General features: G+C 45.8%; 1 protein-coding gene across 1 annotated transcript; it reads left to right on the top strand.

The window, feature by feature from the left end:
• Positions 1-99,379: 99,379 nt before the first annotated feature.
• LOC144790868 (fish-egg lectin-like) lies at positions 99,380-274,110 on the top strand. The gene is made up of 5 exons (XM_078665526.1): positions 99,380-99,475; positions 112,363-112,528; positions 114,575-114,802; positions 194,887-195,208; positions 273,473-274,110. The coding sequence occupies exons 1-5, from the start codon at positions 99,380-99,382 to the stop codon at positions 273,615-273,617; spliced, it is 957 nt and encodes a 318-aa protein (XP_078521652.1). The 3' UTR covers positions 273,618-274,110.
• The last annotated feature ends 14,248 nt before the right edge of the window (positions 274,111-288,358 follow it).

Raw genomic sequence — 288,358 nt, 5'->3', positions numbered from 1 at the left:
GGATTGACTGTGTTCTGCCTGTACTCTGATGCCTGTTCTGTGGACACGAATTTGTGTTGGATCTCCCATGTTCTGCTGTGTCCTCAAAGTACTTCAATGTTGATGTCTGCATTCTTAGAGCCTTTACAGGATGCTTCAGCTCCTGTTGGAACGGAAACCGGCTCCTCAACAAATACTCAGGGCTAGGATATCACACAGGCTTCCCCAACATCGGTTATAAATAGTGTAGAAGATCATCTGTGCTGGATTGACCTGTGAGGTGTTGCAAGGATCGTCCTCTGTAATGGCAAGCAACAGTGATGTTGCGTCTCCCAGCCAGGACACATAAACATTTGGCTCATTGTGTGCCGGGAAAAATGTGGCTTTTTCAAAACAACCATATTTGAAATTTTAAACAATAGACACTTTTTGCTGAGCTGCACGGCTTTCAGCCACTCATAGGTGTTCAAATTATAAATACAAACATATTTTAGTAAAGACTTCTATCGCTTAAACTATTATCTTAGCATTTTTAAAGACATTTTACCTTTTAAATACTATTTTTACAGATGTATTCATTTTTTTGCGCACAACGCCTACAAATGCGCTAGAATTTTCGTAGGTAATCAAGTTGGATGAAGAGTGGGTGTTATTTTTCAAATATAGACCCCAATACAGGCTCAGGTATCCACCTAACCTTTTACCTATAGTCTCCCCTACTATTACACTACATAATGGTTCTTGGGTCTGACCTTTTACCTGGTTACAGTATGGCTTACAGGATGTAAGGTTTTCTCTGAAAACTAGCCACATCCATTATGCAGGAGGATTCTTGGAAACTCAGCAGGACTGCCATCTCCTGCATAATAACTATGTATAAGGGTCATTCCTTCCTTCATGCTAAGTCTGATATGACACAGCAAGGTAGAACCCCTGAGGGTACCACTTTGGGTATATAAACACCATATCTTGCTGGGGCAAAGCAGGGGAGAAAAATGACTTCCATGTTGACACACTGATTTGTGGTGCTAAGGATCCTGCACGCAGACACTCCAGCTCGCAGTAGTCTGCCATCCCTTGTGGGGTGTTCACCTCGAGACCAAGACGTGGTCCCACAGACTCTCACTTCAGGTAATGGGGTTGACTTTATCCTAGAGGGATTCTTGGCTTTGCACCCACATACATGCTAGGTACATTTAGTTAGGGTCGCATTGTGGGAGTAAGCATTTTACTGTCATGTATTTTTATACCTGCCTGTATTTATTGTTGTAGCACTATGGTAGAAAACTAACATCCTTTCACTCTGTTGCTGCTTTTTTCAATGCTCCATTTATTCAAAAATGTGAATGCAGGTGCAGAGAGAGTCATACACATATTTTGATTCTTCGGTTATAGAGTCAGCTTGCAGTGACCATTATTTCAGCTATGCGTTATGAGCAGAGTCTATTTGTGACAACAAGCACTTGATTTGGACATTTAGTGCACAGTGCTATTTGGGGGTCTCCCACATAATCCTGTTGGTCCCCTTTGGATCTCGTCCCTGCCACTCCGGTGAGCATAACATTAACCATACAACCAGGTAAGGGGAGAAAGGGGAGAGGGAGAGCTCGAAGGAGAGATTTGGGGAGGAGGGAGTGCCTAGAGATTGCATGCAGGCTGAGTGGCCTTATGGGGGTTCTCAGAAGCTCTGCTTGGCTAAGGAGGCAGTGAATTTTGGTGCTCATCCATCGTTGAAGGCGCCAGCGGGCACTGCCGTTAGGGGCTTGTGTGCATTAATGCAATGCAGTGGGGGCCCCATATGTCTCTGTTTCTAGATTGAGCGGGTATCAAGTCCCAGTATGCTGCTAGCTGCTGCTGGCAAACACTGCATCCCTCAGCCACATTGTCTTCTTGGGGGCCTGGCTTTAATCCCCAGACATGACAATACGTCTGTTGGTGAGCAGTAGTAGCATCATCCAAAGTTGTCTGTCCCCTGGTGGAATGTCCTTCATGTACCCTAAAAACACTGTTAGAGGGGATCTATTAATGTTGGTGTTCATCATCTCATCTATACCGTCAAATACTGTCCCCCAACATGTGTGGATTTCAGGGCATTCCCACATTAAGTGTAGGAAGGTAGCATCTGGGGCCATACATCGTTGACAGCCCGCTTCCGGCGTTAGTCCGAGTTGCATAAGCCATGTGGGGGTTCGATATATGTGATGCAGAAAATTAAAATGAATCAGGTGCAGCTGGTAGTTCGGGGAGAGGGCACGTGCCTGTGCGCAGCAGTACGTCCATTGATCTTGTGTGATTGGTGTGCCTAGTGTAGTTTCCCATTCCTGGTGGGATCGGGTTCCGCAGACCGGGGCAGTGTTCTGCATGTCTGTGTAGAGGCAAGTTATCAGCTTGTGTGGGGATGGGTTATTTAGAAATCACTCCAGAGTCTGGAACATATCCGGCGTCTTGGGAAAGGAAGGGTGGTAGGCACGCAGTGCTGCCCTCAGCTGGAAATAAGTCATTGTGAGCTCCTGCCCCTCCTGGATCTGAGTCAGCGCTATGAAGGTGCCAGCCAGGTAGACATCTTCCATTTGTATGCGTTTCATCTTTCTCTGGCTTCCATCTTCCATTTGTGTGAGTTTCATCTTTCGCTGGCCTCCATCCAGAAGGACAGACCAGGGTGTTTTGTCAGGGGGACATGTGGGGCAGGCATACGGTCTCGTCGGGCCCTTCTTTACAGGCTCTGCCAGGCCCTAACTGTACAACCCATGGTGTCTATCTCTTTCCTAAGTCTGGGCCGCGGTTGGTACAGAGTCGTTGGGAGAAGGACCGGATCCACCTGGTCATATTCTGGTGCTGTGTAGGCCAGGAACTGCGTAGGGTAGATCCAGTGGAATGTGAATTGTGCCTGCGTGCACCAATAATAGAGCTCTAGGTCTGGAGCCCGGAGCCCTCCCTGCTCAAACGGGAGAGTAAGCACCCCCCATGCCCCCCTGGGTTGGCTGCCCGCCCAAACCAATGCAACCATGTTGGAGCGCAATCTCTGCCTAAAGCATGCCAGTGGAAGTGGGATTTTGGTGAAAAGATACAGGAGTTTAGGCAACACCACCATCTTGGTGATCGCCACCCTCCAAGCAAAAGAGAGTGGGAGTGTGTCAATCTCTTAATGTGTTGTTCCAGCCAGTCTATAAATTGCCTGTAGTTGGAGCGCCAGAATTCGTCCGGGTCTCGGCTGAGCCATATACCCAGGTATTTCATCAGGTCTCGCGTCCACTGTAGTGGGTATGCTGTCTGTGTCTCCATTGTGGCCTACAGCAGTGGGAATATCATTGATTTGGATGAGTTAATTTCTGTCCCATCAAGGCCTATCTCATCTTCTAGCCGCTGTACATCCCCTCGCAAGGACTTAAGCACACCCGCCTGCTTTGCAATGCACTTGCCCCTTATGAGAGTTGTGAAGGCCTCCCACAGGGTTGACGGAGAGTCCACTGAGCCCCCGTTATTGCTGAAATAGTCAGTGATCGCCTGCTGTATAGTATTTCTGAAGACCTTGTCTCTCAGTGCCCCCATAGGGAGCTTTCAAGCAATGTCCTGGAGGGGTAGTCCAGCACATCCAATGTGAGCCTTATGGGGTGTAGTCGGAGAGGGTGCGGAGCAAGTGCTGAGCCTCTGTTGCCCAGGCCGCCTTGTCCAGGGATATCAGCCAAAAGTCTATGCACGGCCAGGTGGGTCCTGCTGCTGTCATGCACATTCCACTCTCCTCCTCTGGGTGCCACTGCCGTCAGATGTCCATCAGTGGTCCGTCTTGCATGATCGTCTGAAGCTGCGCAGCGTCACGGGGATGGGGGAATTGGGTGTCACCAGACCTGTATTTTGAGTCATCTAAAACTATATTGAGGTCCCGCCCCATGTTATAGCAGCATGGCCAAGAGAGTCAGCTACCCTCCAAACCTCTGCGAAGAAGCCAGGTTCAGCCCATACAGTGAAATGAGTGTGACCAGGTGTCCCCCTAATGTGTCAGCAAGCATGACATATCTGCCTTGTGTATCTAGAAGTGAAACTCTGGTGCACCAGTAAAGTTCCTTCCTTATAATAATGGCAGCCCCGGCAAGTAATTTGAGTAGTGTGCCACATGCTGTTCGCCAATCCAACCTGCTCTCAGCCGCCCCTGTGTGTGCTGAGTCAAATGGAGCTCCTGCAGGAATCCTATGTCTACTTTGTGCCTGTACAGTTGTGCTGCCACCATCCTAGCCTTGCACACCTCATTTAAGCCCTATATATTTCATGAGATGCATCTGATTCTGGTCATGTAGGTTTATGAGGTCGATTGGCCGGAGGTGCCCTCATTGGCACGCCTAAGGGAAAGGGACAGGAGGGTAAGAGCAAGGGAAGACAGGAAGGGAGACATATTCAGACATTTGCGAGCATGTACATTTCAAAACAACCCCACCCACTCCAGCCTCCCTAGTAGGCTGAGCATGTTCCCCAGTGAACCTTTCCCCCCAGAAGAAAAACAACAGTGTATAAAGTAATGGAGTTATGCCCTGGGGGAGAATAGGAGCCCAACCCAACCACCCACAGGGCTCTAACAGCGGGGCGCTGAGCATATATCTGCACAGTAGCATTTTAAAGCACTCTGTTCAGGTGTGTCACCCAGTTGAGACGATACAGTACATTGATAAAGGATACGAGTGCACAGTTTGATGAGAACACAGCCGGCAGACTACATTAGAGCAAAGTTCTGCCATCTCAGTGTACCGGCTGGCATGTGCTGCACGCCGACTGGCTATTCGTTGTCCAATGCATTAGGTTTCAGCACTATGTACATTAATGTCGACGTGGCATGTCAGTTTACAACAATAATAGCGCATTAAAGAAAACGTCCAGTTCCAGGGTATATGTTTCTTAGTGAAATTTTCTTCTTTATTTTTTACAAGTAGATTTTCTTTACATTTCACATATCATAGCCTCTTAGCCAATGTGTTTCGTCTCCAATGAGACTCTTCAGGGCTTAAAAGATCGTAAAATTCAGATCCAATGGTCATGGGATAGCTGTAAATCACACAATTATTGGCAGTGGCATGATAACCGACCGCATGTATAGTCAGCATACAATTTTCACTTCGCTGAATGGATTTGATGGCTAATTGTTATTCTCACTTGGATCAATATCTGAATTTGCCTCTGAACGATAATCCATTGTTATCTTATCTACGTGACTCTTCACCGGAGAGGGGGGGGATGGATTTCGAGGGTCCCCACCTCCCCAAGCTTCTCACCAGCAGTCTCCTGGGTTCGCCGTGGCCCTAGAGGGACTCCCTCTCTGAGCCCACTTCCTGAAGGATCAATAGCACGGGGCCCAAAGTTTGAGGGTCCAATCGGCACTCTTGCAGGGGCAGGAGCCACAGCCGCAAGCTGATCGTTCCAGCGGCAGGTCCTCCGGTGTGCTTTCTCTCCCTCTCTACAGCGCTCCCCGGCTCACTGTCTCCCGTGGCTGTGTCACGAGTTCGTCTCCATCCTCCGTGGCCTCACGATGTCTCGTCTGCCATTATCGCAGCAATCCTGAGTCGAGCTCTTTGGGCAGCCCAGTGCCAGATGGCCACCAGGATGCGGCAGCAGTCTTTTCCGGGCTTGAAAGCGACTGTGGCGTTGGATAATTATTGGAATATTGGTCCCACCGTTGAGCCCCCCCCTACGGCGTGGCCATCGTGAATTGGGCTCTCTAGCTCCCCCCTACTCTGTTGGTGCTTATAATCATTTATATCTGTTTCTGTCTAATGGTTGTTTCAGCACACCTATTTTGCACTAGAATGACGCTGGTTCAATAAATGCTTATTGAAAATGTCCTCACAGTTTATTCTGCATATATCTCTGAGACAAAGTGTGCACGAGTGACTGAGAGAAAAGTATTGCACTATTTCTATGATCCCTGATGGGACAGAGTTTTCATGTTCGATAGTTGCCAAGAAGTTGAACTATTCTCTCCGTGGTAAGAGGGGTTTCTAGTGGCACTGTGAGCTAGCTGGTATACAGGCAAACATACCCAGTGGGGGTGTCTAGAATCAGTCTGGACACCGATCCTACAGTGTATGTTGTCTAAACTTGCAGATCCTGTATAGGTTTATAGGAACTACACAACAGTGCTGGAGGATGGTGCTTCTTATAGTTCGAAGATCTCTTGAGTGCAGAGACAATAAGCCTTGGCAATGGCAAGTCATCGCGGTGCACAGGGGTTTGAGCCCAGCCACTCCAATGAGGGATACTGTCCTCAAAATTGCAGATTATACAGGTCAGGCCTCTGGAGAGCTGCAGAACTACAATCTGTGTTGCTGGGCCTCAGGAAGTTCTTAGGACAACAGGAGCAGCAGACCAGTCAGCTACATTGCGGTGCCTGAAGATGCAGGAGAGTGGCTCCGTCACTCCAAGGGAGATTTAATAGGATATCTTTTATGCACACAGGTCTTTTGGAGAACTTGAGTGAAGCACAGACACAGATGAGGCAGAAAACCTGAAGAACAGCGAGACTCGGAGCAGCAGGAGCCTTCCTTGATGCAGTCTCGGTTCCAGTCAAAGTCCAGTGAGGTCCAAGTGTCCAGACGGTCAAAGAGTGTCTTGGTTTCAGACGTGAGACTTGTTCTACAGTAAATGTGAGGACCCACCACTGGGGAGTCTTTAAAATACTGAAGAAAAAGGGTTGGAACGACTCATGGTCCCTCTCTGAGGTGTGACTGTCCTTTGTTCAGTTTCATGCCAGAGGGGGAACGAAGGGTTCCTGAACTGGCTCAAAACAGAGTATGGAAGGAGGGAACCAAATGTGCCCTTCAATGCAGTCTGGTGGTGCTGGAAAATCCCCCAACCCAGCCCAATATATTAAGTCCTGTCTGGGAGGTGGTCACACTTCCCTGTGACAGGAAACCTATTGTTCTACCTTCCCATGGTCAAGCTCAATGCAGCAGCAGAAGGGCAGAATCGTGTCTGTGGTCGGCAGCAGCTCTAGCTTGCTGGCAGACCCTGAAAGGCTATTACCGGGCGTACAGGGGGCTCCAATAAAGGGCGCCTAGTACATGGGATCATGTTGGGGTATGATGCCAATGTTTGATGCCAAACAAGACCAGGTTTGGTGCAACCATTATATAGTTGGACATCCTGTACTGATTGATGTCCACTATATATCTCAAAAAGGCTGACTGCATTTACAAAGCCTGAAGAATCGACATTGGGGGTTGTAAGGGTGTCCTGCTCATGTAGGGGCACCCTCAATCTTATAACCAAGGACTGCCCTCAGGACTGAAGAGCCTGCCATATGGGTGACATGTAGGTTTTGAGTGCAGTGACCTCAGATATAGGGAGACATATATTTTGTGAGAGGTGCAAGCACTAACTCACGCAGGCTACAATGTCAGGACCTAAGTCACAGTTTAAGTGGGCTCCCATGGGTGCCACAATACATGCTGAAGCCCATGGGAGAGCCATGGTGCACCTATGCCCTAGGTACCTTAGTAACATATACTTGGGTACTAGGGATTTAGAAGGGCACACCAGTACCCAATTGTGGAGGTACAAATGTACTTACCAGAGCCATTTTGGGAGAGAGAGCACAGATGCTGGGGTCCTGGTTAGCATGAGCCCAGCAAACTACAGGTAAACCACACTGACACCAGGCAAAACATGGGGGTAACCTACGTTCCTATATGAACCCCTACAACTACCTGTTCTGTGCGCTTTACCTATCTGCTTTTGCTTCCCATAGAACTCTATGGTTCATAATTGCGTACGACTTTGAACTATTTGCCTAATGAAAAAATTAATAACAAATACATTATTCACCTTTGAACGTATTTCTTGGTTCAAAAATATATATAAAAAGACTTCTTATTTTTCTAAATTGGTCTTGGATTTATTCTTGAGTGTTTGTTTAATTTATTACCTCTGTGAGTTCAGCAAATGCTTAACACTACCCTCTGATAAGCTTAACTGCTCGTTCACACTACCACAAATAATGCATTAGTATTATCTACGTTTGTCTCCGTCACCCAATTGTAGACTCACTGTGTCCTCTGCACAGTGTACTTTTTTAGTGTATTATATAGAGCCAGCTTCCTATAAATCTCCAGGCCTGGCTCCTGTTTTGCCATTGACTACTGGTACAACTACAACCGCAGGTGAGCCAAGACCCTGTGGGATGTTGCCACTTCACTTAAGGTGACAGGGCAGTGCGGGTATTGTGAGACCCCAGCAACATAACAGAGTGAGCCCACACATGCCCATAGTTTCAGGGAAATTATGGACCATTTTCACCCACCTAAACCAATAACCCAGTTTCTTACTCCAAGCAATTGCACTGGAATAATAGGATCTGAACTAACAAAAACAAGATAAGGTAACAATGGATTACCGTTCAGAGGCAAATTCAGATATTGATCCAAGTGAGAATAACAATGAGCCATCAAATCCATTGACTTAAGCTTCCTCACTCTCTGGGATGCCCGCAAACGTTTCACTAATTAAAACCTGATGAAACGTGTCCACAGAAGACAACCCAGAGTTCCATCTGAAAATCAGTGTGGAAACAACTATCAGCCTGATTCATCAAGCCGAAATCGGCTCGCAAAGGGCCAGATTCTGAGAATCTGGCCCTTTGCGAGCGCTATTTTTGCATTTGGGATTCATCATCCCAAATGCAAAAATCGGTAATAGCGATTTCGCTATTTTGCGAGGAATTACATTTAAGGAATCTCTATTTGAGATTCCTTAAATGCAATTCATCATCCATTTAAAAATTGCGAATTCGCAATTTCGGCCCGCTATTTACCGCGAGGTCAAACCTCGTGGTAAATAGCGAAAACTCAGAAAAATGCTTTTAAAAGCATTTTTCTAAGTTGCATGTTGCACACACACATGTCCTTTGGACATGTGTGTGCGCAACACCTGTTTCAATTTGCATTTAAGGGGTGCTACAGGGTGTCCTTTGGACACCCCTGGCACCCTTTAAATCGCTATCTTATTTGTGATTAGCTAATTGCTAATCGCAAATAAGGAATACTCCCCATTCATTCCTATGGGCCTTTTGGCCCATAGGAATGAATGGGGAGTTATTCCTTATTTGTGATTAGCAATTTGCTAATCGCAAATAGGGAATGTGTAGGAATCGCAATTCTTTATGCAATTTCTACATGAATCCCGTTTTGCAAGTCCTTAATAGCGATTCCTTATGAATCGCTATCAGGGGCTCGCAAAACGGGAGATTGATGAATCAGGCTGTAAAAGTCTGCAGTTATTCCCAATTTCTGCGGAATTACCGGAAAAAGGTGTTCACTCACTAGACATAATGAGGGGACAAATGAGAGAACGTGGCTCTGATTACATGTTCCGTGTAAATAATACAGCCACTCACAAGAATCAGTGGCTTAATTGGGATGAAAGATTTCGTGGGAAAACGTTTCCTCCGACATTCCCTTTGGCACATTTAATCAGTGAGAAACAGGTGGGATGTATGTATTCCGGGGAAATTGAGAAAGAAATATAAAAATCAAAGCTATCAGATTTCTTACCAGTGGAGTAATACCGCTCCCGACATTTACCACATGTGGTATCAGGACATCATTTTACAGCAGAATTTATAATGAGCCCCTTCCATTTAATCCTACTCCCAAAGTGCCGTCACTATTGTAAATCAGCGTAAACTCCTAAACCACCTGAAGCAGAGACATTATAAAACTATATCCTCAGCTATTCCAGCCTCCTGAGCTGTTAGACCCGCCCCCTCACTAAGCAAGCAACGCTGTGGACTCAGTTGTAGCCGCTCCCTGTCAGCTCAGTCAGGAGTTCTTCCGGCTGGTGTTCAGTGCATAACTAGTACATGCTTATCCAGAAGACAAGATGCGAGTCCTGCTGCTTCTCCTCCTGTCCACCTGCGGATGGTGTCTAGGTAACTACGAGATGGACTTTTAGTATGTCTACACTATAGTATCCTGTAAGGGAATGCAGCTCTTTGGGAGTGTATGTTTGATGCATCTGTGCAGTGTTCCACGACTCGGCTGAAGAAATATAATATATACGTGCAGTGTGGTGCACCATAAACGAGGCTGTAGTGCATATCTGTGTAGTGTGACATATCACGACATAAGCTGTACATCAGTGACGTATGATATATACATCACTGCTGACGCTCTTGTGAATCTATGCAATAAACCACCTGTGTAATACGATAGATCACAGGTAAAGAGCTGCTGTATACCTGTGCAGTACAGTACTCGTTGCTGAAGTTCTGTTGTGCGCGTGCAGTGGAGTACTACCGCTAAAACGTTATCTTGAATCTGTGCAGTTTGGGACTTCCTGGATGAAACTATTGTGTGTGTTTATGCAGTATGATACATGACATGGATGAAGATCTACCTGTTATGTGCCTATACAGTAAGATACATTTGTTTTGTGTTTCTGTTCAGTGTTATCCATTACAATTGAAGAAGCTTTGTTGTGTGTACAAAACAATAGATCACAGTCATCGTATTTATGCAGTAGCACACATCACAGCTGAAGCTATTTTGTATACCTTTACAGTATGATATATCACAAATGAAGCTCCATTACATATCTTTTCAATATAGTAGACATTAGACCCGAAGCTCTGTTGTGTACTTGGGGACTTTTGTATTGTATTGTAATAGGATTTATATAGCGCTTACTACCACTGACGAGGCGTCGAAGTGCTTTTTCGGAGAGTAGCATGCTACTACGGATCCCATGAAGGATTAGTATTGAATTAGTAGAGTGAAATATAAAAGTGATTTGAGTGGTGGATAGGTTAGTCAGTCATTTGGTTTCAGAAGGATATCGAAGGGAGAGAAGATGGGAAAAGGTTTGCATTTAAATAGCTCTTGTTACCCCTGAAGGGGTGTTGGAGCCCTTTTTTAGCGATAGCACGCTACTCCAGAATCCATAAAGGATAAGTGTTGAATTAGGATAGTGAAATATAAAAGTAATTTAAGTGGTGGATAGTTTTGTCAGTAATTTGGATTGAGAAGGGTAGCAGAGGGATAGAAGGGGGAAAAAGGTTTGCATTTATATAGCACTTGTTACCCCTGATGGGGTGTTCAGGTACTTTTTTTGGCGAGTAGTACGCTACTCTGGAACCCATAAAAGATTAGAGGTGAATATGTATAGTGAATTATGAAAGTAATATGAGTGGTGGGTATGGTAGTCAGTTATTTGGATAGAGAAGAGTAGCAGAAGGATAGGAGAGGGAAAATGGTTTGCAATTACATAGTGCTTGCTACCCATGATGAGGTGTTGAACAGTGGCGTAACAAAAGTTAAGGGGGCCCCTCTGCAAGGTACATGGAGGAACCCCCAATCCGGATTTACTTCAGAGCGCTCAGTTCTGAGTATCGAGCTGAAGGGCCCCCCTCCAGCTCTGGGGCACCACGCACCAGGGGTGCTGCGAGGGCCTGTGTTACCCCCCTGGTGTTAAAGTGCTCTTTCGGAGAGTAGCACGCTACTCTGCAACCCATAAAGGATTAGTGGTGAATTAGCATATTGAAATATGACATTTGAGAAGCGGACATGTTAGTCTGTCATTTTGATTGAAAAGGATAGTGGAGGGAAGGGGTAGAGCTGGGGCGAGTCTAGAAAGGGTTATCTTGGGGATCATAGTAGTGGTATGGGGTTTGGGATGAATGAGAGAGTGGATGTAGAGGAAATATTGATAGAGGTATAGGGTGAGAAATAGGGTAGTGCATTGGAAAGAGTAGTAGAAAGAGGTTTGAGATGAACCAGAGAGTTGAGGTAGAAGATATATTGAGAGAGGTATAGGGTGAGAATAGGGTAGGGCATTGGATATGCTGTATTTTAAGAAAGTAATAAATAAATAGATCCATAAGTACATGGAAAGTATATAGACGCATAAAGGAAGTAAGTATATGTAGATTAAAGATATTGATAGAGGGATAGGATGAGAAATAGGGTAATGCATTGGAAAGAGTAGTAGATAAAGGTTTGAGATGAGTCAGAGAGTTGAGGTAGAGGATATATTGAGAGAGGTATAGGGTGATAAATAGGGTAGTGCTTTGTATGCTTTTTTATGAGAAAATTTATAAATATATAGATTCACATACATGGAAGGTATATAGATGCATAAAGGAAGTAAGCGTATGTAGATTAAAGATGCATTAGATAAACTCCGGTTTTCACGTGTTGTTGTAATTAAAAACCTTTTTTAAACATAAGTATTCTACATGTTTATGCAAAGCAAAACACATATATAGGTACTTATCTATAATACAAATAAATGCTTATATACAGAGTGAAAGGCTGTATATTTATTTTTATGTATGGTGCTTATGTGGGTAAGAGCCAATTCATGAGTAGTTTTCTGAAGATAAGGTGGTTGTCCGTGGATCTTATGTTGGGGGAGTAAAGAGTTCTATAGTTTGGCTGCTTGAACAGAGAAGGATGTGCCACCCATGGGTTTTTTCCTGTATCTTGGGATTTTGAGGCGAGGTGCCACCCTAGAGCGGAGGTTCCTTTGTTGATGATGTTTGGTGATTTTATTCCTGATGAAGAGCAGTCCTATTTCATGTATGGCTTTGTGGGTGATACAAAGCAGCTTGAATGTGGATCTTCTGCCAGCTGGTAACCAATGCAGGGCTTTCAAGGCAAGGGAAATGTGGTCTGGCGGTTTAATTTGCAAGAGTAGTCTGGCAGCTTAGTTCTGAATCAGTTGTAGTCTTTTCATGGTCATTAAAGGGGATCCATGGTAGAGGGTATTGGTGTAATCAAGTTTGGACAGAAAAAGGGAGATGGTAGCTTGGACCTTGTGTGGAAATTCCAAATAGGGGAAGATTCGTAGCAGAGTTTTTATAGTAACAAAACTTGATCTTGCTAGTTTGTCCACTTGGGCAGTCATCCATAGCTTAGAGTCCATGGTCATTCTGAGGTTTCTTACTTTGTTCGATACTTTAGAGAGGAGATCCCAGTTCATCAGGCCAGGCGGCAAGCGGGTCATAATTTTTTCAATCCACACATGAGTATTTCTGTTTTGGAAGCATTCAATTTGAGATGGCTCTAAGTCATCCATTGATCCACGGCTCTGAGACAACTGAAAATAAGCAAGTTTCTCATTTCTTTAGGGCATTCCAGTTGAAGAAGTATTTGCATATCATTTGCATAGTTATAGCTCGTGAGGAGAAATTGATTGATCAGTAAAGGTAATGACTTCATGTAGACGTTGAAAAGCATGAGCATAATGATAGAGCCTTGAGGGACCCCTGCTTTTGTGGAGTATGGTTTAGACGAGAAAGGTGAGGTATGGAAGACAGTAATTCTGTTTTGAAGGTTGGATGCGATCCAGTTTATAACAGTCTCCTCTATGCCAGCTTCGTAGAGTCTTTGTATTAGAGAGTTATGGTGAACCGTGTCAAAGGCAGCTGAGAGGAGTAGCGCAGCAACTCCGTTGCGGTCAACTGTGTTCTTCAGGCCAACCCAGATGGCAAGGAGGGCAGATTTCGTGCCTCTTCTTGGACTGAATCCTGTTTGGAAGTCTGAGAATATGGCATTCTCTTCCATGAATTGTGACATCTGGGCAAACACTGCTCTTACTATCACATGGTCCAGGAAAGGTTCATTTACAATGGGTCTGTAGTTGTCGGGGTTGTAGTACTTTGTGGAAGAAGGTCTACTGAGTTTTATGCAGTATGACACCTCACCGCTGAATAACTACTGTGTATCCGTGTAGTATTACACATCATGGATGAAATCCCGTTGCCCGTATCCCAGCAATATTGACATCACAATTGAAGCTCTGCTGTTTGTCCGTGTAGAATAGTACACCAAGCTAAAGCTCTGTGTGCTATGCAGCATAACACATCCCAGTCTAAGTTTTTTTTTTTGATTGTGTAAAAAGATACATCTTTTCTCACTCCCTCTTATACATCACAGGTGAAACTTAAGTGAATTTGTGGCCATTATGACATGCCAAGGGTGAAGCTCTATTGTGCATCTATGGAATAGGGTACATATTTTTCGATGCTCTGCTGTGTCTGTGTGTGTGCCGTATGATATGTCACTGTTGAAGCTCAACTGTGTATCGTTATAATGTAAAACATGTCAACTGATGAGGTACGGTTGTGTATCTGTGCAATATTAAACATCAGGGCTAAAGACCGTTTTTGTATCTGGGAAGCACAGCAAATCAATGCTGAATTTCTGGTGTGTTTCTGTACAATACGACACATAAGCACAAAAGCCTTGTTGTGCATTGGTCCAGGTTGACACATCAGCACTGTAGCGCTATTGTGTATCTGTGCAGTGTAGTAAATCACAGTTGAAACTATGCTATGCATTTATGCAGTATACACACTAAGCTCTCCTATTTAAATGTGTGCAGTAGGTAGGGTATATCACAGATTAAATCCCATTGTGTGTCTGTGAAGTTTAAGGAATCACGGCTGACGCTGTAATATGTGTCCATGCAATTATTATATAGTGTTTTAAGTCACAGATGCCTCCAATATGTGTGATACATCAGAGGTGAGCGATACTGTATAAGTATACAGTATGGCATATCACCCCAAAAGCTCTATTTTATATGTGCAGTAGGATACATCACTGTTGAAGCTCATTTGTGTAACTGTGGAGTATGGCACAGCAAACTGATGTTCTATGTATGACACATGTATGCGCAGCATGTCACAGCAGGAACTCTATTGTGTATCCATCTGATACCTCACTGGTGAGGCCCCACTGCATTTGTGTCCAGTATGGCACATTACTGGTAGCCTTGAGCGCTAGGTGGTAAAGTTTAAAGAGACTTTTCAAAACAACAGTGTCTGCAAGAGGAGACTTGGGGACAAGTCCGTCAGAACACAATGGGGAGCTTGGCTCCTGGGCACTCCTAGGCTTAGAGGAAGCAGGCTGAAGTCATGTACTTGGGCTGTGGGGCTCGGTTGAGGAGGTGCTGGCTGGATGGTCACTTAGCGCTAGAGGCTCTCACGATTCTTGGGGTACCTGCAGGGGAGGGAAAAGAAACAAAGCAGGGCTACTCTCGGTGTGGAGCTTGTCTCTTCTGAAGTCCCTCAATGTGAAGATATGTTTTTTTGGTGGTGGTGTTCGGATTGAACACAAACAAGAATTGGTGAGCGCAAGTGCCCTGGCAGGCAGGGTATTGGTGCAGGGTTAGCACCTGGAGGGTCTAGAACCTCAAAACTTGAAGCAGAGTTGAGGCTGACCTCCTAGAGCTTCAGGAACCTGCTACTGTTGTGTTGCTACTTAGTTTGATCCGATGACCAACAACACGGAGTACCGGGTAGATGCTTTCAGTCCCTGAAGATGTAGGGGGATGGCTCCTCTACCCTAAGGGAGATGCTTCCTGGTTGTTGAAGTTTCTGGATGATCCTCAACAGCTTTGGCAGGATGCTCAGCTTCTGAATGAGTTGGTCGGTGCAATTGTCGAGGTTCCAGCAACAAGGCAGGGCTTGGTGCCAAGTAGTCGTGGAGTCCTCTGTTTTCGCAGGAACTGCTCTTTTTTGTCCTTCCTTCAGTTCCCAGTAGATGAGTATGAGTTCCTGGTATCGGAGGGCCATCTAAAAACTGAATTTAGGGGTGTTAAGAGGAGTGTAATGTAGTAGCCAATGGGCTACCTACCTACGGATAACTATACCCCTATATAACCAATCTATGTGGAGAGTGGGCATAAACCTGACCCATAGTTCCTAGTCTCACAAAAAACAAGATGTCAAAACCCTTTTTCGAGTGTCCACTTCAGATGGCCCACCTTAGGGGTGTCCCAGCCTGGTAGTGCAACACATTTACCAGATCGCTAATTTTCCCACCCAATCTGGTGCCAAATAGCTCTAAGGGCAGGGGGTGGCATACTCCAGGTCTGGAGGAAGCTGAGGTCGCATATCAAAGGTGGCAGAGGCTTTGAAGCCTCTGGCCTTCTTATGCTAGTTCTCTAGCCATTCAGCTTGAGGAGGTGTGATCACCTTCCTACAGATTAGGCATTTTTCCTGACCTCTGAGAGCATTGGCTCTCCCAAGCAGAGATTTGGAAACTCGTCTGTGGTGGCAGGCTGGAAGAGTCCAGTAAGCCAGCACACCAAAAGACTGGTAGGTTTCAGGGGGTACTTTTAAGGTGCCAGCAGGGTGCATGCCATAATAAATGCAATACTGAATCAACGTTTGATACCAAACACCATTCTTTTCAGTGACACCTTTATGTATCTGGGTAACTCATAATGACCAGTGCCCAGCACATATGCTTAAGATGGCTTCCTGATCACTTGCAATGTCGTGGCAATGGAAATAGACATTACAGGGGAATATCTGCTCATGCAGAAATGTCCTTACATATAATGTAATGCACCCTGCCTTATGCCTAAAAGGCCTGCCGTAGGGGTGATTTACATACAGGGGGCAAGCGCATCCACGTCATGTTTTCAAAATAGTTTGCACTATTTCACAAATCCTGCAAAGGCAGGCTGCATGCACTTTTTGTGGAAGTCCATTTAGGTAGCATAATGCATGCTGCAGCATTAGTGACCCTCTTTTGTACTCATGCCCTGGGCACCAGAGGTACCACTTACTAAGGACTTACAGGGGTGCTAATGTCCTTGCTAATTGGGTTACAATCAGACATGTACCTGTTTTAAGGGGAAAAGCAATGGCTCTGGGGGCCGAGAAAGCAGGCACCTGATGGACTTTCAGCCGAAAAGCACCAGTACTAGGTCAAAAAGAGGGGATGACCCTCTCAAAAATGGGCACATTCCTCCAGCTAAAATGGGTGAATTTAAGTGGTTTTCAGTGTGTAAAATGTTATATCTTAACTGACATTTTCACCTTAGTATAGCATCATTTTAACGTTTATTGTTTTCAGAGAAGTTCTGAGTTAAAAAAAATGTAAAGTAAGATAGTATGACCAAACCTAACTATAACATCCCCTTAACCTTTGTTTTTTTTCTGAGAGTTTCTAAGTTTAGTTTTACCATAAAGTAACAATATAAAGGGTCATTCAAAAAAGAAAATAATGATCAGGTTTCACAGACCCTGGTCCACCCAGGAGAGTTTCTAATTGTAAGGAACTGGGCCCACCGTACAGCAGTATCATGATACTACACAGTAGTGCTAAAAGACAAACAAATGCTTTTTGGCCTGGGGGTGGACGTTTTAGATCTGTTATATTATGTTAAGACTATATTTCTTGAGCGCACGGCTACCCGGAACGGGTGTCCCGGCGCTTTGGCAGAGAGTCCTGAACATAACCAATAAAACCCAGAGGCAGAAACACTATAGACACACTGGTTAGGCAGAGAAGAGGACCGTCTTGAGCTCGTTTCTAAAAGCCAGAAGATTATTAGCCTTGCGGAGCGACAAAGGGAGCTCATTCCACAAACTGGCCGCCATGAACTGGAAAGACCGGCCTCCCATCCGCACACGTTTGATCACTGGTACCTCCACTTTAGCCAGGTCAGCAGATCTCAAACTCCTCCGGGGAACGTAAAAAGCAATACGCTTCCTGAGGTAAGCCGGGCCAGTAAAGTGGAGGGCTTTAAACGCCAACGTTAGGACCTTAAACCTAATTCTGCAAGGGATAGATAACCAATGCAGCCTGCCGCGCAGTAGAGAGGCGCTAACTCTCCGTGGAAGGCCAAAGATGGCTCTGGCCGCCGAGTTTTGGACAGTTTGTAATCTGGACACCAGATATTTAGGCAGTCCTGAGAAAAGTGCGTTGGCGTAATCTAAACGCGAACCCACAAGTGCTTGCACAATATTCTTGCGATATTGTAAGGAGAGCAGTGGGAGAAATTTCCTCACCATCTTCAGAATGCCGAAGCATTTCCCTGCCAAGGCCGTGATGTGGGGACGAAAAGAGAGACTGTCGTCAAACACCACACCCAGATTTTTTACTTGGGAAGAGGGTTTCTCAGGAGGGAACATATCGGGAGGCCACCACGATTTCCAGCCAGGGTCCTCAGCGCAGCCAAAAAAGAGCAACTCGGATTTATCCGAGTTACATTTCAGGCTCTGGTGCTGAAACCATGCAAAGACAGCACTCAGACAGTCTCTAATTCTGTCGCCATCAAAAACCTCTCCCTTCCTGCAGGTAAACAGGAGCTGGGTGTCATCAGCGTAAGAGATGACCCGGGCTCCAAATGCCTCCGCTACCTTCGCCAAAGGGGCCATATAAATGTTAAATATGGTGGGGCTCAAGATAGATCCTTGAGGCACCCCCACCTCTAGCGAAGGCATTTCCGCGGAGAACGGTGGAGCCCAGATCACCTGTCGACGGTCGGCTAAGAAGGATTGAAACCAATCCAACACCGTCCCCCGCAATCCTACCTCCTTGAGTCTTAAAAGGAGGCCAGCGTGTGGGACGGTGTCGAATGCCGCCGACAGGTCCAGTAGGACCAGCATAGCCTTTCCCCCCAGATCAAGCGTTTCCCTGATGGCGTCGGTCACCTCCACAAGAGCTGTCTCCGTACTGTAATTGGCACGGAAACCAGATTGGGAGTCATGCAGCAGTTTGTTATTCTCAATAAAGGTGGTAAGAGTATGCTGAACATGTTTTTCCGCCACCTTCGCCAAAGCGGGGAGGAGGGAGATTGGTCTATAGTTGGCCAACTGTAAAGGGTCAAGTAGAGGTTTCTTGATGAGCGGGAGAATAAGAGCATGCTTCCATTCTCTAGGGACCACTCCAGAACTCAGAGACATGTTGAGCAGGGGGTTCAGCAAGTTGTTAATAGCTGGCGCCACCGAGCTCAGGCATTTAGCCGGACACACGTCCAAGGGGGATCCAGATTTCAACCGGGAAAGCAGCTCCAGAGAGGATTCGCAGGAAAGCGGGGGAAACATCGAAAGAGTGGGCCCCGACTCAGCTGCAGCAGATGGAAGGACCTTCAGATCACTTTCCAAAGCCGCAGCCACTTTCAGAGACCCCACCCGATCGAATGAGTCCTGGATCTTACGGATCTTATCCACAAAGAAATCAGCAAGCTGCCTGATCCACTCCTCTGTGTGGGAGTGTACCCTGGCGCCCGCCACCGGCTCCACAAATTCCTTCACAATTCGGAATAGTTCCCGGCTCATATTATCAGCCTGGTCTATTCTATGCTCGAAGTAGATCTTTTTAGCTTCGGCAATCTGTTTGTGATATGATTTTATCGCACCCCTGTACTTCATTTTCTCCTCAGGCGCATATCTGCGCCGCCAGAGCCTTTCAAGCCTTTTGCAGTCCTGGCGCGCTTTCCGTAGGGTAGCGGTGAACCAAGGAGCAGAGTCCTGACAGGGGGCTATCCTGGCCGGCTTCCGAGGGGCAAGCTCCTCAAATCTTGTCAGAAGCCAGTCCCGGACTAACGACAGGTCAACTTCTAGATTCCCTGTCATAGTACAAGGATGTGCATGGAGTGCATCAGCGAGCATATCCGCTGTCACCAGGTGGAAAGCTCTAGATTGACGAGACCCGTCCTTATAAGTTCTTTGACTAGTCTGATGCTCGGCTAGTAACACAAAGTTTAATAGATAACGGTCAGACCAAAGAACCGGTAAAGGGGAAGACACCTTAATCGGTACAGTGGAGAAGATTAAGTCAAGCGTGTGCCCTTTCACATGCGTAGGACTGTCGATGAAAGAGGCCAGCCCGAACATCTCGGTGATATCCCGTAATTTAGACGCATCAGCATCCGTTGTCGAATCCATATGCAGGTTTAAATCGCCCAGCAGCACACAATGTGCCGAGCGCATACAGGGTACTGACAGCGCCACCTGTAGGTCCTCGAAAAACGAGCCTATTGGCCCTGGAGGTCTATAGATCAAAATCCCTGTGCAGGTGGATGGAGAATAAAGCCCAGGGCTTCACAGCCAGCGATGTTGTCTACAGGGTAAGAGGTGCAGACCAGGGACTTATCGACAACTAGGGCCACCCCCCCTCCTCGGCCTCCCGTTCTGTCCCTCCTTAGGATGGTGAAATTAGGGGGGAGGGCACTAGCGATGTCAGGTTCAGAGCCCGCCCCCAACCAAGTCTCTGTCAGAAAAAGGCAAGAGATTTTCGAAAGCGTAAGGAGGTCCCAGATCTCCATGGAGTGACGCGCCAAGGATCTAGTGTTTAGCAAGGCACACTGACATTCCAAGGGGGGGAAGGGGAGAATGCGAGGTGGAGAAGATACGGGACGCCAAGCGCAGCCAGGACAACCTTTGCCCAGTTGCCGACCACCAGGAAAAAGAAATTTACAACCGCTCCCAGGAGGGCGAAGCGCATATAAAGCGGCCGCACTATAACTAATCATCCTAAAAGCCTACCCGAGATGCCAGAGTCCCGCCTCGCCCGCCTCCGAGACGCTGACGAGCGCAGACGGGCAGGACTCTGGCACGACTCAGGCGCAGGGAGGGCGCACCGCTGCGCGTCACCGCTGCGCTGGTCAAGCGAGCTTTAAATAGCGTCGTCTCGGCGTCCCAGGTGACCTGGACGCTCAAAGATGGCCCTCGCACTACTCCCCACTCCAAGATGGCGCTCAATCTCAAACCCAAACCCTCCCGGTAACCCGGATCCGCCCAACAGCGGTGGTGTTCACAAGTTTTACGGTGCAGGTAAGGGCCAGGATGAATTAAGTAGCAGGAAAGCAGGCTAAAAATTACTAAACAAAAATCCACAAAAACGAAGGTTTTAAAATAATGGAGCAAACAAGCGCGCGACCAGCGCGGTCCAAGCGAGGCACCAAGTGAAGACTTGGCCTCAGGAGCCCTAAGCAGGCTTACCTTGCGGCTAGCTCGCCCTAAATAGCGTCGTCTCGGCGTCCCAGGTGACCTGGACGCTCAAAGATGGCGCTCGCACTACTCCCCACTCCAAGATGGCGCTCAATCCCAAACCCAAACCCTCCCGGTAACCCGGATCCTCCCAACAGCGGTGGTGTTCACAAGTTTTACGGTGCAGGTAAGGGCCAGGATGAATTAAGTAGCAGGAAAGCAGGCTAAAAATTACTAAACAAAAATCCACAAAAACGAAGGTTTTAAAATAATGGAGCAAACAAGCGCGCGACCAGCGCGCGACCAGCGCGGTCCAGCGCGCGACCAGCGCGACCATCTCTCTGGGGCTCACCCACAAGGCCTACAGGGCAGGGCATCCCTTCAATTTCCCCCTCTATGTTACTTTTCTACTTTTTCCAGAACATGGGTACTGAGTCCCCAAGATCTAAAATGGCTGAAAAACGTCTCGTTGAATGATGCAGCCACTCAGAACTTATCTTTCGATGTGCCTTTCCCACCATACTCCTGCACCTCTGGATAGCTAAACACTTTGAACCTAAATTTCACTAAAACTACTGAACACCAAATCAGAACCAATTACGCTTTCTCCATAAAGAACTAGCTTTCTGCCAAATTTGGTGTCTTTTGGTTCATTGGTTTTGGATGCAACTGTGTCTAAATTCCAGTGGCCAATTGCATATGGAAAATGTGTTTTGGGGCCCCCCATTTCCACAGATCACCCCCAATATTTTCCAGGACAGAGCTAAGGTGGAGGAACCTTTTTTGAAAAGTTTTGTGAAGATTTATTAAATGGAGTCAAAGTTATTAGCAAACCCAAAAATATATTCACTGTTGAAACTTGGTCCTAACTATAAGCTGCACAGTGATGACTGTAACTGTGTAATGTGTATGTGTGAACATATATATATAGTTTGAGTGAGGTTAGTGAATCTAAATGTTTTAAAATCTTAGTCTACTGATGGTTTCAATGGTGAGTATGCCATAAAACCTATAAATCTTGTGCCAGGCAATATCAACATTCACTATAGGTCTACATGACAAGATTTGTTCAACACTTTTTATTAAAAGAAAAGGCAGCATTGTCAATAGAATCACTCCAAATAAGTTCAAATAAATGACCTTTAGTAGGATTTTCAGTTAAAGTAACAGGTAAGTGGTAAAATTCATCCAAAATAAGTCAATAATCCTTAGAAAATTAAATGAAAATAGAACATTTAGATTGAAGAGTTTCGGAAATGATTCACTACAGGTGAGAAGATGGCGGCCGCTTAGTTGAGGCCGTAAGCAGCTGAACAGTGGAGCTCTTAGGAAAACCCTGCTTAAAGCTCTACATTGCCTAATTATGCTGTTGCGAATATCGGCAGAAAAGCGAAAGTAATTGTGGCAGCGTAACATGGAAATATATTGCTCGACTTGCTAAGAAGAGACGGTTGTTCCCCCCGCTTACCTGCAGCTCGGCACTGCAGCTGATTTGCGAGCAGACCCGGCTCTCCCTTGTGGTCTGTGCTCATAAGTGGCGCGGTGCGAGGAGGGGAGGTCGGGCTGTCGGTGAGATTTGGCAGAGCTGCGCGGTGACTGAGGCGAGGCAGAGTGTCGGGAAGCGTGCATCGGGGCGGATTGGAGGGAGATCCTTGGTGGTGACGTGGTCGGCTCTCGCTGAGTGCACCCGGCATCGACAGTGGAGGAGGCGAAGGCGGAGCAAGTGTGTAACTCCGTGTAGCAGACCAACTGAAGCAGAGCCAGAAGCGGAGTCAGCAGTAAAGCTGAACGCAAGTGAAGGAGTATCGGAGGATACCAAAAGGTGCTGCCGGGTTGATAGTAGAGAAAAGATAATGGCTCCTAAAGTGAACACAGGAAATAAATCTGCCACAGAAAAGAAAAAGAAGACGTGTGGTGAGCCGGTACCAAAATCAGCAGAAGCGGATCTGAAAACACAGTCTCCTCAGGTAAACAAGCAAATCGCATCTAGAACAAGGCAAGCCATCGCTGCAGCCTCTGCTCCCCCTATTGCTGACTTTTTCTCTAAGGTGGTCAAGGAAAAGGGGTTAAAAAACATACCACCGGTAGCAGAAGGGGGAGGGACTGTCTCATCGGTAATAGAGAATGAAGCTTTGCTGAAATCAATTGATCATGAAGCGACCCCTGTGTCCCTGGGCAGACTAGAACAAGGGGAATGGCCGGCTGGTCATTGAAGTAATTCTGAAAAGTATAAGTTATAGCTCATGGGTTGGTAGGGTATAGCAATGTAGAGGGTGGTAAGGGGGGTCAGGATTAGTATAAGGGTTGTTGTGGAAGGGCTTCACTGTTCTCACTGTGTCCATCATACGCACAGACCAGGTCTGAGCGCCTCACGAGTAGGGGTGGGGGCGTGCTGGGGAAGGGCGGTAGGGGGATTGGGTGGGGGGGAAGAGGGGGGGAGGGGGAGGGTCGGGGGGGGAGAAAGCAAAAAAAAAACGGAGATAGGAAGTTTTGAAGAGGGAATCATTAGACCTAGGAGTTTTTTGCAGAATATAACTACAATTCAGGTTCTACAGGTTCTCTTTTTAAATATTTTTATTGACAATTTTTACAGCAATTTTTTTACCCCCGCACCAGTCAATATCTTTCAACAGCAGGCAAGTTTCTAAATAATCACATAAAACAACTCCATTGCATACTTGCATACTTCCATAATATATACATCTTATAACAAAACAAAGAAAAACAAGTTGGGGAAGAAAAAGAAGAACACAATAGATAAAGGAACATTAATAAAACGCAGTTAAAGGGAAATGTAAATGGGACAGAAGATACCCCCAAGAGGCATATATAAGGCGTATATATATTTTATCACATCCAGCTATTCACACCCCTAGACACTTGCCATCCTACTTTTCCATTCTGCAATGGGCTTCCACAGCTGTAATCCAGCGCTCTACCCTTTTTCCCCCTTCTGGCATGGATAGCTTTCTCCAGATTATACATATGCAGTAACCTAGCCAACCAGTGCTGGAACGGAGGTGGTATCTTATCTTTCCAGGCAGCTGCTATACATAGGCGCAGAACAGCCGTGGCCACAAACAGAAACCCCCCATTTTGATTTTGCTGTGAGTTACTCCCCTCTAGTCCTAGTAGTATTACTTCGGGTGTCAGCTTCAATTTAAATGCCAAGGAGTTATCAAAAAATGTTTCAATACTTTTTATTAGCGGAGAAAGGTTTGGGCACCCCGCAAACATATGCACTATATCTGCCTCCGTACTATCGCACCTAGGGCACCTAACCCCCTGTGTTCCTCCCCACTGGGCAATTCTAACTGGTGTGTAGTAGAGTTTGTATAGCGTCGTATAGTGTTGTGCCTGCAATGCCGCTGAACAACGGGTTTCCCGTCCTAATCTTAGTGACCTTAAGAATACGCCCTCTGTTGCTCCTATTGCTTCCCTCCATTTGGTCTCATATTTTTCAAGGTCATCCCCTCGATGTTCTATTAGTTCAGCATACAACCTTTTAATTGAGCAAGATTGCCCCCCCTCAACCATCTGTATTATCGGATTTGCTTTAAAACCCATTGGTCCTCCTCGTGTATTACCTAGAAAGCTTCTTAGTTGTAAATATTTAAAAAAAAGTCCTATTGCTAACACCAAATTCCTGCTGGATTTCTGTGAATTGCCTTACCCCTGCCTCCCCTATTAAATCCCCCAAATTCTTAATTCCCAAACGAACCCATTCCTTAAATATAGCATCCGCAAATATTTCTGTGGGCAGCATTGGATCCTCCATTAATCTAGTGTGTGCATGAAGTCTTCCCAAGCCAAAACTTTTCTTGAATGCTTTCCATATTTTACCAGCAGCTTCTAATGTCTTGAACCTGGTCCGCTTAAAATAGCTTGGCTCCGAGTATCTAAGGAAAGCATTGTTTGTCTCCCCGCCAAGTATTATCCCATACACCTCTGTTGACCCCGTAGGAATCTCAATTTCCCCCTCCGCACCTCCCAATAAACCCGTCATCTGCTGTAATGCTGCCGCCCAGTAATACATTTTGAAATCTGGCAACGCCCATCCCCCCCTGTCTCGTGGTAATGACATGTACTTCAATGCTCTTCTCGTCTTCCCCTGGGACCAAACAAATCGATTTACCATAATCTCCAGCTTATTAAACCAACTCATATTAAAAAACAGCGGAATTGTTCTAAATAAATACAGAAATTTCGGCAACAAGTTCATTTTTACGTAGTTTACTCTACCTACTATGGACATATGTAAATTATTTACCCTATCCAGATCTTTCTTTGCTTTTGTAATAATGGGATTAATGTTAATTTCCACCAATTTTTCCAGTTCAGCCGTGATCGTAACACCTAAATACATCCCCTCATCAACCACCCGTGCATCTGTACTTATTGTGTAAACGTTCTTTATGATTTGTGACTTGCTTTTGTTCAGAGCATACCCTGCTATTCTTCCGAACCGATCTGCCTCTAATTCTATTTCCCTTATTGCATCTATTGGGCTAGGTGTAATGACCGCAATGTCATCTGCATATGCTAGAACCTTAATGTCTCCCCTGCTAGTGTTTATTGGATTAATTCGATCGTTCTGCTCTAACCTCAATATCAAGGGGTCAATGTACATAGCAAATAATAGGGGCGAACAAGGTTCTACAGGTTCTACAGGAAGATTTAGATCAAATGCATGGCAAGCATTAATATCTGCACAGCTAATGTGGGTGGCTTGAACGATGTGAGAAAACGACAAAATGTGGAGTATTTTGCTAAGTATAATAACATTGATATCTTCTGTTTGCAGGAGACCCATCTCCCCTGGGCTAAACGAAATATGATGCAATTGAGGGGGTATGAAATTCTGTCTTGTTCTTCACAAACATCAAATACTAGGGGGGTCGCTATATTGGCTAAACCCTATTTAGGGGGGCTAAACGACACAAAGCCGATAGTGGTGGCAGATGGGCGATAGCGGAACTCAACATAGGGTACACTCTTTGTGTGGTCTATGGGTCAAATCAAGATGACCCAGAAATCTTTGACTTTCTGGAGGGAGAACTGGCCAACTGGCCAACGCCCATAATAGTTTGTGGGGATCTAAATATATCGGTGGATTGGAATGACCTGGCGGGCTACTCTGGACGGAAACCAAGGATGTTCGGAGCCCTACATTCCCTCAAGAGTTCCCATGGGCTGAAGGATGTCTGGGGGGATAAGGAGCCTCTTGACCCAGGCTACACCTATTTTTCTTTCCCTAATGTGAAATACACTAAGCTAGATTATTTTTTGATCTCTGCATCAGAAATGAATAGGGTTGGCAACAGGAAACTCCCTAAATCTATTTCAGACCACAATCCACTGATCATAACATGTAACATATCCAGTATCGAGAGGAAACAAACCAGCTGGTCTTTTGAGCGGAAGTTATTGCTAGATATCAGATTCGTAGAACATCTCAGAAAATGGGCAGAGGAGTTTTATGATGCCAATCGTTATAGTGCGTCTAGGAATGGGGCGTGGGAGGCCTTTAAAGCCTCTCTGAGGGGAGAAACAATTAGCTGTTCAGCTAGGCTTAGGAGGGAGGATAGGAGAGGGGTTGAGAAGCTGATGGATGGGCTAGCTATGGCTGAAGAACAGCATATTAGGGAAATCGGCCAAGGTCAGGATGGTCAGGGAAGTCTTAAAAGAATTACAAACATCAAAGCTAACCTCCAGAAAATAGTTACGGAAAAGGAGGCGAGAAGTTATCAGGCGTCTAGGGCAAGACGCTACGAAACAGGGGAGCAGGCAGGTAGGGCCCTGGCCTTGCAGATAAGACAGGAAAAGACTAAAAACTTCATTTCCTGCATACAGGAAGAGGGTCTCGAGTATACAGAACCCAATGAGATATCAAGAGTATTCCGCGACTTTTATCAAAGATTATATGATGAAGAGGAATTGACCAGCGAGCAAGGGTCAGGCTACGCGGGCGGCGGTCCCAGATTAAATGTGCAGGATAGGGAAGAACTTGAAAAAGACCTAGAGATTACAGAGGTAATAAAGGCCCTACATGAACTATGTGCGGGCAAGGCTGCAGGTCCCGATGGGATACCCCTAGAGGTATATGTGTGTTTAGAAAAACAGATTGCCCCTATTTTGCTTGACCTATTTAACGGGATTCTACACACAGGGAGAATACCAGAATCTTGGAAAGAGACCAATATCATTATTTTCCACAAGAAGGGGAAACCCAAGGAAGTACCAGGATCATACCGCCCCATTTCACTGATTAATGCAGACACAAAGCTATATTCTAAGATCTGGGCGAGCAGGTTGAGGGGGATCATCGGCCAGCTCGTATCCCCGTGGTAGCATGGGTTCGTGCCAGGGAGGGGCACCACTGACCATACAAGAAGGGCAATAGCCCTGTTCGATGCTCATGGTGCCGCGGGGGAGGAGATGGCCATGATCCTCCTCGACGCAGAGAAAGCCTTTGATCGTGTGGTTTGGGAGTATCTCTGGGGTATTATGGAGGGCAGAGGGTTTGGCAGCAATTTGCTGAGGGCAATTAAAGCGATGTATATTAATCCGGTGGCTAGGATATCGGTTATGGGGCATCAATCTGACAAAATAATAATTAAGAGGGGGACGCGCCAGGGGTGCCCCTGTTCCCCGATTTTGCTCACTTTGTACATAGACCCCTTCATACAGAGAATCCTGGCCTCACGTCAAATAAGTCCGGTGGCGGTCAACGTATTTACCACTAAACTGCTAGCCTATGCAGATGATTTGGCAATAACAACCTCGGACCCCCATCAAGCAATGTCTGAACTAGTACTACCGGCTAATGAATTTGGTAGCTGTTCCGGGTATAGGTTGAATGAGAGAAAAACCCAGATCATTTGCACAAAAAATATCAGGAAGAGTGATCTTAGGTTCGTAGAATCCGCTGTCTATCTTGGGGTTAAAATTAATTCATCTGTCGAGAAGATGGTTGAAGAGAACTACCTACCACTGCTGGGCTCAATTGAGACTGAGTTAAGAAGAATTGATGTGCTGTATTTATCCCTGATAGGTAGGGTGAACGCCCTAAAAATGACCATGTTCCCCAAAATATTATATCTTTTCAGGGCTATACCCCTATTTTTAGGGGAAACAATGATTAGGAAAATTGAATCCACATTTGCCAGGTTTGTTTGGCAGTACGGTGAAATAAGACGCTCAATTAACTATCTATCATTACCAAGGAATAGGGGCGGTCTATCGATGCCGAACCTAAAACTTTACCATCTGGTATGCCTTCTTACGCAAATGAACATACTGATTCAACCTGAACCCCTGCCAGTGGAAGGTCCTAATGAGTATCAAGATCGCCCTTCCATAATTGAGTTACTGCTGGGTAGAAAGGCATATGGATTATTGCAGTTTGAGGCGGATAGGAGATTCTATAGTAAGACAAGATATAAGATTATCGAAGGAGTTTGGGGGACTTGGAAAACCATTTGCAAAATCTTGAGGATTCCTAAAATAAATGCCAATACCAGCCTGTGGAAATCGAGCCAATTTGTTCATTTAGGCCAGAATGTGCAATGTGCTACATGGAGGGAACAGGGGGTAAGATGCTTGGGTGATATCATGTTGGGCGGGGATATATTCAGCTTCAATGAGTTACAGCGGTGGTATGGGATCCCTGGAAATCAATGGCTTTTATATTGGCAAGTTGTTCAAACTATATCTGCAATCAGACCAAAATTAGTGTTGACACCAGACAGTCAATTGATTGACTATTTAAAAAGAGGGGGAAAGAAGATTGGTACTGCTTATAATTTTTTGTTGTTGGGGCTCCCAGATGATATGGAGAAAACTGAGGTGGCGTGGTCGCTTAAGTTGGGGGACCCGGATGTAGATATAGACCTTGCCCTACTCTTAAGTAATAAAGTATTTCGAGCATCAAACTTGAGGGCCCAACACTACAAGACGGTGTTCAACCTTTATTATACACCAGCGAAACTTTATGGGTGGGGGTTAAGAGAAGATGATAAGTGTCCAAGATGTAATACAGGTCCAGCAGATTTGGTGCATATGTTTTATGGCTGTTCCAATCTGGCCCTAATCCTTAGTGAGATAACAATGTTTTTGAGGGGGTTGCTAGGCAATAACATCAACCTATCCCCCACCTTGGTCCTTATAGGGTTGGACGCCAAACTCAAGGTTGGAAGACACACACAAGCATTGATATTTATTGCTGTTGCAGTACTTCGAATACTGATATCTGCGGGGTGGAAAGACTCTAATGCCCCCACATTCCAGATGTGTCTGTCTAGGCTGTTGGGTATTCACAATCTGGAAGCTTGCCTATATGAATTTAAGGGAAGAAAGAAACAGGAGTTTGGTAGGAATATTTGGGCACCTGTGAAGAGATGGAGGAATTTAGATTTTGGAGCCATGATTGGATGAAGTATTATTTATGAACAGTGATTGTATGTTATTAACTTTTGCACAGTTTTGATTAATGCTACTGCATACTACGAATTTCTATATTTATATCTTTTAATATGTATGGTATTATCCTTGAATATTGTATTGGTTTTCTCAATGAAACTGTCTTATCTCTTAATAAAAAAAAATAAAAAAAAAATAGATTGAAGAGTTTCAAGAGATAGAAGATTATTTCAATAAACTATTTAATTAACCCAGGATATACCACAGAACTGATGCTCTAATTGGCATGCAATTTAACTTGTGCAATACACTGAAATCCTGACTCTTTGAGCAAGCCCTCCAGGGCTTATTTAACACACTGGTTACTATTAAAACTCCAATAACATAATATTTATTCTATGTATAAAGTATCTAATGAAGCTCTGGCATCTCTCAATACGTACAGGGCTCGCTAGGATTTGGAAATGCTGTTTTAGGATATGACAGAAAAGAAGAGAGGGTGAGGGGCATATTATCAACAACCGGTGTTAAAATTATCGCCATTTTATTGGCAGGAAACTGATGGTAAAATGGCGATAATGGGCTTGATAATACGCCCTTGTTAATTCCCATAGAAGCCCATGTTCTGATGTTAACATGGGCTTCAATGGGAATTAACAAGGGCGTATTATCAAGCCCATTATCGCCATTTTATCGGCAGTTTCCTGCCGATACAACAGCGATAATTTTACCACCGGTCCTTGATAATATGCCCCAAGGTGTGCAGATTGTTTATTCTACACTTACAAACATGCCGAGGCTTCAACACAGCATTAGTTACACCCCAGAGCAGAGGCAGCTAAGTAAAAGCAGTTTATACATGATGCTAAGCATTGATTGCAACCTAAGAATGAGCGAGCAAAGTCTTTTGTGAGACACTGCAGTGCATATTTCTAAGTGCAAACTCCCACAGGTAAATTGTATATTATGTTGCAGTAATTATACATATTATATGTATGCAAATCACGCAGTTTTTCTTTTTGGTAATTGTCTGTGCTTGTTTTCTATAGCACTATAATTTTACACAAAACGAGGCCATGCTAGGTTTATAGATCCAGCTTTTGCGTTAAACACTTTGTGTTGTTCCAATTGTGTTACACCCCTCTTGGGGACCATTTAGGGATGGGTGTAACTCATATGGGGGCATATTATCAAGACAGGAGTTAAAATTATCGCCGCTTTATCGGCAGAAAACTGCCGATAAAGCGGCGATAATGGGCTTGATAATATGCTCTATGGAATTCCAATCGAAGCCCATGTTAGATGTCTTCACATCTAACATGGGCTTCGATTGGAATTCCATAGAGCATATTATGAAGCCCAATATCGCCGCTTTATCGGCAGTTTTCTACCGATAAAGCGGCGATAATTTTATCTCCTGTCTTGATAATATGCCCCTCAATTCTGTGTAGCGTAGGCACGCAAAAATACCTAAGAATTCCATGAGATTACGTGAGAAGAGTAATTCTGCATTTAGCCCTATTTCTCAGCGCAAAAAATACCTCCTGGCATCCAAAATGGAACTGAGGATGCATTTTGCTCTAAGAAACAGTGCTAAATGCAACAGAACATGAATGTGGCCTTGGGGTATGGTTTTCCTTAACCTACTACTGGTATTTAGCAATTAATTTCAAGCGCAAAATGCACCCTTGCATCCAAAAGAACACAGAGATACATTTTTGACTAAGAAACAGAACTAATTGCAGCAGGAAAAGAATACCAAGCACGAGACGACGCTCACTCTTGCTAACTGTGATCTGGTGGTAGAATTTTTTGCCCAAATGACTCCTAATTTTGTATGCAGGATTAATTGCTTAATTAACAATAATTCTATGTCAAAGAGTAACACAGATTCACCAAAACTACTCAGATTACTCTGGCATGATCAAAATTCTGCCCATGACTAGAATCATTAACAGGGATTTTGACATTGTGCTGCAACCAGTTTTCCCTGTAAAAAGTTTAGTTCACACAAGTAGATCAATATTACTCTTTGAGACACTTCAAATGATCTAGTGTTTGTTTGTATTACACTTGCATCAGTACAAAGCAATATAAATCTGGGGATGCAAGGGTTAGCAGCTGCAGGGTGTAGGAGGAAGATAGCAGATCGGGCGGGGTCGCAAATCCATGGTCACCTCTTTTTTGGCCCCCATCCTTAGGCACCCCTCCCATTCCTTCCCCTTCAGTTAAAACGCTGGGCATTACTCTTAATCACCAACTCACCTTACATTCACATATTAGTTCAGTTGTTTCTTCTTGTTTCTGTTCCCTACGGACTATTAGGAAAATTTCCCGTTTTTTTTCTGTGTCAGCACTTAAACTGATCGTTATGGCCATGGTACTGTCAAAAATTGATTATGGGAACATCGTCTTCAATGGTGCCCCCGCATACGCCCTTCACCGTCTACAGCTGGTCCAGAACCAGGCAGCCCGCCTGGTTTATGGCCTGGCTAAGTCACACCATTCCACCCCCCTTTTAAAAAACCTTCACTGGCTCCCTATCAAGCAACGGGCACTGTTCAAATTAGGATGCCTTACATTTCAAGCCCGAGCGGGCACAGCTCCGGCATTTATCAACTCTGCCGTTACAAACTATTGCCCGCCGAGAGCCCTTCGTTCCTCTTCTTTGGGCCTGCTAGTAGTACCCCGTTTTAAAAAGAAAAGAGCCGGTGGTCAGAAATTCACAGTTCTGGCCCCCACTTTTTGGAACGCCCTTCCCCCTTCAATTAGACTCCTACCATCCTATATGGAATACCGTAGGGCCTTAAAAACCCTCTTGTTCCAGCAAGCATTTACTGGTTAGTTGCGCCCCCCGTTTGCTTGTTTTTACCACTGTAGCTCCCAGCGCCAAGAAACTGCTTTAGTATACGAGCGCTCTATAAATGTTTTTAAATTCAAATTCAAATTCAAATAAGTGTAAATATATATATTTTTTAATAAGAAATGGAGAAAACTGCGTTTGCCACAATTTTTACATCCCTGGAATGGCGTGAGTTTTATGCGCAATCCCACTATCTAATTAAGACGTGTTACACGTCATATTTTTAAATGGACCCCCACGTCATGCAGTAGATGCCCCTGACCTTGAGGACCCCCAACACCCTTTTGGAGATGATTCTATGAACTGGGTTATACCTTAGACCCATGACCGAAGCCCCTTCTCCCCCACACGTCATGGGAAGCCAGTGTTGTAGCCTTCTTTAGGTCCTGAACATACACATAACTCCCCCCTTCCATGTCTCCTGGTATCAAGACCCCTCTGAGGACATAACGTAGGGTAAAAACTTCGTTCAGGATGTATTCTGTCTGCTCTATGGCAGTGGTGTTCTCCCATGCGTGCAAATCAAGAGCCATCACCACCCCAAATTACGACCAGGAACCGGCCAAACAAAAAAAAATTCTAATATTACGACCAGAGTGACACCATAGAAGAAATGTAAAATTAGAAATGCAAGTGTAGATATTTTGAAAAGAAGGTGGACAATAACGTTGATGTGGTAGGGGGTTGGAATCATTCAGAACGAAAGAGGACGATGGATCCCAACTACCGGCTCATAAGACCCCCAAACTTTTTACTCATTTTATACTTTGGGTCACAAAAACGTCTACCCACCTTCGAAACCAGCCCTCCCGGAAATGGTGCGTATTCCACTGTCCAAGTGGGGAGGGGTGGAGGTGCTCAGTTATTTTAATAGGAGGTGTACCAAAGCAAGAACGAGCAGAATAACCCTAATTCAAAATGTGGTGACAGCAAACCATCATTTGTAGTATTTATGACACACAATCAACATTCACAACAAAGAAGCATTTTTTAAATTCTAGTAAAAGTCCTCACACCTGTAAGGAAAGACAACAGCCCACCTAAAAAAAAAACATTAATTTATTAATTGAAATAAACTTTTGAGAATTAAAGTAGGCTCATGATCTGCCCTCACTCAACTAATTTTCTTTTTTCATACCCACTATATTCGGCATCGAAGCGCATGGAAAATCCATTGAATGCCCCAGAAAGTGAAGGAAGGGGGTGTGTCCTATTATTAAACTGACCCCCACATCATGCCATAGTTGGTTCCCGACATTAAGGAACTCCTAACACCCTTTGAGTGATGATCCTGTGCTATAGGGCCAAATCCTGAATCCCTGGTGCAGACCTTGTTTTCCCCCACTCCCTATAGGCTGCAGGTGGAGTACCTTCTGTTGGTCCTGAGCAGCTATATAAATGCCCAAGCCACTTGGTACCAAGACCCACATCTAGGGTAAAAAAGAATCACATAGGATGTAACTTGATTGCAATATCAGAGTAGTTTCCATCTGCGAGTATGTAAATCATGAATCCATATCACTACAGGCTGACTATGGCCTACTGTCTCTGGCCTCTTTCTAACAGGAAATAATATCTGTGATGCAAACGCTACCAAGGTGCTGATAAATGAATACCAATGTTGTGAAGAAAATCGCTCCACCTCTTAATAAACTAAGAGGAGTACCTTTCAAACTTCTGTATTGAGGAGCTTAGATATGTACCAATTGAGGTGCTTTACTAAATTATTCTTTCCTCCTATGGATCTCCCTCACCTTCAAACAGACCTAGGAAAGGGAGCGCACTGTCTTTGGCTTTAGGATCCTGAGCGCAAGCCAGGACATTTCCATAATTATAACTTCAATGAGGTCTTTCCCGACCCAGTCCTTACGTCAATGCCCCCGACGTGGAGTATTACCATCTCAGGCAGTATAAGCCCTATCATCAACGCCTTCTCCACAATCCACCTCCACAAATCTCCACAATCCACCAATCCACATCCAACGCTAAGGCAAGCAACTAATCAATCCTGTCTAGTCTGTCAATTTACTGTGCAATGTCAAAGTAATTATTCGATTGAGCTGTTTTCTTTTTTACTTGGTTTTGTACCATTGGGGAATATCATCTCAAAAAATTACCCCTCTTCAAAGCCCGATGAGTTCCTCTGTCTCGGCCAACAAGCCTCGGCATACTGACTCCCCTTGCTGCCCCAGATGTGCAGTGGCCACCTTCCTCCTCGCTCCCACTTCGTTTCTTCTTTCTGAAAGTCGTGCACTCCCTCAGGTGACAAAAACACAGAAACCAACTCCATCCTGACAGGCACAGGGTAGGCTCTCCTGGCCTAACAGGCATGCATACCTGGTAACCATGTGGCTGTGGGGTGGAAAGGGAGCCACCAAGGAAGAAATAAAGGGGAGAAGACCCGAGTGCCTGCCATTCCAAAGTCGAGAACAGCACCTTTCCTAGAGTCCTTCTGCCAAGAACCCCCAGGCAAGGCCCCAACCCTTCTAGCCTAGTGTATGAGCCCTCCACTTGACTGCCACTAGTCCAAAGTGACAAACTAAAGGTAAGCTTTGACCTGAAAAGACAAATAATACTAGCCAAACTCAATATCAATGAAAAGGAAATCTACCTAACCCCTAAGGGAGGGAAGGTGAGAACAAGGGAACCTACAATATCCTCCTTGGGCCTGGACTGCTCCACTTGCCTGAAAATTGCCAGAGGCGGACTCCTTTGTGGAAGCCACCCTGAGACACCATTGGTGAGATGGCACATATTAGATAGGCCAAGTTAAGAGCAAAATGCTGCTTCATTATGACAGGTTGCAGTTGGACTTTATACACACTATTGAAACATCAAACAGACCCTTCTGACTGTTACCTAGGAAAAACTCTTCACTGGTGTTTTTGCCTACCCTCCTACATTGATTCTTTCATGTGGCATTGGGTGTTGCTCAAACACCCATTTCTTTCCCTTCGTTCCGGAATAGGCTGTCGCCTAACAGCCTTGCATTTGATCTTTTGTGGCTGTCGCCTTAAAGCCAACCATCACCCACCATCATTGTTTGACTACCAGCTTTTTTGCTAGTTGGTCGTGTATCTAAGGCATATACAATAAATTCCCTAAACAGGATAAATGACCCTGTAGTGGTGGAAAAAGGCAAAAACTTCCTTCATGATATCTCCATGATCCCTATGCCTCCATTTTGGCAAAAATGACCCATCTTCCTATTAACCTTGCTCCTGGCTTTCTCAATTGCAGTATACTTGACCTCCCCTTGCCACACCCTTCTCGCCACCAGCGCTTGCCAAAACACAAAAGTACCTGAACAGGACTGTCTAATCACCGCCAGATCAGTTTTCATCAACATGATAAAATTTAAACCTGACATCTGTACTAAAATCGTTCTCACCCGGGTGAATTGTCAACACATCTGGACAAGGTCCACTATCACCAAGTCAGATGGCTGTTGCACCAGCTGCCCCCATTTCATACCCCCTTTTCCCCCACCAGTCCATTTTTAATTCACTTGAATGACACCCCAATTACTTTCCACAAGGACGACTCTCCACCTGTATTGCGGCCCATTTAACAAATTAATGCCCCACGATCCACATTGAGACGAATGACTGACTTGGTCCCGCAACACAACCTAAAACAAAAAGGCAGTTACATGTTAATGCTTCACTGCATGCTCTCTTTGAGCCTAATGTATCACAGGCAATAGTCCAATGACCATCTTCTGAATCGTGTAATCTGCTTCAGAGAGAAACCCAATTTGTTAGCTTTTGATGCAGCCCCTATTCTAAAGGAGTTAATGCTAAACTGTTCTGTCTCGTCATCCTTGTTTGCCAATATTTTTCCTCATTTCGCTCAACACCTGTGATGCTTGATGGTGTTCTTCCCAAATTATAAAATATTCTGCCCCCCATTGCCGTGCCTGATGATTTGAAATTCATCCGGGCCCCCACTAGGCACATCTCACCCCTTATTGCATGCAACACAATGTGTGCACCTCTTCCACTATGATCTGTCTTAGATTTGTGCAAATTTAAAGTCAATGGGCCCGATTCACAGAACTAACTTAACACAACATCCTAAACTTACTACCATTTTGGTATTCACAGAAGGCACTTACTCATTTTGGTATTCACAGAAGACACTTACTTATTTCGGTATTCACAGAAGTAATTTAGGAGTCCTAAAGTTAGGAGTCCTAACTTTACTACTCCTAAACTGAGAAAAATCCTAACTTTAAGACTTTCAGTATTCACAGAAGGTATTTAGGAGTCCTAAAGTTAGGACTCCTAACTTTACTACTCCTAAACTGAGAAAAATCCTAACTGTAAGACTTTCGGTATTTACAGAAGGCATTTAGGAGTCCTAAAGTTAGGAGACCTAACTTTACTACTCCTAAACTGAGAACACTCCTATCTTTAAGACTTTCAATATTCATAGAAGGCATTTAGAAGTCCTAAAGTTAGGACTCCTAACTTTAGGACTCCTAAATTACTTCTGTGAATACCAAAATTAGTAAGTACCTTCTGTGAATACCAAAATGGTAGTAAGTTTAGGATTTTGTCTTCCGTTAGTTCTGTGAATCGGGCCCAATGTTCTTTGATTCACCACTTCCCTTTTTTTCATTCCTTTATCCCCTTCTACTACCAAAACCTCAAAAATTCTAAAAGCTCCAAAAAACAACTATAACATAGCATTTCATCAGCAAAATTTCAAGTCCACTAAAACATATTGCAGGTAAACCACAAATAATAACAATAATCTGGGTATGGTCATAGGTTCCCTTTGCCTGTGCCTTCTCTTCTGCTCCTTAGCCCAGCCCTCCAATTCCTCCAACCTATTTCTCCTGCACTGTGTTCGTAACCTCAAAAGTATTTGCATAAAAGGCAATATCTGGCAATGTTCCTACTATGATAGCTGCTACCCTCCCCTTCTCACTTTTAGACATAATGAAATGGATAACATCCTCTCTTCTCTCCTCAACACTCCTGCCATCCAAACCTCTTTTTACTGTGCCACAGCATAGAAACTTCTTGAAAGCTTGTCTGTAAGCTGACCGGATATTCTGCGCAAGTAAATGTTTGATCAGACCTAAAATCCTCAGTCTCCCAACCCCCAAAGTTCTGCTGGTACCTTGGTCTTCATTACTTCCACTCTGGGTACCAAACCACAGACTCTCTGCCACTGTGAATGAGATAATGCACCTGCAATGTTATTATTTTCACCTGGCACATGTTTGCTCTAACTACAGTGTTGTACATGAGTCAACCAAGCATAACATGTTGCAACAGCTTCAAAAGAATATCTCTTGCCCATTGACCATTCACCAATGCTACAACTGTTTCATTGTCCACATTAAAAGTCACCATCATCATCATTTTTGTATAATTACTTGATAACAATACAAACCCATTAAAAAGTCAAAGACGCCAATATAAAATGTGACCAATTAATACAGACCCAGAGGTGCTGATATGAACTGACAACATAAGGGGTTAAAAAGCTGCAAGTGTTCCATTTGAAAAATAAGCCACAAGGAAATTTAAAACCCAGAAAAAATCAACCTCATCACAAGTAATTTAGTGAATATGCAAGTGCACACAATGTACATGCAAGTGATAAGGTGAAGAATGTCTTAATGCATGAACTGTACCACGTGCTGAGCCAGGGTGTTTTAAAAGCATATGTGTGTTTGCAGGGTACACAGAGCTCAATTCTAAATGATGTGCGTAACGAAGTACAATTAAACAATTCAGAAAGATGCCTCGTAGTGGTACAAAGCGCCTTGTAAGCGTGCACAGCGGTAACGTGCAGTTTTCCCTGAGGAAAAAGCTACTATACATACTAACACCAGGATCTCAGGACATGCGTTGTCTGGAATGCTCTCAGGGGAGTGAGATATTCACTTAAAGTGCTAAATGTTCAGTCAAAAAGTATTTAGTAGAAATACATAGCAATATAGTGCAAAGTACCCTGATGTAAGAAATCTTTCCATGTGCTTAAATCTCGGGGGAGCAAACTATTTACTTGAAGTGCCACGTACGAGGTCAAAAAGTGCTTAATAGGCGTACACGCATTGCAGTGCGAAGTGCCTTGATGTTAGAAATCTTTCCACATGGTAAAGCTAGATCATCAGGCCGTGGCTATCATGAACCTTCTCAATGTGGTACTGAAAGGTTTTCAAGTGCCCATACCCCTCGGTGAGTTAGCTTCATGCAGAAGTCTTCCACATTCAGCAAAGAACTTGCCAATCCATGCTAATTTCGCTGGGACAGCTGTTTGTATAGTTATATGTTAATACCTCTTTGGTAGTTCTTATCCAAATCTGCAGAAAGATTGTTCTCAAGTAAACTCCCCTTTGGTACAGCATTAAACAATGTGTGCTGCTGACTCTGAGTGGTATTAACACAAACTGCACTGCCTATGGCCTACAGGAATGGGTAGAGTTAGGAGCTTGAACTGCAGCATGTTCTGTGGGGCTTGTCTTCCCAGAGTCGCTTTCAGATATAGGGCCAGATGTAGGTGGCCATTTACCGGCCGGTAACGGCCGATTTTGGCCGTTACCGACCGGTAAATGGGTAATTGGGATGTAGGGGGCCAATTTTACCGAATCGGTAAATTTACCGATTCGGTAAAAATACCGAATCGGTATTTTTACCGATTCGGTAACTTCTAGATGTAGGTGGGATTCTTCTGAGTCCCAAAGGCCTTTCAGATTCGGTATTTTACCACCCAATCCAATTGGGTGGTAAAATACCGAATCCAGGTGTGCATGCACATGTGTGCATGCACACCTATGCCATGTGACGGACAGACATGCCCTTAAGGCATGTCTGTGTGCCACATGGCACACATGCCTGTATTTGGGGTGCTAGAGGGTGTCAAAGTGACACCCCCTGCACCCTTGCTGAAATCGGAATTTACCGAATCAGTAAATACCGATTCGGTAATGCCCATTGATTCCTATGGGCTTCAATGCCCATAGGAATCAATGGGCATTACCGAATCGGAATTTACAGAATCGGTAAATACCGAATCTTAACGATTCGGTATTTACCGTTTCTGTAATACCTACATCCCCCCCCCCCTCTATTTTACCACTTCTTAAATACCGAATCGGTAAAATTCGGTATTTAAGAAGTGGTAAAATGCTATTACCTACATCTAGGCCTAAGTTGGCAAGAGGTGGCTGCATAAGATTTGGCTAGGCCCGGGATGTTTCAGATTTGTTCTATGGCCTTCTCCCTTGATACACTCTTGCCTTGCACGTTTACTATCCTCTTTAAACTATCCATTGTTATATGTATTGCGACTTATATAGCGCACGTATCACCCGAAGGCATCAAGGCGCTTGCTTAGGGAACCCGTCCTGGTATTCCCCTGTGAGATACCCCGGCAGGGTATCCACAAGGTGAAAGCCAGGCATCCCGCCGCGAGGGGCCGTAGTGGAGATTAAGCAAGCTATTGCCCAGAATCGCAGAGTGTGACCCCGTGAGTTGAGTAGGCACCGGAGCGAGAATTGTCAAGTCTGTGGAATTTTTGAGCCCGAGTCCCGCTGAGGTGGAACTGTTGTGCACTCTGGACAAGTTCAATGAATATCTGGTGCTGTTCAAACACTTTGACTAGCGGCCTTTTTTATTCTGAATTATCACGTTTAGTGCACTCTCATTGAATCTGGGTCTGCTTTGGACACATGACGGTGATACTTGTTCAGGTCCTTTCTACATTCAATGTCCATCTTCACAAGATTGAACTCTAAACAGATCAGCGTGAGCTTAGTAGTTAATGGGATGTTAAATATTTTCCTATATGCAGCTGTTTGGCAGCGCTCTAGTGGCTCAGTGAGTGTGGCAAGGAAGGCAAGGTGTCCGTATTTTACCATTGGTAGCAATTTTGCCTGCAATGCTCTTCAAATCCATTCTTCCAAGTGACTTTGTAACGTGTGATGTAGTTTGCATAATGTATATGTGGTATTGGGTGCTTTCCCAGCCAGTGCCTTGACCTGCAAGGTAGATTTACCCATGTATGGTGTCAGACAGCCCAACAGCTCAGTAATTATATTCAGTGGTAGTGCTTATCCTTAGTGGGCCAAATTGCCATTTCAGCTGATGTTTCTTAATTCTTTGACCAAATACAAGGAATTTGTTTTTCATGACATTTGAGTTTAGTACATTCTATGCATTATATAGATGGAGTATGTCCAAGGACCTCCTCATCCAGATTCTAGTTTGGTCGAATAGCACCAGGTCATCTGCGTACTGCATGATTGGGAGTATGTTGGGGCCTAGCTTGGGTGGGATGATGCTTCCACATTAAAAGTCACTGTCTTGTTCACCAAGTTTTTGCCCTGCAGCGCAAGGGCCACCCATATAGGAAAACATTCCAAAAAAGCATTGTTCCTGTCTTTGTCCATCCACTTCCTAGGCGACCTCTTAGAGCACCAACACCCTTCTTAGAAAAGGCAAAAAACATGTGCACCTGCTGTATCTGAAAAGATTTGCACTAGCCAAGTAAGGCTCAATTCTAGCGACCAAATAGCCACACTATTGAAATTTCACAGAAGGAACAACCAAACTTCAAGATCTTCTCTCACAGCAGCGAAAATGCTGATCCTGTGATGAAGTAAAGTAACTTCTGTTGTCATCAAGCCTAATCTCCGTGAAAAGGATCTGCCTGTTTTTACCACTGTACATGCAAAGTTGAAGTGACCTGATAAACATTGTATCTATTGTAATGCCAACTTTGAAACAGCTATTGCTTATTCTGCAACAAAATAATTCCTTCTATCTTAGCCTGTGGCAACCTAGCTTCCATAGCACTGTACACAGCTCAATACCCAATAAGACCATGGCAGTACTCGGACCTTCTGTCTTCTCAAAGGTTGAATGACCCCCCCAAGTAATTTGCTATCTCCCGAAGTTACTGTGGTGCTCATCCATATTCACCCATACCCCTTGCTCCCAGAAACAAAAATAATACAAATAATGCATCACCACTACATGTTCCAATCTCACTGTAGAACACTATTGCAAAAAAGTGCTGAATGTCTCAAAGAGTATACACGATATTGCACAGCCCATTGGTAATACTTTATCCAGATATTTTACTCTATCTAACTGTATACTCAATAAGGAAACATTTAAAGGATGTACTGGCAAGAGTTGAAAGACTAACTTTATGTCACATTTGGCTATTTCCGTGTCCACTCCACACCTTCTGATCAATTCTATTACCACATCTACTGATGCAAACTGCACCACTGTGTCTTCTTTAGCAATGAAATCATTAACTAATGCACCTTCAGGCCATGAAAGGTATTGGGTCATTCTGAATTCACATGCTGATTTTTAGGGACTACTTCTAAAGAGGTAGCATTAGGTCACATAACGGGCAATGATCAAAGGGACCTGCTATTCTACCCTCTGCTACTTCTTTTTTCAACTTAGCACTCCCCACCTGTGGCATGTCTCTAGCAGAATGAATATTATCCGCAAACCTTCTTTGTCTAGGCCCTTGGTATCCCAAGAAAACCCCATTCAAGCAAACTTGCACTCTCTCTGTCCAGGTAAAAAGCCAACCAAAACACCAGGGTCTCCACCATATAGACCAGGTTGGTGTTGTCTCCCTTTCTGGTATTGTGACCAATGAATGACTCTCCTGCCTGTTCCCAGAAATATTGTAGTACTGCATGTTTACCTCAACATTTGGCCCATTTTTGTTTATACCTGCAAGGATTACATGCACAAAATCCCCTGTTAAAACCCCAAAAGGCTCCAGAATGAGTCCCTTCCCTGGGCTCCCAACCCCTCCCCAAGAGTGGGATGCTCCAGAAAGCAGTGTAAGTGAACTGCCAAACCACTTGCTCTATGCAGCGCCAGTGGAGGTCTTGTGGAACACATCCATAATTCATTATGTAGTTCTTCCCATGGTTTATCTGGCTTTACTCTTAACCTCGCTCTAAACTCTTCATCATAATGAAATCAAGCCATACCCCTTGATAGATCTGGGGGTCTCTAGTTGGCAATGGTTTTCACCTTTTTCCAAATAGGGACCCTTACTTCTAAGTCAGGATACGGGGATTACACTCCTTAATAACCCCTGCTCACCCCCTTGGTAGCTTGGCACGAGCAGACAGGCTTATCTCAGAGGCAGTGTGTTAAGCATTTGTGAATATATACAGTAATACAGTGAAAACACTACAGATGGACACAACACTGGTTAAATAAAAATAAGTATTCTTTATATAGACGTAACACAAGACCACAAATGACAAAAATCCACAATACTATACTTAAAGATGACTTAAAGATGATAAACGTTGCTTAGTTCAAGTTGATGATAAATGTGACAAAAGCTCTCAACAAAGTACCTGGATGCATAAAGCAAACTGAACAAAAGGCTCGTAAAAGGGGAGATGCATTGGTTCCGTGATCTGGGGGAAATGATGCGTCGTGCCTCAATGCATGCGCAGAGTAGGGGATGCGTTGTGATCCTTACCGGTGCAGAGGTGATGCGTAGATTCTCGGCCTGCGGGGCCGTTGCGATGCACAAGGTGGCACCTTGATGCAATGCGATGATCCGGTTGCGATGCGAGAAGATGGTGCCCTTGAAGCGACGATGCGATGATGCTGCGATGATGATGCGTAGGCGCCCTGGCAGCCTTGCGACGACTCTGTACTTTGGAGCCGCGACAGGCCCTGCGACACGCTTCTCCGGTGATGCCATGGTGACTATCTCAATGGCGTCCTGCTTCTCCGGTAATGCAACAGCAGGCAGCTTTGGTGAAGAAACGCTTCCAAGGAGATGCGGCAAAGGCATGCTCCTATGGTGATGTGACGATCTCAGCTGCGGTGGTGACCCGCTTCCTCTCGATAAGTCGCGCTTCCAGCTCCCAGCGACACGCAAATGTCTGTAGGAAGAATTCCCAACAAGGACATTCTGAGGGGAGCTGGAGATTAAGTATTTTGTCCCTGAGACTTCAGTAGGAGGCAAGCAGATGTAGATGATGAAAGTCCTTAAAAAGTTCCTTCTCCTTTCCCTTGGCAATAAAGAAACCACTGAAGGCCAGCCCAGCAAACAGCACACTGGCAGAGGGGCAGTCCAACTCCTGCAGCTTCCTTGGTTCTTCTCCTTGGCAAAAGGTTCCTTGTTTCCAGAAATGATCTGAATTCTTGGGATCAGGGTCCCAATATTTATACCCCAAAATCCTTTGTTCTCTGAAGGCAGAGAGGCCCCTGCCTAGTCCAAACCAGTTCCTGAGGACTTTGTTTGTTTACACAACTCTCTCTTTCCTTTCACTGTGCAGGGCAGAGACATCAGCCGCCCCACAGGAGGTGGAGAATGCATTGTAGAGGGAAGTACCAGCCCTATTCAGGTCCCAGGTGTAACTCCTCCCTTCCATCTAGATGCAGATCTCTCTATTCACCACTGGGTTGACCCAGCCTGTCTCCTGGAATCCCCCAGCCCTGTCACTCATAAACTCCAGACAAGGAATACACAACCTAGCAGAGGCAGGCCTGGACAGTTAGTCAAGAGAATACCTACTTTCTAAAAGTGCTATTTTCAAACACAGAATGTTAAAACCAACTTTACTAAAAGATGTATTTTATCATTCTGAGTTCAGGCGTACTTTATTCGACATTTTACAAGGTTCTCTGAGTCAGTTAGGATTATAAGAAAGTAATATTCTACCTGCCCATTCTAGCCTATGGAGAACAGGTAGCCTTGCAATAGTGAAAAACAAAAATGGCTGTAATTCACTATTAGGACATGCTACACACACCAGGGCATGTCCTACCTTATACTTACAATGCACCCTGCCCTTGGGCCTACCATAGGGGTGTCTAATATCAATCAAAAGTGAAGGTTTAGGGACTGGCAGGTGGGTGCACTTGCCAAGTCGACATGGCAGTCACAGACTGCACACAGGCCTTGCAATGGCAAGCCTGAGACACACTTTACAAGCTGCTTCTGTGGGTGGCAAAACCAGTGCTGCAAGCCCACCAGCAGCATTTGATTTACAAGCCCTGGGCACACATGGTGCACAGTACTAGGGGCTGACAAGTAAATCAAATAACCCAATCATGGAATCACCAATTAGTACATCAATTTGACATAGGGAGCACTTGCACTGTGGCACTGAATAGCAGTGGCACAGTGCCTAAGCATATAACCTGAAAAAACATATCAAAACAGAGGAGGCAATCAGTAAAAAAATAGAAAGGAGACTCACGCCAATGATGCCAGGTCTAACACGTGTCCCCTCCAGCTGAAATATGGGGAGAACTACCTTTCCCCTTGGGATTTCTCTTCACTAAGGCGGAAAAATCTGGACAGACCATCAGCCTTGGCGTGTTCTGTACCAGGGCGGGGTTCCATTGTAAAGTCCATACCCTTTAGGGAAATGGACCACCTCAACAACTTTGGGTTCTCACCCCTCATCTGCACCAGCCATCTGAGGGGCCAGTGCTCGGTCCGACCAGGAAGTGAGTCCCAAACAAGTATGGCCTCAACTTTTTCAGTGCCCAGACCACAGCAAATGCCTCATGCTCAATTGCACTCCACCTGTGTTCCAGTGGAAGTAACCTCCGACTAATGAAGGTTACAGGTTGGTCTAGGCCCTCTTCATTAATCTGTGATAGAACAGCCCCCACACCATGCTCTGAAGCGTCTGTCTGAACAATGCATTCTTTTGAGAACTTGGGCGCCTGAAGCACGGGTGCTGTGCACATGGCAGTCTTCAGGGCGTCAAAAGCCTTCTGACAGGTGTCAGTCCAGTTCACTTTCTTGGGCTGCTTCCTGGAAGTCAGCTCAGTCAAGGGTGCAGCAATGTTGCCATACCCCTTGACAAACCCCCTGTAGTACCCCGTGAGTCCTAAAAAGACTCTCACCTGTATCTGAGTTTTTAGGGGTTCCAATGCCAGTATGGTATCAATCTTGGGTTGCAGGGGCACCACTTGGCCGCTCCCTACCTAGTGACCCAAGTACACCAACCCTGCCCGATCAGGCACTTACTCGCCTTGATCGTGAGGCCTGTCTTGCGCAGTGCCATCAACACTTCCCAGAGGTGGTGCAGATGTTCTTCCCAACTGGCGCTAAACACTGCAATGTCATTCAGATAGGCGGCACTAAAACACTCCAGTCCAGCCAACACCTGGTTGACCTACCTCTGAAAGGTGGCAGGGGCATTCTTCATCCCAAAGGGCATAACCCGGAATCGGTAGTGCCCATCTGGTGTGGAGAATGCTGACCTCTCTTTGGCCCCATCAGTCAAGGCGATCTGCCATTACCCAGACATCAAATCAAACGTGCTGAGGTACCTGGCAGCCCCTAACAAATCAATGAGCTCATCAGCTCTGGGGATTGGGTATGCGTCATTCCTGGTGACTGAATTGAGCCCTCGGTAGTCCACACAGAACCGGAGTTCAGGTGTGGCACCCAGTGCGGCAGCCTTTGAGACCAAAACCACTGGGCTGGCTCAAGGACTGTTTGAGGACTAAAGAAAACATCTTGGAGACTTCCTTCTTGATGTAAGCCCTGACCTTTTCAGTCACTCCGGTAAGCCTTGTGCTTCACAGGAGGACTGTCCCCAGTATCCACATCATGGACGCACCACTCTGTGACACCAGGAACCAAGGAAAATAGATCAGACAATTTCCCCAACAGTTGGCGACAATCTTGCTGCTGATCAGGGGTCAGTGTGGCAGAGAGGCTGACACCATCCACTGACCCATCTGGCTCTGTTGCAGATAGGAGGTCAGGAAGAGGCTCTGTCTCCTCTTCCATTCCATCATCTGTCGCTAGTAGTATGCCCACTTCGGACCTTTCTAAGTGGGCTTCAGGCGGTTAACATGCAGGACCCGCAAGGGGTTCCTGGGAGACTGCAAGTTCACCAGATAGGTGACATCACTCTTGTGCTCCACCACCTCATATGGACTGGTTCACCTGTCCTGGAGCGCACAAGGCTCTACAGGGGCCATGACCCAAACTTTCTGTCCAGGTTGAAGCTCAATCAGAGTGGCATTCTGATCGTACCACTGCTTCATCGCCTTCTGGCTAGCTCCCAGATTCGCCTGAGCGAGTTCTCTGAATCGCTGAGTCTGGTTCCTGAAGGCCAGCATGTAACTATATACATCCTGGGGAGGTTTCCTGGGAGATTGCTCCCAGCCTTCCTAGACCAGACTCAAAGGTCCTCTTACCAGGTGTCCATACAAAATTTCAAAAGAACTGAACCCTAGGGACTTTTGTGGCACCTCACTGTAGGCAAACAGAAGGCGTGGCAGGAGGACATCCCACATACGCCTTATTGGTTCCTCAAGACCCATGATCATGCCTTTAAGGGTCCGGTTGAATCTTTCAACCAGCCCATTTCCTTGTGGGTGGTAAGGAGTGGTGAACTTTTAGGTAACACCACACTCCTTCCACAGAAACTTCATAAAATTAGAAATGAAGTTTGTACCCCGGTCAGACACCACCTCTCTGAGGAACCCCACACAGGAGAAGATCTCCATCAGTGCACGTCCCACCACGGGGACGGTCGGTGTCCTGAGCGGAATGGCTTCCGGGTACCGGGTAGCATGGTTCACCAAGACCAGGATAAACCTGTTGCCCATGGCTGTCTTGGCGTCCAGTGGCCCCAAAATGTCAATGCCCACCAGTTCAAAGGGGGTACTGACTACAGGGAAAGGTTGGAGAGTGGCATTGTGCCTCCTTCCACTTTTCCCACTTGCTTGGCAAGTTTGACAGGTTCTACAATGAGTATCTGAACTCTTCAGCATCTGGGGCCAATACAAGTGGGAGACCAGCCTTTCAAAGGTCTTGTTCTGCCCCAGATGACTAGCTAAAGGAACATCATGAGCCAAATCCAGTAGGAAGGCTCTGAAGCACTGGGGTACCACCAGCACATGGGCTTACCCAAGCTAAGCAACCTTAAGCTCGCTATACAGGAGACTGTTCTCCCAGTAGATCCAATGTGATCCGGACTGATCACCTGATGACTGGTTTGTGGCCTGTTGCCTCAAACCCACAAGAGAAGGGCGCTTCTGCTGCTCTCCACAAAATTCCTTCCCGGAAGGACCCCCTTCTTGCTACCAATGGGTCAGCTCAAGTAGGTTCCCCAGTTCAGAAACTTGCTCCCCTGTAGGTTCCAGGGCATCCCCCTCAAGGTCTGCCTCCTCGTGGACCGTGGGAACACTAGGCGATGGTTTGCCGTGCCCCCTACCTCTTCTCTTTAAGGCAGGTCCCTGGGCCATACTTCAGCCTCCAGGGTCTCTTGAACACCCTTGGCTGCCATAGACCAAGTGGTCACACACGCCCACTCAGGCAGACCCAGCATCTCCAAATGAGCCTTCTTCTCCACCTTAACCCAAGGGGAGCTTTCCAAATCATTGCCTAACAGACAATCAACAGGCAAGGCTGGCCTCACAGCTACTTGAAGAGTACCAGAGACGCCCCCACTCAAAGGGAACTTGAGCCACTTTGCAATATGGCACTGAATAGCAGTGGCCTAGTGCCCAAAGCATATAACCAGAAAAAAATATCAAAACAGAGGAGGCAATCAGTAAAAATGGAAGGGAGACTCACGCCAATGATGCCAGGTCTAACACCCCCAAATCCATCTGGGCTTTTCTGATTGTGTCCATATATTTGAAAATAGACAAGGAGCGCTCAGGAAACTTTTCCCTGGCAACCCTGTAACTGCAGCTGTGGTTTTACTCCCCTTTAGTAAACATGCTTTAGTCATCATCATCATCGAGCTCGTCCAGGTCAGTCGCCCAGTTCTCTCTAGCTTAAGGAGAGGGTCCGGCGCATTGTGGAGAAGTGAGTTGTATAGTCAGGAAAATTCCTTGTCGACCCAAGGGTTCCATTTCATCGTCACCTTCATCTCCAAGGGGTCAATTTTGGGGACCATTGTTAGCAACTCTTTATATGTGTCAAGAGTGTGCCTCGCCTGCAAGTATCAGAAGAATTCTGAGCTATGTATGTCGTATTCAACTTTGAGATAATAAAAGGAAACAATGTGGTCCCCGTCACATAGGTCCCCCAGCATACTGATCCCAACCCTGGAACCTCTCCAGGTGTTCCACCTACTCCAGCCAAGTCCTTGCCCACAGAGGGTTCTGCGCTGTCAGTAGACCTAAGCAACAGATGTGCGAAAGTGCCACCTTCCAATGTTGGAGTGCGATTTTAGAAATCAGTGGAAGTGAGGCAGGGAGCCTCTTCCCATAACATAAGTTATGAACACCCCAGGTCTCTAGGATAGGTAGTTCTAGATGCGAGGAAGAGTCCGGGTGATCCCTGAACAGCTAGTCATTAATCAGCACCATTTGTGTGGCTCAATAGCGTAGGCAGGGGTCAGGAGCGGCCAGACCCCAATCCTATGAAGAGGTAGAGCATTTAGTATAGGAGACTCAGGTGGACCTGAACACCCAGTAGAACCTCGTGGCCATGGATTGTATATCAGGACAGAAAGAGGTAGGGAGAACAAAATGGCAATTCTGTAACATATAGAAGAATATTGGCAGAACCAACATTTTATGCAAGGCGATCCGGACAGGCAAGTTCAGGGGAAGGGTAGCCCAACTAGCAATATCTGCACATGTGCGCATTAGGATTGGTGCAATGTTGAGGTACCTTGCTAATGGGGAACAGCATTTACAACGCAACTTTTACATCGCAGTACCTTTACCACGCAACTTTTACAACGCAAGTCGTTACAACGACTTGCGCTGGGGGGGTGCTCTAGGATAGGGAATAGTTAATTTACTATCCAAAACCTTCGCTACTATCCACGGGGACTGGAGTTGGAATAGTAAATTAAACTATTCACTATCCAGCACCCCCCAACGCAAGTCGTTGTAACGACTTGCGTTGTGGAAGTTGCGTAGTAAAGGCATGCGTTGTAAACGCATGCGAGGTAATGACATAAATCCCTTGCTAACTGTGGGTCAGATATGTGAATGCAGAGATACTATGAGGGGTGTCGCAGAACGGGGGACCTGTCACATATATGTATTAAGACAACACCATATATCTCAACCATTTTATTGAGACATGGCAGAATCATCTGGGTTGATTGCAGATACAGCAGTATATCATTCACATAGAGTGCTACTCTATCCTCTTGGTGCAAAGGCCAGGAGAAGCCCTGAATCTTGGTATCTATTCTACTCCAGTTTGCTAGGGATTTGATCAGCAAAGCAAAAGGCAACGGGGACTGATGCAGCCGTAACCCGTGGCTCACTGGATAGGGAATGGCTTGGAAAACGTCCAATTGACTGAGACCCTCACCACTGGGCGGCCGTATAATGCCTCAATTAAAGCAGGGAACCCAGGCAAAAGTTCATGCAGCAGATAATTTGAAATAGAAAGGGTCAGTGGACAGTATCAAATGCTTTTTCATAGTCAACAAGGAGGAACGCAGCCAGGCCTTATAAGTGGTCAATTCGAGAAAGCACCGTCTGGAGTCTACAAAAACAATGGTGCATGCTCCTGCTTGGATTAAAGGCATTTTGGTCTTCATAGATCAACAGCTGGACTACAGTAGCCAGCAGTGTGGTCTAGTTTTTGGAGCATGCTTCAACGCACGCCTGCCTTGGGCGTATGACCGTTACGTTCACACCTGCGGCATGGGCGTGTCGGGCGGAGGTGAGAACCTGAGCATGTTAAATGGATCCACAACTGTCCCCACTTCACTACTACACGGCATTGGGAGAGACACATTTTGTTACAACAGCTCACCTCATTCGTAGTAGTAATTGGACAGGGAGAGCCTGGACTTGTAGTTAGGCTCTCCCCCGCCATAGGCGTTTTTTCAGTTATCGCGTGGCTTTTCAGCTCCACGATATGTTTGTGGTACCCACCGCTGGACTGTAATGCCAGAAACCGGTCCCCGGAAGCTTGTTTCCTTTCCAGTGAAGAATTGGCTTGGTAGTTTGGTCTGCCATGTTCCCATGATGCACTGGGCCAGGGACAGACTAGTTTGCATATAGTAGATTTATCAAATCGAAAACGGACACTTGTTACACCTTATGACCATTGGTTAAAGTGATATATTAGAGTATCCTCAAGAACTCAATGTTTTTGGAATGCGGTATATCTGTTTCATCCGCCCCACATTTAAGTTGTGGCAGTTATCATTGGGTACTCCAAAATATAGTGATTTGCCAGCCTCATCCAGAGGCACCTCTGGTCTGTGGTGCAGTGTCCATGGATATGAACAGAAAAAGTGTGAAAGCAAATTTTTTGAAAAAAGTTAAAAAAGTGGAAAACCGCCCGGAGAATTTTAATAGAGGGTGGTTATCCGCTTAGGTTAAGAATATATGATACTACTCATTAGATCAAGTAACTGGATCTAGCAGTACAATGATGGACTTGTCGACATGTTTCAGCTCCTTGGGCCCGAGGGGTCTGTGGAGCTTTCGTCAGGACTAACAAACAGAAATTTGTACTTACACAATTTGTGTAGTATCTTTTTGATATGGTCGTTTTCTGATAATTGTTTCTGAAAACAATTCCTCCAAATTCTGCAATGAGATGAAGAAATACACAAGCAAATATACACCTTTTCAAATGCATTCAAGTGAGGCTGGTAAGTAGTGAATCAACATTTTTATCACCGGGCAAACAAATCTTAGGAAGGTATATTACTACCAGGATTAAGAGGGAGATGCTAATGGTGTGCCCCCCGTTGTAATATTTCAGTTGTAATACGAACTTTAATTTGGTCAAGTGTGTATCTGACCTTAGAAGGGTAATGCTTATGGTACCTATATGTTTCATAACCAAGTGATGACAATCAGGTATTCATTTGTGAACTACTCTGGTGTGCGTTCCAAGTGAATTACCCGTTATGTACACAAGTAGTATTCAGCAAGTCAAAGAACATTAATCTGATGGCTATGTCGAAACTAAGTGACTCTCAAAAAGCAAATCTGTTATGAAGGGGCTCGAGAATCCAACAAATATTGGTCGAGGCTGAGCTGTGCCACTCTACTTCATTGTGACAATTAAGCAAACTGATTTTAAGTTAGTTGTACAGCAAACAGAAAAGCGGCAAAAATGGGGTTTGTTTTGTCCTACCTGATTTGGAAGAACCCTGTACTTCATCGGGGTCCCGCTATCTTCAGCCCAGAGCTGTTTGAAGAATGGTTTTTATGCGTTAGTATTATCCAGGCATAAGCGTCTTACCGGTGTTGTTTGTAACGAATTCTCCGCCGCCATTACCCGCGTGTAAGGACGCTCCCTGACTTGTGCTGACTCTGCCCCCGGGTGCGTCTTCCCAGCTACATGCTCAGATTTAAAGGGGCTCGGCTAAGCACAGGGAAGCGGTGTTTTGTTATTTCAATCGGGTAACTTTATGTGTACCGAAGTTCAAAGTTGACAAGTTTCAGGGACATTTTTGCCAATCCGGAATCTTTAAAAATACTCTTGGACAATACTAGGGTTGAAATCATGTTCGCTAGGTTCATGACCACTCGATTCAGTTGTAAAGGACCGGAAAAGAGCATTGGTCAATGTCATTCTGGAATGCTCAGTTCTGACAATGTTCTTATTTTGCAAACTGATGCCAAGGGATAAAATCGTTCAATCCTTGTTCGTAGGTTTTAAGGCGGTCTACCCACCTCTGTTCCTTTTCAAACAGTATTTGTTCACAGTTGTATGATTTATCGGTGAGCATTTCAATTACAGTCCAATGGAGCTCATCACAAGAGTGACCTGAATCAACAAAGTGGGAACATAATTTTGTAGTGTTCTTTTTTAGTCTGATGTTGCTTTTATGTTCACCAATTCTTCATTTTATTTTCTGGCATGTCATCCCTATATATTTCTTTCCGCAGGGACAGCTTACCATGTAAATGACGTGTGAGGAATTACAGTTAGTATGCTGTCTCTGTGTCCATACTAGGGTCTCCGACAGTTGTAATGTTTTGATCCTTGTTGTTGTTTTGCAGGCTACACATGAACCACACGGATAGTGCCCTGTTACAGGTGTCATCATTGCATCCCTCGTTGTAGTCTGTTGCTGTTTCTTCAAAGGTCGTGTATGTACTAGGACATCTTTCAGGTTTTTTGTTCTGCGGTTGGCAAATCTTGGTTTCGGACAGTTGAAAACTCCAGTGTTCAGAGTATGCCAATTTTTATTTATCATTTTGTTGACATCGTATGTAGAGGGGCAGAATGTTGTGACACAAGTTGTCAGGTCTTGTATCTGTGCTTTTGGGAAGTTTTGTAAGAGGCATTCCCTTGGTTGGTTGTTAGCTCTTTTTTTACAGTACATGAATGTTTTCTCCGTATAATCTCTTTTCCTCAGTTTGTCACTCAGTTCTTTGGCTTGAAATTGATAGTCTTCATTTTTACTGCAGTTACTCTTGAGCCGTAAAAATTGGCTAAAAGGATGATTGTCTCTGAGTGGCTTTGGGTGGTAGCTTTTGTATGAAAGAAAGCTGTTCTTAGCCGTTGGCTTTGTGTAAGTTTTTGTTTGTAGGACATTGTTCTCTACAAAAATTGTGAGGTCCAAAAAATCTAGATTGCTGTTACTGGCAATGTAGGTAAATTTAAGCCAGGGATCCAACTGGTTCAGCCAATTCATGAACAGTTTCAAATCGAGTGTAGTGTTCCAAATCAATATGATATCATCAATATATCTATTCCAGTATAAAAAAAGGGTTTGATTCATTTTGGATATGTTGACTTTCAAAGTGACTTACATACAATCCCGCCACCGAAGGAGCAAAGGCACTGCCCATAGAGGTGCCATGGGTTTGGAGGTATAATTCGTCCTCAAAAGCAAAAAAGTTTTCTTTTAGTGCCAATTTGAAACACTCGAGGATGAAGTGTCTAGGTGTATTGTATTGCCACTCTTCCATGTATAGGACATCTTCCAAGACCTGAATAGTGTCATCTTGCGGTAGGCTGGTAAATAACGATTCCACGTCTAGGCCGACCAGTAGCATTTTGTTGGGATCAAAAGGTTTGTCTTTAATCTGTACCAGAAGATCTCGAGTATCTTTTAGGTACGCTGGTGTTTTTTTTATAAAAATACCATTTCAAGAAAAGTATGGAAGGCAATCCTGGATTAAGTTTTGATGCTAATGACATAGACGAAATACTGGCAGCTCAACCCCTCCTACAAAATACAGAACTGTCTGAAGTTTTAGCACAGACAGATGATTGGGACAAATTGACAGAAAAGAAAAGAGACCACATTCGCACCGCTATCCATGGGATAATAATGACTGAATATTTAAGGTTTAAAACAGCACCTAAAGGTTTGTGGGTCAACAACGCACCGAGGATCTTCTTACATGACCTTGCATTTCGCAAGGATTGGTCTTCAATTTCATGGAAGTGTACCCTGGATTATTTGGTCCTTATCATTAAGACAGCAAAAAGACTCTCTGAAGCCCTCTTGGAGGAAATCAAAACCTGCGAAAATGAATTAAAGAAAGGTATCAATCCCCTAACTTTTAAAAAAAGATTGGAAGAAATAACCAAAGAAATGGATGAGACACGTGAGTTTATTATGCAGAGTAAATTGCAAAAACTTAGCAAGGACTTGAAGAAGTTTAGCCAAGAGAAAATGCACCCTTACAAAACAGATGACTATATCGCTCCAGAAACTGGTTCTGATAATGAGTCAACAGGGAACAACTCCTCTAACAACTCCGTCAATAGCTCAGACGATTATACCCCAAGAAGAGGCCTAAACAATTACAGATATCAGCGCCCCAGAAGAGGTAATAGATGGCAGAGACCTTTTTACCCAGGCTTCAATGTACCATTCTACCAACCGTTTGTTCCACAATATGGTGGATGGATGGATCCTTTTAATCAGGGAATGCAACAGATGCCACAAATGGGGGAACAACAAATGGCAGGAAACGCAAATGTACATCAGCAAGAACCGCCTTTTTTATCCAGGGGCCGAAACCAATCAAGAGGCAGAAAAAAGTCACTAAGCTGGCAAGACCAACAGAGGAATGTGCAGACCCGCAGTATGGCAGCGGCGCAACCCTCAACCAGCAAGACCAATCTTTGATAGTCAACCTCTCAGGAATACAACTGTCAGAAGATCAAATTAAAGTCCTTAACAAAGGATTAGGCTTTGTGCCAACACCTCGGCTTGATACCTTTAAACTGAAATGTGAAGTGGCTGAGTTTTGCAGAACATTGAAATTAAAAGCATATTTTGCAAACAATACTGCCACCAGACAAGAGGGCGATACTTCCTTACGTAGGAAGTCTACGTTCAATCCCCCAAATTCTAGTGTCCCTCCAGAATTACAGACCTTCGAGCAAGATCTCCTGAACGGAGTGGACAAAATGGAAAAGAACAAGAAAACCTATCAGAATCTCACCAAAAAGGAACGCATAGCTCTAGATTCCCTACGGTCTAATGATGAAATAGTGATCAAACCGGCGGATAAGGGGGGAGGCACAGTAATCTTGAGTAAAAATGGTTACAACCAACAATGCCTTGCCCTCCTGTCCGACACAAGATTTTACCAAAGGATCACTACGGATCCAACAGAGAGACTTCAAAACACAATATCCACCATGGTGTATGAAGCAGAGACTAAGAGGTGGATAACCAGGAAAGAAGCGGAATATTTGACAACCAACAAGCCTAAAACACCCTATTTTTACTCACTACCCAAAACCCATAAAAATAGGTCTCCACCTCCTGGACGACCCATAGTGTCTGGAATAGGGTCAGTCCTCGAGCCGCTTTCCAAATTTGCCGATGAATACCTGAAACCCTTGGTCCAAAAAACACCAGCGTACCTAAAAGATACTCGAGATCTTCTGGTACAGATTAAAGACAAACCTTTTGATCCCAACAAAATGCTACTGGTCGGCCTAGACGTGGAATCGTTATTTACCAGCCTACCGCAAGATGACACTATTCAGGTCTTGGAAGATGTCCTATACATGGAAGAGTGGCAATACAATACACCTAGACACTTCATCCTCGAGTGTTTTGCAAATTGGCACTAAAAGAAAACTTTTTTGCTTTTGAGGACGAATTATACCTCCAAACCCATGGCACCTCTATGGGCAGTGCCTTTGCTCCTTCGGTGGCGGGATTGTATGTAAGTCACTTTGAAAGTCAACATATCCAAAATGAATCAAACCCTTTCTCTTCCAGTATTTTATACTGGAAGAGATATATTGATGATATCATATTGATTTGGAACACTACACTTGATTTGAAACTGTTCATGAATTGGCTGAACCAGTTGGATCCCTGGCTTAAATTTACCTACATTGCCAGTAACAGCAATCTAGATTTTTTGGACCTCACAATTTTTGTAGAGAACAATGTCCTACAAACAAAAACTTACACAAAGCCAACGGCTAAGAACAGCTTTCTTTCATACAAAAGCTACCACCCAAAGCCACTCAGAGACAATCTTCCTTTTAGCCAATTTTTACGGCTCAAGAGTAACTGCAGTAAAAATGAAGACTATAAATTTCAAGCCAAAGAACTGAGTGACAAACTGAGGAAAAGAGATTATACGGAGAAAACAATCATGTACTGTAAAAAAAGAGCTAACAACCAACCAAGGGAATGCCTCTTACAAAACTTCCCAAAAGCACAGATACAAGACCTGACAACTTGTGTCACAACATTCTGCCCCTCTACATACGATGTCAACAAAATGATAAATAAAAAATGGCATATTCTGAACACTGGAACTTTCAACTGGCCGAAACCAAGATTTGCCAACCGCAGAACAAAAAACCTGAAAGATGTCCTAGTACATACACGACCTTTGAAGAAACAGCAACAGACTACAACGAGGGATGCAATGATGACACCTGTAACAGGGCACTATCCGTGTGGTTCATGTGTAGCCTGCAAAACAACAACAAGGTCCAAAACATTACAACTGTCGGAGACCCTAGTATGGACACAGAGACAGCATACTAACTGTAATTCCTCACACGTCATTTACATGGTAAGCTGTCCCTGCGGAAAGAAATATATAGGGATGACATGCCGGAAAATAAAATTAAGAATTGGTGAACATAAAAGCAACATCAGACTAAAAAAGAACACTACAAAATTATCTTCCCACTTTGTTGATTCAGGTCACTCTTGTGATGAGCTCCATTGGACTGTAATTGAAATGCTCACCGATAAATCATACAACTGTGAACAAATACTGTTTGAAAAGGAACAGAGGTCGGTAGACCGCCTTAAAACCTACGAACAAGGATTGAACGATTTTATCCCTTGGCATCAGTTTGCAAAATAAGAACATTGTCAGAACTGAGCATTCCAGAATGACATTGACCAATGCTCTTTTCCGGTCCTTTACAACTGAATCCAGTGGTCATGAACCTATCGAACATGATTTCAACCCTAGTATTGTCCAAGAGTATTTTTAAAGATTCCGGATTGGCAAAAATGTCCCTGAAACTTGTCAACTTTGAACTTCGGTACACATAAAGTTACCCGATTGAAATAACAAAACACCGCTTCCCTGTGCTTAGCCGAGCCCCTTTAAATCTGAGCATGTAGCTGGGAAGACACACCCGGGGGCAGAGTCAGCACAAGTCAGAAAGCGTCCTTACACGCGGGTAATGGCGGCGGAGAATTCGTTACAAACAACACCGGTAAGACGCTTATGCCTGGATAATACTAACGCATAAAAACCATTCTTCAAACAGCTCTGGGCTGAAGATAGCGGGACCCCGATGAAGTACAGGGTTCTTCCAAATCAGGTAGGTCAAAACAAAGCCCATTTTTGCCGCTTTTCTGTTTGCTGTACAACTAACTTAAAATCAGTTTGCTTAATTGTCACAATGAAGTAGAGTGGCACAGCTCAGCCTCGACCAATATTTGTTGGATTCTCGAGCCCCTTCATAACAGATTTGCTTTTTGAGAGTCACTTAGTTTCGACATAGCCATCAGATTAATGTTCTTTGACTTGCTGAATACTACTTGTGTACATAACGGGTAATTCACTTGGAACGCACACCAGAGTAGTTCACAAATGAATACCTGATTGTCATCACTTGGTTATGAAACATATAGGTACCATAAGCATTACCCTTCTAAGGTCAGATACACACTTGACCAAATTAACGTTCGTATTACAACTGAGACATTACAACGGGGGGCACACCATTAGCATCTCCCTCTTAATCCTGGTAGTAATATACCTTCCTAAGATTTGTTTGCCCGGTGATAAAAATGTTGATTCACTACTTACCAGCCTCACTTGAATGCATTTGAAAAGGTGTATATTTGCTTGTGTATTTCTTCATCTCATTGCAGAATTTGGAGGAATTGTTTTCAGAAACAATTATCAGAAAACGACCATATCAAAAAGATACTACACAAATTGTGTAAGTACAAATTTCTGTTTGTTAGTCCTGACGAAAGCTCCACAGACCCCTCGGGCCCAAGGAGCTGAAACATGTCGACGATTCCATCATTGTACTGCTAGATCCAGTTACTTGATCTAATGAGTAGTATCATATATTCTTAACCTAAGCGGATAACCACCCTCTATTAAAATTCTCCGGGCGGTTTTCCGCTTTTTTAACTTTTTTCAAAAAATTTGCTTTCACACTTTTTCTGTTCATATCTCTGGACACTGCACCACAGACCAGAGGGGCCTCTGGATGAGGCTGGCAAATCACTATATTTTGGAGTACCCAATGATAACTGCCACAACTTCAATGTGGGGCGGATGAAACAGATATACCGCATTCCAAAAACATTGAGTTCTTGAGGATACTCTAATATATCACTTTAACCAATGGTCATAAGGTGTAACAAGTGTTCGTTTTCGATTTGATAAATCTACTACTTACCCTTGGGGAAAGAAACGGATATTCTAATCCCTTATCCCTCTTTACTGATCAATTACTAGTTTGCATATAGCCAGGTTCTGAACTGGGATGGTGCAGTGAGCTAAAAAACGGTGATGGATCAAGCCCTGATCTGTTGACTGGGTAGGAGTGTTCTGATTAACTCAGATACTCTGTCCATCACCACCCCCTTTTTGTAATTATTTTGGCCACCATGAGTGTGGAAGGGTATGCTCAGACATGAGTCCCTTGCTCATTGCACCATCAGGATTCAAGCAAGCCGGGCCGAAGACGGCTGTAATGCCAGAAACCGGTCCCCGGAAGCTTGTTTCCTTTCCAGTGAAGAATTGGCTTGGTAGTTTGGTCTGCCCTGTTCCCATGATGCACTGGGCCAGGGACAGACTAGTTTGCATATAGCCAGGTTCTGAACTGGGATGGTGCAGTGAGCTAAAAAACGGTGATGGATCAAGCCCTGATATGTTGACTGGGTAGGAGTGTTCTGATTAACTCAGATACTCTGTCCATCACCGCCCCCTTTTTGTAATTATTTTGGCCACCATGAGTGTGGAAGGGTATGCTCAGACATGAGTCCCTTGCTCATTGCACCATCAGGATTCAAGCAAGCCGGGCCGAAGACGGCTGTAATGCCAGAAACCGGTCCCCGGAAGCTTGTTTCCTTTCCAGTGAAGAATTGGCTTGGTAGTTTGGTCTGCCCTGTTCCCATGATGCACTGGGCCAGGGACAGACTAGTTTGCATATAGCCAGGTTCTGAACTGGGATGGTGCAGTGAGCTAAAAAACGGTGATGGATCAAGCCCTGATCTGTTGACTGGGTAGGAGTGTTCTGATTAACTCAGATACTCTGTCCATCACCACCCCCTTTTTGTAATTTTTCACCGCTGGACTACGGCAAACAAGGGCTTCGCCCCCTCTTTTATTTTTTGGCGGGCTTAAAGCCAGCTGCTTTAACTAGCACTGTGTACCCTTAACCTTTAAACCTGTTTTAACCCTTTATTCCTCTTTCCTCGTGTCTCGCAAAGAGTGACTATAGTGAGCTGTTCTCACTCCCTCACCAGTTCAAGTTAATGCTTTTAATAAACTCAGTAAGCATAACACTTTGCAAGATGGTGTATTAGCAGTCTCATGGCAATGATGCCTGCTTATTATTATTATTTTTATTCATCTATGATGGTATTGCCCTCATTTTCCTTTGTGTGCGATTTATGCACATATTCAGAGACGTGTTATAATCAACAGTATAGAAGCACTGCAGGGCACTAATATATCTGACTTGAGCCCTAGCAGGAGTGATCACGTCCCTGAGTAGATTTTCTTTGTTTTTCTTTTCGGGGGGCACACTATTTGTGATAGTGTTAATATTTATTCACTGCACTTTGGTTTTCACATTTTTTTATTGACTTTGTTGCAGGTTCCTCATGGAGAACAAGGGACTCTACCACTATTTAACCTGAGCGGTTACTCAGAAGGGTGGCTTACTCTTACCCCTGAATCATAAGGAGGTAGGGTTAGCACCCTAGGGATCATCTTTTTATTGTGAATCCTGATAAAAGCTGGGGTATTGTTGTGTGCCGATTGAAACATGTCAACAGTTCTGCAGAGTGGAGGGGTTGGTGCCTCATTATAAGTACCACATACCTCCATCCACTGGTCCTCAGGTGACTATTCTTTTAATGTTGGCCAGGATACCCAATATTAAATTTATGATAGGGACTCCCTGACACCCATTGTAATCTCTGCGTCTGCACTTGTTCACACCTGTGATCCCACAGTATTGTCATTTATATTGTATTGTCTTCCACCACCTTATTGCTCCAACTCCTGCATTGGTCCATGCGGAGGTGTGTTATCAGCCCTATGATGAAGCATGACACAGCTTGCTGTGTGTGAGGGCAGTTTTAACACACGTGTGCTCCCCCGACTTAATGAACATTTATTTTGTCTACGTCCTACTTCTATTTTGTGTTTGCGTCAAGAGAGCCGACTGCCAGCACCTTAGCCGGTAAATGAGGAGGCCGGGGCTCACCAGCAAGTAGCACGGCCCGCACTGCTGCACCTCTGGGACGGCCAGGCATCCAAGGGCCAAGCATCCCCTCACCCCAATACTCAGGACAAGTCCAGAGACTACCAGAAGCAAGCAGCCATTAGGACAGGGGCTGAAATGCCCATGACAGGGGCCAGGTTGCAGGAGGATCAGAGGCACTGGCTGGGAGCACACTCATGATACAGCCACCATCTTACGGTGCCGGCCCTAGCATCCTTCTTAGCCTTATTAACACTGTCCATCAAGTGTTGTTTCCCTTAAACAAAAGGTACAATCTACCTCTTTCCCTGCAGAGCCCCAGAAACTATATTTTTGAGTGCTGGGTACGTCTTCATCTCAAAAGTATTTTCACCTATGTATTTACAGTGCTCAGAACCATCTGTTCTTTATCATAGTTTTTTACAGCCTCATAATAACTGAAAACACTAGGCACCACCTGCTGGCTGTGAGGCCTCATCTCCTTCACTTGCGGTGGGGCCAGCTCAGCCCTCACTGGATACAGCAGTGTACTCCTGCCCGTGGCCACACCTGCTACACTTGCAGGCATCCTCACTTGCAAGCCTATAAAGGCCTGTCCACTCCTACCCAAGCACACCAGGCCCTATTAAATGATTCCGCCTGGCCGCACCTGAAGCCCTAAGCGCCTGCCTGATCGCGGCGCTCTCCACCATTGACCCTCCTTCCAATCAGTGAAATACGGCTTTATATAAAGCCTTAGAAGCAAATACAGGACCCAAAGCAACACGGAAACCTACCCTACACGGATTGCAGGACCACAGCGTCTAGAACTGCCCTCACAGACTGGCTGAGACGAGACTTACCTGTTGCCAAAGCCCCGCCCCTGCCTATAAAAGATTCATTCCCTGACCTTGAGCCTCCAGTGCTGCACTCGCCCGAAAATCTGAACGCCGCCCCTGGGAACCTATTTAGTTTAATTCAGATACAATCTATCAAAACCGGATGCCTTCTCAGGTTTTTAAGGGGGAATGTCTTTTGGAAACCATGAGCCAGTTCATTCTTTTTATCCAACTGCACTGCCTAAGGTTTTTTTAGCCTGTAAGTACAATGTTAAAAGTCAAACTTCACGCCCCAGAATGCAGCCTGTTGTTGGCTATAAAGTCAAGCCTTGCTGGAGGGCTGCAGGTATTGAATGGACCCGCAGAGCAGTTGTGAGTGACAGCGTTTGGATTTATAGACTGAGGTAACACGGCATTGTAGGTTTCTTTTCAAATGTGAGTGTTGTAATTGTATTAAAAACAGAACAAAAATAAACATGCAACGTAATCCTGTAGAAGCTCGAATTTGTGCAGCTGCTATCTTCGAAATTCTAAATCAATACAGGTGGGCGCAATTTGCCTGAGGTGACATATTCTGCTAATCCACCAATAATGCCAGGGCTATGTACTCTCTTTGAAAAAGGAAAACTATAACAACATTTGCATCATAAAACAAAACGCTCCTCCAGGTGAAAACTAGAGACAAGCAGGCAAAGCCAACGGGTCTGGTTTATTAACAGAAAGCGCCTCCTCTCTGATTAAAAGGGTGCTTTGACTCATCTGTTAGTGACTGAGACTTTTGCAGGCATTCCATCCGTCACCTTGGTGTTTTTCCTCATCTATTAATAATGTCAGTAACATAAAGTAAGTTATAAACACCCCAGGTCTCTAGGATAGGTAGTTCTAGATGCAAGGAAGAGACCGTGTGATTAACCCCCGAACAGCCAGTCATTAATCAGCACCATTTATGCGGCTCAATAGCGTAGGCAGGGGTCAGGAGCGGCCAGGCCCCGATCATATGAAGAAGTAGAGCATTTTGGTATGAGAGACTCAGGTGGACCTGAAAACCCAGTAGAACCTCGTGGCCATGGATTGTATATCAGGACAGAAAGAGGTAGGGAGAACAAAGTGGCAATTCTGTAACATATAGAGGAATGTTGGCAGTACCAACATTTTATGCAAGGCGATCCGGACAGGCAAGTTCAGGGGAACGGTAGCCCAACTAACAAGATCTGCACATGTGCGCATTAGGATTGGTGCAATGTTGAGGTACCTTGCTATCTGTGGGTCAGATATAATGTGAATGCAGAGATACTATGAGGGGTCCGAGGTAACCCTCAATCGGGTCTCAAGTTGTCGCAGAAACAGGGGACCTGCCACATCTATGTATCAAGACATCACCCTATATCTCCACCATTTTAATGAGGCATGGCAGAATCATCAGGGTTGATTGCAGATACAGCAGCATACCATTCACATAGAGTGCTACTCTATACTCTTGGTGCAAAGGCCAATGAGAAACTCTGAATCTGGGTATCTATTCTACTCCAGTTTGCTAGGGGTTCGTTTAGCAAAGCAAAAGGCAACGGGGGCGGATGCAGCCGTAACCTGTGGCTCGCTGAATAGGGAATGGCTTGGAAAACGTCCAATTGACTGAGACCCTCACCACTGGGCGGCCGTATAAAGCCTCAATTAAAACAAGAACCCCAGGCCAAAGTTCATGCAGCAGAGAATTTGAAATAGAAAGGGACAGCGGACAGTATCAAATGCTTTTTCATAGTCAACAAGGAGGAACACAGCCAGGCCTTATAAGTGGTCAATACGAGAAAGCACCGTCTGGAGTCTACAAAAATAATGGTGCATGCTCCTGCCTGGATTAAAGCCATTTTGGTCTTCATAGATCAACGTCTGGACTACAGTAGCCAGCAGTGTGGTCATCATCTTTGCTAACATTTTAGATCCCATATTTAACGACGAAAAGAGCTGGTAGGCTTAAAGATGGTGACAATGGTTGCCGCCCAGAGGTCAGGAGGCAGAGTTTTACTACACCAAGGTTCCTCAAAAAAAAGAAGCCAGTGGGCCAACATCACCGCCTGGACATGTCCCGGTGGGGTCCATATTTGTAGGTTGGTCTTAGATCCAACCCCTGGAAGAGCACCTTCTGTTTGGCCAGGAAGAAACTCATGTAGTAGAGACTCGTGTCACAGAGCTTTTTCTTAACTGTTTCTCATGCTGGTCAGGGTACCCAATATTAAATTTATGATAGGTACTCCCTGATACCAATTTTAATCTCTGTTTCTGCACTTGTTCACACCTGTGATCGACAGTATTGTCATTTATGTTGTATTGTCTTCCCCCTCCCTATTGCTCTACCTCCTGCGTTGGTCCGCGCGGAGGTGTGTTAGCAGTCCTATGATGAAGCATGACACAGCTTGCTGTGTGGGAGGGCAGTTTTAACACACATGTGTGCTCCCCCCACTTGATTAACATTTTATTTTGTCTACGTCCTGCTTCTATTTTGAGTTTGTGTCAAGAGAGCCGACCGCCAGCACATTGGCCGGTAAATGGGGAGGTCGGGGCTCACCAGCAAGTAGCATGGCCCGCACTGCTGCACCTCTGGGACCGCAAGGCATCCAAGGGCCAAGCATCCCTTACCCCAATGCTCAGGACAAGTCCAGAGTCTACCAGAGGCAAGCAGCCATTAGGACAGGGGCTGAAATGCCCATGACAGGAGCCAGGTTGCAGGAGGATCAGAGCCACTGGCTGGGAGCTCACTCACGATGCAGCCGCCATCTTGCGGTGCCGGCTCTAGCATCCTTCTTAGCCTTCTTAACACTGTCCATCAAGTGTTCTTTCCCTTAAACAAAAGGTACAATCTACCTCTTTCCCTGTAGAGCCCTAGAAACGATATTTTTGAGTGCAGGATACGTCTTCATCTCAAAAGTATTTTCACCTTTGTATTTTCAGTGCACAGGACCATCTGTTCTTTATCATAGTTTTTTACAGCCTCATAATGACTGAAATCACTAGGCACCACCTGCTGGCTGTGAGGCCTCATCTCCTTCACTTGCGGTGGGGCCAGCTCAGCCCTCACTGGATACAGCAGTGTACTCCTGCCCGTGGCCACACCTGCAACACTTGCCGGCATCCTCACTCACAAGCCTTTAAAGGCCTGTCCACTCCTACCCAAGCACCCCAGGCCCTATTAAATCATTCCTCCTGGCCGCACCTAAAGCCCTAAGCGCCTGCCTGATCGCGGCGCTCTCCACCATTGACCCTCCTTCCAATCAGTGAAATACGGTTTTATATAAAGCCTTAGAAGCAAATACAGGACCCAAAGCAACAAGGAAACCTACCCTACGCGGATTGCAGGACCACAGCGTCTAGAACTGCCCTCACAGACTGGCTGAGACGAGACTTACCTGTTGCCAAAGCCCCGCCCCTGCCTATAAAAGATTCATTCCCTGACCTTGAGCCTCCAGTGCTGCACTCGCCCGAAAATCTGAACGCCGCCCCTGGGAACTTATTTAGTTTAATTTAGATACAATCTATCAAAACCGGGTGCCTTATCAGGTTTTTAAGGGGGAATGAATTTTGGAAACCATGAGCCAGTTCATTCTTTTTATCCAACTGCACTGCCTAAGGTTTTTTGAGCCTGTAAGTATAATGTTAAAAGTCAAACTTCACGCCCCAGAATGCAGCCTGTTGTTGGCTATAAAGTCAAGCCTTGCTGGAGGGCTGCAGGTATGGCATGGACCCGCAGAGCAGTTGTGAGTGACAGCGTTTGGATTTATAGACTGAGGTAACACGGCATTGTAGGTTTCTTTTCAAATGTGAGTGTTGTAATTGTATTAAAAACAGAACAAAAATAAACATGCAACGTAATCCTGTAGAAGCTCGAATTTGTGCAGCTGCTATCTTCGACATGCTAAATCAATACAGGTGGGCGCAATTTGCCTGAGGTGACAGATTCTGCTAATCCACCAATAATGTCAGGGCTATGTTCTCTGTTTGAAAAAGGAAAACTATAACAACATTTGCATCATAAAACAAAACGCTCCTCCAGGTGAAAACTAGAGACAAGCAGGCAAAGCCAACGGGTCAGGTTTATTAACAGAACGCGCCTCGTCTCTGATTGAAAGGGTGCTTTGACTCATCTGTTAGTGACTGAGACGTTTGCTGGCATTCCATCCGTCACCTTGGGGTTTTTCCTCATCTATTAATGATGCCAGTAACATAAAGTAAGTTATGAACACCACAGGTCTCTAGGATAGGTAGTTCTAGATGCAAGGAAGAGTCCGTGTGATCCCCGAACAGCCAGTCATTAATCAGCACCATTTATGCGGCTCAATATGTCTCTTCGAGATAGCCCATGTGCTGTTTAGAGCTGAGACCTAAAAAGTATAATGACTCAGGGGCAGATTTACGAGTTCTGGCGCATCTCTAGAAATCAGCAGGGATGCGCCAGAACAGATGCGACACGCAATTTCCTCCCTGAGCAACCACAAATGCATTACATTTACAATGCAGCACACTGTGGTGCAAGTATAGTATAGTATAGTAATGCGTGTTGCATGAAACCTAACGCAGGTTTCATGTGGCGCAGTGCTCTAGAACGTGACGCATCTCCCTAGGTGCATCACGTTGTAAATAAGGCGCAACATGGCGCATAGTTTACGCCGCTGCTGCATCACAGAAGTGACGCAACACTGGTGAAAATGTGGCACATGGGGCTTGTAACTCTGCCCCCAAGTATTTAGAAGTAGAAATTCTTGAAACAAAAAAGAATTGTTACATTAAGGATAATTGTCTTGTCTGTCTCAAAGGTAAGGACTCGCCATAACAAAGTTAGGGCTGTGACAAGTAAGACCAAACATGGGTAATAAGTACCATCGTTTGTAGCTTATATAGCACTTTGACAAAGATACAGCCGTACAATAAGCCTTCTCTCCGGGTCCTTAGGCATTTCCTTGTTATTAATTAGTGTCCGGACTTTCATTTCTTATTGCTGTTCCAGGGCTTTGGGTGCTGCATGCATGACGGTCCCAGGGTAGCAAGGGCAGTTAGTCAAGACTTACTTCATGTGGTAGTAGATGGGTTGTATCTCCGATATTACATAATGCGAGTATTTGCATTTAATTAATAAAACATCCAAATAGATAAAAAAGAATGCCTCTCATTTACAGTTAGGAAAGCAGTTAAGATAATTAGGCACACAAGCAACAGGCCTTAGTACCTTCAGGGATCGAGATTACTCTCTAGTCGCATGTATACTAGTATCAGTACTGGCTCATTCTTTGTGATTTAGCCCACGGCGGGTCAGTGAGACTCACATGTTCTTGCCAGACTCTGGTGGCTCACAGGCTTGCTCCATGAGCCAAGGAGATCTCATCTCAGTGGATTCCTGTGGCATAGAGATGGGTAGCCCCAATTTATGCAGAATGACATGCCCTTTAAGAAGATGTGTCTTCAAATCTTTTCTGAACTGTAAAAAAAAAAAGCTGCAAACTTGGCATTTGGAAATACATTGTTCAATACGCTCTGTACATAGATAAATAAGGCTTGCTTTTGTTTGCTTGCTTTACCTATTTCCTCACTGTGAGAATGTCCTGACTGCTTCTGCAGCACTAGCTTAAGGACATTTTGGCCCAGCTTTATCAAGGGTTTGTGTTGCCCTTGCACTATGGAAGGGGACGCAGGGAGACACAAAACCTAAAATGAAAATTCCCCAGCCACACAAGGCCACCTTGCATGGCCCTGCATGGCTTGGTAAATCTGGAGTAATGCAAGGCAACACAAGAATATTGACAGCATGGCTGGTGAGTTCCATTAACAGACTGTAGATCACTTTTGCGAGATGGATCCAGGCAGTCACCAACAAATAATGTGATCTCTTGGAACTAATCTGGGTAAGTAGTGAAGGACCAGAATGGTTTGAAGAAAACCAGCACAGTATAGTGTCAATGAAATCACGCAAAGAGGAAATATTATGGGGTGTCAAGGCTGTGGGCAAGTACATGCATGAATTACCTCTTATAAATTGAGAGGGAGAAGGGAGGGATTACCATTGCCTGTGGTGAAGTGTGAACTCTCCATAACCTGGCTGACTGCTGTCCCAGCATTGCATTTTGGTGCCAGTCCTGCTTGATTGATAGGCAGGGAGAAAGTGATTCATGTTGATCAGGAGTCCAAGTTTGTTAGCAACAGTTTCTTCTATTGTAATTGGATAGTAATGAGGGGTTACATTTTGGCTAGAACATCGGAGGGACGGAGGTGAACTTCTTTAGTAAAGGGAAAATGTGTCTTATTTAAAGGTGCCTGGAAAAATGTCTTACATGACAGAGCTGTTGATTATGTTGATAAGGGTGTGAGATCGTTGGCAGTAAAACGATTCAGTATAGTTATAGACAGGATATTTTCTTCATGAATTATAGCATTAAATGTTCTGGGAAGTAGACTGAGGTCTCCTACAGAGTTCATTGAAGATGAACCATTTGGTGTTTGTTGCTTTTGGAATGGATGCACACTGCTGGTTTGCTTTTCACTGTTGATGGTTTGGCTGATTTTGTCGATCTTCTCTGCTACTAATTAGTTGACGCTGTTGCAGTAGGTGGTTGACTAAGAGTAGACGAAGGCTCTGCTTCGATTAGAATCATCTGTAATGGTAGGCTACGAGGTTTTTATTCTGCCGAGATGAGGTGTAAACATATTGTTCTGTGTGTGGTTTTGTGTCCTCAGGCTGGTTTAAGTTGGAGATTTCTGTCGCATTTTTTAAGGGGAGGTGGATGGTACAGTCCCTTGGGTTTGTGTTTTCAGGATTGATAATGAGATTGGCTTTCAGGATGTGGTTCAGGTTGCGAAAGTGAAGAGTGAATTTTCGTTAGCTGTGAATTGTGTGATACTGGGGTTGATAGGTAGGTCTTGCTTGTAGAAGTTGAAGGAGAAGTCTCTGACAGGACAAAACTGTGTTTGACTAATTTTGATGCCCATGATGAACAATCTATTTGTATGTATTTATTTATTTAATATTTGTATAGCGTGAACCACATCAAGTAAACATCAAATTGATTTACATTGTAATGTGCAATAAATGATAGGGGGCAACCCGATGCTCCCAGAAACATGGGAAACAGATACTAGAAAAACAGTGGTTCTTTCGGATTAAATTATACTGCAGGGCTTTTCAAGCAAGACATGGTGAGAAGTAGAGCCTGGTGTTAAATAAGAATTAAGCGATTCCCTTTCATGACAGATTCATTCGTGGGCTGGTATTAAATGAGAATGCTTTTGGAGCAACCTTTGGTCCTAAAAAGCTAGTTATCTCCTAAAATAGAGGGGAATGCCAATCTTTTTTGACATGCCAAGACCCTGTATAAAGATATTGTTAGAGGACAAAACGTTGATGTTCTCGGTGTTTTGGTTTGGCATTTTGTATATATGCAATTACGACCTGAACATCCAAAGAAGTCTGTGCTCTTGAATAATTATTCTGTTTGGACCAAAACAGATACTTTACTTTCCTCCTTTTATGTTGTTTGGCACTGGGCACTAACCTCTGGTTACTATTAACTTTGGATATCGCTGTCACCTGGAGCACTTCATACATAATCTTTGCATATTGCATACCACAGATGGATTATGCAATTTTTTTACATAAATCAAAATATATGATGCTGTTTTTTTTCTGATGTGTAATTTTTTTCTTTCAGTGAATTAAGAGGAAGTACTATTTTGCGCCTATTACAAGTACAATACTTTTTAATTTGCAATGAAGCAAAGAGAAGAGACCCCATTGCTAAAACGTGCATGCATTAAAACAGAAGCATACTGTAGTGCACATTTTTAATGTAATTCAAACTGACACTACTTGTTAAAGCGAAACAGGTGGAACTAGCAGAGTTGCAAAAATGATATATCCACTTCTGCAATGTTCAAAGTGGATATTAATGTTTCATTTATAAGGGACATGTGTCTAAGGGTGCGTTTATTTAAGATGCTCTAAGACTTCAGCCCAAGTAGGTGGCATGGAAGTAGGTAATGATATAGGGTCCAAATCACAAAGGTCAACTTAGACCTGAAGTTTAAGTTTGCCTTTGTTAATTGTACCCTTAGACTCAGTGCTTTAAGTGGGCCGGGTCTCACAGGTGCTGAGCACCCGCGTTTTTTTTTTAAAAGGTCTAGAAAAGGGTCTCTGTCAGGCTCTGTTTTGCGCCCTGGCACAGGCGGTGTCTTTTTTTTCGGACTGCAGTGACAGCAGGCACATCGATGTGCGAGTGCTCACACTGCTCACTTCCCACTAGTGGAGAAGTTATGGCATGACATAGTGCCAGGTGAGCATTGTAGGGGAAGGGAAATCCTCTAAAGAGATTCATTTTCTCTCTGTATTTCCCAACTAATTTTGAAACTGGGGAGCAGCAGCATTGTCATGGTATCAGACCCTCAGTTTATAGAATGACATTCTTTGAGTCCTCTTTTGAACAGGATGCCCGAAGAGGCCTCCTCGGGTCTCGAGGAATGTTATTCCAAACCTTGGATACTGGACAGGAAAATGACTGGTGCACAGTTTATTGAGTCTGATTTCAAGCACCATTCCTCCTCTATTTCTGATTTGCAGTTGTGCTGAACAGCTTGATGTGCTTTGGTGTACTAACCTATAGGATACATATACACTTCTAAGAATGCTATTTTGGTACATGACAGCCTATTGTGCGCCAATGCAGAGGAAAAGGACAGGAATGCTCCCTATCTGATAGAAACGGTGCATTCCTGCCCTTTTCGTTTTTTTTAGAGCAGCGCAGGAAGAAGGCTTGTGGTGCTGCCCAATGGCAAGATCTTGTAAATTAGCCCCAAGAGGTTATTTTGGGCATATGGGACAGCTGTGTCAACATCCTGACTTCATTGACTTGGCACTCTATGAAAGTATTGTAATATTTAATAGGAGCCTAGGGTTTTTGCATTGTATTATATTGTATTACAGTGTTGATATCTAGCGCTTACTAGTTTTTGTTGTCTTTAAGTGTGGGGTGCTGAAGCCCTTGCCTACATGAGTAGCGTGCTACACTGTGTAGGGTGTGCGGCTGGTAGAATGTTTTCTTTGATTTAAAACTATTTGGGAAGTATTTCCATGTTGTGCTGAGGTGCGGTTTTGGTATTATGGGGCACAGCATGTAGCAGTGTGTTGGATGATGAAATGTGAGAGACAGATGTTCAGATATATTCTTTTCAGTATGCTGTTAGCTTTGAGCAGCTCTCCAGTTCCCTTTATGGTATTTCATATGACGTAATCTGTTTTACCTCACCGGGTTGGCCAACCTGATACTTTGTGAATAGTTGTGTTCATGAGATGCCACATTTGGAGGGAGATAGAGAGAGTGAGAGTGAGCGAGAGAGAGAGAGAGAGAGAGAGAGGGAAAGAGAGAGAGAGAGAGAGCGATAAAGTGAAAGAATCTGCAGTTGTGGACTGTATTAAAGTCCTCCAAAATGACCAGCAATGTGTGACAGATTTTGTCGGTTATTCCACGCCTGTTAATTTGTTGACATCTGTTTTTTTTGGCTGTACAGTGCTGGTGATGGACCACTCTCATAGCAGATATGTTCTATGTGCATTTAAGAAAGAGGTATACGTTCTAATTTTCACAGACTACTGGATATTATCAATTTAGCATTATTGCAGATCATAACTGTTATATATGCGAGTATATAAGTGCATAATGGCACGGTGAACCAAAGATGCACCCTTTGCAACCTGCCTGCATATCATAGGCAGTTTGCTGGTTTAGTTGTTTGCAATTCATGGGCTGTAAACTGAGGATTGAACTTGAGAATGCAACCTTTTTTTGGGCTCTCTTGCAAGGATATTGGTGGCAGAGGTATCTAGGAAATATCCATGTTTTTAACTGTCTTTAAAAGCGTATATGTTCCTGGGTGCTTCTGATGCTGACTGGTAGTGAGTTTCATAGCATGGCGGCTAGTACTGAAAAAGCAGTGTCTTTTGCACAGTTCTTATGGTAAGGTGGTATTATGATGAGTGTTGAAAGCCTGGAATTCAGTGTTTTGTTTGGATTTATTGCTTGAATTTAACTTGTATTTCTTGTAGTCCTATTCCTTATGAGGCTCTCTAGACAATGCAGAACGCCTTAAACATTGGCCTTCCAGCTACGGGTCACCAGTGGAGCGATTGCTGGAGCCATGTGTTCACTTGAATGAAGGTGGAGAAGAAGCTTTGTTGCAGCAGTTTGGTTGAGTTGTATTTTGCACATGATGAATGTGGGTGCATCAAGATATAGGTTGATGGTATAGTCAAGCTTGGAGATGACTAGTGTAAAGATAGCTTACAGTTTATGTTGGTGTGCACGGCATGGGAAGATGCAATACAGTGTTTTTACTGTGTAGAAGGCACTCTTTGTGACGTTATTTTTAGAGTATCAAGGATGGATGTATGACGGTACAACGTGTACCGTCACAACGCGTGCTGTTACAACGCGTCCCTTACAACGCAAGTCGTTACCACGACTTGCGTTGGGGGCGCGGATGTCGAATAGCATAATGTACTATTCTAACACCAGTCCCCGTGGACACTAGGGAAGGTGTTGGAATTGTACATTTACTATTTTTAATCTTCTAGCGCCCTCCAGCGCAAGTCGTGGTAACGACTTGCGTTGTTACGGACGCGTCGTAACAGCACCGCGGGGAAACATCCGTGTTGTAACGGATGTTTCCCATCAAGGATACATCTGAATCAATAGTTATTCCTAGGTTTCTAACTTCTCTTGATGTTGTTGGAAGGGCTTGAAGTTCCTTAGAACATATGGCGGTAGGCTGGTACTTATGTCATTGTCTGCAGGTCATATTCTCTGTCTATGCGGTTTTGATCTTTAGGTTATGATGTGAAAGGGGTAGGTAGACTACACTTTGTCTGGCTGTAATATAAGAAGCAATTCATTTTAGAGCATTATCATAGATTCTGAGGTCATAGACTATGTGCAGTAGCACGTGGTATTGGACTGTCAAATGCAGCTGATAAATCCAGAAGCAACAAGGCAGTTACTCCTTTTTTGTTCACTGTGAGATTTAGATTATCCCAGATGGATATGATGTGTGACTCTGTGTCTTTAACTGGTCTGAAATCAGACTGTTGATCTGACAGTAAGCCACAATGTTCTGTAAAGTTAGATAGTTCAGCAAACACTACTCTCTCAATAATTCTTCCTAAGGTTGGTCCATTTCATGTGTGTCTAGTTTTCTGGGTCAGATGGGTTGACATTTTTCTTTTTGAGGAGAGGTCTACTGAAGTATGTGTTCAGTTTATGTGGAAATTAACCTAGTTCCAGAGACTTGTTGAGTAGGCATGTGGCTACCTTCCCTGCACAGGTTGATTGAAGGACATTTTAAATTTTTTTAGTAGTTCTGGGTCTGAAGGGGATTCTTATGGTCTGGCTGCAGTGATTAAATCGAGGTTATTGAAAGCATGCATTGATGGATGATTATTGGTGTCTTTTTCTGTGGTAGTTCGGTCATGTGGTGTTGTATGAGTTCTCCTTAAAAAAAAATCTTTTTTATTTTTTAGATCAGTACATTGGATATTTTATCACATAATCTTATCATCTTGTTTCTGTGTTTAGGCTGGTTTAAGTTGGAGATTTCTGTCGCATTTTTTAAGGGGAGGTGGATGGTACAGTCCCTTGGGTTTGTGTTTTCAGGATTGATAATGAGATTGGCTTTCAGGATGTGGTTCAGGTTGCGAAAGTGAAGAGTGAATTTTCGTTAGCTGTGAATTGTGTGATACTGGGGTTGATAGGTAGGTCTTGCTTGTAGAAGTTGAAGGAGAAGTCTCTGACAGGACAAAACTGTGTTTGACTAATTTTGATGCCCATGATGAACAATCTATTTGTATGTATTTATTTATTTATTTAATATTTGTATAGCGTGAACCACATCAAGTAAACATCAAATTGATTTACATTGTAATGTGCAATAAATGATAGGGGGCAACCCGATGCTCCCAGAAACATGGGAAACAGATACTAGAAAAACAGTGGTTCTTTCGGATTAAATTATACTGCAGGGCTTTTCAAGCAAGACATGGTGAGAAGTAGAGCCTGGTGTTAAATAAGAATTAAGCGATTCCCTTTCATGACAGATTCATTCGTGGGCTGGTATTAAATGAGAATGCTTTTGGAGCAACCTTTGGTCCTAAAAAGCTAGTTATCTCCTAAAATAGAGGGGAATGCCAATCTTTTTTGACATGCCAAGACCCTGTATAAAGATATTGTTAGAGGACAAAACGTTGATGTTCTCGGTGTTTTGGTTTGGCATTTTGTATATATGCAATTACGACCTGAACATCCAAAGAAGTCTGTGCTCTTGAATAATTATTCTGTTTGGACCAAAACAGATACTTTACTTTCCTCCTTTTATGTTGTTTGGCACTGGGCACTAACCTCTGGTTACTATTAACTTTGGACTTCGCTGTCACCTGGAGCACTTCATACATAATCTTTGCATATTGCATACCACAGATGGATTATGCAATTTTTTTACATAAATCAAAATATATGATGCTGTTTTTTTTCTGATGTGTAATTTTTTTCTTTCAGTGAATTAAGAGGAAGTACTATTTTGCGCCTATTACAAGTACAATACTTTTTAATTTGCAATGAAGCAAAGAGAAGAGACCCCATTGCTAAAACGTGCATGCATTAAAACAGAAGCATACTGTAGTGCACATTTTTAATGTAATTCAAACTGACACTACTTGTTAAAGCGAAACAGGTGGAACTAGCAGAGTTGCAAAAATGATATATCCACTTCTGCAATGTTCAAAGTGGATATTAATGTTTCATTTATAAGGGACATGTGTCTAAGGGTGCGTTTATTTAAGATGCTCTAAGACTTCAGCCCAAGTAGGTGGCATGGAAGTAGGTAATGATATAGGGTCCAAATCACAAAGGTCAACTTAGACCTGAAGTTTAAGTTTGCCTTTGTTAATTGTACCCTTAGACTCAGTGCTTTAAGTGGGCCGGGTCTCACAGGTGCTGAGCACCCGCGTTTTTTTTTAAAAGGTCTAGAAAAGGGTCTCTGTCAGGCTCTGTTTTGCGCCCTGGCACAGGCGGTGTCTTTTTTTTCGGACTGCAGTGACAGCAGGCACATCGATGTGCGAGTGCTCACACTGCTCACTTCCCACTAGTGGAGAAGTTATGGCATGACATAGTGCCAGGTGAGCATTGTAGGGGAAGGGAAATCCTTTAAAGAGATTCATTTTCTCTCTGTATTTCCCAACTAATTTTGAAACTGGGGAGCAGCAGCATTGTCATGGTATCAGGGCTTTAAGTGGAAGCTTTTTCAATATTATATACAAGCTATAGTTGCTTCTTATTTATCTTTTGCACCTAACAACCATTGGCAAAGTCAATAGTCCTGACTTGTTGCAGGTATGATGTTACTTGTATCATATATCTGGATGCAATGACAGATCAGCAAAATACAAGTCGGGCGGCACACTATGCTTTGCACAGATTTTTATCTTATGTGTTTTAAGCCACGCCTTTAATTACATTGACCACGCCCCTTTGAGAGACTCCGAGGTTTTTTATCCCACTTAAAGCCCTACTTAGACTTCAGGTCTAAGTTTAATTATCTTTGTGAATCAGACCCTCAGTTTATAGAATGACATTCTTTGAGTCCTCTTTTGAACAGGATGCCCGAAGAGGCCTCCTCGGGTCTCGAGGAATGTTATTCCAAACCTTGGATACTGGACAGGAAAATGACTGGTGCACAGTTTATTGAGTCTGATTTCAAGCACCATTCCTCCTCTATTTCTGATTTGCAGTTGTGCTGAACAGCTTGATGTGCTTTGGTGTACTAACCTATAGGATACATATACACTTCTAAGAATGCTATTTTGGTACTAGGGAGCCTGCTTAAAGATCTCAGGATCTCGGAGATGCTCTCAGTTTTGTTTGTGCTCGAAATTAACCATGGAACAAAGTTTAGGGTAATTTGTAGATGCAGTGATCTACATTTAGGCAGACTTGTGATTAAGACTGTACCATAGTCCAGTCTGGGGATAGCTAAAGGCTGGACTATTGTTTATGTGCAATTTTCCTGGTAGGAAGGGATTGGAGGTGGGTGGGTGCTCTGGTTGTGTTGCCTGCCACGAAGGATACCCTGAGAGGGGAGTAATAATACCATAATAATAATAATAATAATCCACATTTGTAAAGCGCACAATCACCCGTAAGGGTCTCTAGGCGCTGGGGGCCGTCGGGAAGATTAAGCAAGCTATTGCCCAGAGTCACATGGTGCTGGGCTAACCTGCCGCCGGAGCCGGGGATCGAACCGTGATCCCCAGATTCCAGCGTCAGTCGCCCTGGCCGCAGCGCCACACCTCTCCCCCGCGGCGCCACACCTCTCTCATCAACTATGTGGTGTGAGGAACAGAGGATAATTCAGTGAATGGTCTTCAATGTGCAAACAGCTCTCAATTTTTAACAGATCTAGGGAATGACAATGGATCAAACTATAATGATCCTTTTAAATGAGTGCTTGGATCTGGAAGTGATTGTCATTGTAGCAATACATTGGAAGAAAGGCAGTATGTGATCCAGTCAATCCCTAAATTCTTTTCAACACAGATTTCTACAGTGGATGACTTTACACCGTAGTGGAAGAAAGACAAGCAGGGTGGCATTATCATACTAGAAAAATGTATTTCATTTGGAAGGACACCGTGTTATTTGTAGGGGAAAGCAAGCCTGGACCAAGTACTGGCCTTAACATTCTTAGTAGTAATAAGCTGCTGCAGTCTGAGTCAGTACACCTGTCTGATGGCTTTCACAGGTGCATCAGACACAGTCTTCAGGGCACGTGAATGCCGAACCCTGGCCTCAAGGGACTGTCATGCCTCACAGCACCCCCATGAGAGATGCACTGCAGCACCACTGGTAGGCTTTAGGCTGCAGCCCTGAGATCTCCCAGGCTACCTGTCTATTAAACGGTCACTTCAGCCTCAACCATCTCATCAAACGATGGTGTGGCGCCAGGAGCTTTACTGGTCCAACCCCTTTAAGGCAGTGTAAACGTATAAAGGACTATGAGTGAGGGAGTATGATGAAGTAAAAAAAAATAAGTGTGAGTGAATGTAAGGGAGCATGAGTGAAAGAGAGTGAGTAAGTGTGTTTGTTATGTTTTTGAGTATGCCACTGGTCCCAGCTGCGGTAATTCTTGACTTACCAACACATCCATGCCAAAATGCTGGCATATTGGAGATACATCTTTGTGTAATGCGTAGCCATGGCTAATGCTGGTGCTAGCGCACAAGGGGCCTCATTCACAAGCCCCCTTGTGCCACCAGAACGGTGCTTTTATTGATGGTCCAGCAGCGCACACTGAAGAGCCATAGCCTCCAGGTCACGTAAAGCCACCTGTGTGCCTTTACTTGGCATTGTATATACGGACGTAGAAATGCAGCACACGTTGCTGCATTGCCTCACCCTGCGATAGGGAGGTGCGCCATAGGCGTTACAGTGGGTGTTCCCAAGTAACAGCAATTACATTTGACACATTCCCAGATTTACGAGATTTTGTGAACTTGAGAATGCTTCAAAAGCCTACACTTCCCCAGGAGTGCTGTAAGGGAAGTGCAACGGAGAGGAATACCTTTATTTCTCTGTGTTTTTCCTTTTTCTACCTATGTGTGCTGCATTCTGCAGCACACATAGAAAGAAGAAAAAGCCAATTGTGATTGTTTTTGTGCAGGAAGGTGTCCCTTCCTGCACAAAAAAATGATCCCTGCAATGCAGGCACCCTTGCACCATGGTGCCCACATTGGCACATGACAGCCTATTGTGCGCCAATGCAGAGGAAAAGGACAGGAATGCTCCCTATCTGATAGAAACGGTGCATTCCTGCCCTTTTCGTTTTTTTTAGAGCAGCGCAGGAAGAAGGCTTGTGGTGCTGCCCAATGGCAAGATCTTGTAAATTAGCCCCAAGAGGTTATTTTGGGCATATGGGACAGCTGTGTCAACATCCTGACTTCATTGACTTGGCACTCTATGAAAGTATTGTAATATTTAATAGGAGCCTAGGGTTTTTGCATTGTATTATATTGTATTACAGTGTTGATATCTAGCGCTTACTAGTTTTTGTTGTCTTTAAGTGTGGGGTGCTGAAGCCCTTGCCTACATGAGTAGCGCGCTACACTGTGTAGGGTGTGCGGCTGGTAGAATGTTTTCTTTGATTTAAAACTATTTGGGAAGTATTTCCATGTTGTGCTGAGGTGCGGTTTTGGTATTATGGGGCACAGCATGTAGCAGTGTGTTGGATGATGAAATGTGAGAGACAGATGTTCAGATATATTCTTTTCAGTATGCTGTTAGCTTTGAGCAGCTCTCCAGTTCCCTTTATGGTATTTCATATGACGTAATCTGTTTTACCTCACCGGGTTGGCCAACCTGATACTTTGTGAATAGTTGTGTTCATGAGATGCCACATTTGGAGGGAGATAGAGAGAGTGAGAGTGAGCGAGAGAGAGAGAGAGAGAGAGAGAGGGAAAGAGAGAGAGAGAGAGAGCGATAAAGTGAAAGAATCTGCAGTTGTGGACTGTATTAAAGTCCTCCAAAATGACCAGCAATGTGTGACAGATTTTGTCGGTTATTCCACGCCTGTTAATTTGTTGACATCTGTTTTTTTGGCTGTACAGTGCTGGTGATGGACCACTCTCATAGCAGATATGTTCTATGTGCATTTAAGAAAGAGGTATACGTTCTAATTTTCACAGACTACTGGATATTATCAATTTAGCATTATTGCAGATCATAACTGTTATATATGCGAGTATATAAGTGCATAATGGCACGGTGAACCAAAGATGCACCCTTTGCAACCTGCCTGCATATCATAGGCAGTTTGCTGGTTTAGTTGTTTGCAATTCATGGGCTGTAAACTGAGGATTGAACTTGAGAATGCAACCTTTTTCTGGGCTCTCTTGCAAGGATATTGGTGGCAGAGGTATCTAGGAAATATCCATGTTTTTAACTGTCTTTAAAAGCGTATATGTTCCTGGGTGCTTCTGATGCTGACTGGTAGTGAGTTTCATAGCATGGCGGCTAGTACTGAAAAAGCAGTGTCTTTTGCACAGTTCTTATGGTAAGGTGGTATTATGATGAGTGTTGAAAGCCTGGAATTCAGTGTTTTGTTTGGATTTATTGCTTGAATTTAACTTGTATTTCTTGTAGTCCTATTCCTTATGAGGCTCTCTAGACAATGCAGAACGCCTTAAACATTGGCCTTCCAGCTACGGGTCACCAGTGGAGCGATTGCTGGAGCCATGTGTTCACTTGAATGAAGGTGGAGAAGAAGCTTTGTTGCAGCAGTTTGGTTGAGTTGTATTTTGCACATGATGAATGTGGGTGCATCAAGATATAGGTTGATGGTATAGTCAAGCTTGGAGATGACTAGTGTAAAGATAGCTTACAGTTTATGTTGGTGTGCACGGCATGGGAAGATGCAATACAGTGTTTTTACTGTGTAGAAGGCACTCTTTGTGACGTTATTTTTAGAGTATCAAGGATGGATGTATGACGGTACAACGTGTACCGTCACAACGCGTGCTGTTACAACGCGTCCCTTACAACGCAAGTCGTTACCACGACTTGCGTTGGGGGCGCGGATGTCGAATAGCATAATGTACTATTCTAACACCAGTCCCCGTGGACACTAGGGAAGGTGTTGGAATTGTACATTTACTATTTTTAATCTTCTAGCGCTTTCCAGCGCAAGTCGTGGTAACGACTTGCGTTGTTACGGACGCGTCGTAACAGCACCGCGGGGAAACATCCGTGTTGTAACGGATGTTTCCCATCAAGGATACATCTGAATCAATAGTTATTCCTAGGTTTCTAACTTCTCTTGATGTTGTTGGAAGGGCTTGAAGTTCCTTAGAACATATGGCGGTAGGCTGGTACTTATGTCATTGTCTGCAGGTCATATTCTCTGTCTATGCGGTTTTGATCTTTAGGTTATGATGTGAAAGGGGTAGGTAGACTACACTTTGTCTGGCTGTAATATAAGAAGCAATTCATTTTAGAGCATTATCATAGATTCTGAGGTCATAGAGTATGTGCAGTAGCACGTGGTATTGGACTGTCAAATGCAGCTGATAAATCCAGAAGCAACAAGGCAGTTACTCCTTTTTTGTTCACTGTGAGATTTAGATTATCCCAGATGGATATGATGTGTGACTCTGTGTCTTTAACTGGTCTGAAATCAGACTGTTGATCTGACAGTAAGCCACAATGTTCTGTAAAGTTAGATAGTTCAGCAAACACTACTCTCTCAATAATTCTTCCTAAGGTTGGTCCATTTCATGTGTGTCTAGTTTTCTGGGTCAGATGGGTTGACATTTTTCTTTTTGAGGAGAGGTCTACTGAAGTATGTGTTCAGTTTATGTGGAAATTAACCTAGTTCCAGAGACTTGTTGAGTAGGCATGTGGCTACCTTCCCTGCACAGGTTGATTGAAGGACATTTTAAATTTTTTTAGTAGTTCTGGGTCTGAAGGGGATTCTTATGGTCTGGCTGCAGTGATTAAATCGAGGTTATTGAAAGCATGCATTGATGGATGATTATTGGTGTCTTTTTCTGTGGTAGTTCGGTCATGTGGTGTTGTATGAGTTCTCCTTAAAAAAAAAATCTTTTTTATTTTTTAGATCAGTACATTGGATATTTTATCACATAATCTTATCATCTTGTTTCTGTGTTTAGGCACTGTGGATTGCAGAATTCTGTCAGAATTTTATGGAGTTCTTTAGAAAGCCAGCCTGCTTCAGATATGTGTGTGGAGTAGTAGAATGTTTATGTGGTTCTCATGGGTTTTGTATAGACTCTGTTATAGTGCCATAGCGTAATTCTCTTTGTTTCATCTCTCGATTTTCTCCATTTGCCATGTAGTATGTTGAGTTGTATTTTTAGTCTTTTGATCTTTTCATCAACCCATGTGGTGTTCATTTTATGGTCAACCCTCAATGTGGTTTTTGGTGGTTTCTGTTTGTCCAGTGAAGTGGAGATCCAGCTGTAGAAGGTGTGTATGTCTTTTGACCACATGCTTAATGTGGTTCTTTCAAGATGTGCATTGAGTTGCTGAATGTCTAGTTTTTCCATTGTCTACATGACTGCTTATTGTTGTTAGTGGTTTTTGTTGTCTTTAAGTGTTATTATTCATAGGTGTGTGGATGATGCTGTGTTTGCTCCAGCTTGTGCAGGAGTTGTCTGTACCAGCAGCATGATGTTGTGGCTATGACATCCAGAGTGTGATTTGTGCAGTGATTTAGGCCAGAAAACGATTTAATGTAAGTTGAAAGCTTCAAGGTTAGTAGTGATATCTGGGGTTGTGGTTAGTTTCTTATTGTGAAACCATATGTTGGGTCTCCTAGAATGTATAGAATTGTTCATCCAGATGGGTGTTTATTACTGTACCAAGTAAACCATCTTTAAAGTTGGCAGTGATCGGTGGTGGTCTATATTTTGACAGGAAGGAATCAGTGTTGTTCCATGCAGGTAAGCGCAGTGGGCTGGGTCGCAGAGTGGGTGGAAGTGACAAACGACGGAATAGTGTGAATGAAATTAATAAATAAAACCACTTACCTTGTGCTCACCGCGATTCGGCAAGTGCAAGGTATGTGGTTTATTTATTTTATTTACACTATTCCGTTGTTTGTCATTTCCACCAACCACAGCCCCACCCCGTCCCACTGCACTTAACTACACGGACCGCCATTGGAAGGAATATGTCATTGTTGGAGTGGGTGACATCTTATCATCAATGATTCACAGCCATCCATGCTGAGGATTTTTATTACTGGTATTTGTAGTATTTTCTATGGATGACAGCCAGGCCTCCTCCAATTTTGCGAATACAATCTTTGTTAATGATGGAAAACAAGGAGAAATTGCTTCATGGAATGTGCGAGCAGAATCTTCCCTGAGCCATGTTGCCATGTTTCTGTAAGGAAGGGGAGATCCATTTTATTTTCTGAAAGCAGGTCACACATGTTACATCAATGTTTGTTAATGGATCTTGCATTGAAGAGTTGCACATTCTTAGTTGTTCTTTCTTCTTCATGTTGTGTAATGTGGGCGGAGGGGTATAGAACATTTTGATGTAGCTAGTATTGGGGTATATTGTGCTTGTGGCTTTTGGTGGATGTGGATGGCTGGTTGAGTGGTTAAAGAAATGAGGACTTCGAGATATGTTTGTGCATGTGTGGGCTTTTTGTGATGGGTCATTATGTTGCACATGTTGGGTTGTTTGGTGATATGCGTAGAGTGTAGGGAGTTGTGGAGGAGAGGTACAATTAGAGAGCCCTATGATCATATGTTTGCTGGGTAAATGTTACTGTAAATTACAAATTGATCTTATTTTTCTTTTAAAATTATTGAAATTCAGGGCCAGCATTACACCCAACTACTTTCAAAGTTGACCAGCTGCCACTAATAATAGCTATGCCAGCTTTACCGCTATGTCACACCAGTGTTGCTACAGAACAATGATTCAAAATAAGATTTGGGTGCTAAGGAATTAACATAATATGAGGATGTGTCCTGTCATCAAGAATGGACATGAGAACCTGTCTTTCAGTATGGGGTTTTGTGAGGCAAATTGTAAAAAGGATCAGAAGTATTAAAGGGCACACATATGAAACAACCATGGTGTGCAGCAAATGTATAGAAGCAGGCACTGTGCTCTGCAGTCTTACCACAGGCTGGAGGAGGGTAGAAGGGCTCATATGCCAGCAGTATTTAACAACAATGTTGTTTTAAGGTAGATCATTTGAACTGGAGATGGTTCCTGTCAAGCAAATACATAGGCAACACAGGGAAATAATAATGACTTTTTAAATATATATAATACACAAAATATCAGTTTTTAAACGCTTGAAATTATATATGCTCTGTTTACTGACAACAAAAGATTGGAAGGCTTGCTGCCATTGGACTCTGCGGCTTGTAGGTCATTGTACATGCCATATTCTTGAATTTACCTGATGTTCAGCAGAGATGACATTAATATCTACAGGTGTTCCCTTAGTGATTCAGGCCTAACCTTTTCTTGGACAGTACCTTGAGTATCCTTTGAAACAGGAAAGTTCATTTCGGAGCCCTGTGACGGACAGTGCAATATAATTGCCTTAATGTAATCAGATTATAATTAAGGCAATTACAATGAAAGGCCTCTGATAGTGCTCCTCTGAGTCCTGAGAACGTTTCTTGCTTGCTTGCTTTGAAGAAGACCCACGGTGCTCAATAATTAAAGGTGGGAGATGAAACATTACATGTTCTTATGCGCGTATGCACAAATGAGTGGATTTAGCAGTGTGCAGCGTGCTTTCAAGAGTGCAGTGCAGCAGCATAGTAGATGATTGAAGGATTCATACTTGTATGTGCAGAGTCTACAGTTGGAAGTTTAAGTAAGTGACTGCCACCTGGGGTTTACTTCTTTAGATTGTATTCCCAATAGCTTTGCACACATTATTTAAGGCATGCTTTTTGAAGGGCGCAGCTGTGATAAGGTTGGGGTCTGAGGCTATGCGGCTGAACATTGGCATGCGATTGTCCCACCTCTAGCAATAATTTTGTTTTGCTAAGTTTATCAATGTCACTTGCCTTCGAGAGTATGTTATGTTATGTCATGAGCCCTGTAGCGCAGTGAATCGTCCTGGTAGGAATATCTTGGTGCTTCTGCTGAAGTACATGACTAGCAAAACTAACTAAAATAGCCATGTTTTTAAGAGTTTTTTTAACTTTCCCAGCAAATTGGTAGGGAAAGTTTATTCCAATAGAAAGGTGACAAATAAGAAAAAAGACCTTCTTCCAAATCTTGTGGTACCATTCTGTGGAATGTGAAGAAGGGCTTTGTCTGTCAATATCAGCAATCACATTGGGTGATAATGTCTGATTCTATGTTGTAGGTAGGTTGGAGCCTTGCAGTGCAGGGTTTTATAGGTAAGAGGGCACATCTTAAATATGAGTCTTTCCTTATAGGTAACCAGTGCAGATAGTGTACTATTGGAGCAAAGGGAGAGTCATACAGACCATTAAACACTAGTCTGCTGCAGTATTCTGTACTAACTGCAATTTATATAATAAGGTCTCATTAGCACCAGCAAGTACAGCATTCCCATAATCTAGACTAGTTGTATTTAAAGCTTGAACTAGTGTTTTCCTAGAGGTAGAAGGAGGCCATGGAAATGCCTTTTTCAACAGTCGCATGGTGTGAAAGCAAGTACCGCAAAGTGTTGAAATGTTCTTTCTTGGACAAAGAAGTGTCCAGCTTTACACCAAGATTTGTAACTACTTGTTTTGGAGAGGGGGCAGATCACAGTTTGGATGGCCACCAATCTGACTTCCACAGGTGTTGGGCTTTCTCAAATAAAATAATTTTGGTATGTTCTCCATTTAATTGCAGACAGTTGTTAGACATCCAGGAGGCGATCCTCCTCATGCAATCAGAGAAGTGGGCTTTCACCCCTTCCAAGTCAGGATGACAAAGAAGATAACCAGCTGTGTGCCATCGGCATAGGATGTTGTCTCGAACCCACATGCCTTGTCAAATTGTGCCAGAGGTGCACCATGGACATTAACTAATTTGGGACTTAGTATAGACCCCTATGGTACTCCTTTCCCAACTGCGGTGGTGCGTGATTTGAAAGGCTTGAGGTAGAAGGTTTGAGAGCGGTATGTCAAGAAGTCAACCAACCAATGAAGAACTTTACCATAGACCACAATATCATGCTGCCTGTGAATTAGAATCTCATGAGAGACTATATCCTAGGCCCCAGTTAGATCCAAGAGCACCAGTATCATTGGAGTCCCTACACCCAGGGGTGATATAAAAGTGTCAGTGTCAGTCTCTGTCAGTGGCACGTTCTACAGCATAACTGTGATGAACCGAGGAGCCTGTGCTCTACTAAAAATGTGGAAAGATTTTATTCATAATATCTTCAAGAGTTTGCAGAAGAGAGGGAGCAGTAAGCTGGGTCGATAATTTGAGGGATTATTGGGGTCAGCATTAGGCTTTTTTAAGATGGGGGAAACTAGAGCAGTGTTCCAGATGATAGGGATTGAGGCTGATTCTATTGAGAGATTAAAAAAAACATAATGACACGTGCAATTAAGTTGGAGAGACTTTCCATGATACTAGGGGGGGGGGGGGACAGGTCCACTGGTGATCCTGATTTGGCATTCTCTAGCAACCTCTGAGTTTGCTCCAAAGTAAAAAGGACAAAACTTTCCAAAGAAAAAGTAGCCTTAGGAGAAGTCAGATTAAAACCAAGAAGACTGTCAGGTTGGTTCTGAGTTGGAGGAAAATTAACATAAATATTATTTATCCTTCCTTCAAAAAAAGTGTCTAGTGAGTCGCATAGCTCTCGTGAAGCCGAAATCACTCATGTACAGGCACAAGTTTAATAAACTTGTTAAGAGTTTAGAAGAGATTTTTTGTCTGCGTGATCTATCTTATTTACGGGCTGTTTTGATAGCATTGTGATAATTCTTCAACAACGGTTTAAATTGATCGGGGGCGTGGCTTGGACGCCGATGCAGGCAGTGGTGTGAGCGCTGAGTTCCGCTCGTGAACCCCGCAGTACTCCTGACAACCGGACCTCCGAACCCCCCAAGGCAGCGCCTGGGAGCGATATGGCAGAGGAAAGCTGGCCCTTAGCAGTTTGCCTTGTCGGTATGGCGAAACCCGGTATTACAGAAGGGTTTATCAGGCGGTGCTGAATGCGATCGGCGTTCACAAAATGGCGGCTCCACTGCGTTAAGAAACAACTACGCAGTACAACGAGCGCCTCGGATGGCAGACTTAGACTGTCCTGGTGGGTGCCCTGCCCTGGGTGTCGGAGCGGTGCCGGAGGCCAAGAGGAGAGATTGGGCTTGGTGCGGAAGTGATTTCGCACCAGTGGGGGCCCCTGAGGCTACGTCGTAGAGGAGTACCCGGGCTGGGCTGCGAGACTAATGCTGTGGCCGGCAGCCGGCGCCCTGAAAAAGAGGAGCGGATTGGCCTTGGTGTGGGGTGCTGTTGGTGGCGGCTCCTGATCGGCGGCGCTGGTGCGGAGGAGACGGCCCGCACCGGATGAGGATCCGGGGCTGGCGTGCCTGTACTACTCAACATAGGACAAGCGGGACCAGATTACCAACGAGTAGGCCCTGACCTACCATTGATTCACGCTGGCGAGCTGGAGGCCATTGCGGCGGAGGCTGGAACCCGGAGCACCATGCGGCCTACATAATAACCGGACCTGTGCCGGGGGGCGCAGAGGGGTGACTGCTGGAGCTGTGGATGGCGGAGGTGGACGAGTGACCCTGGGGTGCAGCTAATTGTGTCCCGAGGTGAGAATAGGGGCTGATGACTCGTTTCTCTAGCTGGTCATAACGGAACGAATGAAGCGGCCTGATTTGGAGACTCTGGGGGCGAGACCTGCAGAGGTGGGCCCTCTAAGTGAGTAGAGGCGAGGTCCACAGCCTGGAGCTACTGGCCCCCGCCTCCTAGTGCGGACGTATGATAGAAGAGGGCCTAAAGAACAGGTGGCCTCACAGAGGACTGTGGAGGTGTGCTTAGACAGTTAGCAGCGCAGGGGCTGCGACCGAGGTGGCACACAGGACCTGGCGTGGGCCCAGAGACTGCCATGCTTTGAGCTGTGGTGCTACCACCGGGCTTGGAGAACGCCTTGGACTGGATACTCCTGGCATGGGCTCTGGCCTGCCTGGGCCTTCATAGACGACGCAGTGACCGGAAGGGACTGGTTGGTGGTGTCGGTGGGGGCGGAACCAACGGACGACGGGCTGAGTACCTGAGAGAAGCCCTGGAGGGCCTTCTGGTCCAGGTATTGGAACCCCTGCCCACCCAACAGGGGCTGCGCGATTGGCTCTGCTGGCCCGTTATCTGAATTCGACCTACCGGCGCCATGGGTAAGCCCCGAGGGAGGAAGGAAGAGGAACACCAGCCCTCTGACTCTGAGTCTCCGTCTCAAGCTAAACGGGATACGCAAGACTTAGCGCAAGAGCCTGGAATGCAACAACAGCTGGATAAGATCCTTTCTGCTATTGCGGACTCACGTACTGCGCTACAGCAGGACATTGCACAGGTGGCGACAGGGCTTGGACTCCTGCGGGCAGACCACTAGAAATTATTGGACCGGGTGAAACAGGTGGAGGATGTAGTCCAAGAGATAGCGCCTGCACAGGCCACACTGACTGCAAAGATGTCAAGTGCTTTAGACCGGATCGCAGCGCTAGAAAAACTTGCAGAGGATGCGGAAGGAAGAAATAGGTGGAACAACATTCGGGTGGTGGGCCTGTCAGAGAAAACGGAAGGATCAGACATGGCACGGTATTTGGAGGACTGGCTGAGAACGGAGGTGGCCCCTGAGGGCTTGTCTGCCTTCTACACTCTTGAGCGTGCACACCGCGTCCCTGCTAGACCCCCGCTGCAGGGGCGCCCTTCTCGACCAGTGGTGGCGCGCTATTAAATTTGAGAGATCGGGACTTGCTTCTTCAGAAGGCTCGCACAGATGGCCCCTTCCAGGTCAGCAATAGTAAAGTCACTCTGTTCCAGAATTATTCTTTCGAGACTCAGTGGCGTCGAGCGACCTTCCAAGCAGTGAAGAAGGAACTGCGGGCAGAAAGGATTCAATACTCCTTGCTATTCCCGGCTAAAATTCGCACAATCCTGGATGGGAAAACCTGTTTTCATGATACGCCGGAGGATGCGTGGACATGGCTGGAATCTTATCGTGCTGGAAGGGATGGCCCAGAACGGGAGGCGCGGGCTCTGACTGAGGACTTGCTGCCCCGAAGATAACAGCGTATAAGGTGCCGGCGGCGGGGACTGCGGAAACCATCAACCTCACAAACAGAGTTGGAGCGCAGGGGAGCGCTTGCGGTGGTTACGGCGATCTCTGGGGACTTGCTGCTGACCTCGTCGAAGGGCTCGGACCTGGAGAAAGGCAAGGACACTTCGGAGGTGGATACTTCAGCATCAGATAGTGTGTATTTGCCGCTTGTCACACCGGGAACGGCGGATGGCCTGATAGATGAGTAGACTCTGTGGTTTATGAGAGGGAGGGAGGCCTGGTCTAGTTAGATGTGGACTGAGCGCATGGGGGACAAGCGGATGCTGTAGGTGGGATGGGATCATTGGTGGAAGGGGATGGTTTGAGTGGGAAATGGTACCCTCCGGCGCGGCTAGTAGGGAACAAGAGGTTCCTGAGTCTTTTGCATCAATACCATGGGTCCCTTACCTGATGTGAAATGTGTGACTTGGAATGTACAAGGGTTGCACTCCATGCAGCCTAGATATAAAGTCCACTCTTACTTAGTGCGTAGAGGCGCGCAGATAGCTTTCCTGCAGGAGACACATTTGAATAGAACAGAGGGGTTGGCACTGCAGCGCAGATGGGGAGGTCAACTCTATTATACCACTTATTCAGCTTTTGCGCGAGGGGTGTTGATTTGGATTAGGGCTGGGGTCCCCTTTCAAATGATTGCCCACCTGATAGATCCTGAGGGCCGCTATGCTGTGGTTAGAGGGCGCCTTTATGGGCGAGAGGTGACCCTCTGCAGTATTTATGCCCCATATGTGACACAGGCTCCCTTTCTGGAGAGTCTATCTGACACCCTAGCAGATTATTTTACGAACCCGGTCTTGATGGGGGGATTTTAACTCTATTGCGGACGTGGCCATGGATAGGTCTCACCCTCCACTACCTACGGCCCCGATTCATAAACTAGCAAAACTCAGGTCCCAGTGGCAGGCTCACTGGGGTTTTGTAGATGTTTGGTGAGGGCAGCACCCAGACGATAGAGATTATTCGTACTTCTCGGCTAAAAAAAAACGGTTTAAATTGATCTTTATCTAAGGAAGCATTAGTCCTTCGCCAATGCCTTTTCTGCCACGTACACTTGGCTTTTGCCAGTTTTAGGTCAGCCGAAAACCAAGGTGCATTAATTCCAATGGGGGTGGCAGGATTTTGTTAAAGGGGAGAAATTTGGGATAGAACCTGGGAAAAGGAGTTGTATAAATTTCCTCGAGCAACCTCCATATTCACATTACAGGGAGACTCAAAAGGAAGGTAAACCTTGGCAAAGGAGAGCCGAGTGAAAGAATCCCACTGTCTCATAGATTGGCTGGTCATTTCTTTTGATTAAAGCAGTTTATTTGTTTTTGGGATTTGAAAGTTAATCAGATAGTGATTTCTCCAGAGAAGCGGTAAAGAAGGTTTGCATCTATGCTCCAGAGTTTGGTTTAGTTTAGTTTTAGTTTATTGTTTGATTAATTAAAATCCTAGCAGTACACACAACAATATAAAATGTGTAAATGAATACGTATATATGACATAATTTCATTTTGTCTTAAAACGCGTAATGGATATACTTTAAAATCGGACAATATCCTGGTTAAAAAGTTCATACAGTTTGTTTTGCAGTGAAGGTATAAACTTGAAGTAAGGCTAAGGGTGTGTCCCTGTCTGGGGGTGACGCCAATGTCCGTAAATCTAATAGTCTATTGTGAGGGCATGAACAACTGACTCAGGGTCAGAGCGTAGTGGAAGTCTAAGGGAGTTGCCGGTTAAAAGAGCTTGGGTGTGCACTACTATGCGCAGGCAGTGGCAAGAAGCTATATTTGGGCAGTTTTCATAAAGCGGACGAAGCTGCAGGTTAATTTTACATTGGCCCTGCTGAAGCATGCCTTCACTGCCTGTCTGCATGTCCGAATGTGCATTTCATTCATATGCGGTTTTAACAGTTCTCTCCTCTCCCGGTCTAGGCGCTTACATATGCATAGGAGATGCAGCATATCTTCTTTGGTTTCGCCGCATAATCTGCATTGTGTAGATGTAAATGTACATTTCCAGGGGGGGCAAATGGGGTTTAACATGAAGGATCCCCATCCTCAGTGCCAAGAAGCCTTCCTTTGATGGCCCAGAAAAGCTGGTACCGAAGTACGATTGTGGTGAGCATTTCGAATAGCTTTGTATCACGAACCAGCTATGGGCCCTCTTATTAAGACATTCTTTATCACTTGCGGTGGAGACAAGCTTTGTGGACTTATTCACCAGGTCTTTTATGTTCTTGAATGGTAGTCCTGACTCCCAAATGTGCTCCAGGGCTAGCAAGCTGATCCCTGATTGGAGGTAGTCTTTGGCCGGGGAGGGTTTTTTCCTTGATATTTCCTTCAAAAGGAACGAGTTCAGCGAGCCCGCCTCTGCGTTCTTTATTTTATACCAGCTTTTTACGTATGCGGCCTTCCTGCTAATTCTCTGGTTTTCTATTCCAAATTCGAGCCTTAGCTGGGCTGGGGAGGTGTATTTAGGGAGCTTGAAGATTGTTCTTAAAGCTTTAGTAAGCGTTTTGTTGAGCGTTTCTTCGTCGGTCCCTCGCAAGGCCTCGCTGCCGTATGTGAGCGTGGGCAGCAGCTTTGCGAGAAGCACTTCCAGCAGTGGAAGCAGGTTTGGTCCTGCTATTTTGCTTTTAAGATTTTTCGGGGTGATTGCTAGAATGGTTCCGCGTCTCTGAATCACCTCTTTTTGTTGGTCATATGTCCCATTCTTATCGAAGATAATTCCTAGATATTTATAGTCATGGACGACTTCAAGTTCTCTCTCGCCCAGTTGTCATTTCAGTTGCTTTTTTGGATTGCGCTGGTTTAGCACCATTATTTTTGACTTTTCTAGACCAATTTCTAACCCGTTTTTTGAGGCGTGGTTGTTCGTAGTATGGAGCAGATGTTGTAAGCCGACTGGAGTTTGGCTGATTAAGACTCAGGTCCCAGTGGCAGGCTCACTGGGGTTTTGTGATGTTTGGCGAGCGCAGCACCCGGACGATAGAGATTATTCGTACTTCTCGGCTAAAAAAAACAACAAAAAAAAACGGTTTAAATTGATATGTATCTAAGGAAGCATTAGTCCTTTGCCAATGCCTTTTCTGCCGCATACACTTGGCTTTTGCCAGTTTTAGGTCGGCCGAAAACCAAGGTGCATTGTTTCCAATGGGGGTGGCAGGATTTTGTTAAAGGGGAGCAATTTGGGAATAGCACCTGGGAAAAGGAGTTGTACAAATTTCCTCGAGCAACCTCCATATTTACATTACAGGGAGACTCAAAAGGAAGGTAAACCTTGGCAAAGGAGAGCAGAGTGACAGAATTCCACTGTCTCATAGATTGGCTAGTCATTTCTTTTGCTTAAAGCTGTTTATTTGTTTTTGGGATTTGAAAGTTAATCAGATAGTGATTTCTCCAGAGAAGCGGTAAAGAAGGTTTGCATCGATGCTCCAGAGAATTAGGCCCTAATTACGATGCCCTCCGACCGGCATTGTTTTGGTAAAGAAACTGGCTGACAGGTAGTCAACTGTCCTGTTCGCCTAATTAGGATCTGACCACCGTAGAGGTGGTCAGAAACATGCCTTTTGGCATTGAGCCTTGTGTTGCGGCCCAGAAAAGGGCCGCATCACTTGCCCCAATGTCAAAAGGCATGTATTTAAACATCCCTGCACACTGTGGCTCCCCAGGCCTCATGGCGGATGCGGCAGAGGAACAGGGGCCCTGCTAAGGGCCTGAAAGTCTGTTTCCATCAGCCTTTCAATGGAGGTCAGACCACCATTGAAAGGCCGTTGGAAAGGGCCATTGTAATCCCTTTGGCGGGGCCTGAGTATGCACTGCCCTCATTGTAGGGATTACATCCTGACCGCAGGGTCAATGGGCTCCTTGTGCCTGTCGGGTCCTCAGCGGTCAGTCCCTTACACATGCTGTCAGACAGGAATGCTTTGTAATATGGCAGTCTGACCGCTGCTTCAGATGTCAGTGAGACTGACATCATAATGAGCCCCTTAGTAAAGATTAAGGCTAAGGTGTGGCTGGCCGAGTGCCTGGGTCCCAACACCAACTGTTTAAGACCTAATATCTCCATGTCAGTCAAGAGAAAGACAACCTCATTATTTAGAACATTTTCTCCATGAAAATTAAAGTCTTCCAAAAGTAAAACAAATTTTTAGATGCTAATATATGAGGAGCAATAGATTTCACTAAGCGGTGACAAAAATATTTTTATGCTCCAGGGAGACAACAAATTAGCCCACCCTTCCAAGTATCAGTAGCTGAAAGCGCGATTCTGAAGATACACATTTCCACCCTTTCAACTAAAAGAGTCTCATTAACGACTACTTTCACTGTGTCTTTGAAAGCGATTGCCACACCTCCACTTGGTCTGGAGACTCTCTCCAATTTAAGCAGTTGATACTGCTTTGGGAGAGTTAAAGGGATACATGCCAATTTTCTGTTAGGTAACACAAATCAGGATTAAGGGACATTAGCTGATTCCAAGGTTCCGTTGAGAGCTTTGGCATAGATCTAGTATATGGCTACAAAAATACCAGAAGCAGCAGGGGAAGAGTAACTACATTCCAAACTTGGATTTGCAGGTCTTGAGTCCTTCCTAATGTGTGGGCCCTGGAGAGTGGCAAGCGGCAGGCCTGACCTCAAGTCAGCAGTTAACATAGAAGAATTTGAAGAGCAGGAAAATTTACAACAAAGGTAAGAAACTGGACCTTCCAGGATAGAAGCAAAAGGACATGTGAACCACTTAGACGGAGAGCCAGGGTATCTGGGTTTGGGATTAAGGAGGTGAAATTCAACCAAAGAGTAACATAATTTATCTGTAGTAATAGTATTTCTAGTCAAAGAAGCAGAGTTCCTGGTGCTTGGTGACATTCGTGCGCAGAAGGACGCGGACTGGCTTGCCTTTGGCCCATCTTCAACGCACCGCCGCTGTTCCTGCTGCATGCATCCACTGAGTATCTATGCCCACATCCCAATTGGTCTAAAATAGGCGTCTCTTGTTGAAGAAGTAGAATGCATAGACCATAAACCTCCCCCAAGATGACAGCTCAATATGGCAATCCGTAAGAAGGCTAAAAATCTGCAATTCTCTCTACCCAAATGGTTAAGACCGCGGGGAACTAGAGAGTGTGGTAAAATGCAAGTGCATAAAGTATCACAGAAAACAAAAACAGATTTAAAATGCAGTCGCTGTATTACCTAGCCCAGTTATAACAATGGTAAACATTCCACAATAAATATTATTAAAAAGTCAATGCCAAAAGTAGAAATATTAAAAATGTTTCTAACCTGGTTTCTTTAGGAAATTACTTAAAAGAAGCAGTGTGAGTTAAAAACAGTGGTAGGGAGATTCAAATGCTTGCTTAAGTCAGCTGTGCATCCGCGTCCCCATCGCTATAAAATAGGCGTTCCTTATTGAAGAAATAGAGCACCTAGACCATAAACCTCCCCCAAAATGTCAACCCAATGTGGCATCCCAGACGTAGGCTGAAAACCTGCAACTCTCTGCACTCAAACGGCCAAGACCACTGTGACCTGGAGAGAGCGGTAAAGTGTAGGGAGATTCAGTTGCTCGCTATACTCCGCTTTAGTTGTTTTTTTCAGCGTTGCTTGAATGGCGGCACACAAGAGCTGCATGCTGTCTAATACTGTCGATTTGTACAGTGGTAATAGATCTTTGAAGGTATAATGACCATGGGTACCCTTCTTGGGAAAACATGTTCTGGAGAACTGCTTGTATGGTGTTGGGTGGGGCCTTTTTGATCGTATAGTTGTACGTTACAAAGGACGCCATGCTTACCCATAATTCAGGTGGTATGTTGGTCATTTGAAGACCATTTCGTATGCCTTGAGCTGCTACTTATCCATGATGTTGACTAGTTGGCCCAGGTAGGCTTCTGAAGCATACTAGATTGTCGGTAGTAGAGTGTCTGCTATTACTCGTCTTCTTGGGATGGTGGGAGGGCTTTCCACTGCATTATTTAGTTTGCACGTTCTAATTAGTATTCATTCTGCCTTTGTCACTGTATGTATCAGGTGTTTTTTGGCTCCTCCTTTTGTTGATACCAATACAACTTAGTTGTAGGTGTCAACTGCCAAATATTAATGGGCCAAGGCTCCCGGTAAAATTAGATTTTTTGGTTGAATTACCAAAGGCTAGCACTTCGGTCTTGGAGCCATTTCCACCATTTTATTGTCCTAATTGAATTGATGCATGGCATTAAGGGCCCTCTGTGGGCCTACTCTAGAATGGTAAAAGAGGATGATGTCATCAGCATTTTGAAGTATTGTGCCTCCAATTTTAGACAGGATTAAGTTTGCTTATTTCAGTGCTGTGTGTGCCCATGTCTGCAGTGGCGTAGCTAGGGGGGCGGTCGGGGCAGTCCGCCCCCGGCAGCACTAGTTTGGGGGTGGCGGCCATGTAGCACTGGTGGCTCGTGGTAGCGGCCTTTATATTTTATTTGGGGACACTCACTGACACTACTCGAAGCTCGCAGCTTGACTTTCACTTTAGTATCCTATCGTCGTTTGTTTATGTTTTATGCTTTTTCAGCTCTTTTTCCTGTGCCCGTAGTTATAGGAACCTGCTGCTCCTGTGGGCTACTGAAGCCTATCTGGGGTGGGGTGAAGCTCCTGACATAGGCCGAGCAGGAGCAGTGTTGGCCTGCCCATGGAGAACCACAATGCCTATCTGCATCGTTCTCTGATCCTGCCTGACTTTGAGGCCGGAGCAGCAGCCTTGAAAGCACAATTGGTTCTCCATACCACAGCGCAGGAGATGCAGCACCTTCCATGCAGACGGGCATCAGGTTTGTTGCCAAGAGGAACATATTTTTTTTTAAATAAATCCCCCTACAATGCTTTCTTCGAGGCATCTAAATCCCAAGCAGTTTTCAATGCTCAAGAATCTTCAATGCCTGAAAAAACACGAGAGGTGTGATTGTATGATGTTCCAGTTCTTTTAGGTAGATCATGTACATGGAATTTATCAATGACAACACTTTTATTTAAGTTTGAAAAGCTTTATTGAGTAGATTAAAGCAATGTAAAACATCAGTACAATAGCAATGAAAAAAATTAGGAGCAAATATGAGAAAAGTAATGGAAGACATTGCACCAATAAGACTAAAACCCCCAGAGGGGGTGAAAAATGTACTAAGGAGAATATGGTTTTAAAAGTTTTCATTTTGGGGGAAAGAAAGTAGGGAGGGAGGAAAAAAGAAAGTAAGAGGGAAAGAAAGAGAAAATGCAGCAATTAAAAGATAAATACAATGAAAGTAAGGACAGGATATTTTAAAATATAAATATAACAGGTAATTATGGGGTACATCTAGGTAAAAAATCTGTTAAAGGGGACCATAATAAATCACGTTTGATCAACAGGGGGATGGAAGAAGCACATGCACGATCTAATCTATGATGATGACAAAGTAAATTCCACCAAGCATTGTAAACAACATTCTTAGTATCTTTCCAGTTAGTTGTTATATTTTGAAAAGCAATAGCAATACAGAGATCAATAAATGTACGATTATGGGGGGGACATCCCAAACAGGGGCCATACCACCCAGAAAAACAAAAGAAATATCAAAAGGAACAGTAGTAGATAAAATATTGTTAAGTGTAGACCAAACTTGCGACCACATTAGTTGAACTTTAGGGCATAGAAAAAACATGTGTAGCAAATCACTAGTAATGCAAGAACAAGACCAACATTTTTTAGAGTCTAATAATTTGAATTTAAATAGGTCACAAGGAGTATAGAAAAGTCTATTATAGAAAAAGTAGAGCGTCTGCGTGGTGCTGGCAGAACGAGAAGCTGAGTGTAGTTTGGACCAAATGGAATCCCAGGTGAGCTCAGAGCAGACCTAGGTCCAACTCCCAAATAAGTTCAAGTTTAGTTTTAGGTCTATCAATTGGGGAGGGAGAGAGTAGTTTATAACTGGCCGAAGCTCTAAGAGGGATATAAACATTTGGAGGGGAGGCAAGAAGAGGGGGAGAGAAGGAAGGAGTGATATCCTGTAAGATAATAGAGGATAATATAGGGAGAAGTGCATGGAAGTGTGAAAAGTGTTTGTTGGAGATACCAAAAGAGGTGCGGAGTTCCTGATAGATTAGTAAAGTCTTATTGGAAAGAAGTTGTCTATAAGTAAGAATTCCTTTATCGATCCATTCCTTCCAGAACAGTGCTCGATTGCGCCGTTTACTGGATTTGTTATACCATAATGGAGTATCCAAGTGAAGAGAAGAGGGCAAGGAAAATGAACGGAAGAGGGCAAGTGTTAAAGCTTTAGAATGTTTAAAAATAGGCGAGGCAAACTTAGGGGGTGGCTGGGTGAGATTAGAAGCAGTAAGAAAAGAAAAAGGGAAAATTTGAGCTGATTCCAGAGAGCTCCAAGCTGTTATAGGTGAGGAGGTGGAGTCAAGAAGAAAAGGCCAAATTTGTTTGAGAGAGAAAGCAGAGTGAAAACGTGAAATGTTCGGGAAGTTAACTCCACCGAGATGTTTAGGTTTGTTGAAGGCGAGTCAGAGAGACTCTAGCCTTGCGCTTATTCCATAGGAATTTGGAAAAGAGACGATTAATGGACTTAAAAAACAAATGAGGGAGGGAGAGAGGGAGCATAGAAAGACAAAAGTTCACAATAGGAAGGAGCATCATTTTGATTGTAGAAAGACGACCCCACCAAGAGAGGAAGAGGGGAGACCAGCGTTCTATAATGGAAGAAAGTTTTTTAAGGATGTCAGAATGGTTGATTTTAATAGTCTCTCTAATAGTGTTGGCATAAAGGACTCCGAGACATTTGATGGAACTAGAATTCCACTGAAAACCAGAGCCATGAAACATGTGAGGAAGACAAAACTTATTAAGCGGGAGGACTTCTGTTTTATCATTATTTAATTTGTAATCGGAGACGGAGGAATAATCATGTAATAAGGAAAAGAAAGCAGAAAGGGCAACAGCAGGGTTGGAAATGTAAAGCAAAATATCATCTGCGTAAGCAGTTAATTTAATCTCTACATCCTTGTAGACAAAACCGGAATAAGAAGGGGATTGTCGGATTTTTTCAAGGAAAGGTTCTAGCGCTAAAATAAAAAGGAGAGGGGATAATGGGCAACCTTGCCTGGTTCCTCTGTGGAGGGAAAAATAAGCGGAGTGTATACCATTAATCCAGATAGAAGTAGAGGGAGCAGAATATAGTATTTGGACATATTTGAGGAAAGTGGGGCTAAAACCATGCCATCTCAGGGCACCAAACATAAAATCCCAATTAACACGGTCAAAAGCCTTCTCGGCGTCCAGGGTAATGGCTGCTATAGGGTTATCCATTTTAGCAGAGAGATGAATAATGTTGAGAAGGGTCCTCGAATTGTCGGTAATAGACCTGCCTTTGACAAACCCAGATTGGTGAATATTAACTAAATCGGGAATGATAGAATTGATACGTAAGGCCAAAAGTTTCGCATATATTTTACAATCAGTATTGATCAGGGAGATGGGTCTGTAATTTTTGCACAGGGAAGGATCTTTATCTTTTTTAGGGAGTAGAACAAGCATAGCCTGCGTGAAGGAACCTTTGGACTCACCTGTATTAATAAAGTGATTAAGTAAATGGAGTAGATGGGGAACCAAGACAGATTCAAAATGTAGGAAGAAACAAACTGTAACGCCATCTGGGCCAGGCGTCTTATCTTTGGGGAGGAGAGAAAGGGCAGCAAGAATTTCTTTGTCCGAAATTGGGGCATCAAGAGGAGAGAAATCCACCAAAGGGGTGGGAGGCTTAAGGATGGAATGAAAGAAGGAATCCAATTGTTCAACAGAAGGGGTAGACTCAGGGGTAAAAAGGGTGGAGTAAAATTGAACAAAACAATCAAGAATTTTAGAATCAGAGGATTGAGGAGAGCCGTGAGGGTCCAAAATGGTAACTATCTTAGATTTTAGTTTTTTTACTTTGAGATAATTCGCTAAAGCTTTATTACCAGCCTTATTACGGCCACCATAAATTTTTGCATTGAATTGGAGAAGCTGATTAGAAGCAGAGTCCCAAGAGTGTTTATTAAATTGCATTTTGGCAGTAATGAGAGAAGACAACGAATCGGGAGAGTTGGTAGTATAATAAAGATGCTCAAGTTCCTTGATACGTTTAAGACTAGAAGAGGACTGTGAAAGTGCCTTCTTCTTTTTGCGCGACACAAAGTCAATGATACAGCCACGAGCAGTAGCCTTAAAAGCATCCCAAACGAAATGAAAATCAGAAGAGGTGTGTAAGTTGTTAATAAAGAAATCATCCATGAAGTGAGTAAAGTGTTCAGTGAAAGAGGGATCAAGTAAAAGGGAGTTGTTAAAGCGCCATCTGCGGGACTGGGGTGAGGGGGAAGGATAGTCCATATCCAAAATAACAGGGGCGTGATCAGAGATAAGGATAGAGCCTATTTCAGAATTGGTCATGAATTGGAAGGCGTGATGGGAGAGAAAGATGTAATCAATACGGGAGAGGGAGGCATGTACAGGAGAAAGAAAGGAAAATTCAAGAGTCAGGGTGTGAAATTCTCCATGAATCTATGAGACCTCTAGAAGAGATGGATCTGTGGAAGGACTTCTGCATTTTATTGGGAACATAACGTGCCTGTGATTTGCGATCCAGAAAAGGGTCCATCAATTGATTACAATCCCCCCCAACAATCATATCTTCATTAGCATTAGAGGAGAGGAGGGAGGAAAAGTCGTTCCAGAAAGAGGGATCAATACCATTCGGACCATAAACATTGCAAAGAGAGAGGTGAACATCGTTAACCGTACAATCTAGGAACAACCACCTACCATTAGAATCGGCAGATTCTTTTTGTATTTGCACAGACAGAGCTCTGTGAAATAGAATAACAACACCATTCTTATGGTTAACAGCCGGAGAACAAAAAACATCCCCAACCCACTGTCTACGTAACATTGACAAATCCTGAGTAGAAAGATGCGTTTCTTGAAGAAAGGCAATTTGACATTGTAAACGGGCAAGATGAGGCAAAACACATTGTTTCTTAATAGGGTTGCGGAGACCCTTAACATTCCAATAAATGAGTCGAAAACCGTTCATAGGAGGAGAGAGAAAAAGGAATAGAGTAAGAAAGTAGTGCAGGCAGGAAGAGAAAGAAGGCAAGAAAATAGAAAGAGGTAACTCACAACAAACATGATGAAAAAAAAAGGAGCAGAATAAACCCCAAACATAAAAGGAAAGAGATATCAAAGAAAGTCGATACAATACCATCATAAGGAGGTGCAAAGGGGGAACGAGAGAAAATGAGAAGAAGGGATTAGAGGAACTAGTACCATTGTGTCGGAGAAGAGGAAAGAAGAGTAATAGGGGAAGGATGAGTGAAGTAAAAGATGCTGAGAGAAACCAAAAAGGAGAAGGAAGGAAAGGAAAGGGAAGTAAGTAGGAAGGAAGAAGGGAGCCAAAAGCAACCCTAGAGAAGACATCAAGAAGAAGGATGGCGAGAAGAACCAAAAAGGTTCCAGCCATACAGAACACGTAACAAAAAGGACAATGAAGTGAGAGCGGGAGCAGCGAGAAAAGACGACCGCACAAGAAGAAAAATATAAAGGTCGAGAACACAGTCCGAGGAACCAGAAGAAGAAAAGACTAGAAAAAGAAAAGAAATACAAAGAGAACCAAGGACCGAGCACGACATAAGAACAAATGAAGGAGACTTACCGAACAAGTATGCAGGGAATCAGCATACTGGGATGACGGAAACAAACAATGACACAATACAATGGAGAGGATGGCAAACGAAACAACAGGAAACGGACCTAAGGAACGATAAAAACAAAAGAGTGAGGTGATATGAAAGGAGGCAACAAGTCAACACATGGTAGACAATAAAATAAACACAGAGACAGAGACATTCTAAGCTAAGAGCCGCTTTGCTCCATGGAATCGTCTCTGTGGGAATGGGTGAATCTGCGGAGATTAGCCGGATCCTCGAAGCTGTAAGACCGTTCCTTGTATGTAACCTTGAAGAAGCAAGGATGAATTAGACCATATCTAGCGTTCATGGAACGAAGCGTAGGCCGCAGATCCAGAAATTCTTTTCGCCGCGTCGCAGTCGGTTTGGAGACATCCTGAGAAAAAAATAGTTTGTGTCCTGACCATAACAGTTGCTTGTGTTGTTTGGCTGAGTGGAGAATAGTCATGAGGTCAGAATAGAGAAGAAAATAAGCAATAATGCCTCTAGGTTTTGAAGATGAGGAGTTTTTAGGACCCAGACGGTGCGCTCGTTGAATATTGACATCCACATGTTTAGGCATACCAACAATTGGTAAGACTTGAGTCTTCAAAAAAAGGATAATGTCGGACCCTTCAGAATTCTCCGGAACACCATAAATACGTAGGTTGTTGCGTCTATTTCAATTTTCCAAATCTTCAGACGTTTTCTTGAGGACCTGAACCTCCTTGGTGAGATTGTCCAGTTTGGCGGCAATATCTTGGGCGTCACTGATTTTTTGCTCAACATCAGTAACCCTTTTGTCAAGATTAGACCACTTATCATCCAGCCTTTGCAGGGTAGCAGTAGTGTCTGCAATAAAAGGGCGAATTAAACGAAGTTCTTCCATAAGGTCCTCAAGAGTGACAGGAGGCGGAGACTTGGAAGGAGATGGTGGGTCCTTTTTGAGGCGTTTGCCCACAGGTGTAGAATCCTTACGTGAGGTGGGAGCAGCATTGGAAGCTTTTGTAGTATGTCCGTGCTCCATATTGGCAAAGCCAAAAAAAGAGAAAAATTAAAGGCGTAAGTTAAAGTATGAGCAGCGTACCGTAGGATGAGGGCTGCAAAATACCAAAAGGAACAAAGAAATGCTGAAATAATGTTCCACCGGGAGTCTGCAGAGCACAAAAAGGAAGTTGGAATGGGCCCAGGAGATGCAAAACCCCAACAGACCAATGTCAAGGCAAGTGTTGAGGTAAATAGTAGAGGCCAAGGTCCGACGACAAAGGGGAAGCCAAGAAAAAGTCACCAAATGCCACAAAAGAGTTCAAATGCCCTTAAAAACCATTATAATAGTAAAAAAAACAAGGCCATTGGGCGATATTCCTGAAGTGGGAACATTCTGGGTGGTTTAGAAGCAAAAATTTAAAAAAACGGTGAAAAATAAAAAACAAAATGGCGGCAGTTTCCGAGGTAATTGCATTTATGCAAAAAAAATGCCCAAAACGATCAGGAAAGCGTGCAGAAACATACCCATGTGCTGGGGGGCAGTTCCGACGCTGGAAACGGCCGTTTCCGATGAGAAACGCCTTCTAGGAACGGAACCTTCGCAGCAGAAGCGCCGCCGAAATCGCGGAGCTCAGGGGGAAGCGGCCATCTTGATCGCCGCGTCGCGCGCCCTCTCCAATGACAACACTTTAAAATCACTAATTACCCTCCGTCAACTTATAGATGTGTTTGGAGACAAACCTTTCAATACCTGCAATTGCATCTGCTACAGTCTGTTATGAACAAAGCACTCTATGCTCGACATTCTACCAAACTAGGAGTAAGATTAGATTACATCATTATGTCGAATAATTGGGAAGTTTCTTTTTTGATAGTCATAAATTCTCGTGTGAAGTACCCCTTGGATCATGGCTATGCATTGCCTGGTTTACAATGTTATTTGTGCTGTAATGTATTTGAGGGTGTATAATGCAATGGTAACCATACATTGATACAGTATTGAATTGAACAGCATTTCAAACGCATCTTTTTTTTTTTTTTTTTTGCAAAGACCTTTATTGCGTCAATTGTTTACACAGCGTAATGCCAACAACCCAACGGGCTGGCCGCTATAGCATATGTTCATTCTCAATACCGCATCGTAAAATCTTTGATGAAATTATCAATAGTGTACATTGTAATACGGTGCAACAATAATGAGGTGTGGCACCCGCATCAGTTTCTCAGAAGTTAACGGTCTTTGGTTTTTCCAGTGTTTATAACAAAAACAAACAAAAGAACTGTTAGAAACAATCATATGGTCATTTATATATCAATACTAATTGCGTTTAGACATCTCTTCCAGACTTCTCATGGTAGATTCCCCCCCAGTCTCGGTACCTTCCCTAAGGGTCGTGTACATGTGCCGGTATGGAAGCCCTCGGTGTGGTGCCCCCCATACTCCCTGCCCCTCAAGCTTGCGTAACAATGCGTAAAGATGCCCTTCTCCCATCCCCTGGTCTCTCCCCCATCCTAAAGCGCACCCTCCGTTAGCCCACTATCTCTTCGTCATCCGACTCATCTTGGTCATCCTCCGGTAAGGGGTCGCAAATCTCCCCTCTATATTCATTCCATTTGGTCCAGATTTTATTCAATTTTTTCGGGCAGGCACGGTTAGAGTACACCGCCCTCTCTGTCAGCATTACCCTATCCATGTTTAAACACCACAGTGATTTGGTCGGCACTTCCGGAACCCCCAGCGCTGAGCGATATCTCGCTTTGCCACCATCAATCCTATTGTAACCCAGAGTTGCCCATATCTGGAAAGGTCTGTAGGTTCCCATACATTTAGAAGGCATCTCTTCGGTTCAGGTAATAGTGCAGTGTCTAGTGTCTATGAGATTGTTCGCAGTACCTGTTTCCAATATTCCTGGATTCGGGGGCAATCCCATATGGTGTGATAGAATGAGCCCTCCTCCCCGCATCCTCGTAGGCAGTAAGGGTGCTCTATCCTGTTAATACGGTGTAGCATTGTCCTTGTGTAATATACCCTGAGTAGTATTTTGAGTTGTACTAGTCGTAGTCTTGCGGAGATGCCTACTTCCCTGGGTGACGCTAGTGCCCCATTCCATTCATGTTCATCCATGTCAGCAGTGTCCCCCTCCCATTTTGCCTTTAAGGTCAGTGTTGGGTCTGGCAAGTTGTTGAGTAATTTGCGGTAGGTAACAGATGTTGCACGCTCCACCATAAATTCTGTGAGGAGGCGATCCTCCAGCGGGGAAGATTCGGGCAAGTCTGTATCCATGGGCAAAGCCGCTAATAACGCGTGCCGTATCTGGATGTATCTGTAGAGTTCCCTCTCGCTGAGTTCATACAGTTCTCTCAGTCTATTGAAGGGCACCACCTCCCCCCTGTCCCACAGATCGCCCACCGTTGATATTCCTATAGTGTCCCAGTGTGAAAATCCCTTGCTGTTCCTCAAGTGACCAAGGACTCGAGAGTCCCACAGTGGAGTTAGTTTGGTGATTTTCCCTTTCCAGCCCAGAGCAGCCGTCGCTTTATGCCAGAGTGTCACTGTTAGTCTGGTGGGTCCTAATAAGGCGCGAATTTTACGGTGGTCATATAATGGAGCCAACAAGCTGTCAGCGCCCAGCTGCCCCCTGTCCGCCTGGAACGCTGGTTCCGCTTGGGAAGTGTGGAGCCATTGGTTGATGGGTTTAAGGTACGCCGCCCAGTAATACAGTTTGAGGTTGGGTAGTGCAATACCACCGTCAAACCAGCCCCTATGCAGTTTGGATTGGGCGATGCGAGCGGGGAGGGTACTCCATAAAAGGTTAGAGACCAATGCAGCAACCGTTTGAAAGAATTTAGGGGCTACCGGGTAAGGTGTGTTCTCAAGGACATATAAAAATCTCGGCAGGGCCATCATTTTGTAAAGTGCAGCTCGACCCAAGAGCGTCAGCGGGAGTCCCAACCAGAATTTAACGTCTTGCTTGAGCCTCTCTAGGTGGGGTTTCAAGTTTTTATCCATGAATTCTGTGGGGTCTCTAGTGACGTGGATGCCCAAATATTTAAACGACGAGCCCGCTATCCTCAGGGGGCAGCCCGCGTCTAGGGCCGGTACCTGTCCCTTCAGTACATATAGTTCCGATTTGCTCCAATTGAGTGTATAGCCGGATATCCTGCCGTGAGTATCACAGAGATGTAATAGGGCCGGTATCACGCTGTCAGGATTAGTTAAGTAGATCAGCATGTCTTCCGCATATAGGGACAACCGGTCCTCTCAACCCTCTCTCCAGCAGATGCCCCTTAATAGGGGCGAGGTTCTAATAAGAGTGGCAAGGGGTTCCAGTGAGATCTCGAACAACAACGGTGAAAGGGGACAACCCTGTCTCGTTCCTCGCCCTAATGGGAACTTCCGCGAGATATGACCATTTGCCACCACCCGGGCAACCGGGTCAGTGTACAACAGTTTGACCCATGCAACAAAGCGGGGACCAAAACCCAGGCGAGACAGCGCCTCAAACAAATATGACCATTCCACAAGGTCAAAAGCCATTTTGGCATCGAGGGCTAATATCACTGCTTGTGACATGACCGAGTCTGCCTTGGCCAGTACTCCGTGCAGTCTGCTCAGATTTAACGCCGTATTTCTGTGCGGCATAAATCCGGACTGATCCGGGTGTATGAGAGATGACAAATGGGGCAAGATTCTCATTGCTAAGAGTTTGGCAAGTATTTTAGCTTCCGCGTTTAGCAGCGAGATGGGGCGATATGAGGAGCATTCATCAGGAGGTTTGCCTGGTTTGGAGATAGCCACTATAGTCGCTGCTCTCTGGTCTGGCGGGAGTGAACCCTTCTCCAGACATTCTTTAAACATTTCCAGCAAATGTGAGCTGAGGGTTTCAGGCATCGCTTGATACCATTCCACCGGTATCCCGTTAGGCCCCATAGCCTTTCCTGGGTTCAAGGCGTGAATAGCTAGTTGTATTTCATCAGCGGTGATGTCCGCTTCCAACTCACACGACACTTCCGAGGGCAGCGTCCGAACCTCGATCGGCGCCAGTACCTCCCTGGCCATTTCAGAAGTAATTACATGCTCAGGGGTGTACACCCTTTCAAAGTGGGACGCAAGCAGTTCTACAATTCGTTCCGGGCTAGTATGCATCCCTACATTTTCATCCCTCAAACGTTGGATTCCCCTCGAGCTCCCCTCCCGTTTGTCTAGCCAGGCCAGGAGTTTCCCCGCCTTGTCGCCTACCTCGTAGATCCTATATTGAGTGTCCGTTAGTTGCCCTTTTACGTAGATGCGTAAGTGATCATTATATAGCTGTTGTTGCAATGCCAGTGCGTGTAGTGTGGATGGAGTGGGGTGTTGCTCGTGCTCCGTCGTCAATTTCTGCAGAGTTAAGTCCAGACCATCTAGCTCCTGAGAACGTGCCCTCTTGTAACCTGTGATGGTGTTTATGGCTTGTCCCCGCAATACTGTTTTATATGCCTCCCAGAGTATCTCAGAGGAGCGCACGGAGTGGACATTTTCAGTGAAATATTGTGTTGTTGCCTGTTTAAGAGCCTTGCGGACCTTGGGGACCTTGAGATAAGTAGCCTGTATGGGATATATGCGATTGTGCGTTCGTGTCTGGGAAGAGAGTGCGAGAGTAAGTGGGGAGTGGTCCGAGATTCCTCGAGGGTGAATCGTCATAGTATCTATGTGTCGGAGACCTTCCCCCAGGGTTAGAAAGTGGTCTATCCTCGATAGACTCCCATGTACCGCAGAATGGAAGGTGTATTGTTTCGCACTGGGGTGGAGGTGTCTCCAGATATCAATCAGGCCCATGGCATTCAGGAATCGCTGGAGGCGGGGGATCCCTCCTGTGGGTATTAGCGTCGGAAACCGGTCAAGTTGTGCATCTAAGATAGCGTTGAAATCCCCCCCAAGGATAACCTCCCCCTCGGGGAGAGTCAAAATAAAGTCACCCAGTTTTGGGAGGTGGACCGAGTGTAGTGCCGGTGGAATGTATACCGAAACTAGGTTGAGAAGTTTCCCCTCCCACTGCCCCTGTAGGGCTGCAAAACAGCCTTGATCATCGGTTTTAGTAAGTAGGGGGATAAATTGAGTGTTTTTGCGTATCAGGATGCCGGTCCCTCTGGAGCCCGACGTGAAGCCCGAGTGGACTATCATCTTGTAGCCTCGCCTATCCATGGCTTTGGTGGCTCCCCCAGTTAAGTGAGTTTCCTGCAGCAGTGCTATGGTGGGTTTTAGCCTCTTAAGCGCGGTTAGTACCAGCCCCCGTTTCACCTTGTCCCCCAGTCCTCTCACGTTCCAGGTCATGAGGCGCAATGAGGGGCACCGTGTCTCAATGCCCACTCCACGCCCATCAGGAATTGGAACGCCAGCCATTGGGTATTATGGGGTCCATGGTGCATCTATGGGCAAGTGCGGTATTGGCGCCAGGTGTGTAGTTGTTTATGCAAGTGCCGAAGGTACTGCTGGGAGCCGTACACCCCCGCTCGCTCCCCCCGCCTTTTCTCGACTCATATGGAAGTCTAGTTTCCGTCTTGGACCCTGTAAGTGTGTTCCTAACTTTAAAAAAACCATCCCTCCCCCAACTCCCCCTCCCTGCATCCCTGCCTAACGGACTTTCAACTGCCCGCCTCCCCAACTGAGCAGAGCGCTTTACCCATCCCACAACCAGAGTACTTGCGTGTATGGGGGAGAGTGTCTCCCCGAGCAGGCGGCATCCCTGCGTGCTTCCGGGGTAGTCTCACCAGAGTCCAAGAGCAGCTTGTAAATGATGCGTCGACGGTCAGCAATCTTCACTGAAGCCATTTTCCGAGTAGGGGTCATTCCTCACCGCCAGCTCCTGCAAATCCATGTGAGGGCGAGCCCTCCGCTCCTCCTCGACCGGATGTTTGTGAGCCTGTCCCGCTGGTACCTCCTCGGTCGTGATTCTGTCTGTGAGGTTTCCGCTGCCGGTCCACGGTACGCCATCCCTCCAGCCAGTCCCGGGCAGCGTCCGGGGTGTCGAAGAACCACACCTTTTTGTCCGCCACAACTCGCAATCGGGCAGGAAATTGCATCGAGTATTGCAGTTCCTTTTCCCGCAATGTTTTTTTACCTTCCAAAAACGTCCTCCTCCTCCTGGATACCTCCGCCGTGTAGTCCGGGAAGAATGCTATTCTTGACTTTTGGATCTGGATGGCCGGCGCCACTCTTGCGGCCTGCAGGATGGCGTCGCGGTCCCTGAAATTGAATAGCCTTGCCAGTATTGGCCGAGGTGGTCCTCCTGTCTTAGGCTTCCCTCCCGGCACCCGGTGGGCCCGCTCCACCGAGAAGAAATTCGACAGTCCCTTAGGCTGGAGCCTGGTTTTGATCATGTCCTCTACATAGAGGTCCATTGCCCCCGTGTCTTCCGATTCTGGTACCCCCAAAATTCGGACATTGTTGCGCCGAGAGCGCCCTTCCTGGTCATCCAGTTTGTCACGAAGCAGTTTGTTGTCCGTCTGCAGTCGCTCCATTGCCGTCTGCAGTTCGGACACATCTTCGACCAAGGATTTGGTGACAACCTCCACTTGTTTCACCCTTTTGGACATTTTTTGGAGGTCTGCCCGGATCAATGTGACCTCGGTAGCTGTAGCTCCCACTGTCGCTTGTACCTGCGCCAATGCGGCCAAGACGTCCTCGATAGTGGCCTTTTTGGTCCCCTCCGTCTCCGTCGTCTTCCCTGCCGTCTTGCGTTGTTCCTGGGGAGGAGAGTGCCTTTCATAGGCGAATTTGTCCAGTTTGGCCTGGGTGGCGTTTTGTCGGGGGCCTCTGTGTGCCATGATTCAGTGCGTACCGATTCACCGGCGTAGCAGCCAGTCACCGGGGAGCGGTGCTCGGGTCAGGGCGGGCTGGACACCCGCCGACTTGCAAGGTCCTCCGTGAGGGTAGACAGTGATTCCTCTTGTGCCTGTGATTGCTGGGTCTGTCTACAAGTACAACGCGGGGTCAGGCAGGGCGTTGTGCTCACGAGTGGTAATTGGTGCGGTTCCTCACCCTACCGTTTATCAACACATGCTGCCCACAGATCCTATATTCGGCCGGGTGCTGCGGGTCCGGAGAAGTTCCTGATCGTGTCCCCGTGCTCCACGGACATGAGGTGCCCCTTCGGCGTGTGTATCGTCAATGGTCCCTCCGCCCTGGACAGAATCTTATTAGGAGGGGGGGGTGGCAGTTGCCCAGCCCCCACCTTTTGCGGCCGCCGCCGGCTGTCCGCCGTCGAGGGTGAGGTAGTCTAGGTTGCGGAGCCTCCCGCGAGCACCCGGGACTCCGGCCCGATGCCGCCAAACGGGGGCCGCAGCTGCAGGGAGGCGACACGCGACCAGCGCTTAAAATGGCGGCTCTGCGTTTGTGACTTGCGGCGTTGGCTGCACCTTCGGGTCCGTCCCCACGGCCCCCTCGGCCGCTGCTAGAGGTTGCGGAATTCCGCCCGTGCCACCGGGTTCTCGGGGAGTAGTTCGCGGATGCCTGGGCAATACGCCCGATGAGCCGGCACTTCCGGCCAATTGCTGCCGCCGAGGGTCAACTTCCGGTCGGCCACAAAGTTGACTGCCACTCCGCCGCTTGCAGGCTGTCGTTAGGCCCCACCTCTTCTCAGGCTTCGTCAGGCGCTCTGGGTCTGCAGACTCGCCGTCCCCGTCCCAAAATTGCAGCGCTGGATGCTGCAAGGACTCCGGGTCCGGTCCACCCCTTCTAGCTCCTTCAAATACAGGATAAATATATCGGATTAATGCGGGAAGCCACCTCTGCTCGGGAGCCTCTCTAAGCTGCGGCCGCCATCGTTGGCTGCTAGCCACGCCCAGCATCTTTTATTTTTAAAGAAATATTATACCTTGCACATTATTCCTAGCCACAAAATGAAACCAGAACATAATTGTATGTATATTCACTACATTTTAATGAAATAATGGGAGATATGTAAAATTAAGTTCCTGGCTCCAGTTTGTGCACAGGGAGAACTTCAAAGAGGTGCTTTATTTAAAAAAAAAACAAAAAAATACCTGTCATGGAACATAGTAAGGTGGTGGATGAGCAGGTGTGAGAGACAAATGTGTAGCTTATGGTCAGGGCCGGCTCTAGGGCGGTGCGATCGGTGCCACCGCATCGGGCGCTGACTTGGCAGGGGGTGCCATATGTATTGTTTTAAAAGCACCTGATTCTATCTTTCTTGTCCCAGCAATTTTCAAGCATCAATAAACATGTCAGGTTAACTCCGGGGATTAATAGTCTTCCTCTAGAGAGACCGAAGCTTTGTCTCGTATTGGAAGTTTTGACTCATCATAGCGCAGCGCAGAAGGTTAACATGCCTGCTGCAAAGAACTTGTCCACTTCAGATTATAGATGTGCAGATACTATTATTAGGTTAATGGGTTATTGCTTTTGTCAGAGAGAACCTTTTGTTACTTGCAGTTTAACTGTTAAAATCCTATTATAGAGCAGTGAGCTATTAACAGACGTCAAAGAGCTGCATGCAAACTGCAAGGAATATATTACAGATACATGTTTGTTTGCCCAGTCTTTCCTTATCCTAATATTACAAAAAAGGGTTAATATGGGTAGAAATTAATTCTTATTATTGAAGAAAACCCCTAACAATGCTGTTACATTTCAAATTCTAAGGGGCATATATACAAGCATGGAAATCAAGAAGAGCTACCTACTTTGAAAACGCTCATGTTGTATCTGTCTTTTTTGGAAAGCCTATTAGTTTTTAGAAGGCCCTCACCCACCAACCTAGTTGGTGGCATGCTTCATCATCCGGCCCCACCCGAGCACCAAGTGTGCCTCAGGTGTGCTACGACACCTGTTTACAGCGGAGTAGGTTGTGTTAGGTGAGTGTACAGTGAAGGTCTTTAGAGTGGGGTTTAAATGCTGTCCTAGAGGTCCCAGTCAGTTCATTTGTTAGTGGGCCCTAGGCAGAGTTAAAAACAAGGCTTTTGGACGTGGTAGGAGAGACTTATGGTCCCCCTTCCTGTACATAAACAATCTTTAAAAAAAATGCCATTTGTGACATCTATGTGTGCTGCATTAAGCAGCACAAATAGATGTGACTAAATGGCATTTAAAGATTCTTTATGTACAGGAAGGGGGACCTTTCTGTACATAAACAATCTTTCCCTTGCATGCAGACATCCTTGCACTATGGTGCAAGGGTGCCTGCATTGGCACTACACTGCTAAGTGTAGTGCCAGCTCATGGGGAAACGCAAGGCTGCACCATATCATTGTAAATATGGTGCAGCCTTGCGTTTCTGAAGTGGCGTAGTGAGCCGTTGAGCCATGACGGCTAGCGCCTCACTCCGCCACTTCTTTGTGAGGAAAAGTGTTTTTCTGATCGGCATCATTTGTACCAGGACTCCATTGCTTTTACATTGCCATCTCATGTCAAACACTTCCACACAACCCACCTAGTCTTTTCTGCTGATGCCTGAGGAAAATCTAACTAACACGACAACAACCATCTTGCAGCCTGCATTTCTGCCCAGGAACTGTTGCACACCCAACCCCCCGTTCTTTGCAGTTCACCAGAAAACCACGAGACACTCACACCCTGTGTAAATGATTGTTTTCCATCTCCTGCTCCCAGCCTGGTAAACATCCTTGACACCGTGATCAGGTTATCTGGACAATTGTCTGACTGCTGGTCCTTGATCAGGGTGATTAAACAATGACCTGAAAGACCGAGCTTTGATCAAACTGTGTGAACAATGATTTGTGTACTAAGCCTTGACGAGGTCACCATCTACAAACATTGTCTGGATCTGGTTATCAACTGCAAACACTGCCCTGATTGAACAATGAACTAACAGCCAAAAGATCAGAATGAAAAAGTATAAAAGGCTTGTAAGCTGCGAAGTAAAGCAGCAGCCTCCTCTGTCTTGTTTCTGACGAGCTTGGGACTCTGTTCCATAGCCCGGGCTATTTGAATAAATCTGGGTTCCTCCTGCAGACGAAGGCTCCTGTGTCTCCTTTACGGCGTATGAAGGGTATGGAAGGCTTGGGCGGTTCCCCCGCCGCCGAGACCCAGTAAGTGAGTTATTCCGGTTCTTCACTTGAACATATGCCCCTGAATTTGTGCTTTTCCAGACCAAGGACTCTTGAACTATATTGCCTATCTGTATATATGAAATGTGACTCCTACACCTTGTAGGCCTCTGTCTTATGTAACATTTTCTGTACACTGATTTACACACGTATGATTGTCTCCGTGCAATGTAGGTGTGATGTAAAGTGCTCTGACGCCTTAAACTAGTATGAGCAGTGCTGTAAAGCAAAATAAATCTAAGGGACACTGGTTATGGAGACTTCGGGGGTACTGTCAAATGGTGGTAGTGTGGGGATCCGTAGCAAAGTGGTCATTGGGGAGGGGGGCACCAGCAGACATTGTCGCACAGGGTGCCACCAGTGGTAAAGCAAGCCCTGCTTATGGTTTTTAGTATGCTTGCAGCTGTGAACACCACTGCAGCACTGCAGGTCTGTTTGATTTCTTATGATTGTAGTCTCCTTAGCTGGTTACTGCAGAGGTCAGGAGTACACAATGTGTTGAAGAGGTAAGCTGGGACTAATACCAGGCTCTCTGGTTTCTTATTGTGCATTCCAGGCATTAAATTGATATTTCTTTATCCCTAGTCAGTAAAGCTGTTAAATTGGGTGAGTTAAATACTGATTCTGCACGTTATGCCTCATTTCCAAGTGAAAAGCTTTGAGTGTGATCTATTTCTCACAACCAGTAACACCTCACTTGTGGTAAGTAAGTGTGTCTACTGGATGCAGTAAATACAGCCTTCTATTCTTGATTACTCTTGATCATGCACTTAGGAGAACTAGAAGTAGAAAGATCTGCAGGAGGAAACAGGCATAGATGCTTTTAGTGTTCACCTCTCAACTCAAGACTGGATTTCTGTGGCCCCAAGCCTGCCACCACACATCTGCAGTCCAAGGGTGTGTCTGCACTATTATTTGCTCGTATGAACTGACCATACCTGACCAACAGTAATACCTTGGGTACCTTCATTGGTCAATATCATCTCTGGTACAATGCAACAGTGAATGGTATTGGTTAGCTACCTCAGACAAGTGTCTGTGTTCTCTGTATATTCTCTCTCATGATGTTTTACATGGACGGTGATAGTCCACACTCTACAAATATTTATCTTGATGTCTTAAACGAGTTAAGTCCGTCCAACAAGAGGCACCTGCATAGAAAAGAGGAAGAGAGCTTGAGACTGCTTGAAAGGAAGAGGTAAGCGTGAGGGGTCTGGGCATTTTGTGGCTCTGAGTGCCAACTGCATTCCCTGCTTTCTTTTCAACAGTGAAAAACACAGAGGGAGCTGGTGAAAGGTATAAAAGATGTGCCTTTCTACCTACTGTGTAGCTTTGGACCGTGTACTGTATGTGCATGCAACTAGCATGATCGAGGTAACTATTAGCGGCGATACTACGTGTCTCTCTGACCCGTTTCAAGTGCTCGCCGTCCTTTTTCCCCAGCACCTGCTTCCTGCCATGGGCGGCAATCTGAGGGATAGCCCCGGGTGCCAGAAGCTATAGCTAGGCCTCTGCATGTCTGCAGTGTAGAGATTAAATAACAAGGGCGCTAGCTCACTGCCTTGCTTGAGACTGTTAACCATCTGGATTTTTCTAGTGACTGCTGTCCGTGCCAACTTAACCTGCCCTCAGGTAGAGGTATAAAAAGATATGACGGCCTGGAGCAGATTGTTTGGGATGCCCCAGTCCCTGAGCTTTCTCCATAGGCTGCTTGTATCGACCAGGTCTAAGGCATGTGATTAATCCACGAAACAGAAAAAGAGCAGGAGCTGTTACTTGCTTTTTGGCCTGTAGATTAAGTAAGATAGGGCCACAATGTTCTTCAGTGTGGAGGTGTTTGCTCTAAAGCCTGTTTGACTGAGTAGAATTATATTATTCACTTCAGCCCAGCGTTCCAGATCGGTCAATAAAACAGAGACGTAAACCTCGACTTTAATATCCAGGAGGGCGGTGAGGAGGTAGTTAGATAGATCCCTCTTGTCGCCGTTCCTTTAACCGCTTCATCGCGAGCGTTCTAATGAGCCAACGGGCTCATGACGGAACGGTTCCGTCATGAGCACAGGCCAACCGACGCTCATGGCGGAACCGTTCCGTCATGAGCATGGAAGGGGTTAAATAGAGTTCAGGATGGAGCCCCACCAACTCTCTGGAACTTGCATAGATGTCAGGCAGGTTTTTTAGAGCGGAGTTAAGATAGCAGACCACAGGTCTGAGTTTTCCTTGAATACTTGGGCAGTTATGCCATTTGGGCCAGGCGCCCCTGCTGCTTAAATCGTCTTCATGGTTTTGGAGACAGCATTTTCTGTGATCTAAACCCCTGGGTTTTGAGTTTCCAGGCAGGTACGCGAAGCATCCGATTTCTTCTTGGGTGAAGTTTTTTATGAATTCAGGTTTCGTACACGGATCATTTAGTGCTGTTCAGTGATGACATCAGTTCTGGCAAATGGTTGACTGATTTTGTTCTTAAGATACCTCCATAGCTCAGCTTGCCCCTGTCTGCCCATCAGTTTCTATCTGTGCATCCATTTGTTTTCCATCTGCTCACGTTTTGCTGCCCAAACCATCTGTTTTAGTTCATTTTGTTGTTTTTTCCCTTTCTTTTTGACAGACTATTTGGAATCTGCGTACCTTCACTTTACTAGTGGTCACATGTGGATTTAGGCACAGGAAAGGAGCATGTGTGCCTGCTAGTCGCTGGATGGGGGCAGTCCAGCCATCTCACCTGCAGTTCGATTTGAATTTTATATGTGTTAGGCAAGTGCGAAAAATGCGAATTTGCATTAGGATTTACATCTGCTTTACCATGCAAAGAAAAATATTTAAACCTGTCAATTCTATTCACGTATAGGTTTCTGTCCACAGGATGAAAATACTGTCTCTCCTGCACGAGAATATTTGCACCTTCACCTTCTTGTTGTCAGGGGTGTTGTATGTTTGAAGACCTTCCAATGTACACTACCATCATATGTCACACAATATTGTCTCCCTACAAACATTCACCCGGCGAGGAGGAGATATCACACGCGCAGAGATCAACGTTATAGCTAACTATGTACATACTCTGCACAGTCAATGTCCATTACAGAGTATGAAACCACCCCAGCACATTGGTGCAAGCCTCAGAAGTTTGGCTTTTTGGCACTGGAAGAGGAAGGCAGCGCATTCAAAGTGCTTCAGCCCCCTCCAGGGCCCTGCCCCTCTCTTCACATGGTGAAACATTTTCACACGTTGGCAGGTTTGTTTTTCAGCAAAGCTAACAAAATAGTTGCAGCAAATACTTAAGTGTTTCTTTGGGGCTCTGTTGAGGCCCTTAAATGTAACCATTCCTAAAGTTGTTTACAAGAGTTTTTACATAGGCCCTGATTACGAGTGAGCCAGAAAATGCCGACCCAGTAATTATCGGGTGTGATAACGTCCACAGTTCGAGACAGGGGGCCTCATTTATGAGGCTGTGCGTCACTTTTTGTGACGCAACAGTGGCGTAAAAAATGCTCCTTGTTGAGCCATATTTACAAAGTGACGCATCTAGGGAGATGCATCACTTTGTAAACCCCTGCGCCACATTATACCTGCGCCAGGTATAATGTATGCAAGGGGGGAGTATTGACGCAAGAAAGGGTCGTAGAAGTGACGCAGTGAAATCTATGAGATTACACTGCGCCACTTCTAGGACGCAAATGCGTCAATTTCTTACGCCTGCCTCACAGCAGGCGTAAGACTGACGCAGGCCTTTTCACATGGGGCTTGCCCCATGTGAAAGGACACATTGCTGGAGTTGCGTCACTTTTGTGACATACTCCAGCAATGCGTCACTTTTGCGTCATACAGAAACGTCAGAAATACTGACGTATCTGTAACTCCTTGCGCAATGATGCGTCATACTGTAAAAATGACACATCATTGGTGTCGCAAGGAGGGCCCAATGAAAAGTGACGCATCACTGTTTTAACGCAGCGATGCTTCACTTTTCATAAATGAGGCCCAGGATTTAAAAGAGGAAAAATGTTCAGTAATTGCTAGAACTTGATGATTTTGGTGGGGTAGCACCCAAACTCCGTACGTCATGTCCTATTTTTTGCGAGTCAAACTGGTAAAAGGCACTATTTATCAGACATGAAAAATGCTGAACCCTGTAATCATAAATTTTGAACTGGCGTGAAAAATACCTAACAGTCTGCTAGGGCCACTCGTGATAAGGTCCATTGTTGATGCCTTTATTGTGAACTCCAAAGATGGGTGCCTCAATAAAAACACGTTTTTTACAGAACTTTCAAGATATGAGCGTTATTTGATAAACTGATGTGTCTATATAAATACATACTGTGGGTCTTATTTACGTGTACTTGGCGTGTGGCAGTGACGCAAATCGTTTTGCTGCGCTGCCCAACCTCAATGTAAAAAGGAAGGAATTCACCGTATTTATGAAATAATGGTGCATTCCTGTCTTTTCCTTCTGCGCTAACTCACAATGGGCTGCCTAGTCCCAACGCAGACACCCTTGCACCGTTGTGCAAGGGTGTCTGCATTGCATACAGGATTGTTTTTGTGCAGGAAGGAACATATTCCTACTGAAAAACAATCCATGGAGGCGCTTTCCTCTTTGTATGTGCACCATAGAATGCAGCACACATGGAAAGAGGTAAAAACAAGAAGAAATTGAAATACTTCTCCTCGTTACTCCTGCTCTGGGGAGGTGTAAGGATTTGGCGCTTCAACAGGTTTACCTGATGTTGTAAATCTGGGGAAGAATAAAATCCATGGATGTTGCGTGGGAACAGCCACTGCAATGCCCATGGAACACTTCCCTAATGCAGAGTAAGACAATGCACCTGCTTGCGCTGCTTTGTCTTACTCCATAGCTATTAGGCCATTAAAGGCCACGCAAAGTGACTTTGTCTAGTCTCATAGATATGGTTGATAGGTTTGCGCCACCCGTGCATCAAAAAAGTGATGCTCAGGTGGTGCAGGCCGCTCGTAAATAAGTCCCCTGTATCTCTGCAGTCTTTCGCATTTTAGTGATCATCTGACCCATCAGTATCCAATTTGCTCATGTGGCAGCTGAGCTGAGGGTCATTGCTGGTTGGGAATGTAAGGTGCAGGTAACAGATTTTGTAGGGTGAAGGCCAAGAACAAGCAGCAGTGGCCTCATGTGGTAATGAATCATGTCTTATAGTTAGTGGTAATCTACGATGGTTATTTGTGTCAATACTTTCAGTACTGCATAACGCAAAGATCTTCATTGTCTATGGCTGTTTTAACATTCTGAGTTGTTACATTTCAGATATGGATTGCCGTGAAGTTGGAGGGAAAATCACACAGATTGATGCGGGCAGTGCACAGGTGTCTGGAGTGAATGCAGGAGGTGGCATCTTCTCACTGTCCGGAGGCAGCTGGACTAGCCTACCAGGTGGCCTTTCACACATCACAGTCGGTCCTGCTGGAGTTTGGGGTGTAAACATAAATTACATGGTCTATAAGTGGAATGGTGCGAATTTTGACCAAATTGAAGGTGTGGTATAGATACAATCATTAATATTGCATTTATCGGTTTTCAGGTGTGACCTACAAAACAGCTTTCAGGAGTAAGCAAATGGTGATTACCATTCCTATCCGTAAAGCAAACAAATTACACACAGATTTCATCATCCTATCCATCTTATGCAGCAAAGTTCTGTTTTATAGGATGAGGCCCTTCCTGGAGGGAGGCAATACAACACCATTTGTCTCAGAAAAGAGGAGTATATTTCCAATACCTGGTGCACCGCAGTTTTGCCTCAGTGGTGCGCCAAACATTTACAGCCGCAGTACAACACATTATAACGCCATGTTAGCATATTATTTACATTACCGTGCTCCATGCCGTTAGGAAGAAGCCGGGGTCTGTTGTGTGCCCCGTGTCATTAAGAATTTTAACGCTAATGCTGCAAAAGTGACGTTTGGCCAATTAAGGTCAAGAAAATAGATGCTAGCCATCCTAAAGTCCCTTTTTTCATCTAGCAGGAAAAAAAATATTGCAAACTTACTTGAAAGCAGCAGAGCAGCCAGGAGTGAGCACAGCCCAGGCCAACAACCCCAGCAACCCCAGCAACCCGAAAACCCACCAATATGACCAGTCAGAATCCCATGGTAAGAGGAAGTGCAAGTTCAGTGAGAAGGAGAATCAGATCTCTATCCCAGAGATGACAGAGCACCAACACCAGCTCTTCATCAACTCCAAAATGTAATTGGGGGAAAAACGCTGTATGGCAGACCATTGTTGACAAGGTAAACAACGTTGCCAAAGTCAAGAGGACAGTGAGTGACGGTAAAAAGAGCTCGCATGATTGCAAGCGCCAGACAAAGGAGAAACTGGCAACCAATCTCAAGGCAACATTGCAGACCAGAGGTGGTATTCCAGCTCTCCAGTAGCAGCAGGATCCCTTGGAGGAGCAGGTGTCTACTGTCTTCTCCGAGGGGTCGGTGGTAGGAGTTGCGGGACAGGACAGTGCTGGCTATGATGAGCTACAACAGCAACAGGGTAAGTTGCAAAAAGGGCAATGCGGGTAACTAAGTCATGTTGCACAGGGCAGGCATTTAAGTCCCAGTGCTCCGCGGGACTGTGTGCAGGCCCCAGGGTAGGATGCTGGCTCATCTATGGTTAGTCAGTTTGACAATATTTTTCATAGGGTAGCGCTGTAAGCTTTCTAGTTTTGCTGCCCTCTGTCAAAAGAAAAAGGCAGAGATTTGCTGTATCTACAAAGTACGGTGCATTTCTGACCTTTCTGCCGGCACACAGACTGCAGACGACTGCCAAGCCTGGCACTCGTGCACCATGCTGCAAGGGTACCTGCATTGGCACTAACCAGCCATTTGTGCACCAACACAGAGAAAAGCACAGGATTGCATTGTATTGGTGTAACCGCAGTGCATCCCTGAACTTTCCTAATGACACAGCTTGGATCAGCAAAATGGTTTGAGGTGGTGCGATGAACTTCTATGTTTAGGAAAATTGCCCCTCTGTCTAACTAGGCCCATGCACATTAACTTAGCCTGCAAATTCATAGCACGGAGTTGGCTTCTCAGAGGAGAAACAATCCACCTGAGGGGTGGGCTATATGTGAGCCATGGGAAGTATCTACATATAGGGACATTTTAAGAGCCCTGTCCATAGTAGCCTAGATTAAAGAATATTGCACGCAACAGTCCTGGCATGCAGCGTCAGAGCACACAGGTGTTAACTGCCATGGTAGGGACCACCTGAAACCCTCTCATCTACTAAATCTGACTTGGTGTGGGGGTGAATGTAAGTAGTCTACACCAGAGGACCATGGGGCATATTTACAGTGAAATGGTGTAGCATGATGTAGCAAACAAATCTGCTGCACCAATCTGCATCATTTCATAAATGCAGGGATGTGCCGTATTTACAGGAATATGTACCACACCTCTGCTCACCGCTGCACCGGTGAAAAAATAACAGCTGTGCACCAATGCAGGCACCCTTGCACCATGGTATAAGGGTGCCTGCATTGGTGTACAGCTGTACTTTTAGCACCAGTGCAGAGTTGAGCACAGAGGTGGTGCATAATATGGTGCAACCCTACCTGCACATAAAGAATCAATAATTACATTTTGCTCCTTCTATGTAGTGTGTCTGACTGGGAAGACTTTGCATTGCAAGGAGGTGAGAAGGGACATGTGTACTGCAAGGTACTCTCACAAATACACATGCACTGCTGTGTCCGACTGGGTCACACTTGTGTAGAAGCTAGTTAGGGATAACAGACAACATCCCATTGTGATACTGCATTCTACATGTCACATGGACCTTGATGAAGATGTAGTTTGTGCCCTGGAATATGGTCCAAAATAGCCCTACTGTGCTACGTGTACAAGTTTTAAGATGTCATACAGGAAACTGTTGCGAGATAGGGAGACCTACTTAGTCGCCATAAGGGACTCAAATCCAGGAAGGTCAGAGGATAAGGTGGATGAGCCCAGTTGTCTTATAAAACTGGGTTCGTACATGTCACTATTCCCAGCATTACTACTATGTGGAGTGCTGCCTGATCCGTATCTCCACTATAATACCCTGCCATGTCAGGTCATTGGATATAGTCTTGCATAATGTAGGTGTCGTAGGACCATGAGAGTTAATGTATGATCGGTTCCATCACTGTGTGGCAGTAAATCGGCTGCCAGGGTCAAATTGGGAACAGCCAGAGGAGGCATGTACACATACAAGTGCATAGGTCTGATTAAAACAATGTGTGACACCCTGCAGATAACAAACTCTGGTCATGATGAAATGGGTTGAACATCAGTGATCGTAATCTGACTAGTATGACAGGCCCATCCACTCAGAGAAGGCACACAGTGATAGTGAGTTACAGGCATCCGAAAGGGAAATACAGTGAAATTTGTAATCCATTCCCATGCATACCAGGTGTGCCACGCATCAATGAGGAACTCAAAGTGAAATGTATTGTAACCGGATTACTCATGTCAACATCTAAGAGAAATCAGAAATAGCACTTCCCCTTCTCATTGCAGAGGACAACCCCTCACCACATGGCCAGCACGCTGTCCCAGACTTCAGCGATGATGGGGACGACAACCTGCAAACCATCAACCAGGACACCCTTCAAGAACTCCTGGACTCCATCAGGACACCATCTCCGGACACAGGGAGGGTCAACAGCTTTTGTGAGGTCTCCACATCCCCTGCCTACAACCATCAGAGAACCCACCTGCCACCTCACCCAGGGCCCTGCACTTCAATGACCCACAGATTACTTCCCAACGTACTGCATTCGGAGTCCAGTCGGAGTTGGTAGAGCAGGGGTGGGAAAGGAGTTTGTGGGTGCCTCAGTTCCAATATGGACAACACTGCTGCCATCAGAGGTACCTACCCTCTAATCTGTGGTCTCCAGCAGTCCCTGGCTGACATAGCTGGTGTAATGAGTGAGTGGTTTGAACAAATACCCTCCAAAGTGGCATTACCAAGATGGCCAACTAGTTGGGGGCAATAAGAACCATCTTGGAGTCTATGTAGTTGAAGCAGGACTCCCACTTTGCTGCCAGGGCTGCCTAACACCAAAATGTTGCTGCTGTGTTGCAAAACCAGCAGAGCCTTCTCTCTGCTGTGCTGCCTCAAGTGTTGGCACCAATGAGTGCTGCATCAGGCATGGAATCCATATTTTCTGCCCCTGATGTGTGTGTGCCTCCCTCAGCTGCCGCACCTACAACAACACCCTCACGGGAGACACTGCATACATAAGAGGTAGAAGATGTGGGCTGCACTTCTATCCCACAACAAAGTGTCTGTAGCATTCATCGATACCACATACCCAGTTTCGCCTTTTCCCTGTTCTTATGAGCATGCCAGGTAAAATCCGTTTCCACTATCCTCATTTTGCTTTTGCCCTGTTCACCTTGACCATTTGTGGCCTATCCTCCCTAATGACATTGTGGTAATCCTCCTCACTGAAGAACTCCTCTCCTCCACATGTCCCATTACATTTTCCCCCATGGATTCTGCCTGGACATCCACTGGCTCAAAACATCTTTTTGGGGTTGCTGTCCTAAAAACTGTGCTGCCTGTGAGCCACATCATCATTTGCATATACATGCACTGAGCACTACCTGTGTGTTGTTTGTTTATTGAAGTCTAGACCAAGTTTACCATTGGGCATTCTATGAGGCAAAGTCACCAACTATTTGCCAAAAGAACATGTGCTGATTGGAGTTAGGAACGATGCTAGGCAGTGGGAGTAAAATATAATTGGCGAACCTCATGTGTGTGTTGACTAGCAAGTGGTTACTCAAGGTTGCAAGCATGAAGTGCAACAGGTGTCATTCAGTCAATGTTAATGGTGAATTAGGTCACACCACAAGGTCCAGGACTACCCATGGATAGTAGTAAGCAAACAAAATTGGGCTGACAAATAAATAAATAATTCTCTTTGGAACCACTGGTCATTCCGCAGCTCTACACACAGACATCCAGACAGCAAGCACTCATTAACCCAATCCTGGATGAGCCAAATGCTACATGGTAACTGAATAGTTATCTCACTAAATTTTACTAAAAATAACATGTATATCAAATATACTTACAGACTTTCTAAATTTTAAAATCCATTCAAAAAAAAGGGCTAGAAACAAAATGACAGCAAATACACAAAATTAACAATTTAGAAGAGAGAAAACATACAAGGCGATTACATTTGTCATTGATTTGAGCCAGTTTGTAGAAATCAATCAAAACAACACATAATAAAAAAATAACCAACACATGATAACAAACAATTCCTTTACTAATGTGTTCATCTGTTTCTAAAACTTAGCACAACATGTATGTTGACTTGTTTTAGTGGATAATGTAATTTGTGACCACCTTCTTCAAGACAAACAATATATTTCCCTTATATAAATGTCAATACGATCAAAATCCTGAATAAAAGACATAAAAAAACATCAAAGTATATAAAAAGGCAATCATAGAACATCAATCATCAATTAAGTTACTACATCTAGTATACAGAGATCACAAAATCCAACCACCATAAAAAAAAAGGGAAAGTGTTTTAGTATAGGTAAACACATTGCACCACACTGCACTCAGCACTAGGGGTTCACCAAGTTGCACACCACACTCCAGTAACATTCGTTCAACCAATTCTGTAATTATTGTCACATTTCATGTATGTGAGTTCCAGCATGCTTAGAACCCAATATCTGGAAGTCACTGAACTTTTTGACTCACCAGTAAAGACAACGTCTTTCTAATGTTGCTGGTTCAGAACAGGTGCAGTTCCACCATCACCAGATATTTTTCACAGGTAGGAACATATGTCTAGAACCTGCAGGTGAGTATATAAAGAGACAAACAAAAAACAATTCTCCAGGTTATGACCTCTTTAACTCGATCAGCATGGTTCCTTATGATCACATATGGTCAATGTCACCTTAAAACCTACCTCTCACTGAGGTGGACTCCTTAGTTTTAAGTCCCAACCATAAAAGAAGCCTAAAAAAGTTGTCTGATCGTCCTTCTACCTACAAGGGGAATGCATGTCTCCATTACTCATTTGTGTAAATGCTGTATAATGCCATTGTATGTGTGGTTGACCATATGACATACCTCCGATCCAGGTAAGGTTGGGCTTCAATAACACTAATAAGGCATGAGCAAACTTTAAAGCTAATACGCTTTCTGGGTGTAGTGAATGCTATCTAGGGCTGCACTCATTTGACGCCTCACTTTACCTTAAAAGAAGGGAAAAACACATCTGTTACTATGAGGGCTCATTACCTGAGCACACATGCTCAGGTACTGATTTGGGGAGAGGATGTAGCCTTTGGGCTAGAGTGATTGACCTCGGATCTGGGGAACCAGGTTAGAGCCTCGGCAATGACGCTCAACATCCTGTGATCCTGGGCAAATCACTTAATCTCCAAGTGCCTAACAAAAATGAATGTGTCATTGTGTAATATAACTGGTGCTCATGTAAATCGCTCTGATACCTGATATCTCAGATCTAGTTCATGCTATATAAAACAAAAAAAAAAGAAAACATTCAAAACATACCAACTCCCACACAGTAAATCATGATGTAGACCTGTATGTAGCAAACAATGCTATTTAATGTCAACAGAAACCTTTACTAGCTACCCTTCACTAACTAACCTAACCTGCCCTACACTATCTTATCATACATACAATCTAAAAAAGCCTTAACTTAACCTAGTGTACTCTACACATTTAACACAACATCACAAACATCAACCACCTATCCCCCTTCAGACATGTCTTCACATATGGACAACAGAAGCGATACCTAAACATCAACTAACTAGACATAGATTGTAAACAATCATAGAGATATATGTTTTTAATTTAGTGAGTTTTTTTTATAACACAAAAAACACATCAATCCCCACCCTAAAATACCAGAAAGTACCCCCTACCCACTAGAATTGTTCCCACCCCTACAAAACCCCTACTTTCTGTGGCTAATGTGGCTGGGGCCTTGCCACTGCCTTTTGTAACTTCCCAGAGCACTGTGATTGCCAGGTCCATCTTGTGCTCAAGCACAGCCACTCTCAACTATAGGTCCAGAAGGTCCTTTTTTATTTTGAGCTCAAATGAGTTAGCCCATTCTGTGGCCTGAGGTGTGGCAACAGGTGGTTGTGATGGTAAAGTGGTGGAGGTGCTGGGTACCGGTGCCTTGGAGGTACCTTGGCCTGCCTGTCCATCTTTTCCTGTGCTTCTATTGTTCAATGTTGGTGGTCCCAGAGGAAATACTTTTCATTTGTCCAGAGCAATCTTCTCCTTGTGCCACATCCTCATCGCCATGTGTGCCTTAGCGACTCGTCAGTGGTGGAAGTTGTGCTCCTTCCTGATGTTGTGCTTCCTCCACTTCTCTGGGTCATTTTGTGTGTTTAAGCAGAAAGGAAAACTGTCAGTCAAAGAGTGACTGGGAGCAGATACAAACATTATAAAACAATATTATTTTCATAACATTAAAGTAGCAGCACCTACAGCTTAAAATCATCTTGCATCTTAGAGTGAGCATCCACATGCCTATTATCTATCATATCAGGTTTTATAAGGCCAAATTATGAAGGCATGGCAAATGTTGCACAATGCAACTTCAAGACCTTGGCACATCTAGGTATTACAGTACATAGTATGCGTAGGAACAATGCTGTTTTGTACACGCCATCTTTACTGAACATTAGTGTGCCTTGTGCATCCTGCATTGGCCTTTATGCCATAGGCATTCACCACAGTAAGGTGTGCAATGTCTGCAAAGTACATGTATTGTCTCACAATGTAGTGTAGCTGACAGGGCAAGGAACCCTATCAGGACACATTGCTAACAATACTGAAAACTTGGCAGGTATTACATGTAACAATGGACGCTGGATAACTCCCTCACATCACACAGAGGCATATCACACCTCTCCTATCTGAACTGTTGTAAGTCCATGGTAGATCATGCCACTGCTTGTTACATGCTTCCAATATCATAGTATGTGTAACTGACATGCATTCAGAATTATTCACATCCACTACCATTTTCAGATGTGCATCCACTACCGCATATTTTCACATATTCTGCCACTGTGATCATGACTTGTCTATCAAGCCTCTATCATGTGGCAGATGCCAGATTGGCAATGTATTCTCCTTGGCATTAGTGAGAGGCTGATAGACATGCAACAAATAACATCCACATATCCTGACCTATTCATCACTATACAAAAGTGTATTTGTGATAGACATGCACAGTCAATCTGGAAATATCACACAGCATCTGACATCGCACACACTCTTTGCACTACACAATTAGCATTGAGGAAGGCCTTCACTCGTGAAGTTGGGCCCTTTAAACCATCCACCTCATCAACTGTGTATGCTGGTGGTTTACCTGCAAGATATAACATATAAAGACCATCAGTTAACTTAAAACACATGTATTATATGCAACAGAAGCACAGTACATATACATCGCTAGTGGCAGTGAAAATCTTCAAGTTATAAGTAATCAAATTACAATATTGACATGCCTGAATGTTACACATTGGTAAGGGTGGCTGAATTGTACATATACATGATGAGTCAAAACATGCACCTATTGGCCGATTTGCTAAACCAGTTCTTCAACCACATCACTACTATATTTTTCTATGCTAGCAGACATTGATGAGCCTCTGCACCTGCAAAACTCACATACCATACTCAGCAAGGTATAGCAATACCCATGCCCTTTTGATTTTGACACCAGGAAATGAGTATGCTACATTCAATACACATTATGCATACTTGTTCCTTATGTTAGGTGAGTTTTGAACCTTTCAGTGCTGCAGAGTACCAGTATTGTTCAGACATGTTCCATGTCTTCATATGTTTTTATTGGGAAATTGAACAATAAAACGTATATGGAATATGTTGAGATGTGTCAGATTCAAGCTGGCATATCCTTGGATACAATACCATGTGAGTGGGCTCCCCTTTGGCATACACTGGGCCTCTCATACAAGAGGCATGTAGAATGGGAGTCTAAAATGTAAGGACAGCTGCAGTGGCTCTGGCCTCAAAAAGGGTTCAGTGACTAAATATCGAGGTACAAAATATAGACTGCCCAAAATATCGACTTAAAAATATTGAGGGACAAAATATAGAATGCCTCTTTACAAACAGGTAAGTACTAAAATATCGAGTACAAAACCTAGGGCCAGATGTAGGTAGCCCTTTACCGGTCGGAATCGTCCGAAAATACCGATTTTCGGCTGTTTCCGACCGGTAAAGGGCTATGGAGATGTAGGGGCACAAATAACGGACATTTTCGGTAATTTTACCGAATCGGTAAAATTACCGAATCGGTAACTTTACCGATTCTGTAAATTTTACCGATTCCGTAAATTTACCATTCTGTAAAAATACCGAAAATGTATTTCGTGATGTAGGTAGCACTTCTAACAGTGCTACAGGGCCTTTAGAATTCGGTATTTACCATGCAATACAATTGCATGGTAAATTACAAATTCTTGTGTACATGCACATCTGTGCATGTACACCTGTGCCATGTGGCACACAGACATGCCCTAAGGGCATGTATGTGTGCCACATGGCGCAAACACCAGTTACAGGGGTGCAACAGGGTGTCAAAGTGACACCCTGTCCCCCTTAGTAATTCGGTATTTTTACCGATTAGGTAAATACCGAATCAATATTTGCTATTGAATCCTATGGGCTTCAAGGCCCATAGGATTCAATAGCAAATACCGATTCGGTATTAACCGAATCGGTAAATACCGAATCTTACCGATTCGGTAAAAAATACCGATTTTTTACCTACATCTCATTTACCGATTCAGAAATACCGAATCGGTAAAATTCGGTATTTATGAATCGGTAAATGAGATTTACCTACATCTGGCCCATAGAATGTTAAAATACAGTTAACTAAAATATCGATTTTTTAAATGTATAAAAAAATATAAAAGTAATTAAATAATAAACACAATTAAATAAAACATAGTTAAAATAATGTAAAAAAGCTTAAAATGTAAAAATAATAAATGTAATGTTAAATATTTTTAACATATATATTTACTTAATAATATTATATAATAAATATTAATCTTAATTATGAAATATTTAGAAGACTATTACAAATATAATTACATATATATATATATATATATATATATATATATATATATATATATATATATATATATATATATATATATATATAAATAAACCTATTACCTAAATATAAAAATAAATAATATATAATAATTTCAATAATTTAAGTAATACTTTTTATGTTAATTAATAATGTACACTACATTAAATATAACAAAATTAAAAACATTACTTAGCTAAGAGAATACAATTAATATTCATGCTCCAACAATTGCAAAAGTAAAGAATTTGTTGGATAGTGGGAGGGTAAAAATTACTATTCCCACTCCTGTGAGTGCAACAGTAGGGAAAGCGTTGGATAGCGTAGGGGTAAAAATTACTATTCCCACTCCAGAGAGTGCAACAGTAGGGAAAAGGTTGGATAGCGGGCGGGTAAAACTTACTATTCCCACTCCATAGAGTGCAACAGTAAGGAAAGCGTTGGATAGCGTTGGGGTAAAAATTACTATTCCCACTCCAATTAGTGCAACAGTAGGGAAAGCGTTGGATAGCATAGGGGTAAAAATTACTATTCCCACTCCAAAGAGTCTAACAGTAGGGAAACCGTTGGATAGCCTAGGGGTAAAAATTACTATTCCCACTCCAGAGAGTGCAACATTGGGAAAAGTAATGAATTCATATTTAAATAAGAATACATTAATTATCAATACCAATAAAAAAATATTTTAAATTAATTACCAATCAAAAAATATGTAATAATTAATTAATTATAAATACCAATAAATATGTTTTATTACAAAATAATTACCTTTCAATAAATATTTATTAAGTAATTAATTTTCAATACCAAAACTGTAATACGTAATAAAAAATTACCAATTATTAATTAACAATAAATTATTTATCAATACACAAAAATAATTTAAATAATTACTTAATTACAATTACATTACTTCACACTCTATTCCCCACAACCCACAACCCACTCCAAATAATACATTAATACAATTAACATATTTATCAATTAATCAGTTAATAAAAATTAATTACAAATTAATAAAAAATAATTACAAATTAATAAAAATTAAGTACTAATTAATAATACATTTTCAATACATTAATTATCAATACCAATACATTAATATTTACTTAATTACAATTAAATTACTTCTCAACCTATTACCCTATAAACCCTCAACCCGCTACAGAACTAAAATGCAAAATTAAATTAAAAATAATTATTAATTCATAAAAATAAATTTTTTATTTACCATAATTGAAAGACTTCCCACCCTATTTCCCTATAAACCCACAACCCGCTACAGAATCAAATCACGCAAAAATTAAATAACATAACATTCATTAGTTTAAAAAAATTAAACATACATTACAAAAATGATATATGATTTTAACACATATACTAGCATACATAACACTAAAATAAAAAATCAGTATTATGGAAAACGATATTTTAAATTCGATATTATGGAAATCGATGTTTTAAACCTCAATTTCGATATTCTGTCCAACTATATTTTGGTAATTTGATATTCTAGCCTCTCTATATTTTTTATTCGATATTCTGGCCAGTCGATATTTCAAATTCAATGTTTTGGGTGTTTACCCTCAAAAACACTTCCATGAGGCCATAAGCCAGCATTGAGATTTGCTATGCATTCTGAGGTATGGAGTTAGACAAGTCACTGCAAAGCACAGTGTAGCCATAGCGGACATCCAGGAGCCATACCATTTATATAGGAAATGCTGCTCAAGACCAGCAATATGTTTTTTGTCACATTCATAGGTTAACTAAGCTGTGCAAGCCATGGCAGGCCTCATTAATGCGTGAATACCCATGGGAGGTATGCCAAGGTGGCTCACTGGTGTGGGAAACTGGCTCAGTATGTGGTATGCCATTAGCTGGTTAAACAGAGTGCAGGGATTCTCCAAAACTGCACAGTGCTCAATGTAAAACCCAAAGTGCTCTATTAGTGGTAGTGTGGGCGAGCAACATTAGGCCTAACACAGAGGAGTGTAAGAGATTGACCAATATTGGGCACATAACTCAAAAATGAGATCCACACAAATGTTAGAAAAAGAAGCCTCCAGACATAGCTAGACTCCTGAAGTGGGATTTGAGTACGCCAAACATCCACTCTACTATGGACCGGGCCTGCTGAAGGCATGACTGTACCTCCTCTTCACTTCTGTTCGGGTTTTTAGTTTGAGCCTGGGCAGCACATGCACTGTTTTGCAAGGCATGCTGTATTCAGGTATCTTTTCTGACCGGGTCATCATCTGTTAACCCCGGGTATGCTGCGGGCCCGTGCTGCCCCGAGAATCTGTGCAGAGCCATTGCCCATGGAGAGCTGAGGTGAGGTGCCTGGGACCGGGAGTTGGGCGGAGAGGACGCTAGCCGCAAGCGGGGGTGCTCGGAGCTCCTGCGTAAAATGCCCATAGGCACGTAGGGGCTGAAAGACGCTGACCCCAACCCTTGGCCCGATCCTTGGTGTGGCCTCCTCCCAAAATTCGCCGCGAGGGTGCCCCAAGTTATACACCTGTCCGGAGGGCACGGGTCTTTGTGCCGCGAGGCGGCCCAGGCCGGATGGGATGTGCTGACTGCCTGACATCTCCGAACACTGCCGCTGCTGGCTACTATCCATTGAGGAAGGTGAATGTTGGCGCTCTGGGTCATCCTCTGACCAGGATAGGATCACTGACTTCGCGACAAAACCCACTACCAAGAGACGGCATCTGGCTGTATCTGACTGCATACGAGGCGAATCTGACCCTGGCAGCTTGACATACCAAGGATTCGACCGCCCCATAACTACACTATCAGACCCTGCAGTACACCGGGGAGCCGTATCGGCCCGAGGGAGGACCATGGGCAAAGCTGACACCCGCCAATCTAAAATCTTGTTCGAGAATAAGCGCCCTGTTAAACCGACGGACCAAGAGCAGGAGGCTCTGGGGGCCGCGGGGGGTGAGGAGATTGGAGGAAACCAGGGCGAAGATCTCAAATCGCTGATGCTGGAAATGCGCAATAGTTTGCGGAACATCGATGCGAAGTTAGATACCCTGACGTCTCAACTGGACTCCGTTAAAACTCAAGTCACCACCCATGAAACACGGCTAGACTGTCTTGAGAACCGGCAAACCGAACAACTCGAGTTCCAACAAGAAACTAAAACACAACTTCTGAATATGGAAAAAGTGTTGGAGGTTATACGCGCATAGTCAAATGACCTGGAAGTGCGTTCCCGACGCAGTAACGTCCGAATCACGGGCATTCCAGAGACAACTGGGGAGGTAGAGGATAAGAGGGCTGTTAGTATGTTTGAGCTGTCAGGGTCTTTCACCATACCGCAGGTCTGTGGGGGGGATATGTGCATGAAGGTGGGGTGCTACCATGAGAAGACCTGAACACACCGATAGGGACTGATGTCAATCTGTGTAAAATCCTTACTTGGAATGTACGGGAAATGAATGATGGACGAAAGGCGCGCATCGTACACGCTTATTTGGTGAAACATCACATTGACATATGCTTCTTACAAGAAACACATCTCAACACCAAGCCATCACCGCATCTGAAGCACAATAGGTGGTCAGATGTACACTCTGCAATATATTCTAACTATGCGAGGGGAGTAGCTATACTCCTGCGCCGAGGCCTTGCTTGGAGAGAGTGTGCAGTTGATATTGACTCTGAAGGCAGGTTTATAATACTACAAGGTTTCTAGGAGGGACTCCGGTTGTCCTGGTGGCCCTATATGGACCGAATGTTGACTCCCCTGTTTTTTTTTAGAGAGATCTGGACTAGACTTGCTTCGATAGATTGCACGACCATTATTTGGGGTGGAGACTTTAACATAGTGTTACAGGACACATTAGATAGGAAGGGCGCGTCCAGACCCCTGCACCCCGCCACGACACAGGCCCTTCACACCTCATAGAAGAAGGGCGCTTGGTTGACATCTGGACATCTGGAGGCTCCGCCACCCAAATATGCGGGAGGGGATGTGCATTTCCTCGTATCATGCAGCGTGGTCTAGACTTGATTACTGGCTTGTATCTTAGGATGTCGCCGCCTGGACGGTTGAGATCCGACACCTGGCTCGCTCCCTATCAGACCATGCCCCCTGTTTATTAACCATAGCCGTCCCTGATCTACCGCCTAGGGCGTTCACGTGGAGACTCCCGCAACATGTCCTTTTGGACGAAGCATCTAAGGAGAGCATCAGATCTGATATCTCTGATTACTTTGCTGTAAACACTGGTTGGGGTCTACAGTGGCGAGCTTATGGGAAGCATTCAAGGTGGTAATCAGTGGTAAATGTATTTCACGACAGGCTGGGGTTTTAAAGGCAATAAGGGGCACCTTGACGGACATCGAGATGCAGATCAGGACCCTAGAGGTGAAATTCTGCACCGAGGATAGTCCCCAAGTAGCGGTAGACTTGAAGGCGAAGCTACTAGACTTTGCAGAGGAAGCCCAACGAGAACTAACATTTTTGGGAAAACACGCTGAGGCTAGACGGTACGGAGAAGGAGACCGACCGGGACGGACACTGGCAACCATGATCCGAAAATCAGCCCCATCACCTTACATACACACAATTAATACATTGGAGGGGGGTACTGTGATAGGTCAGGAGCTTTTTACTCACACTTATACACGGCCACACATACAGAATGCGCAGATGGTATACACGAATTCCTTGTTTCGATTGCACTGGTGTGGTTCAGTGCCACTCATCGTAAATACATGGACCTCTCGTATACTATTGAAGATATCAAATTAGTCATAAAAAGTCTCCCCCTTAATAAAGCCCCAGGACCCGACGGTCTAACTAACGCATTCTATAAGCTGTACGCCGACGAACTAGCTCCACGCCTCCACGCAGTATATGAGGAAGCACTGGAAATGGAAATTTTCCCGACTTCCATGCGAGAGGCGCTGATCATGGCACTGCTCAAACCAGACAAGGAAGAGGCGGAGCTGGACTCGTACCGTCCTTTGTCGCTCATAAACGTGGACGCCAAAATTTATGCAAAATTGCTGGCTAACCGCCTCCAACCGCTCCTCCCGATTGTGGCCCTCCCAGACCAGTCTGGGTTTATACCTGGAAGATCGACGTCTCACAACTTGAGAACAATATTTTCAGTCTTGCACTATTTACACCCCTCTGTAAAGGCCGCTTCTATATTCCTAGATGCCACGAAGGCATTCGATTCCCTGGAATGGCCCTATCTGTTCCGAATTCTGACGCAAATGGGATTTAGTCCTTTATTTATTAAGCGCATCAAACTGCTACACACCGCCCCACTAGCCTGTGTACAGATTAACGGACTAATCTCTGACACATTTCCGATCTTGCGTGGCACCAGACAGGGCTGTCCGCTGTCACCACTCCTATTTGCTATCCCATGGAGCCTCTTGCTGCCCGCGTTAGCCAACATCACATGGCCAGAGGCATAGGCTTCAGTTCCCGTAGCTTGCTGATTTCAATGTACGCTGACGACGTCACACTGTACATTCTGAACCCTTCAGAAAATTTATATCCAGTGCTGCGCGAGTTTATCAAGTTTGGGGGGCTATCGGTAATTTCAATAAACTGGCGGAAGTCGGTCATCTTCCCGCTCACAGATGGAACACCGGAGGTAGCGTTGGAATACCCACTACGTTGGGAAGCAAACAATCTCAAATATTTAGGTGTGTGGTTAAGTCGCAACCTGCAGGGCATTTGGTCCATGAACTTTGGGAGAGCTATTGCCTGGCTCGAATGTAGGGTGGCGATATGGTCTAAGCTTCCCTTGTCGATTGCTGGTAAGGTCGCGCTGGCAAAGATGGTCATCCTCCCAAAATGTTTATATTTTTTGTAAACATACCGATTCCACTCACACAACATTTCTTTAGATGTCTCCGTACTCACTTACTCTCTCTAATATGGGCGGGAGGCCAGGCATGTGTTTCATATGAACTCCTGACGTTGCCGCTGCGCAGGGCGGACTTGGGGCGCCGGATATGCAGCTCTATGCCCTGTGTGGACAAGCACAATTCTTGCATTTTTTGATCTACCAGAATCCCTATCAACCGCATGTGGCGGTGGAGTTGGACACAGTGGCGCCGCTGCCCCTAGCGGTGGCGGTTTACATGGCAGCACCCCTACCTGGGGAAGATATAGACACTGCGAACACGCTGAGATGGGCATGGGGAGCGCTCCAGAAACATGCACGCCTCCCGCTCCTCTACGCTCCTGCAGTACAGCTTCGCCAAAATCCAATGTTAGCTTGTTTGGAAGTGGGAGGAGGGGTCCCTACACTTGATGGTTTCCAGCTACGGACCTTAGCTGACCTATACCCGGATGGCTCTTTTCGCCCTCCTCCATCAGGAGTAAATGGAAAAGAGAAATTTACATACCACAAGCTCCGATCGGCGTGCCAATCTCTTGGTGATGATTTCCCAGAGGCTCCCCCCACGCTTCAGGCCCTGCAGACATTGCTTGCTAAAGCCTCGCCGAGAAAGCTAGTGACCAGACTATATACGACCATGCAGGACCAGACCCCGATAATCACGCCGAGATCCCTAGAACTTTGGAATGCGGACTTAGATCCCCCGCTAGATGAGAGCCAGTGGACGTTCTGCTGCAGGCAACTATTAGACCTCTCCCCCAATTACAAATTGCGTCTTATTCATGTTAAATTCCTCCACAGATATTATAGGACACCCATGGGTTTGCACCTCATGAAACTGAGAGAGGACGCTAGGTGTTTGAGATGCGGGTTTGAGCCGGCTGCATTTCTCCATATGGCGTGGAGCTGCCTGGAGCTCGATGGGTTCTGGTCGGATGTCTTCCTTGTAATTAATCAAATCATAGGCAGCAATGACGAAAGGGTGCCACATCTGGGTCTGCTGGGACTGGTGCAGAACACTATACCACAGAGGCGAAAACTACATGCTCTTCTGCTCTTATATGCCAGGAGACAAGTTGCTATGAAATGGGGCAGGCTAGAGGATGTGTGTTATGGCCATACACAACTGGGGACATTCTGGGAGTTGATGCCCACGGCCTCCCGACCTAAAGATATATGGGAACCCTTTCTACAATGGTCCAGGTCGTGGGTACAATCCCCTCACACTGACAACACAGAGGATGAAGCTTGAAGTTCCCTAACTTATCTATGTTCTGTTCAGGGAAGTGACCCATCCTGCTTTAGAATCTTTGGATCACCTACTTGTAGGTCGAACTAAGTGTGTAGTGAACACTACCTCCATATGACCACCCTGTACTACAAAAAACATACCGCTGAACATTGTCCCTGACTACTCTTTGGTACCATCTCTGAGTGGCTGCCTCACCTATAGATGCTTATTACTGTACATTTTTAAGGATATCCCCTAGGTACTAACCTGTGGCCAATCATATGTATGGATACTTAATTTGATGTTTACCCTGACTTGCTCACTATGTTGTGTTTTAAGTCGTTTAATTGAAAAATGTATTTGCTTTGCTTATGTTGCATTGGATATAATATGTCTGAATGTATACAATGTCTCTTTATTCAAATGCCAATAAACAAATTTGAAAAAAAAAAGTATCTTCCCCTGCCCTGCCTGCAAACATTTAAACCATGTTTGTTTAAACCTGCTTTAGTAGGTGTAACTTTTAACAAACTTTCACATTGTACATAATATTTGTTAGACCTGGCACCATTGGTGTGGGTCTCCCTTCCAATTTTGCTGGTGCCTCATGTGTTTTTGCTGGTGTTAGATGCTTTGGGCATTGTGTCACTGCTGTCCAGTGCCACAGTGCAAGTGCTCCCTATTGTAAATTAATGTATTAATCAGTGGTTCCATGATTGGCTGGTTTGATTTACCTGTCAGACCATAGTACGGTGCACCAGGCGGGCCCAGGGCTTGTAAACTAAATGCTGCAGGTGGGCTTGCAGCACTGGTTCTGCCACCCACAGAAGCAACCTTGTAAAGTGTGAATGAGGTCTGCCATTGCAGGGCCTGCGTGCAGTCTGGTACTGTCATGCTGACTTGGTAAGTGCACCCACTTGCCAGTCCCTAACCCTTCCCTTTTCTTCATATCAGACACCCCTATGGTAGGCCCAAGGGCAGAGTGCATTGTAAGTATAAGGTAGGACATGCCCTGGTGTGTGTGCCATGTCCTAATTGTAAATTACAGCCATTTTCGTTATTCACTATTGCAAGGCTAACTGTTCTCCATAGGCCAGAATGTGCAGTTAGATTATTACATTCTTATAATCTTAACTGACTAAGGGAACATGGTAGAAATTCGAGTTTAGTATGCCTGGACTCAGAATGATAAAATACATATTTGAGTGAAGTTGATTTTAACATTCTGTGTTTGAAAATACCACTTTTAGAAAGTAGGTATTTCTTGCCTAACCTTTCGAGCCTGCCTTTGCTAGGTTGTGTATTCCTTGTCTGGAGTCTGTGACTAACAGGGCTGGGGTATTCCAGGAGACAGAATGAGTCAGCCCAGTGGTGAATAGAGAGATCTGCATCTAGATGGGTGGGAGGAGTAGCACCTGGGACCTGAATAGGGCTGTGCCTGCCTTCCACAATGCTGCCTCCACCTCCTGGGGTGCGGCTGATGTCTCTGCCCTGCACAGTGAAAGAAGAGAAGGAATCCTGTCAACAAAGTGCTCCAAGGCTGTGCTTTCCCTCCACAATGCTGGCTCGACCCCTCCTGTGGGGCGTCTGATGTTTCTGCCCTGCACTGTGAAAGGAAAGAAGGAGTCATGTAAACAAAGAGCTCCAGAACTGGTTTGGACTGGGCAAAGGCCCCTCTCCTCTCAGAGAACAAAGGATTTTGGGGTATAAATATTGGGACCCTGATCCCTAGAAATTCAGATCACTTTTGGACTACAAGAAGAAACCTTTGCTGAGGAGAGGAACCTGAAGAAACTGAGATGGGACTATCCCTAAGCTGAAGGGCTACTTGGGGGATTGGCCTGCAGTGGTTACCTCACTGCCAAAGAAATGAGAAAGAACTTTGTGTGCTTTATTTTCAACTTGTGAAGGATCTCCAAGGGCTTGGAATAGAGCTTGCCTCCTGCTGAAGTCTCAGGGAAAAGAGACTTCAAACCCCAGCTCCCCAGAGTTCTTTGGAAGTGCATGCTGCTGTTTTGGGCCTTCTGAGGGACTGAGTGTCGCAAGGAGCTGGAAGCGCGACTCAACGAAGAAGAAGCGTGTCGCCATCGCTGCTGCTGCCATCGCAACTCCGAAGGAGGGGGTCGCCGCTATAGCTGTCGTATTGCACCGCATCGAGAGAAGTGTCTCACAACGAAGAGGAAGCGCGTCGCCGACGCTGCTGCTGCCGTCGCATCGTGAATGTCGGCGCTGTAGCTGTCGTATTGCACAGTATCAGGAGAAAAGTCTCGCACCGAAGGAGAAGCGTGTAGCTGTCGCAGTTGCTGCCGTCGCATCGTGGATGTCGGCGCTGTAGCTGTCATATTGCACTGCATCGAGAAAAGCGCCTTGCATCCCCGGAGAAGCTTGCCGCTGTCGGAGCTGCTGCCGTCGCATCTTGAAAGTCGGCGCTGTAGTTGCCGCATTGTGCTGAAGCTTTTCGCAACGTTGGAGAAGAGTGCCACAACCAAGGCTGTTGCCGTCGCGTCGCTGAACAAGGGTGTCGCCGCTGCAGCTGACGCATCGAACCGAGACTCCTCACATCCTCGGAGAAGCATGCCGCATCTGGAAGATCTTCACGTCTTTATTTCTTTGCACCAAAATTTTGCCGCATTTCCATCGCTGCAACATTACTTGTTGTGGAAGCGCAACGCATCGTAAGGTACATTGACGCAAAGTGTCGCATCTTAAGAACTGAACTGAACTAAGTTAAAACTACCATTTTTAAGTATAGTATTGTGGATGTTTGTCGTTTAATGGTCTTGTGTTAAGTCTATATAAAGAATACTTATTTTTTATATAAACCTTGTGTGGTGTCCATTTGTAGTGTTGTCATTGGGTTACTGTATGTGGTTAAAAATGCTTTACACAGTGCTTCTGAGATAAGCCTGTCTGCTCGTGCCAAGCTACCAAGAGGGTGAGCAGGGGTTATTTTAGGAGTGTACCCCCTTACCCTGACTAGAGGCAAGGGTCCCCATTTGTCACAAGTACCTACTTTTGCCAACTAGAGACCCCCAAATCTAACAATATTGTTCCACTAATAAAATGGCATTTTTTTACTGTGTCATGTGTTTGTCGCTAATATAATAGGTTTTTTTCTGTGTCATCTGGCGCATTATGTAGCATTAACCAGAAATAAGTGACTGCAGTGCTTTACATGAGCATGTTTTAATCTCGTTTATCCATTGGGACAGCTTCTGAATAACATTACAGCACAAGACAAATGCCACAGAGTTTTGAATTGTAAATATAGTCACGTGCCTGTTCTAAAAGTACTCTTCGAGTTTTGTGATTGCAGCCTGTTCCTTCTGCTGGCCGCAAAGGGAGGCTGTATAGTTTCAAGAGCAGTGAATTAGAAAATTTTAGCTGCTGGGCATTGTTGATGCATTGCTTCAAACCTCTTTTTGAGCAACTGTGTTTGGCGACTGGGATTTGTGCTGCTGTTCTTTTTTCTGAAGGTATCTAATATTTTGGAATACTTCTTTGTTGTGAGTTCTTCACTTTTTTTTAACACAAATGGTTTATCTTAGTAAGCAGGTAGGTGATAAGACTTGCTTTTTCTATGCAGATTGTATTGTTCTTGCACCAAAAACATGTTATATCGTTTGATGTATTTTCCATTGGCCAAATGAATGAGTAATGTGGTAATTGAGCGATACACTGTAAACTGAATCAGGAGTTCTTTCCTAATAGCGAGAATATTGATGTTCATCTCATGGTGAATGCAAAATGCTTTCATATTTATTTGTTTACTTTTAATGCTGGGTAATTTGGCTTAATAATTGCTAAAAGGGGTTTGAGTTCTCCAAAGAAATTTAAACAGCCTCCTGCATTTTTGTTGTCATATAATATAAAGGTCTAAAAAAATGCTTTGTCTAATTAAGCTTTCTTTGAGCCTGGTATGTTAGCTTAAGAATTGGTAAAGGGGGTTTAAGTTGTCCAAAGATATTGAAACAACCTCCTGTATTTTTGTTGTTATATAATATAAAGAATACCAACTGCTCATTCTTAAAACAGACAAAATGCAGTTATCTAGCAGGCATTAGGGTCCATGATTTCAATTGTGCAGGAGGTGCAGTGGCACCTGGTCTTATTATAACAAATGCCTTGACAATAAATACAGTATGTGTTGCAACATGCAAACGTCAAAGTTTATAGCACAATAATTGAACTTTTCAAGGTGTACTGTTTAAATAAAGAAACCTTTCAAAACTAAGTAACGCACAGCCATGGCTTGTATCTGGTACCACTTCCTCTTTTCTTCCTCCTACGAGTGTCAATACTCTTGACTCCGTACATTGTTAACCCTGGAATTTCGGCTCTACGCCTGTGAGGTGAGCCTCGCCCCCTTACTGTGGTGCCACAGTGGAAGCAACACAAGATGCAGTGTAGCCCAGAGGGCCCTGTTTGAAGATGAATGAAGAGGTAAACAGTAGAAGTTGAAGAGTCCTGACACAGGTTAGGAAGCAGACCAGGGGACCGGTGCTTACTCTTAGGCAATGGGCAATGGGGCCTCTTGAAAAGCCATGCAATATAAACATTGCTTTGAATGAGAAGGTACTATTAGGTATCTGGACTTATTTACAAGCCATGTATGCTGAAGAAAAGTCACTTTTTGTGATGTACTGGTGGCACACAGGGCTTATCCATATCCACATGAGCAAGTACAGCCATCCTGCATGGCTTTCCATGGCTTTGTAAATATGGAGGAAGGCATAGCAGTGCAAGTCTCTTTAAGTCTGCCTTAAAGAGAGATTCCATGGCCGTTGAGGTGGGTGATCCCCTGTAACATCCATGGACTTTAGATTTAGAATGGGTAATGCAGAGCACTCTAACACCCACAGGCCACTTGGTGCTGACCTAAGTTAAAGACTAATCAAGAAATAGCAAACTTAAAAGAGAACGAGAGATTCAGAATGCAACCATATTTTTAGGGCTTTTCTGAACATTATGGAGAATATTTTCCAATATTTAAAGCAATGCAGGTCAGCAAGCAAAGTTATTGTGCTGCGTTGCTTAAAAGGGACAGAGCAGAAATGCTCCATGTGTATAATGATATGGCACATTCCTGCTCTTTCTTTGCGCTGGCACAGTTTGTGCTAGTGTAAAGGTGCAGGCACCCTTGCACCATGATGCAAGTGTGTCTGCGTTACCGGAAGGATTTTTTGCCCACAGGAAGGGACACCTTCCTGCACAAAAGTAATCCTTGGAGTCATTTTCCTCTCAGCACAGATGGAAAGAGGAAATAACAAGGAGGAAAACATTTATTTTTCCTTGTTACGCCTCACTGGGGAAGGTGTAACATTTTGACGAATGTCCAGGTTTGCAAGCTATAGTAAATCTGGGAATGCACCAAAACCCATGGGTGGACGCATGGGAATGCCCTTGCTTGTCCCATTGAATGGCTCTCAAGTTGAGGGGAAATACTCTGTTGTAAGCAAGATGGCGGCCGTGAGGAGCGGCTGAGCGGCTGAGCGGCAGCATCAGCAGTGAGCACATAGTATGATGTGACCTCGACACTCCGGTTTCTTTCACACCCCGGTATCCTGAAGAAGACGCCATGAATTTACCGTTTATTCAGTGTGTCCAGTGAGGGGGACGAGGTGGACGGGAGTGACTGCATGCAAAGAGACGCCTAGATACAAGCAGCTTAGCGGTATAGCGGCTCTGCGGCTTAATCACCTGGATGTTGTTTCTGTTCGATCCTCGGCATAAGGTGCTCCCCACCGGTTTGCGAAGGGTTGCTGCTTCGCTCCTGCTAAGAATTGGGCCGTCTGGAAGGCCCGGCAGAGTTCGCGGAGTTAGGGGGCGGAGCTCCACAGGATTGGAGAGAGCTGGCGAGCGGAGTGGAGGCGGAGGTGGAGGCTGCAGATCTGACAGACCGGAGCTAGGAGGCTGGAAGACCCGCGCCTACTGGGGACTGATCAGGGTGAGGCAGCAGATTTTTCAACGCTCAGTATCGGCGCTACCGATGGCTCCCAAACCGAACACCGGAGGTAAGCCACTCTCAAGAAAGAAAGGCGTGACTGATGCTTCTGGTGTGGCAGGCAATGTTGTGGACGGCGTGACGAGCACTGTGTCTGTAATGAACGCCGGGACTGAGGGGGTGACACTGGAAGCGGAGTCTGGGCGGGCGAAGCAGCAGCAGCAATCATCCTCAGGGCAGAATACCCCTAAGGAGATGCGTCCCCCCTCTACTAGAACCCGACAAGCCACAGCCACCGCGACTATTAGTGTGGTTGATATGCTGAATCGCAATGAAAGAAAAAAAAACTGAAAGAGATGGAACCAGTCACTGCAGCGGCCCCGGTGGCACTTCTGGCGGCATTACCGGAGGCAACATTACAGGTTACCACTGAAGCTGAAGAGTCTGAACCTGCACCAAACTCAGAGCCTGAGCCTGAACCTGTAACTCAACCAGCCTCACAGCTTCAACAGTCTCAACCGCAAATACCGCAAATACAACTGCTTCAGCCATGTCAGGAGGTCGGAGACATGGCCGATGTCTTGTGCGGGGGTCAGGATTCGATGGCGCAACCGGGGCCTCGAGCTGGTATTTCTGTGGGGGATGATGTGTTGGCTGGTAATAAGGTCGGTGTGACTACAACCCCTATAATATCTAAGGTTGCTATAGACTCATCAACTGAAGGGATGTTAGAGCCCAATTCTATCCCCCTATCAACCGACAGCAGTGATATTCAAGGAGGTCCAACAAGTTACGAAGTATTGAAGGAGGCTTTCATGTCTACTATGGCCCCGGATCAACCTAGTGGCTCAACGACAAATGCAAATGCAAATACTAATGCAAATACTAACTGTTCCGGGTCCATACATGGCGAAAGGGAAAAGGAGAAGACCCCCAGTGAATGTTTCTTCTCAGTGACAGAGGAGGCCAACTGGTCAGAGGATGAGGAGCCCCACAGCTCTGATATTGACTGCAGTAATCCAGAAACTGAGAGCGACAGTGAGGCAAGGGTTCCTCCTACTACTATCAAAAATATGCCTCCTCAAAGGGGTCAACCAGAACTAACTTGGGATCACTCTCCAACAACATCCCTACAAGGGAATTCAAACACGGGCACTGATCAAGCACAGTTTCATGAGACTACACAGCTGTCAATGATGTCAATGATGACAATGATGGAGTCAATCCACCAGGGGATAACAGCACATAGGGAAGAGACTCTATCAGACAGCCTTAAGTCCCAAGCAGCGATGAGGAAGATGAAAACAGTGGTTAGGAAGCTTTCGAAAGCCTGTGAGAATGTCGGAGACAGGGTCTCAAATTTAGAAGAAAGGGTAGTTGCCACCGAAGCAGAGGTTGCTGCGGCCACGAATAAAATGGAGTCTCTTGGAGCGCAAGCAATTGATGTCCAATGGAAGCTGGAGGACCTGGAAAACAGGCAAAGAAGGAATAATCTAAGGGTCCTTGGTATTCCTGAAGGGGCTGAGGGTCAGGATGTTAAAACATTTATAGCCAAAACTTTCGAGAAAGCTTTTCCAGATATTGCGGGCTGGAATTGGACCGTTGAAATTCAGAGGGCACATAGGACACCTTTCAAAATGAGACAAAATGCCAGAGAAGGCGATAAGCCCAGAGCTATCCTAATCTATATAGGCAATTTTCTTCTCCGCCAGTCCATCGCAGAGAAAGCAAGGCCAGATGCCAAAAGAACCTTCGAAGGAGGCTCCTTCTTCGTAAGACCGGACTTTTGTCACTCCACCGTTGAGCGCCGCTGGAGACTAAGACAGTTAATTAAGCCCTTTCAAGATAAAAGAGTGCAGGTCTATCTTATCAATCCTGCCCAGCTAAAAGTAATTCACTTAGGCAAGACCCTGTACTTTTCATCGGAAATTAAAGCTCGGGAATTTTTGGACTCAGTATAGTATTTTACTTAACCTATATAGCCTAACAGAGAGTAAGGTCTGATTACCTATTCCGACTCAAGCCTCAAGCCTAAAGTCTAAGTTTAAGTTTAGTTTAAGTTTAAGTTTCATTAAATTTAAGGGTGTCACCATTGGTGGTTTATGGTCATATATGAGGGCGAGGATGAGGTTTAACAAGTAGATTCTGTATTGTTCACTGATGTGCTGCACCCATCACACGCACAGACTAGTCTGCGCGCTTCACCGGGGAGTGGGTTGGGGTCAGGGGGGTCAGGGGGGTTGAGGGGGGGGCTCGGAGTGAGGGGGGGGGTGGCGCAAAGGGGAAGGGGAAAAAAGAGAAAAGAAAGTTCATGAAATAAATGTCTTTACTAACAGGAGTGAGATGCACAAAGCAGCTATGAATATTGATGTTAAATTTAGGCCAAAATGCGATTGCGATTGGTTAGTATGTTGGCTTTGTTCCCTACAGGGGTATGTCAAGGATTAGGGTAGTTAGCCTCAATATAGGAGGATTGAATAATTGGAAAAAGAGGGAGAAATTAGAGGAATATTTAAAATTAATTAGGGCCGATATTGTATGTTTACAAGAGACTCACTTACCCTGGAAAAAGAAACACTGGCTAAATCTAAGGGGGTATGAAATTCTGTCCTGCTCCTCACAGACTTCAACAGTTAAGGGGGTAGCAATTATAGGCCGGATAGGTCTTGGAGGAGCTAAAAAATCAAAGGCCGATGCACTGGGTAGATGGGCAATATGTGAATTGAAACTAGGTATAACTCTATGTTCAGTCTATGGATCGAATCTGGATGACCCGGGGGTGATGGAGCACATCGAGAGGGAACTCACTAACTGGCCATCACCTATAGTAATGTGTGGCGATCTTAATATCTCAGCTGATTTCACAGGTGACACCTCATATATGGGTCGCAAACCCCGGGTATTCAGGGCAGTATCCTCCTTAATTCAATCTTTTGGTTTGAGGGATGTGTGGGGCTGCCTAAAGAAAGATGAACCCGGGTTTACATACTTTTCACACCCATTTAATAAACATACAAAACTGGATTATTTTTTAATATCAGCAACCTGCCTCTGTGACGTAGAAATCTCAAAGCTTCCTAGGCTAATATCGGATCACAATCCCCTCGTTTTAACCATGACAGTTAATAACCAAAGGGAGAAAACCAGACCCTGGACTTTTGACAGAAAGCTTTTAGCGGATAGCAATTATATAGCTTATATAAAAAACTGGTCCCAGTCTTTCTTCGACGCGAACAGGTATAGTGCATCCCGTGTTATGGTCTGGGATAGCTTCAAGGCTGGCCTGAGGGGTGAGACAATTAGCTTCTCTGGGCGTTTGTGGAAAAAAGTTAAGGAAGACAGAGAGCGTCTTTTGGCTAAACTGGCGGAGGCAGAGGAACAACACAGGAGAGATGTCTACCACGGGATTCAGGGCACTCAGAGCCTAGAAAGATTAAATAGCATAAAGGCAGACATTCAACGACAACTGGCGAAAAAAGCTGCAGCAGAGTATCAGACTCGCAGGGTCGGAATGTATGAAACAGGGGAGAACGCAGGTAGGGCCCTAGCGCTACGGATTAGACAAGCCACATCAAAAAACACTATTACGGAAATCAAAGAAGCCGATCGGATTTATAATAAGCCAGCTGAAATCCTGGAAGTTTTCAGGAGGTTTTATCAGGATCTTTATAAGGAAGAGACGGATATAGACGATCCAGGTATAAACTGGCAGGATACAGGCATTAAACTCACGTCTAGTGAGAGGGAATCTTTAGAGCAGAATATTACTATGGACGAGTTCTCTCAGGCACTAAAGGATCTATCTGCAGGCAAGGCAGCAGGGCCTGATGCCATACCCCTGGAGGTCTATAAACATTTAAAGGAAGAAACAGCACCCCTTCTGTTAGATCTATTCAATGGGGTTATAAATACAGGGGTCATACCAGAATCTTGGACCAAAACCAACATAGTGGTATTCCATAAAAAAGGGAAACCCAAGGAAAATCCTGGCTCTTATCGGCCCATATCGCTAATAAATAGCGATAACAAACTATATGCCAAAATAATGGCCACACGGTTGGGGAGGATTATCGCGAGTCTCGTTTCCCCCTGGCAGCATGGTTTTGTCCCTGGCAGGGGCACCACTGACCACATTAAAAGAGCCATAACCCTGTTCGACATTCATGCTGCGGGGGGGGGGGGGGGGATCGCGATGATCCTCCTCGACGCTGAAAAAGCGTTCGATCGTGTTAGGTGGAGTTTTCTCTGGAAAGTGATGGCTGATAAAGGATTTGGTCCTAGATTCCTACAGGCAATTAAGGCTATGTACTTTAATCCAACTGCCAACATCCAGCTTATGGGCGAATGCTCCAGGCAGATCAATATTACGAGAGGCACAAGACAAGGGTGCCCGTGCTCACCAATCCTATTTGCACTGTACATAGACCCCCTGATCCGCCTTATTGAGAACAATATCAATATAAAGCCAGTAGTCACCAATGGATTCGACACCAAAATTCTCGCATATGCGGACGACATAGCCATAACCACCACTGATCCCGACAGTGCCATGAGGGGAATAATAGCATTACATCTGATTTTGGGAGGTTATCGGGATACCGACTTAATGTGGCAAAAACACAGGTATTATGTTCAAGAAACACAGTCAAACTGGATGACAGATATGTGGACTCTGTAATATATTTAGGAATAACAATCAATGCCAAGCCAAGGGAAATCATCAAAGACAATTTTCTGCCACTACTGGAAAAGATGAAACAGGACCTAAAAAGAATCGACACCCTCCATCTATCAATTATAGGTAGGGTTAATGTTATTAAAATGACAATGTTCCCGAAGATCCTATATAAATTTAGGTTTATCCCCTTCAAAGTAGATGACATATTGATCAAGGAAATGGAGGCAATCTTTATGAATTTTGTATGGCAATACGGTAAGGTGAGGAGATCAATTAAATTCATGTCCTTACCCCAGGAAAAGGGCGGGCTAGGAATACCTAATCTTAAATTCTATAATTGGTCTTGTCTCCTCATAGAAATGGCTACACTCTTCTTTCCCGATGATATGACACATAGCCAGCGGGGCATTCCATCTATATATCAGTTGGCGTTAGGGACTGAAGCACACGGGGTACTGCTTAGGAAATATGATAAACGATTTTATAAGACATCAGGCTATAAAATATTGGAAGATATCTGGGGGGTATGGTCGTCTGTACAGAAGAATCAGAGTATCCCAAAGTTTAATAAACATACTTTAATTTGGAAGTCAGGACTATTTCCGTACTTGAGCAGAGATGGCCCCTGGAGACACTGGGAAAGACAGGGAATCAGCACACTAGGTCAAGTGATGATAAAGGATGTCCTGAGGCCCCTTGATCTTTTGAAGTCACGATACTCACTTCAAGGCCCCCAAGAGTTTAAATATATGCAGCTGACTAATACAATCAAATCAAAAAGACCTACTATAAACATATCAAAAGATTGCATATTATTAGATTATTTGAAGGGAGGTGGTCGCAGCATCAGCGTAATGTACGGACTATTCTTGGAAAAGCTACCTGATGACTTGCTCAAGACAGAGGCTGCCTGGGTTGTTAAATTGAGAGATCCCGACATCGATCTGGATCGAGCCATTATCATGGATAAAAGGTTTTTACGATCCTCAAATTTAGGGGCACAGCATTTTAAGACTCTCTTTAACTTATATTATACACCGGCAAAACTGTTTGAATGGGGAAAGAGCGCGAATAACTATTGCCTTAGATGTGGAAATGGGCCTGCTGATCTACTACATATGTTTTGCAGTTGTGGGAAACTAGGGCCAATCAAAAAGGAAATTGAAAAGTTTTTAGAGGGGCTGCTAGCTGTCAAAATAGACCTATCCCCTACACTTTTAATAATCGGGTGTGATGCCAAATTAGGTTTAAGTATAGAGTCTGAGGCACTTGTTTTTATATCAACAGCTGTTTTTAGAATATTAATTGCTGCTGCATGGAAGGATGTTGAGGCCCCAACCTTTCAAATGTGGATGTGTAGGATGCTCGGGATCCATAACATTGAGTCGGAGCTATATGCTCTAAAGGGAGCGAAATCCAGGGAAATGGGACTAAAGATCTGGTCGCCCGTGGCATTATGGAGGCGGGCAAAAAGTGGGGGCCCATAGCTTAATAACACCCATGTTGATATTGCTGATACTCTTAACATATTTACTGTATTTATGGCCTTATGTGTGGGTTTTTTTTTTTACATGTTTTAACATCTGAGCTTTTATTATGCGCATTCATCATTCTCTGTGTATATTTATACTTCTGTGTCAATATGTATTGTTAAGTATAGAGAACATTATATTGTCATGAACTTTCAATAAAAAAAAGAAAAAAAAAAAAGAATGGCTCTCAAGTTGAAATATAATGTAATGCAGTGCAAGCAGTAGTATTACATTACATTTCTTTGCAAGGCCACACAAGTTGGCGCAAATCAGCAATTGAGTGGCTTTTTAAATATTACTGGAGGTTTTACATTGTCCTTGCATCACCTTGTGTGACACAAGCACAACGCAAAGGCTTGATAAATTTAGGCCTATGGGATTTGACATGGAATGAACCATTTATGGAAGAAGATGTCTTAGAGGTGAGGCTTAAACAGAAAAAGCATAGCCACTGAAACAGTTGCATCAGAACCTGGAACAGTTAGAGTGACAGAGACAGAAGAGCTAAGATGTCTAAAAGGGGTACATTGGCAGAATGTTTTAGAGATAGAGGTGGGTACCGTGCCATGCAAAGAACAGTGAACAGTATACAGTGATTTAAATATCACCTTGTTGTGAATAGGAAATCAGTGAAGTGCATGCAAGATAGGAGATGCTTGACAATATTGTGCTGCACGTCACTAATATGGCAGTCTGATTTCATATTGCATTGACCACTGCAAGAAAGGCTTTGTTTATCCCCAGATACAAGCTATTCCAGGAGTTAAGGTGGGCTGTGATGATGACGATATGCATAGCCGTTTGCAATCAATCGAAGCAAAGATAGTAAAGTGCAAATGTGTCTTAAATGTAAGGAGCACGAAGCTGGAACTACAGATACATGGCAGGGAATTGGGAGTGAAACATCTAATTTAACTTAAAGACTTTTAACAATCATTACCACTGAGGGGCAAGGTCAGAAATTAGCATGCCAAAAGATCAATCAATCAATCAGGATTAATAAAGCACGCGCTTGCAAGTCACTGAACCTTATTTGAACATCCAGGTCTTGAGGGCCATTTAGAATTCCAGAAGTGAGGTGATGGTCTGGAAGTGTGTGGGGTGGCTGTTCCAGGTCTTTGATGCAATGTGGGAAAACGAGCAGCCTCCAATTCTGCTTCGGTAGATATGAGGAGTATAGGAAAGTGAAAGGGAGGCAGAGCGTAGTCTTCTTGACTGTTGGTATAAGTTCAGGCACTGGTTAATGTAGGCAGGTCCTTGGTTGTGTAGAGCCTTGTGTGCGTGGGTCAGCCCCTTGAATTGGCATCTCTTCTGTATAGGGAGCCAATGGAGTTTCCTGAGGTAAGGTGTGATGTGAGTTCACCGGGGAAGACTGAGGATGAGTCTGGCTGTGGCGTTCTGTATGGTCTGAAGTCTCTGTAGGAGGTGTGCAGCAATTCTTACGTAGAGGGCCTTGCCGTAGTCCAGTCAACTGGTCATGAGGGCTTGTGTCACACTGCAACTCGTGCATAGGGGTAGCCACTTGAAGATCTTATGTAGCATGCGCGGAGTGAGGAAGTAGGTGGAGGAGATGGTGTTGAGCTGTGAATTCATGGTGAGCTTGTTGTCAATGATGAATCCGAGGTTTCTGGCGTAGTTAAAGGGAGTGGGTGTGGGTCCCAGGTCTGATGGCCACCAGGAGTCATTCCATGTGTTGTTGCTATTGCCAAAGGTCAGTACTTCTGTCTTGTCTATGTTCAACTGCAGGCAGTTGTTCTTCATCCAGTCGGCAATGTTTGTCATGCATCTGTGGAACATGGTTCTTGTGGGGTCATTGGTGAGTGAGAGGATGAGTTGGTTGTCGTCTGCAAGGAAATGATGTCAAGATTATGGGATGTTGTCCAGCAGGGTTATATATACTTTGAAGAGCTGAGTTGGTTGTCGTCTGCAAGGAAATTATGTTAAGATTATTGGGAGGTTGGCCAGCAGGGTCATATATACTTTAAAGTGCATGGGGCTGGGGTGTGGTCTTGCCGAGCATCAAGATGGCCGCACCTTGAGTGGGTTCTGCCGGTCGAGCATTACTCCGTCACAATGTGTCTACCAAAGGGGTAGCTGCCCGACTGCCAACACTGGCACAGCACCGTAATAACCATCTCTACCGCAACCATAATTTTTTGGGGGGCTTGTTGGCCCACCTGCACCTTGAGAGACAGACAGTGCATCAGACATGCCTGGGGCCTACCCTGTATGCTTAAATGGGCGCACTGGGCCCCCTATCGTATAGCTTGGCCAGACTGGGCTGCAAGGATACCCTGGCACTGCCGGAGACAAAGAGACTGTTAGCCATGTCATCCAGACGTTTGATGCTGGTGGTTCAGTTCTAGGGCCCTCCTGGAGTGTGGCATAGGGATACATGGTGACTGCCGGGGTTGCTTGGCTGCCGTTGCCAGCTCGGCAAGCCACAGATAAAAGTGATACCAGTAGAGTGTTGTGCACTGCGAACTGTGGGTTGGCCTCCCCCCTGAGCCTGGCTACATATATTATCTCCTGTGGCTCCCTTTCTTCCCGCTTAGGAGTGGAGGTGCTAAATATAGCAGAGAGGATCCCCTGGCTCACCACCCAGGACATTTGGATGCTGGGCTGGCCTATGCCCTTTGTGAATTGTAATCGGAGGCATGGTGGACACATGAGACAAACTTCATCTTAAATTAATTGCCACGGATTGCCCGCACCCGCATTGATTACCCCATATGGCTCCCAAGTGGGGATCATCCTATGACAGTGTGTGAAAGGATACGAATCAGGAGATAGCTATTCAGGACCAATAAACACACTGTGCATGAGTCATTCATCAAGAGACATACAGTTCCTTTGGGGGCCTAGCAGTGTTCTTTACACCTGTGACCTACCAGGCAGCCCCTGTTATTGTCTTTAAATTAGTATTTAGTTCCATCAGTTGGAGCACCCTGCTGATTCGTGAATAGATGCCGGCCCTGGAGGTCTCCTGCAGGAGGGTCCCACCCTTAGCCATAACTGCGCTGTTGGGGCTTTGCCCTCTCTGTTTTGTACCACTTGTTCGTGTCATGGCAGTGAAAAGCGGCCTGTGTACTGGTGGTGTCTTGTGTCACCCTGGAGATTCATATATACCATTTACACTGCATGCTGGCCTGTATTCGAAGTCTATTTGTGCCCATCGTGGTGTAGGTGTGTCAGGGTGTGGTGGGCCTCAGAAACATCTTCCTCCTTCGACTGATCCCGTGCTGGATGGGCAGATGGATGTGATATCTCCCATCTTGGGATCTCCCTGCTCATTGAGTACTGTCTGTGCTGGACGGGCTCTGTTCTCTCTCTGGCTGCTTCAGGATGGGGAAACATGACGCCAAGTAGTCTAAGCTCTCATTCGAAAATAGACGTCTTATTCGGCAGGTTGAGCAAACCCAAGACCCGCAAAACAACACTACACAAAAGGAGGAGAATAGCATGCAGGATGATGATCTTCACTCAATATTAATGGACATTAAATCCAGCCTGAAAACTATTGATTCTAAATTGAATCTCCTCACAAAGCGACTTGACCATGTCAAACATCGCGTAGACAAACAAGAATTTGTAACAATCTCAGCATAAATGGCATTCCAGAAACCACAGCTATTTCAAAGATGGAGGACTACATTGAGGCCCTACTTTGTGAAATTTTTGGCACTGACTTAACTGCTGCCTTCACTGTGTCTTCTCTCTTGGCCCCAAGCCATCTAAAGGAGCCTCGACCTGCCCCATCTTAGCCCACCTACTGAACTATAGTGATCTTGATGTGATGCTAAAACTGGCCAGAGAACGCAGATTGATACAATATCAAGGTAATACCATATCCCCCACTTCACTATTGCAGTACAGGCGGCAATCTAAAACTTTCTTCTTGCCAAAAGAGTCCTTCAGCAGGCTGGTGTGCTGTATGTCCTTCTATACCAGGCCAAGCAGTGAATCTCTCACAAGGGCAAAATGCATTTCTTCACGGAGGCAAATTTGGCGGTAAAATTCCCCAAACATATCAGCAGGACGCACTGTGCTCCATCAGCCTCACCCCGCTCATCGGTGGGTCCCTAGTTAAGTGACAACTGTACCTTAAGGTATTGAATGAATGAATGAAAAGCGTTTGATAGTGCGCTACTTAGCCCAATGGGCGTCAAGGCGCCTAATCCAAATACCTGTCTTATGCCCGGTGAAAGCTTACTAATAGGCCTCTTTAAAATACCAAGTTTCTAAAGGCTTTTTAAAGAGGGACAACGACGGTTGCGCCTTAATCTCCGCAGGCAGAGAATTCCACAATCGAGGAGCCACAGTAACAAATGCCCTTCCTCCCCATCTGACCTTCCTGATACGAGGAATGCACAGAAGATTCATGTTGGAGGAGCGAAGGTTCCTGCTGGGAATATAACACGTTAGCAAGGAGCCTAAGGCATCCGAGGGGCCCGCCAATAAGGCTCCGAAAACCAGACATAGTATTTTGAACGAAATTCTAAACTGGATCGGAAGCCAATGAAGGTCCTTCCTGCTAGCGTGGCAGAGGAAGAGATGGGAATGTCCAGAACAAATCTGGCAGCCGCATTCTGCACACTCTGCAGGCGTTGGATAAGGGTCTTGTTGATATTTGTATACAAAGCGTTGCAATAATCTAGCCGGGAAGAGACCAGCGCGACCACGGTCTGTTTCCGAGCCTGGGGGGACAAGTAGTGAGCGATTCTTCTAAGAATCCTAATGACTTCTCAACATGTGGCCACAGTTCTATTTACCTGAAGGTTCATAGACAACGAGGTGTCTATAAAAACACCAAGGTTCCTGGCTGAGTGCGATGGAGTAGGACAGGCTCCCAATGAAGGGGGCCACCACTCACTAGACCACACATCCCGGTCCTTGCCGAAGATCAGCACCTCGGTTTTATCACCGTTCAGCTTTAATGAATTTTGAATCATCCATTCAGAAACTGCTTGCATGCAGTTCCTGAAGCTGAATGCAACGGTGCCGACCGAATGAGCCAAGGACACCATGATCTGAGTATCATCTGCATATCATACCACCTCCATCCCCTGCGATTTTACTAACCTAGCAAGTGGGGCCACATAGATGTTAAACAGGGTCGGACTTAACGCCGACCCTAGCGGCACCCCACATTGCACTGGTTTGGCAGGGGAGAGGAACTCTCCAAGCTTGACTCTCTGCTCTCTTAGAGCTAGAAACGAGGACAGAAGGCCAAGCGCTGGGCCCTGTACCCCTATCTCCCTCAGACGAGCTGTTAAAGTCGAGGGAGACAGGGTATCAAATGCAGCCGTCAGATCAAGTAGGACTAGCAATGTGGTCTGTCCTTGGTCCACCTTAGCTCGAATGTTATTCATAACCACCGTAAGTGCTGACTCAGTACTGTGGAGTTTCCTGAACCCATGTTGGGACTGGTCCAGGAACCCAGAGGAGTCAAGAAAGGTGGTAAGATGTAGATTAAGGTGGGATTCCAACATTTTAGCAGGGGCTGGCAACAAGGAAATGGGTCTAAAATTTTTGAGTGTTTTCGGGTCCAGGGTGGGCTTTTTAAGTAAGGGCTTAACTATCGCCTTTTTCCAGGCTACCGGGAAGATTCCCTGAAGTATCGCACCATTCATCACCTCCAATAATGGAGGTAGCAAGGTGTCCCTACATTCCTTCAAAACTTTCAACGGACAGGGGTCCAGCGGAGAGCCAGATTTAGTTTTATTCAATAGAGAATCCAGATCTTCAATATTAAGAGGTGGAAAGACTGTAAGGGTCTTAAATGGATCTCTAGTCCAGGAATCGAGGCTAGTGTGGAATGGGCTAGGGCTAACAACTAACGTCCTTCTTTGTGCTTCTAGCGTCAGATGAATATCTGCGATTTTGGTAAGAAAGAAGTCTGAAATCCTGTCGCAGAGCTCCTGCGAGCCCACGACCGGGTCAGGCTCTTGCAAGGAGCACAGGGAGTCGACGATCTTAAAGAGCTCCCTTGATGAAGTGAGGGACGTCGTCCGTTTAGTAATATATTCCTGCTTTTCCTTAATAATCCTAGCCTTATACCCTGCCAGCACCCGCTTAAAGGAATCTCTGTCAGAAGGCTCCCAGGTTTTATGCCATTTTCTCTCCTGCCTCCTACAGCTCTGTCTCAGGAGCCTCAAGGGCTCTGTGAACCAGGGGGCAGTGGGTTTGGCCCTTTCTGAGTAGCGAAGAGATGCTGGGGCTATCACATCCACTGCTCTAGAGATGGAATTGTGAAATTTGAGTATGTATTAATTTTTAATGAATATGGTGGGGAGGCTCCACCCCGCGATGTAACTATAGTACTGGACTTTTGTCTAACTAATGGTATGGACAGTTAAATATTTGTTTTTTCCTATATGCTGTGCACGTAGGTATGCCACACTAATATTCAGGATGTTTCTCTATCCCATTGCTTGGCAACCCAGCTGCTAGTGGCAGGGTTGCTCGCCTGCTGATTCCCCATCCCTGAGGGATAATTCCCAACTTGTTCCTTTAGACTGCTCCCTTTTTTGTTTTTTTCAGTAGTGTGGTGGGAAATATGTCACAACCTGATTGGTTGTGTTAGTGTGGGGAAGTTTGAATATCTATGTTTGGACAATTTACATTTTGACTTGGGGGTTGTGGTCGGTAGGTGGATTCCGGGGTTTGGTGACTGGCTTTTTCAGGATGAGTGGGAAGGGCTTTGGGATTTTGACGGTATTGTTTATTCAGTGTCATGCTCTGCTATTATGTCTCAAGGTTTAATATCTGGACTGTATGATTACAGCTACTTCAAGCCCACCATACATCACACTACACAGAACTCTTCAGCTCAGATCTTAATGATTGCAAAAAGACAAGACTAGTACATGCTTACCTCAATTGCCTCAAAATTGACATTTGTTTTTTAAGAGAGACCCACCTAGCTGTTATTTCTTTACCTGGGCTCCACGCGCACTGGTGTGGAGAGACCCATTACTCGGTGTACTCAAACTGTGCCAGAAGAGTCACAATATTGCTGAGGATCCACCTCCCCATACGTACATCTCACTGCCTTAGCAGTAAAGAACGTCACTATGATATTCTCGTTGGCACACTCTACAAGCAACCCATGATAATGCCTGCAATCTATGGCCCTAACAATGATAATCTGGAGTTCTTTCTGAGAGTCTGGAGGCAGATCTCTGATTTTGGGCCTCGGACCATGATATGGGGTGATGATTTTAACGTTATACTTGGGGATTTTCCTAGACCTGTCAGGAACCTCTAGACTCCCTCACCCCCAGGCAGCTAAAACTCTTAACACAGTGACCCTAGATAATCATCTACAAGACATTTGGTGCCACACACATCGAGACGTGCATGAGGGCACATGTTTCTCATCCAATTATAACACGTGGTCTAGAATAGATTTTTGATTGATACCCAAAGATGCCCAAACCTGGACCAAGTTGATAACTCATATGCCATGCACTCTTTCTGACCATACTCCAGTGAAGCTTGTAATGCTGATTACCCAAACTTTATCACCTGGTGCTTGCTAACGCATGCATTAAGCGATCCAGTATTCAGGCAAATGGCACAAACAGCCCTCATTGATTACGTGGAGCATTATGCAGGATCAGTGGGAGGCCTGTAAGGTGGTGATACAGGGCATCTGCATTGCCTAGCAATCTGGAGTCCTCAGAGCGATCCGCTGGACATTATTCAAATTTGAAGATGTTATTTGTGCATTAGAGTTTTTTCACAGAAACCTTCTACTTTGACTAATATCCGGTCAACAAATTGTCAGAGTATCAGAAAGAGGCGACCCTGGAATCACACTTCCTGGGCAAAGAGGCCCGGGCATGCCGCTATGGTGAGGGAGACCGCCCTGGAAAAAACACTGGCATGGCTTCTTAGTAAAGCACATGCCTCAGCATATGTGGCAGAGCTGTGGAACACAAATACCCAGCTCATCCCCTCCCTATTGGAACTTATGGGTGTTATGTCCTCTTTTTATGCCCAACTCTACACCGCCATTCCGATTTTCGCCCCTGATGAGCTCAAAGCATATTTGAACACCACACAGCCATTTTGGCTTGATCATGCCCATCGTGAATTTTTAGATTCACTTATAATGATGGAAGAGATCTCCCAAGTAATTATAAGCCTACCAAGTGATAAGGCACCAGGCCTAGATGGCCTACCAAGAGCCTTTTACAAGGAGCATGCCCCACTTCTACCCCTACATTTGCAGGAGATGTATCAGGACTCTTGGGCTTCTGGATCTCTCCCCTCTTACTAAGAAATACAGTCAGTATAACACTGCCAAAAGCAAGACAAACCAGCTGAAAGCTGTAACTCTTATCGCCCCTATCTTTAATAAATGTAAACAAACCACTTCTCGCCTCTGCTGCCATTAATAATCTGACCAGACCAATAAGGCTTCGTTCCCGGGTGTTCTACTTCCTATAATCTCCATACTATTTTTGGGGTGATGCACCATATACACCCTCGAGGCACTGCAGTTGCCACGCTCTTGGACGCCACTAAGGCATTTGGGGCCAGATGTAGGAGGCCATTTACCGACCGGTAACGGCCGATTTCGGCCGTTACCGACCGGTAAATGGGTATTTGTGATGTAGGGGCATCATTTTACAGATTCGGTAAATTTACCGATTCAGTAAATTTACCGAATCTGTAAAATACCGAATCGGTAATTTTACCGATTCGGTAAATCCAAGATGTAGGTAGCACTGTTTACAGTGCTACAGGACTTCAGAATTCGGTATTTTACCACACAATCCTATTGTGTGGTAAAATACCGAATTCAGGTGTGCATGCACATCTGTGCATGCACACCTACGCCATGTGACAGACAGACATGCCCTTAGGGCATGTCTGTGTGCCACATGGCGCACATGCCTGTATTTGGGGTGCTAGAGGGTGTCAAAGTGACACCCTCCGCACCCTTGCTGGAATCGGTATTTACCGAATCGGTAAATACCGATTCGGTAATGCCCATTGATTCCTATGGGCTTCAATGCCCATAGGAATCAATGGGCATTACCGAATCGGTATTTACAGAATTGGTAAATACCGAATCTTAACGATTCGGTATTTACCGATTCTGAAATACCTACATCCCCCCCTCTATTTTACCACTTCCTAAATACCGAATCTGTAAAATTTGGTATTTCAGAAGTGGTAAAATAGAATTACCTACATCTAGCCCTTGATTCTTTAGAATGGGCAAATGTTTGCCATTGCCATGGAACCAATGGAAGTTAGGCTTCATCAGCATCACACGAATAGAAGTATAGACTTTACTTCCAGGGGTTTATGAGTATCGCTGCATGCAGATGATGTTACCCTCTATATAAGCGATCCCCAGAAGAACGTGACCCCACTGGCACATGAGGCTATGCGATTCAGCAGTTACTTCTGCCTTCACAGAAATTGGTCCAAGCCTGTACCGGTTCCAGTAAGAGAGGCTACATTGCCCTTTCCCACAGAATACCCACTGAAATGGGTGATGGAACCAATCAAATATTTAGGAATATGGCTTAGTAGAGATCCAGAGGAATTGTGGTGGGTCAATTATGGCTGTGCAATTGATTGGCTGGAGTCCCACATCCAGACATGGTCCAAACTCCCGTTGTCTATAGCAGGTCGCATCACTGTCTCAAGAAAGATTATACTCCCCAAGTTTCTTCATCTTTTTTATAAATGTCCCACTCCCACTCACCACACAGTTCATCAAGCATCTAAGGTCAAATTTGATATCACTGTTATGGGGAAGTAGAAAGGCATGGTCCTCTATCTAACTTTGGACGCTGCCACTCGCCCAGGGCAATTTGGGGCACAAGCCATCCAACTGCATGGTTTTTGCATGCAGGCTCAATTTGTTAACACTTAGCCATAGAAAGTGATAAAGCCTCCCCTGGCCACTCACAACAGCAATGTTCCTGCCTTACAAGACATCCAAAGTGTGGGTTAACACGGTGGATTGCATGCAGTGGGCATGGGATGGGCTTACAAGGCACACCAGCCTTGCAAACCTATATGCCCCTTCTATTCATCTCGTTAATAACCCAATGCTTCTCCCGTTACAGGTCAAAGGTGTTTTACATGCTCAAATGCACGGGGCATAAGAACCTTCTCGGATCTATATTCTGGTGATAACTTTATCCTTCCATTTGAAGGCACGGCTCCACACACCCTACATTCCTGGACACACTATTATACTTTCAAATATGTGAAGCTTGCCAGGTGCTACCTGATACCTTTCCTGTTCCATCTACAATCCTCCCAGCGCTGGAACACATTCACACTACTGCAACGCTGTACAGATTGATAAGTATTTACACCCACAAGCAAAGCTTCTCCCCAGTCTCTAGTCCAAGAACTCATAAGGTCTGGTACTCCAATCTTGATTTTCCTCTATTGGATGAACAGTGGGCTTTCTGTTGTGGCCAACTAGAAACGCTGTCACCCAACGACAGGCTAAGGCTCATACACTTTAAACACTTACACTGCTTATATTGCACACCATTACAATTATTCAAAATGGGAATATCTTCTGATCTCCATTGTTTACAATGCCATGAACCTCGAGCCACTTTTAATAATCATCTAGCATGAAACTGCCCTACAGTTGCAGACTTTTGGGGCGAGGTTAGTTTCACAATAGATGATATTACTTCACTTGTTCACCAGCCCAACTCAACCCCATGGTTTGCCTTCTCGGCTACGTAAAGGACATACCCAAGACATTCTGTCACCTGGAAATGCTTCTTCTCTTGGCAAAACATAGAGTTGCAAGGCATTGGGCCAGAAGATCATCCTGACTATCAGGGCATGGCTTGATATATCCTTCTGTCAAGAGCAACTTGCTACGTATTGGGAACTCATCCCGGCACAATCCCACCTGAAGATATATGGGCATCCATCACTACCTTCCTGTGACAGAGAAATGTTGCTTTACCAGGACATATAGAGACCTCGCCATCTACCACAATTGTTATCTCTGTACAGATGTCTCCTCAATGACGTGTTTTTCTTTTTAATTCTTTTTGGTTTGTGAGCTATATAACAACCATTGTCAAAGTGTCTCTGCTTCAACCCTATCTGTTAAATGTGCTGGGAAACCCTTGTTGGGTAGCTGTGTGCATTATAAAAATAAATTAACATAACATAACATAAATAGTGTAATTATAATACTACAGTGGGTTTTCTTGATATTTACAATATGTGCTGTAACAAGATGCCTTTTCATTTGTACCCTAATACCAACATGACTTGAGATGGTGTACTGTATCTATAAATGCCAATTAAAAAAATAAAGAAACAAAATCTCCTGGGGTTCAGAGCTGAAAGGTGAGAGGTGACTCTTCAGGGTTCTTCCAGTGAGGAAGGAGGTGATCCATCAGAGCATGTCCCCTCGGATGCCAATATAGTCTTTGATCAGTGTGTGGTGAGATATGGTGTTGATGGCTGCTGAGAGGTCGAGGAAGATCAAAGCTGTTGTTTTTCCTCAGTCGAGGAGGGTTTGGATGTCGTCGGAGGCTGGGATCAGGACGGTGTTGGTGCTGTGATGCTAAGGAAGCCTGATTGGGAGGTGTTAAGTAGCTGGATCTGCTCCTGGTGTCATGAATTGCTTGTTGATAATCTTTTCCTGTACCTTTGCTGGAAATGGGAACAGGGAGATTAACTGGTAATTTTTCATTTTGCTGGGGTCAGCAGAGTCTTTTTTGAGTAGTGGTCTGACGTCAACGTGTTTCCAGGCATTGGGAAATGTTACAGTGGTGATAGAGGGGTTGAGATGGGTGGTGAGTTCCCGGCTGATCTTTTGAGTGTTGAGGTTGAAGATGTGGTGCGGGCATGTGTCAGTGGGTGCTCCTGCTTGGATTGGACTTCATGGTGGAGGTGGTGTCCTGGGTGGAGAGGATGTTCCAGGTGGGTAGTGTGTAATTTGTGTCAGTTGCAGTGGTGGTGTATCTGTTGAGGAAGACTTTAAGTGTGGATTGGGGTTCAAAGCTATGTATATGGTTGCGATCTTGTTGTGGAAGAGGTGTACGAGGTTGTCACACAGCTCCTGTGAGGGTGTAACATTGTTTTCACTGTCAGCAGACTTGTAGAATTCCTTAACAATGCTGAAAAGTTCCTTGGTGTTGTTGGTTTCAATGTGTATGGCAAGGGCTGTCTTCTTTGCTGCCAACAGCAGTAGGTCATAGAGGTTGAGGGAGGTCTTAAAGGCTGCCCAGTTGGAGGTGTCTCTCGACTGCAACGGTTCGGTGTTACATTTCGCTGCCCGGAGTTCTTAGAAGTGCCAGCTGGCATTTTGGAGGATTTTCTCTGGATGTTGCTCTCGATGAGGGCAATGCTGTCTGTGCAATCGGTGATACAGGTATTGACGTGTTTCACTCCCTGTTCGAGGTTGGCGGTGGTAGCAGAATTGGAGATATTGAGGGCTTTTGCCCAGCTGGTCTCAGAGATTTTGTTCCTCTTCCGTAAGGAGCGTTGCTGATCTTTGGGGTGGTAGTGCAGGGGCTCGAGATACTTTAGAAGATGGATGGAGTGATCGGTCCATGTGAGTTCTGTGACTTGGCTATATTTGACACAGTCGCTCGAGATGAAAATTGGGTCCAGCATGTGTCCTGCGGAGTGTGTAGGGTTGTGGATGATCTAGGTCAATCTGAGGCTACTCATACTGTCAAGGAAATGTGAAGTGTTTTTGATGTTGGGGTCTTCGATGTAGAAATTTAGGCCTGCAGTTTGGAAGTGATGACAAACCGAGGCCAGTTTTCTTTAGAAGAGTGATAACAATGTCCCTCCCAAAAACATTGGACAGTGCCAGTGGGAATAGAGAAAAATCAAAGATATCAAGCAGAGCAGAGGTAAAAAAATCAAATAGGAAAGAAATTTAACTGTGATAGGGTCACGGGAGAGACGAACAACAGTGTTTAAAAAAGTGTAAGACCGCATCTGACTCAAGTAGTGGAAAAGAATGCTAGTAAGAAGGTGAGGGCTAAAAATGTACTTGATATTGAATCTGTGACTGGCATGTTAGTCAGGGGTACTCATAGTACGGCCCGCGGGCCGCCAGCGGCCCGGCTAGCCTTCCTGGGCGGCCCGCAGACTTTGTAAACACCCGTGTTTAAAAAGTAAATAAATAATTGGGCTGGGAAAGGTGCCATTAGGTGCATTGTAGCTGTTGGAATTGCAGCGCGCCGCGCTTGTCTGCATTTTAAAACTTTTCGTTTTTGCATTTTCGCTATAATAATTTGTTATTGCCCTGTTTTTAAACCGCTTCTTGTTCTGGCCCTACACTTACACCGTAATTGTGCCACCACCGCTTTTTGAGCGGAGTCTCTCACCTTGTTGTTGCTTGTTCGTGGCGCCGGCCGCCATCTTGGGGGTGACTTTAGAATCACGCGCCACTTGCCTGAGCGTTCTAGCGCTTTGCAGGAGTTCAGGTGAGCTCCTATTTAGGGCGAGCACTTTTGCTGCTCTGCCCTGGGAAAGGTGCCATTAGGTGCATTGTAGCTGTTGGAATTGCAGCGCGCCGCGCTTGTCTGCATTTTAAAACTTTTCGTTTTTGCATTTTCGCTATAATAATTTGTTATTGCCCTGTTTTTAAACCGCATCTTGTTCTGGCCCTACACTTACACCGTAATTGTGCCACCACCGCTTTTTGAGCGGAGTCTCTCACCTTGTTGTTGCTTGTTCGTGGCGCCGGCCGCCATCTTGGGGGTGACTTTAGAATCACGCGCCACTTGCCTGAGCGTTCTAGCGCTTTGCAGGAGTTCAGGTGAGCTCCTATTTAGGGCGAGCACTTTTGCTGCTCTGCCCTGGGAAAGGTGCCATTAGGTGCATTGTAGCTGTTGGAATTGCAGCGCGCCGCGCTTGTCTGCATTTTAAAACATTTCGTTTTTGCATTTTCGCTATAATAATTTGTTATTGCCCTGTTTTTAAACCGCATCTTGTTCTGGCCCTACACTTACACCGTAATTGTGCCACCACCGCTTTTTGAGCGGAGTCTCTCACCTTGTTGTTGCTTGTTCGTGGCGCCGGCCGCCATCTTGGGGGTGACTTTAGAATCACGCGCCACTTGCCTGAGCGTTCTAGCGCTTTGCAGGAGTTCAGGTGAGCTCCTATTTAGGGCGAGCACTTTTGCTGCTCTGCCCTGGGAAAGGTGCCATTAGGTGCATTGTAGCTGTTGGAATTGCAGCGCGCCGCGCTTGTCTGCATTTTAAAACTTTTCGTTTTTGCATTTTCGCTATAATAATTTGTTATTGCCCTGTTTTTAAACCGCATCTTGTTCTGGCCCTACACTTACACCGTAATTGTGCCACCACCGCTTTTTGAGCGGAGTCTCTCACCTTGTTGTTGCTTGTTCGTGGCGCCGGCCGCCATCTTGGGGGTGACTTTAGAATCACGCGCCACTTGCCTGAGCGTTCTAGCGCTTTGCAGGAGTTCAGGTGAGCTCCTATTTAAAGCTCGCATCGTCCGCGCAGCGGTGACGCGCAGCGGTAGCGCCTGACTCGCGCCTGAGTCAAGCCAGAGTCCTGCCCGTCTGCGCCCGTCAGCGTCTCGGAGGCGATCGGGGCGGCGGGTGGGGCTCTGATACCAGGTATGTGTCCTTCTGGGTCACAAGTGCTGCACTATTCTCCTGGGGAGCTTCGCTCTTTTGATAACTCAGCCACTGGCTGTTGCACCGTCTTTCCCGGACGTCACTGAGGTAAGTCCTGCTGCCCTGGATGTGGCTGGCGCCCCAACCGTGTTCTGGTACCGTCTTCCAACAATAACATCGTCAGTGTTGGATATTCCTGCATGCTATTAAATACCAGATCGGCGTGCAGACATGCACAAGACATATTTGAGCTTCTAGACACGGCGAAGCCACTTTGTCTTATGCTTACTGAGACGTGGTGGGGTGATTTTTCCAACCCAGATGTTGCCATGGCAATCCCGCCTGATTATAACATCTTCAGGAAGGATAGGGCTAAGGGAAGGGGTGGTGGCGTGGCACTGGTGGTGAAGAAGGGCATGCCCTGCACTATCCTGTCTGCGGAGGATATCCGCGGTTCGGAGTCCCTAGCCTTTTCCATCACTTTGTCTCCGTTTCAATCAGTTAAGGGATTACTGGTATATAGACCGCCCGGTCCACCCGGAATGTTTTTTGAAGATCTTGACTCCGTGTTGCTGGGGCTGGCTCTGAAAGCGGAACATTGCATCGTGGCGGGAGATTTTAACTTTCGGATGGATGATCCGTCGGACCCTGCCGCTATGAAACTTTCTGAGGCCATGGCCCCGCTGGGACTGATCCCTTATCTGCAGGGACCTACGCATGACAAGGGGCACACTCTCGATCAGGTATTCTCGTCCTCCCCTCTTGAGGCGATTGAGATTATTCCAGTACTATGGTCAGACCATCTGCTTGCCAAATTCTCGATCAAAGGCACTGTTAAACCGGTGGCTGCTTCGCCACAGCAGCAGGGTCGAGTCCATAGGGCATACCACCGAGTGACCCCAGTGATGCTGGCCCAGGCTGCTATGGATCACCCATGCCCCCTCTCAGGCAATCTGGAGAGGGATCTGGAGGCCTTGCAAGCTTGGCTTTTAGACAGGCTAAATGATCTTGCCCCGGAAGTGATACCCCGCTTGACACCGAAACGGGTCTCCGCACCTTGGTTCACCGCAGCACTGTCGGCTATGCGGCAGCAGTGCAAGGTGGCCGAAAGAGCTTGGCGGGCACAATACGATACTGCAGCCAAGCTGTCCTATAAGACGGTGGTTAAGGCCTACCATCGGGACATTCGCCTGGGGAAAAAAGCCTACCTGGCAGGGAGAATAGAAGCCGCTTCCAACTCCTGTAAGGAGATTTTCTCCATTGTGAGAGAATTTATCTCCCCACGGTCCAATACCTCGGATGAAAGGCCATCTGATTCCTGGGCCTCGGATCTTGCTGAGTTTTTTACGAGCAAGATCCAACTTATACAGGATTCTTTTCCACCGGCTGCATCTTTGGGCCTATGTAATTCTGAGGCCATTTTGTCTCCGCTGGCTTCACCGGGTTTGACGTTGGGCGTGTTCCCTCCGATCTCTGCCTCTGCCTCTTTAGCTCTTATGGGCAATCTTAAATCGGGCTCGCCTCTGGACCCATGCCCCGCTAAATTTCTGGCGAAAGTTGCAGAGGTGATCAATCCGCTGGCGAATCCGCTATTGAATTTTTCGTTGAGCCAGGGAGTGGTCCCACAGGCCTGGAAGCAGGCGATGGTGATTCCGCTGCTCAAGAAGCCTGGCCTAGACCCGAAGGCCCCTGTCAACTATAGGCCTATTTCTCTGTTGCCGGCTCTTACGAAGATTGTGGAAAAGCACGTTCAGGTGGTGCTCTCCAATTTTCTTGAGACCAATGAGATTCTGCACGCCACCCAGTCGGGATTTTCGCCCCCATCTCAGCACAGAGACTGCGCTCCTTGAGGTCTCGGAAACCATTAAAGGGGTTCTGGACTCGGGGGGCAAAGCCATGCTGGTGATGTTGGACTTGTCGGCGGCTTTTGACACCGTCCCCCATGACGGCCTTCTCGCTAGACTTTATGAGATAGGTCTGCGGGGGACGGTGCTCGGCTGGTTTTCCTCCTTTCTAGCTGGCCGCCGGCAAACGGTCTGGGCCTCGCCAGATTCCGCCGTGATGCCGCCTTTGGGAGTCGGGGTCCCACAGGGCTCTATTCTGAGCCCAACCCTATTCAACATCTTCATGACTCCTTTGGCGGCGTTGGCGGAGTCGTATGGGGCCCAGATCGTATCCTACGCTGACGACACCCAGCTCCTCTTCTCGTGTAAGAGAGGAGGAGATTTTGACGGGGAGAGTATCCGGGATTGCCTTGGGGCTGTTTTCCAATGGTTCCAACTGAACAGCCTCAAGTGCAATTCCGATAAGTCCGAGGTACTCTTCTTTGGGTGTGATACAGAGCCAGACTGGCAGGCCTGGTGGCCCGTTAATATGTTTCCTCCGTTGTGTTCCTCTAAAATTGCTAAGAACTTGGGGGTCAAGATGGATAATGGGCTAACTCTGAAATCCCAGATCCTCTGGGTGTCCGGCACTTGCTTTGGCCTCCTAAGGATGTTGCGGAGGTTCCTTCCCCTGTTGTCTGAGGAGCACAGGAAGCTGACGGTGCAGGCCCTAATCGGGTCCAGGCTAGATTATTCGAATATTCTTTATTTGGGCCTGCCAGAGTATCTGCTGCAGCGGCTGCAAGTAGTGCAGAACGCTGCCGCGAGAGTTATTTTTGGTTTAAATAGACGGGCCAGTGCAGCGGGTCTGTTAAAGACCTTGCACTGGCTCCCAATCCGGAAACGGATTGCCTTTAAGGCTTTGACTCTGGCCTATAAGGCCCTCCATGCGGTGGGAGCAAAGTATCTCCAAAAGAGACTGGCCTTTTATCATCCGACTCGCTCTTTGAGGTCGGAATCCCTGCTCCTGGCGGTTGTCCCGCGAGTGAAGAGAGCTCGCGTGGGAGGACGCTCTTTTGGACTACTGGCGCCACAGCTGTGGAACTCTCTGCCGCTCACCTTGCGGGGAGCCACCAGCCTACTGGCCTTTAGAAAAGGCCTTAAAACATGGCTGTTTACCCAGAAGTCTGCTTTTTGTGCATCCGCTCGGTCTTCTGTCCTTTCTTTTTTTTTTAACAGTGTTATGTTACTATGATGCAGCCTTTCCTATTAAAAGCGCCGGGACACTCTTTTTGAGTAGCCGTGCGCTATACAAAAGATAAAATAACATAACATAACATAACATATTTGTGTTCGCAAAATCTGCCGCAGCAGCGCGGGCTCAGGAGACTCTGCTCTGTGGGGGCTGGAGAGGGGGGTTTCAGTGATTGTCAGAGGGGAGCTGCAGAGGCACTTAGAGGTGAAGTTCAACAAAGCCTCATTAACATATAAATGGTCTTTTACAGACCTGTGAAGTACTGGGGCACGGCTGTGCTGAGGAAGCTGTCTCAGCCCGGGCTGACACACACACAGGGCGGGGTGACAGAGGTACACCTTCACAGATCTCTTGCTTCCTTTGTGGGTTCTTTGCATTGCACTCATTGCCTCCCCTGCAATGGCATAATGTTTCTCCAACTCGAACCCTCCTTTGCAGGACTCAGCTTAAATAGCATATTGCAGAAGGAGGAATACTTAAGAATGGATTTGGTTGTCACACACATCTATTCACCAGCAACTCAAGCGATATCGGGTGTTCCCCTTTCAGTTAACGTGCCAACTTGCTATCTGCACACTTGTAGCGTCATATTACACGCACCGCTGTCTTTGTATTGGAATCTCGGCCTGCTTGGCTTGGTAGATATTACTTTCCTACCGTCCTTTCTGCAGATGAGGGTCTCCCTCTAGGGAACAGGGTGACGAGGTCATGGTGCCAGCCGAAAACGCATAGAACAAATCGTTACCACGCAGTGGTGACAGTCGGGGAATCTTTTCTCCTAGCTTAAGAGGATTACGCTCCTGCGCTGCATTTGTCATTATCCATGCAGCAGGGAAAATTTACATTAACTCCAAGCTTGAGTCTTCTTTTAAAAAAAAAACACTTGTTCCAGTGTATTTATAATACAGAAAAATCCCATATGGCATGCCCCGTAGTTGGGTGTGCAGAGCATAATGGAACATGGGGCTCAATTGCAGGAAGTATGGCCTCTCACATCCTGTTTATTACAGTAGGGTCCCACAGTGCTCTTCCATTTTTCGTGCTATGCAGTACTACTAAGACCTTCTTGCTGTTTCTCGTCCTTCAAATGGTGTAAAGATGATATTTATATGTTTCCCTCGTCTTCAGTGCTTGATTATGTTTGCGAGGAAGTGTCACTCATATTTGTGGAAATGTCACTCATAATTACACAGGGACTATGAAAATGGCCCACATATCAATCTGAAAACCTTGGCAGCCATGGAGGGTGAGGGAGGGAGAGGGAGACAGAGGGCGAGGGAGGGTGACAGAGAGAGGGTGACAGAAGGAGGGAGGGAGGGTGACAGAGGGAGGGAGAGGAAGGGAGACAGATAGAGACGGAGAGAGAGGGAGGCAAAGAGAGAGGGTGACAGAGGGAAGAAGGTGACAGAGGGAAGAGGGCGACAGAGGGAAGAGGGTGACAGAGGAAGAGGGCGACAGAGGGAAGAGGGCGACAGAGGGAAGAGGGAAGGAGACAGAGGAAGGGAGACGGAGGGAGGCAGAGGGAGGGAGGCAGAGGGAGGGAGGCAGAGGGAGGGAGACAGAGGGGGAGACAGGAGGGAGGCAGAGGGAGGGAGGCAGAGGGAGGGAGGCAGAGGGAGGGAGACAGAGGGGGGAGACAGGAGGGAGACAGAGGCAGGGAGACAGAGGAAAGGAGACAAAGGGAGGGAGACAGAGGGAGGGAGACTAGGGGGGAGACGGGAGGGAGACAGAGGCGGGGAGACAGAGGGAAGGAGACAGAGGGAAGGAGACAGAGGGGGGAGACAGAGGGGGGAGACGGGAGGACACAGAGGCGGGGAGACAGAGGGAAGGAGACAGAGGGGGGAGACAGAGGGGGGGAGACAGAGGGGGGAGACAGAGGGGGAGACAGAGGGAGGGAGACAGAGGGGGGAGACGGGAGGGAGACAGAGGCGGGGAGACAGAGGGAAGGAGACAGAGGGGGAGACAGAGGGAGGGAGACAGAGGGGGGAGACTGGAAGGAGACAGAGGGAAGGACACAGAGGGGGGACAGAGGGGGGAGGCAGAGTGGGGGAGGCAGAGGGAGGGAGGCAGAGCGAGGGAGGCAGAGGGAGGGAGACAGAGGGAGGGACACAGAGGGGGGAGACGGGAGGGAGACAGAGGCAGGGAGACAGAGGCAAGGAGACAGAGGGGGAGACAGAGGGGGGAGACAGAGGGAGGGAGACAGAGGGGGGAGACGGGAGGACACAGAGGCGGGAGACAGAGGGAAGGAGACAGAGGGGGGAGACAGAGGGAGGGAGACAGAGGGGGGAGACGGGAGGGAGACAGAGGGAAGGACACAGAGGGGGGACAGAGGGGGGAGGCAGAGTGGGGGAGGCAGAGGGAGGGAGGCAGAGCGAGGGACGCAGAGGGAGGGAGGCAGAGGGAGGGAGGCAGAGGGAGGAAGGCAGATGCAGGAAGGCAGAGGGAGGGAGACAGAGGGAGGGAGACAGAGGGGGAGACGGGAGGGAGACAGAGGCAGGGAGACAGAGGGAAGGAGACAGAGGGGGAGACAGAGAGGGGAGACAGAGGGAGGGAGACAGAGGGGGGAGACGGGAGGGAGACAGAGGCAGGGAGACGTAGGTGGGGAGACAGAGGGAAGGAGACAGAGGGAAGGAGACAGAGGGAAGAAGACAGAGGGGGGGGAGACAGAGGGGGGGGAGACAGAGGGGGGAGACAGAGGGGGGAGACAGAGGGAGGGAGACAGAGGGGGGAGACGGGAGGGAGACAGAGGCGGGGAGACAGAGGGAAGGAGACAGAGGGGGAGACAGAGGGAGGGAGACAGAGGGGGGAGACTGGAAGGAGACAGAGGGAAGGACACAGAGGGGGGACAGAGGGGGGAGGCAGAGTGGGGGAGGCAGAGGGAGGGAGGCAGAGCGAGGGAGGCAGAGGGAGGGAGACAGAGGGAGGGACACAGAGGGGGGAGACGGGAGGGAGACAGAGGCAGGGAGACAGAGGCAAGGAGACAGAGGGGGAGACAGAGGGGGGAGACAGAGGGAGGGAGACAGAGGGGGGAGACGGGAGGACACAGAGGCGGGAGACAGAGGGAAGGAGACAGAGGGGGAGACAGAGGGAGGGAGACAGAGGGGGGAGACGGGAGGGAGACAGAGGGAAGGACACAGAGGGGGGACAGAGGGGGGAGGCAGAGTGGGGGAGGCAGAGTGGGGGAGGCAGAGGGAGGGAGGCAGAGCGAGGGACGCAGAGGGAGGGAGGCAGAGGGAGGGAGGCAGAGGGAGGAAGGCAGATGCAGGAAGGCAGAGGGAGGGAGACAGAGGGAGGGAGACAGAGGGGGAGACGGGAGGGAGACAGAGGCAGGGAGACAGAGGGAAGGAGACAGAGGGGGAGACAGAGAGGGGAGACAGAGGGAGGGAGACAGAGGGGGGAGACGGGAGGGAGACAGAGGCAGGGAGACGTAGGTGGGGAGACAGAGGGAAGGAGACAGAGGGAAGGAGACAGAGGGAAGAAGACAGAGGGGGGGAGACAGAGGGGGGGGAGACAGAGGGGGGAGACAGAGGGGGGAGACAGAGGGAGGGAGACAGAGGGGGGAGACGGGAGGGAGACAGAGGCGGGGAGACAGAGGGAAGGAGACAGAGGGGGAGACAGAGGGAGGGAGACAGAGGGGGGAGACTGGAAGGAGACAGAGGGAAGGACACAGAGGGGGGACAGAGGGGGGAGGCAGAGTGGGGGAGGCAGAGGGAGGGAGGCAGAGCGAGGGAGGCAGAGGGAGGGAGACAGAGGGAGGGACACAGAGGGGGGAGACGGGAGGGAGACAGAGGCAGGGAGACAGAGGCAAGGAGACAGAGGGGGAGACAGAGGGGGGAGACAGAGGGAGGGAGACAGAGGGGGGAGACGGGAGGACACAGAGGCGGGAGACAGAGGGAAGGAGACAGAGGGGGGAGACAGAGGGAGGGAGACAGAGGGGGGAGACGGGAGGGAGACAGAGGGAAGGACACAGAGGGGGGACAGAGGGGGGAGGCAGAGTGGGGGAGGCAGAGTGGGGGAGGCAGAGGGAGGGAGGCAGAGCGAGGGACGCAGAGGGAGGGAGGCAGAGGGAGGGAGGCAGAGGGAGGAAGGCAGATGCAGGAAGGCAGAGGGAGGGAGACAGAGGGAGGGAGACAGAGGGGGAGACGGGAGGGAGACAGAGGCAGGGAGACAGAGGGAAGGAGACAGAGGGGGAGACAGAGAGGGGAGACAGAGGGAGGGAGACAGAGGGGGGAGACGGGAGGGAGACAGAGGCGGGGAGACGTAGGTGGGGAGACAGAGGGAAGGAGACAGAGGGAAGGAGACAGAGGGAAGAAGACAGAGGGGGGAGACAGAGGGGGGGAGACAGAGGGAGGGAGACAGAGGGGGGAGACGGGAGGGAGACAGAGGTGGGGAGACAGAGGGAAGGAGACAGAGGGAAGGAGACAGAGGGGGGAGACAAGGGGGGAGACAGGGGGAGAGACAGAGAGAGGGAGAGAGAGGGAGGGAGAGAGTGTGAGAGAGAGAGAGAGAGAGAGGGTGAGGGAGGGAGAGGGAGACAGAGGGTGAGGGAGGGTGACAGAGAGAGGGTGACAGAAGGAGGGAGGGAGGGTGTCAGAGGGAGGGAGAGGAAGGGAGACAGATAGAGACGGAGAGAGAGGGAGGCAGTGGGAGAGGGTGACAGAGGGAATAAGGTGATAGAGGGAAGAGGGCGACAGAGGGAAGAGGGTGACAGAGGAAGAGGGTGACAGAGGGAAGAGGGCGACAGAGGGAAGAGGGAGGGAGACAGAGTGAGGGAGAAGGAGGGAGGCAGAGGGATGGAGACAGAGGGAGGGAGGCAGAGGGAGGGAGACGGGAGGGAGGCAGAGGGAGGGAGGCAGAGGGAGGGAGACAGAGGGGGGAGACGGGAGGGAGACAGAGGGAAGGAGACAGAGGGGAGACAGAGGGGGAAGACAGGGAGGGAGACAGAGGCGGGAGACGGGAGGGAGACAGAGGCGGGGAGACAGAGGGAAGGAGACAGAGGGAAGGAGACAGAGGGGGGAGACAGAGGGGGGAGACAGGGGGGAGACAGAGAGAGGGAGAGAGAGGGAGGGAGAGAGTGTGTGAGAGAGAGAGAGAGAGAGAGAGAGAGAGAGAGAGAGAGAGAGAGAGAGAGAGAGAGAGTAAGAAATGCGTGTATGACGGGTCTAGTGACTCAGTGGACAAAGGCGTCTGCTGAAGGGACCTGTGTTCAACCTCATTGTCACAATTTTTTTCCTTTAGCCCCGCCTCCCTCCCCCTCTGACCCCCACTCCCACCGGTGTGGCCCTCGGCCACAAATTACACTGTAAATTTGGCCCCCGAGAGAAAGTTTGTGAGTACCCATGATGTTAGTGATAGATTGATATTCTCAATTTTAGGTGTAAAATAAATGGCCAGTTGATCACAGAATTTCTGTGAGCGTTGGGATTATTCAGAAGAGATAACTAAGTTATGATTTTGAAAATATTTTTTGTTTTTTATGTGTCCACTGCTAATTGGATCAGTAAATAGTAGCGTTTGGCCTCTTTTATGGCTACTTTGTATTCAGATAGAGAGTTTTTATACAGTGTTTTCAGATCTGAATAGTAATCACTTCTCCAGAGGAGTTAATCTCATTCAGTTTTAATTTAAGCTGTTTTGGGTGTCACTGAACCAAGGGGATGCTTTGGAAGTGATCTTCAGTCATTTTTATCATACATTAGAGATCTCCGCAATAGATGTCAAATCAGGCAATGGAACACCAACACTGTTTGGGAAGAACTTACTCCAATTGGACATTTTCACCATTTAGCTATTTGAATTAACTTAGCGCCTCATTTACAAGCCCATTGTGCTGCTTGTGCGTCACTTTTCTAAATGCACTGGCATCACAATGTGCCTTCCCATATTTACAAGGCCACATAGAGTCACCCTGCCAGACTTTTCATGGTTTGGTAAATATGGGTCCCATTCATACAATACTCTGGTGAAAGTGGGATTCCATGGGTTTTGTTGTGGGTGTACCCAAGCAACATCCATGTAATCAGACACATTCCCAGATTTGCATAGTTTCGTAAACATAAACATGGGAATGTGTCATGATCCTACGCGTCCCCAGGGGAGGCGTAGGAATGGCGCAATGAAGAGAAATACTTTAATTTCTCCTTGCATTTTGTTTTTTCTATGTGTGCTGCATTCTGCAGCACACATAGAAGAAGTAAATTGCCTTTAATGATTGTTTATGTGCAGGAAGGTGTCCCTTACTGCACATAACAATCATCCCTGCAATGCATACACCCTTGCAGCAAGGCGCAAGGGTGTCTGCATTGGCACACGGTTGCTGTTTGTGCATCGGTGAAAGGGAGAAAGATAGGATTGTGCCATATTCCTGCCCTACTATTTTGATGAACGGAAGCACAACAGGATGGCTCACTGCACTGCTGTGCGTCAAAATATAGTCAATGAAGCCCTTAATGTTTCAGAGAATGAAGGGTAAATCTGATAAGAGTGATCCGACCAGGCTGAGGGTATAATTTCTAAAGAGCTTTTGGTAGAATGAGAAGAAGGCCTGATTTAGAGTTAGGCGAATCGGATACTCTCTCACTACCGGATTAAATAGTCTCCCCTCGCCCAAGTTTTGTATTACCTAGTCACACAACGCAGCTTAGCCACCAAAGTTCTACCAAGTTTTACTAAGATATGGTGCTGTCTTCCTCTCCCCCTGTGCTGGCGCACTTTAACCTGCCACACACCAATACACACCCCTTGCACCACAGTGCTGTCCAGTGCACAAAATCAAAGTTGGTTAAATGTTGAGAGTTTTAACACTTACTTCACAGTTATACCTGCCTCAGTGAGGCATATGTTCTTGTTGCAAAACCCTGTCGACCAATGTTAGTAGATAGTAGGTTGCTTCAAAACCCATGGGTGGGTGCATGGGAACTCCCTTGCACCACCCATTCAACACCTCCTCTTGATGCAAAGTTCTTGGAAGTGCCATCTGGCATTTTGGAGGATTTTCTCTGGATGTTGCTCTCGATTAGGGCAATGCTATCTGTGCAATCGGTGATACAAGTATTGACGTGTTTCACTCCCTGTTCGAGGTTGGTGGTGGTAGCAGAATTGGAGATATTGAGGGCTTTTGACCAGCTGGTCTCAGAGATTTTGTTCAAATTCCGGTAAGGAGCGTTGCTCATCTTTGGGGTGGTAGTGCAGGGGCTGGAGATACTTTAGAAAATGGATGGAGTGATCGGTCCATGTGAGTTCTGTGACTTGGCTATATTTGACACAGTTGCTGGAGATGAAAATTGGGACCAGCATGTGTCCAGCGGTGTGTGTAGGGTGGTCGATGATCTAGGTCAATCTGAGGCTACTCATACTGTCAAGGAAATGTGAAGTGTTTTTGTTGTTGAGGTCTTTGATGTAGAAATTTAGGCCTGCAGTTTGGAAGTGATGACAAACCGAGGCCAGTTTTCTTTAGAAGAGTGACAACAATGTCCCTCCTAAAAGCATCGGACAGTGTCAGTGGGAATAGAGAAAAATAAAAGATATCAAGCAGAGCAGAGGTAAATAATTAAAATAGGAAAGAAATGTAACTTGTTTTAGGGTCACGGGAGAGACGAACAACAGTGTCTAAAAAAGTGTAAGACCGCATCTGACTCAAGTAGTGGAAAAGAAGACTACGATGAAGGTGAGGGCTCAAAAAAAGTACTTGATATTGAATCTGTGACTGGACTGTTAAAGATAGATTGATATTCTCAATTTTAGGTGTAAAATAAATAGCCAGTTGATCACAGAATTTCTGTGAGTGTTGGGATTATTCAGAAGAGATTATTAAATTGTGATTTTGAAAATATTTGTTGCTTGTTATGTATCCGCTGCTAATTGGATCAGTAAATAGTAGCGTTAGGCCTCTTTTATAGCTACTTTGTATTCAGATAGAGAGTTTATATACAGTGTTTTCAGATCTGAATAGTAATCTCTTCTCCAGAGGAGTTAACCTCATTCAGTTTTAATTTAAGCTGTTTAGTGTGTCATTGAACCAAGGGTATGCCTTGGAAGTGAACTTCAGTCTTTTTTTTTTGCATTTCAAAAAACCTTTATTTTGTCGCCAAATATGGTACAGGGTATACAGCCTACAACCCAGAGGGCCGGCAGCTGGTATTGAACTAATACATCCGAACATACTAGTAGGTTCTTACACAGCCTGTTTGCCGACATCCCGGAGGCCCGGCGGCGTTCTAGTTTGTCACAGTGATCCAAATTTCAGGAGAACTCAGGTTATCAACGCCACGTTATCCCCTCTTTGGCATCTGTCTATACACTGTAGTATGTTTACCAGCAATTGTCTAGCCGAACCTCACAGATTGCCAGACTGACCCATCCTTCACTTACAAACAAATACCTATAACCTACCCCAACTAACCCCCCACCCACGACTTGTCAGTAGTGTGCCTGTCCAATCTATGTCTCGGAATGGTGGTCCCTAAATGTCCCCCCGAAAGTATGACAGAGAGGGGGGGGGTGAGTGCGCCCCACTGGACCCTAATCTACCACCTAATTACATATCTCTTCCCGTAACACCCCTCTGTCGTATTTCCTGTCATTCACTGTGTGTTCCTATAATCCGGTCCCGCCCTCCCAGCCAACTCCTCGTGCCTGTCCTAGATGCACCTACTCTGTGTCCTCCCCATTCCTCAGGGCAGTCCCCACTTCCTGACTCTCTGACGCTGCTAGCTCGTCCGTACCCCCGCCCTGTTCTGTCCCCTCCTCTGCCTCGCAGGCCTCGACATAAGTCCGGTATAAGCTCCAGAAGTTCTTGGGCGACTCAAGGGGGGAGCAGTTCACTGTACACTTCAGATTGAGTGCAACAGTACAACATATCTCTGGCCCATTTCTTCTTAGTAGGTAACGGTCCCCTCATCCAGCAAGTAGCTACGACGCGCCTGGCCATTAGTAAAGCCGTATCAGCCAAGCGCCGTAGTGCCACCGGCAACGGTTTCGAATATCCCAGCAGTGCTAGTGCCGGGGTGGCTGCAATCTCTGCACCCAGTATCTGGTTTATTTCCGAGAACACCTCCCCCCAAAATTTGTGGACACCAGGACAGTTCCACGCCATGTGAAGGAAATCAGCTATTTGCGCATGGCAGCGTTCACATTCCGGGGATTGTCTCAACCCGTACCTGTGTAGCCTCTCCGGAGTATAGTATACACGGTGCAGATATTTGAAATGCACTAATCTGTGCCTTCCATTCAGCGAGAGCTTTTTTGTGCTCATACAGCAATATCTCCACATCTCATACTTCTATCTGTGTCTGTAGGTCATGCTGCCATTCTGCTCTGGCCTTGGAGAGTTGGGCTGTTTGTGTCGGACACCTAATCTATTTAGATTAGTTACTATCTTACGAGAGGGCACCGTCTTAATCACATAAGAGAGTTCCGGCACCTCGGGTGGCTCCGCCAGGTCCGGGCCCAAAATTTCCTGCAGCGCGCTTCGGACCCTATGGTACTGAAAGCGTGTCAGAAGTGATGCCTCTGCCTGCGGGGGGGGTGTAACTGTTCCCATGTTTTCACCACCCCATCAATGAACAGATCTTCTAATTTTGAGATCCCCAATTTGGTCAACGCTCTTGTGACTCCTTTTTCCATCAGTAGGGGGAGCCATACTGCCCATTCGATTGGCATTTGCGGTGAATACAGCAGGTTGCAGCCCCGTGCCTGCACCAGCTCATTCCAAGCATGGTTCGTGGCTTTTATGGAGTCTAGTTGGCCGACCCTTCGGTCCACCGGCAGGCATACAGTGGCTGGCAAAGGTATGGGTTTCGCAAATAGGCGTTCTAGGATGACATGTGGAATGTGTGAGTGCCCGTGTATCCACGAATGCAGGTGAGCCGCTTGTGCCACCCTATAGTATCTTTCCATGTCCGGGGCTCCCAGGCCTCCCATTTCATATGGTAGTGTCAGGACTCTCCATTGGATTCTAGGCTGCCCACCCCCCCACGCAAGTTGTATAAGGACTTGTGTCAGCTGTTTGAAAAAGGCCTTTGAGAGGACCACTGGCAGATTAGTAAACAGGAACAGGAACCTCGGTAAAACTACCATTTTCATGATGGCGATCCTGCCCATTAGCGACAAGGGAAGTTTACACCAGTTTTCAACGTCGTCTACCAGCTTGGAAAAAGCAGTCCCATAGTTCTCCGGAATCAGTATTTCAGTGTGTAGCTGTATCCCCAAATACCGAACCGGATCCGTGGACCACTGTAGTGGGTATTCCATCTCGAATGGCTTTGTGACTGGGGTCAGAGGGAACGCTACCGACTTGGCCCAGTTGACTTTCAGGCCCGAGAGAGTTCCAAACCGAACTACCTCTCTGATCACTGATTTGAGGTTTGTTTCTGGATCGCAAACGTATAATAGTGTATCGTCTGCATATGTGGAGATACCTATTTTATATGTCTGAAAGGTGATACCTTCTGCCGCGTGGTATTCCCTGATTGCACATGCCAGCGGTTCTGCAACCAGCGCGTACAATAGCGGGGAGAGAGGGCATCCCTGCCTTGTTCCTCTACTGATTCCAAATGAGTCAGTGACAGAGTTCCCTATTCGCAGTCTAGCTGTTGGTTTGTAATATAGCGCCCCTAACATTTGCAGGAAGGGTTCACCCAGTCCCAATTTCAATACTCTCAGCATGAAGGGCCACTCAACGGAGTCAAATGCTTTTTCCATATCAAGGAAAATCGCTTGCGCCTTATTTTCTTGCCGGACGTGTTGCATTGTTCCCAACACCGTACGAATATTATACGTTAGATTTCGATCTGGGACAAATCCGGCCTGCTCCGGAGCAACAAGGTCCGGGACAAGCAGGGCCAGTCGCGTGGCCAAAACCTTAGCATACAGCTTGGCATCTACGTTTAGCAAGGAGAGTGGCCTATAGGATCCGCAAGAGTCGGGAGGCTTCCCCGGTTTCAAGAGTGCAACTAGCAGCGCCTCACTCCTGGTAGGGGACATACTGCCTTCCTCGCAGATGTCGTCGAAGAGGGCTATCAAGTGCGGCATCAGTTTGTCTATGAACACCTTGTAGAAGCCCACTGTAAGGCCGTCTGCCCCAGGGGCACTCCTCGAGCGCATCCCCCCCCAATGCCTCCCTTATCTCTTCTTCTTGTATCGCGTCATCAGGAATTCCCTCTGCGCGTCAGTCAGGAATGGCATTTTAATGTAGCTGAGGTAGTCCTTCGATCTCCTCCTCCATATGAGAGGATTTTGATTTATAGAGATCAGTGTAATAACCTTTCAACTCATCAATTATCTCAGTCTTGTCCGTGAGTACAGTTCCTGCAGCTGTTGTCAATTCATCTATCACCGGCGGTCTCCTTTCCTGTCTCATTATTCTGGCTAGCTAGGCCTGTCCCCCTCCCCATACGTCCGAGCTGTAGCATACTTGCCCATGTGTTGCACCTCCCTATCTGCCTCTTCATTATAGTCAGCAAGTAATGTTTTGAGCTGGTCCGCTACTTCAGTGTCTGGGTCAGTCCGAGGCCTAGTTTCCATGTCCTGCAGTTGTGTTTCAAGGTGTTTCAACAGTTGCCTAATGGCCTTGAGAACACTGGAGTGTTTGGCCATAGCCATCCCTCTGATGTAAGCTTTGAATGTGTCCCATAGAGTTTGAATACTATCAACTGATCCTAGATTAGCCTCAAAGAAAGTGTCTATGTCGTCCGCCAGATCCCCTCTGAACACTTCGTCTAATAGAGAGTAGGGGGGGGAAATCGCCACGTGAATAGAGGGATCCTCTTCGTCGGGGTTACCAGAGTCAACAGCAGCGGGGAGTGGTCTGACAGCGTTCGAGGCAGCACCACACATCCCCGGACCCAAGAAAGAATAGATTGAGAAGCTAGGAAGTAATCAATTCTTGTGTGGGTGTTGTGGAAGGCTGAGTAGTGCGTAAAACCCCCCTGTGTGGGGTGTTTGGAGCGCCAAGCATCAGCAAGGTCAAAATTAAGAAGTTCTGCCTGCATTAGGAGGGCCGCAGCAGCCGGCCGGCGAGGAGGCCCTCTGGATCTGTCCAGATCAGGGTTAAACACGAAATTGAAATCCCCACCCCAAAGCATTTTAGAGGAAGCATAAGCTCTGCAATGCGTGGCCAAATCCGCATAGAACTCGGGGTGGTCGTAATTAGGCCCATATACGTTTACCACTATGAGGTCGTGTCCTTTTCCGACACATCTCGTTATCAAATAGCGACCCTCCGAGTCAGCTGCAAGCAGTGTCAGTTTTAAGTGGGAGCGAGGATTCACCCACGTAACCACCACTCTGGAGTATATAGTATGTCCCGCTGCCAGGCTGTTACCCCCCATACCTCTAGTGGTGTGCATCTTACTCTGAGGCGGGAGGTGTGTTTCTTGTATAAGGGCGAGATCTATGTGATGCCTATGGAGGTAGTTCCAAAAAGGGGGGTGGTGATGGACAGAGTATCTGAGTTAATCAGAACACTCCTACCCAGTCAACAGATCAGGGCTTGATCCATCACAGTTTTTTAGCTTACTGCACCATCCCAGTTCAGAACCTGGCTATATGCAAATTAGTCTGTCCCTGGCCCAGTGCATCATGGGAACAGGGCAGACCAAACTACCAAGCCAATTCTTCACTGGAAAGGAAACAAGCTTCCGGGGACCGGTTTCTGGCATCACAGCCGTCTTCGGCCCGGCTTGCTTGAATCCTGATGGTGCAATGAGCAAGGGACTCATGTCTGAGCATACCCTTCCACACTCATGGTGGCCAAAATAATTACAAAAAGGGGGGTGGTGATGGACAGAGTATCTGAGTTAATCAGAACACTCCTACCCAGTCAACAGATCAGGGCTTGATCCATCACCGTTTTTTAGCTCACTGCACCATCCCAGTTCAGAACCTGGCTATATGCAAATTAGTCTGTCCCTGGCCCAGTACCCACTGCACCAGGTCTAGGGGCCTCCAAAAGACTGATCGAGCTGCAAGCCTTTCAGGAGTTTATTCCTGTTCGTCAAGGCGGCTACTGTCTGCTTGGTCTCCAGTCTGTCTGCGCGGGCTGTTCCGCTGTTCCTTGGCCCACTCCTTTAGCGATTTCTGAAGGGCCTTAGGGTCTGTGAAAAAAATAGGAGTGCCCCTGCCTGTTGACCCGCAATCTCGCCGGATACAGCATCACGTAGTCCAGGCCAAGGTCCCGCAGTTGTTTCTTGTATGGTGCGAAGTGACGTCTCTCCTCCTGGACTTTCGCTGTAAAGTCCGGGTATAAGGAAACCTCCATGCCCTCAAACTGCAGCTTCCCTTTGTCTCTGGCCACCCTCAGCGCCGTGTCGCGATACCTGTAATTCCGTAGTTTTGCTATTATCGGCTGCGGTGGTGCTCCCGTGCGCGGACGCGGGCCCAGTGTACGATGCGCTCTCTCCACAATGAACATCGGGGAGAAAACGTCATCTCCCAGCAGGGTAACCAGGAGCTTCTCCACGAAGAGTTCCATCTTCCCGGTTTGTGTCGTCTCCGAAATCCCTGTGATGTGAATGTTCGATCGCCTCAAGCGGGCCTCCAGGTCCTGGGACTTGTCTTGAATGACCTGTAGTAGTCTGGAGAACTGTTTGCGGTCTTTGTCCCATTCCGTTTGCGCCTCCTCGATCTCAGATATCCGCCTCTCCGACATGTCAAGTCTCTCCGAATGCTTGTCGACGCGCTCCGACATGCAGTCCATACGGTAGGTGAGTGCATCAATCTTCGTACCGATGGATGCCATGCTTTCTTGCAGACCCTTTTCCATGGACACTAGCATGTCTTTAATGTCGGTATACATAGTGTTATCGGGCCCGGTGCTCCGCTGGGCGGGGTCAGCCGCCGAATCCTCAGGTGTCTTCGTCTTGCGCTGTTCAAATGGTAACTTAGTCTCAGTTCTGTCGTTCTTACCCATCTTGCGTTACCTGGAGAGGTCGATATCTTGCTTCCCGCCACGAGTTCTGGATGTCGAGTGCGCTCTCACCAGCAGCGTCTGCAACACAGCAACACCCCTACCAAGCCGCTCCGTTCCTCTGCAGTCACAGTTTGAGCGCTGTAGCTGTCCTCATCCACAGTGAGATATGGCCCTGTCACCGCAGTTAACACCTCCCCGTCTGCAGGTATATTATGCCCCCAATTCGCCGCTGGTGCAGTAGCGAGTAAGCGTCTCACAGGTGGACGTGTGGTCTCGTGCTTCAAGTAGTGCTGAATTGTGGTAGCTCCCAGTCCTACAGCACACATCCACCATTCAACTCCTGGTGCCGCCCCGTCCGCCGCACCACCACGTGGGAGCCACGAACACCCCGCAACTGCAGCTCCGCTACCAATGCAGCTCCCCGCAGGCGGGTAAATTCAAAAGAGCGCGCCAATTCTAGGGATGCTGCGCCTCTGAGCCGAACGCTGCCGCGCAGCAGCCTTGATGGGGGGAGGGGCACTCCGCGCTCCCAGGTAAGGTCAGCGCCGCTAGTGAGGGTCTCAATGGGCACCCCCACATCGACAGGGGGAACCCACGCTCCGGGGATGATGCCCAATCAGTTTTTACCGATTTCGGGGGCCTCAGGACTGGCTGCCTCCAAACCGCCAATATGGCCGCTGCTCGAGGAGAAACAGGCCGTTTCCAGTGCCGCTTGCCTCTCGCGGCGCAGTGCACCTCCGCTACAGTCCGTCACAGAGGTCTCCTCTGCTCCTCTCTGGGCACCGAGTCTGTGTCGTGGTCCGACGCGCGTTGGTCCGGCGCAGAAGGAGGGGCTGCTGTACTCCGAGACTGCGTTCCAGCACTAGCCGCACGTCATGCTATGTACGCCGGCCAAGCGCACAGGAAAGTCCGCTGCTGTTGGGCCCAGTGTGGTTGACACTCTCGAGCCGCTGAATCTCGCCGACGTCGGCCGAGTTCCGCCGTAGGCCTCACCGGGTGTCACGACAGTGAGGGTGAGTCGATGACACACCTTGTTGACCCCTTAGGTACGTTGAGGCAGGATATTTTACAGGATTTCTTCGGTGATGGCGCGGAGCTCAGCGCTCACACGTCCTTCAGCAGCGCCGGCAAGCTCCGCCCCCAACTTCAGTCATTTTTATCAGACATTAGAGTTCTCCACAATAGATGTCAAATCAGTCAATGGAACACCAACACTGTTTGGGAAGAACTTACTCCAATTGCACATTTTCACCATTTCGCAATTTGAATTTACTTAGGGCCTCATTTACAAGCCCATTGTGCTGCTTGTGCATCACTTTTCTAAACGTACTGCATCACAATGTGCCTTCCCATATTTACAAGGCCACATAGAGTCACCCTGCCAGACTTTTCATGGTTTGGTAAATATTGGTCCCTTTCATACAATACTCTGGTGAAAGTGGGATTCCATGGGTTTTGCTGTGGGTGTACCCAAGCAACATCCATGTAATCAGACACATTCCCAGATTTGCATAGTTTCGTAAACCTAAACATGGGAATGTGACGTGATCCTACGCGTACCCAGGGGAGGCGTAGGAATGGTTGTATGTCAATACTACTTGGTGTTTACTCCGCACTACCATTACAACGCTGGTTTTACAACGCAAGTCGTTACCACGACTTGCGCTGTAGGGTGCTGGACTTAGGAATAGTAAGATTTACTATTCCAACACCAGCCTATGGGAAGGTGTTGGAATAGTAAATCTACCATTCCTTAGCCTAGAGCGCCCTCCAGAGCAAGTCGTGGTAACGACTTGCGTTGTATAAACAGTGTTGTAATGGTAGTGCGGTGTAAACACCGCGTCGCAACACACATAGAAGAAGCAAATCGCCTTTAATGATTGTTTATGTGCAGGAAGGTGTCCTTTACTGCACATAACAATCATCCCTGCAATGCATACACCCTTGCACCAAGGCGCAAGGGTGTCTGCATTGGCACACGGCTGCTGTTTGTGCACCGGTGCAAGAGAGAAAGATAGGATTGTGCCGTATTCCTGCCCTTCTATTTTGATGAATGGAAGCACAACAGGATGGCTTGCTGCACTGCTGTGCGTCAAAATATAGTCAATGAAGCACTTAATGTTTCAGAGAATGAAGGGTAAATCTGATAAGAGTGATCCGACCAGGCTGAGTGTATAATTTCTAAAGAGCTTCTGGTAGAATGAGAAGAAGGCCTGATTTAGAGTTAGGCGAATCGGATACTCTCTCACTACCTGATTAAATAGTCTCCCCTCGCCCAAATTTTGTATTACCTAGTCACGCAACGCAGCTTAGCAACCAACGTTCTACCAGGTTTTACTAAGATATGGTGCTGTCTTCCTCTCCCCCTGTGCTGGCGCACTTTAAGCTGCCACACACCAATACACCCCCTTTGCACCACAGTGCTGTCCAGTGCACAAAATCAAAGCTGGTTAAATGTTGAAAGTTTTAACACTTACTTCACAGTTAGCACCAGGAACCTTATGGTGTCAGTGCGCTCTACAAATTCCACTTAAGATAAGATAAGATAAGATAAGTTATGCCTGCCTCAGTGAGGCATATGTCCTTGTTGCAAAACCCTGTCGACCAATGTTAGTAGATAGTGGTTTGCTTCAAAACCCATGGGTGGTTGCATGGGAACTCCCTTGCACCACCCATGCAACCCCCCTCTTGATGCAAAGTAACTCAAAGCACTGCATACTTTAGGAAACTATCCCAAGAAAATCCTGATTTGCGTTGAATATTAAATCCCAACATAACACTTTGCTTCAGGTTTGCATTACAAAATGAACACAATTCTGGTACAAAATATTAGTAAAGCTGTACATCATTGGAACTTGGCAGATCAAGTCAAGTCAAAAACCACTTTATTCGATTTAGTTAAAAATCATAAAAGCATGCTACAATCAATCAAGAAAAGGACGGTGCAAAATTCATAAAAATTTCATACAATACAATTTCATTATATTTACAAAGTTTAAAAACAAACATTAAAATAGTTACAGGAAAAATTTCCATGTGTAAAAACAGTTTGTCCTCCACCACGGACCACAATGTTACATTTTCATTCTCCTCCTCCTGATCCTATCAGCAGCAACAAGATAATTAGCCACACTAAACATAACCAAGGGTGATTCTAACATTTGTAAATACAAGAGAGCTGGTTTTGCCTGTAAGAAAGCTTTACCTTTCAATATGGGGACCAAATACTTTTGTCTTGGGGTATTATAAAATGGGCAGAACAACATTAGGTGCATATTGTCTTGTACGGAAAAATTATCACATTTGCACGCAGGTGCATCCTCAGGCTTGTACCAACCATGGCTGTCACAGAGAACCATGTAAATCTGGTTAAATCGAAATTTAACCAGAAGCCACCTGTGAAAAGGAATATTTACTACAGCAAGGTACGGCTGAATAGCTAAACAGGTAATCGTCAAAAAATGGGCTCTGACCGTCGGTTTAATTAATTGATTTTCCTCCCGATCCAAGCTCTTCAGTTTAGAAAATTTAAGCTTGACCCACTCTAGGTCTGCTTTTTTTAAACCCAAAAGGGAGGAAAAAATCTCAGGGCGTCCAAGTACTATTGAGCACTTTTGAATATATGACAGCCATATCTTTAAATTTATCAAGTTTTAAACAATCCATCAATATTTTATGATTCAGACCTAAGTTGTTGTTAGTCCAAACCCTAATCCATAAGAGAATAGGTGCCATGGAAAGGATATCAGTGATGTACCCTAATCCAAGCTCCTGATGAACTGAAAAAGTGGCTGTCGACTTGGGGAGCCCTAACATAGACCGAAGGAACTTGTTTTCCTCCCTTTGGATAATTTCACTTTTCGCATAACCCCACAGACCTGCTCCGTACCTTGCTATTGCTAGTGTTTTTGCCTTGTACAAGGCTAATAATGCACCGCTTGGTTTTCCGCCAAGTCTCCTTGAAAAGCTTAAAATTGCATTTGCCGAGCTCCTAACTGCTTTAGTTTTAGCTATTATTTGTGGAAGCCAGCTTCCCTTAGTATCAAAAATTATTCCAAGGTATGACACTAGTGATCGCTTCGCCGTTACAAAAAAAGGATTTGGTGTTATTTTTAACAGCCCCAAATGCCATAACATGCGATTTGGAATTATTCACCACTAGGTCAAGTGAGGACATAAAATCACTAAAAGTATTTAATAATCTTTGAAGACCTAAATGTGTCCGGGCTATTAATGCAGCGTCATCCGCGTACAGGAGAACCGGGATACGGGTATCTCCTGTACGCCGTATGTCCACAGAAACAGTTAAAAGTTTTTGCTCCAGAGAATTTATGTATAAAGTGAACAGCATGGGGGCGAGGATGCAGCCTTGGCGCACACCCCTGCTCGATTTAAACCAGGCTGTGCGATTCCCTTCTTGGTTCATTCTAATGGATGCCTTTAAATCTTTATGAAGTTCAGCCAGAAATTAGATAAGAGGTGGGTCAAGGCCCAATTTTAACAACATGGACCACAGCTTAGCTCTGTTGACTAGGTCAAATGCTGTTGACAGATCCATGAAGGCCACAAAAATTGACCCCTTTGCTGCCTTTGTGTATTTAGCAATTATCAAATGTAAATTTAAACATTGGTCCTCTGTACCTCTTCCTGAACGGAAACCATACTGGGCATTGGACAGGATATCGTTATCCATTGACCACTTGTTAATTCTAGCGAGCAAAACTTTGCCCAGGATCTTCATAGAAGAATCCAACAAGGATATAGGGCGGTAACATTTGGGGTCACTTCTTTGCCCTTTTTTAAAAATAGGGACTATGATTGAGCATGACCAGGTTTTGGGAAAACCCCCAATATGTACACAATTAAAAACATTCGCTAATATCATTGCCCACATCTCTGAATTTAATTTATAAAGATCCAAAGGAACCCCATCCGGACCATGGGCTTTGTTCCCAGCAGACCCTTTTATCGCTACCTCAACTTCAGTTACGTTAAATTCTAGTTTAGGCCGCAAATCGGAGTGGCAAGGCATATGAAATGTCTCAATGACTTCATTACTCCCATAAATTGCAGAGAAATGTTTAAGCCAGTCTGCTTCAGGGATATTTACTTCAAGATCTGTATTTCGTGATTGGGCAAATAGAGGGTTATTAATTATTGACCAGAATTTAGAGCTTTGTTTAAGGGTAGTAGAATCCATTAAAGAGTCCCAGGCATCTTCTTTTATAATCTTTTTCCTTGCCTTCCCCACCTCAGCGTAGTTCTTCCTCAGTTTGGCTACCAGTGACTTATCTCTAGGAGTATGTTTAAGCGCTCTCAACAGTGCAGAGTGAGCTTTAGAACATGCATGATCAAACCATCCATGAAGTGGGGCCGGTCCCCTCCTTGGGCTAACTGTGAGCTCGTCTTCCACTCTAGAACAGATAGCCTCAAAGGCGGCGACTACCTCTTTCCCCCCCCATGTCTGGATCCCTGCATGTGTCAAGTTCCCCTGCTAGTTCTTGTTCAATCAGACCTAACAAGTCCTCAGGACACACTCTACACCATTTTAGTCGCCTCCCTTGATCTTTGCTCTTAACATCCTTCACAGATGTGGCCAACAAGGCACCTTTGAGTAAACCTAGAGACCCATCCATGACTAGTGACACCGGATTATGATCACTGAACCCGCTTACTATGGCGTTATAAAAGAATACATAATGGAGAAGACCTGGTGACATAAAAAAATAATCAATAATCGACTCACTTCCCATTGCGTTATATGTGACCACACGATCATTTGAATCAAAGAAGCCTGGTTCATATAAATCATTTGATGATAACAAATCTTCCATAGCTGAACCCTTTGAGCTATGCTCAAAATGTGGCAAAAATATTTACAACAAGGGGTGGTGAGGGACAGAGTCTCTGAATTAAGCAGAATACTCTCACCCAGTCAAGAGATCAGGGCTAGATCCAACACCGTTTTTTAGCTCACTGCACCATCCCAGTTTCAGAACCTGGCTGTATGCAAATTAGTCTGTTCCTGTCCCAGTGCATGATGAGAACAGGGCAAACCAAACTACAAAAGCCAATTCTTACACTGGGAAGGAAACAAGCTTCCGGGGACCGGTTTCTGGCATTTCAGCCGTCTTCGGCCCGGCTTGCTTGAATCCTGATGGTGCAATGAGCAAGGGACTCATGTCTGAGTATACCCTTCCACGCTTAGGGTGGACAAAAATATTTACAACAAGGGGTGGTGAGGGACAGAGTCTCTGAATTAAGCAGAATACTCTCACCCAGTCAAGAGATCAGGGCTAGATCCAACACCGTTTTTTAGCTCACTGCACCATCCCAGTTTCAGAACCTGGCTGTATGCAAATTAGTCTGTTCCTGTCCCAGTGCATGATGGGAACAGGGCAAACCAAACTACAAAAGCCAATTCTTACACTGGGAAGGAAACAAGCTTCCGGGGACCGGTTTCTGGCATTTCAGCCGTCTTCGGCCCGGCTTGCTTGAATCCTGATGGTGCAATGAGCAAGAGACTCATGTCTGAGTATACCCTTCCACGCTTAGGGTGGACAAAAATATTTACAACAAGGGGTGGTGAGGGACAGAGTCTCTGAATTAAGCAGAATACTCTCACCCAGTCAAGAGATCAGGGCTAGATCCAACACCGTTTTTTAGCTCACTGCACCATCCCAGTTTCAGAACCTGGCTGTATGCAAATTAGTCTGTTCCTGTCCCAGTGCATGATGGGAACAGGGCAAACCAAACTACAAAAGCCAATTCTTACACTGGGAAGGAAACAAGCTTCCGGGGACCGGTTTCTGGCATTTCAGCCGTCTTCGGCCCGGCTTGCTTGAATCCTGATGGTGCAATGAGCAAGGGACTCATGTCTGAGTATACCCTTCCACGCTTAGGGTGGACAAAAATATTTACAACAAGGGGTGGTGAGGGACAGAGTCTCTGAATTAAGCAGAATACTCTCACCCAGTCAAGAGATCAGGGCTAGATCCAACACCGTTTTTTAGCTCACTGCACCATCCCAGTTTCAGAACCTGGCTGTATGCAAATTAGTCTGTTCCTGTCCCAGTGCATGATGGGAACAGGGCAAACCAAACTACAAAAGCCAATTCTTACACTGGGAAGGAAACAAGCTTCCGGGGACCGGTTTCTGGCATTTCAGCCGTCTTCGGCCCGGCTTTCTTGAATCCTGATGGTGCAATGAGCAAGGGACTCATGTCTGAGTATACCCTTCCACGCTTAGGGTGGACAAAAATATTTACAACAAGGGGTGGTGAGGGACAGAGTCTCTGAATTAAGCAGAATACTCTCACCCAGTCAAGAGATCAGGGCTAGATCCAACACCGTTTTTTAGCTCACTGCACCATCCCAGTTTCAGAACCTGGCTGTATCCAAATTAGTCTGTTCCTGTCCCAGTGCATGATGGGAACAGGGCAAACCAAACTACAAAAGCCAATTCTTACACTGGGAAGGAAACAAGCTTCCGGGGACCGGTTTCTGGCATTTCAGCCGTCTTCTGCCCGGCTTGCTTGAATCCTGATGGTGCAATGAGCAAGGGACTCATGTCTGAGTATACCCTTCCACGCTTAGGGTGGACAAAAATATTTACAACAAGGGGTGGTGAGGGACAGAGTCTCTGAATTAAGCAGAATACTCTCACCCAGTCAAGAGATCAGGGCTAGATCCAACACCGTTTTTTAGCTCACTGCACCATCCCAGTTTCAGAACCTGGCTGTATGCAAATTAGTCTGTTCCTGTCCCAGTGCATGATGGGAACAGGGCAAACCAAACTACAAAAGCCAATTCTTACACTGGGAAGGAAACAAGCTTCCGGGGACCGGTTTCTGGCATTTCAGCCGTCTTCGGCCCGGCTTGCTTGAATCCTGATGGTGCAATGAGCAAGGGACTCATGTCTGAGTATACCCTTCCACGCTTAGGGTGGACAAAAATATTTACAACAAGGGGTGGTGAGGGACAGAGTCTCTGAATTAAGCAGAATACTCTCACCCAGTCAAGAGATCAGGGCTAGATCCAACACCGTTTTTTAGCTCACTGCACCATCCCAGTTTCAGAACCTGGCTGTATGCAAATTAGTCTGTTCCTGTCCCAGTGCATGATGGGAACAGGGCAAACCAAACTACAAAAGCCAATTCTTACACTGGGAAGGAAACAAGCTTCTGGGGACCGGTTTATGGCATTTCAGCCGTCTTCGGCCCGGCTTGCTTGAATCCTGATGGTGCAATGAGCAAGGGACTCATGTCTGAGTATACCCTTCCACGCTTAGGGTGGACACAAATATTTACAACAAGGGGTGGTGAGGGACAGAGTCTCTGAATTAAGCAGAATACTCTCACCCAGTAAAGAGATCAGGGCTAGATCCAACACCGTTTTTTAGCTCACTGCACCATCCCAGTTTCAGAACCTGGCTGTATGCAAATTAGTCTGTTCCTGTCCCAGTGCATGATGGGAACAGGGCAAACCAAACTACAAAAGCCAATTCTTACACTGGGAAGGAAACAAGCTTCCGGGGACCGGTTTCTGGCATTTCAGCCGTCTTCGGCCCGGCTTGCTTGAATCCTGATGGTGCAATGAGCAAGGGACTCATGTCTGAGTATACCCTTCCACGCTTAGGGTGGACAAAAATATTTACAACAAGGGGTGGTGAGGGACAGAGTCTCTGAATTAAGCAGAATACTCTCACCCAGTCAAGAGATCAAGGCTAGATCCAACACCGTTTTTTAGCTCACTGCACCATCCCAGTTTCAGAACCTGGCTGTATGCAAATTAGTCTGTTCCTGTCCCAGTGCATGATGGGAAGAGGGCAAACCAAACTACAAAAGCCAATTCTTACACTGGGAAGGAAACAAGCTTCCGGGGACCGTTTTCTGGCATTTCAGCCGTCTTCGGCCCGGCTTGCTTGAATCCTGATGGTGCAATGAGCAAGGGACTCATGTCTGAGTATACCCTTCCACGCTTAGGGTGGACACAAATATTTACAACAAGGGGTGGTGAGGGACAGAGTCTCTGAATTAAGCAGAATACTCTCACCCAGTCAAGAGATCAGGGCTAGATCCAACACCGTTTTTTAGCTCACTGCACCATCCCAGTTTCAGAACCTGGCTGTATGCAAATTAGTCTGTTCCTGTCCCAGTGCATGATGGGAACAGGGCAAACCAAACTACAAAAGCCAATTCTTACACTGGGAAGGAAACAAGCTTCCGGGGACCGGTTTCTGGCATTTCAGCCGTCTTCGGCCCGGCTTGCTTGAATCCTGATGGTGCAATGAGCAAGGGACTCATGTCTGAGTATACCCTTCCACGCTTAGGGTGGACAAAAATATTTACAACAAGGGGTGGTGAGGGACAGAGTCTCTGAATTAAGCAGAATACTCTCACCCAGTCAAGAGCAGGGCTAGATCCAACACCGTTTTTTAGCTCACTGCACCATCCCAGTTTCAGAACCTGGCTGTATGCAAATTAGTCTGTCCCTGGCCCAGTGCATCATGGGAACAGGGCAGACCAGACTACAAAAGCCAATTCTTACACTGGGAAGGAAACAAGCTTCCGGGGACCGGTTTCTGGCATTTCAGCCGTTGTAAATATTTTTGTCCACCCTAAGCGTGGAAGGGTATACTCAGACATGTGATCAGGACCATCAACCACCTCAATCTGGCAATGTAACCCACACAAATGAACATTAAAATCTCCCATTAATATGAGTTGCACAAAAGTGGTTTGCTTTGAGACATTATCAGTTAAAAAAGAAGATAAACCTTCTAAAACAAAATTTGGGGGACCCCCCAGCATTGAATTGTAGCAGTTTATCAGAACTAACTTGTTTTTGTCTGGAAGAAGGATTTCCAACAGCTGAAAATAGTGTGAGGAGCTGGAAATCTCCTTAATACTACCAGCTACATTAACGGACACTAGAAACATCAGGCCCCCTCTGTCCCTTCCTACCGGGGAACTCTGGGCTCTAACAAAGAATGATGTATAACCATCCAACCAAAAAACATTATCCCTTGACCAAGTTTCCTGTAAGGCCACTATATCATATTCTTTTAGCTTTTTTATCCAAATCGGGTCTTCCTGCTTTGAGCGTAAGCCCGCAATATTCCAGGACAGTAGCCTGACATTTCCCCGGCCCGGCTCTGTTGGGCCATCACAAGCTTTAGATAATATATTACAAGGTGAAGTAGTAATAACATTATCATGACCATAGACTTTCTTTCTTGTTTGATCATGCTCTAGTCAGTCAGTTTCTGCCTGAATGGCAAGACCCGTAAATCTATTTGACAAGATTAAATCGTCTCTGGGCATGTACCTTGAAATATTAGTTGTAACTCCACCCCTGGATTGCTTTGTAACCCATTGATTGGCTTGTAAAGGCGTAGTTGCTTTATCTACTTCCCATGGGTTATTATTTTGCTGCGGCCTAGTTTTTTCTCCGTCAACTAACATGTGTGCTGGAGGATAGAAAAAACCCAGGGGCATAGCACGAACGCCCTTACCTACTGGGTCCAGGGGAGAAGCATCCCAAAAGAGGCGGCTAGTTGTATTGCGAGATTTAAAATTGACTATTACACAGTCACCTGCCACACATTTCTTTGTTTTGCCCACCCAATTGACCCTTCTGCCTGTCAGGATATTGTCTGCAATGTTGCTTTCGCCCGAACAATTCGCATTGCACCATTTTTTGATGTGATTAAGAAGGGTTTCATGTGATTCTACCTCCCCGTCAGCAAGTTTGGGCACATTTACCAATATTCCTACAAAAGGTGTTGCATCTGGAGGTAAATTTACTGGGGGTACCCTAACCGACCGCCCCCCCTGTAAGCCTCAAGCCCTTTCCAATGGACTGGAACTAGGCACAAATTCCAAAGTAGGCGTGGATCTCCCCTTTTCAACGTTTCCTTTATTGGGCACGGAGTTATCAGTGACCATGTTGATCAAAGGACCGCCAACCTTGGGTGCAGAAACCTGTAAAGCTGGTGGACGTATCACTGTTTTTGTGAAGGGTGTAGGAACCTCTTTGTTTAAAAAATCATTGATACGGTCACATTTCACCAAAAGGTCCTTAACACAATCCTTCAAAGTCTCCGTTATATCAGTGGCAATCTGAATTAGGGCAGATTCCATTCTGTCAGAAAAAAGTTTTTCTAGTAGAGACGAAATTCCCTCCTCTGTAATGTAAATCGCACGTTGTCCCCCAACCTGGCTGCTTGTTATATTCTCTTTGTCACCAGAGACCCCAGATATGGGAGGTATCACTGTTTCTGGCAATTCTGGGATAGGAAGTACAGTGGGGGCCTGGGGCATATTTGGTCTGCATGTCTCAATAATAACCCTTGGTTCCAGCGGTGTACAATTGATGGTAGAAGTATTAGGTGTGCCAGAGCCCACTAGAGTACTTTCAAGGCCCAGCTCACGCTCAGTGGCCGCAATCTGGGTAGAGAGTTCATCCACTTTAGTAGTCAGGTAAGTGATAATGCTATTGGGGTACTTAGGGACTTTGGCTTTCACTTCCCCCACCGCAGATGTAACTAATTTTCGCTTACCCATGATGAAAAGGACGTGGCCCGTCCCGTTCCTGGTCGTCCTAGGACGCCCTTAGACGGCCCGCCCTCTGCCCGGGCTCAGCCCGGCGACGCCCGCGCGTGTCCCGCGACGCGGAGGGAGCATCCTTTCTTTGTAGCGCCTCCGGGCGCGAAGAGGGCGGGAGGCAGGAAGTGCCCGCAAAGCTCACTGGGAGCTGTTGTCTCCAGCCGCGAAGATGGAACAGCGGCGGCGAGACACACAGTGTTCCCCACCCAGGAGCAGCTCTCGGCGTGACTGCAGGTAAGTGCTTACTGCTTGGTTGTCCCCCCCCCTCCACCGAGGGAGCGTCCGTTCTTTGTAGCGCCTCCGGGCGCGAAGAGGGCGGGAGGCAGGAAGTGCCCGCAAAGCTCACTGGGAGCTGTAGTCTCCAGCCGCGAAGATGGAACAGCGGCGGCGAGACACACAGCGTTCCCCACCCAGGAGCAGCTCTCGGCGTGACTGTAGGTAAGTGCTTACTGCTTGGTTGTCCCCCCGCTCCACCGAGGGAGCGTCCGTTCTTTGTAGCGCCTCCGGGCGCGAAGAGGGCGGGAGGCAGGAAGTGCCCGCAAAGCTCACTGGGAGCTGTAGTCTCCAGCCACGAAGATGGAACAGCGGCGGCGAGACACACAGCGTTCCCCACCCAGGAGCAGCTCTCGGCGTGACTGCAGGTAAGTGCTTACTGCTTGGTTGTCCCCCCGCTCCACCGAGGGAGCGTCCGTTCTTTGTAGCGCCTACGGGCACGAAGAGGGCAGGAGGCAGGAAGTGCCCGCAAAGCTCACTGGGAGCTGTAGTCTCCAGCCGCGAAGATGGAACAGCGGCGGCGAGACACACAGCGTTCCCCACCCAGGAGCAGCTCTCGGCGTGACTGCAGGTAAGTGCTTACTGCTTGGTTGTCCCCCCGCTCCACCGAGGGAGCGTCCGTTCTTTGTAGCGCCTCCGGGCGTGAAGAGGGCGGGAGGCAGGAAGTGCCCGCAAAGCTCACTGGGAGCTGTAGTCTCCAGCCGCGAAGATGGAACAGCAGCGGCGAGACACACAGCGTTCCCCACCCAGGAGCAGCTCTCGGCGTGACTGCAGGTAAGTGCTTACTGCTTGGTTGTCCCCCCCTTGGCAGATGTCTCCTTACATGAAAGACAGTGCAGTATAGAAGGTGCTTTGTGAGAGCTCGGTGTACGTCTTTGTGCTGACAAAAGCAAATACAGTTGGTCAGGCTATTGGCAAACTGTTAGATCACTGTGAATATCTCAGTCTGAGATGGTAGTGTATCATGCAGTTAAAATACATGTGATTTCTCTTGGGGTCTTTGGTAGAGGGGTAGCAGAAGGTGGTGAAAGCTAAACAGAGATAGATTGTGAGGGAGCCTTGGAATATTTTGTGCTTGGATAACAATGTAAGGTAAAAGTGAGGACACAGATGCATTGTGAGACTTCTATGAATGTCGTAGCACTTGGAGAACAGGACATGGTGCACGTCAGGACAGGTATATATTGTTAGAGGTCTATGAAGTCATAGGCCATCATTACAAGTGGCACAGTTCTTTGCGAATTGTACTGCACAAATCACAATTATGAGTTTTATGATAAACTCACAATTGAGGGATACATATCCCACCTGATAAATTCCAACTCAAGGGAGTCGGATTTATGAGGTATGATAATCATACCAATTTTTGGTCCACTCATAATGAGGGCCTTAGTATGGCTTACATTGTCAGCCTGGTGCGTAGAGCAAGTGAGAGCAGAGATGCATTATGAGAGCTTTGAGGTCTTCTAGTTTACATACTTACTACCAGGTGTTCACACACCTCTTCACAAAAGGATCTCTGCATTTCAAAAATGGGGAATATATTTCCCCACACAGGAACACATTATAGACTCAATTTTATGAGATTAGAGGAAGAGTTTGCCATTTGCCCAATGTCTGCTTGAAGTACTTGATCTGATCCTTGTTTTACATCTATATTCTGTGACGTGCAAGTTTGTTTGTCCCAATGTAAATTAAGTGGCGGCGGCCACCTATCTTAGGTGGTAGGGTGGCTGCCGGGGAAGGGCAGGTGTTTGAGGAAGAAGGATTTAAATAATATAAAAGAAAAAAAATAAAGCTTACCTACCACTCTGCTCCGACTGACAGCCGCCTTGCTGCTCCTCTCGTCACCGTTGGGCTGGAAATAGATGGGCATAAAGGCGACGGCTCCACACCCAATCATGATGCTGCCGTCACATGAGAGAAGCGCCATGATTGGTCTGAGCAGCCGTGTTTGCCACTCAAATGGTGCACTGGAGCCTGTGCTTTTTCTCCAACCCTACTGTGTAACACAGCCATTTTGTAGAAACATAAGTGGGCATTTGTGTTTGGCCGGTGTAGGACAAGAGGCCAAGCACACATGCACACTTATGAGTGCACCCTACTCCTCCCTGACATGGCCCATCCTGCTCGCCCTATAGTCATTCCGGGGCTCAGACAGGCAGCATACATAAAATTACAATAACTTTATTATTGTCATTTTACTTATCATCTGCTGGTGCATGTTGTGGGGCGATGCTCCTCCACCAATACAGAGGAGCGGCTCCTGTATAAATTAAGGCCTTCAAGTATCAGAATGAAAGCTGGATAAGCCTGGCATGTGTCAATGTTTAAGCCCTGGAATCATTTTAAATGTGTAAACTTGAAATATGTTTATGATCTTCTCTGCCTCTTACCAATATTAAGAAGCCTCTATTTGCCCTTCATTATGGGGCAGCAGTTAATCACACGTAATTTTGCCATAGAACAATAAACCCTAGTTCTGAAGTCCTTTCAAATTCATGGGAAGTTGCAAAAGTTGTCATCAGTCATCTAACAGTCTGGTTGGTAAATACAAAGAATAGAACATGTACTATCATGGCTGAGATCTCGGCACACCAAGGCACTTGTTTTTGTAGAAACTGTTCGGGATTCACTAGAAAATGGGCAATTCCTGCTTCTAAATGGGAGGTGTGGTTAGGGAGCAGTTAGGAGGGGTTTGGGGAGGCGCAGTGGAATACAAACACCTACCCACAAAAGAGTTAAACCATTACTATTCGCAAACTACAGCCCAGATTTACTAACATTTTACATCGGGTTGTGTCACGTTTTTTCACGCAACCTCAACGCTAAACTTATTTCAGGATTTACTAAGCCATATAAAGTCCAATTTGCATGGTTGTGAGTGGCTTAGTAAAAAATAAAAGGAATGTAAGGCAGTATTGTGTTACCTTGGTGTGGGAGCCGTTCCATAGGTTGTTCCAGCCATGGGTTGTGATGCCAACCCACACTTATCAAATTCTGTTAACCTGGGTTTGCTCCAAATTGTTGTGCCTACCTAAAGCTGGTGTAAAAATGAGAATATCTTTATTTTTTCTTGTTACTTTCCCTTTGTATGTGTGCTGCATTCTGGAATGAGCCTTAAAGGATAGTTTTTTTATGAAGGAAGGTATCTCTGTACAAAAACTTTTCTGACTGGAAAACCTTCTTTCTGTGTTGCGTTGCGTGAAAGTTTGGTAAATCCAGGCACACAGTTCTAAAGTTACCACAGCCCAAATGATCATTAATAGAGTAGTAAATGTACTTCAGCCTTTGCTTTGGAGAATACCACTCACAGGAATAGCAACTCAATCCCATTGAAAATAATAGAAGCAGACACACATACACACACACACATGCACAAACACCCACTTGTTTTAGTGTTAAAAAGTTTGATTAAATAAAAATAATTATATTTTATCATTCAAAAAAATGTGTTGACTTATTTTGGGAAAGTAGTAAAATCAAACTTTTAAACGGTTAATACAAAGTTACAATTATCTTAATTTAATAAAAAAACACAGGCCTTTTAATTAACTGTACTAAATAATAATAGAATAATAACATGTTAATGAGAGTGTTTTTAAAGGTTTGGATAAAAAAAAATGTATTTATAAAATCAATTAATATAGTTTAGTAATAAAATGATTGAATAATCATCTATTTTGATGGATTAATTTGCCATAAGATTTTATTTTATTAGCTCCAGGACAATATTAATGATTTAAAATCATGTAACATTTTTAATTTACATTACAACATTTAAAATGTTTAAAAAATATTTATTAAACTTTATTTCTTTCCCTATACTTAACCATAGATAGATCTTTGCCCTGGAGGCGGAGAACTCTGCCTAAGTGTAGAAATATCTTTACGCTTACAGATTCTGTCTTAGATGTCTCTACCCTATGATTTCTGGGTGTGTAGAAATCTGAGTTAACACTTATGTGTAAAACTACAGTCTGAAATGGTGAACAGTGAAAACGTGTATACTTACATCTAGGTGCAGAATTAGATCTACATGAGTAAATATCTACTTGTAGATGTACCTTTGGGAACAGGGCTCATTATTTTCATGTGGTTAAAAGTTAATAGGGCGTTGTAAATACATGCTACATGTACTGTCTATAGACATAAAAATAAATATGTTGTTGTTTCGACTTGTTAACATTGATGTCGACGTACACAACGATACGTGTAGGAAGAAACATGAAATTGTATCACTGTTGTTGAAATCCCCCGATATGACCTCTCCATCAACCATGAGTCAGAAAAAACATGATCAGGCAGGCCCTGGGCCCAAGGCCTGAGGCTACTAATTGACAGATCACAGGTGAGGTGGCACATAACCATCAGGACAAACGTGTGAACATGAAAAATCCAGATTAGTCCCACAGGCAGCGACACAGGGCCTGGGAGATTGGCCCGAATAAAACGCAAATGGGCGCACATTCCCAAAACATCATAATATGAGATGTCACATGAAGTTAGGAACGCTTAGCCAATCAGGACACAGCCAACTGTTCTGGTTTTCCAAATGCATCTTGACCAGTCGCGGCCGGTGCAAGTAAGCGCGGTGGGGTGGTGGAGCGGGGCACAGTGGAGAGGGGGAGTCGACAGCCACCGGAATATGTTTTATTTATTACATTTTACCTATTCCGTCATCTGTCAACTTCCCCCTCCTACCCTGCCCAACTTCACTTACCTGCACCGGCAGCCGCTGCTCTTGTATTTTTTTCTTCAAGTTATATTTGTATTCAAGCAACAGGCTGGGCCTTATTTTAAGCACACAGAGGAGGAAAAATGGCACTAAGAAATTATTATACACATTTGTGAAAACTGGGTCTAATGATTTTTTGCATATACTGCTGATATGTCCAGCCACAGCTCAATAAAGGAGGAAATATTGAAAACATTTAAAGAAGGCGTTCAGAAGAGCGACTAATGTGTTTCATTAATCATATGCATTAAAAAGAGAAAAATAAGTTGTAGTTGAACTTTTTCTGAAATGTGTCTGGAATATTTAAATATTGGAGTTTTCATGAAGTTTTATGTAACCAGTTTTAATTATGTAAAGTTTATATATATTTCTTTGATACTTTTTGAATTAAGTTGGGGCCAGATGTACAAAGTATTTTTATGGTTGCAACTGGCGCAATTGCAAAATTGGGATGTTTACGATCAGAAAAATTAGTTTTCAGATTTACAAAATGCCAAATTGGATTCAGTAACTTGTTAGCAATATGTATTTCCAATTCGGTATTTGGAAGGGGCCTATTTTGGGCGTTCCTTCCAAATTGGTGGATTCCTTTCTCAAATGGAAATGGGTCCCCTTCGGACTTCTTCCCCTTCCATAATTTGAAAAAAAAAGATTTTTTTAAGAGCAGGAAGTGGTTCCACAGAACGCGGCCTGCTCTTAAAAGATGAAACTTAAAAATTTCATTTTTTTTCTTTTTAAATGCATCCTGTTTTTCTTTACAGGCTACATTTGAAAAAAATAATATTTTCTTTAAAAGTATTCACACACTTGGTGGTCTCTGTGATGGCTGTGATTTCTAACAACGCAGGAAAGTATTATGGATCCTGACTATGTGCGGCTGCGACCAATGCCAGAAGCACTTTTCCACGGACGTATCCGCCTGTCTTTTGGATCCCGTAACCCCGGGGAAAGGACCTACCCGTCTTTCACATACATTTCTACTTTCACACTGCTATCCTCTTGATTTCTTTTACCCGTCCTGACCGGGTTGGAATTATCACCGGTCCAACGATCCAACCACCTTTTCTTTCATCTCCATTCAGCCCTGAAGAGTCACAGGTGAATACCCAGGTGACGAAACACATGTCGGCTGGTCAATAATACAATTCAAAATAAAAATATCTACTAGTGTTGACCCTTGTTGTTATTTCACATATAAATTCAATAACTGTGGATTGACACTCTCTATTGTTCCTTTAAACGTGTGCACAGGACTTGGTTTGAATGGCTGCGATTCCTAATGAGTCCCCAATTGCAACCTACCTCATTAATATGCATGAGGTAGGTCTATTTGCGACCCACAAGGAATCGCTAAAGAAACTCAAGAGAGTTTCATGCATTAGGAATACCGATTTCCTAATTGTGATTTGGAGCTAATTGAAATTAGGAAATCTGTATTCCTAAATTTAGTCCATATGGTCCTTAGTTTGATTGAGGAAACACACCTACTTAAACCAAACTGGAGTAGGCTGTCCCATAAGCACCTCCTCTTGGTGTGAGCGATACAGGCTCCTGCACACTATGGAGAAGTGAGTTCAGGTGCTGCTGCTTTAAACACCCTTGGGTCGTCCTTTGTCCTTGGCTGGTGTTATTGGAGCAGCATTGCAACTGAATCTCAATTTCTAGGAGCCCTCCTGTATCACTTACTCATGGCTTCCAAGCCCTTCACTTGACTGGATGCCCCTTTCATAAGCTCTATCCCATTGGAGCTCAGTACCTAGTCACTGGGACATTAGTTTATTTTCATTGATACCCTCGGTCTCTGTCCTGTAGAGAACTCACCAATGGGGTTGTAGCTCCAACTCTTCATCCTCCATCTGCCCCTTGCTTCTTTCAGTGTCTGAAAATGCCAGGATTTCCTTCTGCTGCTATTTTGAGCCTTGCATGTACATGAGGTCCATTTCTAGCAATCTCTTTTTTACCACATCAAAGCTTTTTCTTTTCTACTGAACCAAATAGGTGAAATCCGGCAAGAATGGTCCTGGGTGATCCCTCCTGGCCACTGGCAGAATGTCATCACTAGATCTGTGACTGAGGAGCCTCAATATTGTAGCCCATGAGCGGTGACCTGGATGGTCTTATGGCAGGGTGGATTCTGGGTCTTGTGGGTTTGCTAATCTGAATAGATAGTGGCCAGTACCTCATGGACAGCTTGTTTACTGACTGACAAGAGCCATTGGTAACATTTCATGACTTGTACATGCTTTCCATGTGAATCTCCTTTGCTGTCTTTTACATTCACTTTGCCAGTTCTCACAATGTGTGTAGTGCAAAATATACTGACAATTTCAACAAACTATGTGCTTGGAGACATTGCATCTTTGTTTCTTCTCTCGCAAAGTCTGTCATTCTGTAAATCCTAGCCTTTGTAAAGGGTAAATACAGTTGGTGAATTTGGGTTCTAACTCTTCAGTGAAGAAGACTGGTTTGCTAGAGTGTTTATTTCAGTAGTGCTGAGTAGGACTGATTGAAGGGGTGGGTTTGTAGATGTCTAAGTGAAAACAATTAAAGATAAAGTGTTGCATGGTAGCTTCAGACAATTCTCCAGCCATGTTCATTAAGAGGGGCACTTTGATCTTGTTTTCAGGGGCAGTACTACAAATGGGGGGCCTAGAAGCCTGGGTAGACTTTGTTAAAGTGTCACAGTTTTTTGTACTTATTGTTTAAGATAGACTTGTCCAACAATGCCAGGATAACATCCGTCCATGTTGATGATTCCTCCTGAAAATCTACATTGTGCTCTATTGTTTCGATTATTTTCTCAAGTTCTGCTTTGTTGCCTCAGATCACTCCAGAGCCCTGGTAGCATTTATTCTTTGCTAATCTCAATTCCTTTTGTGACTCTCTATGATTTTCTCAGTTTCTGTTGTCATGTTGATTTTAGGGGGACTGAAGCAGATTGATGCTGGAGGAGCCACATATATCTCTGGTGTCACCAATAACTATGCTGTGTTCTGCTTGAGCAACCCCACCACAGCATCGAGAACCTGGTACCGGATACAAGGGGAGATGAAGTACTACACCTGTGGACCTCTTGGGTGCTGGGGAGTCAACTCTACTGATGGCATCCATTTCCGTCTTGGCATCACTCCAACTTTCTGCCAGGGAACCGGGTGGCAGCAAGTAGCTGGCAAACTCTCGATGATCGAAGTTGGTACTGATGGGTCTGTGTACGGGGTGACTCGTGAAGGAACGGTATATCGCAGGTGAGGTAGAGGAGATGTGGAAGTGTCTTTCTCTAGAGAAGTTGTATGAACATTTTAATTGTAGTCTGTTTATGGGTCGCAGCATTTCTCATGAAGAAGGCTAAGCATATGTTTGGACCTCCACTACCGGAACTCAGCCTCTCCCCACTATGGCTCTGCAATGCTTCATGGAAGAATTAATTCCGAATTCTAAAACCTCAGAGCAATGAAAGAGCCCCATCCCACTCACTCATATTACCATATACGTTTAGGTGGCTCACAATTAAATCAGATAATGTCACTCACTATTCTGATTTTCATAGTCCATGCTGACGTGTTGTAGTAATAACAACGCTAATATTGCTAATAAAGCATCTTTATTTAGCATGAACCATTCATTTTCTCTCGGATGCTCATCTGCTGAGAGATATTGTATCCCAACTGGAAGAAGGAAGAATTGACATACTGCAGTTAAATTTACCAATCTCCCTTAATAAATAATGAATTTTTCAACTGGCCAGTGGAGTTTATGATACAAGCTCTAACAATTTATAATGATCTGGTTTGTCGTTGATACATTAACATTTGAGCGGATACTTTGAATGATTCCTTGACTTTGAATGACCTGCATTTGTGCCTGTATTTTCTTTCCTACGCTGCTGTCTGTTTTTCGTGTTTTGACCTTCATTTGTGCCTGTGTTGCTGAGCGATTGTTGCCCGTGCTAGCGGGCTCCTTCCTGGTTTCCCGCCTTTCTCGCCGCCCTCCGTCCTCCCTCCCCGCTCCCCGCTCCCGCCACCACCGCTGACCCCGCCCCTTTTTTCATTCTGTTCCCTCCCCGCTCCCGCCTCCCAGCTGCTCCGCCCACCCGCGCACTTGGCCTTATATGGCGACCGCGCGGCGCAGGTGAGTGTGACCCACTTGTGGGACACCCCCGCGCCGCACGGCCACCAGCTGCTGTGTGTGTGCCCCATTGCCTTGCTCTCTGCCTCGCTGCCTCGCTGCCGGCCGCCGGCTGACTCCGCTGCTATTTGTTTTTATTTTGTTTTGACCTGCATTTGTGCCTGTGTTTTCTTCCCTACGCTGCTATTTGTTTTTATTTTGTTTTGACCTGCATTTGTGCCTGTGTTTTCTTCCCTACGCTGCTATTTGTTTTTATTTTGTTTTAACCTGCATTTGTGCCTGTGTTTTCTTCCCTACGCTGCTATTTGTTTTTATTTGGTTTTGACCTGCATTTGTGCCTGTATTTTCTTTCCTACGCTGCTGTCTGTTTTTCGTGTTTTGACCTTCATTTGTGCCTGTGTTGCTGAGCGATTGTTGCCCGTGCTAGCGGGCTCCTTCCTGGTTTCCCGCCTTTCTCGCCGCCCTCCGTCCTCCCTCCCCGCTCCCCGCTCCCGCCACCACCTCTGACCCCGCCCCTTTTTTCATTCTGTTCCCTCCCCGCTCCCGCCTCCCAGCTGCTCCGCCCACCCGCGCACTTGGCCTTATATGGCGACCGCGCGGCGCAGGTGAGTGTGACCCACTTGTGGGACACCCCCGCGCCGCACGGCCACCAGCTGCTGTGTGTGTGCCCCACTGCCTTGCTCTCTGCCTCGCTGCCTCGCTGCCGGCCGCCGGCTGACTGCGCTGCTATTTGTTTTTATTTTGTTTTGACCTGCATTTGTGCCTGTGTTTTCTTCCCTACGCTGCTATTTGTTTTTATTTTGTTTTGACCCGCATTTGTGCCTGTGTTTTCTTCCCTACGCTGCTATTTGTTTTTATTTTGTTTTAACCTGCATTTGTGCCTGTGTTTTCTTCCCTACGCTGCTATTTGTTTTTATTAGGTTTTGACCTGCATTTGTGCCTGTATTTTCTTTCCTACGCTGCTGTCTGTTTTTCGTGTTTTGACCTTCATTTGTGCCTGTGTTGCTGAGCGATTGTTGCCCGTGCTAGCGGGCTCCTTCCTGGTTTCCCGCCTTTCTCGCCGCCCTCCGTCCTCCCTCCCCGCTCCCGCCACCACCGCTGACCCCGCCCCTTTTTTCATTCTGTTCCCTCCCCGCTCCCGCCTCCCAGCTGCTCCGCCCACCCGCGCACTTCGCCTTATATGGCGACCGCGCGAACGCGCAGCGTTGACGCGCAGCGGGCGCGCCGATTGTGCGCCGAAGGCGCGCCAAAGGTAAGCCCGTCCGCGCCTGGACCGCGCCCAGTGCCAGGACCCCTGGCCCACGAAGACCCCGACCCCGACCGACCCGCCTGACGTACTCCGCCGCCACCCTCATCGCACTCAACACCGGCCGACTGCCAGATTGCCACCAAGCCACCCCACGACGCTCCCACGGACCGTTCAGCTGCCAAGCCTGCAAGTTCACCTGCATCCGGACCTGCCTCACACCAGCTCCCGCCAAGTCGAACACCAGCAGCACCCACCTCAAGTGCATCCTGCTCAACACCCGCTCCGTCCACAGACACGCCATCGAACTCTGGAACCTCCTAGACGCCACAGCCCCTGACGTTGCCTTCCTCACGGAGACCTGGATGAACGCCTCTTCAGCCCCCGACATCGCCATCGCCATCCCAGAGGGCTACAAGATCGTCCGGAGGGACCGCAACGCAAACCAGATGGGAGGAGGCATCGCCGTCATCCACAGGAACACCATCCATCTCACGACCAGCACCGACATCACCCTGACCAGCGCTGAACACCTGCATTTCCAGATCCACACCAACCCAAACACCACCCTCAGAGGCACCCTGATCTACCGACCTCCGGGACCACGCACACAATTCAGCGAGGACATCGCCGACTTCGTCAGCCCGCATGCCCTCCCCTCCGCTGACTACGTCCTCCTGGGGGACCTCAACTTCCATCTGGAGAACAACAACGACCGCAACACCAGCACCCTGCTCGATAACCTCGCCAATCTTGGACTCAAGCAGCTGGTGTCCACCCCCACCCACCTCGCCGGACACACACTCGACGCCGTCTTCTCATCCAGCAAAGACGTCGCCTTCAGCCACGCCACAGAACTCCACTGGACGGACCACAGCTGCGTCCACTTCGCCTTCAAGAGAACGACGACCCACCACCACCAGCAACAGGCCGCCCGCAGAAGCTGGAACAAGATCACAGCAGACCAGCTCGACACCTCCCTGAGCCAGCACCCTCCTGCCAGCTCAGCGAACCCCAGCCAGGCCGCCGAGAACCTCACGAAGTGGATCAGCATCTGCGCGGACGAGCTCGCCCCGCTGAGGACCCCGCCCAGCAGACCCTGCTGCAAGAAGGCCCCATGGTTCACCGACGAACTCAAGAGCTCCAAGAAGAACTGCCGAGCCCTCGAGAAAGTCTGGAGAAGGGAACCTACACCGGACAACAGGACCACCCTCAAACTGGCCACTCGGAAGCACCACCAGCTGATCCGCGCCGCCAAGAAAACTGCATTCAAAGACCGGCTGGACAACAACGCACACAACAGCAAGGAACTCTTCAACATCGTGAAAGAGCTTTCCAACCCCAGCGCAGGAAACAACGACATCACCCCATCGCAAGACCTCTGCGACTCCCTCGCCTCTTACTTCCACAACAAGATCGCGGACATACACAACAGCTTCAACAAACAACCAACGCACACCAGGACCGAACAACCACCCCCCACCACCACCCTCCACGCCTGGACCCCGATCAGCACCGAAGACACCATCCGCACGATGAACTCCATCCACTCCGGATCACCGACCGACCCCTGCCCCCACCACGTCTTCAACAAGGCCGACGCTGTCATCGCACCCCATCTGCGAGACATCATCAACACATCCTTCGACACCGCCACCTTCCCTGAGAGCTGGAAGCACGCCGAACTCAGCGCTCTACTCAAGAAACCAACAGCGGACCCCACCGACCTCAAGAACTACCGCCCCATCTCGCTCCTCCCGTTTCCAGCCAAAGTCATCGAGAAGACCGTCAACAAGCAGATGACTGCCTTCCTCGAGACGAATGGATCCCTCGACCCCTCACAGTCCGGCTTCCGAGCCAATCACAGCACCGAGACCGCCCTCATCGCCGCCACCGATGACATCCGAGCCCTGATGGACAACGGAGAAACAGCGGCCCTCATCCTCCTAGACCTCTCCGCGGCATTCGACACTGTCTGCCACCGCACCCTAGTACAGCGCCTCAGCAACGTCGGAATCCGGGACAAGGCGCTGGAATGGATCATCTCCTTCCTCGACGGAAGAACACAGAGAGTCCGCCTACCACCGTACAAGTCAGAGGCCTCCGAAGTCATCTGCGGCGTCCCTCAAGGATCCTCTCTGAGCCCCACCCTCTTCAACGTCTACATGAGCCCCCTCGCGGCCATCGCACGCCAACACAACCTCAGCATAATCTCCTACGCCGACGACACCCAGCTGATCCTCTCCCTGACCAACGACCCCGCCACCGCCAGAGCCAACCTGCACGAAGGGATGAGAGAGGTAGCCGAATGGATGACGACCAGCCGCCTGAAACTGAACTCGGACAAGACGGAGGTCCTCATCCTGGGCTCCTCGCCCTCCAACTGGGACGACTCCTGGTGGCCCCCCGCCCTGGGCACCGCACCCAAACCGACGGACCATGCACGCAACCTGGGCTTCATCCTGGACTCCTCCCTCTCCATGACAAGGCAAGTCAACAACGTCTCCTCGGCGTGCTTCAACATCCTACGCATGCTACGGAAGATCTTCTGGTGGATCCCCACCGAGACCAGGAAGACCGTCATCCAGGCCCTCGTCACTAGCCGACTGGACTACGGCAACGCCCTCTACGCCGGCACCACCGCCAAGCTCCAGAAGAGACTCCAGCGGATCCAGAACGCCTCAGCCAGACTCGTCCTCGACATCCCACGACACAGCCACATCTCCGGACATCTGAGAGACCTCCACTGGCTCCCCGTCAACAAAAGAATCACCTTCCGCCTCCTCACCCACGCACACAAAGCCCTACACGACCAAGGCCCGAGCTACCTCAACAGCCGGATCAACTTCTACGCTCCCAAACGCCACCTCCGGTCAGCCAACCACGCCCTCGCCGCCGTCCCCCGCATCCGAAGAGCAACTACAGGAGGAAGGTCCTTCTCCTACCTGGCCGCGAAGACCTGGAACTCCCTCCCGACCGACCTGCGCCTGACCCAAGACCACCTCTCCTTCAGGAAGAAGCTGAAGACCTGGCTGTTCGAGCAGTAGCGGCAACCCCCCCTCCCCCAAGCGCCTTGAGACCCTACGGGTATGTAGCGCGCTCTATAAGTGTCATTGATTGATTGATTGATTGAATGTAATCCAAATTTAATCATTCCTACGGTTGGGACACATCGTAAACGACCTGCAAAAAAGCTGGTCACACCAGAGACTTAATAATAATAATAATCTTTATTTGGGTATAAAATATCCTTAAAAGAGCACCTCAATGGTTCCGACAGCAATACAAGTTGTTAAGAAAAAACAAAAATCCATTTAAACAGCAATGATTAGAAAAAATCTTCCAAATTGTGTTATGCGGCTTCTAATACATATAAATAGTTAAAAAACCCATTATATGCAGAACAACAGGGTCAGCGTAACATTAAAACAGGAGAGGACTATGATACTGACAGGTAGCAATATTGGGCTTATAAAAACAGTCTGATTTTCAGCAAATTACTGCGGATTATGATAAAAAAAAGGAACAGATAAAAAGCAGCAGCAAACAAGTCGATAGCAGCGGGTTATAATAAAAGTGCTATCAGATAGTAAACAGTTTTAGCAGCTTAGAAGTGGAGTGCAGTTTAATTTAAACTATTGCTTGAAAGAGAGCGGCATTGGCAGGCCCTTCCGATAGCTGCGTAAAATTGCGATATGCAAAACGAATATAGGTTGTAAGGCCTATGTTTAAAGCTGTATTTTCAGGGCTCAGGGCTGCTATAATTGCCTGTCTGCAGGTCCGGATACCCAACCTGTTCCACTCCATTTTCAGTTTACGTCTGCGCTGTGACATAAGGGCAGGGCAAAGACAGACCACGTGCTCCAAGGTTTCAGCCGTCTTGCCGCACCCTCTGCACAATAAAACTTCTGACATACGACGCCAAGAGGGCAAGTCTTTTAGGAATTGCCAGTCACCCAATCTGATAGCCATAAAACTAATTTTTAAATGCAGGCAGTAGGTGCAAGACAGGTAGGCAGCAGGAGAAAGCCGCCCATAAGAATTCATAATTGCCCATGCATGTCTGCGTTTGGCAAAATGGGCTTTGTCTATGATAAGGGAGCTCATTCTGACACATTTCTTAATGCTGGTTTTAAATGCTGTCATACTTGGGTTAAGGGCCCATAGGTCGCCCGCAGACATTTCGCGGATGGAGTCCTTGATAAAGCGACCATACGAGCCCCCTGGGTTTTTCTGGGTAATATCTAGCCAAACTAGTGACTCTAGTGAGCCTGTCTCTGCTTGTCTGAGTTTGTGGCAGAGGTTTAAGTATGTGCCGATGATAGAAACTTCATAATTTAATATGCCCAGTTCTAATCTAATTTGGGCAGCAGAAGCATTTTTAGGCAGATGGAGTACTTTTTTAATAAATTTTGGTCACGTGTTGGTTTCGGTTGGTGTTTAGATTACCCCTGAAAATCTCAAGGCCGTATGACAAGGTCGGCCCAATTTTTGCTCTCATTACTTCCAGTAAAGGTGATAAGCTTGGACCAGACAGATTTTTTGAGAGCTTAGAGAGGGTCACCTGTAGAGTCATGGCTTTTACTGATATCTCCTTGCGCTGCTTAGCAAAGTTACCCCTAGAGTCAAAGTTGACCCCTAAGTATTTATATGTACTTTCTGTTACAAGGCTCATATTGTTATACAACCAGCCACCACCGACGTTTTGTTTTCTTCCAAAGGTAACCACTTGGGTTTTCTTTAGGTTAACCTCTAATTTGTTCGCGGTGGTGTAGTTGTACAGTTTGTCCAAAAGCCTTTGCAACCCTACCCGTGTAAGACTAACAAGAACCAAATCGTCGGCATATAGAAGGTTGCTTATTGGTAACCCTCCCATCTTAGGTGGATGGCTGTTTTGCTCTTCTAAGACAGCCGACAAGTCTGCTATAAACAGATTAAAAAGAAGTGGGGCCAGCACACATACCTGTTTGACACCTCTGGTTGTCAAGATTTTCTGAGAGAGATGTGTGCCGGACCCCAACTTCACTTGAACCCATGTGCCTGAATGTAATTCAATAATAGCCTCCAGAAAGATTTTTTTAGCTTTTCCCATAGGACAGCCCTGGGGACCCGATCGAAGGCGGCTTTAAAATCAACAAAGCAACAAAAAACAGCCCTGGATGTGGAACATGCTTTGTCAACAATTATGGACAATGTCAGTAGGTTAGTCAGAGTGCCAGATTTGGCGGTGAAGCCGGTTTGATTAATTGGGATCAAGTTGTTCTGTTCCGCCCATATTCTCAGCTCCTTTAGAAGAATTCCTGCATAGTGCTGAGCCTCGATGTCTAAGAGAGCAATTAGTCTGTAATTGTATGGAGAGGCGTGGAAGCCTGATTTATAGATTGGATGAATTATTGCACCACGCCAAGAGTCCGGTATGTTTGAAGTTCTTAATGCAAAGTTGAAAAGGTTAGTTAAGTATCTTGTCCAAAGAGCTATATTTGATTTAAATAAGTTCTGCGGTAGGCCATTTGGACCCGGAGCTCCTTCTGATCTCGCTTTTAACAGTACTTTGGTAACCATTTCTTAGGTGGTCTGCAGGTCGTCACTGCAGGGGCTGAACAATCAATGAGCCTGCTCCGGTTCTTGCTCTGGCCTATTTCCATCAAATTGAGTGCGCGTGTTTTTATAGGCACTGTACATTCTGGAGACCTAAAGTGTTCTGTCAGGAAAGCAAACCAGTCTGCTTCTTGAATGTTTGCCGACCCAGAGCTGGATGAGCTAGAGTTGCAGCGATTGATTAGAACCCAGAATTAATTTTCTTGCGTTGCGGTTTTTGCTCTCCCATATTAGTTTGTACCAGAATTTACTTTGGCGGGATCGTTTGTCTTTTTGTATTGCCTGCCTGAATGATTTTTGAGCAGTTTTGTATGCATTCAGGAGCTCGTTGTTTCCTGGGGATTTTGTAAGAGACCGCAAGGTATTGTTCATGGATTTCTTCAACATCCTTGATTGGCTTGAAATTGAAAGCTGGCGACTGGAAGAGGCCTTGTGGGAGTGCAGTTTGGCTGGGAAGAGAGTTATCAATTGAGAACAGAACATCGACCATGCAACAGTAGGAAGGAGCGCCGGGTCAAATCTGTCTGTTATAAGAGTCATACTTGCCTTCATGACATTAGGGCTTATGTCTTCACTCCATCTTAGGCGCTTCAAATTTTCAGTATACATTCCTGTGCATTTTGTTGGGGCCGGTTTGTGGTACTCTGACTTTACATTGAGAGTAACAATCTGGGGGCGATGGTCGGTTTCTGTTCGAGGTTGAATACAGAACTTGCCCTGGTGCTTAAGTCGGGCTGAATTACAGATGGTGTAGTCTAGATAAGATTGTTTGCGGCCATTTGTCCAGGACCATTTTGGTGGAGTATCATTCATGGATCTGCCGTTCATTACCAGACATCCGGCACTATAGAGTTGCAGCACGCAAAGTTCTCCCAGACCACAGTAGGCTTGATTTGGTGGTTTAGCCTGTGCCTCTGCCTCTGTGAGTGTAAATTGGAAAATCCCTTGCTGATCGGCGGTATTACCCTGAAAGAGGTTGGTGTTAAAGTCCCCTGAGATTATACAGTCAGAATATGGTTGATCCGCAGCCAGGTCGCACACAATTTTCATTAAGCGGGTTAGATGGACCTTTTTTGTGCGCATACTTGGGTTAATATAGATGTTAAGAAATAGGAGTGCACGTTGTTTGCTCCATGAGTTAATTTGAACCCCAAGTAGCCAGTCTTCGTCAAAGTTTAGTGGCACGATCGGACCATTTAAGTTATTCAAAACGTAGATCGACAAGCCGCCTTGAGGGTGGCCATATGGGCAGTCTCTAATTGCTGGTTTCCAAAATTCAATAAAGCCAGTCACAGGACAGTTTTGAGTGGCCCATGTCTCTTGGAGGGCTATTACAGTGTGCCCAAATATGAAGGAGTGCGTCTCCAAGTTGGTAATTTTATGTTGGAGACCACTAATGTTCCATGAACACAATGTGAAAGAGGGATCTGGCGCAAGGTTTAAAGGATTTACAGGTGGGAATGCTTGAGATCTTAATTGGGTCAGGGCCTTGCAGTTTGGGTCTGCCAAAGGTGGTTCATGTGGTCAGTCTGTTTTCCTACAAAACAGGGCAGCCGGAAGCCATCCCCAATCTTGAGTTTTGTCAAGATGAAGGTCTGCACTCAAGGAAGTAGTGTTCATTTCTATTGATCTTAAGGCATTTTTTAAGATTGAATATGGCCTGGTTTTGACTCCAGTTCTAGGGGATTCAGCTTTTAGCAGGGTTGCTGGCTTATTTAATAGCACTGTAGGATAACCTGGAGTGGAATATGGATACATTTTGATGCCCCATTCCCGAAAGGTAACCTTATATTCTAAGAATGCTCGTGCCCAAGTATGGACCTGAATGACACCAGAGTTACCTCAGAGGGTTGTATGCCTCTAGGTGGAAGGAATTCAATGGACTCAATGTCGTCCGATGAAAGGGCCTCAAAACCCGGGGCACCATTCACTAGTTTTATTATATTTGACCTATTTAGGGTGTCATGACGACCTTTTGATTTATGTTTAGGGGCAAAAAGTATTTTGGAGCCCTGTAGATCCCATTTTGCCCCTTTGCTGCTTGGGCTTAAATTAGGCTGAGTTGTTTTGTCGATTGAGGAGCCTACGTCTGATCCCAGTTGAGATTGGGAGGGGTCTCGTGGACCGTGCCTCAGTGTCTGGGTATTTATCGATGAGGATGGTTTCTTATTGTAAATTACTTTTGAAAGGTTGGGTCCAGTATTAAGTTTTCCCGACCAGGGTGGACTTGAGGGAAAAAGTGGTTGAGATTGGGATGTCGTGACTGTGGTCATTGATATAGTTGATTCATTAGGTTTGACCCTTAATTTTTCTATGACAGGCTGGAGTTCCAGTACTGCTGCTTCAGCGGATACGATATTGCAATCTTGACTACTAACGGAAATCTGTTGACAGGCGCTTGAAGTTAGGTCACACCAGAGACTTAATTTTTCTGCGCAATCAGAGTGTGTTTTTTATTCAGGTCATTGAAATGGGATTGACTGACCACTAGTAGCAGCTGCTACCAGACACGGGTGGGGGAGCGGGATGTGGGTGCGAAGGATGGAACAAAAAATAAAAAATACAAAACCTACTTACCTGGAATGGCCAGCCCGCCTGCCGGCCGGCTCCTGCCTCTCCTACGTCTTCCGTCATCTTCCTGCAGACTCCCGGCCGCCAGGAGGAAGGACCCAGCAGATAGGCTCCTGTGAGCCAATTACAACGCTGCAATGAGTGCCGGCCAAACACTTCATGAACACTTTGGGAGTGAATAGCACTCCTCTCCTGCTTTGGCAAGCCCCGCCCCACCCGAGGGCCACTGACAGCCATAGGGAAAATAACACAAGAATAACTATAGTTATTATCATGTTATTTTTCCTTTTGTTCAGTGGGGCAAGGCTCCTCTACCATAGCGTAGGAGCTGCCACTGCTGACCACTACTGCATATGTTTTGACATATTGGTAAAACATCAGCAAAGAGTGTCATAAAACAGCAAACTAAAAAAGCGGAGGTTGACCCTCAATTTATCAAATGCAGATTGCTTACCACCAACTTAATAATGCAAATGTTAGTCCTAGGAAAGCTCGAGACCACTTGGCATACAGGTTATGATGAGCAGTCTGACAAAATAAAATACATCCTTGCACTGAGTAGCTATAATTGTGACATCAGAGCTGGAAAAAAATGAACTATTCTATCATTCAAAGCTAACTCATGACATAAAATAGACAACAGTTCAGCTCCATTTTGGATTTCAGGCCATTATAAGGGAGTAAATTGAAACTCTCTTGAGCCACAGTAGTCCAGTAGGATCGTCTTTGGATGTTTACCCAGCACATACCTTAAGGGATGCATGCACTGATATGGAGCCCCTCATAATACAACTCATAAACTCCTCTCTTGAATTTGCAATGGTGTCTAAGGAATTAAAGTGAGCAATAGCACACCCTCCATTATATAAACTAGGATTTAACTGAGATGATCCTACAAGCATCCCTTGATCAAAAGGATCCAGGGAATTACAGACCAATCTCCAGTCTCCCACTACCTGCGAAAATAGTGGAAATGCTCTTGAACAAACAATTGGCCTCCTTTGTTGAGACAAACAAACTTTTAGATAACACACTGTTTGGCTTTTGGACAGGCCACAGCACAGAGACAACATTGCTCAAGGTAACCGAAGAGATCAGGCAGGTCTCAGACCAGGGAAAAGGAGCTGCCCTGATCCTGCTTAATGTCTTGGCGGCTTTTGACACTGGCAACCACCAACTACTACTAAACCACCAAAAGACATGTGCAATTGCAGGACAGGCTTGAAGGGTACTGAAATCCTACTTGGCAGATCGAGAACAAGCAGTGAAATTAGACAACTTCACTTCTCACTCTTTCTCCCTGCCTTGTGGAGTGCCACAGGGATCTTCACTGAGCCCCACTCTTTTTAATATGTATGTCTCTCCACTAGCAGAACTGATAAGGAAGTTTGTTTTTTCACTCACATCCTATACTAACGATACTCACATTGTGGTCTCCATAGAGGAAAATGATGGGAGTACTGGAAAAAGATTTTAGAACTGCATGATAACCGTCCATAGCTGGATGGAGAGAAAATGCCTTAAGCTAAATGCTATTAAAACTGAGGTGATGCTGATTGGGCCTGAATTACTTTTTTGAGGCCCTGACGTATGGCGAAACACTATGGGTCCAGTCCCGCCCCCCAGTAGATAAAGCACAAAACTTAGGAGTGATTACAGATTCAAAAGTCAACTTCACAAAACAAGTAAATGCTGTAAATTCCGCCACTTTAATATTCTTAGGAATTGAGAAAATCCTACCTTTTATAGACTACAAAAGACTGTAATTACAGCATTAGTCCTCTCTAAAATAGATTACTGAAACAGCCTGCTTCTGACCACGCCAAAATATAATTTGAATAAACTCCAGGTTTTACAGAATGCTGCAGCAAGACTCCTTCTAAAAATCCCTAAACATTGCTCAGTGGCTCAAAGGCTAAAATAACAAGCAATGGCATAGCCAATAGGTCTCGCCATTGGGACCTTATAAGTGTTTAGCCATGTAACAGTTGCTGTTGTTGCACCAAGGATATTGTGTTGCATAACTAAATAGTTATAAGGTCCCAAAAGTGAGACCTATTGGCTATGCCAATGCTTGTTTGGAAAAGAGGGGGCAGGACCTGTCCCGACAATGGGATCATGAACCACCTGGAAGAGAGGGAGTCGGGTACTGCCAGGCTGAAAGGAGGAAGGATGTGTGGGGAAGTGTGTACATCCATCAAGAAACCAGATTGTCTGCTGTCATTCTGAACCCAATGTTCCCAAAAGCATTCAAGTGTAGCCTCATTCTCATCAATGAAATACAGGAATGACAAACCACCCTACATCACAGAGCATTGTCACGGCTTAAAACTAATTAAGTAGCAAATGTGGGTGTTCTGAAGTGTAAAATGGAGTGTGCTTGAAAACATTTCTTCAGATGGACGAAAGACATGCAGATGGGGGTGTGAGTCTGGAAAACTGAGTAGGGAACACTGTAGTACCTTAATGTCATACCAAGAGACAGGGCACAAATATCGACAGGTAAGTATGTATAGACTTTCTATGCCCAAATCCTCATGTATACTGTGACAGTAAGTATATCTTCTAGTGTGGAGTTAAGAACAGTGCATCTATACTTCTCTATATGCACTTTCCTTTCAATATTTTCTAAAACTTTGTGCCTGAATCTGTGTGTCTGTATAAACCTTTCCTGGAGCTACAGTGGAAAATACGTGTTTAGGTACAGCATGGCAAGGAAGTCACTGCTTATTTCTAAATAATTAAGTGCCAGGGCCCAAGGCATTCCATAGGACTCCACTGTAGCTGGTATCGTTAACAGCCCTGCTACGTCTGCCAGATACAATTCCAGCATTATCTTTGTGGTAGATTTATCATTTTTAAGCTAACACTGCTCTGATAAAGGCATCAGAAAATTAGAAACAGAGCACCACCATGTGGTGTGACCTCATAAACACTTGCCGGTGTTAAGAAATTTGTGCGAGTGCCGAACACCGGAAACACCGGCACAAATTAAGCACTGATAGAGAGGATTGAGCTATGAAAGTATATGATTTAAAAGAGATGTTTAAAGTTTTAGACTTTTTTATGTGAAATTACACTGATGTAACATAAATTGCAAACGGGATAGCTTTAGCAAACATTTCAAGGGTCCTACGGAAAAAAATGGAATTCTGCTGCAGTCGTAGATCTATAATGTGCGCGGTTAAGTCTCCTGTGATCCTACCACTGGCACCTAGCTCCTGCATCATATAACTAGCACTAACTCAGATTAGTGACACATGGGAAGCTAACTAGGTTGGCACGTGAACCACTACATTTTTGCCCACAAATGCATCATTTGTCATAGCAACCACATATTTCCAATGGAAAATATATTAATTTGTTGCCATGAACAAAAGGCCTATACGCCCACTCGCACACTGGAACAAAAACTAGCAGCAAATGTCGCAACAGTTATTATGAAATATTTACAGGATGAATCGTACAGGAAAAATGGAAAATGGCAAGCAAGGGACATTTCAGATGGTTTTGACACGGTATGCCATTATTATCAGAAATCCTGGTACACAGAGTGAAATCTTAAAATTAGATACATATCAACTGTGTTTTGCATGTTATTCGCCAAGTGCCAATGGCTGTCTGGACATAGCCGTAAAAACAATCGCGTTACTCGCTTTAAAAGGAGGCAGCCAGGGGAGGGACAAGGGGAGGGGCCGAGTGAAAGCGTTTCACTTGCGGGAGCCTGCAGCGCCAGGAGCGATAATTGCTACCAAATGGTGCCGCGCGCACCCGCAAGTGAATTGCCACATGTGCACGCGTTGCCATTGAAGGCAATGGAACGCCTGCACGTTTTCGGCTGAAAAGCCAAAGCGATTTCAAAAGGTCTTTTTTCCTATGGAGCGCATGCGCGCTGCGTAGGAGAGACCTAACCACACTAGCTCCCCACTGAACAAAGATTTACCTAAAGGTACTTTGCCTAACCTATAAGGCAGTTCACAACCTGGGCCCAGCCTTTCTGAACCACAGCTTCAGGCAGTATGTTCCGGCTAGGAAACTTCGATCTGCCCTGCTAATTTATTGATATAGCCCTGATTCAATAAAACTAGATGGGATGGAAAGAGCATTGTTTTCTAAGCGACCAACATATGGAGCACACTCCCCCTAACCATTAAAAATGAATCCAACTTTTTATCTTTTAGGATAGCTGTAAAGACCTGGCTGCTTAAATCATGGCAACTCGGCCGGCAGTCGTGATCACATTCGCTATTCATAAAATAATCAGCACTTAGACGCTCCTGGGCATTAATGTGCTATATAAATAAAATTAACATTACATGACATAACAAACTTCCAATCCATCTCCCTACTTCCTTACCCAGCAAAATTGGGCACAGCTCCAATCATATGTAGAAACAAAGAGCCTTTTAGGTGAATCACTAACAGGATTTAGTCCAGGACTAGGATTGGAGCCAAAGGACCTCAGAATAATGCTGGACATCAGTCGCCCTTGAGCGGTTGTTCTGTTAGATCTGTCAGTCAGCTTTGATGTCATGTACCATCAAGTCATGATCCAATTGCTAAAAGAGGAGGGTAATAAGAGTAAGGCTCAGTATTGGTTCTATCTTGCTTAGCTTGCTTATCGTGGTCAAGAGATCTAAATGGGTCTTTTTTAAATTCAGACCCCAAAGATTTAAAGAGTGTTAATCCTCAGTATCATTTCTATCTTCAATCTTGCGATTCCATAAGAAGTTGGAGAGCTAGAGCCTTCCCAAAATGAAACCCTTCCACATCAGAAATCACCACAGTATTTTCCAAAGTTTACCTATTGGGTCTGCTCTCTGGCCTACTTCACTCTCCCGCTCCACTGATAGCCGTCAGCTACTTCGGCATTCTAATGGTCTCCAATTTAGTCTTTGTTATTTATGCTAGAACAGCAACAAAGGTATTTTCCTTTAGCCTCCACATTTTGAAACGTGTTTACCCCATTCTCAGGTTCTGGTTAACAAAACCTTCACACAATGCAACATAGCACTCACATTTCCTGTACTGCATTGTGTGGGAGAGAGGACAGGAAAGTGCCATATCTGCAACCTATCTTGCTCTCTCCCTAGCTCTGGCACACAATTGGGCTGCCAAGCACCACTCACATACCTTTGTTCCTTAGTGTAAGTATGTCTGCATGAGTCTAGCATAGGGTTTGTACTGAAACGGTGCCCCTTTGAGTTCAAAATACTATGCCTAGACAAACGTTAAAACTTTTCCAACTTCGGATGTGTGTTCTACATTGCAGTACACATTCATTTTAAAGCCTGCTTTCAAATGGTGTTATTTTTTGCCCTAATACCCTGTCTACTATTGTTATCAGATAGGTGTTGCATCAAAAACCATAGATGGTTGCATGGAAATGCCCATGTACCACCCATAGAACCCCCAACCCCCCTTGATGCTGAGTAACTCAAAGCAGCGCTTCTCACTACTTTGTGTTACATTAGCAAACCTCCAGAACGAAACAGGTTTTGCACTGGAAAGGAAAAACAAAAAAACGTTTGCTCTGGGTTGCGTCACCCATTGCATGTTTTTGTTAATCTGGGCCCTGATGTCCTCTCAAGGGATCGCAGTAGCAAACACATTCATGAAGTTCAGGTTAGAATTTTACAAATGAATTTTCTTGGGACTAACTAAAAATTACCAGATCCCAAAGGATTAGAATGCTACAGTGAGCCTAATTTTCAATCTTTGGAAAATGGATAGCGCCTCTGCATATCTGTAGCTGGTACATTGGTTACAGGTTAGCAGGCGGGTTTAATTTAAAGCAAAATGCATGCCTTACATTATCTATAAGAACAAAGGCTTTTAATTGTTAAGTAAGAAATTTGTTGAGCACTCACCCTCCCATGTTCTGCACTTTGTTTTCCAAGTCCTCCTTACAATTCCAAAAACAAGGATAAGAAATTTGGCACTAAAGCATTCAGAGTAGTTTGTGCCAAGCTATGGAGTCAGCCTCCATTTTCTTTGTGGTCTCAACCAACACTTATTGAACTTCCATCTATCGATGCTACTGGTTTGGTTAGGTCATCTATCCTACATGAGGATTTCGCAACTATGAGCCTTGTACAAAGGATTGATTCTGTAAAAGTGGGTGCAAACTGTACACCGACTTTCATAGAACAAATAGTTACATTCACTAAATACAGAATCGTGATCTGTCACAATTCAACTTACCTCATCAATATTTAAGAGGCAGGCCTCAAATTGTAACACACTCTGATTGGCCACAATCACAGGGATGGTGGCCTGCTGGGTATACTACTACTTTATTGTGCATGATTAATTAAAACCTTTACAATGTAAATCAAAAAGTATTCATTAAAACATAAATCAAATTTAAACGTGTTAAAACAAAATTTCAGTCCTTGAGAGAATACACAAGAATCCATGGTGAGATAGCCGCAGCAAAATTAAAAGAAGCTTGACATCATGTTAGACAGCCTATTTATCCTAAAATCAAAACAGAACAAGTTAAAAATTAAGAATTAGATTCTTCCTCCCTGTCTGGCATGGGGAAGGAAAAAAAAGAAAAAAGAGAAGAAAAAAAAATTCCAAGGTACAAAAAAAGAATTATTAATTTATGATAACAGTTCGGTGGGAACCCTTTTATCTAATCAGTTCTAGACAATGTAAGGGGGGGCCAAAGAGGTCTCTCTGGGGAATAGTCTTCTGAGGTACCATTAAGCTTGTCCTTAGGGGCCTTTATCGTACTACTTGATTTATTCGGTTCCATCAAAATTTTTGAAGCAGTCCTCAGCTATTTCAAGACCTTTTACCATTCGGCTACTCAATTGGATGTCATCTCCTTTAAAGCATGCTAGCACCACATTGTGTGGTCGCAGAAGAATGCGACGATCTTGGATGAGCTTGGTGCAGGTAGTAATCAAGTGGACTATGTTTTCCTTGCCCGTCCCGCAAAGTCGGCATGTTGTGGGTAGGTGTGGCCGTAACCATGGAGATAGATGAGCCGCTGACGGCAGTAGGCCTAAGCGAAATTTCAAGAATTTCTCTTTAGTTTTTTTTTAGAAAAGCCTATCTGCAGATAGTTTTGAGGCAAGAGCATAGTGTATGATTGAACTGTAAGCCAGCCGTGGGCCCGCTCTGTTAGGGCGGCTTTGTCCTGCAGCAATGATTCCTTCCGTACTATTTTGTTAACCACCTTTTTGAAGAGTGCTGTGGAACCCGAAAGTTCCCAGAGTTGCTTTAAGCCAAGTTCCTCAATGGCTGCTTCCAAGTACAGCCTTGCCGGGCAAGTTTCTTTGTTTTGAAGTTCCTTCCACAGGAGAGCATTCAAGGTCTTCGCGTCCCCCCTGCTTACTTTATACCAGGTTTTTATGTAGGCTCCCTTGCGCACCAGCTCTTCTTTTTGTAACCCAAACTCTAGTATCATTTGGGCTGGTGATGCATACCTTGGAAGGCCAAAGATCATGCGAAGTGCTTTTGCCACTGTTCTGTCTAGTAAGGAAGCGTCCCTCCCCCTCATAGCTTCACTACCATAAGTGATTGCCGGGACTAATTTTGCCTAGATTACCTTTATCAGAGGAAGTAAGCTTGGCCCCGACACTGTGTTTTTTAGATTTCTGAGTGCCGCTGCAGCGATTAATCCTCTCCTTTTTATGGCTTCACATTGCGGAGTGAAATTGCCCTTGTGATCTATGATGACCCCCAGATATCGATATTCGCAGACCTTTTCTAGCTTGCTGGATGACAAAAGCCAGTTTCGTGTTGTTTTGTTTTTTGAAAGGTTAATACACATAACTTTTGATTTATCACGATTGATGGTGAGCCTGTTAGCAGCGGAGTAACTTGAGGTGATGTCCAACAGCCGCTGAAGGCCAACCGGGGATCGACTAATGAGTAACAGGTCGTCTGCGTAGAATAAATTTGAGATCTGTGAGCCTCCTAGCTTTGGAGCGTGCGAGTTGCATTCATTTAGTAGTATAGATAGTTCTCCCATAAAAAGATTAAAAAGTATCGGGGCAAGAACACAGCCCTGTTTTACCCCTGTATGTGTCGGAATCTTTTTTGTTAGAAAGTCGCCTGTGCCGAGCCTGACTTGCACCCATGTTTTGCTGTGTAGGAGAATTAATTGTTTTAGCAGCAGGGGGGAATGTTCAACTTGTGTAGCTTTTCCCACAAAAGGTTTCTGTCCACATGATCGAAAGCCGAGCTATAATCAATATAGGACAAGTAGAGTGGATAGTTTGCTTCTTGGGCTGCATCAATTAATAAAGAAAGAGCTAAGATATTAGAGGTAGTTCCCATACCTTTGCAAAAACCTGTTTGGTTGTATAGGATTGCTGAAACTTCGGTTGCCCAAGATGACAGTTCCTCTAGGAGCAGACCCGCAAAGTATTTGGCTTCGTTATTGAGCAGAGGCACTAGCCGATACTTTTTTGGGTCGCTTTTGTCTCCATTTTAAAGATGGGAGAAATGATGGCTCCCCTCCATGAAGTCGGAATTGATGATGTCTGCAAAATCTTGACACACATTGGTCTGAGGGCAGCTGCCTAAAAATCGGGATCTTGTTTGAACAGTATTGGGGGGATCCCGTTTGGACCCGGGCCCCCTCTCGCCTTCGCTTTGATATTCGGTTACAGATCGATGCACACTTAATTTCAATTGTCTGGTCATGCTGCTGGGGCTCATAATGGTCACAACTGAGTGTTAAGCGTTCCTCTGTGTATTTTGTGAATTTGGGCCTTCCTTGGGTGTTAATATCATTACCCTTGAAGTGAGTGCTAGGAAAGGTTATCCAATCTTCTTCAGGGACTAAGGAATTAATGCCATGACTCCTCCCCGTAGACAAATTATTGATTTTTCTCCAAAATTGAGCGCTGTTGCTTGATTTGGCGTCATGTAGGAGTTTGGCCCACAGGGACTCTTCGGATTCTCGCTTAAGCCGCCAGACCAGCCTCCTGCGATCACGCTTTAACGACCTCAGTTCATCTTTGGCAACAGGGTCTGTCCTTACCCTTCGTAGCTTTTTGCCGATCAGAATTTTTAGGTTTTTTAGGTGAACATTATTTGTAAAAGCATAATTGAGATGCCGCGTTGAATTGACAGTATTTCCCCCTCCATCACACAGGTTTTTTCTCTGTGTTTATCCCATGTTTTTGCGTAATATTTCTGTAAATTTCTCCCAGCTGGCAGTTAGGTCTGCTGTTTCTTTTTGGGTTTCGCCAAGTGCATGCTTTGCATAGAGCAGGAGGCCCGAAGGGTCATCTGTTCTGAACTTTAACCGCCTATCGTTCGCAGTGTAAACTAGTTCATGCCCAATAGCACATGCTGGGCTTGGAGTTTCAAAAGCCTCTAGTGTCACTTCTTGAGGTAAATGGTCACTGTAGTCAAGTTGACCAATATGGAAGTTGGTGGTCACTTGAAACAAATTACCAGAGAGGAAGGTGAAGTCAATTGTTGAACTGGTTGTTGTACTGTGGAATGTTGCTACTTGGGGACGATCCCCTGGGAATCTCCCATTAGGCGCTCGTAGACCAAGTTCTTCAAGTGTTACTAAAAGTCACTGTGCTGCTTTTGTACTTCTTCCCACTGATGAGTTGTCTTGAAAGTAGTGTTCCAAAGCCAATGGGTCCTCGGTGCTGCTGACTTCAGTGGCCGTTTTATTGAGCATATTCTGATTGAAGTCGCCACTAACAATCAGACTGTTTGTATCCTCTGCAGTTAATAGCTTTATAAGCTCTTCTTTTAGTTGCAGGGCTCCTTGCTTCTTACCTCGGGGATGTAGGTAAAGGTTTACTAGAATTAGCTCCTCCGTCTTTCCTTGGTCTCGAATTGAGATTCGTGATACTTGCATTGCATTGGGGGAATCTAAATTGTATGGTAGCGGCATTACTGTACGCGTTCTTTTTAATGAACAGTATGTGACGAGGCCCCCTTTTTTGTGGCCAAATCTTGCAGACTGGGTTGGAGGGATGAAATGCAGGGTAAATCCTGGTAACGGTGGGGGAGAGTCTGACCAAGTTTCTTGCAAGGCTATGATGTCGAAGCTTTGCAAGTAAAGTTTTAGTTCTGAGTCCAAAAGCGTATCCCCAATGCCGTTGATGTTCCAGGAGAAGACTTTGAAGTTTTTAAGAGAATTCCCTGTTACAGACTTGTCTTGTCAGTGTTTTTCCGGCTTGTTATTTATAGTCCTGGATACCCATGCCCAGTCTAAATTAGTATGCTCATTCCTAGCGTGTTGCCTTCTTACGCCCAGTTCTTTTGGTTCTGAACTGGACAGGGAGTTGCTACAAGCCCCTCGCAATACAGAGAGCGAATGATGGATCTGATTGGCTTGATTTTGTGCGTTCCGATGTGTAAAGTCACTTGCCAGGGGGTCTGGATATCTCGGTTTTACAAATGGGCAAAGTATTATGCCCCAACTATTGAGTTTCGCTTGTTCGTTGAGCACGCTCTCAGCCAACTTTGTTGAGGCCCATACTGTTTTAGTGACCTCCACCCCCGGGTATTCTGGTGAGGCTATGAATTCTACTGAGTCGAGGTCCTTGGTTGATATGTTTGTTAAGCTATCAATGGAGTTTAGCAAACGTAGAATGTTACCCCTGTTTAAGATGTCAAAAGCGCCCGTTGACGTGTATTCCGAAATTAATAAGATTGTGGGGTTGCCTAAATGCTCCTTTGTCCTGTTGGAGCCGCTCTGCGGGATTGTGGAGGTGATCGCAACCCTAGTGGCTTCCTCTGCTGGAATTCTCTGATCCGGGGCCTTTGGTTCCTCAGCTCCACTTACAACCAGTTTTGAGGAACTTCCTGTTGGTATGGCTTCGAGGGGATGGTCTAATTGTACCCCTTTGTCTGCTTCGGGAGGTGGGTTTTTGACTCTTATGGTGCTCGTGCTAATATTGGTTCTTTCCCCACCATCGCTCGGACCCTCGCTCGAGTTAGATTTTGTAATTTTTGCGCTGCTCCTCAGGGCGGGGCTTTCAACTTTTGTTGGGGTCGTCGTATTAGAAATATTTATTTTTCGATTCTTTTTCCTTTGGGTCATATACCAATGATCCTGATTAGGGAAGGGACGTGAGTCCAATTCCGTGTCAGTCTCGGGACTCGGAGGAGCCAGCTTGTCGGGCTTTAGGTCTGGAGGCAAGGTGCTGGCTTGGTTATTCATACCTTTCCCCTCAGCTAGAGTGCCTAGCGTTAACTTGCGGCCCTTCCTCCTTTGCTTTCTACCCCGCTTTGGGGGGCACCCGTGGTACGTCCTTTCGGTTGGATTCCCAAGTGGGGAGTAAGCCATTAATTGCTGCTGCTACCTTGGATTCTCCTTTCCTAGTATGACCTTGAGCTCTTAATAGCGTTGCATTTTCCTCTTCCCTTACCAGCATGTTTTTTTATATTACAGGGGGGGGGGCCTCAGTAGGAGTCAAAATTACTCTATTTTTTTTGCCATGCACTGTTTGTTCTCTCCAGTTGACTCGTCGATGAACTATTTTTGACAGCCTCTCTAATGCCTGTAAGGAGGTTATCCATTGCTCCAGGGAGTGTAGCCAACTTGTCCACAATTGCGATGCCAGGACAATTTGATTGTATAAGTGCTGTCTCCTCTTGTGCCCTTTTGACCAGACTGTTCAGTTCAGCTAGCTTGTTATTGATATTGGAGACAAAAACTGATAGTGAGTGTAAGACTGTTAGCTGAAGGTCCATTTTGTCCGATTGATATTGGATGGCGTTAACAGACAGTTGCATTGTGTGCAAGAGAGATTCCCATATGTCTACCTTAGGTTGCGGTGGTGGGCTCGTGGTGCTGAGCTGTGGGGCTTTGCATTTTAGACTTGTTGCAATTTCTTTTGGGGCCCCATGAGGTGGTGAGGTGTAGTAGGCAACTAATTCTTCCCACTCTTCTTGCGTGGGGTACGAAGCCACTGAGTCCAAAGGTTTTGATGGAGTGGTGACTGTACTAGCTGGCCCCGGGAGGTGACCTCGGGGTGGGGTTAGGGGTTGCTCAAACTGTGCCGAATGATGAACTTGTGCCTGGAACACGAGCGGTTCCGGTGCCATGGATAGGTTCCCCGCACAAGGCTGGCCCTTTGTTTTGTCCTCGTGGTCTGCAGTTACCCCTGAGCACTTACTGAGTTCTGGTTGCTCTTGCCTGTGATCTTGTGATGAGGGTGTGTTTTTCTCTACCATAAGGTCCTGTGGTCGTCCGGGGGGGCTATGCCCTCCCCTTGTTACCGGTCCTGGGATCCACACTTTCAAATTGTTTGAAGTGCTAGGCGCCGGCGTCAGTGAAATCGGTGTTACGGGAGTGACAGGAGTGCTGGGCACCTTTAGATCCATTTGTACCCCTGGATTTTTCTCAGAATCTCTGGCGATCCTGGCCCAGTCTTCTGGGGAGCCTTTTTCTCCAGATGATTTGATGGTGACCTTCGGGGCCGATATTACTGTGAGACCCGTACTCGTAGCACTCTGAAACGCTTCTTGCTGTTTGCTTGTGAATGCCTTTGTTTTTAATTCGTGCACCTGAGACAGGATTGATCCTGGGTCAGAATCGAGGCCCCACTTTCTGGTTGTCGTCGAAAAGGTCGCCCCTATGTGGGATTCGCTGTAGTTTCCCCTGTGATTTGCGATCTGTGTTGTGTCAGGGCAGTCCCTCCCGTTGCAGTCATCTTCTCTGTCTTCCTCTTCTTCTTCCTCTGCCTCCTTCTCCGTCTTTGTTATCCCTCGCCTCAGGGGGGGGCTTTCTCTTCAGCCCTCTCATTGGCCCTTTCTTTTGCTCTGTCTGCATCTGTTTTTCTGATGCGTAGAAGACCGGTAATATCGGTGTTGGCAGATTGTTGGGCTGCCGAGTGTTCAAGCAAAGGACCGAGCCTGCGTCCTTGATGAATGAGAATTTTGTGTAAATTTTAGGTTGGAAGCTTGATCCTTTGGTGTTTCGTGGGAGCTCCGGGCTTGAGGGGTATGGGAGAAAGGGTGTCAGGGGGATCAGCCGGTCAACCCCCCCTTCCTCACCCCCTTCCCCTTCCCCCTTCTTCAGTTCTTTTTTGCCAGTACTCATAGAATCTGTGTTGGAATTCTTATTGCCCTTGTTTGCTCTCTTCTATCTTTTAGTAGGATTCAGGGGAGCATGAGGATCCCTCGATCTCCCGGATCTCATTATGGTCTTCTTGTCTTCCTACTTTTGTTTCTACCCCTTGTTCTTTATTTCTTGAGTCCTCGTCCTCTTCGTCCTCTTCTCCTGGGATCCCGCCTTAGCCCTTACTACGGTTGCTCCCTTGGCCACCCTTGAGCACTTTGGGCCCAACACCCAAAATTGGTGAATCAGGTCTGGAGAGTCTGGAATAGTCTGTTGGGGGTCTGTCGATGTGAGAGCCAAAAGACAATAACCCAGGTTGATAAGGCTAGATTGGGTAGTAAAATGTACAATTACACGCCATCTCTTCAAACTTTTGCCAGTGAAGGCGTTTGGTAGAGTACCCAGTAGATCACATCCAGTGTCCGGGATACTAGGATGAGATTGTAGATGGAAAGAGGCACAGTGCAGGATCAGCCCTAAATGTCTGGTCGACTTCTGCTGACAGTACAGCTTGTTAAAGAAGATCTGCACACACGCCAGTTATAGTCTGAAACCGTTAACAAAACAAAACCTTCCAGGACACACACTGTGTGTCACTCTTCAAAGGGTTCACATTGGGCACCCCACCAAAGTGACACGTTCAAAGATTGAGAGGGCTGCAATGCACATTTTCATTTCAAAGCTATCTTCCTTAGTCTCTCACTCTCTTCCTCTCGCTATTCCCCTCTCAGCGTTCTCTTATATTACAGTTGTGAGAAGTTGGCCTGGTATATGATGTCCACAGTTCTGTGGGCACCTTGTATCAGTCCAAACAATCCCTTATGGTGGTGGTTGTAAGTCAACCTTATAGACAAGCTATCATAGGGGTAGCATGGACTAAGCAGCCTTAAAGGCTTAACTCCAAAGGACATGTGAAGCCAGCTGTTTTACCATATGCAATCCTGTAATATCAAATGAAAGGACACCACACAAGTTATATATTATCAAAATATATGTATTTATTCTTAGAATAATCCCCACTACTCTTTATGAGCAATGAAGCACAAGCGTTTAAATAAAAGCAAAGTTAAACATAGACAAGTTGCACGTTTTTGGATGAGGCCGGTGGCCACTCAAACCATATATCAAAAAAGTGGTATAACAGTCACTAATCGATCTGGGGTAAGGCCTAGGGCCTTGTGAATCGCCGGGAATACACTGGACTAACAGCAGTTAGGACGGGAGTAGCCCGCGGGATTCGGGTGCAGTGCGGGAAGCACAGGCTTGCACCAATGTAAAGTCAATGGTGCGTAAAAGTTACAATGTTATTGCAAAAGGAGTCTTCCGACTGGACTACGACTACCAAACTTTAGACTTAGGCACTAGAGGTGTGTACCAGTGTGGGAACACTGGTGCTAGTAAGTTACCTCACCCACAGGACGCGGGGGCACAGGTGCCAACCTGTGTCGGGTTTCGTCACGCAGTTCGATGGTGCCTGAGGATGAAGATGCTGCAGGCGTCCAGAAGAGAAGTGTCCGGTGCGATCCAAGGGTGGATCGAAGTTGAAGGGTACCTGAAAGCAGAGGGGACAGAGTCTGGGTCACTAGCCAGTGACCAGGAAGGAACCAGGAAGGAAACAGGCAATGTCGGGCGCAGTCAGGTCGATGTTGGGTGCCTTGTCTCCGCTGCCACGTGGACTCTGGGTCACCGAGGATGTCCTGGAGTGGATCACAAGCTGTCTTACAAAGGTTCTCACTGTTGGTGGTGTCGGCTTCCATATCGGAGTCAACAAGCCTTGGCAAAGGCATTCCATGCAGGATTCAAAGAAGGCTTAACACTCGGACCAGCAAGGTCTGAGTGGGTGCTCCTTTTCAGGGGTGCGAGTGCCAATCTGGAGCAACCAGATCAGCTGTGTAATTTTGTAGGTTCGTCAGTTCTGGGGCCACTAGCCAAGGGGCAATCGACCGGACCAACGCGTCAAGCAGGCAAGTGCAAAAGGGCCCCACGCAGCACTCGTCAAGTGTGGAGGGGTGAGCTTCGATGCACAAGCTGCTCGGGGCTGGAGCTTCTCAGACTCCAATGCACAGCTTCGAGGGAGCCTTGGTTACTGCATGGTCAGTGCTTCGTGGTTTATCCAAGATGGCCGCTCCCATGCTTCAGGTCGCCTCCACGGGTCTCAGCTCTGCATAGACTGTGGATCGGACTGTTGGAAGGCAGGAAAGTTGGCTCTTGTCAATCTCTGTTGCTCGAGTTCCGGCGGGAACTGCAACAAAGCAAATGTTGAGGTGCTGGATGGTGCCTGTTTGCACAGGGTGGTCACTCCTTGACCACAAGGGAGATTCTTCAGTCTTCCACGTCGAGTGGGATGTCGAAGGGTCCAGAGTTTTGTTTCATAAGTTTCAGTCAGGATAATCTGATGTGCATTGGCCCTGCTCCCACCTATATTCCAAATCTGGGGGCTGTATTACCTGCTAGGTCACTCCTATGGGTGGGACCCAGGAAGGGGGTGGTTACACCTCTTTCCTTTGTCCAGTTTGCCGCCAGGACTGGGGCTGGATGGCCCCAGAACCGGTTTGATTGGAATCTGCCCAGGGACACCTTGTGCGCCCCAGGCAGTGTCTAGTTTCTTTCAACCCTCCCTGCTACAATCCACTATCTCCTGTCTGGGGTGGTGTGACACCTCCCTGTGACAGGAAACTCTTTGTCCAGGCGTCCTCTGCCAGGTTTCGGCCAGCAGCAGGAGGTCAGACATGTGTCTGTGGCAGCAGCATCCATTTTGTGATGCTGGGACTCTGGTTAGGATTAACCGCGTTTTCAGTAAAGTAACATGTCTTCTCCCTCTAGAAGGGGGGAATGCTACCCCCGTCGCCAGAACTGGTGAGGGGGTAGTATTCCAAAATGTATGACACCAAACACGACATGTTTTGATAAAGCCTAACCAAAGTTAGCAATAACCGCGAAGATTATAATGCACTTAAGAGTATATGGTATGGCAGTATCACTAGAACAGCTATAAGGAAATGGTTCCGAAAGCTGCAGACAGGCTCAGCTCATGCTAGAGCACCATCTCACATAAAACCAAGCACTCTGCCTCCAGGATTGTAAAGGCCTGCCATAGGAGTGACTTATAATTATATATGTGTCCTGATATAGGTTTAGACATAGGTATACTATATCTAAGCAAGGGGTGATTACACCACCTTGCCCCAGCTGTGTGAACAGCCAGTTGTGTCGATTTAAGTACCAGCCAGGGGTGGCAAAAGATATGCTGCAGCCCCTGGTAGGCCTTGGATGCACCTATGCCCATGACACCTATAGTGCACTGTATAGGGGCTGACAAGGTGTACAGTACCAAATTGGTTATGTACCTATAGTACATGTCTGTGAATTTAGAGAGAGAACAGCAGGCTGGGGGTCTGATTAGCAGGCCCACAGCCTCATTAAGTCGAAAACCAGTGAAGCAAAAAACAAAAATTGGGGTGACCATAGGATAGCAGACCCTACTCTCCTACAACAGTCCTCACACTTTTTTTTGCTCCCTTTAACTTCCCCAGTGCATTTGTGATCTGAGAGAGCAACTGAGGCTTTAGTGGAAGAAACATTGGGTGCATGGCTTGTAGAATATATAATTGCAGTGGCCCAAACTGGTCCTTAGGAACCTCCTGCAAGGGCTGGAAAATGCACCATATACCAATGCTGCTAGGTCTTGATTTGAACTCATGCCATTTTGTTCACCAACCCTACACTCTTTTAAATACGTTTCATATCCCTGCTTTTTCCCTGTGTTTCTTTTTTTCCTACCTGCCTTTCTCTTCCTCGCTTTTCTCCTCCTGCATTTTCCGCCATTTTCTCTCTTGCTCTGGATTTATTTAAGTCTGATAAAGAAAAATAGGTTCAGACCCTCAAAAAAGGATGCTAATGCCTTCCACTGGCAACCACCTACACAAAATAATCATTGAGCATTTCACTCTATACAAATGTTTCCTTTGTACTCTTTCCTCCCTGCTCTGTATTTATTTTTTAAATCTTCAAGTCTCTCCTTGCTTTTTCACCTTTTTGATATCAGTCTATGTAGCTATCAATCGGCTTATCCCTCTCTATTTTTCATGATAATGTGATTCCAACATATGACTATGCAGAGTGTCTTCCATGCACATATGTTTACAGTAAGGAAACGGTTGGCTCATGAAACTGTGTCTAATAGAAAGTAAAGGATCAAGGAACATTTTGGTCTGTCCATGACACTGTTACAAAACTGTAAACTTGCAGTCTCACTTTGCATTCAGTGGGACAGAGTTACTAGTTATGTTAATATGAATTGTTGAGTACCAAGATGCCCTGCAGCTTTAAGATTTGTAGCAGTATTCATCAGCAGAAAACAACAGTCCTAAACAAACAGTTGCTGAGATTAATTCCAGCATTCCATCCATTCATCAATATCTTGTTGTTAAATTTGACTTCTTAAGTATAACAGGTATGCCCAGACAGGGTCATACTCACTGTGCTATAGGACTCAAGCTACCCCCAGCAATAGAGGCTCAATCAAATAGGCCAACACCAGTATAGGGTCACTAGTGTTTCCTTCTGAAGGGACCCTCGCCCGGCGGTTCAGGATCGGCTGATCCCATGAGGAGGAGTACTGATTTCAACAAGGCGGGCCTGTGTATAAAGTAGCAAGGCATGTGGAAAAACAATAGACTGGAATGCAGCCCCAAATGATTGCCAGTGGCTGAGATTAATTCGAGGAATTCACCCATCACCTTATTGTTCTTACAGTTGACACAAAAGTGAAGGGTCTGCCCAGACCTCGGTCCTTAGCTCACTGTGCCATAGGACTCAAGCTGCACCCTACTGTCAAGGCCCAAACAGACTGAAACTTGCTTGTGTTCTCTTCTGAGAGGGCCTTGCCTGACAGTTCATTATGGACTCTTCCCATGACAAGCAGGGTCAATACTGATTTGTATAAGGAAGGCCTATGTCCAGACTGCCGTGGGGGGCAAAAACGTTAGACTAGAATAGCCCTGAGTTGTCACCAGTGGCTGAGATTAATTGAAGCATTCCAAGCATCACCTTCTTGTTACACTAAACATGGACAAAATGTCATCGCTGCTGACTGCGGCAGAGCCACTCATTGCCCCATTTCAATGATCTCAGAGTTCAACTGCAGATTAAATAGCCCTGCCCCAGTGACTTGCCTGCCTTTTGACTTTAGTAATGTAGAGACTGTTTGGTTTCATGGCGGGCCTAAGCTTGAGTTCTGAAGCGCTGCTCTCCTATGATATACGCTAGCTGGTCAATGAAAGAAGAGTGGAAGGTGTTGGCACTCTGTGCTGTGGCTGGCAGGTTTAGCTATACCTTTAATTTAAAGGTACATAGTATGCAGAGACAGTTTCTCTCTTGTTGCTGGGGTCAGCAACATCTTCGGGGAATCTTTGGAAATGAATAAGCAAATGCATGCAATAGTAAAAACAAGAGTTGAAAACCAGTGCATTCATGCATGAGCAAAGTAAGCAACAGAACCGAGGGCAGGGGCTGATAAGATCCGCACCCAACACATGAATAGTGTCTCTGAGTAACTAATGGTGCACGAAACCAGGGAGTACTCCCCTCTATACTCCCCACAATATAGGAACTAGTCCTACAAACTTTGCAATACAAAAAGGGTTTCAGCACTCTATACGAAATTAATAGTATTTCCTGTCACAATCCACAATCAAAGAATTTTGGTACTTTTGCAAATAAGGAAAAAGTATCCAAGTCCAGAATATATTTTTCTTGTTCCAGTGTTCACTTTATTTTTCACAAACAGATTCTTCCTTCACAAATTCATTCATCACAGCAAACGCGTTTCGTCTCTTGAGAGACTTCCTCTGGGCTTTCAATGAATGGCTTATAGTATATTCTCCAAGCTAACACAGTGTTTCAAAGCCAGTATGAATAGAGTATTTGTACAGTGTTCAGATAATCGAAAAACGGCCTAGTAACCGCACGCAGTCTGGTCAGTGTATCACTGACCAGACTGCGTGCGGTTACAAGGCTGTTATTCGATTGTCTAAACACTGTACAAATACTTTATTCATACTGGCTTTGAAACACTGCGTTTGCTTGGAGAATATACTATATGCCATACATTGAAAGCCCTGCTGAAGTCTCTCAAGAAACGAAACGTGTTGGCTATAATGAATGAATTTGTGAAGGAAGAATCCATTTGTGAAAAATAAAGTGAACACTGGAACAAGAAAAATATATTCTGGACTTGAACACTTTTTCCTTATGTGCAAAACTACCAACATTCTTTGATTGTGGATTGTGACAGGAAATACTATTAATTTCATATAGAGTGCTGAAACCCTTTTTGTATTGCATTCATGCATGAGCACAGGCCTAAATGATGACAAAATTCTGTGTTATGCTCGAATTCAGGGACCCGGTGATGCACAATATCATCACATCACCCTGCAGTATTTGTGACCACAATTTAAAATAAATGTGCGGTCACTGTGATCTGGCCCTGTGCATGTACAGTCTCATCCTAACAGGCAGCCTGGCCAACCCAAACCCTGGTCTTTGAATTTGGTGTAAGGGGAAGGCGGTACCCATGCTACATGTAGCTGCACTACAGATTGGATGGCTTTCCAACTAGGCCAGTGCTGGTGTGGTGAGATGGTAATAGTCACATGCCCCCCATACCATCACATGACCTGGGAACACAGCAAGACCATAAAATGAAGAGTTGAAGAGTAGAGACTGTGACAGCCACACCTGAATCTAATCAGCTTCATCTCTGCCCACCATCCAGAGGAAGGCACAATAATCCCAGCCCTTTTTAATCACACAGATTTGGGAAGTGTTGGATCAGATACTTGTCAGTTAGCGTTTCCTTAAACGTTTTGCTTTCTTCTCTTACGTTTCACTGGTTCTCATATGGAGCCTCCAGACTCTGGGCCCTTTCCCACTGTACTGCATTGCGAAAGTGCGTGCACCCTTCCAATGCATGTTGGAAAGTGGTGCGGACATGATGTTTTCAAACATAGGTCAGGTCGGTTTTTGCGGACTGGGTGCTCTCTTTCACTGCTGGTGTGGTTTACCTATGTGCCCAACCTGCTAAAGCATGCCAGTGTGTGCACTCGCATGGAATGTGTGTTTAAACATGTGTCTGACTTGCCACAGCTAGTCTGTGAGAACACGCTTGTACATGTACTCCGGCTGGCCTGTAACAAACATGGTCCAGCCGGAAGGGGCCCTTTCATCTCCACTCAGAGGGAAGGTAAAGGGCTGGGCAGGTACGCGCATGTGTTCGCTGCCCAGATAGGAAGGAAGATTCACAAGGGTTCCACTCCTGAGGAGGCTTGCCCTTTCCTTAAGTTAGCATGGGGATGGGGTCCCCTGTGTTTCAAGCTGCAATAATAGATTGCAGTGTCGCAGTCTTGAAATGTTTCCTATCAAAAGATTTACTTGCCCAAACCTGTTCCCCTGGTAGCTGTGGCCTTGGCATGTCTTGCATGGAAATGCTGAGTATGGAACGTAGACATTTCTAAGCATCGAACTCTTTGTGTGCAATGGTGCTTGGTGCCGTCAACACCAGAGGCCGAGTTAGCACATCTTGGCATTCCCCAGCAACAGCCATAAACCTTTGGCATGCAATTGAGATTGCCAGCCTCTGCCTTTTGAGGGCCTGGTGGAATATATGGGGGGGGACACAAATTGCGACACATGGCCTCTGGGGGCAGATCACTGCCCCCTTAAAAATTGAGATCTGCATTCTGCAGCATCTTGACTGACAGGACAGAGAATTTAGGGGACACATCTGTGGTTCACAGGGATACCTTTTGAACCTCCCCCAACGTCAAAGGCCCAATGGGGTATAACTACTCAGTGCAACCCTACTGCACAGAGAGATCCGCTTGTAGAAGAGCAGGATAGGATGGCCTAGACTGCATGGTGCACATTGTCAGTGGGATTTGTTGTGCACATGGAGGATAGCTGCCTGTGGAAAGAACTGCCGGTCTTCCTGAATAGTGGCTGGCCAGGGCTGACTACCTGCTGACGTGTGGCACCCTGAAGTGGGCTCACAAGGACAAGACTGCTGATCTCCAGTTCTCTCAGAGGTCTAAGGGATATCAAAGATCTCCTACGAGGGGCCCACACCATCTACCAGTGATAGCTGGAGAGCGGTACCCTCTTAGCGCCCACATCACCTGCGGAAGCTGGACAGTGCAGTGTGAGGTTGGTACTGCAGAATCATGCCTGGAGACCGGAGTGCCTACTGTGGTGCTAAAGACCCTGCCCGCATCTACGGCAAAGTGATTCCTGTACTGCAGGACCCCCCTGTGCTTTGCAGAACTGGGCTTGTGCCAGAAGGCCCTGGTGGACCCCTGTCGGTAAGGAACTGTTTCTCCTGGCCCATTTCTGCTTTGCAACTTGTTGGTGAACCGCCTGAGGGATTCCAAGACCACCATTGTGTATGTCTACCTATTATTTATGGAGTAAACCCTCATTCCTATTCCACTAGAAAATGTAGTGCTAATCCATCTTGTTCCATGCAACAGGGATAGCTGAAACTCGCTAAGGGAAGATGAATGCACCTATGGCAAACTAGAGTATGAAAATATATGATTTAAAATCTGAGACTCTCAGCACCGGAAATGCAGATGAGGTGCCTTGCTATTTATGTGCCACAAGCAGGTCCTTTGGTAGCGGTTACCCCATGCCACTACTTTGGCCAAAATAGCCAGAAAGGAGTTTGATATCTTGAGTGCTAGACCAGTATGTGCAGGAATAAAAGCGCCCAGGGAATACCACCTCTACATAAGAGGACTCTGTAGTGCTTAAATAGGCTTCTCGGCACGCAGATTCACTGGATGGCATTCCATTTTGACCCTCTAAATAGGTAAAGTCATTGCTCAGACTGATATCATTGACAAGTGGACATGCTGCAGTTTAGTGTTCACTTCAACAGTAGTTTAATTGCAGTAGCCTAATTCAGGTAATTTGCGGAATTCCGTGAAATGCTTATTATGCTTTGCCTTAAAATGACGCCATTATCGCAATGACCTAATTACACCACCGTTCACAGTAAAAACTATAGCGCAAGAACTCGGGCACAGCACAAGAAAACAGAATGCCAGTGGCTGTTGTTCACGGCAGTGTTGTTCATGATAAAGTGATATGTGTATCTAGTGCTGAATGGCAGATTTGAATTTTACATAAATTGCATGCCATTTTCCAAAAATGTGTGATTTTCTCACACCTTCCTCCACTTCCTCCCCCGAATGTGCAGATGGGACATAGCAGATCCATGTCCTTCATTCAGTGCCTCTGCATGTCTGATGGCTGTGCAGTTGTTGACAAGCAGCTGAGATATCTGCCCTCCTGGGGCCTACACATTTACCATTCATCATATCTTCCACCTTTTCTAATGGAGAAGGATGGCTCACTGACAAACTCTCACTCTTGGCCTATTTGGGGCTCTTCTCGTCATGAATTTTTACCCTTTCAAGCTCTTTCTTTTGCAGTAGGTGAATTTTGTAACATTACATTTGGAAATAGAAGCACCTTTTATTTACAGAGGATACATTTTCTATAAAAAACTAATTTATCTTTTGTTCATCAACCCAAAGTGTTATCAATCTTTGCTCAGTGCAGTGTTTGCTATTGAAAAAATATTGCTATTTAATAATTACAAGCACTCAAATGTTGGTTAGACCGCGGCTCCTCCAGGATGTGACCGCGATGTGCAGGGTCACCAATGGTTGCATTGTCCTTGACCTTCCCACCAAAGAAGTAACAATGGTAAGTGGAAAAACCTTTCTTGTGTTTAATATATTTTTTGTAATTGACGAGTTAAAAGCACAAACATTGTCAACAGTAGCAATACAACTTCAAAACTGAATATTACCAATTGAATTACAAACTAATTAGATTGTTCAAAGTAATTGAAGTAGCAATAGAAGACAGTAAATATATTAAAAAAATGTTTTATATATGGAAAAGCAAAAGGGAGAAAAAAGAAATAGAAGCAAAGAGAGAAAAATAGATGGTATTTAAGATATAGGTGAGTGAGAAGAAAGATAGGTGGTAAAAGGTAATCAGAATAGGTCTGATTTAATTTTCTCAAACATCGAGAATGCAGAAATAGTAGCTATTCTATGTTCAGAAGTGTCTTTCTATCACCTTAAATGCAATAGCAATAAAAAAAATCAAATAACATAGGCTTAGGAGAAAGACAATCAAAATCTAGTGAGGCAGTTCCAAGAAAAACATTTGGAAGTGATAATTGAATATATCATTGAGAAAAATGTAGACATTTTGATTAGATTGTTTCCCAATATGTAAACGCATTGGAATAGTATAATACATTGCTTAAAATCCCTGTGGAGGAAGAACAAGAACAGCCTAATGAAGATCTAGTGAAAGAAAATATTGAAATACATTGAGGGGTAATGAGAGCTCTGTTATAAATAGAAAATATAAATTGCATATTACAAGCAGCTTTAGATGTTTTAAATATTTTAAGCCATAATTAATCCCTAATGGGAGTAGGGAGTGAGAGAGATAAATCGGCTTCCCACAATAGTTCAATAGAAGTTTTGTGTGTGACAGGAATAGGCGATATTAACAAATTATATAAATAAGCAGCCTTAGGTATCGAGTCATTAGAAATGGTATATAAATAAGCAGCCTTAGGTATCGAGTCATGAGAAATGGTATATAACAGTGTATTGGGAGTGAGTGATATGAAATTTGAGGGGAAATTATTAGCTGTTAATATAGGGTTGAATAGAAGACAATTCTACAATATATTCCTGACAAAACGAACTTAGCAAATTATATTGTTTTTGCAATTGAGAAAAAGGAATAACAGAATTATGTTGTACATGCTGATAAATAAACATAATATACTTCTCTTTCCAAGTTTTATATTAAAATAATCTACACAAATATGGGATTGTGGGAAAAACCCTCGGAGCGGCCCCACTAACACCGACAATCCCTCAGTAGAGCCCGTATGGGTTCCTTACCGTGCTAACGAGGATGACAATGACACAGCAAATGCGGACAGCATACCGACAATAACAGAGGACCTTTTCCTCACCCCACAGCTCGGAGAGAATGACCCGGAAACAGTCGTCCAATGGGAGGCGGGACCAAACAAAGTGACCAATCAGGAACGCCCAGAGGAAGTCAGGAATGGCAGAAAAGGCTGGGATCCGACACAGCCGGAGTGTCCGCTGCGAGGAAACCGCTGGAGCTGGAGTATGGGTCAGACGCCGGAGAAACCAAGGCGACCCCCGAGGTAGCCAGGTATTTATCAGCAGGTCAGGAAATACTGTTGTGAGTGTGCGATCTGCCAGAAAGCCAGTCACTACATTCCACCCCGAGTGCCCCTGAGACCTTTACCTGTCATTGACGTCCCCTTTTTCAAGGTGGGAATGGATTTCATCGCCCCCCATCTTACCCTCCTGTAGGGGGTGTCGCTATGTCTTGGTACTAGTGGACTATGCTACGAGATTCCCAGAAGCCGTTGCCCTTAGACAACCCAATACAACCCAGGTGGCCAAAGCGATGGTTCACATCTTCTCATGAGTAGGCTTTCCCAAGTAAATACTCACCGATCAGGGTACACCCTTCACATCCAAACTTAGGAAACAGGTGTGTCAGCAGTTACATATCAAACAGATCCGTACTGCCGCCTACCACCCCCAGACGATTGGTCTGGTAGAGCGGTATAATGCCACCCTAAAGACCACTTTGAGAAAATTGCTGAATCTAGAGGCTCGTAGGTGGGAAGACATACGGTGTGGACAACAAAAGAGCCTGGGCTATTCCCCGTTCGAATTATTGTATGAAAGGCCACCACGTACCCTTATGGACATGGAAGGAGAAGAGTGGGAAGAAGAAGCTGACATCTTGAAACCTCTATTGGACTATGTGACCAGCTTTAAAACAAACCTGAACCTGGTACAAGACATCATACTAGTCAACTTAGAGCAGTCCCAGAGTGCACAAAAGAAACAGTATGAAAAGTCCACCAAAGAAGGCTCCTTCCAAATAGGCAACCAGGTCCTGTTACTACACCCCACCTCTGAACACAAATTAATGAGTCAATGGCAAGGGCCCTTTTAAGTGGTGGACAAAGTGACACCTGTCACATAAAAGATAGAAATGGATCCCTCAGGTAGTTCTACCCAAATATATCATATCAACCTTCTAAAACAAATAGGAAGGCCCTACACCTGTCTGTCCTGCTAGCAGAACAACAGTACTCCCTGGTAGAACAAAGCATAGATACAGAGTTGCCGGAAACCCTCAAACGTGAGTTGAAAGAAGGGCTACTCTCAGAACAAGAGGTGTTCTCCTTGGTGCCAGGCAGAACCACCCTAGTGGAGCATGAGATCCACACCAACCTGGGAAAATGGTTTGCTTACGACCCTACTGAATCCCCAAAGTAAGGAGAGAGGCTATAGACCAAGAAGTACTGCAGATGCTGAGGTTAGGTATCATTGAACCCTCCAAGAGCAAATGGTGTTCACCCATAGTGATCTTACCAAAACCCGATGGGTCTATCTGCTTTTGATTCGACTTTAGGGAGGTAAACAAGATATCCCAGTTTGACGCTTATCCCCTCCCTAGAGACGATGAGATGATAGAAAGACTCAGGAAGGCTCAATACATTAGCAGTCTATATATTCGTAAAGGCTACTGGTAGGTGCCCCTAAGAACCCAGGACCGAGAGACTGTTCCATTTCAAGGAAATAATGGGGCACCTGCGACTTTCCATAGGCTCATGAACAAAATGCTACAACCCCATAAAAACTATTCAGCAGCCTACCTAGATGACATAATCATCTACAGTGACTATTGGGAAGAGCATCTCCATCACCTGACCATGGTTATCCAAACCTTAGGAGAAGGCGGGTTAACCATCAATCCTGACAAAAGTCATTTAGCAGCCAAGTCCATAAAAAACTTGGGCTTTCTCCTGGGGCAAGGCTGCATCAGACCCCAGGAAGAGAAAGTAGCAGCAATCACCCAAATATCCTTCCCCAAAACCAAGAAAGACCTCAGGGCATTTTTAGGCCTACTTGGTTATTACAGACGATTCATCCCCCACTTTATCCCAGATCGCCACCCCCTTGACTGATCTCCTGAAAAAAACCATACAAACAGAAAAATGCCTGAGAAATCCTTCTCCCTTTGCGTTACATTCATTTCAACAGTTGACACACCTCATCAACTCCAAACCCCTTCTCTTAAATTCCGACTATGAAAAGCTCTTTATACTACAAATAGACGCCTCCGACAGTGGTATCAGGGATGTGTAGTCCCAAAAAGATGACCAGCAACAAGAACAACCCATCCTTTTCCTTAGTCATAAATTATACCCCAGGGAAACCCAATACGCAGTAATTGGAAAAAAAAGCACTAGCCATTAAATGGGCTGTGGAGGCCCTTCGTTATTACCTTGACGGTAGGGACTGCCTCCTCTACACCGATCACGCCCCTCTTGAATGGCTAACCCAGAACAAAGGACACAATCAGAGAATCCTACGGTGGTTCCTTGCCCTTCAACCCTTCAGATATACAGTCCACCACCGAAAAGAGAAAGACAAGGCCAACTCAGATTTCCTGTCTTGGTATCCCAGGAATCCTTTCTTGTATACAAGAAAGATAGGGTAGGGGGATGTGATGAAAACCCCCTGAGCGGCCTCACTAACACAACAATCCCTCAGTAGAGCCCGCAAGGGTACCTTACAGTGCTAACGAGGACAACAATGACACAGCAAATGGAGACAGCATACCAACAATAACAGAGGACCTTTTCCTCACCCCACAGCTCTGAGAGAATGACCCGGAAACAGTCCGTCCAAGGGCAAGACCAAACAAAGTGACCAATCAGGAACGCCCAGAGGAGGTCAGGAGTGGGAGAAAAGGCCGGGAACTGACACAGCCGGGGTGTCAGCTGCGAGGAAACTGCTGGAGCCGGAGTACGGAGCAGAAACCGAAGAAACTGAGACGACCCTGGAGGTTGCTGTTGCCCACTCGAAGACACTGAAGAAGAGAACCAAAGGCTCCTGACACCTGGACTGAGGACTGGTGGATCCTGGAGGATATGCAGGAGCCGGCAAACAGCGGTTTGTGACTTGGGCGTAGGGAATACCATGGGGAGGGGAAGGAGAGAAGTAGTCCCTTGGGTGGTTGGCTGCTCCCGTACCTCATATTAACCCTCACAACCTTGCATGTTTTAGATCAGACTCTGTTTTCCTCCCTAGACGAGGGTGTTACAGAAAGGCTGTTACTGGTAACTTCACTTGGGGATCGGTGATCGACTGATCCGCCTTTTCTTTAGACTTTTCCTTTCCACTTTATTTTCCTCCTTCCAGTAGACCCTCGCTCTTTTCGGCAGGTTCTTGCACGTGGTTCGGTGACGGTTAACTTGGTCCAGTAGGACCTATACACTGACCGCTGTTTTCTCATTTTTGTTTGAGCGAGCGTCGGAACTCCATGTATCAACCAGACCTACTCAGAAGCCCGAGAAGTACCTGTGGCAACCAGGAGTCCCAACCAAAGAAGGAACCCCTCAGAGAGCAACATAACCCCAATACCTGTGCTGAAATAACAAGATTACCCTATCTCTTGGTTTTCTCATCCTGACATTTAAAACCTTTCTCTCAATCTATACTGCGCTGTGTTTTATACCATCAATAAACACTACAGCATTGATCCCATACGGCCTCCTCTCTTCTGTTTCCGAGCGTCCCTCCGACAGTGATACATTTGTTATACCGAATAGAGGAATCAAGGAAACATTGATGCAAATCAAAATCTGTCGATATTGTATGTACCAATACAATTGTTGTGAATATTGCAATCTAGGATTAGTTGCTGTAAAGGTGCAGTTAGACATATAGATTACATCATCAATTGAGAAATCTTTGAATGAAGAATGTTCAAATTCAATCCATTTTGGTATGGAAGTATCACAAAAATGATGGCTTAGGGCAATAAACTGTCTAATTAAAAATGCTGAGTGATACAACTTAAATTCGGGAAACCACCCTCATTATTAGGACGTTTGAGTGTAGCCAAAGCAATTCAGGGAATGTTTATTATTCCAAAGAAACTGGTACAAATTGAATTGATTTGTGAAAAATAGGAAATAGGTATCTTAAAAGGTAACATACATAAAGTATGAAGAACGTGTGGTACAATCATCATTTTAATGGTATCCAACCTACCCCACCATGATAGGTGGAGAGGAGACCATGATGAAAGTAATTTCTGAAGTGTGAGTTTTAAAATGTTAAAAGTCCAACTGATTGTGCTCAAAATTGTAGAAATTGAAGCGTGCTTCCAGACCCAGGCTGGTTGGAGAGCTCGACGACCAGGTCGCTGGGCTCTCTAGCTGGATCACCACTACTGCTGCGTCGGTGGCTCTACCCCACTCTCTTAGACGGGCTAGAGATTCATCATCTAAGCCTTGGTTCAATGTGTCCCTTAAAGTCCTGAAGCATGACTGCAAAACTCTGGAACGGGTATGGCGGAAGAGTGGCTACTGGTTAGCTGCTAAGTGTAAGCTTAGGGATAAGCAAAAGATATATTATGCCGCTATTAAGCTGGCTAAAGGGCAATTCTATTCAGCCCGTATTGGAGCAGCCAATAATAACTTTGAGAAATCTATGCAATTGTCCAGAGTTTTAAATCCCCTGCGGTCCAAGCTAGTGCGATGCCATCTTTGCCCTCCTGGTGCAATACGCTTTCTGGCTTCTTCAGAGATAAGATCTTAGCCATTCAATCTACTTTTACATCTTGTAGTAGCCATCTGGACACCACTGTGGAGGGTCCAGTGGCTGATGGGGACACTCATTGTCGGAATTTAAGGCAGTTGAGTATTCGGATTGCCTGAAACTTCTGAAAAGTTTAAAATCAGGATCACCTGTTGATCCCTGTCCGGCTAGGCTATTGGCATCCTCGGCTGAGGTTGTCATCGAGGAAGTGAACGCCATTATTAATCTTTCCCTCCAGACAAAGGTGGTCCCTGAGGCGTGGAAGAAGGCAAAGATCTTTCCTCTTTTTAAAAAGCAGTCTCTTGACCCTCGCTTCCCAGTGAACTATCAGCCTATTTCTCTTCTCCCTGCTCTGGCTAAGGTTTGCGAGAAGGTTGTTAACAAACAGCTTACTGACTATGTGGAAAAGGAGGGTCTGTTTCACCCAGCACAATCTGGGTTCCGGCAGTCGCACAACACGGAAACAGTACTGGTCGAGTGGCAGAGGCCATTCGGGACTGTTTGGACGCAGGCGGGAGGGCGGCACTCATTTTGCTTGACCTCTCTGCTGCGTTCGATACGGTCCCTCACTTTTTGCTCTTGTCACGCTTGGCCAGTATAGGGCTATCGGGTGCTGTGCGGGGATGGTTTTGCTCTTTTTTGAGGGGGCGGTCAGAGCAGGTATGGATTCCTCCTTGCTCCTCCGCTCCACAGTCAGTCATAACAGGTGTCCCGCAGGGCTCCTCCCTTTGTCCCCTTTTATTTAATATCTACATGACTCCCCTGCTATATTTAGCAGAAACGATGGGGGCTAGGGTGTAGGCCTCTGCGGACGACACCCGGCTGCTTTTCACCTGGGCAAAGGGGGTGAAGATTCTCTGCTTCGGGTCCAACTTTGCCTGTCATCTATTTTTAAGTGGATGGCAGAGGCACAGCTCGAATGTAATGAGGGGAAGTCAGAAATCTTATTCTTCAGCACATTTCCTCTAAATTTTAGAGAACAGCTTTGGCCACTTGAGTTCTCATGTCCCACTTCTACTGGGCAGCCAGCTAAAAATCTCGGGGTCTGGTTCAACGAAGATCTTTATTTCACGGAACACATCAAGAAGCTAGCTGGCGGCTGTTTTGCCTTACTGAAATCTTTTAGATGTTTTTTTCCCCTCCTGCCTCTGGCGGCAAAGGCAAACAATGACTTGTGCATTGATCCTGTCACGGCTGGATTACGCGAATGCCCTTTTTGCCGGTATTCCTGGCTACCGGCTGAGGAGGCTTCAGGAGGTGCAGAATACTGCTGCCAGGCTTCTATCAGGCCTGTCTTCCAGGGATAGTGTCCATCTTCAGCTGCGATTGTATCATTGGTTGCCCCTGGCTGTCAGGGTGAAATTCAAGATATTGGTCATGGCGAACCGTGCGCTTCACGGGCATGGCACTATCTATCTTTTTATACGCCTACGCGCTCCCTGCGCTCCTCATCTTTATTTCTGGCCCAGGTCCCGCGTTTTAAGCGTCAGAGGATAGGGGGCTGTTCCTTCTCAGTTAAAGCGGCAGTTGCTTGGAATGCCCTTCCTCTGGGTCTGCGTTCCATCCTGGACCTTGGTGTTTTTAAGAAAAAATTGAAGACACACTTGTTCATGTGAAGCCCTTTGCTATCCCCCTTGGTTTCGCGCTGGGGCACTCACGAGTAGCTGAGTGCGTTACAAATTCTTCTAACATAACATAACATAACATAACATAACATAACATAACAAGAGAACCAAATGAATATTTGCAAACATATTTTTATAACATGAAGAATTTAATGGTGATAGTTCAGTTTTAGAAAAATTCAATTCATATCCAGAGATACCAGAGTACAATTGAATTTCAAGTAAAAAAGGAGTTAAAGAGGAAAGGAGATTAGACATATAAACTAAAATAACATCAGCATAAGCGGATAATTTAGTTTCAGTGGAATTATGTTTAAAACCTGATATAAGTGTATTACAACTAATAAGTTCAAAGAATGGTTCTAAGCAAAGAATAAATAGCAATGGAGATAGAGGACAACCTTTGTGTATACCTCTATGTAACTGAAAATAATAGTAAAGGGGACTATTAACAAAAACACTGACACAGGGATAAGTGTATGGCAGTTATATAAATGAAATCAAATTCAAATTAGGGCCAAAGCCATACCATCAAAGAGAAGTAAACATACATTGCCAGTTAATACAGTCAAAACTCTATTAGGCATCAAGAGACAGTGCAATTAGGGGAACGTGGTATTTTTTACCAGGTATTTTTACCAAATGCAATAACATTTGAAAACATTCTAGCATTGCGTACAGCCGGTCTGCTTTTTAAAACAACGTACTGATCAGTTTTTACCAGTAAGGGAGCAATAGTCTCAAGGCGTGATGACAGAATCTTAGCAAATATTTTACAATCATAATTAATCAATGAAATAGGATGATAATTTTTACACCAGGTGTGATCTTTACTAAGTTTGGGAATAAGGGCAATTAAGGGTTCTAGAAAGGAACCAGTGGCCTTGGAGTCTGATAAAAGAGAATTGAACAGTTTAAGTAGTTTAGGAGCAAACATGAACGAAAAAGAAGAGAAAAATTCAATAGAAAAGTCATCTGGTCTCGGAGCCATGGCTATTTTTTGGGATTTGATGGGATCTGTTATTTCCTGGACAGTTATTTCAGCTTCTAATAGGTCAAACTTATCAGACATATAGAAAGATTAGGAAGGACATTGAGAAAAGTATGCACATTATGTTCTAAAGAGTTGGTTTCATCTGAGTGCAATAATTGATAATATTCTTGGAAAGTTATAGAATTGTCAGCATCCGTGGATGCAATTTTGTTGGTATATTTGTTCCGAATAGGACCAATGGTTTTACGTTCAGATTTATTTTTTATTTAATTGGCCAACATCTTACCCACTTTGTTTTGACCTCCATGATTCTTAGATTTAACTTTAAGGAGGATATTGCAGGCATCAACAGTGACAAGTTTGTTTGGGGCAGACTTGACTTTAATCAACTCATGTAGAGCAGAAGATGATATAGAGAAAAATAAGTATGTTCTAATGTTTTAAGTTGTTGTAGTAATATACTATATTTGTCATGAGTTAGTTGTTTCTGTTTTGCTGAGTAGGATATAGTGAAAACATGAAAAAAGGCCTTAAAAGAATCCCAGATATTACGAATAGAAGTGTCAAGAGGTAGGTTAAATTTAAAAAACTCGTTAATAAAGGTAGTAACTTCTGAAAGAAAATTATTATCTGATAGAAGAAATGTATTACATTTTCAACGACCAGTTTTGGTATTATTTAGATTAGATTAGGTTAGAGTATTTATAGAGCGCATGGCTGCCTCGGCAAAAAGGCGTCCCCGCGCTTAGAGCAGATCAAAGCGGTGAACACAAGAGGGAACTACATCTGAGAGCAGAGCCAAGTTTTTACGTGCCGTCTGAAGGTGTTATGGCCGGATTCAGCACGAATAAAAAAAGGGAGGGAGTTCCATAATGTAGGTGCCAAGTACCTGAAAGACCGGCCGCCAGATCTGGCCTTACGTATACGTGGAGTAAGTGCAAGACACTGGTTTGAGGAGCGCAATGTTCGGGCTGGCGTGTACAGGGTGCACAGCCCATTAAGAATATCTGGGGGCTATACCTATCAATATCTTGTGCATGATACTGAGTGTCTTGAAGCTGACCCGCTGCTCAATCGGCAGCCAATGAAGATGATGGAGGAGGTTGGAGGCATGGCTGAACTTCGGTATAGCAAAAATAGCATGTGCTGCCGCGTTCTGGACTCGTTGCTATCTCTTCATCACAGATTTGTTAGAGCCGAGGAGAAGAGCATTGCAATAGCCCAGACGGTCCAGAAGAGAAGCCTGAACAATCAGCTGACGTGTTTGAGAATCAAAGAGACCCAGAATCGGTCTCAGACCACAGAGTATCCCAAAGCATTTTCCGGCCACTGTTTTTGCCTGCGTTTCAAATTTCAGATCTGTATCTAACGGGATGCCCAAATTTTTTACCATGATTTTAGGGTCCAGGGGGTAACCAAGTGCCGAAGGCCACCATTCATTAGTCCACAGATGGGAATCTTTACCCACCAAGAGGATTTCTGACTTGGAGGAATTCATTTGCAAGCAATTGTTAGTCATCCATTCTGCTTTGGCGGAGATATCCTCTTTGAATTTTTGTTTATCTTGGGTGGGATTGTTAGATAGGGTGAACACAAGTTGGGTGTCATCAGTGTATGACACCAGGGACATTCCTCTTGCTTTGGCCATTCTGGCCAGAGATAAATCAAAGGAAGAGAAAACAGGACCATGGTCGGAAATAAAAATCAAGCCAATCTCGGAGGATTGGATGGAAGGAAGTAGAGTTTTAGTAACCAAAATATGGTCTGTTCTGGAGCAGGTGTGATGCACATTGGAGAAAAACATAAATTCACAGGTATCAGCGTTACATGTTTTCCAAACATCATATAATGGAAAAGTGGTAATTTCAGAATGACATTCTTTATAAAATTTGTCAGGATTAAATCTACATTTAGACTTCCTATCAGTAAAGGGATCTAACCAATGATTGAAGTCTCCTGCAACAACAATGTTAAGATTATCAAAAGATGTTAATGTTATTTTGATGTTGTTCCAGAAATCTGGATCTGATTTAATGGATCCACGAATATTAAATAATGAAATGTGCCTATTATGAATTACAACCGCAACCAATACCCATTGCCCATCATCACATTGAGTTGATATAATTTGTGCATGTAATGATTTATAAAAAGGAATGGCAACACCACCTTTATGACTAATAGAAGGAGAATATGTAACTTGGCCTACCCATTGCTGTTTTAATTTAAGCAATTCAACACTGTTACGTGAGTTTCCTGCAAAATAGTAACATGTGAAATTAATCTAGACACATGAGCAAGTACCTTTTGTCTTTTAAAAGGATGTCCCAAACCACGAACATTCCACAAGACAAAATTACACATATTAGGGATTGGGATGAGTGATACAGGAACACTGGTGACAAGCTGAAAAACACTGAGGGAACAAAACGACACAATATATTAATAAATATGTAACATGTACCCAATGCAAAAGTAAAGACAAAAAATACAAACATACTCAACAAACAAGAAGAAAAAGGAGAATAAAAGGAAACAAAAAAGAAGGAATGAGAAATTGATAATACAATAAATAAACAGATCAAGGAGATAAATCCAGATCTAAAATGAAGAGCAGTAGAAAGGAGCATGAGATGTGACAACACCAACAGCAAGTAGAGCAGTAGGGAGAGAAAGATTAGGATATAAAAGAGAAAACAGCCATGTATAAGAATTATAGAATAATTAAGATATGTAAGAGTAGAGATAGTTACTTAATTAAAAGCGCTGGGCAGAAGTTTACATAGAATGAGTTGAAATACTTTGGAGAAAAGATATTGTTTGACAGGGTCATCAAAAGATCATATAGTGCCTTCATAAGTAGTTTTACATGAACAGGGATGGAAAATGCCATAACAAATATGTAATTGTCTCATTTGTGGGCGTAAAGCAAGAAATTCTTTCCTTCTGGCATTAGTTGCATTGGAGAGGTCTTGAGATATGACATTATTGTGACCCAACCAAATTTTGTTTTGCTGCCTTCAACACATGGATCAAGTCTATAAATTCCAAGAATAACATTATAACTCCTCTAGGTGTGGTGGAGTAGGAAACAACTGAGGCGATGTGTACATTGAATGTTCAATGGTGGATCGGGTTGAAGGTCTAAAAACTCAGGCAAGAACTTTTTTGAGAACGGAGGGAGGTCAGAACCCTCCATATTTTCTGAAAGTCCGTATAGACGGAGGTCATTATGTCTGTATCTATTTACACTGTATCGAGTTTGAGTTTTTAGATTTCTTGTTCCAGAAGAAGAATCTTGGCAGTGGCGTCATGTAAATCACTGATGCACTGCTCCATGTCAAACAACTTAGCTTCCATGGTAATCCATCTGTCTTCAATTTGCTGAAGCTTTTCATTAGCGGCATTCATGAAGGGTTTTAGACCCCTCGCCTCATTAAGTATAGTGTCAAGAATGGGATTGTCAGATGACAAAATGGGTGAGGGGGTCTTTTTTCACCAACTTTGGTTTAGAGCTAGAAGAAGATTGCTTAGCAGGAACTAGAATGTCATTAGCCATGTTTGTGTAGTGTAAAGAGTGATGTGTTAACTTTTGTAGTGGTCTGAGTCTACCCATATAATGTAGCAACAGCACACAGAAATATGCACCTGTTTTTTTAAATGAAAAAGCACACAAGCAGTCAAAATCCCAGAGTGGAAAGACATTAAAAGAAAAAAATGCAGGTGAAAAAGATCAAAGTGGCGAAATATATAAGTAAAACATGCTTTGAGACTTAAATAGCATATAGACACCTCAAGTAGCATTTGTTAAACATGGTTCAGTGGAAAGAATGTGAAAAGAAGCACAAAAATGTGCAGCTCACATGACATTTGTTGAGAAACCATTTGGATTGGAACCTAAAAGACATGCAAAAACGTTGCTGAGTGTTTTTTTTATAGAAGCGTCGGTATACCTCAGCAGAAGCCACGGTCGGCAGTAGGAGTTTCTGCGGGGCGGTGACGTGGGGAGGGGGAAGGGTCAGGGTTGGGGGTTGTAATGTATGGGTCACGGAGTTTAACAGGTAAGTACATTTATAAATAAATAAAACGAATTTCGTTGTGTGCACTGCATCCACAAATGCGATGCAGTGCGCGCAACGAAATTCGTTTTATTTATTTATAAATTTACTTACCTGTTAAACTCCGTGAGCCATACATTACTACCCCCCACCCTGCCCCTCCTCCCCACGTCACCGCCCTGCAGAAACTCCTACTACCGCCCTCGGCTGCTCAGCAGGGAGCCATGGATTGTGAGCCTCACATGCATGTAATGGAGGTCGTTCGCGTCTCAGGAGAAAGTCACCACCGCAGCTCGCGGTCGAAGGAAGCACACCAGCAATGCCAAAAGAAGTCTGAATACATCTTAGGTGCCAATAGATATTCCGGTGCCGAAGTTGTTTCAAAAGGACAAATGTCTCCGCGCTCGAGAGGAGCTCAACAATTTGCCGCCATCTTGCTTGGCACACAGACCACGCCCTGTCAGTGTACACACCTGATAGGTTGTTCTTGTGGCTAAGTTGGCCATGCCTCATTAGTGTTATATCACAGAATAGGATGTAGTAGTTCAATGGGAGAAACAGCATAGCTAAAATGAAGATTAACAGGAACACTATTTGGATTGATGTTCTCCTTTCGAGTTGGTTTTGTTAAATGAAATATACAATAGGCAATTCAGGGATGGCAGACACCAATTATAATATTATGCATTCCAATGTGACACATTAAGTTGAGGCAAGAGTACATCAGCTTACCTATCTACGCTAGGTGTAGAAAGTAAATTCAGTTTAAAGAGCCTACAGATTCATTTTGAATACTGATGCATCTATATAAGTCTCTGCAGCCTTCCAAACCAATCGTTTTGTATCTGTTCATAAAGAGGTCCGTCATATCTGCTCTTTGAAAAGCCATTCCTGGATATTGCTGTACAGTAGGTACAGCTGTGGATTGCCACACCGTACTTTGGATTGCAATATTTCTCTTTGCTGGCAACAGGCACATTTCCTCGGCAGTGCCACCAAACTGTACTGCAAGTGGTTATTTTTTCAGCTTGAGTCTAGGCCCAGTATTCAATGTTTGACATCCAGGTTGTCCACATCAGCCATTGTGACTCACCAGGTATTAACCACCTCTTTCCAAAGCACCTGCCCTACCCATCAAGACCATACCATATGCAACATTTTAGCATTCTCAGACTGGAATGTTAGGCATTTCCCCAGGAAAATAATGTAAGGTGACAGACTGAGAAATATACCCTATCTACAAAATGAATGTGAAATGTGGTGGAATCTTGAGTTGCACGAAAAGCTCTTTTTTATATGTTAATGATGAATTCCACTCAGGGTCTGTAAATTGTATTATACGATGTGTGCCCCATTTAAGATTTATTTTTAATGTCTCACTTTGGTCAGTTATTGCATAGAGCCCTATAGAGTGTATACAAGGACCATCTACTCGGTGTCAGTGACAAAAGTTCGAATAGGGTCTTGGTTTGGGCAGACTCCTTGGGAAACCATCTACTGTGTTGCATGGTCAGCGACTAGCTGCCGCCCCCCCCCAAACCGGCACCCAACACCCAGAAACGTGGACACGAGACTTCTTTACTTTTTGGAAGGCGGGCGCTAGTCGCCCGGCCGTATTTATTAAGATATGAAATTAAAAAAGGTTTTAATTGCATGGTCAACAATTATACAAAAATCAGCAGGACATTAAATACAAATTTTGTCAACAAGTTTGAGAGGCTGACCTTAACAAAACTCTAATACATGTTGTTTCCTAACCGAGTCTAACATCCTCATCTTGATTTTTTTACATTTCTGGCCATATGGCAAGGTCACTACCGGTGTCAGGTCCTACAAGCTGCGCCTCCCCTAGAGACGTGCGCATGCGTAGTGGTACCCCGGGAGTTGCCCGGTCTACGCCCTGAACTCCATTTACCCACTAAAGGAGGGCCCTTACTCTGCGCCATCCGGTGACGTCATGAGTATACGCGCGCGGGGTGGCTACCAGCCTAAGGAAAGCGTGAACTACTCCTACCCGCGCTCCTTTGCAGCATCAATTACCTTGCCCCTGGAGTTCTAGGAGTGGCCCGCAGGCCCCTCCCCCTGGGCGGGAACCTCCATAGGATGATGCCCGCCCCCTCAGACCTCAAATATGTGCTCACCGATAATGACCTTACCGCATGCCCCATACCTAATAAATACGACGACCTATGGGAAAAAATTCTAAAGGACAGCTACACTGGCTAATAAATAACAGCATCACCGTACATCTACAAAGGGAAAAAAGGCCTAAAGACACTTGGCATCAAAGCAAAAGTACTTCACACACAGTTTGCTAAAAGGGAAAAAATTCCTAAACAAAAAAACGCATCATCAAAATATACCGAACAGATCCAGTTCTACTACCATGTAAGACATGTGGACAGTACCCTCGCAAAATTACAATGAAACCAGACATAATAAATGCCACAAGACTTTTGTTCCAAGGGATGGTGGGTGGGAAAACAAAGAAGCCCCGCGCGCGGGGCACACCGTGCTGTGAGGGAGCGTCCAGGTACAAGGGGGTCTCCTGGGCGCTCCCCACCTCTTTTATTCCCAAGGGGCCAGGCGGGGGGGCAACGCCCCCCCGGCCCGCCCCTCCTGTAGCCCGCCCCCCCTGACCCGGACCTTCTACCTGGTATCCGGGTCAGGGAGGCCGCCGGCCAATCGGTGGTGGGTCGCGCCCACAAGGGCCCGCCCCCACCACCGAGAGACACCAAAGGGGAAAGGGGGGAAACGGTCGCCGCGCCGCCATGCGTGCGGGGGGGCCGAGGGCCCCCCCTTTTCACATGGTCAGCGACTAGCTGCCGCCCCCCCCCAAACCGGCACCCAACACCCAGAAACGTGGACACGAGACTTCTTTACTTTTTGGAAGGCGGGCGCTAGTCGCCCGGCCGTATTTATTAAGATATGAAATTAAAAAAGGTTTTAATTGCATGGTCAACAATTATACAAAAATCAGCAGGACATTAGATACAAATTTTGTCAACAAGTTTGAGAGGCTGACCTTAACAAAACTCTAATACATGTTGTTTCCTAACCGAGTCTAACATCCTCATCTTGATTTTTGTACATTTCTGGCCATATGGCAAGGTCACTACCGGTGTCAGGTCCTACAAGCTGCGCCTCCCCTAGAGACGTGCGCATGCGTAGTGGTACCCCGGGAATTGCCCGGTCTACGCCCTGAACTCCATTTACCCACTAAAGGAGGGCCCTTACTCTGCGCCATCCAGTGACGTCATGAGTATACGCGCGCGGGGTGGCTACCAGCCTAAGGAAAGCGTGAACTACTCCTACCCGCGCTCCTTTGCAGCATCAATTACCTTGCCCCTGGAGTTCTAGGATTGGCCCGCAGGCCCCTCCCCCTGGGCGGGAACCTCCATAGGATGATGCCCGCCCCCTCAGACCTCAAATATGTGCTCACCGATAATGACCTTACCACCACAGGCCAGCATTGTTAACCGACGATCTGGCCTCCCCCTGCCTTGACCTACCCTAGAAAGTTCTCATTTTTGCAAAACCCTCCAACCAGGCCCTGACATTATGAATGAACTCCCCTCACCAGGTAGAATTATGCACCCCAAATACACCCATGTTGGATCGTCTGCAACCGGGGGGGGGGGCTTGAAATAATTTGTCCAACTGTGTGTTGACCCTCTTTACCGAGTGATTCAACGCCCCGACCGAGTCCGCCCCTCGCCCCTGCCACCGCGGGATAAGTTGAGACCCTACACTGTGCTGCCCGGGCAAGTCCTGGAGACCCACCCGCAGTGGAGATGAACTCATCAATGAGTATTCGCCTCCCAAGTTTGGCCAAGTCATTCCCCCCTAGGTGAAGTATCACCACTGACGGGGGGGTCGGGCTGCTGAGCTAAGAGCCCCGAAAGAAGTTCCTGAACTGACCAAGGCACAGACCCCCAAACCAGATCTTCCCTGTCCCGCGTCCAGCCTGTTGCTTGTGCTGGCACGTTGTAGCTCCTCCACTTCTGGTGATGAGTTCCTCCCCTTCGTCACAGGTTTGAGAAACTGCAAGAACCAGGAAAAGACCAAGAAAAACCTGGGTGACAATTCCCACTTCCACCTTAGGGAATGGGTAGCACTTACACCTGCCAGCAATACTTGGGCCCTTGGTGTCCTCTTTCTCGACGTATGCTTCCCTTTTGACGTCCACCCGCTGCTGATGTTGCGGTGTGGAGCACCCCTCAGATATCCGCCATGGACCCAGCCGTGACTGACGTAAGCATCCCTTGGGATGTCCACCTGTTGCAGCTGTTGTGATGTGGAGCACTCCAGGTATCCACCATGGACCCGGTCATACATAAAATGGAAAAGATTAACACACACCATTAGTGTTTCTGGTGATAACTGCTATACACGTGCTAGTCTTACATTACCATCACTTGCTAAGTTTTAGATAAAATTAGCGCCAGATGACTACTCCTTAACACTTCGACAGTAAATGTTCAGCATAGCCTCAGTTTGTGTCCCAATGTATTGTGATTGAATTAGTGTTACGGAGAGTGCCCTGTAGAATGACCTCTATTGGGAATAATATCCCGTGTGCAGTACAGTGACCCAGTGGCAGTGCCACAATATCCCGTGTCCAGTACAGTGACCCAGTGGCAGTGCCACGGCACATTTATGGCTACTAAAAAATTCTGCTGTAGACCAGGACATCACCTCCTATTCCTGGTTTTCCACCCAGGTCTTTAGGCCATCAGGTCTAGGTTGAAAAGGCCAGTCTGTTTGCTAGCGCAGCATCTAGGTCGTTAAGCATAGGATCAGCACCGCCCTAACCATGCTAGGCTGTAAAATTGGCTTCCTATTTTCACATTCATTGTTACTACAAGAAAGTTGTGCTGCAGGCGAGGACATCGCCTCTTAATCCTGGTTTTCTACCCACGTCTTTATGCATAGGATCTATGTGTGAAAACAAGACAGTCTACTTAACAGTGCAGCATCAAAGTCTTTCGCTAAAAGCATTAGCACAGCCCTAACTCTGCCAGGCTGTAAGCTGGCCCAAGGGCCTTGTTCGCTCGCCACTTTGGCTTCTGGTAAATATCATCCTAGCCAACCGGACATGATCACATGCATCCCCAGAACTATGTGATGCCGCAACTAGGCTCTTGGGCACCTCTTAGGTGTGACATCAGGGTGTGTAGGATTATCAGGACCCCAAGTCGTCTTTCTACAGGCTCTAGGCCCTGTCTCTATGCCATTTGTGGTTCCCCTACCACTTAATTAATATATGGCTTTGGTACACCCCTAGAGCTCAACGTATATGGTGCTAAATCACTGTGGCTATATAAGTTTACAGACTGTAATTATTCGCCTCTAATCTCATCATAGGCTCAACGTATATTGTGCCAATTTACTTGTGTGTTAAATAAGTTTACTGACTGTAATTTCTTGCCTTTAGTCTCGTAAAGGAACTAAAGGGATGTGTTTAGAACAAATACATATATTTGTTATACACCTGTTCTTTTTCATTTACTCATTCATGAAATTATAGACTGGTAAAACAAGCTGCTCTACATTCCCTCAAGACTTAGCCTGAAGGCTGCACGCAATACAGCTACCACTAGGATAGCTTACTAATAATGTTGACTTTACCTATCATCCATGAAGAGTCGTTTGGACTGGTGCAATGTCCCCCCTAGATTGTGAACAGCACCTCAGATGTTGATTACCTTCACAATGAAATAAGTCCCTTGTTTGGCCTTCTGCTTTGGCTTGCAAAGGAATGTGGGACCTGGGAAACTGGCTTTCTCAGTCTCGTCAAGCCCTACCCTTAGATGTGCGTTAATCCCCAGGAGGACCCCAAGAGAAGGGGGTATACCCTATTCGTGAATAGTTCCACCATTGTTCTAACTATCACCTCAGCAGACACCAATGATAGTAATTCTAGAGTGTCAAAATTTGACTTATGTCAATGGCTGTTCCTTGCGTAAGATAAATAAGCAGCAACCCTGGCTTGGATAAAATATTGCAAGTGCCTGGAGGACATCAATGAAGAAGCCCAGGAATTAACACCAAAATTACTACTCTTTGTGCTCCGCAGCCCAGAAACCAGTTGGTGTGTCCAACATGGACGCAGAGTGTTTGCGTTCTGCTTCTGATACGTGCCCTGTACCATTATAATACAGTGGATTCCCTTGGAAACGCCCAAAAATGTGGGGCCTTGGTGGGATGCCTACCAAACATTGTTTGTATAGTCGGCCCTCAACACTGCTGTTAATACTAGGAACAATTGTATAGTGAAAGCAGCCGTATAACCCTTTTCTGCAGTCCGGACCGTCATCATGGAGGGTGCATTACCCAATAGAAACTCTCAGCAGACCCCGGCCCAAGGCAAGACCCAATAGTTTTGTCGAACGATTGTACAATGCTTTCTAGCAAAGTACGCATTTTACACTTCGGCCAGTTTATTCGCAATAAAACACCTTCAAATTTGATGTAAAATGAAGACTCCTTAACATATTAATATCCTTGACTTGGGCACGGGGTGATTACGTTATTTGCCCTGCATCACAGGAGGTTAGACTTGTGCATTCACTACTATTCTTATCTTATTAAAATAGTCGAAAGGACCGATGCAAAGGCCACAGTAGGGTGTGAACTTGCTGCCTCGCTTCTTCACTGGGTACCCGCCAGGACCATGTGGGAAACCATGCCACTAATACAGTTTTGATATGTCCAGGAGTGGTCCACAATGTCGCACTTCTCAGAGACTCATCATTAGTGAGTAAACACTGAAAACAGCATTCGGAGGCAGTTCCAGGAGCTGTGGGTGCTACTGCCAGCTGCAATCGACTCCTTAGAAATAAATTTGGCCCTAGCCCTAGCACTCCTTGTTCCACAAATTAAGCACTGGAACGAGCCAAAACATCACATAAGAGGAAATCAAATATGAAGAACAAATCCATTTCCCTATTAATATCCACAAGTGTGACTGGTTGTCAAGGAAATAGGACTATGAAAGCGTACCACGCCACAGCTTGCAGCTGGTGTCTCGTGATGTAAGCCGTTTTTCCTGTGCTGCCACTTTTACGAGGCCCTCTGGCCTTTCGAATCACCCTCTACGCTTATCCTGGGCATAGCTGCTTTTCCTGGCCCGCCACCGATCCCTGAAAACGCCTAGCTATAGTTCGCGCGCGTGCTGTGTGCCAGCACGAGCTTTGGACTGGGAAGTGATGATAATTCGAGCCTGAAAGGCGCTTCTTGTAAGCATCACATTAAAGAGCCCTTGATCTGGGTATAAGCGATGGGGCCGGAAGACTGAGCCGCCCCTGGGCTAAAACACAAAAGATTTTTTGATCAGCTAAATGAGTCTATTTTCCGCCAGAAATTACTTCACATAGTTGCATCCAATTAAACTTCTGCCAAAGTGCATGAGCGTGCATGAACGGAACCCCCAGCCCGCAGTTAATGAAACCTAAAAGATACACATTATAAAGAGGAAAACACTGAAATACATTTGTTCGCAAATTGCCTGTATCTTGAGACACTGTTAAAAATTATCCCTTGTTTCCTTAAGATAGGACAGCTCAGACTGTTGAGTGCTCACCGAAGTGATGTGTGTGTAACTTCAAAATTGCATAAAGCCCTCAACCTTTCATTCTTCCAAGGTTGACAAAATAATTGCCAGCACGTAATCCAATGCATATTATTTAAATGCCAAACTAAAAACGGGTTTTGAGTGTCACCGCTGCTCCAAACTGGACTTTCTCGGAGGTGTGGGAAGGTGAAATTCGTGACCTAGAAAGGTTACTTTGATTCTGCTCAGATGACCATAGTAAACCACGCCTACTGTCATTAGACCTGTTTGAGAAAAACACGCCTCGAAGAAAGCTGCACTTCTGTCTAGGCTTACGCAACATACATAAATCCAATATGAAAATTTTTAACACAATCACAACAACACCGCACACATCCGCCTCCAGCAGTACACATTATGCAGGATATCCGAAATACATCCTGCATTCAATCTGCCAGATCAGTCAAATATTACACAAGAAAATAATAGCTACACTTTCCTTTATCCCTCGTGCATCCTGCTGTATCTCGTAAATTCCGTCCTTGCTAGATATACTTTCCACTTTTCCTCTAGCTATTGGCATTCCTTTAAGCAGCACTGAAGACAGATAAGACATTGTTTAAGAGAAGCTAACGCTACAGAGTATTACACCAAGGGCGCCTTACTCTCCAAGCAGTGGAAGCAAACGAACAGCTTGCTGTACAAAATTGGCTCAACCTGTCCGCGATAGCTGCTTATCTCGCTATGAAGGCGGGGCAGAGATTGTACCCGTATTATGCCTCATTTTCATGCAGAGAGTGTAATAAATCAGGAGACTCCCTCTTTAATTCCAGAGGTCAGTTCAAAAACGAAATAAAAAAGGTGTATATATCTTATAGCACAAAAGCCAAACAAACAGGAGGTCAGATTTACGGAGGGGAAATGTCAACCCGCCAAGTAAGGATTTTCACTGACGTAGGGGAAATACTAAAGTGACCAAAGAAAAAGTGACAACCTAACCTGTACTCATATAAAAGACAAGTTTCAAGTAGAGGGCCATGCACATAGATAAATAGAAGGCTGCCATATTTACATGTAGTCTGCAGGAAACTACCAAACGTGTGCAAGCATGAACGTATAAAATGCAATACTTTCGCTTCCCGTACCTGAGTACGTTTCATTTTATGCAGAAACACATTTTTCGCGTCGTTAGCGAGACTCGAACCCAGATCCCCAGGTCTGAGGTCGAGCGCCCTAGCCGTTAGGCCAACTCCTCTCCCTCCCAGAATGAGCAAGCATGTACGTATCCAAAATTAACACCTTGCAGAACTCCCAGAATGAGGTTACCTTCTGCTCTCCCCCTCTACTCCGCAAGGGAAACACTGCCATTACAACGCAGACATACATGCTATTTGTACGCACGCGCGCTCAACGACGGCAAGGGCTTTCCATAGCCCATGCTACTGGAATTAAACCATTCGTGTAGATCGCCTGCCGAGCCCTCCCCCCCCCATAACACCCCTGCTTTCCCCCTACTTAACTTGTGTCAAAGGCGCACTTCTCCACGAGCCATCGACCCGCCCGAAACCTCTCTCGGAAAAACTGCCCCCCCGGTCATCCTGCCCACGTGGAGCATCGCCGGTCGCCATTCTCCGTCCATTCCGGGTCCACGACCGACCAGGGACATCCTCCCTTTCCCGCTGGACCGATCCCGACTTGCTTGGAACCTGGAAGGGGAAATAAATAGAAAACAAAGAAGCCCCGCGCGCGGGGCACACCGTGCTGTGAGGGAGCGTCCAGGTACAAAGGGGTCTCCTGGGCGCTCCCCACCTCTTTTATTCCCAAGGGGCCAGGCGGGGGGGCAACGCCCCCCCGGCCCGCCCCTCCTGTAGCCCGCCCCCCCTGACCCGAACCTTCTACCTGGTATCCGGGTCAGGGAGGCCGCCGGCCAATCGGTGGTGAGTCGTGCCCACAAGGGCCCGCCCCCACCACCGAGAGACACCAAAGGGGAAAGGGGGGAAACGGTCGCCGCGCCGCCATGCGTGCGGGGGGGCCGAGGGCCCCCCCTTTTCATTTGCTGCTCTTCATAATCTAGTGTATAGCAAAAAGGGTCCACACCAAATCTGGTTTCTGGCATCTTCGTAGGAGCATTGTGCTTCCATGAAATATGTTTCCCATCCCATTATATCCAGTAGCCAGTCATCAGCCTTTATGGCATCTTTATAAAGGTTGCGGAATTCATACAAACCACACAAGGGGGCTTAATGGGCAAAGGTGTCTTTAAATCGAGTTTCCCAATCCTAAACTTGCTTCATTAGTGAAATCAAGAATGATCTGTCTTTATTAGCAGTCATCAGAGCAAGGAACACATATTTAAGATCCATATTCCCTTAGTAGTCTCTAAATAGTTTTCTTTCCTTTCCTTTAAAAATATATCTTTATTGAGTTTTGCAACATAAACAACAGTTATACACGGCATTTTACAGGTTCAATGTGCGACAGAGAAATCAAAGCATTTAGACAGACATACATTTGGCGGGCACCCATGCGAGTTGTCCAATTATCTTTGTGGTGCAACTGGGGAGGAAAGAGGCGTTGGTGAGAGGTTGTCAGGGTTGGATTGGGATTAAAAATCAGCCCGGGTACCCAAAAATATGTGGCCCACGTTTGCTTATTGCCTTTTCTGCAAAACACTGCTTCTGAGAAGTTTTTAAAAAAGAAGGGGGGCGGGGGCTCTGGTAGAGGCATGTTTTTTCAACTGTACTTAAATAAAACAAAAAAATGCACGGATTCACACTGGTGAAACACACCTGAAAACAAGTGAGGCCACTTTTGCTCAGGCCCCCTGCCTGGCTCAATATGCATACATTAATGCCGGCCCAGTGAGAGAAAGGGAGTGGCACCTCTGCCTGTTGATAAAAGAGAGGTAATGGACACCGATCTGCCTCCCGAAAGGCCACTCAGGCACCCACTGGGCCGCTGGCGGCTTCCGAACAACACAGACACCGCCCAAATTGGGCCCCACAGGCTGCCCAAAAAAGCAGCCCACAGCTAGAACTCGGATACCGGACCCTCGGACATTACCCGAGTGCCCGCCTTACCAATCCGACCCTGGGGGTGGTTGGTGGGGTGATTTCAGTGACAAGGTGTTTGGGACTAAGTGGGTGTCCGGCAGTGGCAGCCGGTGTCCCTCAAAAATGGAGAGGCATACATAGGATATATTTTCTCCCCAATATTTACATAGCGCAAACACTATATCTTAAAGTATGGGAGCGCTTAACATGAGCACTAGTTACATTTACAGATGTAAATGTAACTAGTGCTCATGTTAAGCTCTCCCATACTGTGAGAGATCGTTTTTTTTAAATACCAGGAAAAAACAAAAGAGATGTAGCAGCCGTATGATGCTTTTAATTGCCTTGTGACATTGTCACAATGCAATTAGAAGCATGGGGTTGCTACACTTGTCTATGGTTTTCCCCCCAGTATTTACATACCGCAAACTTGATCTCTCACAGTATGAGAGTTGTTCACATGAGAACTAGTTACATTTATACAGGACTCAAACCATTACAAAAACACCTCTTTTGAATCCACAGCGCTGCCTGCCTCTCTGCTGCACTGAAGAGCTCTGCATGTTGAGCATGGGAAAACTACGCACTTCAGACAATTAAAGCAGAGCCCTCATGCTACTTACAATAGTTAACAGCCTCAGAGAACTGTGAAGATTGGCTTGGACAGACACACACAATGCTCCTTCGGAGATCGATGGGGCTTGTGTCTGGTTCCCCAGCTCACAGACACGGATGACTGGGAAAGTCTGAATGCACATGCCAGGCTGGCCACAAGCAAAAGACCAGCCAATCTGACATGTACAGTTCAGATACACAGCTCCAGCTGGTCACAGTATGTAAACTATGCCTCCAGCTGTACACCTCCTGTCTGCCGGCATAGTGTGTGCGCTATAACTGCTGGCAAGCAGGGGGTCAACTCCCCCTTGTTTTTATGGTGAAACCATCCCTGGTGTTTGGGCTGAGGCTCCTGGGCAGATCTCTTGGTGTGCTGGAGATGTGTAAAGGTGAGTGCTCTACTGTAATCATGTGCTAATAGGTGTAACTCCGTTTGGGATGGTGTTTAATGTGCATAAGTTCTGCTTCAAGGACTCGGCAGTGCGGCCACTCGAACTGCATCTCAGGGGAACCAGAGTTAGATAGGCCTTGTATAGGATGAAGAACTGCATGTTTTTGAAGCATGAATTGAAAGAGATCTTTTTGGAGAACTCCAACGTCCACTCCCATTCCTTATCCAGGAATTCACTCCTGAATTCATTGTTGATGCAGCAATGTGAGAGTAGTGGCCATCAGTTCAGGTATGGCTTTGTATAGTCAAGTGATTAGGTGCCAATCGGCGCCCATGATCAGGACAGTCTGGAGTACTGGATGCTCTGTGGGTTCTCACTTGGAGAGGTCCCAGGGGGTGTGGCATGTAAGACTGAGTTGATGGTGTAAGAGGAACTGCCCAGGGAGGAGCTCAATCTCATCAGCCAATTGTCTGAAGGGGAGAAGATAGCCCTCGGCAAACAAATCCCCCATCGTGAGCACTGAGAGGTCAGTCCACACTTCCACCTCTCTCGTGGTATAGTAACCTGGGTTGCGAGGGCAGCCTATGAGGGGCAGATTCGGAACATAAAGTTGGATTACCCGGGAGAGTCTATGGATCTGAGCCATGCATGTCTTTGCCACAGTCACTTGGATGGGCCAGGGATCTGTGTGTTGGGCCTTAGGCAGAAGTAGGCGTCGGATTGTGGGGATTGGGAGGGTTTTGGACCTGGTGCTGGATTTGTCCATATATTGCATGGCCGTCCAATGGTACAGTCATTGCAGTTGTTCTGTGAGGAATTGTGCCTCAAAGCATGGGACACCCAGGCCTCCCTGGGATAGCGGTAACTGCACTGAGTGGGAGCAATACGTATACGCCCAGATCCTCTTAAAAGTGTTGACAGTAGAAGGTCTAGCTCCCTGAAGAAGGAGTGTGATGGTATATGACCTGGAGATTTGCAAAATAGTATTGAAGGCGAGGCAGAGTTTCCTTCCCTCGAGTGGAATGCCCCAATCATTACCCTTCTAGAGCAACCGTATGATGAGGGGCTCAATTTCGAGCACGAACAACAGGGGGGAGATTGGGCAACCCTGTCTTGTACCTCAGCAGACTGGGAAGGGGGCTGAGATGCGGCGACCAAGGCAGACCCGGGAAGTCGACATAAAGTATAGCAATTTGGTGTGAGCTAGTATTCTGAGTTCAATCCCTATGCGGGCAAGCACTATGAACAAGTAGGGCCATGTTGGGGGATCGAACACCTTTTCAAGATCAAGGACAAGACAAGCCAAGTACAGGAACTACCTTTCCGGTCCTGAGCATGAAAGAGGTGATCTGGGGGTACCGATCAGCTAAGATTTTGCCTAAGATTTTGGAATTGGCCCGAGGATGATGAAGGGCTTTAGGAGGCTAGTGGGGGTCTCTTTTTTGCTTGGAAATGGAGGCCAAAAGGCACTCTTAAAGTGAGTGCAGTAGTTCACCAGTGTTTAGAGCCACATTATATACTTCTGCAAAGCGTGGCACCAGGATTGAGGAACAGGTGCCATAGTACTCTTGAGGCAGGCGGTATAGTCCCAGAGCCTTGTTGCAGGCTAGGTTACAGATTGCCTGCGTCACATAGGTGGACGAGATCTTTGCTCTTGGAGGCTGGAATTTGTGTTAGATCTACTTCCACCAGAAAAGCGGCAGCAGAATCACCTGACACATCTGGCGGGGTCCTATAGAGGGATGCATAATTATCGTAGAAGGCCGGCAGTAAATCAGTTTGCGTGCAAACTGTAACACCCACTAAGTTGACCACTTTGACGATGGGTCAAGTCTCAGGCTCCCGCTGGCAAGGCAGGCCAATAGTCGGCTACATATGCAGGTGTGAGCAATATCTTGGGGTAGATAGAAGAGTCAGGACTTACAACCCTGTGTAGTCATTCTAGGAAAACAGGCCTTTTGCAGTTGTCCCCCACGTTTTGCCCCCATTTGGACTACTAGATGCTGGTTTTGGAAGAGTGCTAACCAGGCCCAGTGCCTGTGCTTTCTCCTTGAAGCTGATATGTGTTCATTGGGAACCCCAATTGGCAAGATTTTAACCCCCTTATGGATACCTCGAATATCGTACCCAGGGCAAGGGTGTTAGAGGGGTCACCAGGGCTGAAAGCACTTTTTGAGCCACCCTGAGCGACCCAAGTAAACTACAGATAGATGGCCTGGCATTTGCAAACTGCAGGAGCAGTGCAAATTGCTTCAACTCAACTTTGTCCTTGCCATGTGTGGCAAGGTCAAAGCACTATCTTCAGTATGTCAGTCACCCCATGGAAGGCTCCTCAGCACAGTGGGCTTGGTACATTATATTAAGGGTGAGGACATATAAGTGCAAGCTTATATGTCCCTATAGTGACTGTTTCTAGTAAAGGCTACTATAAGTGTTCAGCTGTCCATAGAATAACATGAGATGGCACCTGGGCAACCTCGAAATTAGCAGCTTGCTTATGGTACCAGCAAGCAAAATATGTCATGTCTCTTATCAAACTATTTGCCTCCTCACCCCTGACCCGATTCTCATGCCAAAGATGATGTGGCATGGGGGGGCGCTAGTGAGCGCGCAAGCAGAATGGCCGCACTCATGTGAGGCTCCTGCTTCCTGGACGCATAATCCTACACTTATCCTCAGCAAATGTGACTAATATCAGCTGAAAGATGACTTCATATGCAGAGGTAACTGCCCTCTACACTTGGAGCCAGCAGAGAGAAAAAATTGAGGCCGGCAGCCGGAGAAACGAACAAGCGAAGTAATTGCCGTGATACTGCCTGGAGCTGTGGGCAGCAGACAGGCGGACCTGGCGCCCAGGAAACACCGAGGCTTCCCGCGTGGTTACCAGGCCGCGGACTGGAGTGCGGCAATAGAAGGCGGTAACACGTCTAACGTGGGAAGGATTGCAAGCTAGAGCCCTGCACCAAGTTGTAAAAAGGACAGTGTGGCGGTTGGAGCGGAGAGAGTGCCTGCGGCAGACCAGAGACAACTTATCGAAGGGGCTGTGGAGGCTGAGACAAGAGACCAGGCGGAGATGCGCCCGAGCCCCTGCAGTGACAGACGGTGAACGCAGCGGTTGCTGGAACGGGCTGGGGGAGTGCGACCTGAAGGCAACGCGTCCGCATTACCTATTGCCAGGAATAACGCTGGGCAGGAGAATTGAGAGCTGCGTTCCCTCCTGCCCCCCCCCGCTCGCACCACGGCAAACGGTGGACAGAGCTGGAAACTGAAACTGTGGAGCGGAGTGGCCAGCAAGGGGAAAAAAACTCGGTGCAGTCGAGGTGTGAGCGAGGCTGAGAAGGGACCCCCTGCTGACTGCTAGTAATTATTGGGCAGAGCTGAATGCAGGCGGTAGTGGCAGCGTGCAGAGACCTCCATAGCCCAGGGGTGACCTGAGCAGGGGCCTGGTGAAGTAGCGCCAGCCAGGACCTGTACGATGGGCGAGTCACGCTAATGCGACATTGCTGGCCGATGCTACCTGGAACCATAGAGAGCCGCATTGCCGAGGAAGTGCTGATCCATCTGAGAGGTAACAACAGGGACCTAGCTACGGGCGCTATTGAATTGAAACGGAGGTAATAGGCGTATAGGCGCAAATTGGCAAGTGGATACTGTGCGGTCTGAGGTGCTGCGCCACAACAGAACGTGTGTGCGCCAGAGACTGACCCTGTACACACGCTAAAAACAATCGGACGGCGGTGTGTGAATACCTGTGGCGACTGCCTGGGCCCAAACGCAGAGGGGAACATGGGCAAAACTGACGCCAGACAGCCGAAGCTGAACTTTGCGGCGGCGAAAAAGGGTGACAGACCCACGCAAGACGACCAGGATGCGGAGGCCAGGTCGCATTCCAATGATGGGGCTGCGTCGCAAACTTTTGATATGAGCAATCTCTTGCAGAAAGTGTGGCAGTGCTTTGCGACAGTCGTGGACAAGGTGGACCGGATGTCATCCAGAATGGACACTATTGCCCACAAACTTGACGGGCATGGAGAGCGCATTAAGGAGGCAGAACGCAGGATATCCGATTCAGATGACATCACTGCCAGCCACACAACGCAACTATCGAGAATGGAACAGATTCTGCGCACCATTGCGGCCAAGAATGAAGCTTTGGAGGTCTGCAGTAGGTGCAACAACATCCGCGTCGTAGGTGTGCCGGAGTCGACCAATATTGGTAGAATGGAAGACTATTGTTGTGGGTTCGAATGATAAGGTCGTAGGCCAGGTCGGATCGAATAAGGTTTTATTTGTTTGAAACAACGTTTGTGTCTTTGAGTCCTCTTTTCTCGGGACAAAGAATCCAGTTCCCTTATGCTGGGGGGGTTCTTTTCCTCCTTTCTGTCAGGGGGACGGTGGTTAGCTTCTTCGGATTTGCAGTCTCGGGGGTCCGTCCGATGTACCAAGGGTTCAGGCCGAAAAATAAGAAGAACAAAAAGAAACAAAAAACTATCAGGACTCTTGTTCTCAGAGTCGAGATCTGATAGGGCCGGGAAGTGAGGAGATACACCAAACACACTGTGCACTAAGTGAGACACTACAAGAGGGGGACTGTGCTCGTGTGGAGGTGTTGTCGGTAGTATTTACAAGGTAGTGGGGGGGCTGGAGGTCACTAGGTGATTTGACTCCCCTCCTTCCTTCCCACCCACCCTGACAACTTGCTCCGTACCTGCTCCAGCCACGCACCTCCGTGGGCGTGGCGGGGCCTCCTGGCTTCGTTGCGAGTTCCGTCGAACTCGGTCTGCGGTCTCCGTCCTCTTCTCTGGCCGGTCGACCAGTTTCTTCCACGTCGGGGAAACGCCAGTTTCTTTCCTCTCCGTACTTGTCATGCGCCGCAAAACAGGAAGTTGCCTCAGATAGTCTTGTGTGCGGGTCGACGTCACTGGTGGGCGGGGCTTCGTCCGACAGAAACCCCCAGTTAAAGGAGCCGTGGTCCTGTTCAGGGTTTTGTGGGAGTAATAAAGTTTTATCTTCAATTTTGCAATCGTCGTGCTGGAAGGGAAGAAGATTGGGAGGGTCACTCATAGGAGACCACCACTCAGGTACATCTGTTATTTGTTCGTTAAGCTGACACACCCTGTCACACACCTCCCCCACTGGTTTCTCCTGATCGGGGAGAGGGCTGACCCTCGACAGGAAATCCGCGTTCCCGTTTTCAGTGCCCTTTTGGTGACGTATTTCAAAGGCATACGGCTGTAGGGACAAAAACAATCGGAGTACCCGAGGGTTGTGTGATTTGTTCTGATACATCCAGCGCAAGGGGGCATGGTCCGTGTACAGGATGAACGGGTTCCCTTCTAGGTAATATTGCAATTTGTCAATGGCCCTTTTAATCGCTAAACATTCCCTTTCTATAGTGGGATATTTACATTCCCTGGGAAACAATTTACGACTGACGTAGAGCACAGGATGTTTAAGACCATCATTCCCAATTTGTGACCACACTGCCCCTAAGCCTGAATTTGAAGCATCAGTAGAAAGGATAAAAGGTTTGTTAAAGTCAGGGAAAATGAGGATGGGCCCTGTGGTGGCGGCCTGTTTTAGAGACTTAAAGGCTTCTAGAGTTACTGAGGAGGGATGTAAGAGCTGTCTTGGTCGTACACCTTTACGAAGAAGATTGGTTAATGGGGTGGCTAGTTCCGCAAATTGGGTAATGAATCTTCGGTAGTAACCTATTAGGCCCAGGAAAGCCTGTAGTTCTCGTTTGTTGGTTGGAAATGTTGTGTCTGTTATGGCCTTCACCTTTTCAGCCTGAGGTGCAATCACACCATCACCCAAGACTTATCCAAGATATTTTACTCGTGGGTAGGCAGCCAGTGACTTCTTTGCATTTATGTGTAGGCCTGCCTTACTGAGTGTACGCAATATTGTGCCTAGATGTTTCAAGTGATCATTCCATGTGGGGCTGAAGACCACGATGTCATCCAAATAGGCAGAGCAGAAGAAAGGATATGGTTGGAGCATGGTGTTCATCAGCCTTTGGAATGTGGCAGGTGCCCCGTGGAGACCGAAGGGGAGGACATTAAATTCAAATAACCCAGCATCGGTTGAGAAAGCGGTTTTCTTTCTGTCTGTTTCACGGAGGGGCACCTGCCAATATCCTTTGGTCAAGTCGAAAGTGGTGATGAACTTGGCATTACCCAGTTTCTCAATAAGTTCATCCACCCTTAGGATCCGATACACGTCATAAGTAGAGATGGCGTTAAGGGCGCGGAAGTCCATACAAAAATATGTTGATCCGTCCGGCTTCGGGACCATCACTATCGGGGACGACCAATCACTAGTGGAAGGGCGTATGACACCCAGTCTCAACATCTCCTTCACCTCTCTTCTTACGTCTTCTCTCCTTGCAGCCAGTATTCGATAGTGTCTTATTTTTATTGTCTTGCCCGCTGGTGTTTCAATTCGGTGTTCTGCTAAGGTAGTCTTTCCTGGAATATCCGAAAAAATACCTGAAAAGGGGAGTAGTGTTTGTTGCAGCTCCTTCCTCATTTGTAACGTAAGTTCTTCGTTGACCACAAGGCGTTCCAGATTTGAGCTCTGTGAAGGTTTGGTAGGCAAGGAGAGATGTGCCGCCTTCGGTGGAGGTCCGAGCCATTTTTTCAACATGTTAATGTGATAACACTGTGTTTTATTAGGTGTGATTTGTACTCGATAAGTAGTGTTGCCTATGGTTTCTGTGACTTGATAGGGTCCTAGCCATTCACTTTGGAATTTGCGAGTGGAGGAAGGCAACAATACGAGCACCCAGTCTCCAATGGAGAGATGGCTCCACCTTTTTCCTCTGTCATAGTATTTTTGTTGTCTATCTCTGCTTCTCTCCTAATTCGAATACGCCAGTTCCCGTAGTTTTCCCAGCTTGGATTTTAGTTGTTGGGTGTATTCCAACATCGAACGCTGATTTCTCTCTTCTTCAGCCTCCCATGCGTCCTTGGTCATTTCCAAGAGTGATCGAGGCTGCCGCCCATATAATAATTCTATGCCGAGAACCCCAGGCAACTTTGCACTTGCGAACGCAATACATATGAGGCAAGGGGTAGGAGCCGGTCCCAATCCTGTCCTTCAACGCTGAGCATTTTCTTTAGCGTGGTCTTCAGGGATCAATTGTACTTCTCCACTAGGCCATCCGTCTGGGGGTGGTATGCGGATTTACGAAGGTGGTGTATGTTCAAAGATCGGCAGACCTCCCTCATCAGGCGGGATACGAAGGGCGTTCCCTAGTCGGTCAGGACTTCTTTGGGGAAACCAACCCTAGAGAACTACTCAATGAATTTCTCTGCAATGTTCTTGGTGGTGGGGGCTCTAAGGGGAAAATCCTCGGGGAATCTGGTGGCGTAGTCCACAATACCCAATGCATACAGATTCCCTTTTGATGTTTTAGGCAGTGGCCCTATGAGGTCCATACCGACCCTCTCAAAGGGAGTGCCTATGATGGGTAGAGGTTGGAGCGGTATTGCTTGTGGTTTCTGCATGTTCCTTTTCTGACATATCTCGCATGTCTGACAGTACTTCTTAATATCCATATTAATACCGGGCCAAAAGAAATGGCGCACTATGCTGTCTGTAGTTTTCTCCACCCCTGTATGTCCTGCCGTAAGGCGTGCGTGAAAAGAAAAGGATTTGCTCTTGGAATGGTGTCGGGCCCATAGTTGAGCAGAAGCACCCGAACAACCTTCTCTGTAAAGGAGATAATTTTTTATCACAAATCTAGGATACGAAAGGGATGGGTTGTCTTGGTTTCTATGGGCCTCTTCCCAAGCAATATACAACGTGGGGTCATTACTTTGTGCAAAGCGAAAACTACGGTCTAAGAGCCATGGTTCGGGTGAGATGAAAACTGGGAGGGCGTCTGACTGTACACCCGCTTTCTTCCCTACCCTGTCCTGGAATAAGGAGAGGAACCCAGGATTATCAACCCCCAAGATGACCTCCTCTGGCAGGGAATCCACCACCTCCACCGTACAAGGACTCCTGTCGAAGGGTACCATGGTGATCAGGGCTACTGGGTAAGGTTTTACGTCCCCGTGCACACAACGTATGTGGACCATTGCGTCAGGAATAATCTGGGAGGGCAGTATGATACCTGCACCCTGAGTCTAAAAGGGCTTTTACCGTTTTACTGTTTACCTGCACACGTACATAGAATGATGTCCCCATTTCAGCTGAATATAGCACCGCCTTCGTAATGTATCCGACCTCCATCGGTTCCTCTGTTGGTTTCTTTCGGGGGCACATACGGGCTATATGGCCCCAGTCCCCGCATTCGAAACACTGTGGCCCTTTAAGAGGAGACATCTCCATTCGTCCCATTTTGACTTTAGGTATGTCAACTGGAGTTTTTCTTTTTTTTGGGGTTTCTGAGGTAGGGCACTTCAATGGGATTTTTCTGTGTCCCAATTCAAAATCCTCGGTTGTGCCCTGGAATAATTCTCAGCCATCTCAATGGCTTGTTCGGCGGTGAGGCCAGAATGTTGCCTCAACCACCTCTGGGTCCCGAATGGTAGTGTCTCCATGAATTGTTCAAGATAAATCTTCGTCATTATCTCTTCTTTCGAACTAGAGGATGGTTTCAGCCACTTGTCAGCTGCCATTTTTAAGCGAAAGAGGAGTGTTTTGGGGTTTTCACCGGGTATGCGTCATTCCTTCCGGAACCTCACCCTGTAGGCCTCGGAGTCCAAACCCAGATGATCAAGAATCACTTCTTTGATCCTAACATACGGTGTATCCCCAGTGGGATTGGCGACTTGGTAAGCAAATTGTGCTTCCCCAGTAAAGAGTGGTGCCAAAAAGAAAGGCCACTTTTCCTTGGGCCATCCACACGCCTGCGTTGCCCTCTCAAAATTCAATAAAAAGGCGTCCGGGTCTTCCCCTGGCACGTATTTCTGGAGAGCCATACCCGAATGACTCGGGAATGCGACACATCTTTCTACTTGTGGAGAGACGCCGGTATCCCGTCCACCCTTTTGCATGCTTTCAGTGTGGGCTGTGATAGTGTTTTTGAATACGTCGCGGTCGGCCTGTGCTGACGCCATTTGCTGTTCTATGCCCCATTCTAGTTTTTCCTGGCCTTTAATGAGATGCTGGATGAGGGATTCCATCACGGCTTGACTGATGGAAGGTGTTGCACATCCTACTTCTGACACCAATTGTTGTGGGTTCGAATGATAAGGTCGTAAGCCAGGTCGGATCGAATAAGGTTTTATTTGTTTGAAACAACGTTTGTGTCTTTGAGACTCTTTTCTCGGGACAAGGGATCCAGGTCCCTTTTGCTGTGGGGGTTCTTTTTCTCCTTTCTCTCAGGGGGACGGTAGTTAGCTTCTTCGGATTTGCAGTCTCGCGGGTCCGTCCGATGTACCAAGGGCTCAGGCCAAAAATAAGAAGAACAAAGAGAAAATAAAAACTATCAGGACTCTTGTTCTCAGAGTCGAGATCCGATAGTGCCGGGGAGTGAGGAGATACACCAAACACACTGTGCACTAAGTGAGACACTACAAGAGGGGGACTGTGCTCGTGTGGAGGTGTTGTCGGTAGTATTTACAAGGTAGTGGGGGGGCTGGAGGTCACTAGGTGGTTTGACTCCCCTCCTTCCTTCCCACCCACCCTGACAACTTGCTCCGTACCTGCTCCAGCCAACGCACCTCCGTAGGCGTGGCGGGGCGAGTCGCGGGGTCGTTGGCCTCCTGGCTTTGTTGCGAGTTCCGTCGAACTCGGTCTGTGGTCTCCGTCCTCTTCTCTGGCCGGTCCACCAGTTTCTTCCACGTTGGGGAAATGCCACTCTCTCTCCTCTCCGTACTTGTGACGCGCCGCAAAACAGGAAGTTGCCTCAGATAGTCTCGTGTGCGGGTCGACGTCACTGGTGGACGGGGCTTCGTCCGACAGAAACCCCCAGTTAAAGGAGCCGTGGTCCTGTTCAGGGGTTTGTGGGAGTAATAAAGTTTTATCTTCAGTTTTCCAATCGTCGTGCTGGAAGGGAAGAAGATTGGGAGGGTCACGCACTACTGTACCAGCAAAGCTCAGGGTGACACATCAGGGAAAGCAAAACTTCTTCACGAACCCGCAACAAGTAGAAGACTTTCCCAAATCCGTGAAGAGGGCGGCTCGGAGTGGAAGGGGCCAGGGGGCCTCCCAACCTCCTGACCATAATGTAGACAACGACGACATGGAATGATTGGGGTGGGTTGCACAGTACACGTTCGTGACACAGACAACAGCCAGCCAACATGACTAATCCGGCCATGGGTACATTGAACATTATGAAGGGCTTGCACTGTTTCCAAGGGCACTCCAAATGGAGATAAAACTCCTAAATGGCAATTTCCAAAGTGCGTTTTATGTAGTTCAAACAAGCGTAATCCAAGTAATCTTTCTTGAGAAAATTTATTTAAAGGGTCACATATTACATCATCATAGTGACTCCTTTGTGAAACTAGACGTTAGAGAACACGTTTACATAACATCCATGAATCTATGCATAATCCCTATGCATTTCGGGCGAGGCCCTTCTTCAGGGGATAGCAATGCATCTGTAAGTAAATAAATCGGAGTCAGGAAGGGGAGCTCGCAGCCACAAGCTAAATAAACATGGTATGACGGTGAAATGAATACATGCAATTCAGAAAAAAAACGCCATGCGGAACGAGGGAAATGTGCGCAAAGTAACCCATGTCTTTCTGTTAAAAGTTGAAAATCATGCAGTCGGGGTGAGTAGAAAAAAGAATCCTCGTGTGCAAGATAAAAACGGAACCCGAACTAGTGCCAAAGAGATCCGAGACCCCTGGTAAGTATGTGAGATAAATAACAACCAAAAAACTCAAGATTCGACTGGTGAGGTTTAGTTTAAAAAGGAGTGTGACCAGTGACAGAACCAACTTGCGAGTGAAAGTGGGGTAGAGAAAAAGCTTACCGATGGGTGAAAAACGCGACGCGCCAAACGCCGTGCAGCCGAAGGTTTGTGAGTGGCCAGCGGAAATGCGGAAGTAAATAAGGTGCCTCGAAAGAAAAAACGGACTCCCGTAACTAAACATAGATGGAACACTCATATCTAGAAATACCCCGAGGGGTTGGGAACAGCCAAACATGCACAGAAAGGTGTAATAGAACAGCGAATCAAACAGGGATTGGTACCGATGTGGTGCGTGAACTAACGCGACATCTACATTCAAAAAATGGCAGCCATCTTGGAATGGGTTCAGAATCATGTACATACACAATGATAGCATGGTATACATAACAAAGAATGATAAAGGTGACCAGAGTGTAAGTGATTAGAGGGTAAAAGGAAGCAAGGTAGGAAACCAAACGATAGTAAATGCAAAAAACCTGAGATTAATAAAATATGAAAAGGTGATGACAATAGGTAAAAAGGGAAAGTGATGACAGTGTAAAAGAAGATATAAAGCAGAGGGCATAAACTCGGATGTGACATAGTAGAGGATTTGCTATAAGACGACCGGTTGGGTTTAAGAAAAGATGGTAGTGGAAAAAGTAAAAACCATGGAAAGACAGAAAGGAACATATAATTTCAAGCGGAGAATGATTAAGTTGAAGTGAAGTTGAGACAACACATCTCTATAAGAAACAACTATATTCAAGTCTTTCATTGAGCCCCTTGGGCTGGCAGGCATCCAGTTTTTTGATCCACACTGTCTCCCTTTGGAGTAGTAGTTTCTTGTTGTCAACGCCTGCTTTCAGTGGGACAACCTCCAAAACAAGGAACTTCAGTTGGCTCACGTTGTGCTGGTGTGTGATGAAGTGAGCGGCTAGTGGGGCTTTGGTTGATTTGTTCCTGATGGTACTGCCAACGTCGAACCAGGCGGGGCAGCAACTCCAAGAGATACAACATCCACCTCAATCGCTCAAGGCACCAGGAGCAAAAGACCTTAGTGATCAACATCTCTAACACCAACCTATCTCAAATACAATTGTCCACCTTGGAACGTGGGACTTCCTTTGTTCCCACCTATAACTCTACCGAACTGGAAACTGAGATTAGCCTGTATAAGTTCTTGAGAACCTTGAGACTCCGACATTTTTTCTCCAACGTGTGCCCGCCGACCAGTACACCCACTTCACATGCTTGCAAAGGTTTAAGAAGCAGAAGTACATTTGTGGCTCCTGTCAGTCACAAAATACTCGACTCATTTGAAACCATCACTTCGAACGCTATCAGAGAGATCTTCAAAAAACCTCACCCCAAGCATAACAACTTCAACCTTAAGGAATCTAGAGCACTCAACCACATCCGAGTTTATGCCCTCTGCTTTATATCTTCTTTTACACTGTCATCACTTTCCCTTTTTACCTATTGTCATCACCTTTTCATATTTTATTAATCTCAGGTTTTTTGCATTTACTATCGTTTGGTTTCCTACCTTGCTTCCTTTTACCCTCTAATCACTTACACTCTGGTCACCTTTATCATTCTTTGTTATGTATACCATGCTATCATTGTGTATGTACATGATTCTGAACCCATTCCAAGATGGCTGCCATTTTTTGAATGTAGATGTCGCGTTAGTTCACGCACCACATCGGTACCAATCCCTGTTTGATTCGCTGTTCTATTACACCTTTCTGTGCATGTTTGGCTGTTCCCAACCCCTCGGGGTATTTCTAGATATGAGTGTTCCATCTATGTTTAGTTACGGGAGTCCGTTTTTTCTTTCGAGGCACCTTATTTACTTCCGCATTTCCGCTGGCCACTCACAAACCTTCGGCTGCACGGCGTTTGGCGCGTCGCGTTTTTCACCCATCGGTAAGCTTTTTCTCTACCCCACTTTCACTCGCAAGTTGGTTCTGTCACTGGTCACACTCCTTTTTAAACTAAACCTCACCAGTCGAATCTTGAGTTTTTTGGTTGTTATTTATCTCACATACTTACCAGGGGTCTCGGATCTCTTTGGCACTAGTTCGGGTTCCGTTTTTATCTTGCACACGAGGATTCTTTTTTCTACTCACCCCGACTGCATGATTTTCAACTTTTAACAGAAAGACATGGGTTACTTTGCGCACATTTCCCTCGTTCCGCATGGCGTTTTTTTTCTGAATTGCATGTATTCATTTCACCGTCATACCATGTTTATTTAGCTTGTGGCTGCGAGCTCCCCTTCCTGACTCCGATTTATTTACTTACAGATGCATTGCTATCCCCTGAAGAAGGGCCTCGCCCGAAATGCATAGGGATTATGCATAGATTCATGGATGTTATGTAAACGTGTTCTCTAACGTCTAGTTTCACAAAGGAGTCACTATGATGATGTAATATGTGACCCTTTAAATAAATTTTCTCAAGAAAGATTACTTGGATTACGCTTGTTTGAACTACATAAAACGCACTTTGGAAATTGCTATTTAGGAGTTTTATCTCCATTTGGAGTGCCCTTGGAAACAGTGCAAGCCCTTCTTGCACTCCTTCGTTTGTTGCTCAAATCCCCGTCCCTACCGGCCGGAAGGGATTATTTCCAGGCACCCGAAAATACCTACCATTGGTTTACTTTATATTTGATGAACATTACACATTCAGTGTGCCGCCACCTCCTATTCATTTTGTATACATTGAACATTATCACATGGAATTTTCGAGGTCTGGGAGACCCCCGAAAGAGAAGGCACATACTGTCGTATCTGGACAGGCATGCTGTGCATATAGCTATGTTACAAGAAACTCACTTTGCGCGTGATAAACAACATATTTTTGCCACTAGATGGGCGGAACACAGGATCTTCTCCTCATACTCCACATACACACGGGGAATGGCGATACTGATAAAAAAAACAAGTCCCATTCCGGATGAAGGGCACCGCAGGAGACTCAGAGGGAAGGTATTGCCTCGAATGGGGCCGGTTGGGTACCACGTCAGTCACACTTGCATGTTGTTATGGGCCCAATACGGATGACCCCGGGTACTTTGAAACTCTTTGTGCCAAAATCTTTGAGATTGATTCCACTCACATCATATGGGGAGGTGACTTTAACCCCTTCCATGCTCATGACGAGCTCAGCTCGTCATGTAGTACACTGCTCGTGTGCTGATGACGAGCTGAGCTCGTCATGAACAATGGAAAAAAATGAGTGCCAGCGCTGAGGGGGAAATGCTGTAGCATTGATGGTGTTAACTTGACGTACCAGCCTCGACTAGATAGATCACACCGTGCCGCACACCACTATACTAAAGCACAGGGAGTGTTAACAGATATAATCGCTACCTACCAACTGACCGATGCCTGGAGACATAGATACCCTAGCGGGAGAGAAGGCACGCATTTTACTGCGCATGCGCAAACATAGGCTCGGTTAGAATATTTATTAGTGTCCAGGGGGACAGCGCCTGTAAAAACCGCGATAAGACACTTAGCTAGGACATATTCAGACCATGCACCAGTGGTGTTGGGGCTCTCCGCTGCCGACTTTAGCTTACCTCGCATTCCCTGGCGAATGCACGCCCCCATTTTGCTCGACACAGTTTTTCAGTAGGAGCTGCGGGTGGAGATCAGCGATTTTTTTGAGCGCAACAAAGACTCAGTTGACAGCGTGGAGACAGTTTGGGAAGCCTGTAAGGTTACACTTAGGGGATTATGCATAGCTAAGGGGGCTGGAGTCCTTAAAGACATACTGAATACCCTGAGGGCATTGGAAATGGAGTTAAGGGCACTGGAACTGGATCTCTCAACAGATCCGAGAGGCGCCACACAAGCATGCTTTAGACAGAAGCTCAGAGAATATATGTTATGTTATGTTATGTTATGTTATGGGTGTCTTATATAGCGCTCGGGTACTCCGAAGAGTGTCCCGGCGCTTTCTAACCCACAACAGACTGCAAAGGGCGAGCACAAGGAGGGGAAGAGCGAACAAATTACTGACCATAGAGCCACGTCTTCAGACCCTTTCTAAAGGCCAACAGATTAGATGTACTACGAAGCGGCAAAGGAAGGGCATTCCAAAGCTGGGGTGCCAAGCGTTTAAAGGAACGTCCCCCCACCCTTGCTTTCCTAACAGCAGGGACAACGGCAAGGCAGAGAGATTCCGATCTTAAGGCTCTTGCCGGTTTGTAGAAGGCCAGCCGTTTCTGAATATATTCAGCTCCCACAGCATGAAATGCCTTATGCGCCAGCATAAGTGCTTTAAAAACAATCCGCTTCCGAATAGGCAGCCAATGTAAAGAATGTAAAAGGTCCGAAGCTCTTGCTCGGCGATGCAGGCCAAAAATGGCCCGAGCCGCCGAGTTCTGGACCACCTGTAATTTTTGGACAAGATATTCGGGCAAACCCAAATATAAGACGTTTGAATAGTCCAGCCTCAAACCAATAAGGGCCTGGACCGTAATCTTCCTGTGCGCCAACGGGAGCAGGGGAAGGAACTTATGCAGCATTTTAAGGAGAGGCTAGGAGTGAGGTGCAGTTCTGGGGGAAGCACTGGGTGGCCCGGCAGTATGGAGAAGGAGATAGGCCTGACAAGATACTGGTCAAAAGATAAGGCGACCCCGATGTAGCACATATGTGATGGAAGTTTGTGACCCGGACGGGAGTGTCTGTAGAGAGACACCTGCTATACTTGATGCCTTTTCTGAGACATTATAGACACCTGTATACTACTACAAGAGTGACTGAACTGGATTTAGAAGAATTTCTGGGGGACGTGGAGTTGGGATGGCTCAGTGATGGGCAGAGGGCCTTTCTGTGTGCGCCGTTTGAGATAGATGAGGTGCGGGAGGCCCGTCCAGTCTGGCTTTGTACCTGGCAGAGCAACCTCCTACAACCTTAGAACGCTGTTTGCCGTTTTGAACAACATCTCGCCTGACTTGCCACTAGCGGCCGTTTTTTTGGATGCCATCAAAGCATTCGATTCCATCGAATGGGACTATATTTTTAAAGTCTGGAATGCATGGGCTTTCCCCCACTGTTCCTGTTATGGATTAAACTGTTATATTGCATGCCAACGGCAAAAATCCGACTTAATGGACGAACAATTCAGACCTTCAGCATCCCTAGGGGAACGCGGCAGGGGTGCCCCCTCTCCCCATTTCTGTTTGTGATAGCGACTGAACCGCTTGCGGCCAAACTAAGACAGCATCATAATGATAAGGCCCTTCAGTGCAAACTGCGTCAGGTGTTGGTCTCCCTTTACGCTGATGACATTAATCTGTATGTTCACGATCCTCAGCAGAACCTTAACCCGATATTGATGGAATTCATAGTATTTGGGCGGTTGTCGGGTGTGCAAATAAATTGGGGTAAATAATGCATCTTTCCATTGACCACGGCTACGTGGCAATTTTCACTAGACTTCCCCCTGGAGTGGTGTGATGATGAGCTAAAATACTTAGGGATAAGAATCACTAGAAATAGAGAGGAACTTATGCGATTAAACTATGGTACGACCATGGACAAAATAAGGGACTATGTCACACGCTGGGTGGCGCAGCTTCTAACCATGGTGGGAAGGGCTTCATTGATCAAGATGGTGGTACTCCCCTGGCTGCTCTATCTCTTCTTGAATATCCCCTATTAGCCAGGTGCATTCTTTTTTAGAACACTCAAGTCGGAGATGATACATCTAGTTTGGGGAGGAAAGCAATCTAGATGACAATGGGACGTGCTGACGAGGCCGTAAGAGCAGGGAGGGTTCGGTATCCCCAATTTTGAGCTCTACTATAATAATAATAATAATAAGGAAGTTTATAAAGCGCCTGGTTACGCACACCGGCGTGTCCCTGCGCTATGGTGAGTATCAATGACAAGACCCCTCTGTGCTCAAGCGCCTGACTATTGTAAAAACAGATGCGTTTTAAGCTTTCCTCTGAACCCGGCCTCCGAGGGTTCCAGACGAAGCTCCAGCGGGAGTTTATTCTAGCTCCTTGCTGCTAGGAGCCGGAAAGATCTACCCCCCATGCGGGCCTTGTTGATTTTGGGTATCATTAACAGGCCAGTTCTGGAAGATCTAAGAGACCGTACAGGCCTGAAGGGCACAACGAGGCTCTGTAGAGGCCTGGGTGCTTTGCCCCCAATAATACGATGACAAGTGCAGAAGTCCTTATACACAATTCTTTTCCTAACTGGAAGCCAGTGGAGAGCCTCCAAGGTGGCCTTCGAGGCAGCTCTTCTGGGAAGCCTCAAGACCAGTCGGGCAGCGGCATTTTGTAGCACCTGCAGACGATCTAGACTCCTAAACGTAGCACCTAGATATAGGAGATTGCCATAGTCTAGTCGTGAGGTAACAAGGGCATGCACCAGCGTCCGTCTAGCATCAGTTGGAAGTAGGTCCAAGATCTTCCGTAGACCTTTCAGGATACCAAAGCACACCCCAACAACACGACCTACCTGCGGTGCAAATGTCAAGTCTGAATCGATCCACATGCCCAGGTTCTTGGCCTGCTGGCATGGCGTGGGAACAGGTCCTAGACAGGACGGCCACCATGCCGAGGACCACACAGATGGGCCCCCCCAGCACGAGCACCTCTGTTTTGCTGCCATTCAATTTCAGGCAGTTGTTAGACATCCAGGAGGCAAGCTCCTGCATGCAGGCACTGAATATCTGTGCGCTCAGGCCCACTACGGCTGGTATTGGATGAAACGACCGGTATACATGCCACAAGTGACAGCTGAACATTGGCTGGCGCATCCCACACCAATAGAAGGAGCACTATATGTGGAAGTAACAAGTAAGGACAGGTCAGCCAACGTTCTCACAAGCATGATAGTGGCATGGACTCACATACAGCGTATGCTGGATGTGCCCATGTTATACTCTCCGCTATTACCCCTTGCTTACCACCCCACCATGCCTTTATTACAGGAAGGGGTGGTCAAAAAATTCCAACATCGGACTCAAGTAAATACGTGGGGAGACCTATACCACAAAGGCCAATTCCGTAGCATTGACCACATGTTCCAAGAGACACAGAAGACGGCATGGGATGTCTTTCTCTAATTTAGACTAAAAACTGGGCTGAGATCGGTTACTCCTGAGTTCCCTGCGGAACCACCAGCTTTGGCTCCATTACAGATTGTACTGGAGAGAGATACCCCTAAGCGATTGGTGTTGCTATTATATCATAAGATACACACACAGGTGGAGGGGGCCCCACCGTCATCGCGTAGGAGGTGGAACAAAGAGCTGGGGTTGATCCTAACTGATGAGCAGTGGGACTGGATCTGTATGCAGACAGAGCGTGTATCAGCCAGTAGCAGACTTCGACTGATCCATTACAAATTTTTACACAGATTGTATTACACTCTGGTCAAGATGTACAGGTTTAAGTTGTGGGAGGATGATAGATGTGACAGGTGCCATGCAGCGGGCGGGGGCATTTTACATTTGGCATGGGGGTGCCCAGAAGTATATCAGTACTAGGATCAGGTGTTTCAGGCATTGTGCAAAATGGTAGACACTCCTATAGAAGCCACACCATTGATAGCATTATTGGGACATGTTAAACCACTCAGACCTGAGCACCGCAAGTTCGCAGCGCTTGCACTCCTGGCCAAAAGAAGGGTGGCGTGCCGTTGGGACAGGGGCCGCGCACCAAAGTTTAAGGATTGGATAGCTGATTAAGTCAAGTGTCAGGAAACATTATCGACTTATGCGGAACTCTTACCAATGGCCTCTAGGCCCAGAGATATATGGGCACCATTGCAATGCTACTTACTTTCTCGTCCAAGGACTGCACATTGATACGTAGTAGGAGTACTGTAAAGAGGGGTGTGCTTGATGGGCTGGCCCCTAGATGGGATAAGAGTAGATGGTGAATACCTGCAAAGCCTGTAAGGGGAGGGGGAGGTAGAGGAACTTGGCGGGAAGACCGGATTCTTTTTTGAACAGTCGTAACGTTGCAATAATGTGTACGGATCCCAGGGACAGGCTGTTGGCTGGGATTAATTGTGGACTAATAAGCTTCTGAAAGTCACCAGTGGAGTAGCTGTAAGTGTTGTAACGATTATAAGTACTGTATAGATAACTATGTGATACGTGCAACGAAATACTGTACCCGATCTGTGTTAGAAACATGTGCATGATGCTAGAAGAGAAATGTTCACGTTTAAAACACCAATAAAAAGATGTTTTAAAAAAAAAAGATGATGTGGCATGCACCCAAGTGGCTGCCTTAAAGGTTGCATCACATTAATCCTCCTTGGGTTCCACTCAACCCGACCTGCAAGTGAACGATTGTTGTCACTAGTGATGTTTTCCATTGACCACAATCATAAAGTTTTGCATTGCTATTTTGCACTGATTTAATTTTTCTTCTAAAATCTATAACTCCAGTTATACTTATCTGCATGAATTTGTTTTGATGTCTATAGTTAAATAAAAAATCTGCTTTCGTTTTATAAATTGGTGTTGGATTTCTTTTCTGTTGTGTCAATTACTTATTGTCCATTTGGTACTCTGAGATGCTGAACACGTATTCTTATAGTATTGTCTTACTGCTCTTTGCTACTCTACCAGGACTGAGCTAGGATTTATTATTGTGAATACAAGGAACACCCTGGGGTTCGTGAGATTATTGCATTGTGAAGCCTAACCAGCATCACTACTTAATACTCCACCTTCCTACAGTTATCTTGGGACAAATGTTAAAGATAGCAAATTTGGGGCAGCATACCTGAACTGTCAGTTTTTTTCTACTTTGAAACCAACGTCAGAGGAGCAGATTGTGATGTAGAGAGTAGGAACCCCTAGCAATGCATTTTACCCAGTATAACATTGGTTATGTAACATAATTAAATCTAAGTACCCTAACACATTTTACCTGTAAAATGGCTGCCTTATTTAACTTTTTCCTCTGGTATTTCTGATATTCTAAGAAAACAACAATTTACATTATTTGCTATGTTAATATTCTGGGAGGTTGGCTTACGAGAAGAGTGGGCACAGCCATTGATGAAGTATGAGGTGCAGCTCTGTGTGCAAACCTTCTAAAATCTAGATTAAGCTCTTAACCTGTGTTTACAGCTGAAAATGGCTCAATTTACAGCTATTAGTTATCTGAAAACGGATCCTTGGGTGACGTGAATGGTAATTGTACACCACAACAACATACAGTTATGCAATATTAAATTACATATAAGTCATGGGGATTCTGAGGCTCAAGCTATTGTTTGCCTTGACAGTTTGTGAACGCCCACAAATTTGTAATTATTTCGGCACTCACAAATAGGCCTGGGCAATAAATTTTGTTGCGCTCGAGGAATTTGCGGAATTTGGGTAATTTCGCGTTCCTCGGAGAACGCGAAATTGCCCAAATTTCTGTGTTCCGCGACTTCACGAAATGTTTTGCTTGTTCGCGTTCTCAAAATGCGTGTTTGCAAGATATTTCCCCCCCGAGCAAGCATACAGCAATTGCGAACAGGAAAAAAGCATAGCGAACAAGCAATTCCGCTGAACTTCTGCGTGTTCGCGGAGATTTTTCACCATTTCACGGAGATTTGCGTAATGCAATTACGCAAATTTCGCCCACCCCTACCCACGAACTCCTCTCCATCACATTCCCAGGCTAAAATGATGGAACGTGTACTCCAACAAAAGTGGTTAGGTTACTTTTCAACCGTGGTTCAACCTGAGAGCTCCTGTTTGTTTTCAGGGCAGTTCTATATCTAAATTCCCCGACTCCATTGCCAGAAAAGTGGCGCAACCACGATGCACAATTTTAGTAAATCTGGGCCATAGTGTGTGACCCCATTTATACTAATTGTGAGCCAGTATCACTCCCTCATTCTTTTTACCCATGAGAGACTTCATCTCTACCTCTTACTGGAATAATCAAACATATAAATTCCAACAAATAAACATTTTACTAACGTTTTTCTGCTTTTTAGGGATGGGATCACGGACAGAAACCCGTTAGGAACTAAATGGACCCAACTGTACTACAGGTGTTACAAATTCCGCCATGTGTCGTATGATCTCAGCCAGGTCTGGCTACTCACCACGGATGGGAAGACCTTTCAATGTGAAGTATAACAAAGAAGGAAAGAGTGGAAGCTGTACTCATCGATACATCATACGGCAGCAGAAGGCTTTCCTGTCTGCGTTCCATGCCCACCTGGACTGGTATCTCCTCGTTCCCATGTTTCAGGCTCCTGCAATCCTTAACATTTCTCACCAAATAGTGTGATGATGCACGGTTGAAAATATATGCTTTACATTTCAAGCAGCGCTTTACAGATCTGAAGCATGCAAGTCTATGTATTATAATTGAAAACAATCAATTATGTTCACTTTAAAACAATTATACATTTGGAGTTTTCACATTCAGTTTTCATCTTTTTATCTTTTGTTTAGGTTTCCATCATAATATATTTGAATGTATGTATGACGTAGCACTTGTATAGTACACATCCAGCTAGTGAGCCAAACAGGGCTGACCAGGTAGAAACAGTCATGACTGTCAAATTTAGTAGATCTACCAGCGGCAAGTTAATTCAAGGCAGTAGGTTCCGAATATAAATGGTGGTAGAGCACTCCTTACAGATCCTGTTTAAATTGCAATAAAGTAAGAGCAGTTCCAGTGTTTACGGGGATGTTGCACACAAGTAATTTAAGAGTAATGTAAGAGGCAAAGAGAACAGAAGAACAGGTAGTGGAGGCACTGTTCAAGAAACTTTATTACTGTTGAAGGCCCAAAAGGCTGTGTTAGAAAGTTAACATTTGCATCCCACTGCGTATAAGAGATCTAAATATTTCAAAATGAGGAGCTATAGCTTTGTGGAAGTAATTCATCAACAAGCTAGAAATGTGGCGCCATCAGTCACATCTAGAACCAAACCTGTATCTTGTTCCAGTATCCCATCTACAAGGAATTCTTTTGGAGAAAGTCATTTGACGTTGATGAATTACTTCTACAAAGCTACAGCTCCTCCTTCTGAAATATTCGGATATCTTATACACAGTGGGATGCAAATGTTAACACAGCTTTTTGGGCCTTCAACAGTAATAAGGTTTCTTGAATTTTTAAACTTCATATCAAGGAGTTTTTACTTTTGGATGCCCAGAAGAAGCCCATAAATCCGGTGAAACACGTTGGCTCTATCGCAAAATTCAATAAATGATATGAAATAAAAGAAACATTCCTCAAAGACAACAACTCGGTTCATCTGTGTTTGCTTGGAACCAGTGCCTCCACTACCAGTTCTTCTGTTCTCTTTGCCTCTTAAATTACTTGTGTGCTATTTAGTTATTTGTGGTTCTAGTTGGTGGCGAACCATTATTTGAGGTGGGCCATTGTGAACTTTCTGATAACCTGTGAATACCTTATGCTACAAGCGATTGTGCGACATCGGGTTCCCATAGCCACCACTGTTTGTTTGGCTTTTTTACGGGGATTTGGTTCTAGATTATGGGGGCACAAATCTAGTAAATCTGCCTTTTTTAGTTTTTCTTTTATGCTTATCTTTATGTACTGAGAGATTTTATATAGGCTTAAAAAAGATTGAATGCAACAATATGTTCATTAAACAAATTAAATTCAACAGATTATATTTATCGCTGCTTTCACTTTTCATTACTGTCTGCAATATCTCCCCCCTCCCACTAAACCCCAGGCAAGAACACAGAAATCGTCTTCGACCCAAAATGGCGGACGACCCTTTGGTTTGCGAGGCAATAGCCTCCACGTCTCTAGATGAGCATTGTGCGCCATAGTTTGAGATCTCGTCTCCCTGGAGGAGCTCTTCAAAGCCTCCAGTGTATCCTCCAATATGGTGGTTGCACTAAAGGAAGAGAGGTTTGCTGAGCGGGTACTATGTTTGTTTCGCCCACTCAGTGAGGTTGTGTGTTTTGGATGAGTTTGCTTTTGGAAAAGCCTGACACATTGGTAGTTTTTACCCAGTGAGAGTGGCAATTCCCATTGCTTCCTCTTTTGGACCACCCTGCTTTTCTTGGCAGGTCCCATAGGAAAAATGTACATTGGAAGAACTTCCTTTAATAGGGTTGATCTTTTGACTGACATTGACTAAGGCAGAGTCAGCAGAGCCTCCTCTCCTGGAAACCTGGCACTTAATTTAACAACTTAACGTGGTGGGTGAAACCCCAGTTTGGCAAACTGGGCATTACCTCTTCGCCTGTCTTTCTCTCACAGTCCTTATGTATGAGTTTATCTCCATTAATGCAGAACCTAATTACCAAACTTGAATTTCCTTCCCAATCCAAGACGGGCCGATCCTCATAAGTACAAATACCTCAGTTCCTTGGAAGGACTTCCTGGTTCTTTTTTCTGCAGCCGATTACCATCTTGCCTACAGGTTTGTATATTTTTATTTATTTTCTTATAAGACCTCCTGCAGTGGTTTTATTTAGATTTTTTTTTTATTGTGTTTGTGGCGGGGCATGCAAGGTCCCCAAGCGCATCTGTGACTTTCTTGCCAGCCTGTGACGGCCTCAGGAGGTTTATTTGATGATACATGTTTTTGATCTTCTTCCCCTGGTCTCGATTTACGTGGCAGGTGCGGGCATCTCTGAGTCTGCCGATGTGTTCTGAAGCGCCAGGTTAATTGCCAAGTCTATTTCTGGAATGGGCAGTTACGTGGCCACTGCCTGATTTCAAAATGGCACCCCCCTTTATCATAACAGTGCATCCTTGTTTTTCCGCCTGGCCTGTTCAATGCTGATTGGAGGCGTACATGAGAGCATGCTCATGGTTAGTGTTTCCCTGACAAGTAGCCGTCTTTCTCAGGAAGAGTTTCCTGTGCCGGTCTGGTTACCAACATTTCTGTTTCCCCCCTTACGATCTTGCTTTGGATCTGCTTTCTGATTTCGTTTTGCTGCAGGTTCCTTAGGCTTTTCTGCACAATACGTGATTCTGAAGATAATGCAGTATTGCTGCAGCTGCTGAGGCAGGGAAGGGGTGCCTCCTGCTAAGGTTCCTAGGCTGGATCATTCCATAGAGGGCGATGATGAGGACCTTAAGGGATATTTTTTGCAGAGTGCAGATTTGGCCGAAATCTTGCAGCATGTTCGGGACAATTTAGGCTTTGATGTTTCAGATATGGCACCAGCTGAGGGTGACTTTTTCTTGCAATTTTAGCGTGCTGATTTTGACTCTTTGCCCTTGAAAGCTTCTGTATGCCACATGCTTCCAAATGAGGGGATTGATGTTCAGGAGCAATTTTCTGGCTGAAATCTTATTCCCTGGATACGTTCAAGGTGGAATTTCTGGCCTCAGTAAAAATTGATAATATTATGGTTGGATTGTCCACCCAGGGGGGTGTGGTGTCTAAGGAAGCTTTGTCCTCTAACACTGTTGACAAGAAGTTTGGATGGCCTTTGTGGCTTTAAACTTTGAAGTCAGGGCTAATACCTACTTCACTTACGCAATTCAGTCCTTCCTTAAGTACTTCAATTCTTTGGTGGATAATGTACAGGAAGGTGTGGATTTTTCTGTCGTCTTGGAAGTGATGGAACAGCTGGTGTGGTTTCTGTCCAACAACACTTTTGACAATCTCTGTGCATCTACAGCTCTTCTACTGCTGCCATCACAGCCCAGTGCACACACCATAAATTTCAGCGGCACTGCGCCATTTATTCAAGACTTCTGCTCCTCGCTCCCTAGAGAAATTGGTGGCACTGCAAAAGGGATTCAGTTTGCTGCTCCAGAAGGCTGCCATCATTCCGGTCCAACCGAGGATGATGTTCCATGGGCATTATTCCTTGCTTTTTCTATCACAAAAGGTGTCAGAAAGAGTTTTACCCTGTAATGGACCTGAAGGGGGTCAATCAGCTTATCCCTCATGTGTCCATCAAGCTGGTGTCTCTCCAACTGATTCTGCTGCTGTTGATGAAAGGCGAGTTCCTGACTTCCATCGATCTCATGGATGCCTACCTACATGTCCTGGTGCATTCGTCTCAGCAAAAAGTCCAGGGCAACCACTACCAGTTCAGGGTCCTGCCATTCATTGGTATTATACTCTTGCACTGTTCAAATGTAGAGCAGCGTCCCCACTTAGCACAGCTTTGGGTAGGTAACCCCTTCCTTTCCAAATCTTTCAATCACTTAAATTCTTTTCTTGAAAAATCTCCTTTGTATTTATCTTGTTGTATTTTATCACAATGTTTCATCACATTAATGAACTGTTTATCATCTTTGTTGGACCTGGCACCATTGGCGTGGCTCTCCCTTCCATATTTGCTGTTTCTTCATGTATTTTTGCTGGTGTTAGATGCTTTGGGCACTATGCCACTGCTGTTCAGTGCCACAGTGCAAGTGCTCCCTACTGCAAATTGATGTATTAATCAGTGGTTCCATGTTTGGCTATTTGGTTTACTTGTCAGACCCTAGTACTGTGCACTGAGTGTGCCCAGGGCGTGTAAATCCAAATGCTGCTGGTGGGCCTACAGCACTGGTTGTGCCATCCACAGAAGAGGCCTTGTAAAGAGGGGTGAGGTGGGACGACATCTTGTCCTTCTCCTCCCACATCCAGCAGGTTGTAGCAGGGTGCTTAAGCAAATTGAGGAATCTGCGTAAGTTCCTGCTGCTTCTACCGAAGGACTGCCGAAAAATGGTAATCCATGCGACCGTTACCTCTAGGCTGGATTACGTAAACGGCCTCTACTTGGGCCTACCAAAATATCTGATTCAACGTTTGCAGACCATGCAAAATGCAGCTGCGAGGCTGATAAAACATATCCCGTTTCAACAGCATGTCTCTCCGCATCGGCGCGATCTGCACTGGCTCCCAGTGGCAAGAAGAAACAAATTCAAGGCTCTAACTTTGGCCTACAGAGCCCTTCATGGGACCTGCCCCAACTACCTTAAAGTCCGACTCCCCAGGTATGGACAGGTGAGACTCCTATGCTCCAACTCCTTGCTTCAATTACTCGCTCCGCGAGTCAGAAGGGTGCGTCTCGGAGGCAGGACTTTCTCTGCCAACACGGCAAAGTTGTGGAATGCTCTCCCGCCTGCTATACAGTCGGCAACATCAGAACCTGGGTTTAGGAAGCTACTGAAAACCTGGCTCTTTACTCAATAGATATGAACCATAGGTGCTATTTACCTTCTCACGCTACTGCTCACACAGCGCCGGGACACCTCCGTTTGAGGTAACTGTACGTGCTTTACAAAACTTTGTATTATTATTATTATTATTATTAAATGTGTCTAAGGTCTGCCATTGCAGAGCCTGCGTGCAGTCTTGTACTGTCATGCTGACATGCTGACTGTTCAAGTGCACCCACTTACCAGTCCCTAAACCTTCCCTTTTCTTCATATCAGTCACCCCTATGGGAGGCCCAAGGGCAGGGTGCATTGTAAGTATAAGGTAGGACACACCCTGGTGTGTGTGGCATGTCCTAATAGTGAATTACAGCCATTTTCGTTTTTTCAATATTGCAAGGCTACCTGTTGTCCATCGGCCAGAATGGGCTGTTAGAATTATTGCATTTTATAATCCTAACTGACTCAGAGAACATGGTAGAAATTCGAGTTTAGTATGCCTGAACGATGATAAAATACATCTTTTAGTAAATTTGGTTTTAACATTCGGTGTTTGCAAATACCACTTTTACAAAGTAGGGGGCAGATTTATGATAACTGGCGCATCCCCAGGGATGCGCCAGTTTTTTTGCGCTGCTGCTCCGCCACCCATGGTGCGCCGCATTTACAATGCGGCGCACCATGGGGCAAAAACGGCACAGATGCGTGACGCATTTGTGCCGTAAAGGTGGCGCATTGCTGGAGTTGCGTCGCAGCTCCAGCAAGGCTCGGGGGTGCCCCATCTTTACAATGCTGCGTCAAGACCTACGCCTGCTTCAAGCAGGCGCAGGGTTTTGACGCAGCATTGGCCTGAAAGTGACTGAGTGAAATCTTATAGATTTCACTCAGCCACTTTGCGAGGCGCACCTGCCCCGGAACGCCCACCCTGCGCCGGAACGCCCACAAGTGGCGCAGGGCTTTACAACGTGACGCATCTGCCTAGATGCGTCACGTTGTAAATGGGTCGTAGGGATTCGCCACGTTTACGCCGCAGTTGCGTGACGCAATCGTGGCGCATTCCCAACATAAATCTGCCCCTCCGTATTTGGTTGTCTAACCATTCAAGCCTGCCTCTGCTAGGTTGTGCATTCCTTTGTCTGGTTTTGTGAGTGATAGGGCTGGGGGATTCCAAGAGACAAGATGAGTCAGCCCAGTGGTGAATAGAGAGATCTGCATCTAGATGGGAGGGAAGAGTAGCACTTGAACCTTGAATAGGGTTGTGCCTGCCTTCCACAATGCTGGCTCCACCTCCTGAAGAGCGGTTGATGTCTCTGCCCTGCACACTGAAAGAAGAGAAGGAGTCTGTAAACAAAGTGCTCCAGGACTGTACTTGCTTTCCACAATGCTGGCTCCACCTCCTGTGGGGTCTCTAATGTTTCTGCCCTGCACTTTGAAAGGAAAGGATAAGTCTGGTAAACAGAGTGCTTCAGAACTGGTTTGGACTGGGCAAAGACCCCTCTCCTCTCAGAGAACAAAGGATTTTGGGGTATAAAAATTGGGACCCTGATCCCATGAATTTAGATCACTTTGGACTACAAGAATAAACCTTTACTGAGGAGAGGAACCTGAAGAAACTGAGGAGAGACTATTCCGAAGCTTTAGTGCTGCTTGGGGGATTGGCCTGCAGTGGTTGCCTTACTGCCAAAGGAAGGAGAAAGGAACTTAGTGTACTTTGTTTTCAACTTGTGAAGGATCTCCAAGGGCTTGGAAAAGAGCTTGCCTCCTGCTGAAGTCTCAGGGACAACAGACTTCACCCCACAGCTCCCCAGAGTTCTTTGGAAGTACCTGCTGCTGTTTTGGGCCTTCTGAGGAACTGTGTGTCGCAAGGAGCTGGAAGCGTGACTCATCGAGGAAGAAGCGTGTTGCCATCGCTGGGCCTGCCGTCGCAACTCCAAAGGAGGGTGTCGCCACTGGAACTGTTGCATTGCACCGCATCGAGAGAAGCGCCTCGCAACGAAGAGGAAGTGTGTCGCTGCTCCTGCCTTCACAACTCCAAAGGAGGGTGTCGCCGCTGTAGCTGTCTCATTGCACTGCATCGGGAGAAGAGTCTCGCAACGAGGTCGGAGCGTGTCGCCGTCGGTCGCTGTGCCTGCCGTCGCAACTCCAAAGGAGGGTGTTGCCACTAGAACTGTCACACTGCACCGCATCGAAGAAAAGCGCCTCGCATCCCTGATTAGCGCGCCGCCGTTGGAGCTGCTGCCGTCTCATCGTGGATGTCGCTGCTGTAGTTGTCGCATCATGTGGAAGCTTCACGCATCGTGGGAGAAGAGTGTCGCAGGTGGAACTGCTGCCGTCGCATCGCGGAACAAGGGTGTCGCCGCTGTAGTCCACACATCAAACCGAGAACTTCTCGCATCCCCGGAGAAGCATGCAGCATCTGGTAGATCTTCACGTCTTTATTTCTTTGTACTTGAACTTTGCCGCATTTCCCTCGCTGAGACATTGCTTGTCGTGGAAGCACAACTCAACCTAAGGTACATTGACGCAAAGAGTTGCATCTCAAGAACTGAACCTAACTAAGCTAAATCTACCAACTTAAAGTAACAGTATTGTGTATTTTTGTTGTTTATGGTCTTGTGGTAACTCTATATAAAGACATCTAACATGGGCTTCGATAGGAATTCTATAGAGCATATTATCAAGCCCATTATCGCCGTTTTATCGGCAGTTTTCTGCCGATAAAAGCGGCGATAATGTATTGCCCGTCCTTGATAATATGCCCCCTTATGTGGTGTCCATCTGTAGTGCTGTCACTGGGTTACTGTATGTGGTGACAAATGCTTTACACACTGCCTCTGAGATAAGCTTGTCTGCTAGTGCCAAGCTACCAAGGGGGTGAGCAGGGGTTTTTTAGGAGTGTAATCCCCTTATCCTAACTAGAGGCAAGGGTCCCTATTTGTCACAAGTACCTACCTGTGCCAACTAGAGACCCCCAAATCTAACAATCTTCCTTTTACTTCATACAAGAAAGCATCTGTTATGTTCTTTAATTCATTTGGAATATATTTCCATATTCCTGATGCATTACGGGACAAAGCCCTTCTTCAGCCCTTTAATTTTTTGTAATATTCCAGGATGGATGTTTTGTGTATCTGTACTATGCATAATTAACGCATCTTTATTACAGAAGGCATTTGATTTGTTTTGATCCTCATGCATTAACCTATCTTCTTTGAGTTGATATTGATTTCTCTGACCGTGCTTTAATGTTGGTAACTTTTACATCATTTACATGGTTTGAGATGTATTCTATACTAGCTAGGTTACTCATTTACAATTGTAGATCGTGTATATCCACTCGAAGATGGCCACCACAGGACTGGACTAGTGTTACTTCTTGTATGTGTAAACATGGCGATCACAGTCTAGCTTGTTTTAACTTCCGCATTTTGCATGCTTCCCGTTCGCATCAGCACACACCGGGTGTGTCCGCATACTAAATTTTCCACAACGAGATCACCGTAAAATTACGAAACTGATTACCAAAGGTAAGAGTCCACGCACTTGTATATGCACAATTCATGAACCTTCTTGCCCTTTGTTGAGGTACTTATGCCTTGAACATCTTTTGCTATACAGAGCGGTTCACATTTGGAGCTGAGCTCCGCATTTACTGGTCTTGTAATCGGCATCCATTAGGTATGTTTATATAGGAGTAAAGCATAGTACTAACTGGGTGTTTGTGTTTACCGACACATAAAGCTTTTGGTTACATGCTCATTGTTGCATGCATTTCAACATTCACCTTTCATGAGATATTTTTGAATGCGGTAGAATATCTATTGAGGAAGGCACTAACAATCGTCCACGTTTCTTTTCAGTTAAAAAAGGCATTCAGCACATTTTTCATTAAGTTTTTCAAAATATTTTGGCATTTCTCACAATAAACAGACTGAGCACTTTTACTTACCGATCACTGAGCTAATTATAACTGGATTGGAGGATAGAGAACTCATGAATCATTGTATTTACATCGTATTTACAGAATCATTTCCCTGAAGAAGGGCTTTGTCCCGAAATGCATCGGGAATATGGGAATATATTCCAAATGAATTAAAGAACGTAACAGATGCATGAATAAATCTTTCTTGTATGAAGTAAAAGGAAGATGATAAACAGTTCATTAATGTGATGAAACATTGTGATAAAATACAACAAGATAAATACAAAGGAGATGTTTCAAGAAAAGAATTCAAGTGATTGAAAGATTTGGAAAGGAAGGGGTTACCTACTCAAAGGTGTGCTGAGTGGGGACGCTGCTCTACATTTGAACAGTGCAATCTACATGAGTATACATTTTCAGACTGGAAAATATGCAAAAGAGGAGCTAACAGCTTGGTGAACACTCGCAGTGTGGAAGCCAGCTGAAGGGCAGGACCCTGAACTGGTAGTAGTTGCCCTGGACTGTGAACCGGAGGAATTTTTGCAGAGACGAATGCACCAGGACATGTAGGTAGGCATCCATGAGATTGATGGAAGTCAGGAACTCCCCTTTCCTCAACAGCAGCAGAATCAGTTGGAGAGACACCAGCTTGATGGTCACATGAGGGATAAACTGATGGACCCCCTTCATCTCCATTTAAGGGAAGAACTCTTCTAACGCCTTTTGTACTAAAAAAAGCAAGGAATAATGCCCATGGAACATCATCCACAGTGGGACCGGAATGATGGCAGCCTTTGGAGCAGCAAACTGAATCCCTGTAGCAGTGCCACTAATTTCTCTAGGGAGCGAGGAGCAGAAGTCTCGAATAAATGGCACAGAGCAGTGCAGCTGAAATTTATGCTGTATCCGTCTGAGACTACTCAGATGGCCTATGCATCTGGAATGGACCAAGACACTAAGTCCCAAAATAGATGCAGATCACCCTCCCGCATTGGATGAAGCCTGGAGGAGTCATGCCTTAGGAGGGTTGGGGCAGATGTGGCAGCTGCAGAGAATGTAGATTTGTCAGTGTTAGGGTTGCCCTGGCCACAAACCTTGCCTCAAAAGCACTGGTGCTGAGGAGCCTTGCCCCCATATGGAAAAGCCCATTTGGAACCAAAGCCCCTGCTACTAGTGACAGGCCGAACAGGAACAATCAGCTTCCTGTTCTCTGCAGACTTCTTAACCAGCTCCTCCAAATCACTGCCAAAGACCTGGAAACCTGTAAAAGGAAGCTTCTAGAGCACTGCCTCTGGACTGCATCTGCCTTCAAGAAGCACATCCAGGTGGTGCATGGGGCTGTGATGGCAGCGGTAGAAGAGCCGCAGATGCACAGAGATTGTCAAAAGTATTGTTGGACAGAAACCACATCAGCAGTTCCATCACTGCCAAGACAACAGAAAAATCCACACCTTCCTGTACCTTTTCCACCAAAGAATTGAAGTACTTAAGGAAGGACTGAATGGCTTTCTTGTATGAAGTAAAAGGAAGATGATAAACAGTTCAATGTGATGAAACATTGTGATAAAATACAACAAGATTAATAAAAAGGAGATATTTCAAGGAAATAATTTAAGTGACTGAAAGATTTCGAAAGGAAGGGGTTACCTACCCAATGGTGTGCTGAGTGGGGAAGCTGCTCTACATTTGAACAGTGCAATTTACATGAGTTTATTATTACACCCTGCGGTTAGAGGGTTATACCCATCTGCACCCTACCAAGCTTAATTTGTTGAACAGAAAGTTCAGAAAGTATAAAAGGAGAACAACAAAGTGTGCCACATGAACTTCGAGTTTTGATGTTATTTACAGTCTGAAAGTGTCCAGCTTTTCTCATATCTGCATGACTGGATAATTGCCTCTTGTTCTTTTTGTAAGACCCAGACGGGGATGTCAAAGTGACCACGCTGTTACAGGACTATGGCTTCTTGATCAGTTGGAAAAAGTCCCAGGTCCAACCATTCCATGATCTCCTCTTCATCGGGGCACACTTAGGGATGGACATGGGAGATGATCCTGGTGTCAGAGGAGCACTGTCTTAGTCTCCGCTCCATTTGTGCTCTCTCCTTCTTCACCCTTTGGCATCTGCACAGACCTGGCTTCAGAGTCAGGGGGAGATTCCCTCCACATTCACCCTTGTTCCTTAGGGGAGGCTGAACCTGTATCCGTTGGTGTCCCATCTCCTGAGGAATTGAAACCCGTTGTTTTGGGTTTAAGGGACTCTGGTTCTGATGACTCCTCAGATCTGCAGAGATCTCCAGTGGCGGTTGAACCCCCTTCATCTGAAATGGGGCTTTTGTTTTTCTTTGGTTCCTCTTCCTGTTTTGGTTCTCATGACTGATGGGAGTGAGATAGGATGGGGGTGCCACTCTGGGAGATTCCACAGCACAGGGGAGATGGAGTTGGTGGGAGGCGCTGCAATCTTTGAATTGGGAGGAGCTGAAAGAACTGAAGTCCTTAAGGTATTTTTGTTTTTCTATCCCCTGTTACACACAGCGGTGTATGTGCAGAGACCAACAGATTGTCTGCTCGTATTTGAATTGGCAGGGAAGCATGCACCCCTTTCTGTTTCTTTTTTCCCAGAGGAATTGCTTAGAGGCTGAGTCCCATCTCCTGTCTCTGTCAGTAGTCTCTCTTCTGGGAAGGGAGAATGGGTCTGCAGACACTCTGAGTCAAAATGTTCCGTCCTCGATGACGATGTGTCTGAGTCTGGTGATTTTTCAGTGTATTGTTGGTCAGTTTGGTCAACCTTGACTGGATTTGTTTGCCACCAAGGAGAATGCGCTTCTCCCCTACTTTTGCAGTCTGGTTCTGTCCATCAAAGCATCAAAAGTGGATGCTCTGGTTGTTCCCTGGCCCGGGGGCGTCTCCTTTACTGTTTTCCTCCCATTCCTATCCTCCCTCAGGTGGTTCAGAAGGTGGTTCTGGATGAGGCGGAGATTCTATTGATTGCCCCGGTTTGGCCGAGGTGCCCTTGGTTCCCTTGTCTTCTCCAACTGGTCAGTCAGGCTCCATTGCATGTTCCGGGTATATCCGTCCCCGCTGTGTTAGATGCTCCTGCCGCTGGACACTCTTGGCAGGTTGAAGCCCGCAGTTTGGCAGTTGGGAGGCAGACCCTCTTAGAACTGAGGGTGTTCTTTGGATGTTTTTGGAACTGATCAACCATTCTCGGTGGCCATTTACTCTTAGGGCTAATGACAACCATTGGTGAAATGTATCTGTCTGGTCTTAAGATGAAGGGTTGTTCTCTTCCTCTTGTGAACCTACAGCTATATTGGAGTTCCTTCGGGATGGTTTCAGCTGGATTTGGCTGTTTCTACCCTCAATTATCAGAGGGCGGCTGGAAATGGCCCAGATACTTGCGACACAAATTTTGAAGCAACTCCTGTCTGCGTGCAGCAGAACCGGCACATCGACTCGGTTGTGGGAGTAAATTCGAAGCATCTCATCGGAACCAGCACTTTGCCTCCAGAAGTCACTGCATCGGGCAGTGTATCACTGCTTCTGCAGCTTGGTGAGATCAACGCATCCCCTGAACTACTTGGCAGGATCTGGTGCATCGCACGCCGCCTCTCGACTATGGCAAACTTGTGTTTGGAAGTGACTGATCACCTTCACTGCGTGAAGAAGATCGACGCATCTCATTGTTTGTTACCAGGAAAGGTACTTGTTCACCGGGGCCTGCGTGGGTCTTATAGCCGGCCTGCTGTGCTTTCACGAAGTCGGCCTGCACTTTGACCTGGCCCTTTTTAGTGCTTCTTGCTTCTAAGCGCTTTACTGCACATATTCCTTTAAAATTAAATTACCCACCTTCTAAACATTGTCTTTTTGTCATTTGGGCCCTGTTTTGTTTATAATGCAATAATCAACTTTATTATGCACCTATTCATTGTATTACTGTGTGTATGTTGCACAAATATTTTACACAGTGCCTTCTTAACTTAGCCAGACTGCTCTGTGCCAGGCTACCAGAAGGTGAGCACAGGTACATTTTTAGTGTGTATCTAACTTACCAGGAATAGAGTGGTGGTTCCTGCCAGACCTAGGTGCCTGCCTCAGCCAACCAGGAGTCCCATTTCTAACATTGGTGGTCAGTGGTGAGCAAAGGACTTGTGCTTGTACAATACCATATATACAACTGCATACAAATACCAATTTGTTTGTTTAATTCTTGTACTTTAAACATGCCTACCTTTGGGGACACAGCCACAGGACCTGCACCTGCAGTAGAGGAGTTTGATCTGGCCCATTTAGAATTGTATACTGTGGCACAAATGAAGAGCCATTGCAGGGAATTTCAAATCTCTGTTAAAGTCTTCAAGCAAAAAGTAGAGCTGCAGAAAGCTTTGAGCTTGGGCAGAGGCCCAAGTGGCAGGGGATGAGGTCCTAGAGGAAGAGAAGGAGGAGCCACAGATTAATGAGAATGAGGAGGAGCTGGACCTTGAGGCTGTTGTGGCTCCAGGACTATCTGTGGAGGGCACCAACAGTTTGCCAGGAGCAGTGGTAGTATTCAGAACAAGGAGAAGTGTATCTCCAAAAGGCCTGTCACCAGAGGAGCAGGCAGACAGGACAGATTAGAGAAAGATGAAAAAAGAGCTTGCCAAAATTAGATTGGAGCAGGTAGAGAAGCTTGCCCAACTTGAGAAAGACTAAGCTCTGGAAGAAATGAGGTTAGCTCTGAAGGAGGAGAAGAAACTAACCCATTAACTAAACCTGAGGGAGCTGGATCCAAAAGCCCTGCAATGGGGGGGAGGGGGGGGTGTCCAGCAATGATGACAGCATACCTTCAGTATCTTCAAGTGAATCCAGAGCAAGAATCCGAAAGGAGTTTGTGCAACGTTATGTGGTGGGGATGACATAGACAATTGGTTTGCAGCCTATGAAGTGGCTCTAGGGGAGCACAAGATCCCAGAGTATTCCTGGGATGGTAGCCTATGAAGGCTCATGCCCATGGTGGGAAGGGATACACTTCTCACAGTAGAGGTAGAGGGCCAGACAAGCTATTCTACAACTAACACAATCTTGGTTTGTAGGTTTGGGCTGAGACCTGAGAAATATCAATTCAGGGCTAATCACAAGATCACACCACAGAGCTGTATGGACTTCTTAGATTATGCTAGCAGGCACTAAAGTGCTGGGTGAAGGGCAGCAAATTAGATGATTATTCAGTGCAATACAACTTGATTCTGTAGAACCACATGCTTGATCTTTGTATTGCAGAGCTGCGCCAAAACCTGCTCGATGGTGAGCTTTCTAACTCCATGAAGCTTCCTGAATAGGCGGACCTTTGGACCTGCATCAGAGTGCCCAGAAAGGTATCTGAGGGGAACTCCCAAAAGAGTGGTCAGGTTTCCCACCAGAAGAAGAAGGGGGAGAGAAAAATAAGGAGTTCTCTTCAGGCCCCAAAACAACTCACAGGGGAAAGGGTCTGAATCGCATCCTCAATCTGGCAATCAGAAGAAAAACTACCCTGACAAGTGTCAGCGGCGCCCACTAGAATTACCAAGTGCTATGAGTGTGGTGAGTATGGACACAACAAGGGGGAATCCAGAGTGTCCAAAAAGAGCACAATCTCCCACTGTATAAAATATTCCAGGGGTAGCTATTATAGTGCTGTGGGAGGTGTCTGTCCCAGTTAATGGGGGAGTTAGTGAGGTTACCTTGTTGGAAGCCGGCACAGGAAAGAGCGGTGGGCGGGGCGGGGGAGAGGCAGGGTAGGGGTTGGAGAAGTCGACAGACGACGGGATAAGTAAAGTTAAATAAAAATAAAGAAAACCACTTACCGTGAGCTCGCTGCATCACTAAGCCAGCCCC

Source organism: Lissotriton helveticus, chromosome 11 (assembly GCF_964261635.1).
Source record: "Lissotriton helveticus chromosome 11, aLisHel1.1, whole genome shotgun sequence".
Taxonomy (NCBI): domain Eukaryota; kingdom Metazoa; phylum Chordata; class Amphibia; order Caudata; family Salamandridae; genus Lissotriton; species Lissotriton helveticus.
Note: the sequence above shows the minus strand (reverse complement) of the source record. Positions and strands in the feature narration are given on the sequence as shown.

Bases quoted from the DNA above. Each gene is read 5' to 3' on its own strand.
- LOC144790868 (XM_078665526.1), top strand. From the start codon at position 99,380: ATGTTCCACCGGGAGTCTGCAGAGCACAAAAAGGAAGTTGGAATGGGC. The intron at 112,529-114,574 runs GTTTGTTTTTCA...GTTACATTTCAG, and splicing joins ACATTTTCACACGTTGGCAG to ATATGGATTGCCGTGAAGTT. The intron at 195,209-273,472 runs GTGAGGTAGAGG...TCTGCTTTTTAG, and splicing joins GAAGGAACGGTATATCGCAG to GGATGGGATCACGGACAGAA.